Source organism: Rhineura floridana, chromosome 4 (genome assembly GCF_030035675.1).
Source record: "Rhineura floridana isolate rRhiFlo1 chromosome 4, rRhiFlo1.hap2, whole genome shotgun sequence".
NCBI lineage: Eukaryota > Metazoa > Chordata > Lepidosauria > Squamata > Rhineuridae > Rhineura > Rhineura floridana.
The window spans coordinates 70,196,119-70,484,476 of record NC_084483.1 but is presented as its reverse complement, the minus strand read 5'-3'; the positions used below and the strand labels follow the sequence as shown (position 1 = coordinate 70,484,476).

General features: G+C 41.7%; 6 protein-coding genes and 1 long non-coding RNA gene across 11 annotated transcripts in view; 4 read left to right on the top strand and 3 right to left on the bottom strand.

Moving 5' to 3' along the window:
- The window catches only part of ANKRD6 (ankyrin repeat domain 6), a 128,939-nt gene extending 45,270 nt beyond the window's left edge, over window positions 1–83,669 (bottom strand). Inside the window, exons 1-3 of one of the 4 annotated variants that reach the window (XM_061623322.1) lie at window positions 83,505–83,669; window positions 79,333–79,612; window positions 8,088–8,352 (exon numbers count right to left, since the gene is read on the bottom strand). In XM_061623322.1, the coding sequence (XP_061479306.1) occupies window positions 8,088–8,207 (120 nt within the window). In that variant the 5' untranslated portion in view covers window positions 8,208–8,352; window positions 79,333–79,612; window positions 83,505–83,669. Of the gene's footprint in view, window positions 1–8,087; window positions 8,353–79,332; window positions 79,669–83,504 lie in introns of those variants that run through there. The other 3 variants (XM_061623321.1, XM_061623324.1, XM_061623323.1) reach the window with 3 other exon arrangements.
- A 553-nt stretch (window positions 83,670–84,222) lies between these two features.
- Window positions 84,223–105,812, top strand: RRAGD (Ras related GTP binding D). Of its 2 annotated transcripts, none has more exons than XM_061623325.1 (7): window positions 84,223–84,763; window positions 92,816–93,111; window positions 94,078–94,277; window positions 96,439–96,553; window positions 98,191–98,333; window positions 101,170–101,318; window positions 105,044–105,812. In XM_061623325.1, exons 1-7 carry the CDS (start codon window positions 84,574–84,576, stop codon window positions 105,184–105,186), a joined length of 1,236 nt encoding a protein of 411 aa, XP_061479309.1. In that variant the 5' UTR covers window positions 84,223–84,573; the 3' UTR covers window positions 105,187–105,812. The 2 variants fall into 2 exon arrangements, with proteins under 2 accessions (XP_061479309.1, XP_061479310.1); XM_061623326.1 differs by lacking the exon at window positions 84,223–84,763 and adding an exon at window positions 84,968–85,096.
- Window positions 105,813–111,984: 6,172 nt separating this feature from the next.
- On the top strand, window positions 111,985–149,987 carry UBE2J1 (ubiquitin conjugating enzyme E2 J1). The gene is made up of 8 exons (XM_061623320.1): window positions 111,985–112,367; window positions 131,969–132,042; window positions 134,672–134,803; window positions 135,890–135,974; window positions 140,782–140,887; window positions 144,980–145,109; window positions 145,792–145,926; window positions 148,940–149,987. Exons 1-8 carry the CDS (start codon window positions 112,337–112,339, stop codon window positions 149,201–149,203), a joined length of 957 nt encoding a protein of 318 aa, XP_061479304.1. The 5' UTR covers window positions 111,985–112,336; the 3' UTR covers window positions 149,204–149,987.
- A 4,004-nt stretch (window positions 149,988–153,991) lies between these two features.
- LOC133383168 (gamma-aminobutyric acid receptor subunit rho-2-like) lies at window positions 153,992–185,733 on the top strand. Its single transcript, XM_061623319.1, is given in 10 exon segments — window positions 153,992–154,221; window positions 160,172–160,278; window positions 171,432–171,499; window positions 173,561–173,784; window positions 175,785–175,867; window positions 177,718–177,858; window positions 179,479–179,631; window positions 180,439–180,635; window positions 185,143–185,336; window positions 185,338–185,733. Coding segments are annotated over 10 exon segments (1,392 nt in total). The 5' UTR covers window positions 153,992–154,108; the 3' UTR covers window positions 185,450–185,733.
- Window positions 185,734–193,024: 7,291 nt separating this feature from the next.
- On the bottom strand, window positions 193,025–235,577 carry LOC133383167 (uncharacterized). Its single transcript, XR_009762196.1, has 3 exons — window positions 235,311–235,577; window positions 199,382–199,505; window positions 193,025–194,730 (listed from the first exon to the last, which is right to left on the bottom strand). It is a non-coding gene; the product is annotated as an uncharacterized LOC133383167 (long non-coding RNA).
- Window positions 205,524–264,921, top strand: GABRR1 (gamma-aminobutyric acid type A receptor subunit rho1). Its single transcript, XM_061623316.1, is given in 12 exon segments — window positions 205,524–206,043; window positions 237,292–237,345; window positions 239,059–239,165; window positions 244,767–244,834; window positions 245,717–245,940; window positions 250,616–250,698; window positions 257,882–258,022; window positions 259,068–259,220; window positions 261,838–261,933; window positions 261,936–262,030; window positions 264,137–264,234; window positions 264,236–264,921. Coding segments are annotated over 12 exon segments (1,434 nt in total). The 5' UTR covers window positions 205,524–205,921; the 3' UTR covers window positions 264,429–264,921.
- On the bottom strand, window positions 264,653–275,576 carry LOC133383166 (xaa-Arg dipeptidase-like). The gene is made up of 7 exons (XM_061623318.1): window positions 273,756–275,576; window positions 272,929–273,077; window positions 271,526–271,668; window positions 270,996–271,150; window positions 268,636–268,768; window positions 267,541–267,648; window positions 264,653–267,439 (listed from the first exon to the last, which is right to left on the bottom strand). The coding sequence occupies exons 1-7, from the start codon at window positions 274,224–274,226 to the stop codon at window positions 267,297–267,299; spliced, it is 1,302 nt and encodes a 433-aa protein (XP_061479302.1). The 5' UTR covers window positions 274,227–275,576; the 3' UTR covers window positions 264,653–267,296.
- Window positions 275,577–288,358: the final 12,782 nt, after the last annotated feature.

The window sequence follows — 288,358 nt, the reverse complement described above, 5'->3', positions numbered from 1 at the left end:
CACATTTGTAGAAAGCATTTCCTTCTAGAGCTAATAGTCTTAAAGGTCATGGCGGGAAGGGGGGTGTATCTGGTGGCCCATTAATAATGCATGGTTGCAGAGAACTTCTGAGATACCGGTGCTGAGGCTGGTTCACATGAACACTATTGAGCTTCCTTTTGCCTCTGCATCTGTAAATATGTCCCCGTTTCTTCATGACATTGAGCATCTCCACACTAGCAATAGCCCCTGAGCACTGGCATGGAAACTACCAATGTGATTAAGCTTCTGTTAACCAGTGCTGAGGAAATGAGTGTTTCCCAATACTACATGTTGAGCCTTTCTGCATGTCACTGTCATGCATGGAGACTAGTACAAGCAGACTCTGCATAGTGATCATAATGTGTAGACTGGCCCTAATTCAGGGACAGATCCAACAACAATAGGCTTCAAGACAAGTTTAGGTTTATGTCTAAACTTGCAGGCAAATTTTTATAAAATATTTACGGGACTGTGTATACTTGAATTGCCTTTTTATTTATTTTTTAAGAAAACTTGTCTAGATTTATTGGCCTTTTGTCAAGACAAAGGAAAACAGAAACCTTTTTACAATTCTGGCAAGCTGAGGCAACTATATTATTAGCCTGTGAAAGACCACATGATTTCATTTTGTTGCTGCTTCAGTAAACAAGAATTCCAAAATGTTGTTTTCTTCCTTTCTATATAAAGGGTACGATGTGTACCAGCTTGAATTCAGCATGATTTGAATAAAAAGGAATTTACATTTAAAAATATTATACCCGCATGACTGATTCAGTGTTTCCTCAGAGGTTTATTTCTCTTTAGCCAGTGTATTTTTTTTTAAAGTAGCTAAAGAGTTCTATAGGACTCTGTTGGATCTGTAATCCAGATCTGAACAGAAAGTCATATATCCTCTCAGATATTAGCCCTCTTCAGGCATTCAAAAAGCGTATGTGAGGGCTCAACTGGGGGCGGGCACACATGCTGACTCTACCCCAGAGGTCCCTGAGCGTGGGCATTCTACCCTGACCTTACGGGGCTTTTGTTCACCTGAACATGATTAGAAGCCTCCTGCCAATCACAAACCAGGTGAATTTTCAGGCTTCTGCTCACCAGGAGACTTCTAAACATTTTCAGCCAAAAGCACTTAGAAGCCCCCTCAGATCTTCCTGGAGAAGGTGCACACACACACACCCCTTCCCAAGTCTGTGCAACAGGGCTAATGTTTTAAACCCATCATCCTGCTGAGCTGCCTCCAACCCTAGAATGAGCGTGGGTGGAAAAAGAACATTAGCAGCCTGTCAGTGAAATAATCTTAAACACTTTCTTCATCTATAAGCTTCAGAGAGGATGTGTCAGATGATGCTTCCAAGGTTCTGGAAGAGCAGGGTGAAAGGGGACAGCTGGGTACTGCCAAACTGAGGAAGGAAGGACTAGTGGGTAAGAAGACTTACTATAAAAGGGTTAAACTCTTACTAAACTGAGAAACACAAAAGTTATTTGATTAGGTAATGGCATTAGAACTTGTGCTTAGTTCAGATTGCCAGGGCCTGCATCAAGTATTCCTCCTAATCCACGGAAAGGGATTCTTCCATGCTGTACTCATATCCTTCCTGCTTAGAAGTACTGAATATAACAGAAGTTCTCCTTCAAATGCTATTAGTAAAGGAAGGGAAAACCTGGTCCCATAATAAGTGTGGTAATTAGAAAATCACTGCAGAACATCTGTGTAGCTATCAAATATATAGGCTTTCCAAAATTATGCCACATTTGAATAAAGACAGTCTTACAATCCAAGACTAAAATTCACTAATAGGCAAAAAAACCTTGCGGTTTAAGAACGTACCTATAGCCCACAGATATTTCTATCAAACTTTAAAAAGCAGGGAAATTGGGCAGCTATAGTGAATGCACCAGGGGGAGCAGGAGACCTGACCTACTCTCCGAGATATTGTATTGCCCTACAAATTTGTCAAAATGCAAACACAATTTGGGTTGGTCTTTCACAGTCCAATCCACTTGCTGTGTAGCTTGGAAGAATTTGGTAACATGTGCCTCTGAGCATATGGTGAGTGGTGGCAACACCTGCCATCTCCAAAGATGGAGAATTATATTTTTGTATGTTTGTTGGTGTTCTTCTTACTTTGCTTTCCTGTGTTACTAATGTTTCTACAGAGAATCTAAACCAGAAAATTCCCCCCCTCCTTATTCATCCCAGAAATCTGTGTCAAATGTATTTTTATTAATTTCAAAGCCTTTTTATTGGTCATTGTCATGTGCTGGTGAAGACAGCCATTTGTGTTTTATATTGGAGGTTATGTTCTATTTCTATTTTGTGTGCATTAACAGTTGAATCTGAAACTGCAGTTTGATGTAAAATCAGACTGATTACAATGTGTTGCTACTTAAGCAATGACTCTAGCTGTTGGAAAAAACCAAACTTGGCCTTCCCAAGATGCATGTTTTCAGCCTGCTATGTTTAAGCCACTTCATTTAAGGAAAGGTGGGCATTGTCAATTAAAACCATACAGCACACCTAGAAATTTGCTAGAATATATTTCACCTCCCACTGTTTTATCTTGTGCAAATTGAGACACTCCTGAGGTCCACTGGAGACTATTCTGCAGAAGTCAGTGCCATTATTCCACAATTATGTTTGGAGTTTTTTTAGTATAAATTTTGCAAAGAGTTGCTGCACTTCACATATTCACAGAAATAGAAACAAAAGAAAATTATTTCCTGTAGGAAACGTCACTAAAATTGCAAAGGAAATCAGACATATTCAAAGTGACCATCTGAACTATATCAACTGTCTTAATAATGTTGCTTCCTCCCTGCTAAAACAAGATCAGCACAGCACATGTCTTCTTTCTATTATCTGGGCTGATTGCAGGTGTTGCCACCACTCACCATATGCTCAGAGGCACATGTTACCAAGTTCTTCCAAGCTACACAGGAAGTGGATTGGACTGTGAAAGACCAACCCAAATTGTGTTTGCAGTTTGTAGGGTAGTACAATATCTCAGAGAGGAGGTCAGGTCTCCTGCTCCCCTGGTGCATTCACTATAGCTGCCCAATTTCCCTGCTTTTTAAAGTTTGATAGAAATATCTGTGGGCTATAGGTAGTTCTTAAACTGCATGGGTTTTGCCTATTAGTTAATTTCTCTGCTTTTTAATCAAGGAGGTAAGAAATGGAATCCTGTGCAAGTTTGCTGAGAATAGATTCATCATTTGCAAGCTTATTGAGTTCAGTGGGATTTACTCCCCTGCAATCATGCTTAGGATAGGTGAAAATGACCACAGGGGATGGGGAGGGAAGGAGGAGGAGGGAGGAAAGGAAACGCAGAGGGGAGGAGGGGGATTGGAGAAGGCAAGAGAGGGACGGGAGGGCAGGTTTGATCATTTGCATGTTTATTGAGTTCACTGGGATTTACTCCCATGCAATCATGCTTAGGATAGGTAAAACTGACGGGGGATGGAGGGAGGGAGGGCTGGAGTGGGTAGGGAAGAGAAAGAAGAAGGGAGGGGAGGAGGAAGGGAGAGGAGAGGGGAAGGAGGGGAAAGGCAGATCTGATAATTTGCATGCTTATTGAGTTCAATGGGATTTACTTCCATGCAATCATGGTTAGGATTGGTAAAACTGACCATGGGGGAAGAGGAGGGGGAGGGGAGATGAGAGGGAAGGAGAAAGGGTAGGGAGAGGGGAGTGGAAGGAGGGGGGTGGAAGGGAGAGGGGTGAAGGAAGGGGCAAAAGGGAGGTGATGGGAGAAAGGAGGAGGAGGAGGGCAGGTTTGATCATTTCAATGCTTATTGAGGTCAATGGGATTTACTCCTGTGCAATCATGTATACGATAGGTGAAACTGACCTGTGAGGGGGAGAGGGGGAGGGGAGGAGATTGGGTGGGTGGGCACTGGGTAGTGGGGAACCCCCTTTCCTTTCCAAAAGGAAAACTTTGTGAACAGTATCATTCTTTTTCAGCATTTCCCTCACCTTTTTATTCTACAGCAGGCACATGTAGCCTCCCACCCAAATTTAAACCAAAGCTGTCCCTGACCACATCCTCGCCAGACCTTTATTTCACTTTAGGCAGTCATGGCTTCTCCCAAAGGATCCTGGGAGGTGTAGCTAGTGAAGGGTGCTGAGAATTGCTAGGAGATGCCCTGTTCCGACACACAGAGCTTCAATCAGAACAGCTGACTGTTAAACCACTCTGGCCACTGGAACTCACTCAGGGGAACAGGAGTCTCCTCCCAGCACCCTTCACAAACTACACTTCCCAGGATTTTGGGGGGGAAACCATAACTGTCTAAAGTGAAATAAAGGTCTGATGTGGGTGTGGCCCCCTGATTAGCCAAGTCAAGCAGCTGTGAGTTTGGCTTTTAGAACACCGTCAGTTGATTCTTACTGAGCATGCCCGGGCTTATTATTGAGTTCAATGTAAAATTTCTTAAATTAATTAAAATTTAGCCAGACATTTTTTTAACTTTTAAACTGCAGAAGATGAAGGTCAGAGTATGGGGCAAGGTCAGTAACAGGATTACAGGTACTCAGTGAACATGGCTGATTTTTAATGAATCTGAAGAAATGATAACTCTGACAGAAAAAAGTCCAAAAGGGCTCTCTTTTTTCTCTCTTTTTACACTTTGAACTCTCGATTCTCTTTGACTGTTTTGTGTATCAACATGAAAATTTAGAGGCTTGTTAAGCAAGCATTTCCGAGTTCAGCACTGTAAGTTTTGTAAGATTTTGTTTTGAAATGAGCTTATGTGAAGCATCAGAATGGCATGGGGGGTATTTTCAATTTAACAATGCGGAATGTGAAAAATCCATGCTGGCTCTTGTGGCTGTATAAATTAAGGCATGAACCACTCCAATTTAAGCATTTCAATATCCCACCTATTTAAATGGGAAAATTAAGTGCATGATTCAGTCTCACCCACTGCAATCAATGTGAGCTTTGGCTGGATTATTTTTTCTGAGCTACAAATAACCAACAGTATAACAAGATGCAGCAATTTCTGCATGTACATGACATTTTTCTGTTTAATGTAGGTTACATCTATATCATAATCATCTCTCACACAGTTACTTGACGCTCAAACATGAAACTCTGACCGTTCTAAGGGTGTAGGCACCTCCTCAAAGAACTGGAAAGATGGTTTGTCTTCCTTGCTATTCATGTGAAATTGGCAGGGGCGCTGTACATTCTTCTAAGGACACGCTGACCTGCTATTGATATTTGGCTGGCTAGTAGCTCCAGATGAAGAGCACTCAGTTCCACCAGATCAATGCTTAGCCGTTTTGAGCACCTTAGTGTCAGGTGTGTAGTGTGCAGGTTCTCAACATCATTGGGAATCCATCCCCATTGGCTTTTCCTGGATTCAGGCATATGCAACCCCTACAGGGTGACAGGGTAGATTGAAATCTAGCAATCCCTGGAGAGGTACAATCCTTCCTGCTGGCAGACACTGCACCCTTGACAGGGGCAGGACCAGCACCAAGAGTCCCTTCTCCCTCAAGAATGATCTGAGTTTTGATTTGGCTCTGCCTCAGAGTGAATGAGAACTATCAACGAGGAGTCATTCTCAACTGATAGGGAAAGAGAGAGAGGGAGACTCATGTGAGCAATTTTATGCATACTGGCTACTCACATACACATTCTTAGCATGGCTGGTGCAATACACCAGGATGGCCACCTCCTAGGCATGGCTGCTACCTTCCAGGATCTCTGGGGACATTCTTGTCCCAAATAGCCACTATGTGAGGAAGGGGTCCTTTTGGCACCCATACTACAGTTTGGCCACCCATGCTATAGTGCTAAAAAGGCTTGAGTAACACTCAGCCTTGAACTTAAATTTCCCAACTGATAGCCCCCATTGTAAACAGGAACACAGGGCAGGAAAAGGGAGCTATTCCATCCCTTGATTTCTATATACCTGATGGTATTAGTTATTGTATACACAGTGATGTTCAACTTGTGACCAGACTACATGCCCATTTATGTGTGAGCGCCTCACCAAAGCACCAGGAGAACAGGTTCATCTTCCACGATGTACTTCCAGGTTTGCAAGGATTGTCCCTAGGCAAGCTGACTTCTGGAAGCTCCCTAACCCTTGCTACAATAGCAAAGTCTTACTCTGCCTCTATCCCTTTTGACCTTCAGACTGGTATGCCAACAAAAAGCTTGTTACAAGTATCAAAATCAGAAAGCTCAACGAGCAAGTGTAGCCAATCACTACTCCTTGATGAGTGTGCCTATATGATGCACATGTATACAAACACGTTTTTGCATGCATATTTTAGCTGTATATCTAATCAGCTTTAAGCATGCAGCTAAAAATGTAATATGTGAAGTGGCCCACAATCTCAAGGAACTGTTACGTAGAGTGCTAGGGTAGGGGAAGGATGAAGGAGAGAAACAGAAGTGAGGAAGCCAAGAATAGAGAGGAGGCCACTAATCAACCACTACTGAGGGCAAACAACATACAGTCAGAATTAAAGAGCAGGATGCCTCCAAATGTATTCTGAGCATAAAAATTTGTTTTTAGTATGAGAATTGAACTGAGTTCACAGTCCTTTCACAAAAAAAGTCCACTCCCGGACAAGCCAACCTTTTTTTTCATTTCAATAGCCTTTTTGTTATTGCCAGGGTTTAACAATTTAGAGTCATAAACCCTTGCCAGTCTACTGCAAATCACTCTTGAGATCTGCCAACAGATCCCCATCTCCCCTCTGCCCACCCATTTTAGATAGCAGCTGCTTTAGGTCCCAGATCATAAGTAGGGACATCAGAACAACTTTCCTCTTTCAACAAGCCTTCCAGGTGAAGATTTTTGTCCCAGTCAGTATCTGTATGGTAGAAATTGTTTTTTATGTATGCAATTGTTCTGTTTTTATATATGTAATTGTTTTCCATATGTTTTTATTGTATTGTAAAATGCCTTAAGGTGCTTCATAGCAAGCGGTTCATTAATAATAATAACAACAACAACTAAAGATCATTATCATCATCATTGGAAGCTACTTTATACAGTCAGGCAATTGGTCCATCTAGCTCAGTACTGTCTATTCTGACTGGTAGCAGCTTTCCAGGGTTCGGGAGAGAAGTCTTTCCCAATCCCTACCTAGTGATGTCAGGGACTGAACCTGGGCCCTTATGCACAAAAGTGCTATGACCCACCCCCAAGGGTTGTTTTGCTCAGGACAAAAGGAATTATCAGTGTGCAACTTTGCCTCCTTTTTCTAGCATTCTTTGCATGTCTTGACTCTAGTGGCGTCAAGAATGCAGCGCAAAAGCCTGCCATTAAAGACCAGCAACTTTCATTCTGCTCATTTTGGAACAGCAGCACGTGTTTAAACTGCTGGCTTCTGGCAGAATGGAGGAGAAGCAACTTGATTCCTAACTCCTTGGCTCCAAGGCAACATAAAATACAAAGATCCCCTTTCCTCATAGAGATATATATTCTGGTAGTTTCCATTTTTAAACATATATGGTTGGGAAACAATTTCATTTCAAACAATAGTTTGGTGAAACTTAGAAGCCTTTCAAAATGCTGGGTCAAAGTTTTCTAACCCTAATTCACACATACACACACACACACACCCCTTAAGCTGGAAAAACAATTAGGTTTACATGGTATATTAGAAGTATCCAGTGTGTTACTGGGCATTATAGGATGAACATTTTATCCACAGCCCTCTTCCCTAAAATATGTTATTTACAGCTGAAGTAACATTCCCCATTACAAACAAGACACTCTCCTCCCTTTTAAAGCATATGAAGTGTTGTTGTTTTTTCAGGCAGCTCCAGGGAAACACTGTTCAGCTCTGCACATTTATGAAGCTCTGTGCGTCTTCCTCTTGGAGAAGGAAAAATAGCAGAAATGGAAGGAAAATTATTTCGTATCTAAATGGTGTCTTATATAAATGCAACTGCCCAAGGGGAAAAAAACCAAACACTTTCGGCCACACCATTTCCAAGAACAATCACATTTTCAAAGCCAGAAGGACATTTATCAGAGAGAATGAAAGGTTTGGGAGTGGGGTTAGTTCTCAGCGAATTTGTAAGGAGTTTTTCTCTTGTTACCTTGGTAACGGCTACCTTGGCACCCTTGTTGATAAGCTGCACAACATTATCCACTTGCCCTTTGTATGCAGCTATGAGAAGGCGTTCTGAAAGCACGGCGACCACATCCTGCTGGCTCATGAATTAGGAGAGAATGGATTTCAGGAAAAGCTGTGGACAGGCACCTTCAGTCCAAAACAAAAGCTTCACATCAGTCCAACTGCAGTGCACAGAGGGACCCCAGTTTGGTGGAAGGCTGGATCCGTTGCTATGCCATCTTCTGCATCTATGGATGGGGGTGGGGAGAGACAAAACACACTATCAGTCACATCATGGAAAACAAAACAAAAAAGCAGCAATTGCTCCTCAAAAATTATTTGAAAAGCAGGAAGGAGCGGCAAAGAATACCTGAAGATTACAAAGGTTGAATTCTTGGGTTCCTACATGCATCACAGAGCATCTGGAAAAAACATACTTTTGGTACATCCTTCTACTATCCATTTGTTTAACAAGGCTAAAGACAGAATTACAATACGTATATGGTACTATAGATCTAACTCTACACCCCAGCAAATGAGTGAAACCTGAAGGAAGATGCTGCGCTGTTCGACAACCATCCGTCTTTCTCATCGTTCCAGGATGTGCACTTGTAAGCCTGCTCTCTCTCCACAGCCTTTTCATTAATGGATAGAAACACTACACCTCCTCCCGTATTGATATGCTCACTTTCACAAACCTCCACCACATGTAGGTATCAATCAATGATCCATCTCTAAACTTCTTCCAGTAGGAATCTTGTGGTTGTTAAGCATATTGTAAAAACTGACTTGTTCATGATCTCAGTCAGTGCAGCATTGTCAGGATGTGTTATCAGAGCATATTCTTTGGGAACAGCAATTAAAAAGCAAAAACTAAAGCCACTGGGGGATCACTAACAATGTGTATGGTCCAAAGCTATTCTGCTACGAGAGAGAGAGAGAGAGAGAGAGAGAATGAAAAAGAGATTTTAAAAATGTAATGATCAGGACAGATAAAATAATGAAGAGATTAGTGCACTTTTCTTATTCATCCACACAACACGTGACAAAATGAGTCTCTTATTTTGCCATGGGAAACACAAAGAGCCTTGTGAAAGGAGGGCCGTACCTGAGTGGAAGAGCATCTGCTTTGCATGCAGAAGGTCTGAGGTTCAATCCCTGGCATCGCCAGGTATGGCTGGGAGAGTCCCTTGCCTGAAAATCTGGAGAGCTACTGTTAGTAAGTATAGACAATACTGAGCTAAGTGGACTAATGATCAGACTCAGTTTAAGGCAGCTTCCTATGTTCAATTTGCATGAGAGACTACCTAACAAGCCGCCCTGGGCTCCTGCTGGGAGGAAGGGCGGGATATAAATCAAACAATAAATAAATAAATAAACAAGTTCACAGCTAATCAAATAGTGGAACCCAGATCCCCAAGGAATGTACCACACTGCCTCCCCAAAAGCCACAGTATATTAACTCAATTATTTATCTATTATATAAGCAGTTAAAGGGAGCAACTATTTATTTTTACATAAAATGTTAGTGACATTTTCGCACCTACCAAAAACATATTTATGCTCCCTGGTTATGCAGGTGCTTAATTTCAGTGGACTTGTTATGATTTTAATTCTTGATGGTTATATTTAAACATTTGTGTTCACCACCTTGAAATATGATGCGAAAAATGCTTCAGTGAATATTTTTTTCATAAATACTAGTGGAATTCCTGGAAATTCTCAAATTAATAGCAAAGCAGAAATAAGGACATCACATAACACCATAACCTACCTGCGGACAACTTGCAGCATGCATGCCATAAGTATTATGGACTGTATTTTGTGGAAGGTGTCATGCCTAGCCCTAATCTAGTACTTGATGCAGAGGCCTCAAAGGACAAACCAGACACCCCACAAGTCAAGGACCTTAAGGAACAGCAGGGTCCCTTGGAATCAGCACTGAGGATCCTCTTGGAGGGGGAGACCTACTGAAGAACCCCTGGAGCTATCAGAGGAAGTGGTGAAGGCACCACCAGTCCTTAAGAATACCAGCACCAAAAGGTCCAGACCAGCAGCTGTGATTAGGATGTAACCTAGGAGGCCAGAGTAAATAAGGTCTCCTTCTTGAGCCTTCCATCACATAACACCATAACCCTCAGATGGCCAGCTTGCAGCGTGCATGCCACAAGCGGCATGAACTGTAATTAGTGGAAACCATCCTTGGACAACAGCAAACAGGCCCACAGACTTAACTCTGCCTATCACATACAGTTAAGCCTGCATTCCTGCTTGCTCCTTAGCAAAATTTCGCCAAGGAGAGCTGCATATACACCGTATAGTAGTGCAATTGAGTGATACTTGCACATTTCACCTTCATTTGTGGTACACTTGCCAACCAGGCAGGAGCCTGTAGATCCACCTGCAGCTAAGGAAAGATTGCTATTACCATCCTATAGCAGCGCACAAGTATAGTATTAAAACGCCACCAGGCTGCTATTCTACATATTAGTGGCACTCATATCATAAACAGCCCACTGTAGAAAGTGAGAAGGGATGCTTTATTATGCAGATTTACAAGGAGTGTTCTAGCACATAAACTGTCATCACACATTTAACACCACACAAAACTCTCCATCAACACTTAACACAATATCTCAAATGTCCAGTCCTACCTGGCTAATATTTCAAATGCTGGTTTTATATTATCATCATCATCATCCCACCCCAGATTATTGACCAATAGTTTTCATGGAGGCATCGCTAATATCTTTAGTTTTTCATTCCTTGTGGTTATGAAGTAATTTACAGTTACTGCCTTCTGGCCTCTTTTGCTGATTTGCCTTTCATTCTTACATATCGTGTGTTGCGCTAACTCAGCAAAATGGGTTTTATTTTAAAACTATCTGAGGTCTTTCCAATATTTGGATGGGTGTCCACCCAGGCTGCAACAAAGAGGGATGGAAAGAGATCCTCCCTACTTGCATTTGGCCTTTTTGTTATGGGAGTAGACCTGAAGAACCAGACTTGCCTCTGCCACTCTCAAGCAACACCAATTCTCTAAAAGTCTCCCCCCCCAAAAAACAGTAAGATCAAAAAGGGAAGGGAGAGACTCTGCTACAGTAGCATGGAAAGATATAGGTCTGTACCAGCCTTTCCCAACTAGTGGGCCACCAGCTGCTGTTGGACCACAATTCCCATCTTTCCTGACCATTGGCAATGCTGGCTGAGGCTGATGGGAGTTGTGGTCCAACAACATCTGGTGGCCCACTAGTTGGGAAAGGCTGGTCTGTACGGTCTGAGCCTCTTGTCTAGCCTACAACTTGGTAAGAAACAAACTTTACTCTTTCAAGGAAATACAAGAAGTGGAAGGAGCAGGAAGAGGAAAAAACACTCATCCTTGATCAGGAAGTCTTTCTCCTTGTCTCATGTCTGATGTCAAGATGCTTCTATCTACACATTTTGCAAATCAACTAGATAGAAGTCACTGCATTTGTTTATTACATTTGTATCCTGCCCCTCCTCCCAAAGGAGAGCAGGGGAAGCATCACAATGTCTCTCAGAGTCATGCTTAAACTTCTTATTAGCAAAACTTGTCCTGGCTTTCAAAATGCCAATTTAGACTATAAAAATAGAAAGGCATGGAAAGCAGTAACAAAAGGTCTCCCGTTCCTCCTTTTCCCATTAGGCAAGAGAGTGCCACCACATTGAATTTAAGCCTCTAGCTGCAAAAGATTCAGACTCAAAGTCTATCTAGGGAAGGAACAATAATAATAATAAACTTTATTTCTACCCCGCCCTTTTTCCAATAGGACTCAGAGCAGCTTACAACTAAAAATAACACCATTAAAACATACAGAAATATACAATTAAAATATAATTAAACGATGAGAAAAATTAAAAACCATAAAACATACGTTAAAAACAGCGGACAATTTAAAATAATAAAATCATATACTGTAGTCACCAATCCTATGACATTTAATCTTGGTCATTCTCCATCCCAAATGCCCGTTGAAATAAAACAGTCTTTACTTGTCGCCGGAAAGACAGCAAGGAGGGAGCTAATCGCACCTCACTCGGAAGGGAATTCCATAGCCTAGGGGCGGCCACTGAAAAGGCCCTATCTCGTGTCCTCGTCATATGTACTTGCAAAGGTGTGGGGAGCACAAGAAGGGCCTCACCTGAAGATCTCAAATCCCGGACAGGTTCATGTAGGGAGATACGATCTGTCAAATAGCCTGGACCTGAGCCGTATAGGGCTTTGTAGGTCAAAATCAGCACTTTGAATTGTGACCGGAAACAAATTGGCAGCCAGTGGAGCTGTTGTAACAGGGGAGTTGTATGGTCCCTGTAACCAGCCCCAGTTAGCACTCTGGCTGCAGCTCTTTGTACCAATTTACGTTTCCGAACAGTCTTCAAAGGCAGCCCCACATAGAGCGCGTTACAGTAGTCTAAGCGGGATGTAACCAAGGCATGCATCACCCTAGTCAGATCAGGCAGCTCCAGGAACGGGCACAGCTGGTGCACCAGTTTTAATTGGGCAAAGGCGCTCCTGGATACAGCAGTAATCTGGGCCTCCAAATTCAAAGCTGAGTCCAAGAGTACACCCAAACTGCGAACCTGAGACTTCAGGGGGAATACAGCCCCATCCAGCACCAGTTGAATCCCTATTCCCTGATCTGCTCTCCGACTGACCAGGAGTACCTCTGTTTTATCAGGATTTAATCTCAACTTGTTTGCCCTCATCCAGTCCATCACTGATGCCAGACACTGATTTAGGACCTGTACGGCTTCCTTGGCTTCAGGTGGAAAAGAGAAATAGAGTTGAGTGTCATCGGCATATTGATGGCACCGAACCCCAACATTTACCCTGATAAATGTGGTTTCCTCACTCAGCCTATTTCGATCTCAGAGCCCAGCTTGGGGAAAACAGGTTAAAAAGCAGCCAGGGGGAGGCAACATTCACAGGTGAGAGTCAGTGATCGGGCAGAATGACTAAATACCCCCCTTTTGCTACTGATTCTTCCCTACTTATATCCATCTGCACCATTTGTGTTGCAAAGCAACATGGGATTGATCCATGAGCTGTGTACTCTCACCATTACCCAGGACAGCTATAATGACAGATCAACATGAAATTACATGGGAACACATGAAATCTGTGTATGTGTGTTTAAATTCTATGTTTCTTAATGCACAAGTGCTCTTCAAAGCATAAAGCTAAAAGCAGTGGCAAAAAGAAAACAATCTCCACCCTCTAAAAAAGAGACTCTGCCAACTAGGATGACAAAGATTCAGCAATGAAAATCACTCTTCCTAACAGTTACTTATGAGAAAGCAGTATGAGCACAAGCAAAAACGATAGTTGAATTGACAAAATGAATTAGTATGTCAGACCCATGGCAATGATGTAATCAGCTTCCAGATAATGATATCTGAGAGTATCCCTCAGTTACTCATTCAGTCACATCTATGGTTGAACAATTTAAAAAAATGCATCTGAAAATAACAAGGATGGACGACTTCGAGATGAGGTTTAGTACTTTTCAGCACTGAATGGATAGCATGGGCCAAGTTGAGCTTTATTTAATGAGATAGTATGTACCAGCTAGACTGAACACACTTGGGAATCAGTGAAAATATGGTTGAAGTTGTACTGCACTGAAGAATTGCAAATAGTCTTTCTAAAGCAAAATAAGCTGCAAAAATGTGTGAAGCTGGATAGTGTTAAACCTTGTGCTCTGCCATGTTGTTACTGCATGGTGGCCAAACTAGATGTGATACAAAAGATCTGATAAAAGTCTCCCAGTGTCTTTTTCTTTGCCTAAAAAACAGCCATGAAGGACTTGCAAAATATGCTGGGACATGGCCCTGGGGTTAAACCCTTTCCCCATAAGAATCTTCCCCCTCTCATAGTTTCTATTAGCTACAGAAGGGGAGTGGGGGGAGAGAGTAGTCTTATTGTATTTGCCCATTTTCTTCTCAGCTAATAGCAAATTCTACAGTCGCATCTCCCCTGAAATTGCTGTGATGGAGAAAGTTAATTAAACCCTCCCTCCCTGCAAAGCCATGGTCCCCATCCAATTTGGAGGCCCATACAGCTACTTTTAAATATTAAAAAAGGCCACTGGGAGATCTAGTGACAGATCTCCTGTAACACTGCTTGCTCAACACCTAGTTTGCCCTTGTACTGTGTCTTTCTCCCTGCTGACATTGCCCATACCAAATTAGGCCAAAAACATATCACTAACTAGACAAATTTATTTCACGGGTCCTTTAGAATAGTAGAGTTGGTAGGGACCTATAAGACCATCGTGTCCAACCCCCTCCTCAATGCAGGAATCCAAATTAAAGTCTACCCGACAGGTGGCTGTCTAGCTGCCTTTTGGATGCCTCCAGCGCTGGAGAGTCCACCATCTCCCTAGGTAATTTTTAATCTCTGGGCGGTTTACAATAACTAAAAACAAATACAATTTAAAATACATCTAGAACACATGCTAAAATGCCTGGGAGAAGAGGTAATTGGTTCCATTATCGTACCGCTGTAACAGTTAGGAAGTTTTTTCCTAATGTTCATTCGAAATCTGGCTTCCTGTAATTTGAGCCCATCATTCTATGTCCTTCACTTGGGGATAATCTCTGTGTGCCAACCTTTCGAGTACTTGAAGAATCTATCATATCTCCCCTCAGTCTTCTCTTTTCAAGGCTAAACATGCCCAGTTCTTTCAGTCTCTCCTCATAGGGCTTTGTTTCCAGTCCCCTGATCATCCTCTAAAGCTGTTCCAATTTATATGCATCCTTCTTAAAGTGCAATGTCCAGAACCAGACGCAATACTCAAGATGAGGCTAACCAGTGCTGAATAGAGGGGAACTAATACTTCATGCGATTTGGAAACTATACTTGTGTTGTGTGTGTGTTATGGCCTTCAAGTCGATTACGACTTATGGCGACCCTATGAATCAGCAACCTCCAGTAGCATCTGTTGTAAACCACCCTGTTCAGATCTTGTAAGTTCAGGTCTGTGGGTTCCTTTAAGGAATCAATCCATCTCTTTTTTGGTCTTCCTCTTTTTCTACTCCCTTCTGTTTTCCCCAGCATTATTATGTTTACTAGTGAATCATGTCTTCTCATTATGCGTCCAAAGTATGATAACCTCAGTTTCATCATTTTAACGTCTAATGATAGTCCTAGTTTAATTTGTTCTAACACCCAATTATTTGTCTTTTTCACAGTCCATGGTATCTGCAAAGCTCTCCTCCAACACCACATTTCAAATGAGTTGATTTTTCTCTTATCCCCTTTTGTCACTGTCCATCTTTCACTTTCATACATAGAGATCAGGAATGGTCTGAATGATCCTGACTTTGGTGTTCAGTGATATATCTTTGCATTTGAGGACTTTTTCTAGTTTTCTCATAGCTACCCTCCACAGTCCTAACCTTCTTCTGATTTCTCGACTATTGTCTCCATTTTAGTTAATGACTGTGGTAAGGTATTGATAATCCTTGACAAGTTCAATGTCCTCATTATCAACTTTGAAGTTACATAAATCTTCTGTTGTTATTACTTTAGTCTTCTTGATGTTCAGCTGTAGCCCTGCTTTTGTGCTTTCCTCTTTAACTTTCATCAGCATTCATTTCAGATCATTACTGGTTTCTGCTAGTAGTATGGTATCATCTGCATATCTTAAACATTTGAACTTTGCACTTATCCCTGTTAAATTTAATTCTGTTGTTTTTAGCCCAATGCTCCAGCCTATCAAGATCACTTTGAATTTTGCTTCTGTCTTCCAGCGTATTAGCTATCCCTCCCAATTTTGTATCATCTGCAAATCTGATAAACATTCCCTGCACCTCCTCATCCAATTCATTAATAAAAATGTTGAAGAGCACCGGACCCAGGATCTTTCAGTAAGATTCCTTCTGGGTTTCCATGATTGCTCAATCCTATACTTGCTTGTTTACATTTGAAATGTAAGCAGAAAGGGTACTTATAAGCTTAATATAAAATGCTAAACAAGGGAGAACAGAGATCTGGGACCAGACCAATGAAAAGCCAGCCTACTCTTATAAGAGCAAGGTTAGCATATTTGGCCTCTCTTGCTGTTTCCAACCTATTTGTATGTCTTGTAGAAAATAGGAATATAGGCACCACTTGAGAAGGGAGTCCTTTGCTGGGCTTGTGGTCCACGCTAATGTCCAATCTTGCCATTTGCTGGAGCCAACCATGTTCTTTACTTAGTATAAATTCAGGTGGTAGCAAGGACACCAATAAAAGCAATGGAGGGTCAGGTAAGAGACAGCAGCAAAGGGATGGGTGGAAGGCATTAAGTCCAAATGGGAAAATGCATGGGGTTGGTAACATACAGATGGCTGGTGTTGGGTGAAATCTGAACGAGGGAGGAAAGCACGTGGGACCATGAGCTTGGCTAAAGTACAAGAATCATAATGGAACTCAAGGAAGGAACTGGGAATGCAAAATGTTAGTTGACAACATTCACGCTTCAAGAATATAACTATGGAAAGGTGTTAGTGTGGTGCAAATCAGGGCAATATGAAAGCAGTTTTGCTCAGATATTATTATTATTATTACTATTGTTGTTGTTGTTGTTGTTGTTGTTGTCTTTATTTATACCCCACCCTTTTTCCAAACTGGAACTCAAGGCGGCTTCCAGATAAAAATAAGTACATATCATTAAGAACCTATAAAAATATAAAACATATAAACATATAAAATCAGCATTAAAACAGGATTAAACTATTAAGATGTTAAAACCAATTAGATATACACTTAAAATACTGCAACCCAGTTTAGGAGCATACAAGTAAAACAATAACATACAGCATCCCCTTCAGTCACTACCCTTAAAACCTTCAGTTCCAAAGGCCTGCCGGAAGAAAAAAGTCTTTAGCTGTTGGCGGAAGGACTGCACAAAGGAGCCCACTCTTGCCTCCCTAGGGAGGGAGTTCCAGAGGCTAGGGGCAGCCACCGAAAAGCCCCTATCTCATGTCCCCACCAGTCGCATTTGTGAAGGTGTTGGGATCGTGAGAAGGGTCTCTCCTGATGATCTCAGGGCCCAGGAAGGTTCATATAGGGAGATATGGTCTGACAAATAGCCTGGACCTAAGCTGTATAGGGCTTTATAGGTCATAACCAGCACTTTGAATTGTGTCCGGAAACAGACTGGCAGCCAGTGGAGCTGTTGCAGCAGGGGAGTTGTATGGTCCCTGTAACCAGCCCCAGTTAACATTCTGGCTGCAGCTCGTTGCACCAACTGAAGTTTCCAAACAGTCTTCAAAGGCAGCCCCACATAGAGCGCGTTACAGTAGTCTAAGCAGGATGTAACTAAGGCATGTGTGGCATGTGTCACCATAGCCAGATCAGACGACTCCAGGAATGGGCGCAGTTGGCGCACTAGTCTTAACTGTGCCAAAGCATTCCTGGCCACCGCAGAAACCTGGGCCTCCAGGTTTAAGGCTGAGTCCAGGAGCACACCCAAACTGCGAACCTGTGTCTTCAGGGGGAGTGTAACCCCATCCAGCACAGGCTGAACCCCTATTCCCTGATCCGCCTTTCGACTGACCAGGAGCACCTCTGTCTTGTCTGGATTAAGCTTCAGCTTGTTCACCCTCATCCAGTCCACCACTGCTGTCAGACACTGGTTTAGAACCGAGACAGTTTCCTTGGAATTAGGTGGAAAGGAGAAGTAGAGTTGCGTGTCATCTGCATACTGATGGCACCGAACCCCAAACCTCTGGACAATCTCTCCCAGTGGTTTCATGTAGATATTAAATAGCATGGGGGACAAAACTGAACCCTGACGGACCCCACAGGCCAACAGCCAAGGAGTCGAACAGGAATCCCCCAGCACCACCTTCTGGGTTCAACCCTCCAGGAAGGAATGGAGCCATCGTAAAACGGTGCCCCCAAATCCCATCCCGGTAAGGCGACCCAGAAGGATACCATGGTCGATGGTATCGTAAGCCGCTGAGAGGTCCAACAGAACCAACAGGGACACACTGCCCCTGTCCAGTTCTCTGCGTAGGTCATCTACCAAGGCGACCAAAGCCATCTCCGTCCCATAACCAGGTCTGAAACCAGACTGAAATAGATCTAGATAATCTGTTTCATCCAGGAATCCCTGTAGTTGGGAGGCCACCACACGCTCTATTACCTTGCCCAGAAATGGGATATTAGACACTGGCCAATAATTATCCATAATAGAGGGGTCCAGGGAGGGCTTTTTCAGCAAAGGCCTTACAATTGCCTCCTTTAGGCACATTGGAACTCTGCCTTGTTGTAGGGAGGCACTGACCACTTCCTTCACCCACTCAGCCAGGCCCCCTCTGGCACTTTTAATAAGCCAGGAAGGGCAAGGGTCTAACAGACATGTGGTGGGCCTCACCTCTCCAAGGATCCTGTCCACATCCTCGGGTTGTACAAGTTGAAAAGAATCCATTATTATTGGACAAGCAGGTGCAATATGGATTATAGGAAAGGAAGTAATGCTAAATAAGTACTTCAATATGTTGGACCAATTACATCCTGTTAAGCATGGAGTAGATTACTCATAGAATTCTGGTCCTTCATAGCTTCTGGTCTGATGCAGGGAGAACCTAGCAGACAAACCCTATTAAAGAAGGAACTAGGTTAGAAGTCACTCTAGAATCCTTCAGGAGTAAGATGGTGTCCCTTGTTTTCTGTCAGGGACAGGGAACCTTACTGAGGGTCACATGCAGCCCTCCAGCCAATTGAATCCAGCCCATGGGACTCCCCCAGGCCACATCCTTCTTGAGTGCTTTTGCCTGGTTGGAATCTGTCCTTCAATTCTGATAATGTCTCTTGCTTGCCTGGAAGGAGAACAGAGAGATATGGATGTGTGAAGAAACCTCCAACTTTTGCATGGTAGGAATGTAACCTACTGTACAAAGGTAAGAGTGACATCTATTGCTCTGTACACTTTTGCTTCTGGGTACACCAACATTTTGCCTCTGGTCCTACCTACTACTGACATGTGGCCTCCCAGAAGGTTGCCTGCGAGGAAATGACGTCGTTTAGCTTAAAAACCTGTTTTACAGTAAGCAATACTTGTTCAGATCTGACAAATATTATTCAATTCTGTGTGTGTGTGTGTGTGTGTGTGTGTACACACACACACAAATGACTGAGAACATTAACAACACAGACTGGGTTGTTTTTATTTAATGAAACTGCTCTTAACATTATGCAAAAATCAATCATTATAGACTAAAATAAGCAGTGCTGCCAAGCAAATCATAAATATGTTTTATAGCTTTCTATTTGTGCCCTAATTTTTTAGTTTCACTGCCAGCTTGAAAAGGATTTCATTTGAAAAAGGACATTCTGTTTCAACAGAAAGACATGCTATGCAATATCAGCTGTCCAATGTAGTAATTGAATTTTGCTCCTTTAAAAATAGATACACAAGGACACTCAAATTGTTTATTTAATCTCCAGAAGTTTTTTAATTATTCATTATTTCCAAAGCAATTAGTGAAACAGATTTTTGAAGCACATTTTTATTATACACAAAGGAAAACTACATTTTATAGGCTAGGATTCCAGGAATCACCAAACTAGTCCTGCATGTCCAAGAGGGTGGTGTGCTGGAGAAGGAACAGGCAGTGGGGGTGTGCAGCTTCTGGACTTTTTTCAGGGAAAATGACACCATCTGCCATGAAAAATGAAATGGACTGCCTTCAAGTCAATTCCAACCCTATGAATAGGGTTTCCATGGTAAGCAGCATTCAGAGGGGGTTTACCATTGTCTTCCTCTGAGGCTGAGATGCAATGACTGGCCCAAGGTCACCCAGTGAGGTTCATGGCTGTGTGGGGATTCAAAATGTGGTCTCCCAAGTCGTAGTCCAACACCTTAACCACTATACCACACTGGCTGTCTCCCATCTGCCATAACACCAGGGTAATTGACTTTCCTTACTGTGGCAAGTGAATGAGGTGATAGTGAGGCTTTCAGGTTTTACTGTTATTTGTGACAAAGTGGCATAGAGGAAGCCAAAGAATTAGAAACTCAATCAACCAGAGGCTGGATACTTTTCCTGTGATGGGATTTCTAAAGGTTGTTTGCATTTCTAATTAAAACCATTTCGACTGACTGAAGATCTTTTGTTAAAGCTTAATGTGTTTTACAAACTTAATTTATTCTACAATATCTATTTTATGATTGTCAGCTGAACCTAATAAACTGGGTAGTATGCTATGTACTGCTGTCTTTTGGAGAGAGAGTGTGTATATAAATGTGTGTGTATCACATCAGCTGCTTGTATTTTTTAACTCTCCTTAGGGGCATGACTATGGGGACCATCAAGACTAGCTCCTGCACTTCAAAACTTACCACTACTGGTCCAAGGGAGCTGGGGAGCTGTGGACTTGTATGTAGAGCAACTCTTCATGCCACATGGAAAACTCATTTAGAAACTGAAAGTAACAAAGGATAATTCTGAATGTCTGGGGTGGTCACTTATCTCTGCAATGTTACTGGTTCAAGTTTTCCACAGAACCAAGATGTCAAATGCTTCACCACTTGCTATAGTGGTCCAAAGTGAAGAAGGACAGGGCTGTATTCCTTCTAGCAGCATGTACAATAATGAATTCCAGATGGTGCTGCTTGTCAGGCAGGGTTGGAAAAACTCCCTCTTCTAAAGGAAGAGGAGACTCCAGTGTCTCTAGTCACCAATTGGTATTCCAGGAAAGTGCTCTCAAAAGCACTCTTAAAAGGGGGGGAATTTTAATACATGGGGCTTGCATCTGCTTGCTTTTCTAATGCAGGCAAATAGTGTGTTATTCTTCAAAATACTGGCCTAATGGCACTTCTCCTTGTGCAAAAGAACTATCCCCTTTTTGTTTCTATAATTTGCTTCCACAAAACATACAGCCAGGTTCGTACAACACAGTAAGCCAAACTACAACTTATCGGGACTAAGTGGATGTACAGGCTCCTTTTCACAATCACTTTGTTCCTTCCTGGTCTTTATTGCTCCCACGCCATGCTGAGCTAAGTCAATTTTTGGCTTCACATGTTGTCCAAACTGGGCTCGTGGTTATGCTCTCTCCTCTCTGTCAGCTATGGCCAAGGTTTATGCTTGGTTATACCCTGTAATTAGTAAGGAGAGATCTTAACCCAATTTCGGGTTTGGACAACACACTAAATCAAACCTTGGCTTAGCTTAAATGTGGTGCAGTGGCCAAAGGGACCAGGGACAAGCATAGCTCCTCTCTGGGAGCCTCCACTTTAGCATGCTTCCAATAAGCTACAGTTTGGCTTACCATGTTGTGCAAACCAGGTTACACTTTTTGTGTGTGTTGATTTGTTTTTCCTGCAGAGGTTTAACGTTGATCTAGAACATGAAGATCTCTCATCAAGGAAGAAGATCAGATACTCTGAGTTCATGTCTTCTTCCCAGCAAGGGGTAGCTCCTTCACTAATTGCGAGGGCTGCTCCCCAACAAGTAGCTTTTTAGCTCAGGTGGCTCATAAAATATACTCTCTTAAAATAACAATTTATTCAGTCAGTAGTCTACTCTGTTCTTTAGCAGCTCAATCTCTAGCAGGTCTCGTAGACACCAGTTTTCTACATCAACCAGATTAAGGAATCCCTCTGCCTTTTTCCACCCCCTTCCAGCACATTACCTTTCATCTCCATAAATAACAGTAGCATTTAAGGCTAGGATGAAAAATCCCAGCACTCTTTTCATCACAGCTGAAGCCGTATTCCTGAATTACTTTTCATTTCTGGTGGACATAGTTCTGCATTTCAAGTTTCGTATCCACATTTTGAATGGATGACTGGTCACAAAAAGGATTTCAGCAGAGACAAAGACAAGATAGGATCTTACAAACCCCATGAAGGTCCAGGGTGCCTGGCAGTTTACTTTTGTTCTGCTCCTTCCTGGTCTTTCCATTTTCTCATTTCTTAATATATGCATCTCTGCTCATTAGGGTGATTTTTTTTCTTTTACACAAATGAGGAAAGTTTCTGGAGTAGGTGCAGGCCACCAGTCAGACACTGGCATTGGATCCCTGCCAATCCTATCCGCAGACTACTTAGCATAAGTGGGGGATAAACAGATTGGTTTTTTTCCCCTCTGGGAAAAGAAAGGGTCAATACAAGCAGAAGAAACTTGTCTTTGTCAACCCAAGCAAGTTCACGTTTCCGCCTTTGCTGTGGAGATGTTATTCATGCCTTTGCCAATAACAATGTGCAGCATTGACACAGCATGCAGGCCAACTATGTTTTTCAAAAACAATGATATCTGATATGTACCCATCTCCACTCCAACAAAATTTCAATGACCTTTGCACCACATTCCATAAATCTCCATTGCAAAGTTTAAAGTTGTATTAATGTGTATACCTAGTTCAGTAATTGGGCAAATAAAATTAACCAATGATAACTGCAGAAAATAAATTGACATTCATAATATTGTGATCTTTCTGACAAAAATTCAACATAAATGTTTTTTTAAAAGATACAGATAACATTTTAGTTGCAATCACATGATTGAATTATGAATAGACTCTGTTAGCTGATAAAATATATCCAATAAGAACTGTTTCTCACCCTCCTCAAAACCATAGCACAGCAACATACTGGTATGCTCCTTGTTCCACAGTAGAGATTATATACTTTTGAAATAATTATTCAAACTAACAGCTCAATCCTACATGTTTCCTCAAAGGTAGGTCCCACTGTATTCAGTTAGGCTTACACCAAGGTAGGCATGCATAGGATAACAGCCTAAACTGGGTTATTTAAACCGATTGTATATCTGTGTGTTTAAAATGTTTTTAATGTGCACATTACTAACAAAGATACAAATGAAGTAAGGCAAATCACCAGCTTCTGTTTGATCAGTAAACTTTACGGAAACAAGGCTAGGCTTCAACCTAATACATGAAACATTTATGCAAATCTATAATGAAGCAAAACTATTTTTTGTACAATACACAAAACCACTGGTTAAGACTGTAAATCTATTGCTGTACCTTTGCGTTTTAAGAAGCCTCAGTACAAATCTCCCTCAACATCACCAGAAAATCCAATCCCGCTCCCTCAAGCTTTTGGGTATTGCCAAATTTTGAGATGATTCCTTCTACAGTTTATGAATTCAAGGCACAGGAGGTCTTGCTTAAGCCCAAATATAAGTAACTGCTACAGCTTTTTAAATCATGGTCACAATGCAGAGAAGAGCATGTGCATCTAAGGATAGAACTATACATTATAAAGCCAACTTGCATTTCCAAACCATGGATGCTGCATTTCTTTTCCAAAGCTACATCACTCAGATCGGGTTCAGTCAGGGGGAAAGGGCTGCAGTGAGTAAAACAATATTTGAGGAAAGTTTAGACATCCCTGCCCTCCTCATCACCAACACTTGAGTTCCACTGAAGCTGACCGACTGCAAACATTTAAACATGCCAACCTCCTATCGATTTCAATGGAGCTTGTTTTCTCAGAAATGTGATTCACTGCTATACAACTCTTGAAACTTACATTAATTCAAATTGCCTTCACTTTTTCTTTTTTAAAGGAAGTCATGCACTGCAATCCTATGTATATTTATTGAATTCAAAGGGACTTTCTCCCTACTAAGTTGAGAATTGTAACCTTAATGCCAATCACAAAAAAACACTCAACTCACTCAAATGAGCATAAACTCAGAAACTACCTATCTGAGGAAGCATATAAAGTAAAGGGAGCAATGTTGGCCCATGAGAAAAATTCCAAAGCCCAGATTAGAGCAATACTTTTATTACAACAACCAAATGTGCAAGCTTTCAAGTTCCTCTGAACATTTCAACATAGATGGTAAAAAACACCTGGGAGGGAGAAGGGAGGGGGAGGTAGTTGGAACTACCCATGGAAAGACCGTTTTGTTCATTCCCAGTTATTAAAAACATATCTATAATGTCACAGCAAGTTCTTAGGGTGTTGTTAAAAACAAGGTATTTTCCGACACTTGTAGCAAATTCTTGATCTTGTCCTGAAGGTCATGGTTGACTCCCTTTAACAACACACTGTTACATTCAAACAAAGTTTAGATGGAAGGGAAGCTGAAAAGAATAAATCCTAAAATGTTTTATCCAACCTAAAAATAATGGAGTTTGAGAAAGTCCTCCCTTCCCCCATACATTTGATGGGATGGAAGCTCAGTAAATTGTGGGGGGGGGAAGACTTCAGGTGGTATTCAATGCTACTCCTACACAGAGTAGATGCATTGAAGTTAACAGACATGACTAACTTAATTTCATTAATTTCGATGGATCTATTCTGAGTAGGGCTTGGTTGAATACAACTCATGGTGTGTATCTTTAATGGGAGACTAATAAGCAGATGGAAGAGGAAAACACAGAAACTTCCATTATTTAACCACAATTAAATTGCATGAGATGAGCCTAAGCTTGTTAAACTGACTACATAAGGGTATGTACTTAAGTAGAATTTGAATTTGGGATGAATAAATTCAAGACTACCTAAATTAAATGTACCAAATATTACACCATACAATTACTGATTTTTTGCCATGTTCTAAGCATGAATGGGAAATACAGACACATCAAAAAGAAGAGGGAAAGAGAGAAGAATAAAGGCACAAAACCTATGACATCTGGCTAGTAAAACCTCAGGTATTCAAATAAGTCCCCTTTGATTATAAGCTCCTACTGAAAATTTCAGAAAAATGTTTAAATAAGCTTTGGTAGTTCAAAGATAAGGCAATACTGTGTGGTTCCTGTATTCTGCTTTATTAAGATCAGGATTTTCTTCTCTCATGCAAAATTAAGATTTAGGAGCTTATTGCAGTTAGGTCTTTACAGTTGTTAAATAAATGCATAGTTTCCAGTAAAGAAAAAAGTTAATTCCACAAGAATAACTGAGCTTCAAATCTGCCTGATATAAAAACAGAGCATTCTTCTTCAGCTATCCATAACATAGGAGGAATATATATATAATTCCAATGCAGCTTGCAAGAAAAGGAACTCTCCCCATCCTCTAATCTGTATTCAAAACTTCTTACAGGGGTTGTTGGATGTGCTGGATGTTTTGAATAAGAGATCAGAAAACGGGAAGTGTCTCTTTTCTGACACCTGGACAAAAAGGGGAGGGGAGAATAAGCCCCTTTTTCTTTCTTTTTCAGCGAGAGAACAAGAACCTGTTCTCTCCCCACTTTTTGTTTGCTCCCCTTCCCACAGCCTGATTAGAAGTGCGAGGGAGAGAACAAGTTTGTTTTTTTGGAGAGGGGAAGAAAAAAAGACCTATTCTCTGCCCCACCTTACCAGGGTTCATTCCCTTCCCTGCAGATTAATATAGGGGAGTGGGGAATAGGTAAGTGCAGCACAGGGGAGAAATCAATGTAAGCACCTTGTCCAGGGCCCCCTCAACGCTGGCAGTGCCACTAATGGGTTGGTTCTTAACCTGCTTCCTTCCCCTGGTAAATGCTGAAGGAGCCAGATTATCTCCTCCGATGCCTCCTTATAATGGCCTTCCCCCACAGAGAGCTCCCAGGAGCCATTTGCTGTAGTCACACCAGTATGGTTGTGGTTCTGTGTATATCTGTCGTCTGTCTCTTTCTCCCTCTCACAAAACCCAAGGCTAGCCCAGCCAAGATGCTCCTGCTACAGCCAGGGCGGGGGGGGGGAGCCTGTTCTTACGCTGCAGCACAGATGACTCATGCAGCCCATTTGGGGGGGATTAAAACAAAGAAAAAAAGATATCCTCCCATCCCTTTTCAAGGCAAATCCTAGCAGGCTGGAGTACCAGCTAGGCGGCATGAAGATGGCTAGGTCAGAGGTCGATTTACAGAGATGTGTACACATGAGAGTGGGACTCTCATAACAACATAAGATTAGCCCTACAGCAGAGCTTGGAAAAGTTACTTTTTTGAACTACAACTCCCATCAGCCCCAGCCAGCATGGCCACTGGATTGGGCTGATGGGAGTTGTAGTTCAAAAAAGTAACTTTTCCAAGCTCTGCCCTACAGGATCAGACCAATGGGTCCTCTAGTCTAGCTTCCCAGGCCACATTCGCACCATACTGTACATTTATAATAATAATAATAATAATTTAATTTATGTGTCGCCTATCTGGCCAGTGGCCATTCTAGGCGACGTACAACTCAGTTACAATAAAATACATCATAATAATACAATACAAACGATAAAAATTATAAACAATGACAGTTCAGAGTAATAGGCAATTAGTCATAGAGATTAACCCTCCCCAGAAGTCCCGAAGGCCTGTCTGAAAAGCCAGGTCTTCAAGGCCTGGCGGAATTTATCCCACTATTATTCCACTGTCATAGCTTTCTGCAAAGAATTCTGGGAAAGACAGCTTGTGAAGGGTGCTGGGAGTTGTAAGGAGAGCCCTGTTCCCATCATAGAGCTTCAAATGCCAGAGTGGTTTAAAAGTCAGTCTCTCTGTAGCTCTCTGAGGAGCATAGGTGCCTCCTAACAATTAATGTATGTATGTATGTATGTATGTATGTATGTATGTATGTATGTATGTCCCACCCTTCCTCCCAGCAGAAGCCCAGGGCGGCAAACTAAAGCACTAAAAACACTTTAACCATCACAAGAACAGACATTAAAATACATTAAAACAAAACATCTTTAAAAACATTTTTTTAAAGCTTTCAAGACTTTTTTTTAAAAAAGGTTAAAAACATTGGGGTTTTTTAAAAAAAAGTTTTAAAAACATATTAAAAAACAATTCCAACACAGAAGCAGACTGGGATAAGGTCTCAACTTAAAAGGCTTGTTGAAAGAGGGAGGTCTTCAACAGGCGCCGAAAAGATAACAGAGATGGCACCCGTCTAATATTTAAATGAATTCCACAGGGTAGGTGCCACCACACTAAAGGTACGTTTCCTATGTTGTGCAGAGTAGACCTCCTGATGAGATGGTATCTGCAGGAGACTCTCATCTGCAGAGCGCAGTGATCAACTTGGTATATAAAGGATAAGACAGTCTTTTAGGTATCCTGGTCCCAAGCTGTATAGGGCTTTGTACACCAAAACTAGAACTTTGAATTTGGCCCGGTAGCATATGGGCAGCCAGTGCAATTCTTTCAGCAGCGGGGTGACATGTTGGCGATACCCTGCCCCAGTGAGCAGTCTCGCCACTGCATTTTGCACTAGCTGCAACTTCCGGATCAACCTCAAGGGCAGCCCCACATACAGTGCATTACTGTAATCCAGCCTGGAGGTTACCAGGGCATGGACAACAGTGGTCAGACTATCCCAGTCCAGAAACAGCCACAGCTGTCTTACCAGCCAAAGCTGGTAAAAGGCACTCCTAGCCACTGAGGTCACCTGGGGCTCTAGCGACAAAGATGGATCCAGGAGCACCCCCAGACAACAAACCTGCTCTTTCAGAGGGAGTATAACCCCATCCAAAGCAGGCAACTGACCAATTATCCGAACTCAGGAACCACCAAACCACAGTACCTCCATCTTGTTAGGGTTCAGACTCAATTTATTGGCCCTCATCCAGTTCACCACCAAGTCCAGGCAGCAGTCAAGGGCTTGCATGGCCTCTCCTGATTCAGATGTTACAGAGAAATAGAGCTGGGTATCGTTGGCATACTGCTGACACCTCACCTTAAATCTCCTGATGACCGCTCCCAAGGGCTTCACATAGATGTTAAACAGCACGAGGGACAAGATGGTACCCTGCGGCACCCCACAGCACAACCGCTAGGGGGCCGAAAGACAATCACCCAGTGCTATTCTCTGAAAACAACCTTTGAGATAGGATTGGAACCACTGTAAAACAGTGCCTCCAATACCCATCTCACCAAGTTGGCCCAGAAGGATACTATGATAAATGGTATCAAAAGCCGCTAAGAGATCAAGTAAGAATAACACGGTTGCACTCCCCCTGTCCTTCTCCCGATAAAGGTCATCCATCAGGGCGACCAAGGCTGATTCAGTCCCATTACCAGGCCTGAACCCAGACTGGGATGGGTCAAGATAATCTGTTTCATCCAAGAGTACTTGCAATTGCTGCGCCACAACCCACTCAATCACCTTCCCTAAAAAGGGGGGTATTTGTGACCGGTCAGTAGTTGTCACAAACCAATGGGTCCAGGGTGGGCTTTTTCAGGAGTGGTCGGATCACTGCCTCTTTCAAGGTTGCTGGAACCACTCCCTCCCACAATGATGCGTTGACCACACCCTGGATCCATGTAGTCAAACCCCCTCAGCTGCTACGGAGCCGAGCAACTTTACCCTCAAAGTGCCTTGCAAACAATTCACAGTGGGCCTCTGAAGGGTCTAAAACTCCATTTCCTGGAGCTGATGACAACAGACCCCTGACAATACGGAAAAGCTCCACTGGACAGCTACTTGAGGATGCAATGGTGCCGGAGAAGCGGGCCTTCTTTGCCACCCTCATTGCCGCACAGTAGGCACGGTTATGATGTTTTACTTGTGCCTGATCAGCCTCACAGCACGTCTTTTGTCACTTGCACTCTAGCCATCGTCCAGCCTGTTTCATTGCCCTTAGCTCACTGGTGTACCAAGGTGCAAACCGGGCTCCACAATGCCTGAGAGGGTGTTTGGGGTTAACCATGTCAAGAGTCTGACACGCCTTGCTGTTCCACATTGTGACAAGGGCTTCAACAAGGTCACCTGCTCTATCTACTGGAAACTCCCCCAGGGCATTCAGGAATCTCCGGGGGCAGACCATCTTAATCTGTCCACACCCCTGCAGGGAAGGATCGGAGCCGTAAGTCTAAACTTCACCAGGAAGTGGTCTAATCATGACAATGGGGAGACATCCACACCCCCATCTCCAGACCACCCCTTCCTCCATCTGGAGCAAAAACCAAGTCCAGGATGTGCCCTGCCCTATGTCAGGCCAGTGACAACTTGAGACAGCCCCATGATCGTCATGGAAGTCATGAAGTCCCGAGCTGGAACACTAGAGGCAGCCTCAGCAAGGACATTGAAATCACCCAGCACTATTGTTCTGGGTTCCTCCAATACCACTGCAAAGATGGGCTCCGACAGCTCGATCAGACAAGCTGCTGGGCAGCAGGGTGGACAGTACACCAGCAGCAACCCTAGTTTACTGTCTCCTTGGCTCAACACCAGGTGCAGGCCCTCACAGCCAGCTTCAAGACAGATTGGTATCCTGGTGACAGACATGGAAGTTCTGTACACCACAGCAAATCCTCCCCCCCCTCCTCCATCCCTGCAGCCTGTGCTGGTGTTGCACCGAGTATCCAGGTGGGCAAAGCTGGGTCAGATCAACTCCTCCCACCTCACCAACCCAGGTCTCAGTAATGCACACCAAATCGGTACCTTAATCCACAATCAAATCATGGATGAGTGTGGTCTTATTGTGTACTGATCTAGTGTTAAACAACAGCACAGGCCAGTGGGCACAGCAGATGAGCAATGAGGAACCCCTCCACGAGATGAGTGGCAGCAAGGAACAAGGCGTAGATAGCCTTGCCTTCGTCTTCTATGGTAGCTCACCACCTCCCCATAGCTTTACCTCCCTCTAACCATGATCACTGAGACTGAGGTGGCATCACCCATGTCCCTCCTTACTAAGACTCCCCCTAAACACCTGATATGGACACAACAAGAGCCCACCAACAAAACCTACCTGAACCAGTTACCCCAGTAAGCCTCTGCAAACAGTCTAACGTTAAACAACAACACAGCAGATGAGCAATGAGGAACCGCTCCATGAGTGGAGTGACAGCAAGGAACAAGGCACAGATAGCCTTGCCCTCGTCTTCTATGGTAATTCACCACATCCCCATGGCTATATTTCCCTCGACCCATCATCACTGAAATTGGGGTGGCATCACACATGTTCTCAGATTCAGACAATTCTCAGAAAGCTTCACAAGCTATACTTCCCAGGATTCTTTGGGGGAAGCCATGACTGTTGAAAGTGGAATAATAGTGGAATAAATGTATAGTGTGAATGTGGCTCTATTTTCCACAGTGGCTAAGCCTAAGCCTGATAATGCCTGTAACATGGCTGCCTACTGCAGCATTCCCATAGTCTTTAGACACTGGACTACAAACCTGGAGAGACCAGGCAGGCATATTGGCAATGCTCCCCTCCCTTTACCCATTGACATGAGTTCCAGAGCAAGGCAAGCTGGCTCTCTATTTTGGTATGTCACAACAGTACAGGAACTGAAAAAAATTGGTTAAACAAAACATTGACTCAGAAGATAAATCTAATCTAATCTAATCTCAAGTGGATTTCCTCTTGCCAAAGACACAGGATACACCTATCATGCAATCAATATGGACACCAGTCCTTGAGTTATGACATAACTGGGCAAATAGGATAATACCAACCCCCAAAGACCAAACTTCCTGGGAAACTATGGACCAGCATATAAACACCCTGTCTGAGACACAATAGTAATCACAAACCTGGATCATCAAAGGAATTTTAAACGATTAGGGCTGCGAAAGCCCACCTTATCCCTTTCTGCTAAGCATTCCTACAAGACTAAAATGCTAGAAAAGGGCCAGTCTCAGGCAGAGGACTGGATTCTTCCCAAAAACACAGAAAATCCTCTTCCCCAACAATGCAGAACTTCTTCCCACACCATTCTTCTCTGTAAGGAATATCTGGACATAGGACACCAGAATGGGCAGCTCCAAGACAGGAGGTATTATATTGCCTTGTTTTCCCTCTCACTGCGACCTTACAGCAACTAAACATCAGGGCTTGTTAGTCCCAAGAGCTGAAATTACACAGGAACACGAGGCATAGAATCCCTGGCCAGTGAGACTGGTGCTGGCATTAATCCACACCTAATATTGCTACCCATGTACAGCTGGAACAGCACCTCTGAGCAATGGACAGGAAATGCATTTACCCCTTCTGCGTCTTCTGGAGTCCCATGCAAAACTGGCATGATCCTGTCTCTTTTCCTCCACACTTTTCTGTATAGCTCTCTCTTTCTCTCCTGAAAATTGATTCTCCGCTTTAGGGTTGCAAATGAAGTAGGGTCTTAGGTAAGAGACACAAGCAGATGTATGTTTCATATACTGTGCCAAACTGTTTAATATATAATTTAATTTCCCTTCCCCACCTCACTCTAATAAATCTGGTGCTTCAGCATTCAACTTGCAACCTTGGTTGTTGTTGTTATGTGCCTCCAGTCAACTACGACTTATGGTGACCCTATGAATCAGCAACCTCCAAAAGCATGTCATGAACCACCCCATTCAGATCTTGCAAGTTAAGGTATGTGACTTCCTTTATGGAATCAATCCATCTTTTGTTTGGCCTTCCTCTTTTTCTACTCCCTTCTGTTTTTCCCAGCATTATGGTCTTTTCTAATGAATCATGTCTTCTCATTATGTGTCCAAAGTATGATAACCTCAGTTTTATCATTTTAGCTTCTAGTGACAGTTCTGGATTAATTTGTTCTAACACCCAATTAGTATGGGTGTGAATTCCTGGATCCTGAACTCCTGCAGCAGACATGTCCAAGGTGATGCATGGTCAACCCACATAAAAGATTCCCCCCTCACACAAGTATGTGATTCAAAAGTGATTCACGATCGTGATCCCAAGGCCCGTTTGCAAAAGAGATGTACCAAAATTAAGAACTCAAGACATGCTATTTTCAGCATTGTTGTTGAGATCAACACTTGAAAACTACAAATAACCTGTTCAAATAGTAAGCTAACCCTATATATATGCACGATTTCCTCCCTTATTACTGGTACTTATATTTATTCATTAATTTTGAATAAATTAATGCCCTGAGCTTCTGCTGTGAGGAAGGGCGGGATATAAATAAAATAATAAATAAAATAAAATTTTATTAATGAATACCCTGTCCTTCAATGTAAAATATTTCCAGGGCACCTTATAAAAGTGGCCCTAAAAACATGTAGCTCTAGCTATCACAGAGAAAATGTATCACATTAAGATGATCATATTGATCTTATTTTGGGATTGGTGTTTTAATTGATGACTGGGATTTAGAACGTCTAAATTTTTTATTCTCAATATCATTTTACTTAATCATGATGTCTGTATACAATCTCCAGGATCAGAGAAAGCACACCTCTCAATACCAGTCAATGAGGAACAACAGCAGGAAGATCTATGGCTTCATCTCTTGCTTGTAGAGTTACCAGATCTCCGGTTTTCGGCCGGAGTCTCCGGCTTCGGGGGTGTTTTCTGGCTCTCCGGCCAGACCACACCCCCTGTCCCTGGATCTCCGGTTTTTGGCATGGTGTGGCATAGCCACCCAGCAGGGCTGGCCACAGGGCAGGAGATCCCAAACCCCCCGCCATTCCCCCGCTCTACTTATAATAATAACAATAAATTTTATTTTTGAGTCGCCTATCTGTCCGGGTTAACGGACACTCTAGGCGACATACAACAATATAAAACATAATATACATATCAAAACAACAATCATAATCAATTTAAAAACCAGCCTTCAATTAAAACATTATAAAACTAATCCACCCCAATCTTGTAGGCCCGCCTGAATAGCCAGGTCTTTAAGGCTCGGCGAAAACTTAACAGGGAGGGAGCATGTTGGAGATCAAGAGGAAGGGAATTCCAGAGTGTGGGGGCCACGATCGAGAATGCCCTCTCTCTGGTCTGCACCAGCCTGGCTGTTTTAACCGGTGGGACCGAGAGAAGGTCTTGAGAGGCTGATCTTGTCAGGCGGCATAATTGGTGATTCTGGAGGCGCTCCTTCAGATAAACTGGGCCGAAACCGTATAGGGTTTTAAAGGTCAACACCAACACCTTGAATTGGGCCCGGTAGGCAACTGGTAACCAGTGAAGGTCTATTAACACTGGAGTGATATGATCACAGCGACGGCTGTGCTTGATCAAGCGTGCCGCTGCATTCTGTACCAGCTGTAGCTTCCAGATCGTTTTCAAGGGTAACCCCACGTAGAGCACATTACAGTAGTCTAAGCAGGAGGAGACCAGGGCATGTATCACTCGCGGGAGTAGATGAGCAGGAAGGTAGGGTCGCAGTCTCTGTATCAGGTGTAATTGATACCAAGCTGCCCGGCTCACTGCTAAAACCTGAGCCTCCATGGACAGCTGGGAGTCAAGGATGACTCTGAGGCTGCGGACCTGGTCCTTCAGGGGTAAACTAACCCCATTAAGCACCAGGTCTGTAATTCCCAACCTTCTTTTGTCTCCCACGAGCAACACCTCGGTCTTGTCAGGGTTTAGTTTCAGACTATTCTCTCCCATCCATCCACTTACGGATTCCAGGCACTTGGACATGGTATCCACAGCCAACTCTGGTGAGGACTTAAATGAGAGATAGAGCTGAGTGTCATCCGCATATTGGTGACACTGCAGCCCAAAACTCCTGATGATGGCCCCCAGCGGCTTTACATAGATGTTGAACATTATGGGAGAGAGGATAGAACCCTACTTACCTTTCTCTTTGCTGTTTTTTGCAGCATGCACAGGTTTGCCATCAATCAAGATGGCGGCCGAGGTTTCCCTAAGGGGCTGAAGCCTCTGCCACCATCTTGGTTGATGGCATGCATGTGTGCTACAAGCTTGTATTTGCTGCCATCAACCAAGATGGCAGCAGAGGCTTCAGCCCCTTCGGGAAACCTAGGCCGCCATCTTAATTGATGGCAAACCTGCGCACACTGCAAGAAACAGCAGAGAGAAAGGTAGGTGAAGCGGGAGAATGGTGGGCGGCTCTGAAGCTTCTGCCCTGCTATCCTGCCGCCACCGTGGATTGTGGAAGGGGAGCGCAGGGGCCCCGCAGTTGGTCAGCCACTGTGAGAAAAGGATGTGCTGGACTGGATGAGCCCACGTTGGCCTGGTCCAGCTCTGCAGGGCTCTTCTTAGGTTCTTAACCTACCATCCTCCGTGAAGACTAGAGAGCCACCCTTAATCCCTGGTGCTGCTCCCTCCCCAGGACTGATAAGGCACTGCCTGGATTAACCACCCTCTAATAGTCTCCCACCCCCCCGTCCCAAAAAACAAAACTGAACCAAACCCTCTTCGCACACTTGGGTCAATGCAGGTGGGCACCCCCTCATGCCACACCTTCTTGCAGGTTGACTTCAGTTTGGGCTCCTGCCAAAAGAGCCCCCCTTCCCCCAGTTTCCCTTCTCCCTCCAACATGCCTTGAGCCACCCCTGGCATCCTCTCCCCCCTCCGGAACTCCCCACACTCCCTGGGGAAGGACTGTGGCTGAGTGGGCAGAGCACCTGCTTTGCATGTAGAAGGTCCCAGGTTCATCTCCAGGTGGGGCTTGGGAAGACTCCCTGTCTGAAATGCAGGAGAGCTGCTGCCAGTCAGTGTAGGCAGTACACAGATAGATGTACCCAATGGTTTGACTTGGTGGCATACAGCTCCCTATGCCCCCCCCTTCATTGACTGCACCTCATACACTGAGGCTCAGGTACATGGCCCCTCCTTTTGCCTTAAGATGCCGCTGGTGTTGTGCACACACCATGCACTAATTAATGCATGGCATATCTATAATTATTATAGGTTTGTAGATTCTGTGAAACAACTGCCCTGGTGTGTTTTCCAGTGCTAGACTAGAAGAGATGTGTTCCATACTTGGGTTTAGGCCTCTAGTGCTTGAAGCACTCCAGGACAACACATTTTAAAATAAGAAGCATGTATGGGAGAGTGAATAAACCTAGAAAATGTAAAAAGTGGAGGGTTTTTTAAATGAGACTAACTAGTGCTTCCAGCATAAGGAAAATATATTTCAGAAGTTCTGTAATTAATCTATAATATATCATTTATAAAATGTAAAATTTTATAGGAGAGCTTTAGATTTTAACATCACAGGAATTAGAAAAATGTTTTTGGCTTAAGCAGAGGGTAATGGGGATGTACAACGTGGTGTGTATAGTGGAAGAACTATTTCTCCTGAGGATTATCACAGTTACCTAAAATAATTCCTGCAGTACTTTGATCTTCATCAAATCTGAACTTCTAGGTATTTGTGCAAGAGATTGGATTTATTATCTGGATAGACCATATTTCATGCTCCTGTATTCCTCTAAGATGCAATGAGTGATTTAAATAATTCATTAATTTATATTATTTGGTGGAGCTAGTGTTAATGTTCATTTATATTGATTGATTGGTTGGTTGGTTGGTTGGTTGATTGATTGGTTGATTGCACTTGTATACCGCCCCATAGCCGAAGCTCTCTGGGCAGTTTACAGCAATCAAAAACATTAAAACAAATACACAATTTAAAACACATATTTTAAAAACAATTTAAAACACAATTTTAAAATTTAAAACAATATAAAAACAATATAAAAACTCCCAGCAGGAGCCCAGAGCAGCAAGTAAACAGGACAGATCTGTCCTTGAGAGAACCTCTCTCTCTCTCCACACACCCCTCCCAATATCCCTAGGTGTCCATCTCTTGAAGTTTGCAAAGAATTTACTGGGTTCTCGCACAGAAGTCAAGAGAAGGTGTTTTGGACAGGAAAGGCTTTTTTTTTTTTTTGAATGGTATGCTCCAAGCAACTGTGGTTGATACTTAATATATCATGCTTTATGACTTCCGGGAAGGGAGACTTCGCTTGTGCCTGCTTTTGAGACGGGCTCCCGCCTCAGAAGAAGCTTATTCAGATATAAATCAGTCAGAACATTTTTTTTTTGACTGATGAAATTTCTCCCGGGCAGGGAGAAACGTAGAGATCAACCTCAAAAGCCTGTTTTTGTTGGGAGGACTGGATTTCATTAATTTATGAGAAAAGGTCCAGCCAGCAATGCCGGACGGACTTCCGAACAAGCTCTATCTGATTAATGCGATACGTTTATCTTTTCTTCAAAGAGAAAACGGACTAACAGGCAAGCACCCTTCTTTCTATTATTTTTTTTACTTGGTTTAAATTGTTGCAGCAAAAAGAGATTTGTCAAATGAATCAGCTTTAAAGAACTTCTGGGTGAGCTATAACTCTTCTCTGTTATTCACGAAATTAACAGCTTATCTCTGTTTCTATTGCAAAAAGCTGTCCTGGAAGTGCATTCTAAAGATATAAACAGAAGAGGGATTTCTATTCTGAGGAACATTATATTGTCTGGGACTATTCTCTTTTTGGTCTATTTTATTTTGACGAATCTGCTTCTTCATGACGCCACTAACTGTTTTGATGCTGGGAACTAAATTTGTTTTGTGTTCTTGAACATAGAGAGATAAGGCAGGCTGCTCTGTTTATACTGTGATGTCATCAAGCCTGGAATATTAACCCAATTGTTGCTGAAATAAGAAGTGGTTCTTCTTTATTTTTGTTTTGTTTTGTTTTCGTGGTTTTAAAAATGGCAATCAAGAAAGTGGCTTAGAATCTGGAAGTAATTATGTTTCAGAAAATAATGGATGAGATTGAGATAACGAAACAAACCCTGCGACAGGGCAGTAAGGAGCTGAAAATTGAACTGAGCAAAATGACGCAGGAGCTTAAAGAAATAGGGGATCCTGTGAGAGAGGAGAATGAGATCAGAGATGAGAAAAGAAAAAATAAAGGGAAGATACAAGCCCTGGAGATTGGAACAAATGTGGAATTGGAAAAAGATCTGGAGTTTATGGATATTAGAAATAAAATCTACTGTTTGGAATTTAACGTTATCTCTGAAGAAATTAATGAAGATATTAGAGATAAAGTTATCAATGGCTTGGATAATCTTCTGGACTGGAATGACGTGATGGAGCTTGATATAGAGAAAATCTATGGAATTAACTGCAGCCATGTGACAATGGAAAAACTCTCAAGAGATGAGCCAGTGCATTTTGTAAAAAAGAAGAACACAGATATGACTTTACAACAATATTTCAGCAACTTATTCAGAATTGATGGCAAGAAAATATTTGGGATAGAGGAAATTCCCATCAGACTCTTATTATATGACTATGGCTATGACAGCAAGATTATTATGGAATACTGATAATGGAAGATTGGACACTGAAATTACTGGACTTAACAGGACTATTGAAGATGGAAGATGGAATTAATATGGATAATGGAATAATGGCTATTGAAATTATTGGACCTAACAGATTTTGATGAGATGGATTAATCGATATGTTTATTTGGACTATGGTTATGACAATAAGATTATTATTATTATTAACGAGATGGATTAATCGACATGTTTATTTGGAGAAAAATTGATAGATATATTTCTTAAAGAATTGAAACCTCTCTTTGACTTTTTGTGGAAAGAATAAAGTAATGTTTATGAGATTTGATGATTAATTAAGATAACTACTGGAGGAAAGTGATTTTATAATATAATTTAAGAGACAGGATTGTTATATATTGTAGACCTACAACTGATTTGATCTGCGACAAATGGGAAGTCAACATTTTATTTTTTTGTTTAATCATTTTTGTTTTGTTTTGTTTTTTGTCTTTGAATGTTTTATGATTTTGTTTTGTATGTTTTATGAAAATTTGAATAAAAATTATTGTAAAAAAATATATATATATCATGCTTTATGATGTCACTAGGGCCTGCCCCATGACATCACTAGGGCCCGCCCCGTGACGTCACTAGGGCCCACCCCGTGACGTCACTAGGGCCCGCCCCATGACATCTCAGGTTTTGGGATGCTTCCAACCTGGCAACCCTACTTGCTTGTGGGCTTCCAATGTTGAATTTTAGTGTTTAACTTCTGTTTGAAATTAGTACTGTACATTGCTTAAGAGGACTATGTTGTGAGGTGACTAACAAATATATTAAATAAATAGATCTGGTTGGCCACTGTAAGAAACAAGACTCTGGACTAGACAGGCCTTTGGTCAGATCCAATAGGGTTCTTCTTATGTTCTAATTATGATGGGCAAAAACAACAACCATCATAAAATCAGCAAAAACTTCACCAACTCCAAACTGAAATCAGCATGTATTCTATAAAGATGTCTATAATCCAGTCTTTTACAAATATTAATAATATCATCTCAGTCTTGGTTTCAATAAAATCATCAACTACAATAACATGTCACTATTGCAGCATTGCTTTCATAAATTATGAGAACTTGATCTATAAATCAGCACTGGTTGAATCTTTACACCAGGAGTGGGGAACCTTCAGCCCTCCAGATGTTGCTGGATTCCAGCTCCTATCAGCACCATCCAACATGGTCAGTGGTCAGGGCTGTTTGGAATTGTTGTCTAAAAACATATGGAGGGATGGAGGTTCTTCATTCCTGCCTTTAGACTCTTTCAAAGTATGGAAATCTTGAAAGGCAATCTAAAATCCTAACCATACAGATATCCAGAGAAGTGTTACAAATACTTAAACAAGGAAATAAATAAATAAAATGATAGAGAATTATATAATACTCCCTTATACACACTAACCAGTTCTGGGGGGGAAATGAAATGGACTGCCTATGAATAGGGTTTTCCTGGTAAGCAGTATTCAGAGGTGGTTTACCATTGCCTTCCTCTGAGGCTAAGAGGCAGTGACTGGCCTAAGGTCACCCAGTGAGCTTCATGGCTGGGTGGGGATTCGAATCCTGGTCTCCCAGGTCGTAGTCCAACACCTTAACCACTACACCACACTGGCTCTCTAGCATCAGGAAAAAAATCAAGAACATCAACAGACCTAACAGGCATTAAATAATAATAGTCCCACATTAATATCTGGCACAAAAAATAAAGTGGAAAAGTTCATTTCATGTCAAACACAAATTTATATACATTCTTACAGCCAAACATACAAGATTTGTTAACTGACAGCCATCCACAACACATCAGACATTAAAGCAAGTCCTTAGGACAAAACCAAACAGGTCAGGCTCTGGCAGGAAATACACTACTTATTAGCAAAGAAGTAAAACAGAAAGCACATTCAGTACAAGGACAGACAGATGGTGGCAGTCTCCTGAACTCAACAGGATCAACATCCTCAGCACGTTCAGGACTGTTGCCAAACTCTAATGATGTCTCTCCACATAGCTGCAATTGTTGGTTTTGTTAAAAGCTTCCTTTCATTTTATGAGAATATCAAAAAATGAAATATATCCACAGTTTATACTGGAAATCTTGTCTGTTTATATTTAATCTTGCAAATATTTTTTATTATTATTAAAGTTAACCAAATTCAGAAACCATGTGTTATATAATTAATGAAACAGCAATGAGTTATAGTGAGCCACTGCAGAGGCAAAGGTCTTTCTAGGCTAAAATACATACATTTCCCCTCAATAGCCAACAGCAGCTTCCGAGGGGAGGGGGCAGGATATGATATGGACTGGGGCTGTATGGAATCCTTCCCCTCCTCACCACATGCCAATCCAAATTAGGGTCTCTATGGCTGCTTTTTCAGAAAGAAATCCCACATTTAGTTTGACCCCCAGAAAACAAACAAATCCTGGTGGCAATTAGGATAAAGTGTGCCTGAACTGAATCTCAATCTCTCTCATTATCTAACAGCAGGAAGGAGATGCCATACCACTTTATTCCTCACCTCCAGGGATCTCCATCACTGGCAAGGAAATTGTCCATGTGATCAGAAGCACTCAACATTAAGCTATCACAGTGAGGAATCTCCTACTCTGAAGTGGGTTGTTACAGGGGCACTATAGATAGGAACCGTTTTTTTAAAGCCCTGTTGGATCAGAACAAAGGTCACTTTAGTATAACGGCGGGGAACCTGTGAATTAGATTATCATAATCCCTGGCTATTGGCCATGCTGGGAGTTGAGGAGTCCAACAGCATCTGAAGGGCCACAGATTCCCTATTCCTGATTTAATCCAATCTTCTTCTGGCAGCAACTAGGCAGGTGCTCTGGGAAGCATCAGCTAGGACATGAAGACTGTGTTTGCAAGATCAATAAGTATTTTGAGGTATAGTGCCTCTTAACATGGAGGTTGAATTTGCTTACAGATAATTTCATATACTGATATTTTTCTATTCCCTAAGGAACTGGGCTTTTTTTGGTCCCCAAGCAAACACCCAAGCAAAACAAAGACCATACTTAGTATCCACTGACAAACCTAAATTATTCTATGTAACAGGCAATCTGGACAGCTTTATCACAGCAGACCAGTGAAGAAATCAACATCTTGTATCAGCTTATACATTAAATCAACAATCAAAAACAACATTGTATTTTCTGAGTCCTGAATCTATGACGCTAAAAAGGGACATGAAGGACAAAATTTAAAAATTTCTTACCTGATATAATTTTTGAGCAATCCCACATATTTAAACAAAGCTGCAGTTTGCCTGAGAGAAAACAGTTGGTGGACTGCTGTCTGTGTTTCACTCTTCAAATGGTTAATAATCAGACCATAATTGAAATATCTTTTAATCCCTAGGAGAAAAAATTACCCCCCTTCCTTCCTTAAAAAAGTCAAAAGTATTTAATCGCTAGCATCTGGCTTCCTTGTACAATTAGATATAAAGAAAGTGGTTTGCCTTAACCTTTTTCCTATAACCAAATTCCAGATAAACACTGAAAATGGCAGATTGTAATCATTTCACTATCCACATAATAAGGGTATAAGGTGCATATTGGTGTTACCTCAAATCTTTGAAGTAGTTTCCCCTTTATCTTTATTCTTAATGACAGCACATTTGGCTATTTTGGTTCTATCCAAAGTAGTTCATTAGTTAAGCATGTTGGAGGGAACATATTTCAGATGTCAAAGTAGAGAGTTTCAAAATGGCTGAAAGATGTTGATTTGGTGAGACTTCTTTTGGGATGAGGATGCCTTGGCTGAGTAAATCAGTCTTCCCCAACCTGGCACCCACCAAATGTTTTGGATTATGATTCTCATCATCTCTGACCACAGGCCATGCTGGCTGGGGCTGATGTAAGTTGAAGTCCAAATAAGGGGGGGCACCATTTGAGGAAGGCCAGTGCAGATGTAACAACCCTAAGGGAGACAGATATTGTCACCCCAAAGTGTGTTGAAGAAATAGGAGAAATCCTCCTTTATTGTTATATTTTAATTATCCTGACTGTATCACAGATTAATTTTTAAAAAGAGAGGTAAGAACATAAGAAGAGCCTGCTGGATCAGGCCAGTGGCCCATCTAGTTCAGCATCCTGTTCTCACAGTGGCCAACCAGGTGCCTGGGGGAAGCCCGCAAGCAGGACCCGAGTGCAAGAACACAGGTAGTGGGGTCAAGTACTTCCTAAAGCCCCACCTTCTGCCTGGAAGCCTTCCTTCAACTCCTTTTGGTTAACAGGGCTGGTTCTAGTTAGTCAATAATGAAAGAAATCTACTTGGCACAGGCACAGCATTCTCTATTAGTACTTCACATGCTCTAAGGCCAAGTCTGTTGCTGAAAGCTCAGCCTAGGGATGAGCCCTGGCACAAATTAAGCTCTGACTGTATAAAACAAAACCATGGAGAAAGTTAGTTCAGGGTGCAATAGGACTGTTGGAAATAATTATTTTGCATTCACATTCTTTAATTCCTGGTAGATTAATCAGAAATGAATACCACATCCTAGTTGTGTCCAACATCTTTAGCAAAACACGCAAGCACCAATGGCAACATTACATGACGTTATGGACACATTCTGGAGTATGCCATGGATATTGTGAATTTCACAATTAGGAATGAAAGTGAGAGGTACATGAATATCCCTGTCTCTAAGGAATAATTGCTGAATAATTAAATAATTCTAGCAGGCTAATTACCTGAACTAAATTTAAACACCCTTCATTCAGTTGTAATAGTTAAAAGCAAGCATGGTTAAAAGCAAGAGTTCCACTCTTTCCAAAGCTTTTTAGAAGATTCTGAGGATCCTATGTCAGTCAGTGTATCTTGATTCCAAATAAAATCATACTAAATGTTTTACAAGCATTAATGTAAATTGAGATCACCATCCCTACACATGTAATCTTTGGACGCATGAAAAAACTCCGTATCAACAGAAATTTTTAAAAATCATGATTGTATGTATGTGTCAGTTAAATTAAAGGAATATCTAAGCTATATTAAAAGGTGAAGGATTCTTACCTAACAGTCACAACAGGTGACACATCACAGGCTAGGCATACCTACATATATTACGGAGAGGAAGAGACTTGAAAGGTGAATGACGTGAAAGGCATCAGAATGTAATACATACTGAGGAACAAGCTACAAATGATGGTGCAGCCATGTTTGTTTTCCCTAGGTTTGAGAAAAGTCCCTGGGTGATGGACTGTGGAAAGGAAGCTTCAGTTCCCCTCACTCACACACCACTTTTGGTGTAAATATTACCCCCCCCAACTCTATGTGAACAACAGCAGACACATGAACAAACATGGCTGCTCCTTCCATTCCAGTGTGACCCTGAATATAAGAATGGCAAAACCCAATTTAAACAATTTAATAACAAAAATAAAATATTAAACAAACATTAGTTCTTAGTACAAGTTTAGATGAAAATTACAAAAATGGTAAAAATAATTCAAAACTCTGCACTTCTAGCAGCAGAATACCAACCAAAGAGACAAAGCTGTCAAATCTGTACACCTCTTTATCATTAACTTACATCAAAAGAGCCAGGCCACAGTTCTATAGTGCTGCATGTTATTAGGGTTACCAGTTCTTCACCTACAGACAGTAGTCTCAGCCCAGTTCTACTCAGGCACATAATTTTTTATATGTTTGGGAAAACAGATATGTATCTTTGAATGCCTATCAGAACATGCATCCTGTTCAAAACAATATAGTAGAGGTTGACTCAGATGCACTTTTGAATGCACATCTATGTATTTAATATGTATTATCTCAATCTTCTTCTAAGGAACTCAAGCCTCATAACAACCCTATTAGGTGGTTTAAACTGAGAGACAGTGATTGACCAAAAGTCTTCCTGTGAGTTTCAGGGTTTTGAATCCAGGTTTCCCTGGTCAAAGTCTGACATATTAAGTCAAAATCCAGAAAGTAATACATGCAAAGACTGCCTTAGCTGAATGAGGGTGAATGCCTGACTGTAGAAAAGCTCAGAAGCACTAAAAGGAGGATACAACTGCTGCAACTCCTGTCCTATTTTACTGTTCCCCTGACCCTCTGCCCTTTGTTGCCTGCTGTAACAAACAGGATGCTAGCTTTGTCTAACAACAATCAGAGAAGAAGGATGGATGAAGAGACCGATGCAACAGTGGCTTCACCCTCTCTTCAAGACTTTTCACTTTTAAAAGTACAGGCACCATTTCCAGGCTAAGGTAGCCTACCCACACTTCTGACATGATGTCACTCATCCTTTTTTTTTTTTTTTACAATAATTTTTATTCAAATTTTCATAAAACATACAAAACAAAGTCATAAAACATTCAAAGACAAAAAAACAAAACAAAACAAAAATGATTAAACAAAAAAAATAAAATGTTGACTTCCCATTTGTCACCAATCAAATCAGTTATAAGTCTACAATACATAACAATCCTGTCTCTTAAATTATATTATAAAATCACTTTCCTCCAGTAGTTATCTTAATTAATCATCGAATCTCATAAACATTACTTTATTCTTTCCACAAAAAGTCAAAGAGAGGTTTCAATTCTTTAAGAAATATATCTATCAATTTTTCTCCAAATAAACATATCGATTAATCCATCTCGTTAATAATAATAATAATCTTATTGTCATAACCATAGTCCAAATAAACATATCGATTAATCCATCTCATCAAAATCTGTTAGGTCCAATAATTTCAATAGCCATTATTCCATTATCCCTATTAATTTCATCTTCCATCTTCAATAGTCCTGTTAAGTCCAGTAATTTCAGTGTCCAATCTTCCATTATCAGTATTCCATAATAATCTTGCTGTCATAGCCATAGTCATATAATAAGAGTCTGATGGGAATTTCCTCTATCCCAAATATTTTCTTGCCAGCCATTCTGAATAAGTTGCTGAAATGCTGTTGTAAAGTCATATCTCTGTTCTTCTTTTTTACAAAATGCACTGGCTCATCTCTTGAAAGTTTTTCCATTGTCACATGGCTGCAGTTAATTCCATAGATTTTCACTATATCAAACTCCATCACGTCATTCCAGTCCAGAAGATTATCCAAGCCATTGATAACTTTATCTCTAATATCTTCATTAATTTCTTCAGAGATAACGTTAAATTCCAAACAGTAGATTTTATTTCTAATATCCATAAACTCCAGATCTTTTTCCAATTCCACATTTGTTCCAATCTCCAGGGCTTGTATCTTCCCTTTATTTATTCTTTTCTCATCTCTGATCTCATTCTCCTCTCTCACAGGATCCCCTATTCCTTTAAGCTCCTGCGTCATTTTGCTCAGTTCAATTTTCAGCTCCTTACTACCCTGTCGCAGGGTTTGTTTCGTTATCTCAATCTCATCCATTATTTTCTGAAACATAATTACTTCCAGATTCTCAGCCACTTTCTTAGTTGCCATTTTTAAAACCACGAAAACAAAGCAAAACAAAAATAAAGAAGAACCACTTCTTATTTCAGCAACAATTGGGTTAATATTCCAGGCTTGATGACATCACAGTATAAACAGAGCAACCTGCCTTATCTCTCTATGTTCAAGAATACAAAACAAATTTAGTTCCCAGCATCAAAACAGTTAGTGGCGTCGTGAAGAAGCAGATTCGTCAAAATAAAATAGACCAAAAAGAGAATAGTCCCAGACAATATAACATTCCTCGGAATAGAAATCCCTCTTCTGTTTATTATCTTTAGAATGCACTTCCAGGACAGCTTTTTGCAACAGAAACAGAGATAAGCAGTTAATTTCGTGAATAACAGAGAAGAGTTATAGCTCACCAGAAGTTCTTCAAAGCCGATCAATCTGACAAATCTCCTTTTGCTGCAACAATTTAAACCAAGTAAGAAAAATAATAGAAAGAAGGGTGCTTGCCTGTTAGTCTGTTTTCTCTTTGAAGAAAAGATAAACGTATCGCTTAAAACAAATAGAGCATGTTTGGAAGTCCGTCCGGCATTATTGGCTGGACCTTTTCTCATAAATTAATGAAATCCAGTCCTCCCAGCAAAAACAGGCTTTTGAGGTTGATCTCTACGTTTCTCCCTGCCCGGGAGAAATTTTATCAGTCAAAAAAAAATGTTCTGACTGATTTATATCTGAATAAGCTTCTTTTGAGGCGGGGCCCGTCTCAAAAGCAGGCACAAGCGAAGTCACCCTTCCCGGAAGTCATGATGTCACTCATCCTAACGGTAAACTTGTGTGTGCCGACACGGATCAACTACAAATCTAATATCTTTTATCACAAGAATGCAATTAGAGTGAAAATACAGGCATACCCCTCTTAAAGTAGCTTCACTTAAAGTAGCCTCGCTATAAAGTACATGCTCCATACTCTACCATACTCCGCTTAAAGTACGCGCGCTTCGCAATAACGGACACTTTATTGGCATGATGCCGCTGCCTCTAGTGGTGATTGCATGCAGTACAAGTGAAGATAATTGCTTCACTTTAAGTACATTTTCAAAGCGGGGTATGCCTATATAATGCGAGTCCCCTACAAAACAAAAAAGAATGAAACTAATAATGTTGTCAATCATTCACAAGAAACACTTAGAAGAACTTTACACAGAAAACCACTGGAATTAAATCTACTGAGATGAAGAAAAATAACCCTGGTATCAATGACATTGTTTTTTAAAAAAATTGAAAACATTTTCTTGTTGAAAGTGCAGGAAATGCATGCATATTCCACATAATTCATTTCACATACACTCAGTGCTTGTTGTGCATATGCAGTTCCACACAGGCAGAGAAAAAACACTGGGAACAGAATTCAACTTCCTGAGAAACTTGGCTTTCATGGAAAAAATAAAACATGTTTTTGGCTCTTTTGGTTGCATGGCTATATTTGAATATGCATGGACGATTTAACTGATAAAATCTCAGAAATTCAGAGGGATAAGCAAGGCTGGCTTCAGCATCCATCATTCTCAGGCAGCTGCTGAGGCTTCAGCAGGGCCTGCTGTGGGCACTTGAGGAGTATCAGAGCTAAACAGCTGCTCCTCAATCTTCCCAGTCTTTGTTCCATGTTTATTACAGGGAAACCCCATTATTTAAAGGCATGTGCACTACTACTGACAACTGATACTACTGTACATGTATTGGGTACTTTTTTCTACCTGTTTAAAAAGCAGAATGTGCATCACCTCTAAGATATTTCTTGGAGCAAAGCAAAGTGGTGATGAGGGGAGAGAGAGCAGAGATTGGAAGTAATTCGTTACAAGTAACGAATTACTTGTAATTCATTACTTTTTTGAGGAACGAGTGGGTAATTCCTTTACATTTTGATTGTAATAGAACTAGGAGTAATTTTATTACTTTTGTGGAGTAATTGTAATGTTTCCAGCATTACTTTGGGGCATTACTGGGGGGGTTCTGCTCCTCTGATTTGTGGATGAAAATCATGTGCCTCACACTGGGCTTCTGTGCAGCGTTGCTCTTCCCTCATGCTCTGTGGGTGGGTAGGGGGCGATGAGGGAGGAGATGGAGAGTGAGACGGGGTGGAAAACAATTGATTAAAAAAATGGATGGTGGTAGTGAAGAACGGAGTGGAGGGGAAAAGGAGCCAGAGGGCAAGAACATGGATAAAGGAGGAGAAGGAGGCAGCAGCAGAATGGAGATAAAGAACTGTGGAGGTGAAAGATGACAACATGTGTGTGTCTGAGTGAACACTGTGTTTGTACTTGGGACACAAAGTGGCCTCCACCACCCTCTCTGGCTACTGTGCTGCATTTGCAGTATTTTAACTTTTTTGCATCTCAGGGGAAAATGTTTGCTTGGGTGAGTGTCCCTTAGTTGGTGGCAGGGCAGGGTCTGGGAGATGGTTAAGTTAGAGAGAGTATGCTTGCTGGGTGAGTGAGGGGGATTGCACTTGGTTTGACGTGCAAAGATCTGAGTAGTGGCCTCAGCCTCCCTCCCCACCTTCCTTACCAGCGGAGAGACCACCATTGCTATCTTATGGTTAAAAAGAATTATTCGACTACCTCTGTATGTGTGTGTTTATTTTTAATGTTGTTTTAGGCTACTTAGATGTGGAGCAGCCAAGGCCAGCACCTTGTAGGCGTGTTTTTTAAAGTAACTGAAATGTAATTGTACTGATTACTTTTGAGAAAAAGTAAAGTAATCATTTACTTTCAGAGCAATTGTAATTGTAACAGTTATTACTACTTTTTTGGGTCATGTAATTGTAACTGTAATTTATTACTTTTTAAAAGTAATCTTCCAAGCTCTGAAACAGACGCTGTTTGTCATCAGGGGGTGGCTATTTCCACCTGCCTTGCCTCGCCCTTCAGCTCTGGGAGCCTTCAAAACTGAGTTTCTTCTAGAAGACTTTCTGGCTGTTTGGGTTGAGGCATAAGGGTCAGGAGGATAGAAGATATTTTTTTATCAACTTGGAGGTTAGTTTTCAATATTTTTGCTTTAGGTTTATTGTTGAGCTTTATGCTCATGTACACTTTGATGTATATTAGCTTTTTATTTTTTGTAGTGATTATACTTTTTATTATGTGTTGTGCTACAGTATTTGGACTGTTGTTTGTGTTAACTGCTTTGAGCACATATGTATTTCTGAAAAATGCAGTATATAAATTGAATAAATAATAAATAACTAAATAAAGTGGTATCTGCCTGTTAACACAAGCATGATATGTGAATAAGCCATGGGTCACAGCAGATCAGTAACAAAACTCCTGCAAGGGATCTTGCATTGTTTTTGCCTGGAACATCATTCCAGGAATCCATGATGCCATCCATCATTAGGAATTTTAACCAGCGCACCAACATTCAACTCTTCAGTTAGCAACTCCACTTGGCTCCATTTCCAAACTGAGCTCAGTATTTATCTTCCTGATTTTTAATACTCAGTGGATTTGCTCCAGGCAGCCTCATAAAAATGTCTCTTTGCTCAGATAGTATTTCCTTAATATACATTCTACCATAGACCAGCTTTCTCTTATACTGCTTCGGCCATCTGGAGCACCCTGTAGGAAATCTTCTGTCTCATTAACTTTCTAACTTGTCTCAAAGCTGAAAGGAAAGTGTATATTTTCACATTTTCATTATTATCTCTGTTACTGCATTTCATTAAATCAAAATGATTAGCTTAAAAGTTGTATTTTTGTAAATGCCCCATAAAGATGGCAAAACCACAAATAAGCATTTTATGTTTCCTTACTGTTTCTGATAATATTGGTATGAAACAAATGTGAAAAAGTTTGTTCATTTGGGATTCTTGTTTTTCAGGGGAGGGGTTAAAGTTGGGGGGAATCTATGTTTAGAAATTGAGCTCTAGTTCTAAGAAACTGAAGAGAGATCATTTTTATATATTCAACATACTAGTTCATGTATCATCAAAAAAGAAAACATTACAACAGTCTGACAGCATCCACCCATATTTTAACTAATTTATTTTTCAAAATATCAGTTTAAATCCATGTGTTGCATACAAAATTCATGTTTAAAGGTCTACGATTCATGAAAAAACATAAGATTAGTACCATACATATGCTTTGCACATAATAAATATGTTACATTCCAATTAGTCTCTCACTTGTTTGCTTTCTCACCACCCTAAAGACATCGAAGGACAACACTAGTCTACATCCTGCCAATAAGGAAGCCAGAAACATACATGCTTTCACTCATGCCTCTCAAGATTAAGATATAGTTTTCTAAAACATTTTAACTGCTCTCAATATATTTGACCACCATACCAAAACGTTTCAGAAACATTTTTACTTGCTTGGCCCCTACAGAAATGTATTTATTTTTCCATCCTCTAGTCATTGTTGCACACCTTGTAAAAACAAGTATGAGAAGTAATTATATGCTAGGATAATAATGATAGCAAACTTTTTCAAAATATGATCTGGTATTAAAAAACAAATTTGCAGTCACCTAGCGTAATTGCTTAACAAATAATAACACCTTCTGCTAAACCACAATCTTAATGGGTTTTATTTAAAGTAAAGCACCAACACAGACAGTTACCACACTTTAAGTCTGCATAGAATCTCCCACTGAAGAAGATAATATAGCCCATTGTTCAAAAAGGAAAGAACCTTCAATTACCCCTAAAGACTTTTAACAGCTCTTCCTGGAGCTTAAATTGTAAAACTATTCCAAATATTTAAATACAAACAATGTCTTTCTTTCAAGCTGCCTCTGCCCAGAGCTGTACCAACTATTTATTACAAATACATGAACAAAACAACCTCCTAACAATTTACAGTATACTCACACAAGACATGTTGCCACACTCTGGAAAGCAGTGAAACCTCTCAGTCATGTGTTTGCAAAACATCTTACAATGTTATAGACTAAGGAATAGACAGACACCCACACTGCAGGGACAGCTGGGATAAATAATAATAGGGTTGGCCAATTTGCATGTCAATAGAGGAATCCCCAAGGCCCATCAGCTTCTAAAGAATTAGGGTCCAGCAGGAAAGCCTTTGGTCCTAGAATTAGTGTGCTACTAACGATGGTAGTTCACAGCCCTTTGCCTCTATTGTGTTGCAGAGCACATGTAATTATCCCTCAGAATTACCTATATCTTGGGTATGATGAGGTATATTTAAGAAAAAAGGCAACAAATTATTCTATGTTTCAATGCAGTTTAAATTCACTAACAGGCAAAAAACCTTGCGGTTTAAGAACATACCTACAGCCCACAGATATTTCTATCCAACTTTAAAAAGCAGGGTAATTGGGCAGCTATAGTGAATACACGAGGGGAGCAGGAGACCTGACCTCCTCTCTGAGATATTGGACTGCCCTACAAATTTGTCAAAATGCAAACACAATTTGGGTTGGTTTTTCACAATTCAAGGGGGAGGGAAGGGGGAAGGGGGAAGGGGGAAGAGGGAGGGGATAGGAGGGAGGAGAAGGGAAGGTGGGTTTGATCGTTTGCATACTTTTTGAGTTCAATGGGATTTATTTCTGTGCAATCATGTTTGCAAATGGAAATGGACTGCCTTCAAACCAATCCCCACTTACGGCGATCCTATGAATAGGGTTTTCATGGTAAACAGTATTCAGAGGTGGTTTTACCTTTGCCTTCCTCTGAGGCTGAGAAGCAGTGACTGGCCTAAGGTCACCCAGTGAGCTTCATGACTGTGTGGGGATTCAAACCCTGGTCTCCCAGGTCGTAGTCCAACACTGACCTGAGGGAGGGGCAGGGAGGGGTGGGGGAGGAGATTGGGTGGGTGGGCACTGGGCAGAAAGGAAGGCCCTTTCCTTTCCAAAAGGAAAACATTATGAACAGTATCACTGCTTTTCAGGGTTTCCCCCACCTTTTTATTCTACAGCAGGCACATGTAGCCTCCCACCCAAATTTAAACCAAAGCCGTCCCAGGCCACATCCACACCAGGCCTTCATTTCACTTTGGACAGTCATGGCTTCTCTCAAAGAATCCTGGGAAGTGTAGTTAGTGAAGGGTGCTGAGAATTGCTGGAGACACCCTGTTCCCCTCACAGACCTTCAATCAGAGTGGCTGACTGTTAAACCAGTCTGGCTGCTGGAGCTCTCTCAGTGGAACAGGAGACTCCTCTCAGCACCCTTCACAAACTACACTTCCAGGATTCTCTGAGTCTGGCTTTTAGAATCCTGACAGTTGGTTCTTACTGAGCATGCCCCGCGTTATCATAGCGTGTCTGCCAAAATTTCTTAAATTAATTAAAAATCAGCCAGGCATTTTTTTAAACTTTTAAACTGCAGAACATGAAGGTCAGAGTATGGGGCAAGGTCAGTATTAGGATTACAGGTACTCTGTGAACATGGGTGATTTTTAATGAATTTCAACAGAATATGAGAACTCTGACAGAAAAAAGTCCAAAAGGGCTCTGGGGTTTTCCCCCCTCTCTTTTTAGACTTTGAACTCTCGATTCTCTCTGACTGTTTTGTGCATCGCCATGAAAATTGAGAGTGTTGTTCAGCAAGTGTTTCTGAGTTCAGGACTATACATTCTGTAAGGTTTTGTTTTGAAATGCGCTTATGGGAAGCATCAGAATGGCATGGGGGTATTTTCAATTTAACACTGCGGAATATGAAAAATCCACCCTGGCTATAGTATACAGCCATTCTCGTGGCTGTATAATCTTTAATATTTCCAAAAGCGGTCCTTTGGATTTTTCAGTGCATCTCTCCTGTTCCCCAACATGCACTAAAATCTTTTGATCTCTCTCACACACACACCCTTCCAAAAAGCACTTGGGTTACCGAGTCTTGAAATAAAAAAGAAATGGTAGCAGGGCAGGGTCTCAGCGGGAAAGAAGGTGGGGGTGTTGAGCAAGAGGGAAGAAACGAAGAGCTTTTGGTGGGTCCAGGAGCAAAATGTCTATTCTCTTAAAAGAGGGGTGGGGAATTTGCAGCCCTTCAGATGTTCTTGGACTAAACTTCCATTATCCCTGATCCTCATCCATGCTGGCAGACCGACGGATGTCAGAATCCAGCAACATCTGGAGAACCACAGGTTCCCCACCTTTGATTTAAAAGATAGAGCTCTTTACAACAACACTGGTGGGGAAAAATTGGCCTTAGTGTGTTCTTAAAACTGACTTATAAAAGAGTTAGAAATATGACATATGACATTATAGGAGTTGCACACAGAGAATTATGGCATCATTTCAAAAAGGCTAAGATGTCATATAGTTATTTTAATAGTGTTTTTAATTGTTATAATTAGCTTTATATATGAGATTATGCAATTGTGTTTATTGGTGACTTTTTATTGTAAAATTGTTTTGAAATATTTTATGGGAAGCAATTCATAGATGGAATTACATTTTAAAAATATATTTTCTTTCTTTAAGTGCAATTCTATATTTGGTACATTTGTTAACAAGCCTAACTTCCAGATGAAATAAATCTTGCTATCGTGACTTGGAGGAAGCCTGGCTAGTTTTACATCACCCACTTTTCATCCTAGTTACTGCAATATACACCGTTAAAGAAAATTGTAAGACTAGAGGCAAGAAACTGACAAAAGTCCTGTTTAGACAACAGGACTCATAAAATTAACACAAAGGAGGCAGCGGATTCCACATGTTCAGTATGTGTGTTTAGATGTACATCTACAATGTGCCTATACACATGCAAACATATATGCATAAACAGCACTCCATGCAATTTAAAATTATCTTAGGGTTAATGATCACATGAAGTACTGCATATTATTTGTTTGTGTACAGGTGTAACAACTGCCTGTCCTATGGGGCTTAGGCGGAGTAAAGCTTTCAAATAGTTAAAGTGAACCAATTTACTTTAGCTGTCACCATAATTATACAAAACAATACAATTATTCATAAAAGGCTAAATGTGTAACCTAGTAGGTTGTAGCATCTATTGATTTGTGGAGATTTAGAATCAATTTAGATTCAACAGTAAAGCTATAATAACTAAACACCTATCAAAGTTTATGAAGAGATCCCCTGGAGTACCTTGGGGACTCTCCAAAGACCACAGGAACAACATGATACAAAGGGGAGGGGGCATGGCAGCCCCCTGAGTTCTTTTCCTAGTTAGTTTGCAACTGTACATTTTATGTATTTTATTTATTAAGAACATCTATAACCTGCTCTTCCTCTGTGGTTCCCAGGGTGGGTACAAGATACGGATTCCATAAAATTACATAAAACCTATAATGAATAATAAAAACTAACTTAAAAATAACAGCAGATAAAATCACAAAGCAGACTACCAACCACTGTTAACTACTGCGCTGAAACACTGAAAATGTCCAGGCGAACAGGCAAATATATACTTTATGACTAAGTGTCCACGCCAAGCGTACTTCCAACCATAGAGCATTCCACAGACTGGCCACTAGTAAAGAGAAGGCCCTTTCTCACATCATCACATAAAACATATCCAACAATGATATGCAAAGAATAGCCTCCTTCAAAGATCTTCAACACAGGCAAAATGTTATAGGGAAATGCACTCTTTCAGGTATTTGGGTCCCAAGGTTAGGGCTTTATAGGTCCAGCACCAACCCAATTTCCTCCCCTTCCTTCCTACTTCCACCCTTCCTTCCCTCCCCTTCCCTCTCCCTTCCCCCACCCTGCCCCACTCCCAATTCAGTTTCACCTATTCTAAGCATGACTGCACAGGAGTAAATCCCACTGAACTCAATAATTATGCAAATGATCAAACCTAACCTACCCTCCTCCTCCCTCCCGGTGTTACTTCCACTTACCATATGCTCAGAGGCACATGTTTCCAAATTCTTCCAAGCTACACAGGAAGTGGATTGGACTGTGAAAGACCAACCCAAATTGTGTTTGCATTTTGACAAATTTGTAGGGCAGTACAATATCTCAGAGAGGAGGTCAGGTCTCCTGCTTCCCTGGTACATTCACTATAGCTGCCCAATTTCATTGCTTTTTAAAGTTTGATAGAAACATCTGTTGGCTATAGGTATGTTCTTAAACTGCAAGGCTTTTTTTAATGTATTAATGAATTTAAACTCAGTGTAACACAATTCCATCTGGTACTACCAGTTGAGTCTGGCAGCCACATTATGAACCAATTGAAGCTTCCAGATAGTCTTTGAGGGCAGCTCCAAGTAGAATAACTGGATTACTGTAAACAGGAGATTGCAGAACATGAGAATGTGGAAAGACTATCCTTGTCTAGGAACAACTCTAGCTGAGATCATTCCTTTATCTGCTCATCCGTTCCCAATGTACTCTCTGGCTGCATGACTGCCCATCCACAAATTCAAGAAAGTGCAAGAGTCTTAATTCCCAACTACAGACAGCCTACTTGCTGTATACCCCAAAACTACTACCTTCCAGTTTGAACCATGGACAGGTTGAGCTTGACAAGTTAACCTCGTAATCCCCAAACAAACTTGACATGCAAGATTTATAATTTTTCATATAAAAACAGAACAGCACATTTGCTTCATACTCTACAAATATGTGTGGCTCTACTGGGCTAGAAGGTTACTCACAAATAATTGTATTCCACTTGATAAGGGCTACTTCATTATGTTTCAGTTATCCCAATGGTATTCAGCTTTCTTTCATAAACATTTGTTGAATGGAATTGTTATACATTATTCCAAAACCTAATTTTCAACATATAGACAATACAATAAAAATGCAAAAAAATCCAGAAATAGCTTTTTCTGAGATTCATGTCTATCATGCTTCTACTATAAATGTGACAGACCCGCTAAGTACGAGCTAAGCGGTTAGGCTTTATACAATTATCTCTGTGTGTGTGTGTGTTTCAGGAAGAATTGACACAGAACATTAAGCTGTAACTCAGCCACATAAATTGTTACAATAATAGGCCTTGGAATTCTAATGTATTCTGGGCAACAATACAGTTATGCATGCACATTTTTATCTGAATTGGTTTACTGGTGCATGGTAATAAAAAAAATAATGTAATGGGCCAAAAACAGACCTTTGTTATGGTTTCAACAAGTCATTTTCATTACTGCCAATTTTATTGTAATGTTGTCTGAGGGATTTTCTGCCCAGTCAAACAAAGCACACCTACAGTGCCTTGCAAAAGTGTTCAGTCTCCTGACCAATGCATTCACATTACTGAATTACTCTGTGTGATGGAGTGTTGCCTACTGCCCTCAAAGAGGTGGTAGCTTTAAAAGCTCCCTCCTGAGTGTAATAACTTTAGACCAGTCGCCTACACCCCATTCCTGGTAAACATGGTGGAGAAGGTGGTTGTGGAGCAACTGCAGGCATTTCTGGATGACACTGATTACCTAGATCCACTACAATCTGGGTTCAGACTCAGTTTCAGAACTGAATCAGCCTTGATTACCCTGATGGATGGTCTTTATCATGAGAGAGACGGGGAGTGCAACCCTATCATTTCTGCTTGATCTCTCAGCGGCTTTTACTACCATTGACCATGGTATCCTCCTGGACTGACTCATTAGCGTGAGTATCAGAACACCTTATTATGGTGGTTCCATTCTTACCTATAGGCCCGTGTTCAGATATTAGCTCTGAGTACTCCTCAGCCCCCTGGCACTTGTGCAATGGGGTTCCGCAGGGTACTATCCTTTCCTCAGTGCTACTTAATATCTTTATGAAGCCACTGGTAGCAGTCATTAAGAGTTTGGGATCAATCTGCTGATGACACACAGCTCTATTTCTCCATAACATATGAATCAGGAGAGTCTGTGAAATCTCTGGATCAGTGTCTGAATGCAGAGGTAGACTGGATTATGGTGAATAAATCAGGCTTGAATCCTGGGAAGACTGAGGCTTTGGGAGTGGGTGGTTCCCATGTCCGGAGATAGGTAATTTACCTGTTCTGAATAGGGTCACACTCCTTTGAAGGAGCAGGTGGGTAGCTTGGGGGTTCTCCTGGATTTCTCTCTGTCACTAGAGGCTCAGGTATCCTCTGCGACTAGGAGTGCCTTTTACAAGCTTTGTCTGGTTCATCAGCTACAGCTGGTCCTGGACAGGGGTAGTGTGATCACTGTATGTAGTCCATATGCTGGTAACCTCGAGGCTATGTTCCTGTAATGCACTCTGTGTGGGCCTGCCCTTAGGCCTGGGTTTGAGAGCTCTAGCTGGTGCAAAATGCAATGGCCAGACTTCTAATGGGAACACATGGCTCACAACATGTGACACCACTCTTAAAACATCTGCCCTGGCTGCCTATCTACTACTGAGCCTGGTTCAAAGTCCTTATACTAATTTACAAAGCCCTGAACAACTTAAATCTGGAGTACCTTAGGGACCGCCTGAATCGTTATATCCCAACTCAATCACTGAGATCATCTGCAGGAGCATTGTTAGTCATTCCCCGGGTCAGTGAGGCTCATTTGACAACGGCAAGAAAACAAGCCTTTAGTGTCATCAGCCCAGTCCTTTGAAATCCTCTGCCAATAGAGATTGAGCAGGCACCTTCTATTCTGACATTTAAATGCCTGCTGAAAACTTTTCTGTGTTACCAGGATTATGCAATTGAGAAGATATCTTTCCACAGTAGTTAGTTAATGATTCCTGATTTTAATGTTTTTAGGGTTTTGTCTTGTATATATGTGTTGTAAACTGCTTTGATTTTTTTTTATAAATAGCAGTACGTAAATATTTTAATTAAACAAATAAATAAAACTCCAGTGTTGTGGTGGATGGGAAAAGTGTGGAAGTAGATGGGGAAAGTATTGCACTAATGTGCAGCTGACCATCCCCTACACTGTGGTAAGCTATTCCTGGAGCAGCTAAGAAAGATGCCAGAGATATGAATAGTTTCATGCTCACAACTTCAGTTGCATAACGAGAAGGGTGATGAGGTCATTATGCCAAATACTCGCTGTATATTTTACTTGGAATATTTAGCAGTCTCCTCTAGAAATGCATTTCTTTAAACATAGCCAAAAAAAAATACTAGTGTTTCCAGGAAGGGTCTGTTGATGGCAGGCCTTTGCAGCCATGCCAGGGGAAGTCCTGACGTGGCTTCAAAGCCCCATGATTGAGGCGTGGCCACACATGCCTCATTGTGCAGGGGGCGGGGCAGGGTGGTTATTTAAGCCCTGCTCCACCCGCCCTCAGCCTCTTTCTGGCCTTGCACGACAACAGAGCAGATCACCAGGGACCTTGGGTACCTGCTTTGGCCTTGCCTGGTGGCTTGTTTCGGCGGTGGGCGGGGCGTGAGAAAAGAGAGCATGGACAGAGAAGCAGCAGCAGCAGGAGTGGTGGCACAGTTGCAGCGACATCTTTGGCAGGCTCTTAGGGGCCCACAAGATTTGGAGGGGGCCTGGGGAGTCTCGGCTAGGCCTGGCAAGCCTGCTCCATTTTGCAGTCTCTTCCGTGGCCTAGCTGGTCCGGCTGGCCTGCTAGGGGCCTGGAAAGCAGGACTGACAGCTTTGGGGCCTGGGTGGTGATTGTGTGGCTGCACAACCAGCCCCTTTTTTATTTTGCGGCCTTTCTTTGGCACAGCGGCCATTTGTGGCCTAGCGTGCGGCAGCCATTTTGCACCAATGGGGACAGGCAGCCATTTTGAGGCCTAGTAGGCAGCCATTGTTAAGGCAGCCATTTTCAGAAGGCCATTGGCAGCCATGTTTGTAAGGTCATTCAGCAGCAGCCATTTTGGTAGGGTCATTCAGCAGCTGCCATTTCGTTAAGGTCTTCCAAGGGCAGCCATTTTGGGAAGGTCAATTTGGACAGCCATTTTGGAAAGCTCAGAAGGTAGCTATTTTGAGAAGGTCTTTTAAAAGGCAGCTATTTGGAGCAGGTCTTTTGAAAGAAGGTAAGCCAGGTTTGTGGTACCATGCCTCCCAAGAAGGCCAGGGGTGGCTATAAGGGGAACGGGAAGGTCCCCAAGTGGTCAATTCAGTTTCCACCTCCTCCATCCCAGGAGTCCTCATCTTCCGAGGGTGAAGGGCCTCATATGGCATCAGTGTTAGCCCATATTGAGTCCTTGGAGAGGTTGAACAAGCACCCTCAGAAGAACACCGCGAAGAGGGCTAAGGGTAAGGGATGAAGGGACAGTATGATGATGATTGGAATTCTGTTTTGGACCACTTAGCTGCATTGGGGGGTTATCGGGCCAGTTTGCCCGTGTATTCGGCGCATGAAGCAGAGTCGGTGGCAGCAGGAAGTCCTGAAGTGGAGGTTGCTGCAGGAAATATGTGGGGAATGCCTGGGTAGCCTGGGGTGGGTCCTTGGGCTGTACCATCGGGAGCTGGAGCTGCTCAAGGGTGGCCTTACATGGCTTACTCAGGGGCAGTACTTCCCATATATGGATGGGGTGTTTACCCTTCTGTTCAACAGCAGCCTATGAATGATGCTTGTAAACAGGTTTGGACCCCCGGGAGCACTCCTGCTGCAGGAGCAGCCCAGCTTAATGCTGATCCATTGTCTTCTGTTCAGGCTGATGCGCTTCCATTTGGGGAGACAACAGCTCCTCTGGGGTCCCATTTGTTGTTGGCGACAAGGGAGCAGACTTGGAAGTGAGACTACAGAGATGTGTTTTCTCTGTTGTACCGGGAGCCCGAACAGAAGGAGAAGGACAAACAGAATGAGAGAGACAATGAAAAATTTAAAAAGAAAAAGGTGGATAGGACCTGGGGTAATTGGATGGAAGGATTCTTAATTTTTATGTGGGGGTGATTCAGTGCCAGCCAATGTGGGTGGCAGCTTTGGTGAAATACCTGGACATAATATTTAGGGTGCACACTGAATTAATGGGGTCTGCATAGCTGGCTTAAGATGAATCTGCTAGGATGAGAGCGGCAGTGGCTGTGAATTTACAATGGGACAGGAAGGACCCGTAATTGTGGTTGCAGTTCGTGACTGCAGGATACAAGGTGATAGGGTAGATAGCGGACATTTACTGGGTAAGTCTGACACTGTGGCATCTTCCCGTGGGTCCACAGGGCATGGGGTTCAACCCTGCCTGCTCTGTTAGGAGTTCAGTGCTAAGGGCTTCTGAAACAGGAATCCATGTAAAATTAGACAGGAGTGTTCCATCTGTGCTGGCTCCCACCCCTTCACCAGTTGCTTTAGAGCTTGGGGATTTAGGGGTTTACAGAAGAGAAAAAAAAAGAAGCCTGGATCTAGTGGCTGCCTAAGGGGTCCCACCCTGATTAATATTCGGCAACTTTTGCCTTTGCTCAATCAGTATCCTAAGCGGGATGATGCAGTTTACTTGGAGGAAGGTAGTTGTGTTGGTTTTACGATTCCAGTTGCTGGGAAGCGTAGGCCCTACATGTCAGGGAACTGAAGTCGGTAGTTGGAATGGAGACAGTGGTGCAGGAGAAAATAGATAAGTGCTGAAGGAAGGGTTCTGGGTCCATTTCGTTACCCTCCTTTGCCCACTTTAGGGGTATCCCCTCTGGGCATTGTTCCTAAAAAAGATCCTGGACAATATTGGCTCATTCATCACCTGTCTTACCCTAGGGGGCAGTTGGTGAATGATGCTATTCCTGAGCATTTGTGTTCGGTACGTTATGCTTCTTTGACAGTACAGTTGTTATGGTTCGGCATTTCAGCCCAGATGTTCTCATTTGTGTGATATCAAGTTGGCTTTCTGCTTCCTGCCGGTCCACCCTTTGGACTTTGATCTTTTGAGGTTTTCATTCCAGGGTTTGTTGTACGTGGATCGAACTCTGCCCATGGAATGTTCTATTTCATGTTCAGTTTTTGAGTGCTTTAGTACATTCCTTGAGTGGGCTCTTAGGAGGTGAGCCAGATCTACTGCTGTAGTGCATTATCTCAATTGTTTCCTTTTTGCCAGCCCTGCTAGCTCGCAGCAATGTAGTCAGCTGATGTTGGCATTTGGACAGGTGGCAGAAGAGTTAGGGGTGTCTTTTGCCAGGGAGAAAACAGAGGGCCCTTTGCCTGTGCTTACCTTTGTGGATATTGAGCTTGACTAAGTAGCACAGGCTTGCCGTTTACCGGCGGTAAAGTTAAGACACTTGAAACACAGGGTGGATAGCATGAGGGGTGCCAAGGAGGTGACCCTCAGGGAGCTTCAGGAATTGGCAGGGTGTTTTTGCACAGGATTTGGGACCTGATGAAGGGCCTCATCAGGCCCCATCGTAGGGTTAGAATTACCAGGGATATGAGGGGAAATTTGCTAGTTTGGTCCCAATTTTTGGATCAGTTTAATGGGGTTTCTTTTTGGTGTAGGGATTTATTATTGGAGGCTGAGTTGCAAATTCACTCTGATGCGTCTGGGGTCTTAGGTTTTGGGGTTATGTTTTGGGATAGCTGGTGTGCAGAGGCATGGCTGGTGCCCTGGGCTGAGGCCACCAGAGACCTAACCTTTTTGGAGTGTTTTCCCCATAGTATAATCTGTGGACAGCTAATTTGGCTAACTCCACGGTGCATTTTCGGTGTGACAACCAGACCACATTGCACATTATCAACTCTCTTACTTCTAGGAATGCTAGAGTGATGGTTTTGGTATGCGCTTTTGTAACTCAGTGCCTTAAATTTAATATTCTTTTTCTTGCTTGCCATGTTCCTGTTCTGGACAACAGCATGGCTGATGTGCTCTCTTGCAATTAGATGTCAAGTTTTCGGGAGTTGGCCTCTTTGGCCAGGCCTCAACCAGAGCTGATGCCAGTGGAACTGTGGGAACTTGGCTGTTTGAAGCTGAGAAGGCCATAATGTTGTCCCTTGCCACCGGCACAAGAAACTCCCATTTAAGAGCAGGTAGGGAGTTTGACAGTGTGGATTCAGCTGTGCAAGTCAAAGACCAACCAGAGAGGGTGAGGAGCCATTATCACCTTTGCCCCTTACCTTGTTGATGGGCTGTGTCCAGTCCGGGCCTTGGATTTGTTTCTGGGAGTTAGGAGTACATATGGGGGGGGGATCCTATTTTGTCACCAGGATGGTCAGCCTTTGGCTAAGTTCCAGTTTTGGTTCATTACCAGACGGGCCTTGTCATTTTGGGTCTGCATCCCGGGCTGTTTGGTACATTGCGCTTCGGTCCAGTGGCTGGGTAAGCATGGCATGCTGTGGGAATGCCAATCCTACCAATGCTTTTTGGTGATTCGTTGGTGCAGTACCCTCCACAGGGTTTGGTTATCCATTTGGGAGGCAATCTGGGAATGCTGAAGGGAAAAGCCCTTATCATTCAGGCTTGCCTGGACTTTGATGCCATACATAGAAGGTGGCCTGGGATTGTTTGGTCCGATATCCTCCCCAGGAGGATTGGGGGGGGGGAATTGACTCCAAGACCCTGAACAAGGCTCATAACAAAGTAAATAGGGAAGTCTGGTTCGCCCTTGCTGATACGCAGGGTGAGGTTATACATCATCCAGAGGTGAAGTGTGGCAGGGCTGATCTTTACCGGCCAGATGGTGGTCATATGTCTGACTTGGGTAATGATCTGTTTCTGACTGATCTGCAGTGTGCCCTCAGTGTAATTATCAGCCACAGGTGGGGAAAGAGGGACTAAGCTGAGGCTTGTCCTCTTTTATGGTGGATATGTGTGGGAATTTCACAGGGTAGGGTTTGGTGAGCACCCTTAAGCACCCTTTAAGATGATAGGTGGAATCTGAGGCTTGCCTTCCGGGTTGTGAGGCCTGTTAGCAGGATAAGGCTCACCTTTGGGGCTAACCTGTAACACCCAGTCAGAGTTGTGCGACCCTAAGGGGGGTGGAGCAGGAAGGCCTCCCTAACCACCCTGCAGGGATGGGGCCCAGAGAAGGGGATTGGGCTTGGACCACCCCCTTTTCCATGGCAGGGTGTCCTCGCACAATTGGGTAAGGTTTAGGTTCTGCACTTTCCTCTGCAGATCATTTTTGCATGCAATCAAGCATTTGATTGGCTTTATTTAAATAAATGTGGCCCTTGATTTACCCACACTTCATCTTGTCTCACCTCTTCATTTCCCAACTATAGCTGCAAAAGGTTTCGTGGTCAGATGAGACCAAGATAGAGCTTTTTGGCCAAAGCTCCATGTGTGGCGCAAACCTAACACTGCCCGTGCCTCAAGATACACCATGCCTACAGCGAAGTATGGTGGTGGCAGCTTCATGCTGTGGGGATGCTTCTCATCAGCAGGGGTTTGGGTATCTTGTTAAAATGGAAGGAAGAATGGGTGGAACAAAATACAGGGAAATACTGCAAGAGAAACAGCTTCAGTCCACTAAAAAACTGAAGCTTGGGAGGAGATTCACTTTTCAGCAGGACAATGATCTCAAGCACAAGGCCAAAGCAACATTGGAGTGGCTCAAGAACAAAAAGGTGAATGTCCTACAGTAGCCCAGTCAAAGTCCTGATCTGAATCCCATCGAGAATCTGTGGCGCTTTTTGAAAATTGCGGTCCGCAAGTGACGTCCAACCAACCTGAATGCCCTGGAGCGAATCTGCCAAGAAAAATACACTGAAATCCCTCTGACATTGTGTGCAAAGCTGATACACACCTACCCTAAAGCTGTTATTGCAGCAAAAGGTGGTTCTACCAAATATTAATGTATGGGGGTTGAATACTTACACAGTAGGGCTCCGCTTCTCGGCATTCCGCTAATACGGCGGTTTTCCCCAGATAGCATGCGTGTTTGTGTGAGAGAGTGTACTGGGACTGGGGCTGTCACTGCAGCAACTCGGGGCTGTCACTGCAGCAACTCAGCCAAGACCAAGACGGTGACCCGGAGCAAACGTGGGGGGGGGGGGCAACTCTGCTTTTGCCCCATGCCCTGCACATGCTAAGGGAGGGCCTGCTGGCGGCAGTGTCTGTGGGGGTGGCTGTCTGTTGCCGCTCCCCCTCCCCCAGCTGGACTTGGCTTGGTGGCTGCTTTTTCCAGCTGCTTGGCTCCGAGAGAAAAATGCTGCACTGCCTTCTCCCCTCGCTGCTGCTGTGCACAGTGTGCGCCTTCTCTCGGAGCAGTAGTGATGCTCTGTTGGTAGTTTTAATGGAGCTCGGCAGATCACAGGTTCCCTGGCCAGAAGAGGTGGAGACTTGGAAGGTGGGGGGGGGGGTTGAGGGTGTCAAGGCTCCACACACATTTCGTACACACCCAGCTCCTCACTCGGGCGGCCTTCGCTGAGCTGCTGGAGCTGGACGCGGCCGTGCAAGAAGAAATGGGAGGAAGACAAGTTCAATAAGGAGTACAGTAGGGCCCTGCTTTTCAGTGATTTTCGCTTTTCGGCGGGGGTCTGGAACCTAACCTGCTGTATGAGTGGGGCTCTACTGTACAAGCAACATGTTTCAGTTTATGTTTCTTACAAACATTTCTCAACATAAAACCAATGTCACTTTACAATCATTGATTTTGAGTTTCAGTGTTTCAAAATAAAATATATAGAAAGAAATTACATTTGTAATTCTGTAATTCAGCACCGGTCAGGGGTCTGATTACTTTTGCAAGGCACTGTATACTTTTCATATATTCCTATATCATTCATATACTTTCTTCAAATATTTGTTTTGCCATTTAATTACAATTCTGTTGCATATTTCCTAAATGAAATACTACACTCAATTACCTAGAAAAATAATATCCTCATAATAATAGTATGTAGTCATATGAGATTTACTGCTACCATAAAACAAATTAGGCTTGTCTTGTCAGTGTAATAAAACTATTTTTCTGCTGGCTTTCTTTCTGCTAAAACAGTTAGTGGCAAAAATGCATCATACATAAGGGCAACAATAGTATTTACAATTTTAAGTCAGAGCCTGGAACTTCCTGTAACACCAGGCATCCTGAAGATTTTAAGAACAACGCATAGAGTTTGAGCAGAGCAAAACTACTGTAGATAGTTTAAGCTTCACTGAATTTGTTTGAAGGGCACAACAGGAACTAACAGTGTTAGAAGTGCTACACAAGGCTGTGGCAGACATAATTCTTCAAAACCTTTTCTGTCAGCAAGACCAGTCGCTCATGCATTCTAACTGTTTGGGGAAATAACTGCAGAACCTCCATCCTGTTCTCTTTAAACTGACCTTCCTGAGTGTACTAAATATTTTCCTGCAAATGTATTCCAATAGTTTGTTCACAAAAAGGGTCTAGGATAAAAAAAAAATCATTTGGTTTAAGAGAAGAATAAAATCTTACAAACAAAATCTTACAGACAAAAAAGCATGGAACGTGTAAGTGAAGGTATAGACCTACTTTTGCACCAGATGAACAGTAAAGACATTTCCACTTTCATGTTAAATAATTGTGCTTTTACATACCAAATCTTTAATTCTGGTAATTATCCTCTTCCAAAGCTTATTTTAAGTTTTAGAGCACTATCTTACGAATTTTTAAGCAAAAGTAAAACAAGCTAAGTAACTACAGGGCCCTGCTTTATGGCGTTCCGCTTTACGGCGTTCTGCTGATGCGACGGCTTTCAATCGGGAAATTCCCTGTTTTAAAGCCGATTTTGCCATTTTGCGACGTTCTCGCATCATTTTCGTGCGACGCGGCCCATTGTAGTCTATGGGGCCCCGCTTTACGGTGATTTCCACTTTACGGCGGGGGCCTGGTCCCTAACCCGCCGTATTAGTGGGGCCCTCCTGTATAAAGTATTTTTGGAACTTCCAATTTGCAGACCTGTTGTCTTCTGCTTATAAATTTTAAGGATCAAGGCTGTTGCAGAGCCCAATCCTATGCATGTTTACTGATAAGTGTGAGACTTACCTTCTCCTTTGTCTTCCTAATTTTTCTGTCATCTCATAAGGAAACACAGAGTTGCCCTAATGCCTGCCTGCCTCCAGTTTTGTACACACTCTAAATCTTCTGTGTATCAACCCTGTATCTCCCTTCTCCAATCACAGCTTATTGCTACTAGTATATGCCATTCTTTCTCCAACTTAAACAAAAGATTACACAGAAAGTGTGTATGTCAGAGGTAGCCATTGCCTCTACAATTTCCCAAACTCGTGTGATGCCCTCAATTTACAAAGGAAGAATTTTGGAGCTGAGATACCAAGGGTAAGAGTGTGTGCACAGAAACGAAATTGTAAATGAGCAGAGTATGGGAAACCATAGATGAGAAAAAGGGGGGGGGGGCTCTGGCAATCCACATGGACTACAACTCCCAGCAGCCCCAATCTACTAGCATGGCTCATGGTGGGATGATGGATGCTGTAGTTCAGCAAAATCTGGAGGACAACAGTATCCCATCCCTGCTGTAATATGTTTATGCTTATATGAGACAGAAGCTTAGGCCAATGCCTTAACATATAATTTCCATTTAAAAATATATATCAACTGATTTGTGAGCCTTAAATCCCCTTAACACAGAAGTAGCCAATGTGGTGCTCTCCAGATGTTCTGGACTCCTGCTGGGAGGAAGGGCGGGATATAAATCAAATAATAAATAAATAAACCAGCTCCCATAATCTCTCATCATTGGCCATGCTGGCTGGGGTTGATGGGAGTTGGAGTCCAATGATATCTGGAGAGCACCATGTTGGCAACCTCTGCCTTAACTCTTAAACATCTACTTCTGTGTGTGCATCTCTATGTGTATAGGGGGGAAACCTGAGATTCTACTGAATACATAATACATTTAAAGGACCTTTTAAAACATACTTCCCCCAAGAATCCTAGGAGCTGTAGCTTACTCCTCACAGAGCTGTAATTCCTAGCACCATTAAAAAACTACAGTTCCCAAGATTATTTAAGGAAAGTCATGTGTTTTAACTGTACGGTGTGAATGTGACGTCCCTTTGCTGACTTTTAACTAAGCACCGTGCAGCTATCCAAGATGCACAGAAACATATCTGGCCGTTTCCTAACAGAGAGAAGCCTTTCCTAACACCTTTATACACCTAATGCATTGGTTGTGTACTATACAGCCACAAGAGTGGCTGTAAACTATAGCCAGCATATATTTTTTGCATTCTGCAATATTAAATTGAAAATACCCCCCTGCCATTCTACTGCTTCCCATAAGCTCATTTCAAAACAAAACCATACAAAAACCATACAGGTATGGTCCTGAACTCAGAAACGCTAGCTTTCATGTTTTCATGGCACTGAGAGAGAATCACGAGTTCAAAGTGTAAAACAAGAGAAAAAAATCCAGACCCCTTTTCTCATAATTTGTTGAAATAAATTAAAAGTCAGCCATGTTCACAGAGTACCTGTAATCCTATTACTGACCTTGACGCATACTCTGACCTTCATCTTCTGCAGTTTAAAAGTTAAAAAAAATGGCTGGCTGATTTTTTAATTAATTTAAGAAATTTAACACTGAAGTCTATTATAGCATTGGGCATGCTCAATAAGAACCAAGTGTCAGTGTTCTAAAAGCCAGACTCATAGCTGTTTGGCTTGGCTAATCAGGTGGTCACACCCATGCCAGACCTTTATTTCACTTTAGACAGTCATGCTTCTCCCAAAGAATACTGGGAAATGTAGGTTGTGAAGGGTGCTGAGAGCTGTTAGGAGACTCCTATTCCCCTAACAGAGCTCTAGTGGTCAGAGTGGTTTAACAGTCAGCCCCTCTTCTGGGAACTAGCTCTGTGAGGGGAATAGGGCATCTCCTAGCAATTCTCAGCACCCTTCACAAACTACACTTCCCAGGATTCTTTGGGGGAAGCCATGACTGTCTAAAGTGAAATAAAAGCCTGGTGTGGATGTGACCAGAGACAGCTTTGGTTTAAATTTGGGTGGGAGACTACATGTGCCTGTTGTAGAATAAAAAGGTGGGGGAAACCCTGAAAAACAATGATACTGTTCACATTGTTTCCCTTTTGGAAAGGAAAGGGGCTTCCCCTCTGCCCAGTGCCCACCCACCCAATCTCCTCCCCTCGCCCTATCCTCCACCTACCCCTCCTACCCTTCTCTCCCCCTTCCTTCTCCCCCCCTCCCAGCCTGTCCCACAGGTCAGTTTCACCTTTCCTAAGAATGATTGTACAGGAGTAAATCCCATGGAACTCAAAAAGCATGTTAATGATCAAACCTGCCCTTCTCCTCCCCTCCCCCCTGAGTGCTCCCCTCCCCCTCCTCTCCTCTGCCCTTCCTCCTCCCCTTCCCCTGCTCTTCCTCCTGCTCCCCTCCCCATTGAACTCAATAAGCATGCAAATGGTCAGATGTGCCTTTCCCTTTCTCTTCTTCCCCTCCCCTTCTTCCCCTCTCATCTCCCTTCCTCCTCCCTTCTTCCTCCCCTCCCCTTTTCCTTCTTCCTCCTCTCCTGCCCACTTAAGCCCTCCCTCCCCTGCTTTTCTTGACTGAATGGGAGTAAATCCCATTGAACTCAATAAGCATGCAAATTATCAAACCTACCCTCCTCCTCCCCTCTCCCTCCCACATGCTCCCATCCCCCTCCTCCCCTCTGCTCTTCCTCCCTCTCCCTCCTCCTCCCCCTGCAGTCAATTTCACCTATGCAAAGCATGATTTCAGGGGAGTAAATCCCACTGAATTCAATAAGCATGCAAATTATCAATCTATTCTCAGCGAACTTGCACAGGATCCCATTTCTTACCTCCCAGATTAAAAAGCAGATAAATTCACCATTAGGCAAACAAACCTTTGCGGTTTAAGAACATACTTATAGCTAACAGATATTTCTGGCAAACTTTAAAAAGCAGGGAAATTGGGCAGCTATAATGAATGCACCATGGAGCAGGAGACCTGACCTCCTCTCTGAGATATTGTACTGCCCTACAAATTTGAAAAGGTGCAAACACAATTTAGCTTGGTCTTTCACAGTTAAATCCACTTTCTGTGTAGCTTGGAAGAATTTGGTAACATGTGCCTCTGAGCATACGGTGAGTGGTGGCAACACCTGCAATCAGCCCAAATAACAGAAACAAGACATGTGCTGTGCTCATCAGGAGGAAGCAACAACGTTAAGACAGTTGACATAGTTCAGATAGTCACTGTAAGTATGTTTGATTTACTTTGCAATTTTAGTGACGTTTCCTATAGTAAATCATTTTCCTTTGCTTCTGTTTCTGAGAATATGTGAAGAGCAGCAACACTTTACAAAATTTACACTTAAAAATCTCCAAAAACAATTGTGGAATAATGGCACTGACTATTCTGCACAATAGTCTCCAATGGACATGAGTATATCAGTTCACACAAGATAAAACAGTGGGAGGTGAAACATATTCTAGCAAATTTCTAAGTGTGCTCTATGTTTTTAATTGACCATGCCCACCTTTCCTTATGGACTGTTTTAAGCATAGCAAGCTGAAAACATGCATCTTGGGCAGGTCAATTTGTTTTTCCAACAGCTAGAGTCACTCCAACACATTGTAATCAGTCTGATTTTACATCAGACTGCAGTTTCAGATTCAACTGTTAATGCACCCAAAAGAGAAATAGAATATAACCTCCAGTTTGAAACACAAAAGGCTGTCTGTCTTCACCATCATATGACATTGACCAATACAAAGGCTTTGAAATTAATGAAAATAAATTTGACACACATTTCTAGGGTAAATAATGAGAGAAATCTAATTTTCTAGGTTAGATTTTCTGTAAAAAAAAGTAGTAACACAGGAAAGAAGCAAAGTAAGAACACCACCAGCAAACATAAAAAATTGTCATTCTCATCTTTGGATATGGCAGGTGTTGCCACCACTCACCATATGCTCAGAAGCACATGTTACCCAATTCTTCCAAGCTGTACAGGACATGGAATGGACTGTGAAGACCAACCCAAATTGTGCTTGCATTTTTACAAATTTGTAGGGCAATACATTATCTCTGAGAGGAAGTCAGGTCTCCTGCTCCCGTCGTGCATTCACTATAGCTGCCCAATTTCCCTGCTTTTTAAAGTTTGATAGAAATATCTGTTGGGTATAGGTATGTTCTTAAACTGCAAGGTGGTGTTTTTTTTGCGTATTAGTGAATATTCTTTGAATGCATGCTATAATCAAATCATTACATTTTATTGAAATTGTATTGCAGTGTTGTGTGCCTGATAATCTGATGGTGCCTTAACTTTGTCCAGCGCCCATTTGTCTCATTGTAGTGGCTTGTGGGTTCACTCCATGAGCAGAAAAAATGAAAGAACTCTTAATTTGTTATGAAGGAAGGAAAATGGAAATGGGCTACCTTCAAGTCGATCCCAACTTATGGCAATGCTATGAATAGGGATTTCATGGTAAGCAGTATTCAGAGGGTGTTTACCATTGCCTCCCTCTGAGACTAGTCCTCCCCAGCTGGCTAGGGCCTGCTCAGCTTGCCACAGCTGCACAAGCCAGCCCTTTCCTTGCCCGCAACTGCCAGCTGGGGGCAACTGGGCTCCTTGGGACTAAGCAGCTTGCCCACGTCTGCACAGGTGGCAGGGCATGTAACCTCTGAGCCACTCACTGTGGGGGTGATCTTTAGCTGACCCTTTATACCCAGGAGACATGAGCAGGGATTTGTAGACCAGCACTATATTTTGCTCCTGTGCCACACAAAAAAACTAATTCCAGAAGTCTGAAACAAATAGTGAGTTTGTATGGAGAGAGGGGTGACAGAAGAACAAAGAACAAAATGCCAACAGTGCTTTGGAATGAAGAATATTATCTGTGAAGGATCTTGTAAAACCAGATGTTTTCACTGAGATAGTAGATCTTCATTCCCGAGCCTTCTGCTGCCTTCTTCTGACACAGGGTGTAAGTGGATGCTAATAGTATTCTTGTGACCCCTTATGACCTTTCTGAATCTGCCCCAAAGCACCAGCTATTTTTCTGGAGAGCAAAATGGGAGCGGTTTGAAGCTACAGCTACACACAATGTTGCTGAATTAGCTGTCAATGTTGGTACAGTGCAACTCAAATGCGCAAGAAGCAATGTTGTTTTTACAAAGCACCTTGTACACTTCTGGAACTACTATAGTAGTGCCAGTAATGTACTGTACAAGATGTATTTTAGAGTAATATAAACAAGACACTATAGGATTCTTCCCTGCAATTGTAAATTTCAGCCATGGGGAAAAGTCAAACAAAAGGAAAACTCTTTGGGCAGCAAAGAGAAAGAATACTAGACTCTGTTTTGTGTATCTTTCTCGCAAAAGCCACACAGATTTTCCAAACTAGTATAAAGGGATTTTTCTGTAAAAAATATTGTTACATAATGTAATGTGCCACTGATGGCACTATATAAATAAGGAAAAGAATGCCCCAGAATTGTACTTCCGTATCTGTAAGCAGATATGGGAAAGGTATTGCTTCATGTGTATGTAAGATTTCTGGATAGAAAGTTTCTGAGGGCAAAGAAAGCATCTAGATGGCTTCAGTCTTAACATGGGCACTGATATGTATACCTGCAGTGTAACATAACATCCTTGGTATTGCTTACAGAACATTATGCTTTGTGATGTTAGGCATATATAGTGGCATGTATACACACAGCAGTACTTTAAAGAGTAATGTAAGGGCAGGAAGAGAAGAAAAATCCCTGCACTGGAAAGCTTACAGTCTAAATGCCAACAGTAGAGGATGCACAGGGGTGGGGTGGGGTAGGGAGGTGAGAAAGGGAGAGGCTAAAATGAGAAAGGGTGGACATGTTTCTGATGGAGATTAAGATTTAAAGGAAAAGATATGTTTTCAAGTGCAATAGAGTGGCTAACTGTAAGTACTGGGGAACTGAGAGGTGTTCCCCATAAATTCATCATTTCCTAAGGTGCCTCTGCCAGGAGCCTTGCAATACAAAGTTATACATGCCTACTCAGAAGTAAGTCCCATTGAGGTCAATGGGACTTACTTCCAGGTAAGTGTATATAGGGTTGCAATCTTAATGTCTCACCACCTGCAGAGGTGAGGCAGTTGGCCACCAAGAAAAGAATAATCTTGATGGTGGCACCCAACCTACGGAATACACTCCTGAAAAAGGTCCACATGGTGCCTTCCTTGTTAAGTTTTAAGGATCAGGTTAGGAACTTTTAGGAACTAATAATTACTGAATAATCAAATCTGATTTTATCTGCTGAGAACTTACATAAAGGCAAGTTCTTTATGTTTGTTTGTTTTATCTGATTTATTTTTATTGAGGGATGCTGCTTTTATTTTAGGTTGCTATTTGATTTTTGATTCTTTTATTCATTTGTTTTTAAAATCTATTCTTGTTTTATCAATATTTATAATATTTACTGTGTCCCACTTTGAAACTGTTTGGAACTCCCACTGTTGTCACCATCTGCCAACAACGTTCTTCTGCTGTTTACATACGACAAATTGGTCAGTCTCAATGCAAAATAATACATGGACAAATCTGACATACCATGACAACACCACTAGAGGTGTATGCAAACCAGCCTACAGTTGCTTTATAAAATTAAACTGATTATACACTGAAGGGCATATTTTTCAAATCTATTAATTTTAAGTGTAGCAAAATTTAAGGAAGGTGTTGAGAAATAGGAATTGTTAAAAAAGTGTAGCAAAAAAAGTAGTTCAAGTGTCAGTTACCTAGTTTGACTATCACACATTAAAAAAACTAAAAACAAGAGACCCATGGAACAAATATTTTGATAGATTATTATTAACTTAAGTAGTTAAAAGAGAAGAAACATTTTAAAGAATTAAACAGATAACTGCTATCAGTGCCTATAGCAGATTCTGGCACCAAGACTTGTGTTCCTTTTCAAGTCATAACTTATCCTAACTTTTAAATTTCACCTTGAGAAGAGGCCAAAAATATAAGAGACACAAAACTAATTTTAACGTAATATGAATTTCTTTGGTACAAAAAATAGAGACCTGAAATACAAATTAGCTCCATGCATAATGTTTTATTGCAACTCGTCCCCATGATATGTTTCACCTTATATGAAGGTAACCAGAGCATTCAGCCCCTCCCCAGTTCTGAATTATAACATGCCTTTTGTGTATTTAACGACTAAAACTACACATCATATATCTTATACAAGCACATTCACATTAGCTAGGAGGCAGTTTTTCTATCATCCTTTATGTTGTTTTTAGAGCTAAAATCTGCATGAATACACTACCATTTTGATATATTTAATTTTCCCCATCTGCATGATTTTTCTTTGATATTTGTACTGTGACTGCATTACGTTAATACTCAGTACAATACAGGACTAAATCCACCCCTGTTTCCAAGTGCCTGAAGCAAACTTCAACTCATCCGACAAGAAAATCATACTCCCTTGACAGGCACTGTTTTGGAAAGTATTTGAGGGACAGAGAGATTCTCATGACTAGGCTGCTATATGCTTAGGGCAGGCAATGAAGAAGACTAAGACTTTTGGAATTTGCAGGTAATGATAATCATCCATATATAAATAAAATATTGAGAAAACTATGTGCTATGTGCTATTGTACACTATTGATCTGAAAATGAGAAATTAAAAATAAAAGCTATGTTGCATGAAAGTGGCCTTGCACAAAGACAGCCATCACTGCCAAAGCAGTGGCTGCTGCAACATTCATTTGTCAAAGTTTTGTGGAAACATGTTTAATGTGGCTGTTAAAATCCCCACTGTCAGGATCCCATCTGCTGCCACCACTTGTCAGGTCCCTACCCGTGGTCATCGCATTGTCACGGTCCCACCTCAGGGTCCTGGTCTCTTAACGGTTCTCTCACTGGCTCTAGCAAATATCTCTCAAGATCCCACTGCTAGGCAGCACCACCAGACACTCCCTGTAAACAATATTGCCTTGAGACTGTGCCTTAGTCTCCTCCTGGCCTATTGCTACTTTGTGTCTGGGTGCACTTGCAGGCCACAACTCCCTTGTATCTTTGTGCCTATAAAGAATACAGCCCTGGGTTGCTCTAGATACCTGATGATGTTACACTATCTCTTCACTGCTGCCACCATTGATGCTGTTTCCCAACCTTGGTATATGCCCTGCCCACCCTTCTGGTCTGTGTAAACCCAGCCAAGGATCAGGCATTCTGGTAAACCAAGAAATATTTATTTATATACACAGGGAATAACAAGATTACTTAAAGGTATCGTCAACAAGCATGTGGTTTCATAAGATGCGTTACTCTTTATGTTTCTAGTCGTCAATAACCTGCCTCACTACCCGCCTAATCCAATCCACCCAACAAAAGCCTCCCAAAACCAACCAACCTCTCAACTGTCATCCTCTCATTAATACCATGTCCAAGTGCCTGGAGTCCGTTAGTGGATGGATGGGCAAGAACAGGCTGAAGCTAAATCCCGATAAGACCGAGGTGTTGCTCGTGAGTGATAAGAGAAGGTTGGGAGACATCGACTTGGTGTTTAACGGGGTGAGATTACCCCTGAAGGATCAGGTCCGCAGCCTCGGGGTCATTCTTGACTCCCAGCTGTCCATGGAAGCTCAAGTTTCGGCAGTGAGCCGGGCAGCTTGGTATCAATTACATCTGATACAGAGGCTGCGACCCTACCTTCCTGTACAGCTACTCCCACGAGTGATACATGCCCTGGTCTCCTCTCGCTTAGACTATTGTAATGTGCTCTACGTGGGGTTACCCTTGAAGACGGTCCGGAAACTCCAGCTGGTGCAGAATGCGGCGGCACGCTTGATTACGCATAGCCGTCGCCGGGAACATATCACCCCGGTGTTGATAGATCTTCACTGGCTACCAGTGGTTTACTGGGCCCAATTCAAGGTGTTGGTATTGACCTTTAAAACCCTATACGGTTTCGGCCCGGTTTATCTAAAGGACCACCTCCAGTATCACCAATTAAGCCGCCTCACAAGATCAGCCACGCAGGATCTCCTCTCGGTCCCACCGGCCAAAACAGCTCGGCTGGTGTGGACCAGAGAGAGGGGGTTCTCGGTAGTGGCTCCCACCCTCTGGAATTCTCTCCCCTACGATCTTCGACATGCCTCCTCCCTGATGAGTTTTCACCGAGCTTTAAAGACCTGGCTATTCAGGCAGGCCTACAGGAACTTTGAGCTAGATTAGTTTGTAATGTATTAATTGATGTTTTTGATGTTAGTTTTAATTGATGAATGTGGTTGTATTTTATTGTATTGTGTATTGTATTTTATTGTATTGTGTATTGTATTTTGTTGCTGCTGTAAGTCGCCTAGAGTGTCCGTTAATCCGGACAGATAGGCGACTAACAAATAAAATTTTATTATTATTATTATTACCTTCAGACACTCAAGTGCTCAGCCAATCATAATACAACACTCATCAACATTCCAACCCATGTACTCCCCCCCTCACTCAGTCTACTTACCACACATACTCTAATAAACCCACACTTACCGTATTTACAGTATTATATATATACAGGGACATCACACCCACCAGTATTGAACAGGGATAGGAGGATTGATCCTCAAATCATCTAGGGTATGAAATGGTCATATAAAGAGGAGTTGTGGCACAGCAGCAAGACAGTGACAACTCAAATATCTGCCACAAGCATGATAAACATCAACATTCCATTGAACATTTCCATCTTATGCATACATACTAATATTTTACAACAGAGAAGATTTTCCATTGTTAATAATCTGGTAAATTTTATACTGATTTCCATTCTTAAAATCTTCATTTTTACTATTATGAACACAACAATTTAACCAATTCACAAGTTTGAGATGCTGCATAAAATGACTCTCTCTACTAAGTAAATAATGCCTTAAGGAAATTACATTTCACCATTCTTTTCAACAGCAGCGGTCACCCAGATGCTATCTTTAATTGCACAGTAAAGCTGCCTAAAGTCCATTAGTTTCAATAGGATTTAAGTAGCCTGCCTTTGCCCAATGTTGTAGTGTCTGGCCTCATGGAGGCCATTCATCATGTGAGCAATATCCCTATCTATTGACTTATTCCTATGGAGAAGGAGATGCAACAGCAGCTTCCCAGTAACTGCATCCAAAGTTATTTTAATCTTTCATAGCCTAAACAAAGGGGAAAAACATGGCAGTAAGCTAACCTCAAACAGAACTATATGTGTATTTAATGTTTTCTCATGCATGCTACCTCAGGCAATGCTAATTATTATGCTTTGTTGTCATTTTTAATTTTCAAAAAGAAAGGAAGCTTAATTGTTTATACAGCTATGGAAACAGATCATATCTGTTCATATTTTAATATGCTGTACTTACAAAGTGTTGTATCTTGGAAATGGGGTATCAAAAGGAAGTCACCCAAAACAGGATTAGCTGTTAAAACAGTAAATTTCTGCCAAAGCTTTCACTTCCTGGTAGAAACTCTCCCATCCAATGGTTAATTTTTCTCATAATTGTCTGTGACCAATGCAGTCAATCACTGATATTACACAATTACTCAAGCATCCTGTATTTATACATTATATGAGGAAAATAAACTAGAAAATATAGGTTAGAGCTTATTATATCGAACAACCACTGTTGCTTATTTTCAAATAGTTTAATTATGTTTTTCCTCCTTGCAGTAAAAGCAAAACAAGTGGTGTTTAACCCACTTTTCTGCTTGCAATAATTATACAGTGTGTTGCAATAGTAATAAAAAAATACAAATAGTAACAAAAACAGTCCTGAGTTCAAGGTAGCCTTAACATCAGATTCTTACCTGTCTCTCAAGAGAACTGTGTTTATGACAAGTGTATCTATAATTAGAATGTATGCAGTTTTTCAAAAGTATTTAAAAACAAAAACAAAAGTAGAGACTGTTAGTAAGCAGGCTTTGGTTAGTTTCACAAGTTCATAAGAACATAAGAACATAAGAAGAGCCTGCTGGATCAGGCCAGTGGCCCATCTAGTCCAGCATCCTGTTCTCACAGTGGCCAACCAGGTGCCTCGGGGAAGCCCGCAAGCAGGACCCGAGTGCAAGAACACTCTCCCCTCCTGAGGCTTCCGGCAACTGGTTTTCAGAAGCATGCTGTCTCTGACAAGGGTGGCAGAGCACGGCCATCATGGCTAGTAGCCATTGATAGCCCTGTCCTCCATGAATTTGTCTAATCTTCTTTTAAAGCCATCCAAGCTGGTGGCCATTACTGCATCTTGTGGGAGCAAATTCCATAGTTTAACTATGCGCTGAGTAAAGAAGTACTTCCTTTTGTCTGTCCTGAATCTTCCAACATTCAGCTTCTTTGAATGTCCACGAGTTCTAGTATTATGAGAGAGGGAGAAGAACTTTTCTCTATCCACTTTCTCAATGCCATGCATAATTTTATACACTTCTATCATGTCTCCTCTGACCCGCCTTTTCTCTAAACTAAAAAGCCCCAAATGCTGCAACCTTTCCTCATAAGGGAGTCGCTCCATCCCCTTGATCATTCTGGTTGCCCTCTTCTGAACCTTTTCCAACTCTAGAATATCCTTTTTGAGATGAGGCGACCAGAACTGTACACAGTATTCCAAATGCGGCCGCACCATAGATTTATACAATGGCATTATGATATCGGCTGTTTTATTTTCAATACCTTTCCTAATTATCGCTAGCATGGAATTTGCCTTTTTCACAGCTGCCGCACACTGGGTCGACATTTTCATCGTGCTGTCCACTACAACCCCGAGGTCTCTCTCCTGGTCGGTCACCGCCAGTTCAGACCCCATGAGCGTATATGTGAAATTCAGATTGTTTGCTCCAATATGCATAATTTTACACTTGTTTATATTGAATTGCATTTGCCATTTTTCCGCCCATTCACTCAGTTTGGAGAGGTCTTTTTGGAGCTCTTCGCAATCCCTTTTTGTTTTAACAACCCTGAACAATTTAGTGTCGTCAGCAAACTTGGCCACTTCACTGCTCACTCCTAATTCTAGGTCATTAATGAACAAGTTGAAAAGTACAGGTCCCAATACCGATCCTTGAGGGACTCCACTTTCTACAGCCCTCCATTGGGAGAACTGTCCGTTGATTCCTACTCTCTGCTTTCTGCTTCTTAACCAATTCCTTATCCACAAGAGGACCTCTCCTCTTATTCCATGACTGCTAAGCTTCCTCAGAAGCCTTTGGTGAGGTACCTTGTCAAACGCTTTTTGAAAGTCTAAGTACACTATGTCCACTGGATCACCTCTATCTATATGCTTGTTGACACTCTCAAAGAATTCTAATAGGTTACTGAGACAGGACTTTCCCTTGCAGAAGCCATGCTGGCTCTGCTTCAGCAAGGCTTGTTCTTCTATGTGCTTAGTTAATCTAGCTTTAATCATACTTTCTACCAGTTTTCCAGGGACAGAAGTTAAGCTAACTGGCCTGTAATTTCCGGGATCCCCTCTGGATCCCTTTTTGAAGATTGGCGTTACATTTGCCACTTTCCAGTCCTCAGGCACGGAGGAGGACCCAAGGGACAAGTTACATATTTTAGTTAGCAGATCAGCAATTTCACATTTGAGTTCTTTGAGAACTCTCGGGTGGATGCCATCCGGGCCCGGTGATTTGTCAGTTTTTATATTGTCCATTAAGCTTAGAACTTCCTCTCTCGTTACCACTATTTGTCTTAGTTCCTCAGAATCCCTTCCAGCAAATGTTAGTTCAGGTTCAGGGATCTGCCCTATATCTTCCACTGTGAAGACAGATGCAAAGAATTTATTTAGCTTCTCTGCAATCTCCTTATCGTTCTTTAGTACACCTTTGACTCCCTTATCATCCAAGGATCCAATTGTCTCCCTAGATGGTCTCCTGCTTTGAATGTATTTATAGAATTTTTTGTTGTTGGTTTTTATGTTCTTAGCAATGTGCTCCTCAAATTCTTTTTTAGCATCCCTTATTGTCTTCTTGCATTTCTTTTGCCAGAGTTTGTGTTCTTTTTTATTTTCTTCATTCGGACAAGACTTCCATTTTCTGAAGGAAGACTTTTTGCCTCTAAGAGCTTCCTTGACTTTGCTCGTTAACCATGCTGGCATCTTCTTGGCCCTGGCGGTACCTTTTCTGATCTGCGGTATGCACTCCAGTTGAGCTTCTAATATAGTGTTTTTAAACAACTTCCAAGCATTTTCGAGTGATGTGACCCTCTGGACTTTGTTTTTCAGCTTTCTTTTTACCAATCCCCTCATTTTTGTGAAGTTTCCTCTTTTGAAGTCAAATGTGACCGTGTTGGATTTTCTTGGCAATTGGCCAGTTACATGTATGTTTAATTTAATAGCACTGTGGTCACTGCTCCCAATCGGTTCAACAACACTTACATCTCGCACCAGGTCCCGGTCCCCACTGAGGATTAAGTCCAGGGTTGCCGTCCCTCTGGTCGGTTCCATGACCAACTGGTCTAGGGAATAGTCATTTACAATATCTAGAAACTTTGCTTCTTTGTCATGACTGGAACACATATGCAGCCTAAGATGCAGTAGATTGGGTTTTTTTTATTGCACATATACATGTTATATGTATGCTTGCAATATGTAGTCAAAAGCAACTTTCCAGTGTGTTTGTATATGGCAGGGGGCCACCACACGCGTGGTAATCACATTTGACAATCTACATGTAGGGTACGTATTATATCCTCCACTGAAGCAGCTATTGTTTAGGAAGTTTGTAACATGAAGAGTGTCCTCTTCTGAAAGTAAATCAATGGCAGGTGACAGGAAGAAATGAGATATAGCTCCAGTGCTGAATTCTGGAAAGTAGAGGTGTTGACAGCAAGCAAGATGAGGTGGCAGATTTTGGGTGGACTTAATTAGTGAGAGATTAATAGATCTGATCCATTGGGTAGAATCCACTAGAACAGCTTCCTGCAGAAGTCGCACTGAAATGAACGGGAGTGGCATAACATGCACATGTACCGCTCCTATTGATTTTAATGAGATTTGCAGAATTACTCAAACTGTGGCCCAGTGGAGCATGTGTGTGTATGTTGTTTCAATTTTCCACAACAAGTTTGGATCAGCCATGGACAGGGCTCTTAGCTCAGCCTGGAAGACGCGGATATGCTGCAGGTCAGGATAGAGAAGCGAAGACTGGAGGCCAAATGCAGCCATCCAGCCCTCTCTATGTGACCATTGGGACTCTCCCTAGGCGATGTCCCCTCCTTTGGTTACATTACCCAGTGGTGGCTGGTGCCTATTGGGACTGGTGAGGCAGAAGGCAGGGAGCCCAATGGCAGGTGGAGTCAGAGGCAATGACAAGCACAGCCAACTAATTCTAGGCTCATCTCCCATCCTCCTCCCTTCTGAATTGTTCAAGGGCAACACTGTGACCACAAGGAGGAAACAGACAGGCAGCAGCACCCCTTGGAATGGCTGTAAATAAGAAGGCAGGTAGGTGGGAGCTGGCTGAGAGCAGACTGAGACTGGAGGGACAAAACCCCATTTGCCTTTATGGACCAGCCTCCACTGGCATTACCTCTGCTCAGGCCACACCCCCAACTGGCGCTGCTCCACACACTCCTCAAGTGCTTTTATCTGGCTGGAATGAATCCTTGGACTATGATCAATTCATCTTGATTGGAGGTGGGATGGAGCAATGTGTGTGTTATATAGAAACCTCTGGTTTTTGCATAGGTTGATGTAAACTACTGTATGTTAAGAATCACATCCATTGCTCTGCTCACTTTCACTCCTGGGCCCACCCACCACTGGCATGCAGCTCCCAGAAGGATGCGAATGAAGGCGTGCGGCCCTCGGGGTGAAAGAGAGTTCCCCACCTCTGCTCTAAGTCCCCTAACTTCAAATGTAAAGTGGGCCGGGGGGGGGAGGCACTGTGGTCATACTCTTGACTTCCTTTTATTGCCAGGACTGAGCCTTGGGACATCAAAACAGGCTCATGGCTGAGCTCTGGCTCAGATTTAAACCCTGGAAGGTTCTGATGTCAGGAGGAGGGGCGAGAGGAAGAGGCAATACTTAACAACGCCGCCAAACAAACACAGCAAGGGGAGGGGAAGCTGTTTATAGGAAGCCGCTGCATTCAAAGAGCCTCTCTCCTGTCCGCTTGTTTACAGTGCATAGACGCAGGGTAGGAGACGGCTGTAAACCTCTCTGGTGCACAAGGATAACTCGCCTCTCAATGCAATATATATATTTATATATTTAAAAGACCTACCTTTTCTCTTCGCTCGCAGGACGCCCTGCTACGCACATCCCAACTCAACATACGAACAACCCGTGCAAACGATGGGTTTGAGGACAATGGGTGGGGAAGCCTCTGCTGCTTGAGCTGCCCCGCGTAGGAGCGCTCGGTTTGGTCCTTCCTTGCTCCACCCTCAAGAAAAGGGTTTGTAAAGTTACTACGAAATCTTGCTCCTTTTCACTCCACAGGTAACTGCTTTCCGGCGAGGGGCTTGTTTGTAATCCACTCCGGCAATACCATCTAGTGGCCACATCTGGAATCAGCAGAAGGAAAACGACATGTTGCTCAGAGAGTGGGGTCAACAAGGCGAGATTGGCATTGGTGAGCGACATCTAGCGGTCCGATTCCGGAACCACAAAGGGGGATAGAGGGAATTGATGGGAGAGCCAGGCAGGCGAGTTATGAACCCATCCCCCCTTTGGTTGCGTGCCTCTGTAGTTCTAAACTTTTACTAAAGAGTAAACCCTGTTGAACACCGTGGGACTTACTTCTCAAGAAGCATGTTTAGGATTGTGCTGCACGACATGTGCAGAGAAACTCAAATGGCCAAAGAAGTGACTTTTTAAGTGAGTACACAAATTCATGTTTTTTTAAAAAAAACACAATACTTAAGACAATAACTTCAAAATCAAGGGTAACTTGTGTATGTGAAATGGCTATCACAAATCAAACACCACATATTCATATTTCATACTTACTAGTTTTAACTAAGACTATTCACTCATGTTGGTCTAGGCAGGTCATGAAAAGCAAGCCTTGCCGAGGTCTTTTTTCAAGTGCCTGGGCTCAGTAACAGGGCCACCATGGATTTTTTTCATCACTGACAAATCGTGAATCAACAAGCAGATTCACAGGCAACAGAATGGCAAAAACCTCAATTTAATAGGATCATGTGTGCTGAGACTGTAGGCCAGATCTCTAGCAATAAATTTAAGAAACTATTGAGCCACCCACACTGACAGTAAGGGTGCTTTGAGATGGGGGCTTAATTTGCAAGTGGATTGTTGGCAACAGGTCTTTTTTTAACTTCTCCCCAGAAAGGCTAAATCTGAATTAAATGGGGATATACAGAGTGGCATTTTGATGCCAATGAAGTCATGTCGACACAGCAAAAAGCCTTGCACACATGAAGAACACCAATCCCACAATAAACACCTATTTGGAAGCACCCTGCTACACCAGTCCTATATGCACACATACTTGGAAGCAAGCCCCACTGAATACAGTGAGACATCACACTGCACAAATGAAAGACATAATTAAAAATGGCTTCACATAGAAGCTTATTATGCTCCAGAAACTAGCAGAAAATTTATTAGGCAAAACTAGTGAATCTGGAAATGAGGTAGGGTTGCCACCTTTACCCATTTGGCAAATTAAGGTAATACACCACATCAGTGAGACAAACCAAGCAGGGCCACAAGTTTGCAAACAGACTGCTTACATCCATTTGAATTAAGTGATCTGTTAACAACCTAATTGTGAGCAGGATTGCAGCCCAGGACATCAAAATAGGGAAGGGGAAATGTCAAAGATTTGTGAGAAAGGAACAGCTTACGAACAGAGGATAAAGGCAATGGGGGCAAGAGATGAAGGAAATGGGGCCTACGAGATAGTTGGTTTGATCCAGAGAAAGTTTCTCCAACAGAGGATTTCCCTCCTTAAATCTTGTATGTATGTAGCTCAAGGCCCACTGATTTATTTCGTCCCCTTTTGTTTAAAGTTGACAATTAGCCATTTTTGCACCTAAGTCAAAACATGGGCCCCTTTACCTCACAACAGCAGCCAGCTTTCCATCACAGAGCAAGACAAACTGCACCTGTGCTGGAATGTAGGGCTGTGATAATTCCATTGCCTCTTCACATATTTCAGTCAGCCTTCTAGTAACAGGCAGGAGCGTGTATTCATGCATGCAAAATGCAAACATATATACACAGATAAATTCTACTTTAGGTGATGGAGATACTGTTTATAGAGAAATTGGATTAGATACAGATTTGAATGTATGTGTTGAACTTTGTGTAAATTATGGTGGGATACAGTTGTGTCATCGTAGACAAAGCTACACATGTCTGTTCAAGAGACAGCAATAGCTCAGGGGTAGAGCATCCGCCTTCTATGTAGAAGGTCCCAGGTTCAATCCCAGGCATCTCCAGGTCAGAGAGACTCCTGCTTAAAACCCTGGAGAACTGCTGCCAGTCAGTGTAGACAATACTGAGCTAGATGGACCAATGATATAACTCAGCGTAAGGCAGCTTCCCATGTTTCCTCCAGAGGGTGAGATCCAGATCAACAGGTTTAAAGTACAAGTAAAAGAATTTGGACTAACGAGGAAGAACTGTGTTATAGTACAAGCTGTTTGACAGGGGAACATACTGCAATGGAAGATGCCACTGTCCTTCATTAAAGGTTTTTAATCAGAGGCTGGATAGCCACCTATCAGGGAGTCTGTAGTAGTAGGTGTCCTACATTGGCAACAGACTGGACTAGATTAGATGTGGAGAACAAATTGTCCTCCAGGTGTTGCTGAACTACAGCTCCCTGGCCATTGGTCATGCTTTCAGGGGCTGATGGGAGTTGTAGTGCAACAACATCTGGAGGGCCAGAGGTTCCCCACACTTGGACTAGATGGATCTTTGACATACCTTCCAACTTTGATTCTATATCCAGACAAGTTTATAACAAATTATATAATTTAAAGATTTCAGCTCTGAGTGAATAAAATTTATCCATTATTTGAGATAAAATAATAGGGATGGGTTGAGAAAAGGAAGAAAATAATAGATACTCATATTAATATCCCAACCCAAGTGTCTACAGAGAAATGTACACAGTGTACAGTATATTGTTGTTGTTGTTGTTATTTATTGCCCACCCTTCAACCAAAGGTCCCAGGGTGAGTCACAACAGTTTTAAAATAATCCTTAAAAACATTAAAATCACAGCACAAAAAATATGATACCATTCCACTGGAATAACATTGAAACAAAGTGAAATAAGTTATAGTTTCAGTTAATAATCTGAAGCAGTATCGGATTATTTAACTACGGATGACAATCCTGAGGAATTCTATATGTATTTTGGGCAGTTTTTACAGTTTACACAACACTTTATTTGAATAAGGGGTCAGCATAACTTACTTGCCCCCAAATGTATTTATAATGCCTAGACTCAGTATTGAAACACAAAGCAATAGCAAAGACCAGTATATCTAGTGTGTTTAGTCTCCACATATATGGGATTGGGGGGATGTCACCAGATATGCATTCCACATATTCAGCCCTGAAAACTCATGTCTTATCAGTTTAGCCCCAGTTGCATGGCCCTGTCCTGAGTGTTTACTCAGAAGTAAGTTTACTCATCCCATGCCCCTTACTCATAGGTTCAGTATGCACAGAATTGAAAGTAGGGGTGCCAGGTTCAGGGCCTGAGACTGATCCTGTCTCTTTAGAAGAAGAGAAAGTCAGCCAAGTGCATGTGTTCTTGCTACACTGTCATGAGAAAAGCCACAAGCTGGAATTCTCCCTTCCCCCTGCACAACTTTTAAAGATACAGAAGACCTCTTGGTTGCCAGGCCCAACCTCCAAGAGGTCTTCTGTATCTTTAAAAGTTGTGCAGGGGGAAGGGAGAATTCCACCTTGTGGTTTTTCTCATTATAGTGTAGCAAGAACACCTGCAGTTGGCTGACTTTCTCTTCTCTTAAAGAGACAGGATCAGTCTTAGGCCCTGAACCTGGCAACTCTAATTGAAAGGTATTAAAAAAGTTATCCAAATAAAACAAAGCAATACCAGATGTAAAGAAAAGCATAAATGAATAAATACTAAAATTACAAACATATTAAACAGTGTAAACTACATACAATATTATAAGCATGTTGAAACTCAAGGAATATTGCAGATAGATTTCATCAGTTATTTCATCAGTTATTGCTTTATTTATTTTAGTGAACTCTTTGATATCTTGATACTTTCTGCTTATTTGGCACAAGAATGTGCAGCCATAACTATAATTTATTTGTATGCTAATGTCCAAGTGATGTATAAATGACCTAAATAAATAAATAAAGGATACAGTAAATCAGTGCCTCTGAAGTGTCATATCTGATTAAACTTGTTTGCCAATATGGTTTCAAGGATTTACTTACCATCTTTACTGGCCCCCTCTCTCCCAATGCCACTGTTGCAACTTGTTGAAGTAATATTAAAAAGACAGTGCTTTTTGTATGATGACCATATTGAGGCACTTGGGAGTGTGACTCTATGCACATCTCACAAGTAAAATCTTGCAGACTTCTTGTTCTGAGAGGCTTACAATGCAACCCTATGCTTGTCTACTTAGAAAAAGTCTTACTGAGTTCAATGGGGCTTGCTCCCAGGTAGAGGTGTATATATAGGATGGCAGCCTCTCTCCCTGGTAAGGATGCATAGGACTGCAGTTGTGTAACAGGTGCTGGGTTTCAAATCTAACCAGAATACTCCACCCTCAGATGTACTCCTGAGATAATGGGGTTATAGGCACTCTGTACCTATAACCTATACCAAATGCAACAAGAGAGAAGGATGCCAATTCATTTCAATCGCTGTTTAGAAAGAATAGCTGTTTTGGAGAGCTTGTGATACCATTGCACTACAGTGGGTGTGAAAAGGTATACAAGCCAACATAACTCTGCACGACGATTATCAGTTACCAGGACCGTTTCCTTTACTGAATCTACCACCTCAGCCTTTTGGGCACTATACAGAGCGCTTTCCACTTCCACCACTTGTTAACCGTTATCAGACCAGACACACAAGGCGGGAGGAGGCGGGGATATCCTTAATTATTTGAACCCCGGTAGCTTTTCTTTTGGAAATAAACCGCCGACCACTCCCCGTAAGAGGCATGTGAATCCTGCAAAAAAAAAAAAGGCGTGTGTGTTCATGGGTAGGGCTCCTCCCTCCCTTCAGTGGCGGGGTTCTCGTTTCTCAGCGCCTACTATTATGTTACTCCGTGTGTGTGTGTGTGTGTGTGTCAGGTGACTTGGGTCACGCAGTTTCTCCTCTGGGAGGGACTGTACGGCCTCTACTGACTTTCCTTTGACAACTGCGGCGAGGAGGAGGACGGAATATAGGCAAGGGAGCAGTTTCGGTCAAAGTCCCAGAGAGGAAGCCCCAGGGGTGGTAGTGGCGGTGGGGCTGCGTGTCAGGGGAGAGTGAAGCCAGGGCGGGATCAGGATGAGCCAGGTGCCGGGGAAGCTGAAGGAGCAGGAAGAGGACGAAGGAGAGGAGGAGGAGGAAGATGATGAAGAGGACGACGACGACAACGACGAGGAAGAAGAAGATGAGATTGTTGGGCTTGCAGATTACGGGGACGGGACTGGATCCTTCTCGGATGGCGACCCGGAGAACGGCGGGGACGGGGCTTGTAAGTAGCTGCTGCCGCTGCACCGGAGGGAGGGGAAGGGACAACCTCGTGACTACGCTGCCAGGCCTATTGTTTTGGGGCGGAGTGAGCGGGAGAGGAATCTGGATTGAACGCAGACTACAGTTAGGGCAGTCGAAGGGCGACAAACGGGCGGGATGGGGGGGTGCAGACCTGGAGAGGGGTGGTGGGGAGCGATGTCGCGACGCTCTCGTTTTGGAATCGTCGGAAGAATGCTTGGTTTCTTGTTCGGACTCTTGGGGAAAGCGGTAGAGGAACTGCCAACTTTGATCTTTCCCTGCACCCCATCTCTTTTTCTCCGCAGGTAGCAGCAAGGTGAGGCGTATTATCCTACACACACACTCGGGCTGGCCCGAGACATTTTGCTGCCTGAGGCCGAGGCCAAGGTGGTTCCCCAATTCTCAGTAGACTGATAGATGAATCTTGCTTTACGGCAGGCTACTGAACTCTGTTTCCCATCACATTTGAGGACAACAAACTTGGCTAGGGGACACTTTGGCCTGTTTGTAGGCACACAGCGCCTCGTTTCTCCCAATGCCTGGACTCCGCCCTCATTCCCCCCAACATTTGCTGCTCACTCCTGTCTAAAGGTGGGGCTGACCCACACCTACACTTGGGTAGGGTGTGTATTTTCTTTGTTCTCTGACAAGCCAGAATCAAAGCGTCCACTTCGTTCATTCTGCTGCTCCCTCAGAAATGCTATCTGAAGTCCACGCGGCCCCCCTCCTTTTCTCCCTGCAGCTATGCGGAGGATATACAGTCATATCTTTCTTTTGCCCCTAATTGGGGCAACAGTGAAACAAGAGAAAAATCCTCCTCCTGTGCATTCTTTCACTCAGTGGTCTTCCTTAAGGCATGCTGGCCATACTAGGGGCTCATCCAGATGACTGTAAAATGTGTGACATGATCGCTTTGTGTTTTCATTATTTTTTGGTCATCCATATGATGCCGCGCGCTTTTGCGCATTTTCACATGGTTAAATCCACTCCTGCAATACCGCAAATCATGCGATTTGCTTTTTTAAACCTGGAATCATCCGCTCTACCTTCAGGTGCTCGGATGCAATACCGTGGACTTTACAGCTGTGGCCGTTTGATGGGCGGTTCTTGGGCGGTTCCCCATATCCCTTCCCTCATTCTCAGCCAATCACGTATTTCCACAGTTGCACATGCGAATGTCTGGGGAAAGCCCCGGGAAAAAGGAACCTATCAGAGCAATGGTGTGGCATTGGGGGCCCCCCCTGCAACTTCTACTGCGCAGATGCAAAAAAAGCGCATTTGTGCAGAAGCAGCAACAGCAGTTAATTTTTAGCCAGCCTGCAAACTGGGCAGCCACTCAGGGTGAGATCTGCAATTGTGGTTGTGTGTAAACTTTTTCAAGGGAGAAAATATTTATCTTTGCCTAACCTTCACGTCCCACCCCTCACCCCCCCCACACATCAAATGCCCTTCTTGAATGTATTGGTCTTTGCTTCCAGGCATCCAGAGTTGAGGGAGAAGAGAAATAGAGGTTTTCCTCTTGGATTACAGACACTCACACACCCTTAGTCAATTTCGCTTTCCTGCCTGCAAGACTACTCTCTTTGAGTCTTGTCAATTTCAACCACAGCCTGCAGGTTCTCAGCAGCCCAGCTGAGCTGAAAAGCATACAGTGGCTTTTGCGAAATATCGCAAATACAAGCAAAAAACCCATAGGAATTATTGGCATATAAGTGGTTTGCTAGAGAGTCTCAGCCACCCGCAACTATAGAGACTGGTGGTCTACCTTCCTACACATGACACATCGTTACTTGCTGTTCTGGAGAAATAAGTGGAATTGCAATCATGTGTATCTCCAGAAACGTTAAAGGTAGAAAAGCATACAGTCGGTTTTGCGAAATATCGCAAATACAAACAAACAAAAATACAGGAATTATAGGCATATAAGTGGTTTACATGTTTCTTTTATCAGAGGGATCACTGCAAAGCCTGTGCTGGTCGCTTCAGCACAGATTAACACAGCAGCTCGCGGGGCTGTTTGCCCTCATTCCCTGCCTGAGCCAAGAGCGGCCACCCATGGGGGGGGGCTGTTTGCTTCCCTCAGGGGCAGCATTCCTGCTGCCAAACCACATAACAGTCCGGGGCTGAACCCTGCAGTGAATGAGCCCAAGGGTTGTGGGGGGGATTCGCCCGGCTATTACAAGCGCTGATCCCTTGCCCTGCCCACAATCCCCCTGGATGGTCAGGGGCACCTGGAGACATCCCCCCTCCGGCCGGCGCTGCTCCAGAGTGATGAGAGACAAGGAACTCCATTACAGCCACTACTACCAAACCATCAGGGAATTCAAACTTTCGCGCTCGTACGTTCAAGCGCATGCGCCTTGTTGTGTTTTGTTGCAAAGGGGGAGAGGAGCATATGTCATATTTTTGCGGACCAAATGGCTGATAGGGGGGAGAGTTATGGGAGGAGTTGGGAAAAAGCGAGAAGAAATACGGGTCCTCCCGCTGCGTGTGTGGGCGCAAAAAAAGTGGGTTTTTTTATTGGGAAAGAGTGAACAAACAGGCAAAGTGAGGACTGTCAGATGATGAACCGGATATGGAAAACGTGGATTATCCCGCTCCGTTTGGATGAGCCCTAGGAACTGCTGCCCAAGTTAGTGCTGAGCAATGCTGGGTTGAGGTAGATTTGTATACAAGATTGCAAAGGGTCTGGTAGAACATCATGGCAGGGCCAGCTTCGTCCATGTGGTAGAATGAGGTGACTGGTATAAGCAGTGCGGAGTGGCAAGGTGCTGGAGGACAGAGCTCTGTGCACTATGAAGCCTGGGCTGTACCCCATAAGGTAGCCTGCTGGCCTTGGATGTGATGCAGGATGCTGTCCCATACCAGTATTGGAGTGAAGCAAGATTCAGTTGCCACAGTCCAGTCAGCATCTGTACTTGTCCTTCACCTCAAGTAGCAAAATGTCTTGGGCTGGCTCTGCTTATTGAAGCCTTTCATTCTCTTAGGTATACAAGCATTTTCTAAACGCTGCGAACACTGATGGGGAGAAGGTTATTGGGGTTCAAAGGACTTTGGGGATTGGAAAGGCTGGGCTTTGAGGTGGGTACAGAGTTGAATGAAGGAGGTATATTAGGAGGTGGGACTGTGAGTAAGCACAACCTAGGTGGCATCTGTGGGGTGGCAAGGGCTGACACTTGGCATAGAGGCAGAGGAGAGACTTTAGAGGTGGGATGAGGTTTGGGAGTGGATGGAGAGTTTAGGAATGCGATTCAAGGTGGGAGACTGAGGTCATGGGGTAGCTTTTATTGTGGGAGCAGAGTGGTGCTAAAAACAAAATGGGTTCAAGAGAAGCAAGTGTTCCTAGAGTTTGGCTATGCAATCTTAGCACACACTAGACTGAAAGAGATGTGTAACGACATTAGTCACTGAGGTGGAGACGTGCTGGAGATTACAGTGATCTAAGTGGAGATTTTATTGTATTTTTTGATGGGGACCTGACAGGAAACCTGTTGGGAGACAATAACATTTCTTGGGTTTTTTATAGTTACGATTTTACATAGTACTTCAGAGGGTTCAAAGCACTTTACATTCAATTTCTTGGTGAACCTTGTAACAGCCTTGTAAGGTAGGCCAGTATTGCTGATGCAGCACTGGTTAAGTGGCTAAGACTTGCCTAAAGCCACCCACTGATTTTTTGTGTGGCCAAGAAGAGATTTGGAGTTTCTTGGCTCACAGCACAGACCCTAACATTAGACACTAATGCTATGCTGGCTTTATGTGTGGCTAGTTCTTGCTGCAAACATAAAGGGGTGGCTGAAACTGTGTGCACAGTGTTTAATGTGTTTAATGTGAGGCTTTTCGATACCTGGGCATGGGTCCCACCTGGAAAATCATAAGTAGTCTTAGAAAACTTCAACATATGCAGCCTTCCCCTTGCTCCTGAATACCCACATCCAGCTTACATTTCAGTTCAGGGTGAAAGGGGTTTCGGGTCCAAAGGTATAACCTGCAGTGTGACATGACCCTTAGCATCATTTTAAAAAGGAAATTAAGTCCTTGCTGTCCTGAGTATGAAATGTGAATAATAAGGAAGGAGAATAAATAACTTTTTAGGTAGATTACATTTCTAGGTAGCCCATTGACCAAGTCCAAGGAGCTGTTTGCAAAAATCAGTGAAGTAGGAAAATATGATTGAATTATTGAAATCAAATTACTTGAGCAATCTAGTACATGTAATGTAAAAACACAGAACCCAGCACCGAAAAATACATAAAAATAGACCAGTATGAATATATGTACATATAAAACCCAGCCTGTTTATAAGCTCTTTATACAGAGTTTTGTGGACCTAGACTTTGTATCCAACTTCTTTAGCAAATAACAACTGAGGATTTGGAGAGGGGAACAAGTAGACTTTTAATACTGTAAGTTAAACCTCTCTTTTTGTGGAGAAAAACAGGAAAAGAAGAACAGGGAGAAAATTGTAGGGGAAAGGGAGGAAGTGTTCATGTGACAGACACTGGAGTATGGTTAGTAGAATAGAGATCTGCTAATGTTGGGAGAGTATAGAAATAAGTGGCCATTTATTTAATTATATGATTACTTCAGAAGTAATTTTTGTTACCAATCGGGGAAGAAATGGATCTAGATGAGCAGTGGGATAAAACATTAATGAGAAACTAAAGGGAAAAAAAAAGTTTGTTCATTGAGAGGGGAGATAGGTTAGAGATGGGAGATTGGGTTCAGCCTGTGTTTTAAGAGAAAAGGGAGATGGAAGAGCCTAATCTGTTGAAGTCTCAAACAATATCTGGAGAGAAATCTTCAATAAAATAACTCCTATTTGTGTTTGTGGTGCAGATATTTCGTGTCTCTCACAAACTGCATATGTTTTATTGATTGGGCCTTGGAGCTCTAAGGAAATAAAGAAGGCTGATTTCAGGTCCATAAAAGGAAACAGCTGCAGAGAGCTCAGTGTTCAGAGCTCCTTTGCAGCTGTGAATGTCAGTCCCCATATTACCAGGCTCTGCTATAGCTTCTGTCTGTCTATATTTTTAATGAAATTGTGTGCATTGATATGATAGTATAGAAACTGTATTTTTATGTGTGTTTTAAAGGAAAAAACCCTTCCCCCTCCACCCCCATGGGCCAGCCATGGTTACCTACATTTTTGCCTTAAAAAGGAGAAATGCTCTTCTAGCACCTACCGTTTTCTGCAGAACACAAACTGTTTTCCTTTTGGGTTATATTCTCTTCTATCTTAAAGAGTGGGAGGAGGTAGAAAATAACTGGGAGTTTTAGGATTTCTTGAGTGAAACATTAAATAAACATTTCAAAATATATTTTCTGACATTAATTCATAGAAAGCATTGTTAGTATTTGGTACAAGAGTCTATACTTTATGAAGTCTGCATCATTGAGATAAACACACACTACACATGCAATGGATTTATAAGCAAAACAGCTTTTCAGATTACACTTTGAGGAGTGCTTCCTCTTGATTTAGAGTGTCCTCCTTTCTTTGAAGAAAAGGGAATGTGACAAATATTATAGAATGCAGAAGCTTCCAGAATGAATAAACTTCTCCATCAGATGCCTTCTCCCATGATTCACTTAGCGTATGTGCCATCTCATGTTCCACAGCTCCTTTTCAGAACTGATTTGAGTATACAGGAATAGCACATGGTACTGTTCTTTCTGGGTTATACTCCTACAAACTGCAAGTGGTTGAAAGGGTTGAATATTTGAATGCTGCACCATGTAAAGCAGGGATAGAGAACCTGCGGCTCTCCTGGTGTTGTTGAATTCCAACTCCCATCAGCCCCATCCAGCATGACTAGCAGTCAGGGATGATGGGAGTTGTAGTCCAGCAGGATTTAAAGGGCCACTGGTTCCCCATTGCTGCTATAAAGGAATCTGTACGTGAACCAAGCTTCTCCTTAACATGCTGACTTACTGGGCATGTGGGAGATGGGAGAGAGCATGAAAACACATTGCTTGTTCCCATTCTTCAGTTTAAACTTTAGCTTGGGGATTAGAGACATTTAAATGTGAACTGACCCATTGGGAAATGCTTCCAAGGCCACATGTCTAAGATCAGGGCACGATTCCCGTCTCTCTAAGCCAGGGATGGGGAACCTATATCAAGCCCATGCAACTGTCTCCAGCCCATATCCCCTTCCCAGCCATGCCACCTTTCCCCAGCGCATACCCCAAGTTACCAGTCCTGCTTTTCAGCCTCCTTTAGTGTTTTTACCTATGTCCTTGGATTCTGATGATGCTTTTTGCTTGCCAGGATGGAGGAAAGAGGGTATGTGTGCATGTGTGTAGTGCGTGTGTGTAGAAACTAGTTGCCCTGCCCACCACTGGCATGTAGCCCCCAGAAGATTGCCCAAAAGGGAATGTGGCCCTCAGGCTGAAAAAGGTCCCCACTTCTGCTTTAAGCATCCTTAAGTGGCAGACAAGCAGGCGTGGAACTGTCTCTAGTTATACAAAAACTTACATCGTCTATGCCCTTGTGGCTTGTAATGCCTATGTACATGCTAATTAGCAAGGTCTGTATACTTAAAAACAAGAAGGGTTTTCCAATGCAGTAAAAAATAAAAAGTTGAGACAGGGTGAAACAGTGTGCATTAAAATTGCAACTATGTTTCATCTACAAGACTATATTCTTATCAGAGTACTCCTTTATAGTTCTGACAACAACAAAAATATTTTTGCCTTGTAGCATTTTTCTGCCTGTAACATATGACCTAATATTGTATACAGGATAATTTGCCATCTAATTATTTTATTTTAACTGATTCAGTTGCAGTTAATATAGATGAACTATAATCTTTAGCATCTTTATTTTATCTTTAATAAAATAAATTTGACAATATGCAGTTTTATTTAGGTGTAACTGCATATTGTCAAATGTATTTTATTAAAGATACAAAATATTACAGTTATTACCAGGCCTTTATATATTTAACATCATTTTTAAACTAGTGAAAAAGCACAGCTACAACAATTGAAAGGGATACACCCCTATTTTTTTTTTTTAAAAAAAAGACTTGCATTATTTAAAAATTTTCAACCATAACACCCATCTTAAAGTGCAGTCCAACTTACCTTTCTGCCAGACTGGGGTGAGTTGGATGCTGTGGAGCACTGGCCATGCTGGGTGGCTCCTAGCTGTGCTGGCCTCTGCCAACAGCAGCCCTCCACTGTGGTGGAGATGTGGCTCTGCCAGGAGTCTGCTGGCTCTGGTTAAAATAGGGCCAGTGAAAACAGGACGTTCTTGAGGCAAAGCAGAGCAATGGGGGGGTATTTAGGCAAGATCCTTCTCACTTTCAGACCCCTCCTCCGGGTCCCAATTCCCCTGCAAATTTTAACATTTCCATTCAGGCCTACAGAGAGTGCCTACAGGAGGCCTGTTTGCCAGAGCCAGTACTTCCGGTTCATGCGTGCGGCTCCCAGCGGAGCTTTCTGCCAGCTTTCTGGCAGTTGGATCGCTCTGCCAATTTATTTGGGATAACTGTGTTGCTCTATTTTGCTTACTAGTTTAGGTATTTGGTATTATGTATTTCCTCCAGTATTTAACATTTACTATAGATGCCACATCGAACAATGGCCTTTTTTCTTTGAGCACTGTCCCGTTCAATATCTAAAATAATATATTATTTATTTAGAAGATTTTTGTGGGGGATTTATGATTAAGCATACAAAATTGACCCTTCATCAAAATCCTCAATACAGCTGTCTTCTTGAGATAGTGAAGGAAATGTGAAAACCTCCAATTTTGCAAACAAAAAGCTGTCACTTGCTGGGATGGAATTGTCTTTGAACCAGCAAGTGGTGCTAGCAAAATATTTGGTAGGGGAGGGGGGGAGAATACAGAGATCAAATAACCACGAAATCAATCAACTAAAGCTTGATCAGTTTGGCAATGGAAAGGGAGAGATCCTAAGACAATAGGTATGTGGAACTAAAATAAATTGAAATTGTGTTAGAATTCGGATGCAAGATAAACACTAATGGTTTTTCAGCAAATCATGTTTTTCTTTTTATTTAGTTCTAGATTTCAGTGATCCCTTTAGTAGTGAAGTCAAACCAAGAATCTTGCTAATGGGACTGAGAAGAAGTGGAAAATCTTCCATTCAAAAAGTTGTGTTTCATAAAATGTCACCGAATGAAACTCTTTTCTTGGAGAGCACCAACAAGATTTGCAGAGAGGATGTTTCCAACAGTTCCTTTGTAAACTTTCAAATATGGGACTTTCCTGGGCAAATTGACTTCTTTGATCCTACCTTTGACTATGAGATGATTTTCCGAGGCACTGGAGCACTGATATTTGTTATTGATTCTCAGGTAAGGAAAGGATTGAGATTATGATACTAGGCTAATTTTACTTTCCTATTCAGCCCCAAACATATACTTGCACATACAAACATCACCTGACATTAGATAAGTAGAGCTGATGATAAAAAGAAAAGCTACATACAATATGATTTACATTCTCCTTAGTACAGGCAGGACCCAGAGAATGACAAGCAGAATTTTCATTCTGCAACAGTTTACCCATGTCCTTCTTCTCACTATAGCCCCTTGCGTGCACACCCACTCTCCCATCCACAGCTGTTCCTGTAGGTTATGGGACTCTGTGGATTAGTATGAGATGTGGTATGGGAGACTACACCTGGGGGATTTGGCAAAAATCAGATCCTCCCCTCCCCAAAACATGAGTTGAAAAGCCTTCTGCTCACACAAGGGGCCCTGGATCTTCTGTTCTCATCTGTTTGCTTGTTTCAATGTCAATATTGTGTGCTAGCTTCTCTTGTTCTGTCCATCATCACAACATTATGGTTTGTGTGCTATCTGGACGTATATGGTAATTACAGAATTAAAATATTTATAAGAGTAAAAGCTTTCTGAAATGAAGTGTGAGATTTATGATTAAGCATACAAAATCAACACAGAATGCAAATAGGTTGATCTTTCCATCCTTAGTTAAAGCTACCATGAGCATAACAAAAAATGCCATGTTTCTTAATAAACACTACATAGAACAAAATAGTAAGCAAGTGACTTGTATTTGTTACAACAGCTGCTTTATTAAGGGGAAATGGAAGAGACAAGCAGGAAAGACAAGGTTCAGTATGTAGGAGTGTTGGAGAGACTTAGTGTTTGAAAACATGCTGTTTTGGCATTGTAATCTTGGTTTATGAAGAAGTTAAAAAGCTTCTTGTGATAACTTAAGAAGTAAAAATTAAACACTTCAATTCCTAATTAAATTTACAAAGGCAAAACGTTTATCCAATTTGTTTTTGTTTGTAGGATGACTATATGGAAGCATTGGCTAGATTGCATCTCACTGTGACGAGAGCATATAAAGTGAATCCAGACATAAACTTTGAAATATTTATTCATAAAGTAGATGGCTTGTCTGATGATCACAAGATTGAAACACAGAGAGATATTCACCAGAGGGCAAATGATGACCTTGCAGATGCCGGGCTGGAAAAAATCCACTTGAGGTGAGGAGAGCAAAGCAATTCATGAAGCCTGCTGGAGGGGAAATTAATGGAAAATACTATACACCTTGCAGCATTAGAGTGAATAAGCATGTGCCCCACTTTTATGTAAAGTCTTAGGAAAAGGGCTGATATAGAAGTGTGCTGAGAGATGCAGTGGTCAAGTCGTTAGAAATTTTGACCTTCTGTATTTGGACTTCAGCGTTATGTCCCAAATGGTTGCTGGCTGGTGCCTCCAGCTTTAAAGGGGATCCATAATTGACATGGGGAACCGAGAGATATTTGGTTATATGTACTAGTCATATCATCTTGTGAACCAGAGGCCCTGAAAGCTGTTGTAACGTATTCACACCAGATCTCTTGGTATGTATGGCTTAGAGCGAGGATAGGGAAACTCAGCCCTGGGGGCCAAAGGCAACCCTCCAGGTCTCTCTTTCTGGCCACTGGGACTCTTCCCCAGACCACATCCCTCACTGGCCCTGCTTTACACTCCTGACTGGACTGTGTCCATAAATTCTGATAATGCCTCTTGCTTGTCTAGATGGAGAATAGAGTGGGGTATGTGAGTGTGTGTAGAAACTACTGTACAAATGTAACACTTGTACATCAATGTGGATCAATGAATCTACCCACTTTTACCACTGGTCCATCCACCCCCGGAAGGTTGCCCAAAAGGGAGTGCTGAAAAGGGGGCTGAAAAAGGTTCTCCACCCCTGAGTTAAGAGAGAACCTTTTTGAGAATATAATTTTGCTGTTTACTTCAGTAATATGCCAGATGGCAAAATAGCTAAACAGCAGACAGTGTGGCACTTCAGTTGACCTTCCATGATAATCAATTGTATTTCTTGCAAGAACATATCTTCAGAAGAGTCTGCAAACTGGGATGGGCTCCTGCCGGAAGGAAGGGTGGGATATAAATTAAGTAATAAATAAATAAATAAAAATGAATAAGAGTCCTGTTACTGCTTACCCCTAATGCTAAAAGTAACGTCTCTGGAAATAATGAAATCAGGTTACAAATTGCAAAGAGAAATTTAAAAAATACTTGTTGCAATTAATTCTGTGTCTATTGCTCTTACTGACAATGTCCTCAAAACAGCATATAAAACAAAGCACAGTCAAAATACTATTTTATACTGTTTTGTTGTAGAATGTTTCCAGATGGGGGCCTTGCGCCTCAAATGGGTCATTTATAGTGTGGATATTTGGCACATTAGCTTCTACACGCTACCTTTGTTTTTCAGTCATGGAAATTCACGGCTATTACGCAGCTTGCCTTCCACACCGGTGCGCGAAGCGTCCTGCCCCTCAATCATCCTCCCCTGCCTGCCACTGCCTTTACTGTTCTGGGCACAGGCGCAGGTATTTTTGTACCTGTGCACAAGCATCTTAAAAAAAATTCCAGGAATTGCACAGGAACAAATGTTACCATAGTTTACAATGGGCAAAATGGAGGTCTGTGCTTTTGGGGGAGGGGGAATATCCATTTCTATTTGTTTTTTTAATTTGTAATATAGAGGAATTGTGCAAGAGTCATACTTACCTGACTAAGCCTTTCAAAAATGATAGGTCTTACACAAGACCTCTGTATCTTTTTTTGAAAAGCACAATATATGTACTTCAATTATTCTCTGAGGTAATCTTCCACGTGTGTTGTGTGGCGGTCTGGAGAGAACAGCTCCTCCTAACTAGATTATTGAAATTCAAATGTGCCTTCAGCATACAGCAAATGGTGGAAATATTGTAGGCACACTCATATTGTTTGGGCCACAAGAAACAAAAATGCTAGGTTGAGGAGCACATGGAAGTACAGCTGTGATGATAAAGACCACATACTGAAACATCACCATGTATGTGACAAATCACCCACCAAAAAATGCTTATGAGTTTTCACACTAGCGGTAAAAGCACATGTGTACCAGATTATTTTTACTTACAGAATTTTCCTCAGTAAAGGGAGATCCAGCTTAAACATAAAAAATAAATATAGATATGAGCTGGCATTTTGATGACAGCATTGTGTGGATGCTGCAAAAGAACTTGTATGCATGAGCAGCACTAATTTCACCGCCTCCTGTCTTGAAGCATCTATCATGTCTCATTTCTTTTAACAAATTTCCCATAGTTGTACAATTTATACATTGATGATTGCTTCCTTTTTCAGCTTTTATTTAACAAGCATATACGATCACTCTATATTTGAAGCATTTAGCAAAGTGGTACAGAAATTGATCCCCCAGCTTCCAACACTGGAGAACTTGCTTAACATCTTTATCTCGGTAAATAGTTTTTGCATATGTATGTACTATTTATTCTGTGTATATCTGATTGCTTTTAATTTTACTTTTCTGTTGTGGGATACTTTATATACTAGAATAAAAGCCAGTAAAAAGAACTGTTCAGTCTTGTGAATGTCTTAGCAAACACTGGCATGTTTGTAAGTATCCAGTGGTGGATTTGTGCTAGTGAAAAGTGTTTCAGCTTGCTCAAGGCAAGGCACCCATTTTTGCCATTCTTCCCTCACCTGTTGCCATATCCCATACTGTTCCAGAACATCCCCCAAACCTTGGGAGCAGCATTTAAGGAAAATGGGGAAGCTGCATTGAGTAGGGTGAATGAGTGAAAAATGGATGCCCTGACTGCAGAAGTGGTTTCTAATTGTGCAAAGCTACCAATCCATGGCTTAAATACTTGGACTTCAGTGCAACAAAAGTCAGCAGAATTTAAAGTGGATTAAGCACACCTCTGTGCTGGATTGTGACTTTGTGTTTAGGATTGCAGCCAAATACTGCAAAAAAAATTTATTTTCTAAGTTGTAAGCCCTGTGATGCTCAGTGGTTTGTTACTGCTTTGTAAATATGGCTGGAGCGCACTGTGTAGTAAGCTAAGCAAGTGTATTGACTACATGAAATGCCATCCTGAGTGTCTTGTTTTTAATTTTTCATATTTTTTTAGTAATCTTTACTATGTACTGTAGTAGATCAATCACTAAAATGTAACTTTGAGGAGCAGGAGCACTAGCTGATAACTAAAATATGGCAGTACTCAATGGGCACAATTCAGCAAATTTCATTTTTCTCCATCCGGTTTCAGTCATCAAATACAAATGATGACTCAAAGAGAAAGGGCAGCAACATCATAAGTAGAGAACTTCCACAGCAAAAACTGATTGAAAGAATTAAGCAAGCATTGGTTTTAGCTTTGGGAAAGGGCATGTTTTGACAACTGTCATAAATGCAGCTCTTACATTGGCAACAAATGTTGCAACAAAAGCGGTTGGTTTGCTTGATGCAGATATGTATGGGCCTTTCATTCAAAAAGTGATAAATTTGAAAGGAAGCCAAGAAGTGACACCAAAAATGTAATGCATCCTCTTGTGAACTATGGAATTGCCATGTATGTCCATGTGTTTCTTGGTAGAAGAGACTGCATCAATTGTCTGGAAGAGGATTTATGGTAATATCAGACAATGCCAATTTGTTGAAACAGCATGACTGACACCAACTGGACTATTTGGTCATTAGCAGGAGATGTACAGTGTCAGCCTTGCAGAATATCGTAACTGTAGGGATTGTGATTGTGTCCCCTCCTCAGGATATAGCTTTTTTTATATACATACAAATGAAATGAGATGTTCAGAAATAAAAAATAAACGTTAGTTGCAACTAAATCTCATTGAAACTAATGGGATTGTTAGGCATGACAAAATCTCATTCCATTGCTTTCCATGGAAAATAGATATGACTGAGTTCTGCTGGGTTGTGCCCAAGAATTATACTCGTGAAACTATTTTTAGTACATCATATTGCAGCAGCTTGTACTTACTTACTTTCCTCATGCATGCTGACAGTATCATGTTTACTGTAAAGACTACATTTGCTTTAATGACATCTGTACTTTCCCTGTTTCCTTGCAGAATTCTGGAATTGAGAAAGCCTTTCTCTTCGATGTAGTCAGTAAAATTTACATTGCAACAGACAGTACTCCAGTGGACATGCAGACTTATGAGCTCAGCTGTGATATGATTGATGTTGTAATTGACATTTCCTGCATCTATGGGTAAGTAAAGTGTTCTTACGCCATCCTTCGTGCTTGTCTGTTTTAGGTATAAAGCTTAAAGTCCCATGATAATTAAAATGCAAATGGAATGATACTGCTTTGCAAAGATTGGAGGTGTTTTTTTTCATATACTTCACGTGTTTCTGGCTTGCTGACTTCATTCCAGGAAAGAAATACACATGAATCATACAATCACACTGTGTGTGCAAGATCATCAGAGTTATGAATGTGTAGATCAGAGTGATCTTGAAGCTTGGAAGTGAACTAATCAAGTAGAATAGGTTGGGGGGAAGGAAAAGACAGAATACAGTAGGGCCCTGCTTTGCAGCGCTCCACTTTTCAGCGTTCCACCGATACGGCGGTTGTCAATTGCAGAAAGGCCCCGCTCCTATGGTGCTTGTTCCACTTTTACGGTGGTTTTTGGGCGCCGGGCACCATTTTAGACAATGTTAGTCAATGCATTTTGCTTTACAGCGGCGGTCCAGAACGGAACCTGGCGTATGAGCAGGGCCCTACTGTATTTAATAAAGGGGTGGCTCACTTAAGTCTTGTTTTATCTACTTTTTTTTCAGCTAGAATCCTCAGATCCTCCAACAGGAGCTAGTCACAATTAGCTGCTATACCCTTTAGTCATTAAACCAGGGGTGACTTGCGTATACAAGATACTACAGATTGGAAATCCTAATACCAGTTATCGTAGCTATTCTCCTCCCCACCTTAACACAACTTTTTTATTATACGTCTAACTCCAAATGTGAGTTTTCCTGAAAACTGAATTCTCTCATGCTTTTTATTATACATAATAACCTACCTCATTTTCTGCTCTCTTTTTAAGCAAGCATACTGTGTGATTGCATATTGACATTGAATAGAAAGGTTAAAACTTGTTTTGTTTGAAGACAGAAGAGCTAAAAGATAGAGCTTTAGCTCTCTCTGTTCATCTTCTGCCTTGCTATTATGTTCTATTTCAGAATGATGTTTTGAAGCAAATTGTCAGAAGATTGAAATCAACTGGCAGTGCATTCTTTTAAGTTAAGACCCAAACAGGGATACGTGAAATTTGTTAAAAGTGTGGCAAAGGCTAAACGCTGCAGGTTATTTTTATCCTTATTTTTATTTTATGTTCTGTATGCATTGCCGATTAGCTCATTGCCCCTGAATCACAAGTGGGGAAGAAGTAAGTGGAGCAAAGCTTATTGTTGTTGGTGCTGTTCACATCTTCTTAAAAGCAAGAAGTTGTATGCCAAATGTACCTTATAGTCCCACTAAATATAACCCTTACTGCAGTTGTGGCCAGCCATTTTGGCCAATAATAATAATAATAATAATAATAATATTTAATTTGTTTGTCGCCTATCTGGCAATTAGCCACTCTAGGCGACGTACATTAAAATGAGATAAAATACAATAATACAACAGTATCAGATACAACAATACAACGATATCAAATGCAGTCATATTAATAATAGTAGATAAAGATACTGGACAGTCATCAATACATATAAAAGCACTTATATTAGCAGCATATGATAGATGGTAAAATCATAAAGATTTACCCTTCCCAAGGACCTCAAAGGCCTGGTGGAAAAGCCACGTCTTCAGGGCCTTGCGGAATACCTCTAGGGAAGGAGCATGTCGAAGGTCACATGGGAGGGAGTTCCAGAGAGTGGGGGCCACCACAGAAAAGGCTCTCTCCCTAGTACCCACCAACCTAGCTGTTTTGGTTGGCGGGATTGCGAGAAGGCCTTGAGTGGCTGATCTAGTTGGGCGGCATAATTGGTGGTGGTGGAGGCGCTCTTTCAGGTAAGCTGGGCCGAAACCGTATATTACATGAATCCATAGTTACAGAGTGCCACCCTATATAGTACATGTGCCTCTAGTACAGTGATTCTCAAATGGTGTGCCCAGGCACACTGGTGCGCCCCAAGAGGTGGCTTGGTGTGCCTCAAATATTATGAAAGTATATTTTAAAAATGAGAAGAAACACATTTGTATAGGGTAAGTAATAGTTTTCTAGTTTAAGTTATTTTTATTCATAGTTTAAAGTATATTAATATATTTTTAATTTTGTACACAAAGTGTGCCAGAAAATTTTTATATGTTTTGCAGTGCGCCGCAAACCAAACAAGTTTGAGAACCACTGCTCTAGTCTGCTGACCAGACAGAAGGCAGTTGTGTACCATGGGATAGGCAGTCAGGAACCCTTGTAGTCCAATCCAGAGATGGCAGAAGCTCATGCTGCCTGCACTACATTGGCCAAGTGGGAACCCCTAAATGGGGCTGCAGACAGTCTCCAAATTTGTTTCTGGTCCATGGAATCTAGAGGGTATGATTCTGCCCTCTTGCTGCAAAATCTTTGACATGTGCCACAAAGCAAGTGTTGATTGCAGCTGAAATGGGTAGGGTATGAAAAGAGAAATTGCAAAACAACTTAATCTGCCTATACGTTTTGGAGTACATAGGACAGTGGACCGAATGAGTGGACTTTTCTGTTATTGCAAGCCACATTTCCATCTGAAAAGTGTTGAAGGCATTTCAGATGGAAATTTATTTTGCATTTCTTTCTGGCTGACACTGAGTTAATGTAGCCAGAAGTAGTAATAAGAGTGGTACACTTCAGGACTTGTCTAAATGTTTTATCCTTTGTTCAAAGATATAAAGTCCTAATTAGCTTGGCTGTAGAGCTGTAGATTATTTGTAGTTATACTACACATTTGCTGCCTCTAACATATTTTGCTTTAAACAGTGTTGAAAACAGCAATAAAACTTTCTTTATTGGAGGAGGTTGCTGTGATTTTGTTTATCCATCTCCTCTTTCCCATATCTTGCTATTCAGGCTCAAAGAAGATGGTGCAGGAACACCTTATGACAAAGAATCAACAGCAATAATAAAACTGAACAACACAACTGTCCTTTATTTAAAGGAAGTGACAAAGTTCCTTGCGCTAGTTTGCTTTGTCAGAGAAGAAAGCTTTGAGAGAAAAGGTATCAAACTTTATTTTGATACAGTGTTTTGAATTATACAGCATTTTAGTGATATATAGCATATTAAAATCCTTCACAATTTTGTTCCCAATTCATAATTAAGTATTTGTCTTGGTTATTCAGTATGTACAAGCTAAAACAAACTATTGTAAAGAATGTAGAGTGTATGGAGGTGTCATAGCTAATCAGTGGGCTTGGTGCAGCCTGGTAAAAATTGCTGAAGCCATTTATATCTGGCCATTTCAGAGTTCAGAGTGGCATAGCATTCTTCTTTCTGTCAAGTTGCTTGTGTACGACTGGTTTGGGAGACAAGAAAACTGCAATTTGTTAATACCCTCAGAAATTGAATTATCTTTGGCACAGAAATATCCACTTACCTAGCTTTCTGTCTGGGACAAAGAAGGGTGAAGAGAGACATACAAGAAGAAAGGAGTGGGTATAGAAGCGGGTACAGAGATTCTTTGCTGATAGACAAGATCTGATTCTCAGTACCCTTTCTTCATATACCCGACTTCAAGGCAAAAATTGAGCGTTACCCCTCTCTTGATGCTTCAAGCCGACTGCCTGTTTCGTTCTTGGTCAGGGCGCCTACTATGATCATCTGATTAGAGCAAGTTCATAGTTTTCTCTTTAAAGCCCCCCCCTTTGTTTTGCTGTTTTAAATTGGCTCAGTCAGGTATGTGGAGTTGGCTTCCTGACTGACCCAAGGATCAATACCAAAGGCTTCTGAGGAAGCTTAGCAGTCATGGAATAAGAGGAGAGGTCCTCTTGTGGATAAGGAATTGGTTAAGAAGCAGAAAGCAGAGAGTAGGAATAAATGGACAGTTCTCCCAATGGAGGGCTGTAGAAAGTGGAGTCCCTCAAGGATCGGTAATGGGACCTGTACTTTTCAACTTGTTCATTAATGACCTAGAATTAGGAGTGAGCAGTGAAGTGGCCAAGTTTGCTGACGACACTAAATTGTTCAGGGTTGTTAAAACAAAAAGGGATTGCGAAGAGCTCCAAAAAGACCTCTCCAAACTGAGTGAATGGGCGGAAAAATGGCAAATGCAATTCAATATAAACAAGTGTAAAATTATGCATATTGGAGCAAAAAATCTGAATTTCACATATACGCTCATGGGGTCTGAACTGGCGGTGACCGACCAGGAGAGAGACCTCGGGGTTGTAGTGGACAGCACGATGAAAATGTCGACCCAGTGTGCGGCAGCTGTGAAAAAGGCAAATTCCATGCTAGCGATGATTAGGAAAGGTATTGAAAATAAAACAGCCGATATCATCATGCCGTTGTATAAATCTATGGTGCGGCCGCATTTGGAATACTGTGTACAGTTCTGGTCACCTCATCTCAAAAAGGATATTATAGAGTTGGAAAAGGTTCAGAAGAGGGCAACCAGAATGATCAAGGGGATGGAGCGACTCGCTTACGAGGAAAGGTTACAGCATTTGGGGCTTTTTAGTTTAGAGAAAAGGCGGGTCAGAGGAGACATGATAGAAGTGTATAAAATTATGCATGGCATTGAGAAAGTGGATAGAGAAAAGTTCTTCTCCCTCTCTCATAATACTAGAACACGTGGACATTCAAAGAAGCTGAATGTTGGAAGATTCAGGACAGACAAAAGGAAGTACTTCTTTACTCAGCGCATAGTTAAACTATGGAATTTGCTCTCACAAGATGCAGTAATGGCCACCAGCTTGGATGGCTTTAAAAGAAGATTAGACAAATTCATGGAGGACAGGGCTATCAGTGGCTACTAGCCATGATGGCTGTGCTCTGCCACCCTTGTCAGAGACAGCATGCTTCTGAAAACCAGTTGCCGGAAGCCTCAGGAGGGGAGAGTGTTCTTGCACTTGGGTCCTGCTTGCGGGCTTTCCCCAGGCACCTGGTTGGCCACTGTGAGAACAGGATGCTGGACTAGATGGGCCACTGGCCTGATCCAGCAGACTCTTCTTATGTTCTTAATACTGTGCACAGCCAGAGTCTGAGGATGGTGAAGAAGTTATTTCATGATTAACACAGGAACAACCAGATAGCACTATGCAGATTAATTTTCTGTTCTAAACTAGAATAGCCCACCCCAGCTCAAGTCAGATCAACTACAGAAGGTTGTCATGTATGTTAGAGATGTACTGAGTGCACAGTGGACTCACCACTGAAATGTCTTTACCCTAAGAATCTCCACCAGGTACAAAAACATCTGTAAGTTAGAGATGGTCTTCTTATTTTGCTTTTTTACCTTCATACCGCTGATGTGATATAAACAACACAGGCATGTGTCAGCAGAGCGGCTATTTCAAGAGCTAGTTAACACTTGTGTGCATATTGGAGAGGTTATTTTGGAGCATATTTATGTAGTGTTGTATGGATTTGTCCTTTGTATTCTATAATAATAACCATGAGCTCCTAGTCAGGTGAATATAATGTAAAGCTGGCATCCAAAGAACAACGAAGCTGCTTCAGTGTGCTGCTTCATGTCACGTGGCAAACTACTTCTGAAATGGCAGGGAGTTTCAAAAGCAGAGTATGCATATTTTTTCACAAGACTCTGCTTTTGTTTTTATGTCAAACTTCACTTGGTAACATGCCTCTCACCTATGGATTGTTTGTCCCCACCTGCCCTTGGAGATTATTTTTGTGGGTGAAGCAACCCTCACTCCATTAAGGACAGCGTGCATGCTTGGGAGCCTAGGTCCAAGGAGTTTTACCTGCATAAGCAATTAATATACTGGCCTGGCTGTGTAAATATGTGGCATGTAAGACTGCAAAAGAAAAATTAACACACACCTTCAAAATCAACAATTGTTTAGCTACTGGACATTGAACTTTGTAGAATCTGTGATGTTATGTTATCCCTTTACAGTGCATAATTAAATGCTTTATGTCCAATTTTCTAAGTATTGAATGCTGCTGGCTCTTTGGCTCACTATTCATCAATCCAATTCTCCTGAAAACAGTTCACAAGTCAAGAGAGAAAACTTAACCAACTGCCTATTGTAAGGCAAAATGGGGAAAACACCAGATTTAAATGTTTTCTTCTAAATTGAACTAGGGGTTTGGGTGACCCTCTAATAATGAGCCTTTATTATTTTATTACATTTGTATTCCATTCTTCAACCCAAAGCTTCCTAGTTCAGATTTATCCCATGGCTGAAGTGTCACATGTAGATTTGGCAAAAGTAGTAATTTTCAAGAAAAAGAAGAGGATCACTGAATTCCACAAAGGGCAAACACAGAAGTATACATACAAGCCAGATATATACAGGCTGACTACTATTTGTCAACTTGCAAACCCTCTCTAACCAGTCTCTGGCCAGCTGTCATATCACAGTTTTATTTTTAAATAAGTACAGAAGTGGCTTCTTTAACTTTTCAGGTTGTGAACTAAACATTGCATTGTATTTGCATAACACACAAACGTTTAAGGCTTCCTATTTAGAACGGATCCTTTGAACACTGCTACACAATAACTAGATTAAATTAGTCTATTAAATTGGGTTGCATTCCTTCAGAATTCACTGATTATAGCAACAGGTCAGCTAAGAGGTGATTTAAGCCAACATAATGTAGAAATTATTATCTTTGTCATCATCATCATAATTTATTACCCACCTTTCACCCAAGTGTTCCAGGGTGGGTTACAACAGTTAAGCTAAAAATAGTTTAGTTAAGTGTGTTGTTGCCATGGTGGTTTGAGTGGGACAATACTTTTTGTTCTTTTCTTTAGGACTAATAGACTACAACTTCCACTGTTTCCGTAAGGCCATACATGAAGTATTTGAAGTGCGAATGAAAGCAAGGAAGAATCAAAACCAAATGCAAAAGACCAAGAAGGCCACCCCTAATGGCACACCTAGAATGCCACTGTAGTTGAACTGCATGCACCACTGTTAACTTGTAAAACTTATTTTTTTTTTGTAATGGTGTCATCAAGTTCCATCACCAGAAGATGAAAGGGACTGCTGTACTGTCGTTACGGATTTTACCACACTAGCCTCCCTACAAAACACTGTATATCCAGTTGTTCATATTAAGAAATATCTATTACAAAACTGTTTTGCACTTTTGTCATGTTTCATGATGGAAATGAACTTTTGATAAACCAATTTGTGTTTTATTTAAAATGCCACTTTTTGTGTGTGATCTTGGGTAGGATATGTACCATAGTTTCTCCACACGCTGCAAACTAATGAGTAAACAATCAAGAAAACATGGTGAGATAACTTTTTACAAATTTGTGGGGATTTAATATTCATGCTAGATATAAATATATAAAACATATTCCAGCTTGTAAGTGAAGTTTTATTTTGAAATACAATAGCAATAAAATATTTCCTAGGAGTCCTTTATTGGTACATAAAGTTTTGTAAAAACAGGCTTTGAGCTAAATACTTCCCAAATGTCTCCATAAATCCCAGAAGCTCATTTTGTTCTTTATACAATGATTACCTCTACATAAAAGTAACTTTCTATAAAGAGACCTATTTTGTAACAATTGCGTGTTGTATTTGGTTTGGTTTTTTTAATACGACACAGCAGCATTGTGCAAAAGAAGAAATGCTATGTAGATTTGGTGAAAACAAGTAAGGAGACTGTTCATCTTCCTCCTATCCCAGTTTTCCTGTTGGAGGACTCCACTGTGAGAGTGCCCAATCTTCCTGGAACTATCAACAGCAGAAGGACTGTGTATTTATTGCTGCCAGTTGTGTAAAATTATATGGGTCTGGGAGATTGTGGGAGGACATTGTGGTTTGAGTTGGCAACAGGGCTTTGCCCTCTAGCTCCATCTAAAGGAAGGACCCAGCAATTGCTGCTGATGAGAGAGTAAAACAAGCCTGTTCTGGTGAGGGAAGGAGGCAGATGGGCACGGACCAGTGAAGCATGTTAAAGTAAAGAAGTGGTCAGCATAGCTTTCAAGAAATGCCAAAACAGCATATGGTTTCTCAAAACATTCATGCAAACCATTTGGCTGGCACAAACATGTTAGTAACAGAAACAAATCATTCCTGGGGGGAGGGAAGTTCTTGTGGTTCTGCTTCCATAACATGTCATTTCAAAGATTGCTAAAGTGGCTGCCAGGTTTCATTTGAATAAAAGGATTTTTAAGGATGTTTATAACAATTACAGTATGAGACAGTATAACACATTCACTCAACTCCCTCTTTCCTGCCGTAACATAACTTGTTACGGCATAACTTGTTATTGGTTATTAAAACCAAATTTAATAAAAGTTTGCAGTTTGAGAGGCATTACATAAAACTCCATAAAATTGGGCGATTAGGTTCATATTGTTTAAGCACAGCTTGTTGCTTCCATTTGGGCAGAGCTGCTAAAAACAATTTGGCAATGTCTTCATGGGAGGTGAGGTTCAAGATTTGGTTTCTTGGAAACCACACAATCCCTCCTTTTAGAATGACGGTTCTGTACATCTGGAAGTCCTTTTGAGCATGAATGCCACTATATTGTACATGTGGAAAAGACAGCTGGTGCTAGGCATCTATAGAACAACTTCACAAATGATAGAATAGTATTTGTAAATTAGGAAGATCTACACTGATCCATATGAGCATACAATTTTAAAATAGCTCTCATTTACAATTGATATAGGAAGATACTGTTTTAACATTTGGAATTCAGCATTTATGTAGAATCATAAATGAGCAACCCGATCCACTGTCTAGCACTAAAGCACCCCTAATGGATACCTATCATAATACTAAAATGTACTTTGACTTTAGAGACCATTTCAAAGGGAAACATTAAATAATGTTAAATAATCCCATTAGACCTTTTAAATAAGGTTGGGTTTTTTTGACAAAATTATCTCAGTCTTAATTTATTTAGTGCTTAAATAATTTCAGGCCAAAGGTATAGAATAGTATGTTTTTATCCTTTATATATTTGTATATCCGAGCTAGGATGGGGGAGAAACTCAATTTGGTTCTCATTTAAAACCAAACGTATCAAATTTGCACTCTCTCAAGGAAACACAGCCATCTTTCAAAATTTACACTTACCCGAATTTTGTAATGCAGTTCTCCAACCAATGTTTACAAAAAATATGTATGTTAGGGGAAAGTGTGCATAAAAATGAATATATTGGTGAAAATCACATATAGCAATGCATTATATCTGGATATATTGTTTACAACAATGTGTGCATTAGTCAAAACTGCATACAACAATGTGTTTATTAGGAGAAATTTGCACTAAAATACTGAAGAAGTTTCAAGAGTATTTTTTTTAAAAAATCCACAAATTTCTTCAGAATTGCGGAGAACTGAATTTAAGCTTGGAAAAATTAGAAACCAGGAGAATCAAAACTAACAGAAACTTTCATCCCTAATCCAAGCACAAACTGTGGCCATGCAACTCTTTTCAGAGTTTGAAATCACTTCAGTATCATAACCACCTCATCATGCTGTACGAGCAGGTCTCCGCAGGCTACTTACCAGAGGCAACTTCCTTGAGCTTTTTAGGGGGAAAGACACCGGCCACCACACAGATCTCTATATGTCTCATTTCCATTTTTTTTTAAAGTGCAAGTTGACCAGAATGTGGCAAATGCAATAAAAAGGAAGGATGAGGTGATGCATGGTGTGGACAAAGTGGAGGGAAAGTTTTTCTCTACCATACTGGGGTTATCCAGCGAAGCTGATTGGTGGGAGATTGAGGATAGTTTTTTAAAAAATACCTCACACAGCACAAAGTTAAAAATACAGAATTTACTGCCACAAGGTGTGATGACAGCTGCCAACTTCAGTAGCTTTAAATAGGGATTAGACTAATTCATGGAGGAAAAGGCTATACATGGCTACTAGTTATGACTGATACATGCTATCTCCAGCACCAGAGACAGTTATTGGGGGAAAACTGAGGGAGAAGGCTATTGCCCTCATGTCCTACTTGTGGGTTGCTCATAGGCATCTGCTTGGCTACTGTAGATAACACGGCTAGGTGTTTTTTTTATTTATTTATTTATTTTATTAAATTTATTTATTTATTTATTACATTTATATACCGCCCCATAGCCAATGCTCCCTGGGCGGTTCACAACAGTCAATATCAAAATACAATAAAACATATTTTAAAACAAATTCAACAACAGTAAAAATGGACTTCCTTAAAAAAAATTTAAATTTAAAACGTTTATAACACATATTAAACACATATTAAAAGACATATTAAAATGCCTGGGAGAAGAGGAAGGTTTTAACCTGGCGCTGAAAAGATAGTAATGTTGGCGCCAGGCGTACCTCATCAGGAAGACTATTCCACAATTCGGGGGCCACCACTGAGAAGGCCCTTTTTCTTGTTGCCACCCTCTGAGCTTCCCTTTGAGTATTCACCTGGGGGAGGGTCTTCAATGTTGAGTGTAGTGTACGGGTAGGTTCATATCGGGAGATGCGTTCCACCAGATATTGTGGTCCCGCGCCGTGTAAGGCTTTATAGGTTAGAACCAGCACCTTGAACCGGGCCCGGAAACATATAGGCAGCCAATGCAAGCGGGCCAGAATCGGTGTTATATGTTCGGACCGCCTGGTCTGGTCTGATCCAGCAAAGCTACCCTTGTAATATAAATAAAAAAAATTTGCCCAGAGCATTTTGCTATGTGTAGATGGGAGTTTTATCCATGTCACTAGTAAACCTCTCCTGCCTTTGGCTAAAAGTGGTTTGCAGTAATATGAGCTACATCCATCGTATCTGACTGGCTTGTCATTTGCCCACAGCATTTCTGGGGCCTGCTACATTGCCTAATACATAAGACAAGCATTACCTGTCTCCCAGCCTATTGGCTTCCCGCTGGTCTGTCTGTATACCAGTAAATAAACAGATGTAGACATCCTCACAATGCAACAATACAGCGACTAGTACACAGGGACAAAGAACTATTACAATAGTTATTGTATAGAAATAGAAGAGGATAACAAAAGGGGAAGAACAAGAGCCCTATTCCAAAAGATTAGAGAAATGAAAGGGAGATTTAAACCATGAGTAAGGATGTTGAATAATCAGCAGGGTGACAGAGATAAAATAAAAGGAAGACAGAAGCAATACACTGAAGAACTCTATAAAAGAGATGCCAGGATGACAGATTCATTCATGGAGGAACTGTACGATGAAGAACCAGAAATTTTAGAATGTAAGGTGAAAGCTGCTCTTAAAATACTTGGAAGAAACAAATCACCAGGAACAGATGGCATACCAATAGAGTTGCTACAAGCCACTGAGACTGAATCTGACCAAATTTTGACAAAAATTTGTCAAGAAATACGGAAAACTAAACTATGGCCCAGTATAAACTATACTGGAAGCATTCAATATATATCCCAATTCCAAAAAAAGGGGATCCCAGGAAATGTAGCAATTATCGAACTATTGCCTTAATATCCCATGCAAGTAAAGTAATGCTCAAGATTCTGCAGCAAAGGCTTTTACCATAAATGGAGCGAGAAATGCCAGACGTCCAAGCTGGATTTAGAAAGGGAAGAGGCACCAGAGATCATATTGCATACATACATTGGATAATGGAACGGAGCAAGGAATTTCTGAAGGAAATCAGCCTGTGCTTTATAGATTACAGCAAAGCCTTTGATTGTGTAGATCATGAAAAACTATGGAATGCTTTAAAAGAAATGGGGTTGCCACAGTATCTGATTGTTCTGATGCACAACCTATACTCTGGACAAGAGCCTACTGTAAGGACAGAATATGGAGAAACCAATTGGTTCCCAATAGGAAAGGGTGTGAGACAGGGGTGTATTTTATCACCCTATTTGTTTAATCTATACACAGAACGTATCATACAGAAAGCGGAATTGGACCAAGATAAAGGAGGTGTGAAAATTGGAGGGAGAAATATCAATAATTTAAGATATGCAGATGATACCATACTACTAGCAGAAACCAGTAATGATTTGAAATGAATGCTGATGAAACTTAAAGAGGAAAGCACAAAAGCAGGACTACAGCTGAACGGCAAAAAGACTACAGTAATGACAACAGAAGATTTATGTAACTTTAAAGTTAACAATGAGGACATTGAACTTGTCAAGGATTATCAATACCTCAGTACAGTCATTAACCAACATGGAGACAATACTCCAAGAAATCAGAAGAAGGCTAGGACTGGGGAGGGCAGCTATGAGAGAACTAGAAAAGATCCTCAAATGCAGAGGTATCACTGAACACCAAAGTCAGGATAATTCATACCATGGTATTCCCAATCTCTATGTATGGATGTGAAAGTTGGACAGTGAAAAAAGCAGAGAAGAGAAAAATCAACTCATTTGAAATGTGGTGTTGGAGGAGAGTTTTGCGTATACCATGGACTGCGAAAAAGACAAATAATTGGGTGTTGGAACAAATTAAACCAGAACTGTCACTAGATGCTAAAATGATGAAACTGAGGTTATCATACTTTGGACACATCATGAGAAGACATGATTCACTAGAAAAGACTATAATGCTGGGAAAACAGAATGAAGTAGAAAAAGAGGAAGGCCAAACAAGAGAAGCCACAGACCTGAATTTACAAGATCTGAACCGGGTAGTTCATGACAGATGCTCTTGGAGGTCACTGATTCATAGAGTCGCCATAAGTCGTAATCGACTTGAAGGCACATAACAACAACAAGACATCCTCACAAGGAAGTATTAATGACTGTGATAAAGTGGTGGGAGTAGCAGTGATTACGACTGGCCTTCCAGATTAAATAAGAGGTACAATAATATGACCCTGTTTTTTCTCCCCTCCTCTGATGCAAAGGCCCCCCAATCAGAAAAATTAGGGTGGGGGATGGGACCTGTGGGGACCAGCAAAGGCTTTTGTGGGTGTATGTGCACCTACAAGTGCAATTTTGGTGGCCAGTGTTCCAGAGAATTACATAATGTATACATTGTGAACACTACAGCTCCCCATGTTGGACAACCTCACTAGCAACCTTACTGTACAGCTTTACGCGAATGCTGAAGATGCACCTCTTTACCCTGGTGACGCTTGAGATGTATATTTTTAGGACCCACCCTATTTTGTGATTCTGGCTGTTTTAAATTGTTTTTAACACTGTATTGTAACACTGGACCTCCGGGTGAAGGGTGGGCAATAATAATAATAATAAAAGTGGGGTATATTCTTCAAGATGGAGTGAATTAAATTAAGGCAATTGAAACCATTAATTTAAATAATGATTTAAATCGCCAAGAGAAACCCTTGATTTAAATCAACTTTGTCAGTTATGGTTCTTCACATATTTCTTAAACAATGTGCAAATCTGGTTACTAAAGCATGTTAATTTACAACTCAATATAGCATTTTACAAGGAGGCTACACTTTGTGTAATTGTTTAGATAACTTAATTTTTATTAATTTGGGAAATAGTACATAATATTGCCTGTGTCAAGCTGCTGATACAGCAGCCTGTACATTAGGAATGGTAAGAGCTAAATCACAAATGCAATAGCACTTATATTTTATTAAACTAAATCTTAAATGTTACCTAAGTTACATAAATGTTTAAACATTGCAGTTGCAACAGTCTTCTGAGTTTCTGGCTGATGACTGTGCAACTGGTGGTTGGTGTGGCAGTTACTCCGGATTAGTTAATGCGGAGCAATTGGCTGAGCTCTTTGCTGTGCGGCCAAGGAGGTGTCGGAAATCAGAACGAAGCGGAGGTGTTTGTTCCGGCCGGAATCCTCAGAAGAGTGAAGCCGGGTGGCAGCTTGAGGACGCTACTGTTCCCTTTCGGAAAGGAGAGCAAAGTGCCGCCGCCTCCTTCTCCGGAACCCACAGGCAGAGCCACCGCCACGTCAAGGGAGTTTCCCGGCAGCTGCGAAGAAACGGGGTGGGGGTTGGTTGCCGCCTCCTCCCGCCCCTTCCACCGTCTCGCCTCGCCACCGCGGCTGTTGTTCGCTGCCCGGTCGAGGAATCAGCTATACGTGGCCCGGGTTGAGCGTCCCTGTCCGGGGGAGGGGCGGCCGAAGGAGGGTGTAAGAGGGAAGAAGCATTCCAGGCACCGTCATGGAGACTCGCTACAATCTCAAAAGCCCGGGTGAGTGCTGGAAGGAGGGAAGAGGATGAGACGAGATACGGGAGCCCTTGGTCCGAGCGGGCGGGTTGTGGCCTGTGTCTGTCTTCTCAGGCACACTGCAGGGCGGGTTTCACCCTCACGCGAGCCCGTGGTTTTGATGCGCGTCTAGGCCGGAACCGCCGGCACTCTGCCCCTGCCGCCCTGGCTTCCTTCTTCTCCCTCTTCCAGACGGTGCCCTGCTGGCTGCTGGTATAGTTATTCCTCAGTAGGTGCTGCTCTTTCGCTTCCCCTTCAGTATAGTCTCAGCCCAAGGGATGATGGTGGCGGCAGCATTTATCTTTATCTTCCCACGCCACTTTCAGCTCCAACTACCGAAAAGGATGACGAGAGGAGTTGGAAAGCCGAGGGTACTGGAGTCACGGGGATCGGGGAAAGAGGGCATTCAGTTGCTCAGTGTCAACTGAGAAAGCGGGGACGATCCAGCCTGCCCAGAGCCATCTGCAGCTCATCTCTTGTGGCTTTGTAATGTGCAGCTATTTTTGAGCCAGTATATTTCCGTTTCGGTTGTCATACGTGTACATACATTCTCTCTGCAACATGCTTGCAGAATATATGTATTCTTGCCCCGTTATTTGTTTGTCGCAGGGTATTTGTTCTTTTGTGTGTGTTTTTTTTAAAAAACTCCATAGTGTCTCTCTGTCAGTTCACGTAACCAAATTGGTATGTGGGTTGAGTGGCTTTATTTATCTTATGGTAGGAACAGAGGCCGTACCCCAATTCAGACCTTGGTCCATTTAGCTCAGTATTGTCTGCACTTGCTAGCAGCAGCTGTCTAGGCTTTCAGGCAGGGAGTCTCTCCTAGCCGTACTTGGAGGTGGGCCTTCTGCATTCAAAGCAGATGCTCTGCCACTGAGTTACAGTCCTTCCCCATCTTAAAAGCGATGAAAGGTGTATTTAACTCAGTTCACATGTAAATTGCTGATGGAGTGCTGTTAAAAGCCGATTGAATAGAGGCATGGTAAATATGAACCATCATGAGCTGGCCCCTGATTAAGCAATCACAAGATCAGTTCAGTATGTGCCACCCACTGTTCTCACAACTCATTTTGATCATGTGGAATTTGGTCAGACTCTAGCAGTGATCACCAGCCTTTTTGGGCCTGTGGGCACATTTATTAACTGGAAAAACTGTTGTGGACACCACATGAACACCACAACCAGTAGCATAGTGGAAGATTCAGGAGTGGAGGGTCTCTTCATGATAGTTACACCATGTCCCCTCACAGCCACACCTCCTTTCCCACTTTCCTTTGTCTCTCTTGCTCTTTGTGTCATTTCCAGTCCACACTCCACTACCACAGACATCCCTAGGAGCCAATTAGCATGAAAGAGGATGCTGTGTGTTTGCTGCTGACAAGAGTCTTCTCAGTGGCTGACTCACCTCCTTTCACTCTGGCTCCAATCAGCATGAAAGGCTAATACACTCCCATTTCATGCTGATTGTCTCATATATAAGGACCTGGCTGTGATCCTGCTCCCAAAAAAGTAACGGGTCTATGACCCAGGGTGACTACATCCCTGATTGCGACCATGCACACTCACATATACTTACTCCCCTCAGCAGTTAGGCTTGAATATTGTTTAGCTTCCCACCCCAAAGCATAATGGAAGCAGGTGATCTTCTTGGAGAGTGCAGCTGGTGAGGCTTCAGGAAGATTAGGCTTCAAGCCTAATTACAGCACAGTGTGTGTGTGGATATGATTGGCATGGAGATCTCATAGCTGGGTAGGATTTATTCTCCCCTCCTCTGATGCAAAGGCCCCCCAATCAGAAAAATTAGGGTGGGGGATGGGACCCTGTGGGGACCAGCAAAGGCTTTTGTGGGTGTATGTGCACCTACAAGTGCAATTTTGGTGGCCAGTGCTCCAGAGAATTACATAATGTATACATTGTGAACACTACAGCTCCCCATGTTGGACAACCTCACTAGCAACCTTACTGTACAGCTTTACGCGAATGCTGAAGATGCACCTCTTTACCCTGGTGACGCTTGAGATGTATATTTTTAGGACCCACCCTATTTTGTGATTCTGGCTGTTTTAAATTGTTTTTAACACTGTATTGTAAAGTTGTTGTAACACTGGACCTCCGGGTGAAGGGTGGGCAATAATAATAATAATAATAATAAAAGTGGGGTATATTCTTCAAGATGGAGTGAATTAAATTAAGGCAATTGAAACCATTAATTTAAATAATGATTTAAATCGCCAAGACAAACCCTTGATTTAAATCAACTTTGTCAGTTATGGTTCTTCAACATATTTCTTAAACAATGTGCAAATCTGGTTACTAAAGCATGTTAATTTACAACTCAATATAGCATTTTACAAGGAGGCTACACTTTGTGTAATTGTTTAGATAACTTAATTTTTATTAATTTAGGAAATAGTACATAATATTGCCTGTGTCAAGCTGCTGATACAGCAGCCTGTACATTAGGAATGGTAAGAGCTAAATCACAAATGCAATAGCACTTATATTTTATTACACTAAATCTTAAATGTTACCTAAAAGTTACATAAATGTTTAAACATTGCAGTTGCAACAGTCTTCTGAGTTTCTGGCTGATGACTGTCCTTAAACTCTTGTTTTTAACTTCCATGTTTTATTAACTCTTCACAGACAAGTCATCACACAGTAAACATACATTGCCCTTAAAATGTCTACAACTAGATTTCATCAAGTCCATTCCCACTGACATTTTTATTTATAGATTGAAACAGAAATACGAGTTTTCCTGTTTTTTTGCCCAGGGAATTTATTTATTTATTTTTATTTTTATTTATTTGACTTATTAGTCGCTTATCTGGCTGAATTGTCAGCCACTCTAAGCGACGTACAAAGCAGAACATGCAAACATCAAAACATTAAGAGACTAACAATAAAAACCAACAATAATGGAAAAGCTAAAAAAACAGGAACAGCAAACCAAAAACATTCATCTTCCTGGTAAAGGACAGTCCCCAAACAAATGTCACTAAGAGCAGGGGTGGGGGGCAAGGCAGGTGGAAATGCCTGCCCCTCGATGGTCCCAGCACAGTCTCATCCCTGCAGCAGCACGACCCAGCCTGCAGCTCCTCCCGACAAGGCCCAGGCAGAGGGGCGGGGCAAGGCAGGTGGAAATGCCCGCCCCTTGATGGTCCCAGCACAGTCCCATCCCTGAATTTCTTCAAAGTATTCCCAGATAGAGACTGTCTTAAGCCCAGAAGCCATGACAGTTCTTCTGTGTCAAAAGTGTGGGGGAATATAGGAGCTGGAAGTTGTTTCTGTGCTATAATGTCTTCCCTTTTTTCTTTCCAGTCCTCTCCACTGTACCTTTCTACTTTGCCTTCAGCTGTCTTTTTCTCTATAACAATTCCTTTGCCTTGTGTGGCACAGTTCCACTATCACATAGCAATCCCATTCTCATCCAGTCTGTGTCTTTGTACGTGTAACTTTAGTCAGAAAAACAGAAACTGAAAGTTCAGAACCTCCAAGAAGCAAGAGTTTGCGGTTAGGCTGAGCAGAGCCATTTTCATGAGATGAAAAACTGTTTAGATTGGTAGGTAACTCAATGTGTGTGAATGTAATAAAGCTCTTAATTCATTTTTATGAGACTCTTAAGTGTAGGTTTAGCATGTTTGTGATAATACTGAATTGAATGAGATATTTACTATTTTATTATTTTTTAAAATAAAAAAAATCTGATTTAAAATTTAAAAATCCAATTTTTTAAAAAAAGTTTTTAAAAAGCACTGATTTTTATCCATCCTGCCATGCTATCCATGGGGAAGGGTTATGAACCTTCTATTTACATTCCCTTGCTTTTTTTTGCCTTACAGTGCAGCCTTCATGACTGCATTTTGTTAAAGAAAAAAACCATCAAGGACAAATCACATGTGATCAAACATCACATGTAGTTTGACTAGTGGGCTTTTTGAGTGTGGGGTAGCTGAGGCTTTTGTTAGTATGAGCTGTTTTTGCCAACCCTGCCACAGGCTCAAAAAATCATATGAAAACTGCTGAGCATGTGCTGAGCTCAGCCCTAATTAGGTTTTGTACTCAATCCACACTGCAGTTTTTAGGACTGTTTGCACTGCATGCACATACTGATATAAATCGAGCTTATTAGGTGTTGATTCTATATGACCTTTTGAGCCAAGATGGTGGTAGAGCAATCTAGTCTAAATGAAAGAAAAAAATTATATGCTGCTATTATGGGCTCAGAAAGTTGTTTGAATGAGTCCTCTGGATAGGCTTTACTCATTTCATTCATTCATTCACTGCCTGCAGTGTATCTGCTGCTTTATGAAGTAGGTTCTTAAGGAATCTTCTAAGTACCATGTCTCAGTTCTCAGGGCACCCTCAATTCGTAGCATGGATGCCCACAAGGCTTACTTAGAGCTAAGAAAATAAAAGTTGTTTTCTGGGTGGTAAATGAAAGCATTTGGTAACTATTTTGTATTTGAAATGTTTTGTTTTCTGCTGTATAGGATATCAAGGGTTGGTAGCCTTTTTTCACCTTGAGGGCTGCATTCCCTTGTAGGTAACCTTCCAGCTACTATAAGCCGATGGCCAGAGAATGGTTTTGGTGGTTAACTTTGTACAGTAGGCTACATCCCAGCCGTAGAAAAGTCTGAGTTTCTATGCATACTCTTCTCTCCATCCTCTATCTAGGCAAGCATGAGGCATTATCGCAATTGAAAGACACATTCCACCCTGGCAAAAGCATTCAAGTGAGGAGTGCAGCCAGGGGAGAATCCTGAAAACTGTACAGAGAGCCCTGGAGGGTTGGATTCAGCCCCCAGGCCAGAGGTTTCCCATGCCTTTTATATATTGTGAGAAAAGTTGGAAGTACATAAATACAATAAAAAGCTCCTCTTGCAATACAGCCTGCACAGTCAATGCTTATTCATCTACATGGCTCTCTGCATTAAAACAACAACACTGTGTGCCTTATTCCTAAGCACAGTTACCAAGGGATAAGCCCCATCGAACATTGTTAATTCTGAGCACATTTGTAGAGGATTCCTCTGTGACTACGTCCACAGGAGATGCTTTACAGTTCAGTTGGGATGAGGCACATGGCTTTTCATACATAGAGATGACCTTAAAGAACCCAGGTCAGAACAAAAATCTTATTTAGGGCAAGTCAGGTCCAGATACTATTTTTTCTGGAGTTAATTTGAGTTATTCTATTCTTATGTATGCTCCCTTCAATCAAGGTAGGACAGAAGGTTTCAGGGGAGGGTCAAGAAAGGAAGCATATATATTTTCTAAAGCCAACTATAATTTTCATCTATGCAAGTAATAAGAGTATTAATAAAAGACATTATTGAATAACTATGTTTCAGAATTATGTTGTGGATTTATAAAAATGCATTCATTTCATAAATGAAATATTTCAATTGCACTAGTCCTTGTTTCAGTCTTAAATGGTAATGAATGAAACTATTGCAGACTTAATTAGATTAGAACTATATTCTAATCCCAGCACTGAGGAACACTGGGACAAAGAAGCATTGGAGGTAGCCAGTTTGGAAGTGTAAAACTGCACTTAAATCAGAACTTGCTATTTCCTTCAGAGACAAAGAACGGGAGTAAAGAAAATCATATTCTTTATATTAGCAAAAGTGGAGGCTAATTTTAGAAAGAATACCAAACCAAAAGATGCCAAATTGGCACCATTGCCTAGAAGCTGGAGAGCTAGATTTTGTTCCCTCTTCAACAAACTCCCATTTTGAAAAGTGGTGGTGGTTAACAATGTGTCACTCAGACCTTCCATCTTCCTTCAATCTTAGAATTTCCTTATGAAAATCCTCACTGAAAATGCAGTTAGGGGAATTTATACATTCAGCAGAATCAGCATTTCTTAGGCTACATTGCTTCAGACTGCAGGTAGATACATTTGTGTAAGATGGGATGATGCATATTGATTGCTTCTTGCATGGTAACAAACAGCCCTGCACATAGAAAATAAGGGTAGAAACCAACTCACTGTTTTGCTGGTTCTAGTGTGTCTTTACTTCTCTCTTCTGAAACGGGCGCACTACGCTAGTCAAACCACTCCCCTTTTTACTGTAAAACCTGATGGGAACAGCTTGAGTGTGGTGTTGTTTTTTTTAACAGCTTCAAAGAGATAACTCAACTGATCAACAGATCAGCCTGTTCCCCCTCCAGGTATGGCTAATGGAAATGCTTTGTTCTGGTAACTACTGTATTTACAGCCTAAGTGTGTTAGATAGAATAGTTGAGTTTACAGCATTCCCTGACATGCTATTTTGCAGTGTGCAGGGTGGTTTTCCCCCTCATGTGGAGCGTGCAAATATATTATCCTTTACTTACAGCCTGATAGGTACAGTTCATCCATGAAAACCTTTAGGACCATCATGTGGAATGTTTAGATTAGTATCTTAAAATAGAAAGCCAGTACTAGGAGAAAAACATGTTCTGATTAATTGTGTACTATAAACCTGTACATTCTATAGGTCTATAGTACACAGTCTTCTCCAGAAAAGATCCCAAGAGCAGTATCACTAAATTCTCAAAATTAACATTTTGTGAATATACGTGGAAGATAAGTATTCATAGGCACATGTTCACTGGTGCATAAGTAGGATAATTCTTTCTCCATTGGGATCTTTTGCTGGGGGTCCTTAAAGAAAATATTTGAGGACACAGGCTTGAAGCAAAAAGGTAGGCCTTTATTCTTTACAAGCATATGCAGGGCCATATGCAGGGTCAGCCCCTCAGAAACATCCAGGAGAGACTGCACTGAGGCACTGTGTGCAACCTCTTTTACAGAGTACAGTTACAGTATGTGACAATGATTTCACCAATCTCATGAGTCCTTGCCCACATAACATCGTTCCAAACCAATCAGAAATAATTAGCTAACTCTGGTGGTGATTCCAAGATTCTGTCCATCTTGTTAATATTTCCATTGTCCTACTGTCTTTTCAAGACTAATGAATTTTGGTTCTAGTTGGAACAGTTACTATTGTGAATATGCTTTCAAGCATACTTGGTACATTCTGTATGCCATTGTTTCCTGATGGGTCTGGCTGACTCAGGTACACCGGAGAAATTCGGACAAGTTCCCTTGAGTTAAGTTTTGCCTCAACTCAGGGTGTTTGGGAATGTATGAGCACCCCCAGTTCTATTCCTTTGCCTTAGGGCTTCATATGTCCTTATACTTTCTCAGAAATCCCATTTCCTTACATATAAAATACACAACTCATGAAAGAGGGTTTTGTTTACACCCCTGAGCTACATTGTGAAACCACACAGACAAAGGAAAACTGGGTGACTCTGGCTTACTAGTATCTTTTCAGCCTCAGAAATATAGAGGAGGCAGGTCACCCCTTTTTTCTTAATGAAACCACCACCTTTTTCTTAATGAAAACACACTTATAAAGTTGTAAAATCATTATAAAATTTCACTATTTCTCTTCATTAAAACTTCCAATACGTTTCATAATTTTTCCCCTAGGTGGAGTTCTTGCTTTACCCAAGAAGCTATTTCTTTGGCTCAGAATCATATAATGATTAATCATACATTCACAGGTAAAATGCTTGCTTGAGTGAGAACAATAGAGTAATAAATGCATCAGCCGAGTCTTGGCACCTGGCTGAATTTGGTAAGGAAACAGGAGATCGCTGTGACCTGTTGCCAATGGCAACAGGTTTTTTGCTTACAAGTCTGAATTAAATGTTAAGATTCAGGATTCCCTGTTAGCCTGAATCTCAGGTCCCTATGATTATAAAACATATACCTTTTTTAATATCTATGATTATATATGTGTGGATATATATAATTCCCCATTACATAAGCAAATTTGGTAACACGCTGTACTGAACTACAGTAGGGCCCCGCTTTACAGCGCTTCGCTTTATGGTGCTTCGCTAATGCAGCCGTCTCAGTTAGACACAATTAGACTAAAGCCCCACTCATACAGCGCTTATTCCGCTTTTACGGCAGTTTTCGGGCGTTGCACACCATTCTGTTCAATGAGTTCCGCTTTTCAGCGGGGGTCCGGAACATAACCCGCCGTGGGAGTGGGACCCTACTGTATAAAAATCCTGCTTATACAGCACAAGGTCATGAGCTATGTTAACCTGAGTAAAAAGAAAAACATGCCTCTATTTAACATGAGCAGGTGAATCTTAAAGACCTGTATTCCACAGAAGGAAAGAGTGTAATAAAAAAATCACTCAGAATCCAAAACCATTATGTTCTTCCACCTAATCAGTCCTGAAGAAGCAGAAGGAAGAGGTCATTTGAAGAGTAAAGCAAAGAGAACATAGGAGGAGAAAACAGTAAAGTTGCACTCAAGAGATATAATTATACTGCGTATATGAGCTGCCTATGACTTGTGCTGTTTCTTTTTGATCTTTCATTTCTCAGTTTGCTGAGAAGTCTCTCTTTTCTACCTTGTGCGTTCCTATTTTGGAATACACTGGATAGTTAATGTTCTCTTTTTAGCAAAATGCTATTTTAAAAACGTTTTTATCACCTATGGAATGTCACATAGTATTTTAAGTTTTTAAAAGGTGTAAAGACTAGCTGGGATACAATAAGCTGTTTCAGGCACACCCAATAAATAACAATTTGACTTTTTTCTCTTTGAACAGCAGATGTCCATACTGTATCACAGGGTAGAAACACACTCACTGTTTTGCCAGTTCCAGTGCATCTCCACCACTCTCTTATGAAAACAAGGGCACACAATGCTAGTCAAACTGCACCCCTTTTTACTATAAAATCTGGTGGGAATAGCTTGAGTGCTTTTTTTAAAATTCTGTTTCAAAGATATTTCGCAACTGATCAGCAGATCAACCCATTCCCCGTTCAGGTGTGGCTATAGAAATGCTTTGTTCTGGCGACTAGTGTATTCATAACCACAATCTGCTTGTGAAAGTCATCTTAGTTTCAGAAGTGGTTTGCTGTGTAGAAAGGGAATCACTGAGAAACATAGTCCCCAAATCCCCATAACGTACATGGAATTGGTTGTTCAGTACTTTGGATCCGAGCAATGCTGTTTCCAAACTTTATTTCTTTCAAGTAAGTTGATGAATAGTTTAGCAACATGCTCTGTACAACTTTAAAAGTATACGCTCTCAAGCATAATACATTGTTCTAAATATTGAGGTGTGCTAGAATAAGCTCTACTACAATGTGAAGAAAAAGTATCTTACATTACATGTATATTTTACTAGATTTTCGCTATAGTGAAAATATTCACAGGTAACTGAAATAGTACCATTATTTTAATTGCCAATATACACAATGCAGTAAATAAACTTTTGAGTTACATAGAACTCTTCCTCAGGCTGGATGTTCAAAAACAGTTTTAAAAATAAAAAGTTGAGTAGGAACATAGTCACTAACATGGTGCCTGTGGACATAATGGTGCCCTTGCGGTCTTCCCCTGGCACCCATGAAGTCTCTGGGCCTACCCCTCACTTCCCCCTTTGTCATGAGATGGTGAAGCGCCTGTCCCCTCTGGAAAGTACATACAGCTGGAGGAAGTTGGAAGAGTGTCACTCTTTCTGCTTCCTCTTTGAGCTCTATGTACTTTTCAAGGCTCAGATCGGCATCTGAGCTGCCAGTGCGAGCCTTGAAAAGCACATAAAGGGGAAAGAGGAAGGGGTTGGCTGTTCTGTTTTATGTGTTTCTCAAAGCTCATATCGGCACCTGAGCAACTGAATAGAAAGCGGAGTGACTGAGGGCTCATCCAGACTTCAATTTAATCTGTAACGTAAGCCTCTTATGTCTCCATTAACTAGGGATAGGCAAGAATTTTGATTCAGTTCACCTATGAAGCCAAATCTATCAAATTTGCAATTCCTGAAACAATATGAGAACCGAAACACAGCCATCCTTCAAAATTTGCTCTTATTTGAATTTTGCAATGCAGTTTGTCAAAGAATGTTTTCAAAAATGCATATATTAGGGGAAAGTGCGTAAAAATGAATATATGAGTGAAAATAACATACAAAAATCCATTCTATGATGAGAAATGGCTTTCAAAAATGTGTACATTGGTCAAAACTGCTTACAAAATGTGTTTATTAGGAGAAATTCATACGAAAGTGCTGAAGAATTTTCATGAGGATTTTTTATTTTAAAAATTGCAAATTTTTAAATGCAGAGAAATACAGAGAACTGAATTTAAGATTGGAAAAATGAGAAACTGAGAGAACCAAAATTGACATATCTTTCCATCCCTAGCATTAACTCACCCTCATCCATATGACATTCTCAAATCACTACCTTCCCACACTTTCCTCTCCCATAATCCCAGCTGTGTAGTCGTCTGGGATCTCAGGGGGTCTTAGACCCCTTACTTTTTTGGGAGCAGGGTCCCTATGCCTCCAACATCCTACGAGCCAATCAGCATGAAAGGTAAGTGTGTGAGCCACTGAGAAGAATCTTCTAATATGCTTCCTTGTCCTTTCCTGCTGATTGGAGCCAATCAGAGTGAAAGGAAATGAGTCAGACACTGAGAATACTCTTCTCAGTAGCTAACACACTCACCTTTCATGCTGATTGGCTTCTGGGGACATTGGTTGTTGTGGGAGAAGGCACGGGCAGGAAGGACGGGTGTAGGGATGATGACAGAGCAAGCAAGCAAGTGAAGGGGTGTGGCTGTAAGGGGGTATGGCATGACTATCATGGAGGGACCCTGTACTTCTGAACTTGCCGCTACACTACTGCTTAATCAAGATTTTTTCATACCAGGTATACTCCGGAAAGGAGAGAGAGAGTGATTACAACCCATTGCTAAGGAGGGTTTGACCCACTGTTTCCTATGTGGGTGGTTCTGACTTCACCTCCTTCCATGCCTCCTGCTTTTGTTGGTATCCCATTGGCTTCCCTTGTCTCACCTTTCCCCCTTCCCCCTCTGTTACCTGAGCCAAAACAAAATGAGATGGAAAAAGAGCAGTATCTCAGAGGCTGGCTTTTCTTCTCCCTTTCCCCGGCCACCCCATCCCATTTTTGCCAATATGTGTGATGGTCAGCTCTGTGCTAAGGAGCAGGCAAGGGGAGTTTGTAAACAAGCCAAACACACTTTGTGGACTCACACTGTGGTGGGGGCAGAGGCAGGCAAACAGCGAAAGAGCAAAGTAAACAAAAAAGGACACAACAAAAAGTGTGGATGGGGAAAAAGTTTAATCCAAGTATGAAGGCTCAAGTTTGGACTACCAGGGGACAATACAGAATAAGGAAAATATGGATCTTTAGCAATTTCACACGACTGTCTGGATGACCCCAGAGATGTTAGGAAAGAAAGGGGAAAATCTAGGATACTATCAGAGGAAGGCAAAACTCCTCTGAATACCGCTTACCATGAAAACCCTATTCATAGGGTCGCCATAAGTCGGAATCGACTTGAAAGCCATCCATTTCCATTTCATAGGAGGAAAATGGTGGCCTGAGCAGAGAAAGTGGGTGACACAGGAGCACACGCCCCTCAGCTAGCAAAACAGGTCCTCTTGAAATTGCATATTTTTTTGCATGAGTCCCCTTCCCCACACAAAACCACTATTAAAATACAGATCTCCTCTATCTCCTTTGATGAAACAGTAAAAATAATAGATTTGATGCTTTCCAGCATTGCCATACCTCAAAAATATGGATCTTAGGCACCAATCCTTATGGATCCTACAAACTTTTACAAGGAATTCCTGCAAAAACTGACATACAATCATGGGTTATCTGCAGAGGTGTTACGTGATTTGTTGGTGGTTTTGCCATCCTCTTTAAAAATAATGACATCCTTGAGGATTTACACATTGAATCAATATTTTTGCAGTGCTAGCAGACACTAGATCTGTGAAATTTATAATGAAGTCTACACTCAGCTTTAATTTTGAGGGGGGAGGATTACATGCAAAACCAAGAAGATTTATTTTTACTGAGACCCCTGTTCTCACAGAGCTACAATTCCCAGAGTGGAATTGTACCCGCTCAATCAATCTCTCTTCCCAGGGAACTCTGGGAATTGTAGCTCTGCAAGGGGAACAGGGATCTCCTAAAAACGATCAGCACCGTTAACAAACTACAGTTCCCAGGATTCTTTCGGGGAAAGCCATGACTCTTTAAAGTAGTAAAATACTTCTAAAAAGGTTCCCTGACTAGTCCCAAATAGAAAAATAACAAACACGGTTAACAGGCAAAGGAATTACGATGGGAGGCAAGGAAAGGATACTAGCTAGAACCAGAGAAAAAGATAAGTTGTCTCCCGCAGCAATCTGTGATGTTGGAGCACCTGAAAAACAGCAATGTACAGCATCCTTCTGGGGGTATCCCAAAAAACTGAACATTTTTTTTGTGTGTGTGGGGGGGTGTTGACAGGCATCTAGTTATAGGGAAAGATTATCAGCAAACATTCACCTGAATTTGAAAAGGGGCTTTCGCTAGAGGAAGATAGGTGCAAAAATCATAAACAAAGAGTACATGCTATGAGTTTTCCTGGATTGGCGTTTTCCTGCCATGGCTCATTGTTCCTTACTCAAAATGAAGCCCAATCACACATCTAGTTTCAGGCCAGGTACAGGGTTCCAGTTGACCCAAGCTTCTCAGTGAGATATTCTGGCCTTTAGATTTTGAATCCTTCTGTATTCTAGCAATGCCTTCTATGTGTCCTGTTAATTTTTTTTAATCCTTTTTCATCTCTAAGAACATCAAATTTAAGGACTCATAATGCACTGCTGAATATTATGGTTCATTTCACAGAATAACAAAAGTAATGTCTCTGTTGTCAGCCTTTCTTCATTTGTGGTTCAGTGTTGAACATTTTATTCTGTATGTTGTGCCAGTTAGCAACAAATGGTCTGAGACAGTACTTTTAAGTATCCCATAGCAGAAAAGATTTGCCTTGGTTCAGCATTAAATTATTTTTGTGCATCCTGCTGTGTTGCAATGAACCATAATATACATTAGTGACTGAATCTACTGATTCTTCATAGAAAATATGAAACAAGTTCCAGAGAAGGAGGGAACCATACATTTAGCTTGAGATGTCTTTGAAGATGCTGCAGCCAGCCACTCACAGCTGATTTTAAACTGAAAAGTCTACTTATTCATTCATATGAGTGGTTCTTCCATGTGAGTGGCTGCAGTAAAAAAAAACTTTCTAAAACAATTCTCCCTGGTACATACATGCATTTTGGGGGATTGCAGCCCATGTAACATCTATATTTAAGCTGTTCTTAGCATGAACAATAGTGCTCAAAATTCTTTTGGCTACATCAGCTTAGACTGATTCAAAACTATTCTTATTTCTTCAGTTTGTGCTTGTAAATGGATGGCCTTGATGCTGGTACTAAAGGAGACCTATCTAATGAAATAAAATCTTAACAAAAAAAAATCATGTCACAATATATTTTCAGATGCTACAAGCCTTTTTAGCACATTAGGTTAGCACAGTTACTTTTCTTGAATATGATAACCTGATGTGTTTATACATACACACTGAAGTGTTGTTTAATAGTGTGATAGGTAAGTGGCCCAATGTTTAAAATGTTTTTCTCTCAAAGAATGATAAATGTGGTTTTTTTACTGCATTTTTAGAAAACATTGTTTTGGCATTGCAGGCATGTGTTCTGTTACAGATGTCTAGGGTGGGGATGAAACTTTATCCTGAAAAGTCCTATTTTTGAGAAGCTTAAAATGTTTGTCAGTAGTTGAAGAAATAAGTACTCCAATGAAGTATAATAATTCAATCAAATTTATTGCCAGACCATAGGCCAACACAACATTAAAAACATTTTAAAATTCTCCGTTTAAGCAAGTATTTAAACAAAACCTCTATCATTAGTAAAAAAAAAAATTAAAACTCACAGGGTATTACAATAAAACTGTAAAACAGTAAAATCTCTAGAGTCCAAGATCATTTAAATGTTTGGCCCTTAGCTTTGGGGCAGCAAAGGCAAAATGGGCCACCTTGTAGGTGACTCGAAAGTCATTGTCGGCAAGAAGAAAGGAAACAGTTTGGGCAATATCACGAGTTCCTAGACAGTTTGATTGCTGGAAGGGTGAAAGCTCGATAACCATTTATATACACTGGGGCATCTATCAGCGCCCAAGTTTCCTGAAGGCATATGATCTTAAAATTATGAAAAAAGGGTGCCAAGTCTGCCTCTTTAAATTTGTTAGACCAACCCCTTATGTTCCAGGAAAGAATCGTACACTGTCAGACTGAGTTGAGTGCATCCCCCGAAACAGAGGGGCAATCTTGGCCATTATTTGTTCGTGTGGTGAGTGGCATCCTGGGAATTAGGCTCTCTCGTTGGGGAACGGGTTGCGGAGATGTCACCGGTGGTGCCCGGAATAGAACTTGGTCCATTGGAAGTTGATCTTTCAGCTTAGACTTCCCCACAATACTACTTTCCAGAGGTGGGATCTCATCAACCTCCATATGTTCATGAATTGCTGATAGGCGAAGAATTAATTGAACAAGCCTGTCCAAGATTCCATCCCTTTCGATCTTTGGCAGATTACCGAAGGAATGAAGCAACGCTTGTTCTTCAATCTCCGTGGTGTCAGCTGATCGCGCCTCCTGGTGGTTTGCCTCATTTGACCTTTTTAACTCTGGAAGCAGGGACAGGGCAGTAGTACAATCTGCTCGTTCGTCTGTTACCACCGGGAAACTCACTTTGGACGTCCCATTCAGCAGAATCGACGTGGAAGTTGGCCAGGAGTCGATTGTGTGAGGACTAATGCATGGCCTTAAATCCTTATCCATGGCCTGGGATTCTAGAACTTCTGGGGATTCATCGTATCTTCCCAAATCGTCATGAGAGTCCAGGTCGATTAGAGGGCCAGAGATAAGATGAGCCGGTGAAAATGTGTTATTTTGAGAGTTAAAGAAATGGGTGATTAGGCCCCTAGGTGGAGCCAGATTTTCAAAAAATCTTAAAGTAATTATGCCCGACTTAGCCAATGCGTCCTTATTAATCCATAAATGGTTGACTGCCTCCTGGGAGGTAAAAGTGACCACCGCTCGTGCATTGCTAACGTTACAGTAGAGGTATTCTACTTGTTTAATGTCGCCAATATTTAAAGATGTTATTAGCTTTATTTTATGATATCAATAAAATGGCTTTTTCTAATATCAGGCGTTATACGGCCCCAAGGTTTGGGGTAATTTTCAAAAGCCAATTTGCGTCTGTTTAGAACCAGGTTCCATCGTGGTGTTAAGTCTGATGGTGCGGTAGTCTGTTTTGTATGTACGCCCTCTAGGGCGTCTTGCCAAGGGTCCAGATGGGGAATAGAACGAACTGGGCTCCTGATGGAAATAGAGCCAGGGTCCGTCATGGCAGGTAGGGATGAAGAAGGTTCCGGTTCCGGTTGTTGGCGCCGGGTGAGTCCTTTTTTTAGACGTCCTTGGTCTTTTGTTACTAATTTAAGTCCTAATTACTTATACTCACTGGACGTAACTCAAGAGACTTTCTGAGGAGTTAATTATCCAGTGCTTTGAAAAACTCCTTAATTTCAGTGCTCTGTCAACTCCAATAACCATTCAAACAGCTAAACAGATAAGAGCCAGGTGCTATCCACTCTCTGCTTTACTGCTATTCTCCATCTAAGCAACCTAAGAATTACAGCCGGATAATGGTCCTAACAAGAAAAGAAAGACAAGCTTTAAGATCCCCGCCCTCTCTGGTCAGCCTAGGTGATAAAGAAAAGAAAAAGAAAAAGAAGAGACGAGATAAGATACAACAGGAAATTACTCCGATACCAACACAGGCTGAAACCTCCACTGAAGAATTAAAGGGACAGCAAAAAATTACGAACTTTTTCTCGATAAGATCACATCATCATACTGATTTGGATTACCAGCATGTTATAGCCCATCCACCAGATTGGTCCCTCTCCCTAAGGGGTTTTGATCATAGCTTTCTGAGGGAGCCATCCGCTATGAGCCTGGCTGACGAAATAGCCTTGGCTGAATATCAAAACACAACCGACATAATAACATCGCAAGGCTTCAGCTTTAAAGCAGTACCCCAAGAAGCTAACGAACAAATCATCGGCAAATCTTCTCATGAGATGTTTGACATACCTCATGAAGACATGCCTATGCAGAACGCTCTTACTTCACAACATATGGAGTCGGAATCCTCTTCTGGTGGATCTCAAAATCATGCTGAAGACTTCGGCTTCGATACCAAATCTTCTCATCCCTTTCTCATGGATGATTTCTCTGGACAAAGTCTGTCTCTAAAAGGCTGGATGTTTATGCTGGCGACAGAGTTGGTATAATAATTACTACAGTACTACCAAAATTTGTTTGCAAAGGATTGGGCATGGGTCCTTACATTTACTTCATTCAGTTTTTTACTTTTAGGCTAACATTTTGTAATCTAGATTGGTGAAGGCAGGAATGTTTTTGATCCAGTAGATGGCAGTCTCCCCTCTGAGATACAACATGCAACTTGGAATGGCATTCTGATGTTAGAAGTCCAGTTTGCATAAGTTGTGGAAAGCAGGCCCATTTGTCAGTGTCACTCAAAAACCCATTTTGTCTTTGTAAACATGTTTTTTTTGCCTTTGCCATTTCAAATATTATTATATAAATTAATTTTATTAGAAACCAAGTCTAGCAAATTGCATTCTAAATTAGTAGCACTTGGAACAGGGACTTAATTGGAATCAAGCAAAAAATCTGTTGGATAATTATGGTTAGGATCCATATAACTTGATTTGATGTTCCATACTTACACCAGAACTGTTCAGGCCTCTCATCAGGCCCCTCATCCCCACCTCCTCTCCTTGAAAAGCTACTGCTGAAGGTCAAAGGGACATAAACCAGAAGGGGATATCAACCATCTCTTTATGTGCAGATTTTTTTACAAGCACATGGCTCCTTAGATCCCAGACAATTGCTACAAGAGAGGTTGGTTGTTTTATGTCAGTCCTGGACATGTCACTTACTTTGACTTTATAATTTTACTTAATAATCGTGACCCATTCCAATCTGGATTCAGGCCTGGTTATGGGACTAAATCGGCCTTGGTTGCCCTGATGGATTACTTTATCGGGAGAAAGACATGGGGGGTGCTGCAACCCTGTTATTCTTACTTGATCTTTCAGCGGCTTTTGCTATCATTCACCATGGCATCCTTCTGAGCCAACTTGGTGAGATCGGTATCGGAGGCACTGTTTTACAGTGGTTCCGATCCTATCTTCAGGGAATAGCATTGAGTGATTGTCTTTTGGCTCCCTGGCAGTTGTGCCGTGGGATGCCACAGGGTACCATCTTGTCCCCAGTGCTGTTTAATATCTATATGAAGCCCTTGGAAGCAGTCATCAGGAGACGGGGGGTGAGGTGTCAGCAGGGCAGTAATGATACCCAGCTCTGTTTCTCTGTAACTTCTGAATCTGGAGAAGCCATGCAAGCCCTGAACCAGTGCCTGGGCTTGGTGGTGGGCTGGATGAGGGCCAATAAACTGTGGGCTCACCTACACAGGGCTCTATTGTGTGTGTAGTGCTACTCACATCTCCTTTTAATTTGCATGGTTCACATGACGTTACTGTCAAACAGAAGGTATCACACAGTTTCCCCCCTGTAAATCTATACCATCCCTATCCTCTGGTAATCCAAAAAGTGAAGAAAAAAAATATTCACTCCGTATCTCTAGGGCTTGCAGACACTTTGCTCTGATACTTTTAGGTGGGTGTGTCAATCGTTCCTCTCTCCACGCCTACTCCCTCCTCGTCCCTTTCTTCATTACATCTCCTGTGGGCTGAAGAGAAACTTTTGCTGCTCTCTCTCCCATTCTGCAAGCCTTTTTTATGTTGCCGCAAACAGTGCCTTTTTCTTTTCCCACAAACTTGTACACAAAAGCAGAACACTGCTCAAACAATTATTTGTATTTCATCTGTATTGTATCAGTGAAAATACAAATAATCGCACTTCAGGGTTGTTGTTGTTTTAAAATGAAACTTACTAGTAGAACAAACTGAGCATGCTCAGTTGCCAGGTGGAACTGAGGGAGTGGAAATGTTAAATTAGAGGACATGGTCTTTAGGAACTGTGTGATTCATCTTCCCCTCAACTGTGACTAGAAAACACTGTGTTTGCAGTTGGCATTGAGCCTTTACAGAAAATGGAGGTAAAAACAGTGTCTTTAGCCCCCATGTGGATAAGCCCCAAGTCTGAATCCTAACAAGATGAAGGCTCTGTGGGTTGGTGGTTCCAGAGTTCGGATAATTCGTCAATTGCCTGCTTTGGATGGGGTCTTACTCGCTCTGAAAGAGCAGGTTTGTAGTCTGGAGGTGCTGCTGTATCCATCTTTGTTGGTAGAGGCCCAGGTGACCTCATTGGCTAGGAGTGCATTTTACCAGTTTCGGCAGGTAAGACAGCTGTGGCCATTTCTGGACTGGGATAGTCTGACCATTGTTGTCCATGCACTAATAACTGCTGGGTTGGATTACCATAATGCTCTCTATGTGGGACTGCCCTTGAGGTTGTTCCAGAAGCTGCAGCTGGTGCAAAATGCTGCAGTGTGACTGCTCATCAGGGAAGGGTATTGCCAACATGTTACCCCACTGCTGAAAGAATTGCACTGGCTGCTCATTAGCTACCGGGCCCAATTCAAGGTTCTGGTTTTGGTGGTTAAAGCCCTATGCAGCTTTGGACCAGGATATCTGAAAGATCATCTTACCCCTTATATACCCAGTCAATCACTGTGCTCTGCAAGTGACTGCTTTCTGAAGATGCCATCTTATCAGGAGGTCGGTTCTGCACAGCATAGGAAGCAGACCTTTTGTGTATTGGCACCTACCCTTTGGAATTCCCTCCCCTTAAATATTAGACAGGTGCCAACTCTGTTATTTTTTCGGCACCTACTGAAGACCTTCCTCTTTCAACAAGCCTTTTAAGTAGAGGCCTTATTCCAATCTGCGTCTGTGCTGGAATTGCTTTCAAGATGTTTTTAAAGTTGTCTTTTAAAAATGTTTCTGTTTTGTTTTAATATGTTTTAAAGTCTTTTGTTTTTAAGATGCTTTAAAGTGCTTTTAGTGTTTTTGTTTGCCACCCTAGGTTCCTTCTGGGAGGAAGGGTGGGATATAAATTTAATAAATAAATAAATAAATAATGTATTTGGAAGCTTTCCCCCCTTTTTTGAAATTTTACTTTGAGATATCTGCAAATATATTTACTGAAATAACAAACCTTTACGCTTCTCTGATTTTTTTTCTTCAAATCTTCCATTTGCTTTCAGGACTAGTGATGTGAAGACCCAGAAAAACCCTGGAAATTTTTTTTGGGGGGGAAACGGGGAATAATATTTTTTCTTATTTTTTTGAGTTCTTGCCATCTCCATTCAGGATGCCTATTCTGTTTTGTCACCCTTTAATTAGTATATTCTATAATTTCCTACCATATTAAAAATGTGTCTAGTTAGCTGTTCCTTTTTAATATAATATTTGAAAAAGCAAATGATTGCTCTGAAAATCTTTTTTTAATAATTCAGTATTAGAGAAGTAAGTAATGATGTGATCAGCCATCAGTATCTAACACTACTTTTACTTATATACTCTGTTTTTCTTGTTTTTTCTTTCCTTTCAGCTGTAAAGCGTTTAATGAAAGAAGCTGCTGAACTGAAGGATCCAACAGACCATTATCATGCACAGCCTTTAGAGGTTAGCATGTGTCCATTTCTGGAAAATAAGTCCACAACAGCTAAACTAATCTGCCCACATTTAATCTGTTACTCACTTAGTAAATTGACTGACGTATAACCAGTGACTAGTAATTTGTAGCATATTGATGGCAGGATGAATTTAGGTCAGTCTTAAGTTCACAAAAGTTTGTTGTGCATAAATTTAAAACTCACCTTTTTGATGCAGGGAGAGAATTATCTATTATTAGACCTTTAAAAGACAGGTTAAAAACACAGCTGTTCTGGAACTAGAATTTTTTAAAAAGGAAGAGGGGAAATGTTTGTGCATTTGTTTAAAGTACTTCTAGCATGCCCTTCATCGCCTGATCCCATGACAGAGTCCAATACAGGTTAAAATACCACCAACACAATGCTATATGAATAAAAGAACAGATAAAACATTATACATCCCGCAGTTACAATGCATAAAAACCTAAACAAACCAATAACAAATTGTCATTACAGCAGCCCACTAATGGTCATTATGAGCCCAGGTAAACAAGTAGGTCTGTATTTGGCACCAGAATTACAGATGTTTTGGCACAGGACACACCACCAGAGGGATGACATTTCACAACCTGTGTGCCATCAGAGAAGGACCTATCCTGTATCCTATGTAATTTATCTTTTCTGGTGTTGGGACTACAAGAAGGGTCTCTACCTACCCACCTGATCTAAGTGTAGACAAGCTGGTACAGGAAGAGGTGTCCTTCAGAAATTTGGGTTCTAATCTTTTATGGCTTTGTAGATTAATATCAGCACTTTGAATTCAGCCCAGAATATAGGCAGCCAATGTAACTCGTTCAGAATCAGTGTTAAGGGAATTGCACAACTGTACCAGTCAACATTGTGGGTGCTTCATCCAGCACTAATTTTAGCTTCTAGGTAATCTTCAAGGGCAGCCCTACATGAAGTTCATTACAGTAATCCAAATGGGAAATTAGTCTGGCCACAGTGACCCATGTCCTGGTATCTCTGTAGAGGAGCTTTTCATTGCTCATCCCCCTTGTACAGATTCTGTCTGACTAAACCCCAAACAAAATTTCTTTTTGCCCAAACTGTTAAGTATTTATAAAGGATTTCCTTTTCCACCCATCCTTTTATTTGAGCTAGAATTCATTACAACATAGCCCTCTTAGGACTTGACACAAAACATGAGAAATAATAGTTGGTCTTTGAACACTAGTAAAGAACATTTTATACCAAAAGCAGTCTTGCCTAGTGCCCAAATAAACAAATTAAGTTTCCTCCTAGGCAGCTATAGGATTATGCTACAGCTCCTGAAATGAAAGCACCTAAATCAAAGTTCACTAGTGGTAAATCCTGGTTAGCACTAGCTTTGGTTAAGGTCAGTGTAGGCATAAGACTTATTCATGGTTTATGTTGGTGGAGAAAACTCATACTGGAGAGAGGAGTTCTGGGGCAAGGAGTACATGATGCATGGCTAAGTGATTGGGTGACTTATGTGTGCACCAGCCCCCAAGGAAGAGTTTTGAAAAAGGGCCTTCTCAGTGGTGGCCCCCGAATTATGGAACAATCTCCCTGATGAGGTACGCCTGGCACCAACATTGTTCTCTTTTCGGCGCCAGGTAGACCTACCTCTTCTCCCAGGCATTCTAGCATTTTAGCATTTCAGTATTGTAGCATTTAGTATTTTTAGTATTTTAGTTTAGTATAGGTTTATTTGGAAATTTAATGAGTTATGTTTTAAATTGATTAATGTGTGGTTTTAAATTGTATGTTGATATTTTGATGTTGTGAACCGCCCAAAGAGCTTCGGCTATGGGGCGGTATAAAAATTTAATAAATAATAAATAATAATAATAAATAATAATAAAACAAATTAAAAATTGCCGCATTTATATAGACAGTAGTGTGGATTGCTACCTCAGCTAGGATTTTTTATGCTGTATTATCCTGAAGTCTAGTACTGCTTCCATTTTAAGTGTTTACCATTAAACTTCTGTGGTGAAGTCATATTACCAGTTCATGCATTTGTTTAATGCATGTATCAGGTGTCTACTCTTGTTGACAAAAAAATGCCTTATTACTTTGTCAGTAATTGTATTTCCAGTTATTCTGAAAAGCACATGGAGTTGGTGTGCATGTAGTCCTAAGCCAAATCATGGCTTAGCATGAACATCTGAGTATTCCAAGAGAGGAGATTGTGACCTCTGTGCTCCTTCCCTTGTCCTCCTGCTACTGCATTTCCATGAGCTATGTTGTGATTTGACTTAGTGTATCATCTTAGCATGTAGCCCTCCTCTAGAAAATTCACAAGTTGTAAGCACAAGAACAAACTTTTGTTATAGATGTCATGGTTTGTCTGGAGTGAGGCAAATAGCAAGCCTGGTTTTGGATGACATGGTAAGCCAAATGGTAGCTTTGCTCACAGCAGCGTAGGAACAGAACTGCAGGAGGAAAGTGGCTACGATCTCTTGTCTGGAAGCCCATACACTCATATGTTTGCACTAAGCCATGGTTTGGCTTGGCATTATGTGAAATCACCTAGATATCTGATTCCATCCTTATTTTGATGTTTTTTGGGTAGGAATGATTAGCTGTTGCTGTCATATTTAATGCATTTATATATATTTGGTTGTTTGTAGGACAACCTTTTTGAGTGGCATTTCACTGTCAGAGGTCCTCCAGATTCAGATTTTGATGGTGGAGTTTATCATGGAAGAATAGTACTACCACCTGAGTATCCTATGAAACCACCAAGTATTATACTGTTAACGGTAAGAATGTTTAGCAACGATCCACAAAAGCATTATTTATATGATAAGTTTGGTCACCTCAAACAACATCTAAAAGAAGTCTAAGAAAATACAGATTTTGGGCTGTTGTTGTTTTTAAAAAATATTTCTTTCTGTATGCATGCTAGTTAGGCTAACTGGAATCTCACCTTTAGATGTATGCAGGGTGTATTGTAGGGTTCCAAGGATAAGAATATGTGTTTCCTTCTGTTTTGAACTCAGGATTTTTCTCCTTTTTGTGTTGAGAAATTCAATAGTTAATTTAAAAAAAACACAGATGCTGTCCACCAGACTTCAAAACATCAGTGTTGCTTTTTGTTCAGTTTACTGTATGACATAACAAAATTATTACTTAACTCCGAGTCAGCTTTCCACTGTTCCTAGTATTTGAAGCCTCTTTTCATTGTGTTGGACCAAGGATGCCATGTGTGTCAAAAATAGATTTCCCTTCTTGAGTGTGTGCCGGGTGTGGGGGGAGCGATTTATGCCGGATTGTGTTCAATTGATATGAATATTAACTTTAGGCTAGGTCTGGATTACCTTGTTATTTTGGTCAATAAATTATTCTAGAGGAGTATCTTGATGCAGCATGGAACAACCTATGTGACTTAAGTCCTGCTGAAGTTATGCCGATTGTTTAGACCAACAGACACAGCATGGCCTGAGGATGGGGCCGTAAGAGAATCGGCTCTGTCGGAAGAGTAGCTCCAAATAGTCCATACAAAGATATCCCCACCCACCCCAGAAAATTGTATCAGGATCTATTTGTGCCAGTTCCTTTTTTAAGAGATGGTTTGAGGAAACCTCTGACTGTAGTTTTACCATTCTTTTGAGAATGCTCTGTCATCTGAGCACAGCTAAAACAATTCTACTTCTATAGACAAGGATTCAAATTTCCTTTTCAGTAACATTCAGCTAGCTCTTAGACATTAACATTTACTAACTGTTGACAAGGCATTATACAGTTGTAAGATGTTGCAAAATACTCTTTTCCAGCTAATTAAATCTTGCCATATGAAAATGGTTTGATTTAAATCTTTCTCTTTCTTCCCCGTGTGCCCATTTAAGGCCAATGGCAGGTTTGAAGTGGGAAAGAAAATTTGCTTAAGCATCTCAGGGCATCATCCTGAAACATGGCAACCATCATGGAGCAGTAAGTATCCAATATTGATGGCAGCAAAGGGCCTTAATACAGTAGTAAAGGCATAGATTCCCCCTCTAGGATGCACACCTTAACATGGTGAGGGTGTTTGAGAGTGTTGAAGAAGCTGAGAGCAATGCCTTCAGGAGTCTAGACCAAGAGGCTATGCTTCTAGCAGGGGCACCCAAGGCAGAATGGTCAAAGCTGAGACACCAGACTAAGATGCATCCAAACTCAGAGGAAGGCAGTGGTAAACCACCTCTGAATATCTCTTACCACGCAAACCCTATGAACAGAGTATCCAAAATGCAACATGAGATAGTGCTGGAAGATGAGACCCCCAGGTCAGAAGGCACCCACCTAGCTACTGGGGAAGAACAAAGGACAAGGACAAGTAGCGCTGTGACTAATGACGCAGCTGGGTCAAAGCAGAAAGGAAGTCCAGAGGCTGATGCACACAATAGGAATATGGAATGTGAGAAGCATGAACCAGGGAAAGTTAGAAATTGTCAAGCAAGAAATGAAACTTATCAACATTACAATACTTGGCATGAATGAATTAAAATGGACAGGAATGGGACATTTTCAATCAGGCAATTACAAATTATTTTATGCAGGAAATGAGAAATTAAGAAATGGGGTTGCTTTAATAGTGAGAAGTGATGTAGCAAAAACAATTAGGAGCTACAACGCAAGGTCTGAGCAAGTGATATCAATGAGATTAAATGGGAAACCTATTAACATAACCATCATCCAAGTCTATGCTCCAACGGTAAACGCAGAAGAAGAGGAATTGGAGACATTGTATTCAGAAGTACAGGAAGAAATTGATCACACACCAAAACAAGATGTGCTAATAATCATGGGGGACTGGAATGCAAAAGTAGGGAACAGAGAAGAACTAGGAATTGTGGGGATATGGGGCTTAGGAGACAGAAATGAAGCAGGAGAAAGACTTATTGAATTCTGTGAAGCCTATAATTTGTTTCTTGCGAACACATTTTTTCAGCAACCGAAAAGACGACTGTACACATGGACATCACTAAATGGTCAATATAGGAATCAAATTGATTATATAGTTGGTGGCAGAAGATGGAGAAGTCCCATACTTTCTGTAAAAACAAGACCAGGAGCAGACTGCAGTACAGATCATGAACTGGTTGTATCGAAAATCAGAGTAAATAAATAAGACCAACAAAGCAATCATAACGCCAAAATACAATTTAAATAACATCCCAGAAGCATATAAAGATCAAATAAGGAACAGGTTTGAGGCTTTAAACTTAGTTGACAGAGAACCAGAAGAACTCTGGACTGAAGTCAGAGACATGATCAGGGGAGAATGCAAAAAGACAATACCTCTACTTAAAAAGAGAGAAAGACCTCAATGGACGACTGAAGAAACTCTTAAAATGGTTAAATAATAATAATAAAATTTAATTTATGTGTCACCTATCTGGCCATTGGCCACTCTAGGCGACGTACACGTAACAATTAAAACAGAATACAATAAATACAATAATGCAATGCAAAAACAATACAGCAGCAAGAACAATATCAATACAGGGTTAGAGGCATTTCAGTCACAACGGTTAACCCTCCCCGGACATCCCAAAGGCCTGTTGAAAGAGCCAGGTCTTTATGGCTTTACGGAATACATTTAGGGAAGAGGCGTGCCGTAGATCTTGTGGGAGGGAGTTCCATAAGGTGGGGGCCGCCACTGAGAATGCCTTCTCTCTAGTTCCCGCCAATCTAGCTGTTTTGGTCGGTGGGATTGAGAGAAGGCCCTGTGTGGCTGATCGTGTCGGGCGGCATAATTGGTGGCGTTGAAGGCGCTCCTTTAGATAAACTGGGCCGAGACCGTATAGGGATTTAAAGGTTAATACCAACACCTTGAATTGGGCCCGGAAAGCAACTGGAAGCCAGTGTAGATCGAACAACACTGGCGTGATGTGATCCCGGCGGCGACTATTCGTAAGTAGTCGAGCCGCCGCGTTTTGTATAAGTTGTAATTTCCGGACCGTTTTCAAGGGTAACCCCACGTAGAGCGCATTACAGTAATCCAGTCGAGAGGTGACCAGGGCGTGTACCACTAGTGGGAGCTGATGAACAGGAAGGTAGGGTTGCAGTCTTCGTATGAGGTGTAGTTGATACCAGGCTGCCCGGCTCACTGCCGAAATTTGAGCCTCCATGGACTGCCTGGAATCAAGTACAACCCCAAGGCTGCGGACCTGATGCTTCAGGGGTAAACTCACCCCATTGAATTTCAGGTCAACATCTCCCAACCTTCTCTTGTCCCCCACGAGTAGCACCTCGGTCTTATCGGGGTTCAACTTCAGCTTGTTCCTTCCCATCCATCCACTCATGGATTCCAGGCACTTGGACAAGGTCTCCACAGCCAACTCTGGTGAAGATTTAAACGAGAGATAGAGCTGAGTGTCATCCGCATATTGGTGACACTGCAGCCCAAATCTCCTAATGATTGTCCCCAGCGGCTTCATGTAAATATTAAATAGCATGGGAGAGAGGATAGAACCCTGTGGCACACCACAATTGAGAGGCCAAGGGTCTGAAACCTCCTCCCCCAGTGCTACCTGTTGGTACCTATTGGAGAGAAAGGAACGGAACCACCGTAATACAGTGCCTCCAATTCCCAATCCCTCCAGGCAATCATAAGAGAGAAGAAAAGCAAAGCAAAAGGAGACAGAAACACAGTCAGAACCCTAAATGCAACAATACAGCGACTAGTACATAAGGACAAAGAGAACTATTACAATAGTTACTGTATAGAAATAGAAGAGGACAACAAAAAGGAAAGAACAAGAGCCCTATTCCAAAAGATTAGAGGAATGAAAGGGAAATTTAATCCAAGAGTAGGGATATTGAATAATCAACAGGGGAACGCACTGACTGACCGAAGTGAAATAAAAGGAAGATGGAAGCAATACACTGAAGAACTCTATAAAAGAGATGGAAGGATGACAGATTCTTTTACGGAGGAACCGTATGATGAAGAACCAGAAATTTTAGAATGTAAGGTGAAAGCTGCTGTTAAAATACTTGGAAGAAAGAAATCACCAGGAACAGATGGCATACCAATAGAGTTGCTACAAGGCACTGTGACTGAATCTGTCCAAAGAAAGGGAATCCCAGGGAATGCAGCAATTATCAAACTATTGCCTTAATATCCCATGCTAGTAAAGTAATGCTCAAGATTCTACAACAAAGGCTTTTGCCGTATATGGAGCGAGAAATGCCAGATGTCCAAGCTGGATTTAGAAAGGGAAGAGGCACCAGAGATCATATCGCAAACATACGTTGGATAATGGAACGGACCAAGGAATTTCAGAAGGAAATCAGCCTGTGCTTTGTAGATTACAGCAAAGCCTTTGACTGTGTAGATCATGAAAAACTATGGAATGCTTTGAAAGAAATGGGGGTGCCACAGCATCTGATCGTCCTGATGTGCAACCTACACTCTGGACAAGAGGCTACTGTAAAGACAATATGGAGAAACCGATTGGTTCCCAATTGGAAAGGATGTGAGACAGGGGTGTATTTTATCACCCTGTTTGTTTAATCTATACGCAGAACATATCATACGGAAAGTGGGATTGGACCAAGATAAAGGAGGTGTGAAAATTGGAGGGAGAAATATCAATAATTTAAGATATGCAGACAATACCATACTACTAGCATAAACGAGGAATGATTTGAAACAAATGCTGATGAAAGTTAAAGAGGAAAGCACAAAAGCAGGACTACAGCTGAATGTCAAAAAGACTAAAGTAATGACAACAGAAGATTTATGTAACTTTAAAGCTGACAATGAAATTGTCAAGGATTATCAATACCTCGGCACAGTCATTAACCAAAATGGAGACAATAGTCAAGAAATCAGAAGAAGGCTAGGACTGGGGAGGGCAGCTATGAGAGAACTAGAAAAGGTCCTCAAATGCAAAGATGCATCACTGAACACTAAAGTCAGGATCATTCAGACCATGGTATTCCAGATCTCTATGTATGGATGTGAAAGTTGGACAGTGAAAAAAGCGGATAAGAGTAAAATCCACTCATTTGAAATGTGGCGTTGGAGGAGAGCTTTGCAGATATTATGGACCGCAAAAAGACAAATAATTGGGAACAAATTAAACCAGAACTATCACTAGAAGCTAAAATGATGAAACTGAGGTTATCATACTTTGGACACATCATGAGAAGACATGATTCACTAGAAAAGACAAAATTGTTTAAACATTTAAATTGTTTTAAATGCTTAAATTGTGTTTTAAATTGTTTTTAAAAGATGTGTTTTAAATTTGTATATGTGTTTTTAGGTACTGTAAACCGCCCAGAGAGCTTCGGCTGTGGGGCGGTATATAAATACAATAAAATAAATAAATAAATAAATAATGCTGGGAAAAACAGAAGGGAGTAGAAAAAGAAGAAGACCAAACAAGAGATGGATTGATTCCATAAAGGAAGCCACAGAGCTGAACTTACAAGATCTGAACAGGGTGGTTCATGACAGATGCTACTGGAGGTTGCTGATTCATAGGGTCGCCATAAGACATAATCGACTTGAAGGCACATAACAACAACAACAAAGCCATAGATTGCCATGCAACAGTTGGTAGCAGATCATTCCTTGTAATTTTTGTATTACTTCTTTTTGTATTACTTCTTCTTAGGCACATGTTGGTCACTTGGGGCATGATTTAAAGTATTTTGCACTTCCTTGGGTTTTGAAACATTGAATTGCCCTTTATATTAACTTTAAGAATTTTACTTAACCTGCATCCTTCTTTTTTGACCACAGTAAGAACTGCCTTGCTTGCCATTATTGGATTTATGCCAACAAAAGGGGAGGGAGCCATAGGGTCTCTAGACTACACACCTGAGGAAAGAAGAGCACTTGCTAAGAAGTAAGGGTTTCTTTTTGTTTTTATGTTTAACAAGTTCTTATGTTGAATCTTGTTTCTGAAGACAGAATAAAATCCATCAGTGTTCTTTGTATAATCTTGATTAAATTAACTTCAAGCCTATCTTTTGTTTAGAAATAAGAACATTAGAAAATGATTTTTTTTTAATACTGGGTCAGCTGTTTTTATTTCTGGAAGCAATCAATTGGAGGTTCTTTATTAATCTTTAACGTAAAACATTTAGTCACTATTTATTTATTTATTTAGATACATAGATTATACAGCCACGAGAGTGGCTGTATACTATAGCCAGTGTGGATTTTTCACATTTCGCAATGTTAAATTGAAAATAGCCCCCCATGCCATTCTGATGCTTCCCATAAGTTCATTTCAAAATAAAGCTTTACAAACCTTACAAAACTTATAGTCCTGAACTCAGAAATACTTGCTTAACAACCCTCTCAATTTTCATTGCGACAGTCACAAAGAATCGCGACTTCAGAGTCTAAAAAGAGAGAAAAAAAACCTCAGAGCCCTTTTGGACTTTTTTCTCTGAGAGTTCTCATCACCTGTTGAAATTCATTAAAAATCAGCCATGTTCACAGAGTACCTGTAACCCTAATACTGACCTTGCCCTAACTTGTCAGTGTTCTAAAAGCCAGACTCCCAGCTGCTTGGCTTCCCTAATCAGGGGGCCACACCAGACTTTGATTTCATGTGAGACAGTCATGGCTTCCCTCAGAGAATCCTGGGAAGTGTAGTTTGTAAAGGGTGCTGAGAGGAGACTCCTGTTCCCCTGCCAGAGCTCCAGTGGCCAGAGTGGTTTAACAGTCAGCCACTCTGATTGAAGGTCTGTGAGGGGAACAGGGCGTCTCCTAGCTACTCTCAGCACCCTTCACTAACTACACTTCCCAGGATTCTTTGAGAGAAGCCATGACTGTCCAAAGTGAAATAAAGGCCTGGTGTGGATGTGGTCAGGGACAGCTTTGGTTTAAATTTGGGTGGGAGGCTACATGTGCCTGCTGTAGAATAAAAAGGTGGGGGAGACGCTGAAAAGCAATGATACTGTTCACAGTGTTTTCTTTTTGGAAACAAAAGGGGCCCAGTGCCCACCCACCCAATTTCCTCCCCTCCTCTTCCTCTCCCTGCCCCTCCCCCGGGTCAGTGTTGGGCTACGACCTGGGAGACCAGGATTTGAATCCCCACACAGCCATGAAGCTCACTGGGTGACCTTGGGCCAGTCACTGCCTCTCAGCCTCAGAGGAAGGCAATGGTAAACCACCTCTGAATACCGCTTACCATGAAAACCCTATTCATAGCGTCGCCATTAGATACGTTCTTAAACTGCATCTATAGCCCACAGATATTTCTGTCAAACTTTAAAAAGCAGGGAAATTGGGCAGCTATAGTGAATGCACCAGGGGCAGGGCCGGCTCCAGGCATGCCGGGGCCCTTGGGCATCAGCTTGCCCTGGGCCCTGTCATGTGCGCGCATTCGCACCTACCTGTCTCCTGTCTTTTACTATTGCCATTATTTATTTATTTATTTATTTATTTATTTATTTATTTATTTATTAAATTTATATACCGCCCGACTAGCAATAGCTCTCTGGGCGGTGAACATAGAAATACAAAGCATAAAAAATACAATAAATAACACAATATGATACAAAGATGGCGGCCGCGGTTTCCCTAAGGGGATGAAGCCTCCGCTGCCATCTTTCTTGATGGCACGTATGCGTGCTACGCGCGCGCATCTCTGCCATCAACAAGATGGTGGCAGGGGCTTCAGTACTTTAGGAAAACCGCGGCCACCATCTTCATTAAGGGGAATACTAAAAGGCAGGAGACAGGTAAGTAGGGGGGATGTGGATCGCTGCGGATCGTGGAAGGGGAGCGGAGGGGCCGCTGAGGACCCCCCTGTTACCCTGTAACTCCAGGGGCCCTCGGGCCAGTGCCTCACCTGGCCGCCCTTTAGAACCGGCCCTGACCAGGGGAGCAGGAGACATAATCTCCTCTCTGAGATATTGTACTGCCCTACAAAGTTGTCAAAATGCAAACACAATTTGGGTTGGTCTTTCACAGTCCAATCCACTTGCTGTGTAGCTTGGAAGAATTTGGTAACGTGCCTCTGAGCATATGGTGAGCGGTGGCAACACCTGCAATCAGCCCAAATAATGGAAAGAAGACGTGCTGTGCTGATCTTGTTTTAGCAGGGAGGAAGCAACATTATTAACACAGTTGATATAGTTCAGATGGTCACTTTAAATATGTCTGATTTACTTTGCAATTTTAGTGAAGTTTCCTATAGGAAATCATTTTCTTTTGTTTCTATTTCTGTGAATATGTGAAGTACAGCAACACTTTGCAAAATTTACACTAAAAAAACTTCAAAAATAATTGTGGAGTAATGGCACTGACTATTCTGCAGAATAGTCTCCAGTGGACATCAGGAGTGTCTCAGTTTGTACAAGATAAAACAGTGGGAAGTGAAATATATTCTAGCAAAATCTAGGTGTGCTCTATGTTTTTAATTGACCATGCCCACCTTGCCTTAAATGAAGTGGTTTAAACATAGCAGGCTGAAAACATGCATCCTCTTTTTTCCAACAGCTAGAGTCATTGCTTAAGTAGCAACACATTGTAATCAGTCTGATTTTACATCAAACTGCAATTTCAGATTCAACTGTTAATGCATCCAAAAGAGAAATAGAACATAACCTCCATTTTGAGACACAAAAGCCTGTCTTCACCATCATATGACATTGACCAATAAAAAGGCTTTGAAATTAATAAAAATAAATTTGACACAGATTTCTAGAACGATTGAGGGAAATAAAATTGTCTAGTTTAGATTCTCTATGGAAACATTAGTAACAAAGGAAAGAAGCAAAGTAAGAAGAACACCAACAAACATACAAAAATATAATTCTCCATCACTGGAGATGGTAAGTATTGCCACCATTCACCATATGCTCAGAGGCACATTACCAAATTCTTTCAAGCTACACAGGAAGTGGATTGGACTATGAAAGACCAACCCAAATTATGTTTGCATTTTGACAAATTTGTAGGGCAGTACAATATCTCAGTGAGGAGGGCAGGTCTCCTGCTCCCCTGGTGCATTCACTATAGCTGCCCAATTTCCCTGCTTTTTAAAGTTTGATAGAAATATCTGTGGGCTATAGATACGTTCTTAAACCACAAGGTTTTTTGCCTATTAGTGAATATAGATATAGATATTTGTTGGTTGCTTTTTTCACCAAGGTGACCTATAGTGACTTAAATTAACAAGTTAAAGACAATAAAGAATAAAACTTAAAAACACTTCTGATAATTAAAAACCAGTTAAAACAAACACAAGCCATACAAAACCAAATAAAGGGTGGTTATACAGGTCCCATACCACTAGAAGAGGTCATCAGTAGCCAAGACCCCACATATTAAGGGCCAGAGGCCTGGGAAAGAGAAAGGTCTTTGCCTGGCATCTAAACATGAATAAAATTGGTGCCAGGCATATGTCTCTCCCACAGCTGGGGGGCCACCACTGAAAAGGCTTTTTCTCATGTTGCCACCCTCTGAACTTCCCTTGGAGGGGGCACACAACGAAGGGCTTCTGATTATGATTTCAAGGTCTGTGTTGATTCACATGGGGAAGGCGGTCCTTGAGGTATTGGAGTCCTGTGCCGTACAAGGCCTTATAGGTCAAAACCAGCACTTCTGGTCAAAACAGGAAACTAATAGGTACCCAGTGCAGTTATGCCAGAATTTGTGTTTTATGTTCAGACAGGCTTACATTGGTCAACAATCTGGCAGCTGAATTCTGCACCAGCTGCAGTTTCCAAACCGTCTTCAAAGGCAGTGCTACATAAAATGCACTGTGGTAGTTTTGTGTTTTGTTTTCTTACCACCAATATTTTATTGTCACTAACTTACTGTGGAAGTCAATACCAGGCAATTTTAACAGCAGTTATGCTGGTAGAGCTGTGGCAGATGTTAACATTTCATACATGTGTAGATTAGTGAGAATGCTGGATATTTTGATGGCTCTTGCTAGCCCAGTTAAATTGGTGTACAAACTTCTATTACCCTCCAGGTCTCAGGATTTCTATTGTGAAGGATGTGGATCACTTATGAAGGAAGCCCTCTTACCATTAACGTCTGGAAGTGCCTCAAGCCAGGCTGACAAAGAGGCCAAGGAACTTGCTAGGCAAATTAGTTTCAAGGTTGAGTAACTCTTTACGGTTTTCTTCCTCCTGAGTGATTTGAATAGGACCATACCTAGGGTAGGTTGGTTGGTGCAGCTAGCCAGTTTGCAATTCCCTTGGTGGAAGGAATGGAGGCAGGAGGAGCTGACAAAAAAAGGTGTTTATGCTCCTGATAGAGTATGTGGCAAGTTGGTACTATTGCTTCGCAGTTTCTTGGGTGGGTTTGGGAAGTAATTTTTGCATTGTGCTTTCGGCAACCAAAATGATGTAAGCATAATAGCTGTGGTCCAGAGTTTCAGGCATACATGAGATTCCCATTCTCTCATATGAAAGAGAAGTAATGTATGCGTAGAGCAAGATGGGAAACTGCTGTTTACTTGAGTTCCATTGCTCATTGCCAATACACAGTTCTGCCATCATTTTAATTTTGTGGGATGGTCTTTTTGTGCATCTTTTTTGGAGTTTGAGAAACTAAAAATCAAAATATGATTTATTTATTTTTTGTATGTTGGGATTTCTAAATTTATCAACCATTTCAGAAACACTTCTGGAAATAACATTGCACCTTAGACATAATGTGTGTGCTTGTTTAATAAGATTTGAATAAATAATGGTAGATAAGAGAGAAGATGCATTATATAACATACCTGTTTAGAGTTTTTAATGTATCCATTTATGTTATTTTGTCCTTTTGTTTAAGGCTGAAGTTAATTCATCTAGGAAATCTGTTGCTGAACCTGCAGACTTATCAGGATTTCACCACTTGGCCAGTTCACCTGAACACCAACAAGAAAATGCAACTTCAACATTCCAGGCCACAATCCCCAGTGAAGTAGTAAGTGTTTCATGAATGAAGGCAAAGACTTGGAAAAACCAGGATGTCACTGGAGATTTATTTTGTAGAGCTTATTAGAATTCCAGTTAAACCTCTATTGTCAAAGTCTCAAGCACTGTACTCATGGCAAGTCTTGTCACCTTCCTTGACTTGTCTGTTGTCTTCTGCTGCTGCAGTCTTATGCAGATTTATCTGAGAGTAAGTTCCTTTGAACTCGGTGAGGCTTATGACTTAGTAGACATATATGTATTTCACTCTGAATGTCTTTTCAGTACCCCCCCAATATCCTTCCACCCATAGACTATCCTTTTAATCAGTTATTCAAGTGTTGATTTCACTTTTTATTTTCTTTTAACTTTCCTATCAGAATCACATTTAAACACATTTCTAACTTAAGAATAGATCTCTCTGCCTTGAACGTCCTGGCTTTTGGAAGCTAAATAGGTCTTGTACAGAGGGTAAAGCAATGGTACAGAATTACCCCCAGAGTTGCACTTGTTTTATCACTAAGCCTGAGAGACTTATATAAACCAAAGTAAATAACGCTTTGCTCTTTAGTGATTTGCAGCTTTTATTCTATTAAATGTGCTTACCATGTTCCTTTTTGCTCATAACCTCTCAGGTAAATTTGACTACATAAAGGCAATATTAATTCTATCGATTTTAAATAATGGTTTGCTTAATTATGACATATTAGTATGGCCAAGGAGAGTGCTTATATAACCCATCCACTTTGAAAGTAACTGAGTCCTGGTATTGTGACAGGACAGCTATTGCTATGACTGCTGTAGATGCAGTCTAAATTCACTGATAAATTGTAGAAAAATCCCAGTTAAGCTCTGTGTGTGTGTGTTCAAATTGTGTGTGTGTGTTCAAAATGTCAAATTGCATCAGATCATCTGCTGCTTGTGATGAGTATTTTCCAGCTATTTAGAAATACAGACATGCTAATATTATGAAGATTTCATAAGAACATAAGAAGAGCCTGCTGGATCAGGCCAGTGGCCCATCTAGGCCAGCATCCTGTTCTCACAGTGGCCAACCAGGTGCCTGGGGGAAGCCTGCAAGCAGGACCTGAGTGCAAGAACACTCTCCCCTCCTGAGGCTTCCAGCAACTGGTTTTCAGAAGCATGCTGCCTCTGACTAGGGTGGCAGAGCACAGCCATCATGGCTAGTAGCCATTGATAGCCCTGTCCTCCATGAATTTGTCTAATCTTCTTTTAAAGCCATCCAAGCTGGTGGCGATTACTGCGTCTTGTGGGAGCAAATTCCATAGTTTCCCCAATATTTCCCCAATAGTTTTCCTTCTATGTGTGAGATTCTTACAAAGTTATGTGATTTGATTTCCCCCCTGCAAGTACTTGAGTATGTGATGTGGTTTTTTTAAAACCTATTCATTGTAGCCACCAGTAATAATAACTGTATTCTGCACTGAGAAGGAAAAATGTCAACAATAGAGGTAATCCTCTTGACATAGTGTACTTGGACTTTTAAATATGTTTTCAACAAAGTAGCTTAGTAGTCATGGAATAAGAGGGGAAGTCCTCTTGTGGATCAGGAACTGATTATGTAACAGGAAGCAGAGAGTAAGAATAAATGGATAGTTCTCCCAATGGAGGGATGCCGAAAGTGGAGTCCTCCAAAGACTGGGACTTGTGCTTTTTAACTTGTTCATAAACCATCTAGAGTTAGTGGTGAGCAGTGAGATGGCCAAGTTGGCTGATTATTCTAATTATTCAGGGTGGTTAGAATAAAAAGGGATTGTGAACAGCTCCAAAAGGACTTTTCGAAACTGAGTGAATGGGCAGTAAAATGGCAAATGTAATTCAATGTGAACAGGTGTAAAGTTATGCCCATTGGGACAAAAAAATCTTCATTTCATATATATGTTCATGGGGTCTAAAGTGGCTGACTGACCAGGAATGAGACCTTGATGTGGTAGTGGAAAGCTCAATGAAGATGTTGATCCAGCAGCTGTGAAAAAGGCTATTCCACGCTAAGGATCATTAGGAAAGCAACTGAAAATAAAGCTGCTGATATCATAATGTTGTTATACAAATCTATTGTGCAACCATTTTTGGAATACTTCATATACAGTTCTGGTCACCTTATCTCAAAAAGAATATTGTAGAGCTGGAAAAAGTTCAGGAAAGAGCAACCAGAATGATCAAGGTGATGAAACAACCCATATGAGGAAACTTTACAATGCTAGCAGTGTATAAAATTATACATTGTATGTAGAAAGTGGACAGAGAAAAGGTTTTCTCTATCTCGCATAACATTAGAACTCATAGACATCCAGTGAAGCTGAATATTGAAAGATTCAGGACAGATGAAAGAAAGTGCTTCTTCACACAGAGGATAGTTAAATTATGGAATTCGCTCCCACAGGAGGCAGTGATGGCCACCAATTTAGATGGCTTTAAAAGAGGATTAGACATATTAATAGAGGATAGGGCTATCAGTGGCTACTAATCCTCATAGATACTGTATGTTCTACCTCCACTGTCAGAAGCAGTATGCTGCTGAGAGGTAGTTGCTGAAAACCACAGGAGGGAAGGATACTTTTGCGCTCAGGTCCTGCTCTCAAGCTTCCCCCAGGCACCTGGTTGGCCACTGTGAGAACAGGATGCTGGACTAGATGGCCTACTGGCCTGATCCAGCAGGCTCTTCATATTTTCTTATTTCATTCCAGTCTATTCCATTCTATTTTGTATTCCATTCCACCATTCCATTGTGGCATAGTGGTCAGACTGGGATGTGGGAGACCAGGGTTCAAATCCCCGGTCAGCCATGAAGCTCACTGGGTGACCTTGGGCCAGTCACTGTCTCTCAACCAAACCTACCTCACAGGATTGTTAGAATAAAATCGGGGGGGGGGAGAGAACCATGTTTGTACTTCACCTTGAGCTGCTTGGAGGAAAGGTGGAATAGAAATGTAATAAATAAAGCAACATAAAAATTCTATTCCATTCCAGTCTATTAAATCCAGTATCCTCCTTTTCTCTTTTAGTCTGAAAATCAGACCAACTCAGCCACCTCAAGTCAAGAACAACATACCCAGCCTGCATCAAATAATACTTCTATGAGCCCACGCCAGCGGCCTGCACAACAAAGAAGGGTGCCAACTTCAACCAACTTCAATCAGGTTCAACAGCCAAGAGTCAACTCAGACCACATGGGATCAAATGTGCTGATTCTCCTTCTTGTTTTAGCACTGGCAGCTCTTATATTTAGGCGTATATATCTAGCCAATGAGTATATATTTGAGTTATGAGTTTCTGTCATTCTTAGGAGCTGTGACTTGAATGTTTTATTAAAATGTTATATGTTGGATATGTCATGAAGATTGTTTACATGAAATTACTTTTTGTATTTTCTCATTTTAAGTCTGAATTTAAGGTACCATGAGGTACATTATTATCTGCAAGAAAAGCTTACCTTGATATTGGTGTAAAAGTGGACTATTAATGATCTTTACAAACTGAGCGGATAACCTGATGTGTGGAATATATATCTGTATTAGCAGGATATTTAAGGAGTGAGAGAGCTGAATGCATCACTCATGAGCTTTGGTGGGTTATTTTAACTGACAGAAACACAAAATTGTGATTTTATGGTGTGGAGGAGCATGAATAATTATTCATTTTTAGAGTGACTATAAATGAATTACTTGAGTGAGGGCTTTTTAAACTGAAATGCAGGCATGTTTGCATATGTTAGTAAACGTTAATAAATTGAGCTGAGAGGGGAAGTTGTTAATCTTTTAGATTTGTTTCCTACACAACAATTCAGGAAAAAAATCCCTTAAATGTTAGGGGTTTTATCTTCTGTGAGACAGAGGGGCTAGAACATTGTTAGCTTTTCTTTTTAGTTTTAATTGTCCAGAAGTGAGAATAATCTTCTGTGAGATTTGAATGTCATTTTCTGATATTCAATTGGGTATATATTAATTTTTTTTTATTTGAAGATTCTGGAAATAGTTTATAAATATGTAATATTTACCCAGAGCTTATTGACTATGACTTATTCCAGAAATATACATAAAGCATTGAATTGATTGTTTCATGTGCTCATCATTTAATAAAAAATACATTAAAAGCTTTTAAAAAATACATAAGCAAAAATATAATATGTTTTTGTAAGGTTATACATGAAATCTACTCAGTGCCAAAAAGCAACTCTGAAATTTATTTGAATTTGTTTTGATGGTTTAATAGCCAGTGAATTCATAATGAAATAACATATTTTACCATCACTCTCTCAAACAGTTTTCCTGCCGCATTAGTTCAATCTTTCAAGTAGGCTTTCCTCCCCACAGAACATTCCTGGTGATGATACCTTGAATTCTGTGATGACACTTTTAGGAATGTGATTGTAACACAGGGCTTATTACACTGTTGTAGTGTTCCTAACATTTATAGAAATGAAGAGTCAGTGGCTTGGATCCAGACTTGGTGTAAATGGAAGCCCCATTGCCCAGTGGGCTTTCCTAGCCCCTGTACCTCCCCAAAAGCCACTCTCTTTGGATGAAATAATTTCAGCTGATTTCCCCATCTCACTTCATGCCCTCCACACCTCATACCATGCTGTTCCAGACAATCTTTGATGTTCAGTTGTGGCTTTCAGGATGCAGAGGAGCTGTAGTAGGTAGGAGAGGGCAATATTTCTCAATCTAGTGTAACATGCATTCAATAGTATCCAGTCATATAATCTGTCATTTAAAAAAATATACATCTGTGCATATATAGAAGCAAAATATGTCCAGGTTAAAATTGTCCAGATAGAATGTTACTATCAGTGCAGAAACAGGAGAAGTGCCAACATTCATTCGCTCTCTTGCCAGCTGTCGCCCACCTGTTCACTCACTCTGCCTGAGAAGGGAAAGCTTTGAATGTTTCACTCCTGACACATACATATACAACATCTTGTTGCAGGTCCTCACTTGTAAATACTAATGGTAAGGCCTCTGTTTAAAAGGCTTGTTGAAGAGGAACGTATCCAGTAGGCAGCAAAAAGATAACAGAGATGGTGCCTGTCTAATATTTAAAGGGAGGTAATTCCATAGTGTTGGTGTCACAACACTAAAGGTCTGCTTCCTATTTTGTGCAGAATGGATCTCCTGATAAGATGTTATCTGCAAGAGGCCCTCACCTGCAGAGTGCAATGATCAACTGAGTATATAAGGGATAAGACGATTTTTCAGGTATCTTGGTGCCAAGCTGTGTAGCACTTCATACTCCAAAACCAGAACCTTGAACTTGGCCCAGTAGCTAATGGGCAGCTGGTGCTGTTCTTCCAGCAGTGGGTTAACATGTTGGCAGTACCCTGCCCCAGTGAGCAGTCACACCGCCACATTTTGCACCAACCTCAAGGGCAGCCCCACATAGAGCTCATTACAGTAATCCAGCCTGGAGGTTACCAGTGCATGAACAACAGTGATCAGGCTATCCCAGTCCAGAAACGGCCACAGCTGTCTTACCAGCCGAAGCTGGTGAAAGGCACTCCTAGCCACTGAGGTCACCTGGGCCTCTAGCAACAAAGATGGATCCAGGAGCACCCCCAGACTATGAACATGCTCTTTCAGAGGGAATATGACCCCATCCAAAGCAGGCAACTGACCAATTATCTGAACTCGGGAACCACCAACCCACAGCATCTCTGTCTTGCTAGGATTCAGACTCAGTTTATTGGCCCTCATCCAACCCACCAAGTCCAGGGCTTGGACAGCCTCTGCTGATTCAGATGTTATGGAGAAATAGAACTGGGTAGCATCAGGGTACTGCTGACACTTCACCCCCAGTCTTCTGATGACCGCTCTCAAGGACTTCATATAGATGTTAAACAGCATTGGGGACAGGATGGTACCCTATGGTACTCTGCGGCATCCCACAGCTCAACTGCCAGGGGGCCAGAAGACAATCACCCAATGCTATTATTTGAAAATGACCCTGGAGATAGGATCAGAACAACTGTAAAACAGTGCTTCCAATACCCATCTCACCAAGTTGACTTAGAAGGATACCATGGTCAGTAGTATCAAAAGCTGCTGAGAGATCAAGTAAGAATAACAAGGTCGCACTCCCCCTGTCCTTCACACGATAAAGGTCATCCATGTTTTAACTCATGCTTGATCAGCCTCACAACACGTCTTTTGCCACTTGCGCTGTAGCCGCCATCCAGCCTGTTTCATTGGACTTAGTTCACTGGTGAACCAAGATGCAAACCAGGGTCCACAATGCCAGAGAGGGTGCTCAGGGGGAACCATGTCAAGAGCCCAACACATCGTTCCACAGCGTGACAAGGGCTTCAACAGGGTCACCTGCTCTATCTACTGGAAACTCCCCCAGGGCATTCATGAATCCAGTGGATTCCATTAGTCTTTGGGGGTGGAACATCTAAATCTGTCCACCATTCCTGCAGATGGAGATTGGAGCAGTAAGTCTAAACTTCACCAGGAAATGAGTGCGGTGACATCCACCACCCCCTCTCCAGACCACCCTTTCCTCTATCTGGAGCAAAAACAAAATTGAGGGTGTACCCTGCCCTATGTCTCGGACTGGTGACAATTTGAGACAGTCCCAATGCTGCAACCTTTCTTCATAGGAGAGTTGGTCCATCCCCTTGATCATTTTGATTGAACATGCTCAGTGGGCATGTGATGCTGGCTGACTGTTGCAGTAAGGACGAAATGGAAAACCGGGGGGGTGGGGCAACAGAATGGAGTGGCTGGAAACCTGAATAGATGCATTCCATGCTGCAACATTTTGTTTTGAGTTCCACTTTTTGCTCCTGTTCTAATATAGATAAATGCTGTGGCTTATATGAGTTACAAAAATTGTTCTTAGAACAGTGAAGTTCAGGAATGGTGTCTGAAGTTTAGCATATGTCTTGGCCCGGGGGTGGGGGGATATATTGTATCAAATTAGAAATTACACAGCTATGAGTTTTCAAATCTCACAAAGTCAAATTATTTTGTTCCTTGAATTTGCTCATCACATAGAACTGTAAGCAGCACTACCTGGCTATGCAGTAGTTCAGAACACCTCTAAGTAATTGGCATTAAACTATCACTTTAACTCTTGAGGTCCTGAGAGCTGTTGTAGTAGCTCAGAGTGTGAACCTTCATTTCAAATTTTATTTCTGAAAGTATCTTACTGTGATGGCCTAGGCAAGCCACTACACTCTCTTCGACTCAGCTGCATATCAATAATATAATAAAAACTGGTCCACCTTGCAGAGTTGCTTTAAAGATGATTAAGGTAGTGTATGCAAAGTGTTTGAAAACTAATACTAAAAAATGATTACATAAGCATTATTTATTACCTTCACTTACTATGGTGTTTCATGTACAGTATAATAATTTGCTGGATCAGAAACCAACTATTAGTATTAAGCTATTTCAATTATTTTGTTAATAAGCCAGCATTTTTCTCCTGCTGAGGAAAATGACATTCGACATGTTTGTTTTCTTTTGTTTAAAGTATCTATATACTGATTTTCAAGCAGACCTTACAAAGCAGTTTACAAAAGATTGTTACAAGCATTTTTTTAAAAAACATATTACAATAAAACTGAAAGACTATGTTTCTAAAATGTGTAGCGAGTAAATTCCATTTGCATGCTAGCTCTTTTAAATAGCTAACTGAACTATGAAAAGATTGCAAACCCCACTGTAACTCTGCTGCATCCATGCTAAGTTTGCTGCATCATTAACATATAGACACCAGTTCCTCATTGACAAATGAACAGTCCGCAATCTATCCAGGCTCCCTAATTAAAAAGAGAGATGGTTTACACAGTCTGGCAGAAGGATTGTGCAGTTCTGAGATTAGTGGTTTGAACAAAAAACTGGCAGATGGAATTGCATTTTTCTTATCCATTGCCTTTCTGCAAAAGCATGCATTTAAGACCCAAGTGGAAATGTTCCCATATAGGACTAACTTCTTCATGAGTAATAGCCAATCGCTGAGCAGCGAGGAGAGGAAGAGCTTTGAGGAGGAAGCCCTGGAAAGCTGATTTAAAATATTAAAGCAGAAGAACACTTTTCTTTCCTAACAATGATCACTCTGGCAAATGTGAGGCCCTGGAGACGCAACTGATTCAATGTTTAAACCAGGGGTGTACTTACGCAGCAGGAGGTTACTGGCCTGAAGGAGAGTGGAACAGTGACTCCCACAAAATGCCTTATTTTGCAAAACTAATTTTGCTGATCTTTTGCCTGTTTCTCCTTGTGGAGAGCAGAAAGCACAGGAGAAGGAGATGGACAGGACAAGTAGAGGTGCCGAAAGCAAGGTAAGGAACAGAGAAGTTAAATGATCTTTCTTTCTCTGCTTTCACTATTTTCACCAGGAAAATACTCAGTATGTGTAGTTTTGCTATATATTGCAAGGTGTGTCTGAAAAGTATGTGCACTATAATGCATATGAATCTTAAATTGGTTCTGTTACTTCTTTGAGACCTATTGTAACATCCTATTTACAAGAGTTTTGAAATATAATATCCCGGAATAGATACTTAGACATGAACTTGGAAATTGTATCCATTGCTCCATTTCTCTGAAATGACCCATGGGATGGGTTTTCATTTTCACTTTTGGAGGTATAAAACATAGGTTGATAAAATATACTTTTTAAAATATCTTGACTGTAGAAATTTCAGGATGTGCAGCCTGCCTTCATTCATGTCTTCTTGGACAGAAGTACTACTTTACTTAGTTCAGTGAGGCTTATTCCCAAATAGATGTGCAAAGGATTACAGCCTTTTGCTTGATTTGTTTATTGAACTGGTTTTCTATATATATTTAAATGTCGAACATGGCAGCTGATTCACATACTGATGTAACAGTGTTTCTGTGGACAACAGAAGGGTATGCTTTTGACATTTCATATGTGTACCTGGCTTTGGACTATGGGACTTGAAGAAATGTAATACTGGATCATTCTGATTAATTGTAGCTGGCCCATTTCACTGCCTCTTATGGACAGACCTATGGAGGGAATTGGATGGTCCACATTAAGGAGTTTTGTGAACCAAATAGTTGGGGAGTAGGGATTTTAAATGAAGATGCTGATACTTCCTCCAAGTTCTTCAGCATGTTGTCCCTTTGCTTCTCATCCAGATGACTGCAGTCATTTCTTTCCTGTGTTTTTCTTCATTTGACCCAGAAAGCCTCTGTAAAAACCATCTTTCTCTCCTGTCTCTGTGGCCATAATCTCCCATCTTCTATGTTGTTTACACTGGCTTACAATTAAACTTTAGCAACAGCTTCCAAAGTTTTTTTTTTCAGGCCTTCCCACTCTTTACCCCTTTAAATGCCCAGAACACACATTATATTTAGCCCTCTTCAGATGTTCTACTCTCATGAAAAAGCAATGTGAGTGAAATAGCAGGAATGGGCCCTCTGATCTGGACTGGAATCCTGATGAGAAGGGGTAGGATGCCTTAACCCTTTTCCACCTTCTGCAGTTCAGATCTGCACTGAGGTTCCTGCACCTGCTATTTGCCATAGCAGATTGCAAGCATGTGGGCCTTGATCTGGACTGGGACTGCAGTTGCGGGAGTGGGGTGGTATGACAAAGGATGAAAGCCCCTCTATATCCTCTGCCAGTGTCCCAATCTGCTTTGGGCCTCTCATGCCTGCTATTTACTTTTTTAAAGTCATTCATACGATTGCCAATTCTGTGTGAACAGCATCTTGTTTAGTATGACCTTTCATTTCCAATTTATCTCTTTTTGTCATCTTTTCTAGCTGTTCCTTCTGCCATGTGTTTTTGTTTCTGAAACAGCTTCCATCCCTGCTACCTGTGCCTAGCCATCGTCCTCTCCTCTTCCTTCTCCCCCATGCTTTCCTCAGAACTCCCTCCCTCTCCTTAGCAGCCCTGCTGCTCACCTCATTTGACAATCCCTCATTTTTTTCATCAGGCTCACCTTTTCCACATTGTACACTGTTTAGGCAAGCCCAAGGTGGATGATGGCCTGATGACAGAGGTTTGGGGGGGGGCTTTCCCTTCTATTCAATGTACCAACTGAAAACAATCCATAAGCTGTGCATTTAATTATTATTTCTATATTATGCAGCCTCGAAAGTGATCTTTTTTCTGTCAGTATTCTCATAATTTCTTGAAATTAATTAAAAATCAGCCATGTTCACAGAGTACTGGTAATCCTATTACTGACCTTGCCCCATACTCTGACCTTCATCTTCTCCAGTTTAAAAGTTTAAAAAGTGCCTAGCTGATTTTTAATTAATTTAAGAAATTTAGCACTGAAGTTAATAAGCCCGGGCATGCTCAGTAAGAACCAACTGTCAGTGTTTTAAAACCCAGATTCACAGCTGCTTGGCTTGGCTAATCAGGGCCACACCCACACCAGACATTTATTTCACCTGAGACAGTCATGGCTTCCCCCAAAGAATCCTGGGAAGTGTAGTTTGTGAAGGGTAGTGAGAGGAAACTCCTATTCCCCTGATAGAGCTTCAGTGGCCAGAGTGGTTTAACAATCAGCCACTCTGATTGAAGCTCTATGATGGGAACAGGGCCTCTCCTAGCAACTGTTAGGACTATAAGTATTGCAAAGTTTTGTTTTGAAATGAGCTTATGGGAAGCATCAGAATGGCATGGGGGGTATTTTCAATTTAACATTGTGGAATGCGAAAAATCCATGCTGACTGTAGTATACAACCACTCTTGTGGCTGTATAATTAAGATCAAAGAGGCCTTTGCCCTAGCAGTGAGATCTGCAAAGTTGTACATACTACTGCAAACGTCAGGAACAAGGAAATAGGTTAGAAGAGCCTTTGCCAGCCAGGTGCCTTCAAGATGTTTTGGACTACAATTCTCTCCAGCCCCAGCAATCAGACAAACAACTTTCTAAAATGTTCACTAATATGCAAAAAAACCCCTTGCAGTTTAAGAACGTACCTGTAGCCAACAGATATTTCTATCAAACTTTCTTAAACTGCAAGGTTTTTTGCCTTTTACTGAATTTATTCTAATCCTCCCTCTTAAATCAGTGTGAGGCAGTAGTGATTAAAAGCTAGTTGCTTTCCTCTTAGGTAACTGACCCATGTGCACCTCTAACTGGACTTTAATTAATTTTAGCTGTTTTATAGTATGCTTGTAAATCACCATGAGACATATGTAAAAGGCGATGATGATGATGATAACTACTTTCCATTTGGATGTGGATCAGACTTAAGTTAGTCATTACTAAGTTAAATCCCATTGATTTCAATGGATTTGCTCTAAGTATGATGAAGTGTGGATTCAATTCTTTGTGTTTAGAAGTGACCTTCAAAGAGGTATCCAAGTAAACAGAGATATGGTGTACAAATAGGTTAAGAAGATGAGTTAAAAAAAGTTTAAGAAATAAATTCTGCACACTCTTCTCAAATCAGTGTGTTTGTGTACAGAACATATTTCTGAAACAATAATAAACTATCTCCTGTTCAAAATTGGCAAAAGTACACATACACATGCACAAAATAAAAATGCCAATTTTAGATTTCTTAGTAAAACACAGTTTTATGTCAATAGTGATTCTGTTTTGTCAAATTTGGATTCGGTAGCCATCATTCATGCTGTCATACACTGGGGCTTGTTGTAGTTTCTCTGTAGTATAGTTAAGGACTCACTTTAACCTGTGATGAGACAGACAGCAGTATATTGCCAATGACAATTTGGATGGACTGGCCTGAGAATAGTCATTGGAACACTGGCTAAGGTCCCAGAATTTAATCCATCATAAGGACTATAATAGGAGATACCAGTGTATTGCATTCACATTATTAGGAACAGTTCCTGTGTTTCAGTAATGGGGAATTTTATATATCCATACATGTATGATCATAACTATTAAAAAGGGGTATATGTTTTATAATCATAAAGAATTAAGTATTGAATTGCAGGTCTAGTGGGGCCCTGAGATTCATGCTTATAGAGAAAACAGAATCTTTACATTATATTCAGGCTAACAGCAAAAACCTCTTGCGATGGAAACAGGTTACAGTGATCCCCTGGTTCGGTGCCAAGACCCGGCTGATGCATGATTAATTACCCTATTGTTTGGAATCAAGAAGCGTTAGGAGCAAGAGAAGCTGTGATTGATGAAATGGGTAGGGATTGCCAATGTTTGATTCTTGAATGCCATCTAAAGAAGAAAGGTTTTATAGCATAACCTAATGTTTTAATGAAAAGAAAATAGTTAGATTTTATAATGTTTTAAAATAATATTTATAACTTTATAAGTGTGTTTTCATTAGGAAAAAAGGTACATCTGGGGTGGCCTGCCTGCCTCTATATTTTGAGGCTGAAAAATATTGATTAACCAGAGTCACCCAGTTTTTCCTTAGTTTGTGTGTTCTTTAAGGATTGAAGCATAGTGTATTTAAATGATTCCCTCTCTTGAGCTATGTATTTTGCAAGGAAGGAAATGGGATTTCTGAGAAGGCATAAGGACATAAGAACCCTTATGGCAAAGAAATAGAATTGGGGGTGCTCATACATTTACAAACACCCTGAGTTAATTTCCCAAACTTAACTCAAAGGAACTTGTCCAAATATTTCCAGGTGAACCTAAGTCAGCCTGACCCATCAGAAATAATGCAACAATGGATGTACTGAGTATGCTTGGAAGCGTGTTCACAATAGTAACTGTTCTAACTAGAACCAAAATTCATTAGTCTTGAAGAGACAGTAGGACAATGGTAGCATTTATGATATGGACAGAATGCTTTCTGATTGGTTTGGAAGGATGTTATGTGGGCAAGGACTCATGAGATTGGTGGAATCATTGTCACATGCTGTAACTGCACTCTATAAAAGATCAGTACACACCAGGTGTCATGGCCCCGTCAGAGGACTCCTCAGATGAGGACGACTCGGGAGTAACAGCAGCAGACTCAGGAGCAGCAGACTCAGAAGGAGACATGGAGGAGCCTCCTGAGAATCCAGCTCCTTCACCCCCTCAGCTGCAGAGCACCCCAGATACAGCAGAGTCCCTGCAGCCAGACACAGACAGTGAACAGGATACTCCCCCCTCACCTGCAGAACGTAGACAGCAGAAGGTCAGGCAGAAGAGAGGCAGGCCTGTCTCCTTAAGGCCCAAACGCTGAGGACTCACACCTGCTGTCAACCTTGCTCTTTATAAGGCACACCTTGGCTGCAGCTTGTTGCTGACTGCAACGTCAGGCGTGGCTTGTGTGTTCCTAGTTTCCTGGCACCCTCTTTCGGACTGACCCCTTGGCACTTGATCCCGGACCTCTACTGACCTCACTTCTGGACTCCTGACTCGGCAAGTACGCTTTGGACAAGCCTGGCCCTTATCAGCTCCCCTCCTCCTAGACCTGGCAGATTTATGACCAGACTGCCGGCTAAGGACTTTGCTTCCCTGCCAACCACCCAGGAATTTCCAGCCCCCCACCGGCACTGCTGACGCAGTGTAGAGCTGACACCATACTTCTTTGCAGTCTCTCCTGGATGCTTCTGAGGGGCTGACCCTGCATATGGCCCTGCATATGCTTGTAAAGAATAAAAGTCTACCTTTTTGCTTCAAGCCTGTGTCTTCAATTTTATTTAAGGACCCCCAGCAAAAGATCCCAATGGAGAAAAATTTCTCCTACATCAGCTTGTCCTTGTACCTACAAAGGACAACTTGGGGACTATCACAGGTACTGCTGCCCACATTACCACTCTACTGTGGGGTTTTATTCTGCCATATAATTCCAGCTTTTTCCAGAGACTTCATTGTGTTCCCAATTCGGCAGAAAGGTACCGCATTGGTATCAAGCTCATTTGCAGGCATTCTCCCTATTTCATGAAAACTGCACAGCTAACCCACTGTATGGGAGCTGTTTATGCAGAGGTGTCCGTAGGGGTGCTTGTGGTGGGGTGGAGCCACCCCTCTGACACTGGCGTCACTGCTGCTTACCTGGACATGGGTGGAGTGGCAGTGAGGTTGCGACCATGTGTTTGCACTGGTGGGACAGCCAGATTGGTGACAGCGCTTCCCCAATGCAACCACATCATGGCTCCAACCACACGCTGTCCCATCTAGATAAGCAGCAGTGACTCAGATGTCAGGAGGCTGGCTCTGCCCCACCACGGGCACCACTACTGAAAGGTGCAATTCCAATATTTTATTGTTTTACTGGCTTCCCACAGAAAATGTTTATTTTTAGGATGTGTTTCTGGTATGATGTTTAGGAACTGGAAGTGACGGTTGGCACACTTGTTTTCCATTTTAGTCACATATATAAAAAGAACCACGACATGACCAAAGCTCAGACAGGAAGAAGTGAACAGCTCCTAAGGGTTGATGACCATGACTTCACCATGAGGCCAGCCTTTGGAGGTAAGAAATTTGTTCTTATCCATCTTCTTGGGGGTTGAACTGTTTGGAATAGCATTTCCAAACCAAGTATGCTTTCCTTCTTCAGTGAACTCTGGTAAGAACCAGAGCTGATTCCATCACAGGCAAGCCAATAAGACTATATAGATCCCTTCCTGATTTTCCAGGAGCACGTGAAAGTGCTACTCCCACCTTACTGCCAAACTCTCCTCTCTCCTTCAGTTGACTGGGTACATTTTCTAAAACATATTTTCTGTTCTTGAGAGTTGTAGGCAAGTTTATGCTCCTAGTGTTTATTTGCATCTACAGAGAATGCCCATGAGAAAATCTTTGCATGGCATTGACTGAATCAGTTTATGAGCACACAGCATGTACCTCACATGAAGTACTTACCATGGTCAAAGTCTGATGCAATGCATTTTTGCTCAGCGATAGGTTCCAGTGAGTTCAGCAGGAGTTACTGCAAAGTAAAAGTGTGCCTAGGACTGAAGACTTCCAGCAAGGGACGGGGGAAAATGCAATTAGCTTTGCATTTGAATGCAAACCTACCTAATTTCCCAAAACAATATACAAACCAAACCACAGCTATCCTTCAAAATCAGCACTTCTCTAAATATTGAAATGCAGGTCTCCAACCAAAATATTTTTACAAAAAATAGGGGAGAGTGTGCATGAAAATGACATACAAAAATGCATTATATTAGGCAAAAGTGCATACCCAAATATGTATGTTAGGAGAAATACACTCTAGAATGTTGATGGTGTTTCATGAGGACTTTAAAAAATATATTTGCAAACCAATGTGGAAATGTTGCAAACTGAACAAATGGGAAACAGAGAGAATCCAATGTTGGCAGATTCATCAATTCTTACTTCCAACCCAATCCTATGCAAGTTTACTGAAAAGTAAGTTCCACTGAATTCAGTAAGACTTAGGAAAGAGTGCATAGGATTGAGACTCTTTACTTTAAAATCTCCTCTTGTCTTCTTTCAGTAGTTGTGTTAAGTTATATGTCTCTTTGTCCGTGCACACTCTCAGTCCTTGGTGAACAAGGTGAGTGTGTGTGTGTCAAACACAAACGTAGTCTCTCATAGGCAAAAAAACCCCTTGCGGTTTAAGAACGTACCTATAGCCAACAGATATGTCTATCAAACTTTAAAGAGCAGAGAAATTGAGCAGCTATACTGAATGTACCAGGGGAGCAGGAAACCTGACCTCCTCTCTGAGATATTGTACTGCCATACAAATTTGTAAAAATGCAAACACAATTTTGGTTGGTCTTTCATTGGGGGGGAGGAGGGGAGGAAATTGGGTGGGTGACACTGGGCAGAGGAGAAGCCCCTTTCCTTTCCAAAAGGAAAACATAGTGAATAGTATCATTGTTTTTCAGCATTTCCCCGTATGTTTTTATTCTACAGCAGGCACATGTAGTCTCCCACCCAAATTTAAACCAAAGCTGTCACTGGCCATATCCACACCAGACCTTTATTTCACTTTAGAAAGTCATGGCTTCTCCCAAAGAATCCTAGGAAGTGTAGTTAGTGAAGGGTGCTGAGAGTTGCTTGGAGAGACCCTGTTCCCCTCACAGAGCTTCAGTCAGAGCAGGTGAATGTTAAACCACTCTGGCCACTGGAGCTCTATCAGGGGAATAGGAGTCTCCTCCCAGCACCCTTCACAAACTATACTTCCCAGGATTCACTGGGGGAAGCCATGACTGACTCAAGTGAAATAAAGGTCTGGTGTGGGTGTGGCCCCCCTGATTAGCGAAGCCAAACAGCTGTGAGTCTAGCTTTTAGAACACTGACAGTTGGTTCTTACTGAGCATGCCCGGGCTTATCATTGACTTCAATGTTAAATTTCTTAAATTAATTAAAAATCATCTAGGCACTTTTTTAACTGTTAAACTGCAGAAGATGAAGATCAGAGTATGGGGCTCTGATACTCAGGTCAGTAATAGGATTACAGGTACTCTATGAACGTGGCTGATTTTTAATGAATTTCAACAAATTATGAGAACACTGACAGAAAAAAGTCCAAAAGGGGTCTGGTTTTTCTCTCTCTCTCTTTTTACACTTTGAACTCTCGATTTTCTTTGTGGATTGCCATGAAAATTTAGAGGGTAGTTAAGTAAGCGTTTCTGAGTTCAGGACTATAAGATTTGTAAGGTTTTGTCTTGAAACGAGCTTATGGGAAGCATCAGAATGGCATGGGGGGTATTTTCAACTTATTTATATTTAATTTAATCCTGCCCTTCCTCCCAGCAGGAGCCCAAGGCGGCAAACAAAGCATTAAAACACTTTAAAACATCATAAAAACAGATCTTAAAATACATTAAAACAAAACAGCATTAAAAACATTTTTTTAAAAAAAAAACTTTAAAAATGGTTAAAACATTATTAAAACACATATTAAACAATTCTGACACAGATGCAGACTGGGATAGGTCTCAACTTAAAAGGCTTGTTGAAAGAGGAAAGTCTTCAAAAGGCACTGAAAAGATAGCAGAGATGGCGCCTGCCTAATATTCAAAGGGAGGGAATTCCACAGGGTAGGTGCCGCCACACTAAAGGTCCGTTTCCTATATTGTGCAGAACAAACCTCCTGATAAGATGGTATCTTCAGGAGGCCCTCACCTGCACAAGCCAGTGATCGACTGGGTATATAAGGGGTAAGACGGTCTTTCAGGTATCCTGGTCCCGAGCTGGATAGGGCTTTGTACGCCAAAACTAGAACCTTGAACTTGGCCTGGTAGCAAATGGGCAGCCAAATTTAACATCCATGCTAGCTATAGTATACAGCCACTCTCGTGGCTGTATAATCACTCACTATGTAAAGCTCTTTAGAAGTATTTTAGATTTTTATTTTATTTATTATTTGATTTATATCCCACCCTTCCTCCCAGCAGATTGGGAGATTGTCCCTACATTGTCTCAGGAAAATGACTCTGACGTTGAAGGTAATGTATACCGTCAACGTCAGGTAGTCTTATGTTGATGAGAGTTGGTTTTATTATGGTTTTATTATCTTCCAAGTCTTGTTACTTGCCAATCTCATGCAGATGTTTTTTCCAAATTAATGGATCTTTAAATCAGTTTAGAGTACAGAGATGGAGATCTGTAGCCTTTCTATATGTTGTTGGACTACAGCTCCCATGATCCTTGACCATTGGTCATGTAGGCTGGGGCTGATGGAAGTTGGAGTCCAGTAACATCTGGAGGGCCACAGGTTCTTCATCCCTATTGTAGTCCTAACCCTTAAGACACATGGTTACAGGGGTGTGTGGTTTATTTTAAGATGTTGAGTTCAGAAAATTTTCCCACAAAATATTGTCAAAACCCTCCAGAATTTAAAATATTTAAAGGAGCATCTTCAAAACCAGATGCTTTTTCATAAAGTAGGTAGATTAAGCATGGAGATTCACTGAATTCAAAGCTACAGAGGAGTATAAGTTTCCAGTATGATGCCTGATCCTCTTTGTGTGGGTATCTATTTATATGTTCATAAGTAGAGCACATGCCCCAGCTCCATAGTTTCTGCTGAAAATACTCATTGACCTTTTCAAAGTGGCAGAAATTATATCTGAAAGCATGTTTGTTGCAGGTGCAGTACACGAATGCAGAACTTAATTTCACTGCAGGCATACTCACAAAGAAAATATGGGTACATCTTTGACGGGAATTATGAAGTGAGTGGGCTAATTTGTGTCAGCAGCTCAGAGTGTTTGCCTAGTTCAATTGATTTAATTGATTTGACCACAGCTATTAGGACATGCCTCTTTGTCTCAATCTGGTTTGTCCACCCATCCCATCTGAATATGTATCCAACATCTTCTCTGTTCACCTAATGCATCTGACTTCTCCCTTTGTATGTGGCAGAGCCTTATCCTGTCATAATATGAGAGCACATTTGCTTTGACCCTTTCAGAGTTATTTCAGTGCCGGATGTTCAGTGCAGATGTTCAGGTATTATTTACTACAAATATTAATATTTGAAGATTATGTCTATGTTTCAGTTAGGCTCCCTTCCTCAAACTCTATATCTAGGACATTTTTTTAAAAAACAGGGCGTCCATGAATAAGCAGCTTTAGCTGATACTTAAAATAGCTGTATCTTTTATGTCAAAGAGCAGCCTAATGCAGTTCCTGTGATACGGTTTATTCCTCACCCCAGTGTAGTACCAGCCAATTCCTACTGGGTGGCATTTAATCAGCACATATAAGCTAAAGCAGAGGTTGCCTTCCTTTTCATGCCTGTGGGCACGTTTGCAAAACAGAGAAAATGTCATGAGCACACATGACACACAGACCACAACCAAGCACACTTCACAACCTATTCTATTGGCTACAATAGAACACTTATTTCAAGCCTAATTTCAGCAGCTGGAAGAGTCAGGGAGGAGGCCCCCATGGGCACCAGGGAAGGTCTCCGCACAGACACATTTGTACTTGTGGGCACCACATTGGCAATTCATAACTTGAGGCTTAAATGGGCGCATTTCAGTTAGAAGACTGCTAGTTTTTAACAAGGTAATACATTATCATGTAATAAGGAAGGAGCATCACAATATTTGCTCTATATATGTAGTCTGTGAACATCACTGGCTCTTTTTAAAGTAGGGAAGGGGAAATTGTGGCTCTCCAGATGTTTCTAGACTCCAACTTCCATCAGCCCCAGCCGGCATGGCCAGTGATTACGGATGATGGGAGTTGTAGTCCAACAACATCTGGAGGGCTATAGGTTTCGCATCCATGTTCTAAAGCTTTCTATATAGAAGCTCTCTTTTGCTTTGGGCCATACTTGTTCAGTGAACTGAAGACCCACACAAGCCACTTCCTGCTGGTGTGCAACCTGCCCAAGTGTTCTACCTATTCACACAAAGGAAAGCTCACAGCCAACCTAAAAGTTTTTTTTGGGGGGAGGAAACACAAAATTAAGGAGGGGGCACAAAAAATCTGTCAAATTCAATTATTTGCTTTTTGAAAAAAACATTAGGGGGGCAGAACAATTTGGGGAGTCGCCTCCCAGCCCACCGTTGGCTAAGGGTCTGAGGAGAGCTGCAACTCACAAAGGAAAAGATGCAATGTTAGTGCAAGAGACCCCTTGTTACATCAGGCTTTGTTTTCTTAAGAGTGCTTCCTCACCTTTCTGCTTGTACACTGAAGCATATTCCAGCAGGTCAAAATAGCCGTGGAAACATCATAAGGACCAAATACAGGAGTTGTGTGGCTGGTCTCTTCCCCCCCCCCTTGAAATATAGGCTTACAGGGATACATATTTGCTCTCAGCAGCAGCAGTGGGGGAGAGATATTCAGCACTTCCTCTACAAGCCATTTTGTGTTAAAAATGCCCCCCCCAACTGCTTTCCTATTTGCAGGAGAAAGAATATGGGGAGGCTTGCATCTTACCCCTTACAGTTGGGGAAGCACCTTGGAGTGGATTTTGATCTGAAAAAAATAAACAGCCCACAGGAAAAGGATTAAAGAGTGCTGCTGTCCCATTAGCCAGTCCCTCATGGCTACATTGCAGTCAAAAACCAAAACAAATATGTTGGGAGAACAATCTCATCACATGCAGTTTGTAGATGCATTATTTGGATGCAAGAGATCCAAGTCTCTCAACCCGGGTCATCTGTAGTTGAAAGGATCTTGGATGATGGATCGCAAGGCTGAGAAGGAGCTTTGCCTGAATCCCTGGAGAGTTGCTCTCAATCATAGCTGGCAGGTCAGAGCTTGACAGAACTACCCTCTGTCTGTAGGGCAGAGGTAACTAGATGTTGTGAGGCAAATACAGGGTTCTTAACCCTGTGATTTCCTCATAAGGCAAATGAAGAGGCACGGATGTTTGCAGGGGAGAGCTGGAGAACTGGTGAAATGCTTAATTCTTTCCCTTCCCACAAAACATTCCCCTGCAAATGCTCCCTATGCTATATAGTCCAATTGGGGTAATAGTCAGATTTTGGGAGGAGTATTTGCAGGGGAGAATCAGCAGGCCCAGGAGGGATAAAGTGTCCTGATTTTCCCTGGCAAGTGCCTTTTCTCCCTGTTTCTGCTTTTGCATTATCTTTGCAGATTTGCTGACACATTGCTTGCTGAAATAAGCATGTACTTCTGCATTTTTGGGACACTGTAATGATGCTCCCTTTTGTGAAGTACCGAACATAACAAAATTTAATGTGGCCTTTATTGAAATGAATACTGTACAATATGCAAAACTGAAATGAAGGGAGATACCTTGTGCTTTATCAGTGGTATAATTAAATTATAATGAAAACCATGCTTACTTTTCATGCAAAGTCAAATCTGGACTTCGGTCTCTCAGGTTATTAATCTCTTGCCTCTTTAAGGAGATCTACAATTCAATCACGATTTGAAAGTAAAAATGCAGCAAATGCAGCTCATGAAATTACAAGGATTAGCCACAGTGGCCTGGAGCCCAGCAGGCAGGTGCACGGTAGCTTCTCTGCATAGCGCTGCCAGTGGAACCTGATCCTAACCTACAGATCCTCTTGCTATTCCTAGCCTCTCTCTAGTTGGTGCAACCAACTATGCTGAAGCACTGAGGTAATGTTGTTTTGTGGAGTTTAGCTCTAGGCCATAATGCAAAGTTCTAATATTTATTTATTTATTTATTTTGTTTCATTTTTAAACCGCCCACAGCGAATAGCTCTCTGGGAGGTGTACAAAAAGATTAAAATACAAAATATCATAATAAAATCAACGAACAATAGTAAACACAAACAAGGAACAACAGAATATAAAAGTTAAACACATTAAAATGCCTGGGAGCATAGCCAGGTCTTAACCTGGCGCCGAAAAGATAGAAGCGTAGGCGCCAGGCGTACTTCTTCGGGGAGGCTATTCCACAATTCGGGGGCCACTACAGAAAAGGCCCTAGATCGAGTAACTGTCCTCTGGGCTTCCTGATGGGTTGGTACCCGGAGGAGGGCCTTAGATGCTGAGCGAAGTGACCGGGTCGGTTCATAGCGGGAGAGGCGTTCCACAAGATATTGCGGTCCCACGCCGTGTAAGGCTTTATAGGTCATAACCAGCACCTTGAATCTGGCTCGGAAACAGATAGGTAGCCAGTGCAAATGGGCCAGAACAGGTGTTATATGTGCTGACCGGCTGGTCCTCGTCAGCAATCTGGCTGCTGCATTTTGCACTAGCTGAAGTTTCCGAACTGTCTTCAAGGGCAGCCCTACGTAGAGCGCATTACAGTAATCCAGCCTAGAAGTTACCAGAGCATGAACAACTGAGGCGAGGTCATCCCTGTCAAGATAGGGTCTTCAAGAGTCATGTTACTATACAGGCAGGGTTTTTTTTCAGGATCACTTCAGTAATTATAGGGTGATTGTGATCATGAAAAATCCACCTTCAGTCAGGGAAACTCTTGAGTGAGCAAACTTTGGGTGGGGAGCTCTTCTGCTGTGCACTTGCCCTGCCGTATTCACTGAATTTTTCAGAGGATCGTACTCTTACATTGTTCCTGTTCTTAGAACAGGTTCTCATTCTTTAAATGGAAGTTGTCATTGTCTGTCATGTCACAAATTAAAAAGACAATTTATCCCAAAAATCCTAGAGGGGGCAAAGCACAGCTCGGGGGGGACGGATGGACGGTGTACCTATTTGCCTCACCCTGGCTTCAGCGCTGCTGGGAATATAGTTTTTTAAGGATCCTGAGAGTTGTTAGGAGACTCCTCTTCCCCTCATAGAGCCACAAGTTTCCTACAGTGGGAATTGTAGCTCTATGAGGGGAATAGGGATTCCCTATCAGCATACTTAACAAACTATAGTTCCCAGGATTCTTTGAGGGAAGCCACAATTGTTTAAAGTGGTATAATACTGTTTTAAATGTATAGTGCAGATAGGGCCAGTGTCTAAGAGTGGGGAACCTGTGGCCCTCCAGATAGACTACAGTTCACATCATCCCTGGCCATTAGCCATACTGGCTGGGTCTGATGGGAGTTGGAGTCCCGCAGGTTCCCTAATCCTGGTCTAAAATGACCTAGCTGCATTTCTGCTTATCTGGCATACTCACATGATTTTACTAGCCAATGTATTTCGGTAATAGTATAAATTTTATTTATTTATTTATTATTCAATTTCTTAGTCGCCCATCTGGCTGGTTGACCAGCCACTCTGGGCGACGTACAAGATAAAAACAGTACATTAAGCATTAAAATTTAAAACATAACAATAAAAGCCTAATCCATCCTAAAAGCTTTCCTGAAGAGCCAGGTCTTCAAAGTCCGGCGGAAGGTCATCTCAGAAGGGGCATGACGGAGATCATTTGGGAGAGAGTTCCAAAGGGTGGGGGCCACTATTGAGAAAGCCCTCTCTCTAGTCCTCACCAATCTCGCTGTTTTTACCGGTGGAATCGAGAGAAGGTCTTCTGAGGCTGATCTTGTTGAGCGGCATCCCTGACGATGCTGGAGGCGCTCCTTCAGATAGACTGGGCCAAAACCGTATAGGGTTTTAAAGGTCAAAACCAACACCTTGAATTGGGTTTGGTAAACAACCGGTAACCAGTGCAACTCCTTCAACACAGGAGTGATGTGATCTTGCCGGCGGCTGCCCTTAATCAGACGAGCTGCCGCATTCTGTACCAGTTGCAGCTTCTGGACCGTTTTCAAGGGTAACCCCACATAGAGTGCATTACAGTAGTGTAGGCGAAAGGTGACCAAGGCATGTACCCCCGGTGGGAGCAGATGCTTGGGAAGGTAGGGGTGCAGCCTCCGTATCAGATGGAGTTGATACAGCACCCTCCGGCTCACAGCCGAGACTTGAGCCTCCATGGACAGCTGGGAGTCCAAAATGACCCCCAGGCTACGGACCTGGTCTTTCAGGGGCAAACGTACCCCATTGAGCACCAGGTCCACATCCCCCAACCTTCCCTTGTCTCCCACAAACAGTACCTCGGTCTTATCCGGGTTCAGCTTCAGCTTATTCCTTCCCATCCAGCCACTCACCGACTCCAGACACTTGGACAGGGTTGCTACAGCCAACCTTGGTGAAGATTTAAATGAGAGATAGAGCTGCGTGTCATCCGCGTACTGATGACACTGCAGCCCAAATCTCCTGATGATTGCCCCCAGCGGCTTTATATAGATGTTAAACAACATCGGGGAGAGGATAGAACCCTGTGGTACCCCACAAGTGAGAGGCCAAGGATCCGAAACCTCTTCCTCCAATGCTACTCTTTGGTACCTACCGAAGAGGAAGGAATGGAACCACTGCCATACAGTGCCCCCTATACCCAACCCCTTTAGGCGGTCCAAGAGGATAGCGTGGTCAACGGTATCAAAAGCCGCTGAGCGATCAAGGAGGACAAGGAAGGTGCATTCGCCCCTATCCCATGCCCTCCTCATATCATCCACCAAGGCGACCAAGGCTGTTTCAGTTCCATGTCCAGGCCTGAAGCCCGATTGAAATGGATCTAAAACATGTCAGTTGTTTAATAGAGAGTGGGGGACATTCAGTGCACTGAACAGGAAGAGAAAATTTGTTTGAAAATAAATGAAACAAAATGGCTATTTTAAAATAGAACTGAAGTATGCATGTGCCTCAGACTTGTGTGCTTCCCCTCCCCTCTTTTCTTCTGGCATAATCACAAGGAGTTAGTTCAGTTGCATTTTCTTCTAACTGGGTGGTTGTTATATCCAAACTAGTGTTAACTCTGGTTTACTGAAACAAGTTAGGATCATGAGCTTCAGTGTGAAGTTAGCTTAGTGTAGAAACACACCCACTAATACTAAACAGGAGCAAGCAAATAAACTCTCCCTATTAAAAGTAGACAGAAAACGGAAATGGAGCAAAGTTAGCAATGAGAAGATCTCCCGCACAAACCCCATTGAAATAGAAGATATGTTAAGCGTCTAGTTGTTCTTTGTGTCACAGGCTCTCACCCAAGGCTAATGCCTCTGCCCTGGCACTAGCCTTATCGTATTGGGCCCAACCACTCTGGCCATGCAGCTGCCAGGGGAGAGAAACTGGGTGCTGAGACTGGGGTCCACAGGTGAAGCAAACTACTCAGTCATCAGGCAGCCTCCCCAACCACACCAACCACCGCCATAGCTGTTCATTTCATAGGGACATGTGTAAGAGTCAAGTCCCCCTCATGCACTGTGTCCTAGAATCTGTCTCTGACAGATACTGTCAGGGTTGCATTAATTTATCTTCCCTTGCTCACCCTTTGTTTCCCATACTTATGAGTTGTATTATGTTTTCTCCTACATAGTGTTAGTTGGCGAGAAATTTAACTTACCGTCTGGAGCAATTCCCTGCCCCCTTCCCATTCTATCACTGTAGAATTTAGTTGCAAGCAGAGACAGGATTAAAAATCTAGCAGCTTCCTAATGACCACAAGGATTAGCGACATCAGAAATCTCTTGAGATCTTCCTATGACTCATCACCAGATACTTAATTCAACAGTATGGTCTGCAGCCAGGACATCCTCTAAAACACCCACACAGGGCTTGCTTGAGGCTGTTTGGTTTATATTGTGTTTGGGGTTCTATAAACGCCACGTGTTCACTCACCCTAGTGTGTTTTTAATGACGACAATGTTGCTATTTTATAATAGTATTCAGCAGAGTAGTCTTTTAAAAAAATCTTTCTACTATGCTTCAACATAATCATTACATGATCCATGCATGGTGTCAGGATGCAAGCTTTACAAAAGTCAAGGGGGTATGGCAATTTAAAGAACCAGTGTAAAGTACCATCAAAGCCAAGGCAAGATATGGAAGCAGAGTTGGATACAAAAAAATAATTAGGAAAATCTTGGAACAGTTAGAAGTAATAAAGCTAACAAGTGTGTTGTGCCCATCCAAAGTAAGAGAAGTGAAGAAATGGAATCCAACAATTCAATTGTTGTATATCCAATTTGGAGGTAGACTCTATGCTATTATAGAAAGCTTAATGTATTCAAATAAATAATTACATGTAGTATATTTTGAAGTTTTTTATGAGATATAGTAATATGTGTATTTATCTTAGTAATATGTGTATTTATCAACTCTAATTAGTGTTTTTAGGAGATTTATGAAATGCTGAAAATATTAATATTTAAGGTATTAATAAGATGTAAGATATATATATAGTCAGGGGCTTCATGATGGGTAGCTTTTAATAGTTCACTTTTATTCTTTCACAGGCCCTGCTATTCCTGTTGGGGTGGATGTGCAAGTCGAAAGCTTGGACAGTATTTCTGAGGTTGATATGGTATGTCACGTTTGATTAAGGGTTGATTCATTATACCTAGTAAAAAAAACACCCATATTTTGGATCCAGGTAAAGATAAGGAATTCCACTATTAACATTCAGTTGTTTCAAATATACAAATAATATAGTTATGGCTTGAGATTACTGTGGGCAGGGATGCCTTAAAACAAAGACGTGTGGCTTTGTGTACTACTTAGGAACATAGGAAGCTGACTTATACCAAATCAGACTCTTGGTCCATCTAGCTCAGTATTGTCCACATTGACTGGCAGTTTCAGGTAGGGGTCTCTCCCAGCCCTGCCTAGAGATGCTGGGGATTAAATCTGGGGCCTTCTGCATACAAAGCATGTGCAGTACCAGTCCACCGAGATATGGCCCTTCCTTTTAAAGTAGGTGAACAAATGTGATGGGGAAGAAAGGCAATTCCACATTCAACTCTCTGGTAAACTGTTAGAGACAGACATTAAGTAAGGATGGATGTTGTTGTTGTTGTTGTTATGTGCCTTCAAGTCAACTACGACTTATGGCGACCCAATGAATCAGCGATCTCCAAGAGCATCTGTCGTGAACCACCCTGTTCAGATCTTGTAAGTTCAGGTCTGTGGCTTCCTTTATGGAATCAATCCATCTCTTGTTTGGCCTTCCTCTTTTTCTACTCTCTTCTGTTTTTCCTAATATTATTGTCTTTTCCAGAGAATCACGTCTTCTCATGATGTGTCCAAAGTATGATAACCTCAGTTTCATCATTTTAGCTTCTAGTGACAGTTCTGGTTTAATTTGTTCTAACACCCAATTATTTGTCTTTTTCACAGTCCATGGTATATGCAAAGCTCTCCTCCAACACATTTCAAATGAGTTGATTTTTCATTAAGTAAGGATGGAATCCTCTCCTTTTTCACATTTTGTTTTTAAGTGTGGCCCCCTGGTGGTCATTAATGATCTGATTCCTTTTTCCTTCTATATCTTTTCATTTTTCCGATCTCCTCCGATATTTTTGTCTTTGCAGAGAATTATCGAAATTATAATCACTATTTATTCGCGAGTCTCCACTGGCATCGATCTTTATTCAGAACTCTGTAATGATTGCCTGTTAAATTCCTTTTCAAATGCACTGCGAACAGGTTAAGGCAGATAATCAAGTCAGTGTCTTCCCCCCTGCTGCTTACAATCAACACCCCATTCCCTCCTGCTGCTTTCTGTCTGTCAGTTACAATCAACACTTCATGGACATCAGTGAAAAAGAATACACATTTGAAGAGCTCACAGAGAAAGTAGATTTATAAAAGTATCACTCACACTATTGATGATTACAAAGTGAATTAAAAAAATAGAAAAGAAGAAGAATGAATCGGAAACCAGGTGCAGAGAGTTGCTAGTTCCCTCTGCAAAGACAGAGAATATCAGAAATAATAATTAATAGCAAATCTGATAGCAAATCTAATTATTGCAGAAACGGAGCCGATCACTAACATTAATATAAAAACAAAGCCTGCAGCACAGTGGTCTCTTTTGTATGTATCAACAGTGCAATCCTATACATCTACTTAGAAGTAAATCCCATTAAGTTCAGTGTGGCTTACTCTCAGGTAAGTGAGCATAGATTTACATCCAGGTAAGTGTCTCTAGTATCATATAGGACTCCAGGGCAGGCTCCCATTCAGGCATAGGTTTAGCTGGCTTTAATAAAGTAACAACAGCAGGAGGAGCAACAACCTGTGGCACCTCTATACTTTCCCACAGTAGGGCAAATAGCAGTGTGGTGGGGTGGGTGAGGGTTTTAATCAGGAAAACATCATAGAGGGTGAAAGAGTTAAAGCCTCCTTCCCTAATACCACAGCTTCAGTCCACCCACCCACCGTGACTGGTTTTACCTTAAGTCTACACAGGAGATTGAATTACAGATCTCTCCCAATGTCACATCTGAAGTTTGGTTCTCAGCAGAGGATGGACCACTTGGACTTTCTGCTGAGCTGCGGTACCACTTACTGAACTAATTTCTCACAGGTGTGGAGGGTATAATAATAAGACATATTTCCCCCCCTTTTCTTTCTCTCAATGCAGGACTTCACGATGACACTATATCTGAGGCATTACTGGAAGGATGAACACCTCTCCTTTCCCAGTCATACCAACAAAAGCATGACTTTTGATGGGAGGCTAGTGAAAAAGATCTGGGTGCCTGATGTCTTCTTTGTTCACTCGAAAAGATCCTTTATTCATGACAAAACCACTGACAACATCATGTTGCGGGTGTTCCCGGATGGCCATGTGCTCTATAGTATGAGGTGAAAGCACAGTTAGCTCAATGTGAACAGCACTGTATTCTTTGTTCAGCAGCGTTCCAACTCCTGTTAAGGCTCTTTCTGCATAATTAGGGGGGTTTTTTGGGGGGGTGTAGGGGGCAGTGGTAGACTTTGCCCAGAGTGAGATAAGTCCACTGGCCAGACTTAAATTGTGTGGACCAAAGTAGCCAGACCTAGTTTCTACATGTTTGGGGGGCAGGTGTCACAGCAGCAGGCCAGGCCTTGCCTCCTTCACTCTTTTGGGCACCATGGGAGGGAGATGGGGAGGAGCCCTGATAGCAGCAGTGGCAAGAGAGAGAGAAAGGTGGGGTGGGTAGCAAAGAGAAAAAGGAGGTGAGGTGAGAAACTAAAGGTGCAGAGTGGGACAACTGATATGATCTATACTTTTGAAGACATCCCTCAGGCCATTTGGCCCATAGAACAAATCTTGTGAAGACCCATTTACTTTTTTTCTGTGTGTCAATTAACCTTGATGGTAAAAAGCTCCCCCTCCCCAGATGAAATACTGAATATCCTCTATCATTAGTGATGAGACACATTTTTCTCATCTTATTCTGATACCTATGTTCTTCTTAACTAATTCAGAACACCTGAATACGGGATATTTTTCATTACAGTAACACGCTATGACCAAAATGGCTTTTAAAAAATAAAGAAGTGTAGATCCTATAAGAATTGTAGAAGACCCAGATTTTGAAGGGACATTAGCCCTATTTAGGCATTTGATATTCATCACAAGGCACTTGCCCTACCCCTCTTTGCCACATTCTCAGTTGCCCTCTGTGAGTGGATAGCTAACTGTCTGTAGTGGGCAGCCTGGTTTACCCAAATAGGCTCCCTGCATATTTGTGCATAGCAGGGGTGGGGAACCTTTCTCAGCCTCAGGGCCACATTCCCTTATGGAAAATCTCCTGGGGGCCACATGGTGGGCAGGGCCAGAAGCAAAATGTGGGCAGTGCAATGAATATGATTCTTCTCTGTTTATAATAGGTTACAGTTGAGCCAGTACTTGAGATTGCGGAGAAGGGCCCCATCTCTTGTGTTAAGAATGCAGTGGAGGGGTGGGGCAAGTGTGCTTGTTCCTTTCTCCTCTTTCACATGATTAACATTGCATGGAGGAACAAACGCCTGGAAAGGGTTACTGATTTCAATTAAGCGAAACGATAGATGCTACATATGCAGAGTGATTGGGCCAATATGGAAGCATCCTCACTATGTCATTCCAAATGGGAATCTCAAGGGATGAGCTCTGGGCAAAAAAACCACAGTTCTTTAAGTATGCAACAGAAGCGGACTATGAAGAGTGGTGCTGATTGGCTCGGTTCTCCTACACTTACTGAGAGAAACTTCTCCCTGCCTACAATCCCAGGAGATGTTTTTCACTTTTTTAAAAAAGGTTTCTCTTTTGTGTTCATAAAATGAAAGATCAGTGGATAAACACATGAATAGTCATGTGGCCTTTTATTTTAAAAAAGAAAGAAAAATGTGTTCTTGAAACATTGCCAGGTGAGCAGGGAGCACTGATGGCTGAGCCATCATTCCATTGGTTGATAAACCCATTTATCATTCAACGTGTGAAACTGGAAGCCAGATTTACCCAGTGGTTAAGGCATATGCTGTGACTGTGAGCTCTCTCTTTTGTTTCTGTTGTCTCCTGTTCTCTTTGCTTGAATCATACTTGTTCCATAACTATTTACAAACCTTTCTATAAATTATAAGAAAAATAATATCTGAAACAAGGAGAGGAAGCTGGTACACTGCTGTGGCCTTCACTGTGATATCCCTTTAATCTCAGCCCCACTAATTAATCTGCAATTAAATTAGTTTATTAAACTATCAGTTAAATAATTTAAATCTTGCAGCCTGCCCAAACATGGATCTGGGGGTTTGTGTCTTCCTTTACTTCCTATACTTGCCCTGTATCTGTGACTCAGTCCTATCCCCTACTTAGTGAACCTGGCTTTTCTTTTTGGAATTTCTAGGATCATGGTGACAGCCATGTGCAATATGGACTTCAGCTGATTTCCACTCGATTCACAGACTTGTACTCTGGAGCTTGAAAGTTGTATGTGGCAGCCACGTTTCTATCTGATGTCTACTCAATTGCCAATTAATTTGTGTGGAATTTATGTGTTAAAGAGGGCATAAGATCTGTGGTATCTGCTGATGATCATGTACCATAAGCCAATTACTGGATTTCATATAAGAGTTGATTGAGCACAGAGTTCAATGTATGAGAGATTAGATACACAAGTCTAGGTAAATGTCTGTCCCTATATCCAAGGGGTAGCTGATGTGATATCCTCCAGATTTTGTTGGGCTACAACGCCCATAATTCCTGACCATTGACTATGGGAGTTGAAATCCAACAATATATAGTGGGCACCATGTTGGCTTCCCCCGTTGTAACCATAGGGGCACAAAACCTATAATACTTAAACAGAGGTTCAAACAATACATATAAGTCAGCTACTGTAGTTGTTTGAGCTTTAACTATGGAATACATGCATGGTGCTTTCTTCTGCCTAACATGTCAATTTTGTACTTTTGACCTTATTCATCCCCCCATGTATCTAGATGTGCCTATATCCCCCCTTCTTTTTTGGCCTGCAGGAGCATCTAGTACTGCAAGGGAACAATGGTGCATTCACAGGATAGACTGATTATAGCCAAAGGCACCCTCAAACATAAAACTCTCCTTGACTGCCATCTGCACAGATCCACAGCCTTATAGCGTGGGAAGTAATGGGCAGTGGTTGAAGGGATCAAGTACACTAGTGGTTCCACTTCCCTTCTGCTGTCTGATCAAGGCTTCCCAGCACTAGCAATCAGGAAAAAAAGAATTGTAAAAAAGGTCTGGGTACCATGGCGAGTAAGGTGGGAAAGACATATGTCTCAATTATGCAGGTGTTAATGCTGAACACCACTGACTCTGGAGAGTCTCATGTTTGCTCTGTGATTCATAGATACTCTGAGAAGATCTGAGGCAACTGATATTTACAGAATCCTCCCAGTGACAAAATCTGCTACATCTGCTCACTGACTCTGTTTCCATGGAATCAGAACTCACCAGTTGAGCCATCACAGCTTGCTTCTTTCTTAGCCACAAGATCATTCCCTACTGAAGTGCTTTATCACGCACTGAATGGGCCAAACCAACATGTTTTACAACTTACTTAACAAATGTTTTATATCAGGCTTGGGATACATTTGGCCCTCTAGACATTGTTAGATTCCAACTCCTATCAGCCCCAGCCAGCATGGCTTATGTTCAAGGATAATGGGAAATGCAGTCCAACAACATTTGGAAGGCCACCAGTTCTTCACCCCAGCTTATATGGATCTGAACCTGAATGGAATACATCCACAATACAGCTCTGTTTATTCATTCTCCCTCTGCCCCACAATTTATACACTTGTTGGCCCCAACCACCTCCATCACACCCCCTTTGCTGCCCTCAGTGCCTTCCACGTATTGTGGGCTAAATGTCTGCAGCAGGAAGGCTACTCTTCTCAGCCGGGCTCTCCATGCGATTTTAAAACCCTGATCATCCAGGGTCCTTTATCATGCAGAGGGCCTACTCAAGTAAAGCCAGCTCCCCACTGGGTTCAGCCCCCAATATGTGGGAAGCTGCAGGAACTGTGACACAGATGTATTGAAGGGGATTGAGCCAATGGGCTCATCCACACTCTTCCTCCTTGTGTGTTAGTAATCATAAGGGTGGGGTAAGAAGAACAAGTGAGTAGGGCTTATGCATATATTGTATGTTGCTGAAGTATACGGCAAAACCATATTTCATACTGCTGTTTGGCCTTGTTCCAACTATTTTGTATATATGTATGCTACAAATGATACTGTTTTGCTGTTGACCTATAAATTTAATATATGTTTTTTCCCTATCATTACCCACACAGATGCTTACACAGATGAGGATCTGATGTTGTACTGGAAAAATGGAAATGAATCTCTGAAAACAGACAAGAAAATCTCTTTGTCTCAGTTCTTGATACAAAAATTTCATACAACCTCCAGACTTGCTTTCTATAGTAGCACTGGTATCATGTTTTCTTTCTAATTTTCTGTTAAATCCTTGACACTTTTATAACCCAGCCTCACAGGTTTGCCTGGTGAAATGACATTCCGCCAATAACATTTCACTAATCCCTTTTCTGTCCTTTGTTATTATTTGTATCATCATTCCATCCAGCCTTTTCTTGAAGGGCAAAGTTCAACGTTCTCCCCCCCACCCCCATTTTATTCACACAACAATCCTGTCAGGTAGATTAGGCTGAGAGTTTGTAACTGGCCAAAGGTCACCCAGTGAGCTCCATGGCTGGGTAGAGATTTGAACTTGGGCCTACCAGTCCAATACTCTAACCACTACACCACACATGCTTTCTGTTCCTTGTTCATGCTGTTTTGTCTCTGTGTATAAAGACAATCTCACACATAATACTAAGGGCCAAGCATGCATGTTGATGGATGTGCATCCAGGTGTCTTCACTGACGTCTAGGCTGCATTCACACTGCACTTTATTCCATTTCCTTACCTCATAATTTCTGCATTTTATTTGATCTTTCACACAGTGTAAAAGCCAGTTCCAGAAATCTAGTGGAATGTAATGGAAGTTTAGTGTTCATTTCTATGATAAATGATTCCAGAAATAATCTGTTTGCAAGCTTTGAAACCCAGAAAACCACTGGAGTTTGGTGTTGCTACAGCCGCTCACTTGACAGGCTGCAATGCAGTATCCCAGCATGCAATGCATTTCCACCCTTTAGGCTCACAACAATTCACTTGATAAAAACTGTGCTGATATTTTGGCATACAGGGAACCGTCCTGTGTATGTGCATAATGAGTGGACAATAGCACCACGTCCATTGTTCGTTGTTGAGGTGTGAATGAAATTTAACACGACATGGTGCTATGTCGGTCCAAAAGCCATGGTTCCTTAACACAACAAATACTGCAGTGTGAAAGGAATGTCAGAAATTGGGACAGAAGCACTACCATTACAATTAGTTAAACTAACACAATAAACCCCCTGTCTGAATGCAACCCTACTTTGCCCTTAATAAACACAATTGAAATGCTCTCGTGCTATTTGCGTGCATGTGAGAATGCTATTAAAACATCAGAGAGCCATTTTTAAATCAAACATACATTCTAACTAATGTAGGTTTCAAAATAGAAATGCAAAAAAAAAAATTAAGTGTGAAAACACTGTAGATCAGCAGATGGTACAAAGATGATTGAAAGCTGTGTAATCTTCTAAAATAATACAATTTCTGTAAGCACACAGGAACTCTGTATATTTTAATGACCCATCAAACCTGCTGTTAATGAACAAAAGTTTCATTTTATGTGAGAATGTTGACAGTGTTTACATTTGTAAATTGAAAACTTGTTGTGACGTCAAATACATTATTTACCTTTATTTACACACTGAAAGTGCTGTCTACTTAAGTGTACTTAATAGTAGTATATCTCCTTTGTCTCTCTTTTCTTCTTCCTTTTCATATTTCTTTCTTCCAGGACCATCTCTTTTCTTTCCCTCCCCCTTTCCTGACCTCTTACCTTATTACATATTACATCTCATCTCATTATTGCACATACCACCATTGGGGGGCCTACCTCACATTTTTAATAGCTGCCAATTTCACTCCCCAACAGGTTGGTACAATCGCTTGTACATTAACTTTACTTTATGTCGCCATATCTTCTTCTTTTTGCTCCAAACGTATTTTCCTGCCATGCTAATGGTCATGTTGTCCTGGGTGTCATTCTGGATAGATCACAGGGCTGTGCCTGCAGGAGTTTCACTAGGTGAGTGGTTATTCTCTATAATGACTACATTCTCTATAGCAGCCTTTCCCAACCAGTGTGCCTCCAGATGTTGTTGGACCACAACTCGCATCAGCCTCAGCCAGCATTGCCAATGGCTGAGGCTGATGGGAGTTGTGGTCCAACAACATCTGGAGGCACACCGGTTGGAAAGGCTGTTCTATAGAGTTTACTTTTATAAAGGACAGAGGACTTTATGTAAGGGAAGGGAAAAATTTTCCACACCCTAACAAAAACCAACTACTCAGAGTAAACCCACTAGAATTAATGGATCTAAGTTATGTTAGCTGCAACCCTTTGATCTCCAGGTCTAATTGCTGCAAGGGTGGGGAACCTGTGCCCCTCCAGATGTTGCTGGACTTCATTTCCCACCAGGTTAGCTAGCATGGCCCATGGTCATGAAATCTGTGGCTCTCCAGACATTGTAGACCAGCAACATCTGGAGGACCACAGGTTCCCCATCCCTGAATTACTATGTTCTACAAAATAAAATGGGACTGTGGAGAGACAAAAACCAGTGATTAACTTTGAAACTAAACTCTGGTTTATAATAGATGATTGTTGGCCAATGTTTAATTTCTAAAATAGTTCTGGAGCTCCAGTGTACTGTGAAATTGGACCCACTGAACTGGAAATCTTCAAATTCAGTATGTCTGGTGTCTGATTGTGGTTACTTAGTGTACCACACTGAACCAAATTTTTAAAAATAGGTTCTGGGGCTATTAGGCCTGGCTGAAATTATGCCTGTTCCTTGACTATGAAGTAAATCTTTGATTGGGGCCTTTTCAGGGATCACAACAGTGTTGACCATGTCTACCATCATTACGGGCGTCAATGCCTCCATGCCTCGGGTTTCCTACATCAAAGCTGTGGACATTTATCTCTGGGTCAGTTTTGTGTTCGTCTTCCTCTCAGTCATAGAGTATGCAGCAGTGAACTACCTGACTACAGTGCAAGAGCAAAAGCAGAGGAAGCTGCGGGAAAAGGTGAGAGGCACTTCCTGTGCACCTGACTTGAATATATTCAAGGTTAGCACGTATGAATGTGGAAAACTGACTCTTATGTGTCTGTGTGTGCGAACAATTTTTGTCTAGAACATTTGAGCTAACTCCAAGCCCTGACACCACAAAAGCAGGAGTTGGTGATAGCAGGAACAACAGGGAAAAGGAAACGTAGAACAGAACTGGGGAAGTCTATAAACCAGGATTTTGGCAGAGACAATATAGGGAGGGTAAGAAGAGGGAAATTCAGTATGGTATTTCCCTGTTTGCTGCATTGTTTTTAAATACTCCTGAGAAATTATTATGAAGCCCCGACCAGTCAATGCACATTTCAAAAGTGACTTCAGCCAATATCATTGTAGGAGGCAGACACTCATGATATAAAATGCGAATTGGCCTCTCACGTTACACAGAGGTTGTGGCTTCTGTGACTCTGTAGCTTTGCTTTTATGATTTTATTGTATCTGTTTCAAACTGTACACCACCCCTAGAGTCCTGCTACCAAAGGGCAGCTTATAAATGGCCTTAATTAATTATAATTATAATTAATTAATTACAGGGTCAGAACAGAGGCATGAATTATGTCTGCATTGTGTTTGCCTTTCCTACATCATGTGCGGTGCAAAGGGCTCATGCATCTCTCACACAATTAAACAAGTGTAGCCAACATGAATCTTCTCATCTGCAACTGAACTACAATGTTCACTTAGGGCCCAATGAGGTGGCTTGGCACACCGTTTGATGCATCTGGGGCTGATTAGTTACTGTGCTTGCTACTTGTGTGATAGAACTAGATCCAGGCCTCATTTATTATTGTTGTTAGGAGGAGGAGGAGGAAACAGACACACAGGAAATAAATTTCTGTGGGCAGGCTGCACAAATTCACAATGTTTTATAGATCTACTTTGGTGTTATTTTCAGTACTGTTATTTCTGTCAGGAGAGTACAGTTTGTGATGTCACTATTCTGAGTTGTACAGTCATTTATATAAGCCAGGGTTACCATATAAAAGAAAATATTTTCTTTATCCTCAGCTATGACAATATTTTTCACTAAAATTGTAGTTTGAATGGGTTAGTGGAGTTACAGACTTCCAGCATATGAGGAAACTCCAGTATGTGTAATAACAATCTAGCTTCAAAGCTTGTAACTGTTGCCTAATATGGGTTTGGTGATGTACTAAAGTACCACAAGTAACTTCCAAACCTTCAAAGACTTGCACTATCCCAGTGAATTTCAAAACACTTTTTTCAAAAACTTTTACATTTCCTTAAATCTAAATACTGTCCCACTATCTAGCAGCTAGATTAGCACAGTATAAACCAGACCCAGAAAATTAGATTCTAAAGAGACAGTTAAAAGCTAATATGAGAAAATAACTTTTAAATGCCTTCTCTCTGTACCAGTTTAACCACTTAGTATAATTTTTTTTTAAAAAGGCTGTGTCCAGGTTACCCACCTCATATATCTCCATTTTATAACAAAATTTTGATGCACACACAACATGCTTGGAGATTTGTCACCAAGGCTCGAAAAGGAATTAGATTCTGCAAAAGAACTGGACAAGATGTGAAATGCTCTGCTGAAATATCTAATCTTCTGGGAAATAGATAATTGCAATTATTTCAGTATTTTCAGATAAGGGTAAGTAAGAAAGTATATAGCAGGATAAGGAAAGAAACTAATTTAGAAATGTTTACGTCAGAAAACAGTAATGGTTAATAAAGAAATATTTACGTAGTAATTTGGGGATTAGATTATAAACCTAGAACATTTTTGAAGCCATAGAAGAGGGACTTAAAACAGGAGGTTAGCACAGAGGAATGGAATTGGATCTGGGTTAAAATCTTACCACATATTACATCTGTAGAGCTAAAGGAATTTTTTTACAAGATTCTCTTTCAGTGATATGTGACCCCACACAGACTGAGTGAGATATGCCCAACAGCACTGGACAATTGCTGGAGATGTAATACGTCTCACTTTTTTTTTTCAATTAATTTTTATTCAAATTTTCAAAACCAAAACAATACAAAAAGAAAAAACACAAATCAATAACGAATACAATAAAAAAAGAAAAAAATATTAAAATATTGACTTCCGATTTGTCGTAGTTCAGCTATAAGTCTGTAATATATAACAAGCCTGTCTCTTAATAGATTATAAAATCACCTTCCTCCAGCGGTTATCTTAATTGGTATCAAATCTCATTAACATCATATCATTTTATTCTTCCACAAAAAGTCAAAGAGAAGTTTCCAATCCTTGAGATATATGTCCATCAATTTTTTTTCTAGATAAACATGTCAATTAATCCAACTCATCAAGTCTACTAAGTCCAGTAATTTCAAATCGCTCTTCTTCCATTATCTGTATTGGTTCCATCTTCCATCTTCCATCTTTACGCACCCAATAATCTTGCTGTCATAGTCATATAATAAGAGTCTAATAGGAATTTCCTTTATCACAGATATTTCCTTGCCATCAATTCCGAACGTATCACTGAAGTATTGTTGCAAAGCTGCATCTCTGTTCCTCTTTTTTACAGAATACACTAGCGCATCTCTTGAAGATTTTTCCATTGACACAAAACAGGGATTAATTCTGTTAACTTTCTCCATTTCAAGTTCCATCAAATCCTTCCAGTCCAGGAATTTTTTCGAACCGATAATATCTTTATCTCCAATCTCTTCATCAATTCCTTCAGGGACAGCGCTGAGTTCCAGACTGTAATATTTGTCTCCAGGATCCATCACAGCCAGGAAATCCAAATCTTTTTCCATATCCATATTTAATCCAATCTCCATAGTTTGAACCTTGCCTTTAATTTTTCTTTCATCCTTTTTTGGTTTTCCAGATCTATCTTTATTCTCCTTTCTCATAGAATCCTGAATTTCTTTCAGCTCCTGTCTCATTTCGTCAAATTCAATTCTCAACACTTGACTATTATTTCTCAGTTCTTGTTTTATTGACTTAATCCCATTCATTATTTTCTGAAACATATCTAAAGATAAAGTTTCTTCTTGTACATCCATGATCTTCTTAATTGTCATTCTTAAAACCAAAGGAACAAAACTCCTTCAATTTTCAATGTCCCAGGCAAAGAGCAATTTATTTTTTTATCCAGTTACAAAGGAGTTAATCTTTCAAACCAACTGACGTCACACTCTAGACAGCCCTTATCTCTTATATGCCCAGAAGTGCAAAAACAGCTTTAGTTCACAGCGTCCAAATAACTAGTAGCAGAAAGAATGAGCAGATTCGTCAAAAAAAAAAGTAGACCAGAAAAAATAGTCCCAGACATATATTACACAAAAGTCTTATAAATCAAAAAGATTTTTCTTTTCTCTTCCAATCAGAAACCCCTCATCCATTGTAATCTTTATAATGCTAATTTCCATGTCAGCTTTTTGCAATAAAAAAAAGATAGGCTATTTTTATTTTCTTCCCCCTTAGTTCCGTGAGTAAAAGAGAAAGTTTTGACTCACCCAGGTTTTCTTAATTGCTGGTTCTTTGACAAATCTCTTTAGCTGTATAGATAACAAAATAATGAGCGTAGACAGGAGAATGCTTGCCTGTTAGACCATTTTTCTTTGAAGAAAAGAAAAACGGCTCACTTATTCAGCTGAGCTAGCTAGAAATCCTAGCTCCGTCCGAGCTGCTGGAAGACCTTCTTTCACAGACAATTCTGACGAATTCCAGTCTCCAACAAACACAACAAAGCTGTGTGGGAAATCTCACGTTTCTTCCTTATCCGGAAGAAATTATCCCCAGTCAAAAAAACCCTTCTGACTGGATTTAAAACTGAAAAAGTTTCATCCAAGACGGGAGCCCGTCTCAGAGGCTGCACAGGCGGAGGGATCCTCCTGGGAAGTCCTAATACGTCTCACTTTGTTTTAAGCAGGCCTTAAAGGCCTTTTTATTCCAATTTGTTTTCAACTGCAGATACTTCTTTATAATGTTAAAACTGTTACAGCTCTGTGTTTTCTCTTTGCTAGTCAGGATTGGGATGGTATTAATGATACTTTCTTGCCTTTAATCTATTCCATATGTGTTTTATATTTCCTCAGTTATTTAAAATACACATGCAACCAATATTTTCACCTTGTTTCTGGTTATATTTATTATATTCTTATTGCACCTTTCCTCCAAGAAAACTTCACACAGTAAAATCCAAATGCCTGCGTAACTCAGAATTAACATTTATTGTTATTTTACTTCAGACAAATAATATTTTTCACTCTGAATTCACCTTTACTTAACCTAGACAGGATTTCATGAACAAACAAATGATATGTCTAGATGGATTTAATGTGTCTTAATAATTTTAATGTGTCTTAAAAAGTATAGAGAAAGAGCCCTCTAATGATATGATTTTCAACTACAGCGTTAACAAATTTTCTGCATAAAATCTAGGTGTAGTCTTTGTCCACTATTCTGTTCTTTCAATACCTGACTTTTTCCTTCCCTTTTTATTGTTCTGTTTTCTCAGTTTCCATGCACATGTGGAATACCTAGTACAAAAATTATGATGCTGAATGGTATTTACAGTGGATCGGATACCAGCAGCCTAGAAGAGTACCCAAGAGGCCAGATGGTGGCTGAGGAAGATAAGCAAGACAAGATGGTGGTCCATTTGGCCCTGAATAATGAGTCTAATTCATCAAGGAAGAAAGGGCTGAAGGGACGTTAGCCTACGCATCATCCAAAATACTCATGCTATTGACAAGTACTCAAGATTAATATTCCCAGGCTGCTATATATTTTTTAACTTAATATACTGGTCTGTCTTTTGCTGAACATGTTGAAGCAGTGATTGACCTGAGGGATATTTAAAAACTACAGTGTATTTTGATACTGTTTGTATCTGGGAAAGTAATTCCCTCCTGTGTCACCTTTTGAGTATGAAAGCACTGAATTTATTTTCTAGGAGAAGACACTACGCACAATGCTATTGGAGACCATTCACTTGTGTCAGTTAATTTCTGCTTCCCACTCCTTTCTTAATTTCAATAGTCTTATCTTTCATACTTTCATACAGCAGCAAACAAAAACACTTAAAACACTCTAAAACATCATAAAAACAGACTTTAAAATATATTAAAACAAAACATCTTTAAAAACATGTTAAAACAGAACATCTTTTTTTAAAAAAAGGTTTAAAATGCATTAAAAAGCAATTCCAACACACATGCAGACTGGGATAAGGTCTCTACTTAAAAGGTTTGTTGAAATAGGAAGGTCTTCAGTAGGCGCTGAAAAGATAACGGGTTCAGAGGAGGGCAACAAAGATGATCAGGGGACTGGAAACAAAGCCCTATGAGGAGAGACTGAAAGAACTGGGCATGTTTAGCCTGGAAAAGAGAAGACTGAGGGGAGATATGATAGCACTCTTCAAATATATGAAAGGTTGTGACACAGAGGAGGGCCGGGATCTCTTCTCGATCGTCCCGAGCGCAGGACACAAAATAATGGGCTCAAGTTGCAGGAAGCCAGATTTCGACTGAACATCAGGAAAAACTTCCTAACTGTTAGAGCCATACGACAATGGAACCAATTACCTAGAGAAGTAGTGGGCTCTCCAACACTGGAGGCATTCAAGAGGCAGCTGGACAGCCATCGGTCGGGAATGCTTTGATTTGGATTCCTGCATTGAGCAGGGGGTTGGACTCGATGGCCTTGTAGGCCCCTTCCAACTCTCCTATTCTATGATTCTATAACAGAGATAACAGACGGTGCCTGTCTAGCATTTAAGGGAAGGGAATTCCAAAGAGTAGGTGCCACTACATTAAAGGTCTGCTTCCTATGTTGGGTGGAACAGACCTCCTGATAAGATGGTATCTGCAGAAGGCCCTCAGCTGCAGAGAGTAGTGGTCAACTGGGTATATAAGGAGTAATACAATATTTCAGGTATCATGGTCCTAACCTGTATAAGGGCTTTGTACACCAAAACCAGAACCTTGAACTTAGCTGAGTAGCTAATGGGCAACCAGTGCAATTCTTTCAGCAGTGGGATGACATACCACAGTGAGCAGTCGTGCTGCTGCATTTTGCACCAGTTGCAGCTTCCAGCTTCCCATAATTGGGTGTTAGAACAAATTAAACCAGAACTGTCAGCAGAAGCTAAAATGATGAAACTGAGATTATCATACTTTGGACACATAATGAGAAGACATGATTCACTAGAAAAGACAATAATGCTGGGAAAAACAGAAGGGAGTAGAAAAAGAGGAAGACCTAACAAGAGATGGGTTGATTCCATAAAGGAAGCCACAGACCTGAACTTACAAGATCTGAACAGGGTGGTTCATGACAGATGCTCTTGAAGGTCACTGATTCATAGGGTTGCTACAAATCGTAATCAATTTGAAGGTACATAACAACAACAACAAGCAGCTTCCAGACCAACCTCAAGGGCAGCCCCACATAGAATGGATTACAGTAATCCAGCCTGGAGGTTTCCAGTGCATGGATAATAGTGGTCAGGCTATCCCTGTCCAGAAATGGCTGCAACTGTCTTACCAGCTGAAGCTGGTACAAAGCACTCCTAGCCACTGAGATCACCTGGGCCTCTAGCAACAAAGATGGATTCAGGAGCAATCCCAGACTACAGACCTGCTCTTTCAGATGGAGTATGACCCCATCCAAAGCAGGCAACTGACCAGTTATCCGAACTTGGGAACCACCAATCCACAGCACCTCCATCTTGGTAGGATTCAGACTCAATTTATTGGCCCTCATCCAGCCCACTACTGAGTCTAGGCACCGATCCAGACAGCCTGTCCCAATTCAGATGTTACAGAGAAATAGAGCTGGGTATCATCAGCATAATGCTGACACCTCACCCCAAAGATGTTAAACAGCATCAGGGACAAGATGATACCTGCAGCACCCCACAGCACAGCTGCCAGGGGGAGCAAAAGACAATTGCCCAATGCTATTCTCTGAAAAGAACCCTGGAGATAGGATCGGAACTATTGTGAAACAGGGCTTATCCACAAGGGAGCCTAACTTCATACTAAAGAAGCTGGGTTTACCATCACAATTGCTTTTAAAGGTCCACACTTCTTGCCCAATGGTAGTTCCCAATCTGCTGTTTTCCTTTCACACAAGTAGGTATTACTCTGGAAAGGTTTAGTATTGCTGTTTCCTTGTGACCCTGCTTCCAGTTTTACAGGTTTACTCTCTCTGGAGAATTGATATTGCTAATGGAGAAGGGGAGGGGTTTGTTTTCAGTTTCATTGTTTCTTGTCAATTGCATGCCTCTCCCAGCTGAAGCCCAGAAAGTGCAATTGACACAAAACTATATGAAACATTAGAGGAAGGAGTGAGTGAAAGGCAAAGTAGGCAGTGGCTGCCGCAGCTTTTGCAGGTGGCAGAGAGAGAGGGAGCTGGCGATGGGGCATAAGAAAGCGTGCCCACTAAAAAAACATTGAAGCAAAGAGCCTACACGGAGGAGCGCAGCAAAGCTGAGATGGTGTTTCCTTTCCTTTTCGCGTTATTATTGGATTGGTTTGATACAGATTTAAAGGGGAAAACTGCTTTCTAGCTTCTGCCTGCCTGCAACATCATGTGAACCATGCAAATTACAAAGGGATGCAAGTAGCACCAGACACACACTATATCACTGTGTGGATGAGCCCACAGTGCCTCCAATACCCATCTCACCAAGTTGGCCCAGAAGGATACCATGGTTACTGGTATCAAAAGCCACTGAGAGATCAAATAAAAATAACAGGGTCACACTCCTCCTATCCTCCCGATAAAGGTCATCCATCAGGGGGACCAAGGCCAATTCCGTCCCATAACCAGGACTGAACCCAGATTGGAAAGGGGCAAGATAATCTGTTTCATCCAAGAGTGCTTGCAATTGCTGTGACACAACCCTTTCACTAACCTTCCCTAAGAAGGAGGTATTTGCGACAGGGCGGTAGTTGTCCCAAACCAATGGGTCCAGGGTGGGCTTTTTCAGGAGCAGTCGGATCATTGCCTCTTCAAGGGTGGCTGAAACACTCCCTTCCACAATGACGTGTTGACCACACTCTGGATCCACTTAGTCAAACCCCCTCGACAAGCTTTAATAAGCCAAGAAGGGCAAGGGTAGAGAGGACACCAAAACCAGAACCTTAAAATTAATTGGGTAGTTAATGAGCAGCCAGTGCAATTCTTTCAGTAGTGGGGTGACATGCCCCAGTGAGCAGTTGCTGACCACATCATCACAAGCACCTTGTCCATGTCATCAAGTGGCATCAACTGAAACCAATCCCAAGAAGTTGCAGCACACGTTGCACTGGACACCTCACTGGGAAATACAGTAGATGTGGATGGGCATCAAGATTGCTATGGAGGCAAGGAACTTTACCCTTAAAGTGCCTTACAACCAGTTCACAGTAGGCCTCCAAAGGGTCTAAAACTCTGTTTCCTGGAATTGATGTTAACAGACCCCTGACAATATAGAAAAGCTCCACTGGACAGCTACCTGAGGATATGAAGGTGGCCCAGAAGTGGGCCTTCTTCGCTGCCCTCACCACCACACAGTAGGCATAGTTATGATGTTTTACTTGTGCCCAATCAGCCTCTCAGCACGTCTTTCACCAGTTGCACTCCAGTCATCATCCAGCCTGTTTCATTGCCCTTAGCTCACTGATATACCAAGGTGCAAACCGGGCTCCACAATGCCAAGAGGGCACTCAGAAGTATCTGTGTTAAGAGCTCAACGAGCCTCGTTGTTCCATAACGTGACAAGGGCTTCAACAGGGTCACCTGCCCTATCTACTGGGGACTCCCCCAGAGCATTCAGGAATCAAGTGGATTCCATTAGATTCCAAGGATGAACCATCTTAATCTGTCCGCTGTCATTGCAGGGAAGGATTGAAGCCATGTCTAAACTTCACCAGAAAGTGATCTGACCATGACAGTGCAGTGATGTCCACCCCTCCATCTCCAGAAAACCCCTTCCTCCATCTGGAGCAAAAACCAAGTCGAGGGTGTACCCTGCACTGTGCGACAGGCCAGTGAAAACTTGAGACAGCCCCATGGTTGTCATGGAGGCCACGAAGTCCATGGCCATGGAACAACGCTAGAGGAAGCCTCAGCATGGGCACTGAAATCAGCCTAGTTTGTTGTCTCCTTGGCAGGTGCAGGTACTCACAGGTGCAGGTACTCACAGCCAGCTCCAAGACAGAGCGGTTTCCTGTTGGCAGAGATGGATGTTCTGTAGACCACAGCAACTCCTCCCCCCCCCCCGTCCCTGCATCCTGTGCTGGTGTTGCACCGAGTATCCAGGTGGGCAAAGCTGGGTCAGATCAATGCCTCCCAGCTCTTAATTCCCACTGAGCATCCTGTTTTAATCTGAGGGGAGATTCACTTCACAAAAGAACAGAACAGATGTGTCACAGTGATGCAAATGCTTTAGTTTAAGGCTGGATCCCTTTGGATAAGCTAGGAAATGTACTTCCATCAGGGCATTCAAGTGAAATACGTAGGCAGAATAAGTAGCTTTAAGCATTGTAATTGAATGTGGCTGTTTCTGTAGATGAACCGAATTCCCAAGTCCAAAAACAGCCTCATTAGCAGCAACTTTGATCTTTGTATCACTGGTGAAAATGCCCTAAGCAAACACGTAGACAGTGGGATAGGAAAAGACCAACAGGTCTAGATAGCGATTGTCTGCCTATTTTCTTGTAGTTAGCAAAATACACACTCATGAACTGGGTGCATTTGTGGACATCTGTGACGGAAAGCTGATTTTAAATATGTAAGTATGTGTTTCTACATTCCCTATGGAGCTCTATATATAAATTAAATATGCAATGCTGCCATGCTAAGGGATGGCAGCATGTTAATAAACTGTCATTGCCAACTGACAGTTGGTTAGTGCAGATTAATTCCTAATGAAGACAAAAACTCTTTATATAATGTAATGCTTTTGGCTGTGGATCAAGGATTGCAATCATCCACCCACAGCAAACCTTTAAATCTGGCTTTGGTCCACGGGTGAGGGGGGAAATCCCCCTAAAATATCTTCCCTTATCTAAAGTTACTCTTCAGCCAAATGAAACCCAGCAAATCATATTTGTGGGAGACTCAAATTTGGCCTGTAAATAAATAGGCTGTACTTTGCCAAAGTAGTGCTGCTCTTTTACTCAAGGATATTTGGAATCATCAAATGGGTGGTGCAATTAGGTAATTTCAGACTCTGGCCTTAATGGTCTTCTGGAGACTTTACATGATGTGTATTATCTCACTTCAAAATGTGGTAAGCCAATCTGGCTGCATTTGGGTACCCTCCTACTTCTACTGGTGAGATTGGTCCCTGGACATCTGCCTCAAAGTCCTACCCTGCTGGCACTTCTGGAGGTTGCCAATATATGGGTTGCTACATACTGTCTTCCCCCAGTGGGATAGCACTGTGTTTTTGTATTCAGAAAAATATATTGAAATACTAACTGCATTAATAAAGAAAAGGATAACAATAGAGAGTATTTTAAGTTTAAAGCTTTTGATTGTTAACAATTTATTTGATTTGTAATCATTATGCAAGACAGAATCACGTGTACATTTTTTGGTTGCTTTTGGACATGTGGCATTGAGTTTGAAAGGATGTTGATTTCTGCTGCACAGACACAACAGCATGGCCAGCAGCATGAAATTGCTTGGCACACTTTAAAATAGACAGTGTGAAAGTAACCTATCACTTGTGAGATATCTGGTCTTAGGAAGCGGGGCGGAGGACATGATGCCCTGGAACAGTGTGTCCATTTAAAGGCAGAACAGACAGGCACTCACTGATACCAGCAGTTTCAAGAATGTGGAAACAATGCAGCATTCCAAGGCATACCTATAAACCCCAACACTGCTCTCCACTGTTCCAATGACTATCATGCAAGTTGCAAAGATACACATGAGAGCACAAGGCACAACTGCCATTTTTTTGTTAAAACGTGGGACATCTCTAAGACTATCTCACTATTTTTGGGGAAATGGGAAAGGAGGACTGTATCAAATCCAAAACCCCATTGGCTTTGCTATTATAAGAAGCAGAATGGCCTACTTATCTGTGTTGCAGCAGATGAATCTGTAACAAAGGAGAGTGAGCGAGGCTGTGAAAGTGTGTCTTTAGGACGCTTTCGTGAAGCAGCCTAAAACCTCCACTTAACTGTCCCTATTTACCAAGGACTATCCCTAATTTCTAGTACTTGTCTCTGGTAAATCACCATTCCTATTTTTGCCTGTTGACATTTTTGTTAGCACAAGTTGCTAGATTTGTCACTCTTCAGGGTTCAGCTCCCACCCCAGAATCTCTAGAAATCTCAGAATGAGACAGGAGTCTGACCTTTGACACTTGAGATATATATCTTTAGGACCCATCCTATTCTTGGAACTGTAGCTTGTTTTAAAGTGTTTTAATATTGTATTTTTTAAATGGTTGCAACCCACCCTGGGACCTTATGGTAAAGGGTGGGTAGGATATTAAATAATTTATAAATAGTCCACAAACATGTCAGAATCAGCCTCAAGTGTACACACTCATATAAATAGAGGTGCACAAATGATAAAGGTTGCCATTTACATGCACATACACTGCAGCTGCTGTGGTGTGTTTTGAACTGATAACCAAATGTGGGTTAAATATATTTAACTTGGAGAACAAACTCCCTCCTGGCTTTTAATTCGGTGGTAGCCAAGTTGTTGCAGAGAAAATTAATACAGCATAGAGAGGGAGAGCCTGCCGACACCCTCCATCCCATCTGTCTCCTCCTACTTTCCTGCATTGAGCAGGGGGTAGGACTTGATGGCCTTATAGGCCTCTTCCAACTCTACTGTTCTATGATTCTACTAGTCAATTCTTCTCTTCCTGATTCTGCTTAACTGTCCCCAATCCCTTCATTTTCCAGCTCCCCAACTGTCCCTCTTTTTTCTCCCAAAGCCACAATTGCTTCCCTGACTCCCATAACCCGACTTTTTCTCCCCAGCAGACATCTTCCAACTTTCTTATGGCCATGATCCCCTGTCCCCTTGACAGGAAACATGGGACAGACAGGAAGGAAATGTGTATGTGTGTGCGCACGCACACAAATACAGTGGGTTAGATCTTCTAGACTAAGACTGCAGTCTTATATGCACATATTTCTTAGTTCTGAGTAGACATGTAAAGGGCTGTGCTGTTAGTTGAACGTAGGTCCCATTGAAATCAAAGGGGCATGTTAGCCATGACCTAAGTCTCAAGTGAGTTCAGTGATAACTAGGAGCAGCTAACCAAGTCTAGATCTACCTCAATGTATTTTAAAATAGTTAATATTCTGCTGTATTATTCCCTCTCCCTTCCTTTTAAGTTTAAAGAGTTTTGCATGTTGCTGTCACAGGATTATTTTAAAAGAATTTGCAGTTTTAAGTTTGCTCCACCAGGGGGAAATAAATCCACACACATTTTTTCTTTCAGTTTGAAAACAGCCTTTTACTTCTTACTTGAAATAAATTTAGTATCTTCTAGCAAGACTCAAGATAACTCTCAAGAGGGTTCCCCCCACAGAATCCTGCAATGTCAAAGGAAAAAGGCAACTCAAAGAATTTTGTTTTCATCTGCATCTTCAAAGCAAAAATCATATGGCCTCTGGGAGGGCAACACAGGGGCTGTAGGATAGAGTGAATCTCCTTCTCCAAGGTTTTGGGGAAAGCTTCAGCTATGGGTCTTAAGATGTTTTGTTTTATTTATTATTGCAGTTATATCCCCACTTTACTCCAAGGAGCTTAAGGTGCATACATGTTTTCCCCCTTCTTCATTTTATCCTCACAACAACCCTGTGAGGTAGGTTAGGCAGAGAGGCAGCGCCTGGCCCAAGATCACCCAGTGAGCTTCATGGCTGAGTGGGGATTTGAATCCTGGTCTCCCAGGTCATAGTTCAACACTTCGCCATACTGGCTCTCAAGCAGTCTCAAGCAAGTTTAGGTCTATATCACTGGAAGAGACCCTTGGCTGATTATTTCCAGTAGTCATGCCACAGTACAGCATCATCTTATATGTTACATCTGTTTGGAAAACAAGTGTCTGCCAACATTTTCAGCTATCGGTGAAAGAAAACACAATCCAAGAGGGTTTTTTTCTTCAAAATAGCTATCCTTTATATTTCAGCCTTTTAAGAACATAAGAAGAGTCTGCTGGATCAGGCCAGTAGCCCATCTAGTCCAGCATCCTGTTCTCACAGTGGCCAGACACTTTATTGGGGGCACTTTCTGCCTTGTATGCAGACCTCCCCCCTAGTTAGAAGTTCTGCCCTGCTCATTGTTGCTGAAATGATTGCCTTGGGCTGCCAATGGGTTCTCCAAGCTTATCTCCAGGACAGAACAAACAACAGCATGTATGGGGAGTTCTATGGAGTGTGCAGAATTCCCCCCAGCAAAGGCTGCAATGCAAGATATACCATTGGTCTGAAATACAGCCCCCCACTCAGGTCTGCTGCCTGTTTAGGCAGCTTCACCTTAAAGCTGTGTTTCCCCACCACCACCTCTTCCTCAGGTTTCTTGCCAGCTTATTACAATTTCCTCAGTCAGGTTGGGTTAGGTTGAAACTACTGCTTTCATGTGCTGTTGGCTATGCCATCAACCTACTTTTTCTCCTGTACTTATTTACTGATTATTCTGACGCAGACACACAGGAAATATTCTTCCACGGGAAAACAGAGCTATCATTCCAATTTAGCTCTGCTAGCAAAATCTGGCCATTACACAGTGAACCCATGCAGGTTCAGAGAGTTCAGCTTGACCTTCTTTGGCAGGGGAAAATGGAGGAAATCATGTGAGTTACGAAGGCTGTCCTTCCTACAGCACAGCTTGTTGGCCATCTTACAGTCCTACAGCAGCAACCTCTTTCTTGAGATCTGGCAATTGCACCCCCCTTTCTCATCTTTCCATTTTTAATATTCTCTCTCTCTCTTTCTGAAGTAGATTAAAAAAATCTCTCAGACATTGCTGACTTGTCGACCTTCTGCTGAATCATCGGTTCTGGAAGGCACTGATCTCCCTCACACATCATAGGAGGCCATGTCTGGTTTCCCAGCAATACAAAGAATATTGGGGGGATCTGTATGGACAAAGCACAGAAGTTAAGGATCAAGCAGAAAAAGTCTTTAGCCCTCTTGAAAACAAGCAGTCACCCAGAATCTTGAGCAGCAGACATGCAAATTGTATGTGTGTGTGTGGATTCATTGCGGTGGTCCAGATGCTGTTCCCCCCTCATGCAGCTGTTATACATTTTTAAAGACATGCATGCTAATTCAGTTTATTTCACACACAATTAAAAACAGTAACTCCATGCAACAAACAGTGAAGGCTTTAAATTTGACCATTTGGAGACTACTCAGCATGCAAAACCTCCAATCCGCACCATGCCGCTACAAATCATGGCCACCACATAGCTACTTGTCATTGATAATCATCTTCCCTCTGTATTCATCAGCCTTCAGTGTGGCTCACAATTCTGCTTCTGGGCTAGAGACAGGCAGTGCTTTTTCTGGGAACTGTAGGCGCAACAGAAAACATAGGATACTGCTTTATACTGAGTGAGACCATTGGGCCCATTTATACTGATGGCTCTCCAGGGCTGCTGACAGATGGGTAGAAAGAGTCAATTTCTATAGGGTCCAGGGCTAGCAGGACCCCCAGACTCAGCTTTCATTTTTTAAAAAAAGTTTCTAAGTGGTCTAGAAAAAATTATGCACCAAACTGTGAGTTGTCCCACCTCCTGCAATTTCTGTGAAATAAGCTGACCAGCTGCTCCAGTCCCTGTCCTTTCAGGGTTTTAGCAAATGAATGAAATCATAGCTATGACTGACAAGGGATTTGTTGAACACCAGGCAATAGCTAGAAACCGTTGCAAGGGCTGCCTTTTCCTGCTTGTCTCTGTGTATTGGTTAATGGTGTGTGTGTGTGCATATCACGTAAGCTGAGTAAACTTGTAGCTTCCAGCAGCAGCAAGTATGCCTGCCCGCCCACTTTTCTCTCTCTATGTGCATCCAGCACGAGGTCCAGAAGATCAAAGAAGCACACACAGCACAGCAGGACCTTCGTAGGCATGCACAGTAAACAATTTCAGTGATGATGATAATACAAGTGTATACAGTTTTTTATTATTTGCAAAAAATAGTGCATTATACATTTTATCTATCAAATAATTTTTGAAGGGAAATAAAAAGTGTACATGTAGTTTATGATGCCATGACAATGCTTTATAGTTTTCTAAATATAAGGAGTCATGCAAGTTTAAATGTTCCTGAACTGCTGAATAAGACAGTGGTTTTAATGACTAAATGCTATTTAATAATTATATAATTAATTAATAATTGTTATTTTATAACTGTTGTAAAATGCCTTGTGAGGTCAGGATTCTGAAAGGCTGGTAAATAATCTGTTAAATTAATACACCTTAAAGCAGTGGTTGCCAAATGTTTTTCTCTACAGATCACTTGAAAATTGCTGAGGCTCTTGGCTGCTCACTTAATGATTTTTCAGCCTGTTACAGCAATTTGCAATGTGCTGTGCTGGATACTGTATGGTTTTTAATTGCATGTTTGTTGCTTCTTTTATTTCCTGTATTTTATTGCATTACAATTTGAATTCCATCTCTGCATTCTACATCCATATGAGCAAGATGCATTATTGCAGTGCAGGAACATTTTCCAGCCAGACACCACTTTCCAGGGTGCGCAGCAGGGTTGGCGAGAGATGTGGTCCGTGGAGAAGGAGTCTCTATGGGGCCTATTCAGCCCCCGGTCCTGAGGTTCTTCATCCCACATTATAACCTCTACTGGTCATACACCTAAACAATTGCTTCACCCTTTATATACCAGAGGGTCACATCACTCGAAAATGCTTGGAAGTTGTTTAAAAACACTATATTAGAAGCTCAACTGGAGTGCATACCGCAGATCAGAAAAGGTACCGCCAGGGCCAAGAAGATGCCAGCATGGTTAACGAGCAAAGTCAAGGAAGCTCTTAGAGGCAAAAAGTCTTCCTTCAAAAAATGGAAGTCTTGTCCGAATGAAGAAAATAAAAAAGAGCACAAACTCTGGCAAAAGAAATGCAAGAAGACAATAAGGGATGCTAAAAAAGAATTTGAGGAGCACATTGCTAAGAACATAAAAACCAACAACAAAAAATTCTATAAATACATTCAAAGCAGGAGACCATCTAGGGAGGCGATTGGACCCTTGGATGATAAGGGAGTCAAAGGTGTACTAAAGAACGATAAGGAGATTGCAGAGAAACTAAATGAATTCTTTGCATCTGTCTTCACAGTGGAAGATATAGGGCAGATCCCTGAACCTGAACTAACACTTGCAGGAAGGGATTCTGAGGAACTGAGACAAATAGTGGTAATGAGAGAGGAAGTTCTAGGCTTAATGGACAATATAAAAACTGACAAATCACCGGGCCCGGATGGCATCCACCCGAGAGTTCTCAAAGAACTCAAAGGTGAAATTGCTGATCTGCTAACTAAAATATGTAACTTGTCCCTTGGGTCCTCCTCCGTGCCTGAGGACTGGAAAGTGGCAAATGTAACGCCAATCTTCAAAAAGGGATCCAGAGGGGATCCCGGAAATTACAGGCCAGTTAGCTTAACTTCTGTCCCTGGAAAACTGGTAGAAAGTATTATTAAAGCTTGATTAACTAAGCACATAGAAGAACAAGCCTTGCTGAAGCAGAGCCAGCATGGCTTCTGCAAGGGAAAGTCCTGTCTCAGTAACCTATTAGAATTCTTTGAGAGTGTCAACAAGCATATAGATAGAGGTGATCCAGTGGACATAGTGTACTTAGACTTTCAAAAAGCGTTTGACAAGGTACCTCACCAAAGACTTCTGAGGAAGCTTAGCAGTCATGGAATAAGAGGAGAGGTCCTCTTGTGGATAAGGAATTGGTTAAGAAGCAGAAAGCAGAGAGTAGGAATAAACGGACAGTTCTCCCAATGGAGGGCTGTAGAAAGTGGAGTCCCTCAAGGATCGGTATTGGGACCTGTACTTTTCAACTTGTTCATTAATGACCTAGAATTAGGAGTGAGCAGTGAAGTGGCCAAGTTTGCTGACGACACTAAATTGTTCAGGGTTGTTAAAACACAAAGGGATTGCAAAGAGCTCCAAAAAGACCTCTCCAAACTGAGTGAATGGGCGGAAAAATGGCAAATGCAATTCAATACAAACAAGTGTAAAATAATGCATATTGGAGCAAAAAATCTTAATTTCACATATACGCTCATGGGGTCTGAACATGACAGAATGATCAAGGGGATGGAGCGACTCCCTTACGAGGAAAGGTTGCATCATTTGGGGCTTTTTAGTTTAGAGAAAAGGCGGGTCAGAGGAGACATGATAGAAGTGTATAAAATTATGCATGGCATTGAGAAAGTGGTAGTGAAAAGTTCTTCTCCCTCTCTCATAATACTAGAACTCGTGGACATTCAAAGAAGCTGAATGTTGGAAGATTCAGGACAGACAAAAGGAAGTACTTCTTTACTCAGCGCATAGTTAAACTATGGAATTTGCTCCCACAAGATGCAGTAATGGCTACTAGCCGTGATGGCTGTGCTGTGCCACCCTAGTCAGAGGCAGCATGCTTCTGAAAACCAGTTGCCGGAAGCCTCAGGAGGGGAGAGTGTTCTTGCACTCGGGTCCTGCTTGTGGGCTTCCCCCAGGCACCTGGCTGGCCACTGTGAGAACAGGATGCTGGACTAGATGGGCCACTGGCCTGATCCAGCAGGCTCTTCTTATGTTCTTATGTTCTTACCTCACTGATCATGGGCCTCCTCCAGATACCCTCTCATCAGAAGGTCCATTCCACCCCCAGGATCTCTGTTTCCATACAGTATAGGAATTAGGCCTTTAGCATGGTGGCACTTACCCTTTCGAATTCCCTCCCATTACATATCAGACAGGCACTGTCTCTATTTGTCTTTTCGGCACCTATTGAAGACTTTCCTTTTTCAACAAGACTTTTAAGAGGATATCTTTAACCTAGTCTGTATATGTATTGGATTTGTAATTGTTATTACATATAACTTTGTTTTTAAATTATTTTTACATATAAAAGTGTTTTTAATGGTTGCAATTGCTTTTACATACAAAATTATGTAATTGTTTTTATTGCTTTTGTTTTTATTGTGAAATCACTTTGAGATATTTTATGGGAAGTGATTCATAAATGAAATTAATTAAATAAATACATGTGACCAGAGTTTGAGGTGACTGAAGGCTTATATTAGAAGAAAGAAGAGCTTAATTGCAGCTCATTGAGATGCCCAACGTTGTTGTTAGGATTTCTCATGTGACATCCTAATCCACTTTAAGCTCTCTTCCTTTCACTAATAAATTAGACTAACAGTAAAAATACAGGCAGAGTGTGTTTCCTATTTCAAGAGGCAACAAACATCCAGGTATGTGATTCATTTTCCCTGAGCTGAATTGCCCTTTTAGTTTTCTACCGAAGTAGTACTGTCAATATTCAATGCCTACCTCTTCCATTCTGCAATAATGACATTTAAAATGTCATGGCTCAGTTAGTGGCCTATTGTCATATCCCTGAATCTCAGACTTACCATTCTGCATGTGAATGAGTAGAAGAACTACTTCGTGAGACTAAAATTTAGGACCTGGAACAATCCGCAAGGTTTAGAGCCTTGAAGGAAAATATATTCAGAGAAGACTATGTCCCTCAAGGAGAAAAATATCACATATAATGCTCACCTTGAACACATATAACATCATGGCAAGGACACATATTAGCAGTGCAGTTATATCCACTTATCAGGCTCCTTCAGAGGGGTAATTCCTGGACTCCATGGCCCAAGCAGAGAGTTCATAGCACATTCTGATTAGAGGGAGAAACAGATGGTGTGAAAAGGAAAGCTGCTGGTGTCTGATAAGAAAGGGTACGCTGGAGTTGAGAGATCCAGAAAGACAGAAGAAGGAGAGAGATGGAAAGGGACAGAAGGAATGTAGCACGATGCTTCACAGGATATAAATAGCAGGTTAAGAGGAAGATGGGACAATATAGAAGGGGGGATTCTGTTGGAGGGTGAATTGAGATGAGGAGGGCAGAGAAGACATCAAATGGGGTGGGAACATGGGACAGAAGAGAAAAGGTAGTGGGTATATGACGTGAAGAATGAGTGGGGGGCTGAAAGACAAAAAGGAAACTGAAGGGAAGAGAGAGAAGGAAGGAGGGTCTGGTCTGGTCTAGGAGTGTGAGGGATGAACATATGGGAGAAAAAAGATTGCCTTTTATTGCTTGTGAGGGTGCAAATGTGCCTCAGAACTTTGGATGGAAAGATCTGTCAATTTCAGATCTCTCCATTTCTCTTTTTTTCCAATCTTAAATTCAGTTCTCCACATTTCTGCGGCAATTTGCATTAAAAAAAAAGTCAGTGTTTCATGTGGAGCTATAAAGGGATTTGTGTCTTGATTTGAAGGTGGTTGTTCTAAACAGAGCCGGTCTGAGTCTAAGCAATGACTGGCAGCATTAGCTGGTACTGGCGTGTGGCCAATTTGCAGAGGCAGCAAATTGGTTTCTGCTTCCTGGCTGTACTCTTGTCTGGCACAGTCCACTTTCTTGATACAGTATACAATCCATTTAGGGATTTACATAGGCTTATATCCACATGAATTACATTCTGCCTGTTTTTATTTTTGCTCTGGTTTAAGATGACTTGGGTCATCATGAGTGTTCTGGTGTTTTCTTTTCCCAAATATGGGTACTCCACCAACCAGATCTGATTACGTTCTCTTTTAATATTTGAAAATATACATATTGAGTGTGGCCCAAAGTGTGTCAGGCATTTCACAAGAGTCAAGGGAGACTGAAGATCCTCAGGCTGGTGGGGAGCGCCTCTCCTTAAGAAATCCTCTCCTGCAGACAACAGGAGAGATGAACCCCCCAGAATCTCTGTTTTCTCATAATCTGCCTGACCTCCTCATGACATCCACTGATAACAATTCCTCCTTCAGCTCTTAGCAGCCTGCCTTCACCATCACAAAAGTCTTAGATGTGAGAGCAAGTACATCAGGTGACCTACCAAACATCACCAGAGCACATAACTTGACAGACAGAGACATTATCTGAATTGTGAGCTGATGTCTTACAGGGAGGGGGGGGGCAGGAGCCTACACCTCTCTGCAGTAATAATACTAATTCTCAGGAGGCTTCTTACCAGCAGTGGACCAACATTTAGGTTTTACCTGCTTGCTTGACTAGGCCTAATCTTGCCTCTACTCTTGTCCAGGGTCCTGAGGTTCATCTGCCAGTAGGAATGGGCAAATACTCCCATGTTGGTTTCTCTCAGTTTCTAATTTTCCCAGTCATTCATTCTTTCCAGTAGTTTGTACATTTAAAAAAAGTCTTCATGAAAATCAGCATTTTAGTATAAACCTCTCCTAATATACATAGTATGCATGTTTGCCTAATATACACATTTTTGCAAAGCAACTTTCCCTTATAATGCATTTTTCTATGTTTTTTTCACTAATATATGCACTTATATGCACCACCCTAGTATAAGCATTTTTGTACACATTACTTGCCTGGAGAACTGCATTCCAAAATTCAGAGAAGTGTGAATTTTGAAGGATGGCTGGGTTTCAGTTTGTATCTTGTTCAGGAAACTACAAATTAGGTAAGTTCACTTTTAAATGCAAACTGAATCAAATTTCTTGCCCATCCCTATTTGCCAGTCTCGTAACCACCATTGCCAACATTTCCAGGTACTTTCTTCAGACTTATTTCTGCTACTAGGCAATTGTGCTTCTGTGGGCTTGGACTTTAAGAAGAAAATAAGTAGATAGAATAATCATATAAGGGACTACACACTTAATTTGCTTTGGATGCAGTGGTGTAGTCATCCAGGGTCTCAGGGGGTCTTAGACCCCTTACTTTTTTGGGAGCAGGGTTTCAGCAAGGTCCCTATGTCTCCAGCATCCTACGAGCCAACCACCATGAAAAAGAAGTGTGTTAGCCACTGAGAAGAGTCTTTTAACATGCTTCCTTGTCCTTCCCTGCTGATTGGAGCCAATCAGAGTGAAAGGAGGTGAGATCAGCCACTGAGATCAGATACTCTCCGCTTTCATGCTGATTGGCTCCTAGGGATATCTGTTGTTGTGGGAGAAGGCATTAACAAGGATCTCATTCTTAACCAGCAGCAAAAAAAGATGGAGTGGCGTGGCTGTGACTATCATGAAGGGGCCCTGCTGAATTTGCCACTACACTACTGTTTGGATGGCAATTCTGGAAGGGACTACTGAGACAAGAGAAAGAAGCAGCAACACAACAATACTAAGGATGGTCAGATCCCGAATGGTTCCCTGACTTGAAGCTATACCACAAATATCCATGGCAGATCATAACTGCTGCAAAAATGATAAAAGAAGACACATTGCTCCTATCACTCAGATTGTCAGAGTTATCCCTGGTTTCAGCCTATTTTCAATGTTATGTCTTACTATCCTCATTTATCTTTGGAAAGCCCCTGAAACAGCAGACAGCAGTTTTGAATTTGTTTGCTGCTGTGTCTAATAGCTACTAGAGATCATGATGGTGTCTACCACCAACTATCAGTGAAGGAGGCTTTAAATGTACAGCAGAATAAGGAGGACAGTGTCAGCAGCAGTCAAAAATGATGGCCACATCAGTCTGGTACAGACTGTATGAGAGAAGCTGCACACTTGGAACTTATTTCCATGCAGAAAAACAAGAACAAAAAATGATTCAGCTCTGTTATTGTATCCCTCATTTCAAGGACTTTTACCCCTAATTGTTACCAGACTTGAATCTTTTAGTCCCTCATATTATTTTGTCTGGGCCTGGGAGCTAAGGTCACGTACAGCACAAGATAATAACACAGCTTCTGGTGTGTATTTTTTAAAAGATAGCTTACTTCAGATTCCTATGCTAGGAAAAGATTAGCTTACAGAAAGGGTCATCATAATATTTTTTATGACTTTCGACCATTTTCTTTCTACAAAAATGCCATCTGCTGGTTGTTTTAGTGAATTGATTTCTAGAGCTACACTATTGGTATCATTTTCGCTTAAGCATTCCATGACACTTCACTCGAGATGTGGAGCCAATAATGCTGTTTTTCTCCCTCTGCAATTTCTCATCATATAATGCATTTTTCTATATTTTCACTCATATATTCATTTTTATGCATGCTTTCCCCTAGCATACACATTTCTGTAAACATGGTTTGGTTGGCAAACTGCAATGAAAAATTTGGAGAAGTGTGAATTTTGAAAGATGGCTGTGTTTCGGTTCTCATATTGTTTTGGAAAGTACAAATCCGATAGATTTGGCTTGAATTTCTCTACCATCCCTAATTCTGACAGCAGTTTATTCCATTTTCTTAATGTTTCCTTACCTGATAAGTTCCACATTTTATTTGATTGTTCATATAACATAAAAGCCACTTCTGCAAATCTAGTGAACATATGATGATGAATTTATTGTTACAGTCAAAAGACCATTTCACACAAAAAATCATTTCACAGAGTATACAAAATCATTAAATGAATGCTAAAAATTTTTTTTAAATTAAAATTAAAATTTTACCCTAAAGGGATTAATTAAAATCATTTAAAACAGTAATACAAATTATTTAGCAGAAGGATAGTTCATCATTGTTTTCCTATAGTGGATGGCTGCCGCACTAAATTTAGCAACTGCGAATGTCACCTCCGGTGAATGGTCACCTAATAGGTAATCCAGATAAAAGGATTGGGACCGACCAGGGAAGGGCAATAAAATAGGTAAGATTAATTGAGTTCTTAGATCACGATAGTATATACATCGGAGGAGAACATGGTCATTTGATTCAATATCTCCCTCAGCACATGGGCAGAATCTCTCTGAATAGGGAATTTTATTGTATCTACCATAGAGAACCGCAGACGGCAGGATATTTAATCTCATTAACATGAAAGCTCTACGATAGTTAGGGAGCTCCAAAGTCGAAAGATAAGACATTAGGGTACCAAATTTAGGGTTGTATCTTTGGTTCCTAATCAGAAGTAAATGGTGCTGAAAATCAATATCTTTTAGCCGTTGTTTGACTAAATCACAAGCCGATTCAAAACCCAGGTGTAAGATATATGGTAAAGAGAGACCTAAACTTGATATCTTATCAAAGATTGATTTCTCCCAAGAGGAGTAATGATTATCTGAGAGAACATGGGGGACCAAACGTAGAGGATTAAATACCAATTTCAACCAGAAAAACAATCTCAGCTGCCATACATGGGACTCTATGGATTGGAGACCACACTCTAGTCTCAAGATATGATTTGGAACGCAGGTGGGAGTACCTAATATAGATCTTAGGAAAGAGTTTTGAATGGATTCTAGCTTTGTAAAATTCGTGTATGTAGTAATTTGAGCACCATATAAAAGTTGCGGAATGATTTTGGCAACAAAAACTTTCCTAGCCGCGGAAATAAGTTGGGCTCCTTTAGTATAATAGAAGGATAGCAAAGTCTTTATTGTACGCCTGGCGTTTAAAAGGCAGGCGTTAATGTGCTGCTGTTGGGAGCCAGATGATTGGAAGGTAATACCGAGATATCTGAAGGTTTTAACCTGTTCTGTTGGAAGTTTGTCAATTCTCCAGACATGTTTTATCTTCTTTTTTGTGAAGACTACTACCTTGGTTTTCTGGAGGTTAATTATTAGCTCTTCCTCTAGGCAGAAAGAGGATAGGGACGCCATCAATCTTTTAAGCCCAATAGGAGTCTGAGAAAGCAAAACTATATCGTCAGCATATAGTAGGCAAAATCTTGGAGTATGAGACAGCATCGGAGGATGGGATGAAATAGGAGCAAGAGTAGTCACTAGGGCGTTTATATATATATTGAATAGTAAGGGTGCAAGAATGGAGTGAACATAGTGAAAATTTAGCGCTCATTGCTGTGGTAATTGCTTCCAGAAAAAATCAATTGGCAACCCCAGTAACCCAGAAAATCGTGGGATCAAAGTGATGAAATTTGGGGACGTATTCCAGCATGCAGTTCTTTTCCAATGTCTTCAAGAGAAAGTGCATTTGGAGACACAAGGAATCTGCCCTACATCTTCAGCAGTGAAGTCAGGTGCAAAGGGAGGGGCTCATGGAAGCAGCACCTGGTGTAGCCACCCAGGCATCCTGTAATGTAATATCAGGTGACATTTAGTCAAAGTAGTAACTAATAACAAAAACATGGTGGGAAAGAATATTTTTCAGGTTTTAATATGGTACTTTGTGTTGGGAGAATGTCTTTATATGATTAACACTTCCTCTTCCTCAGAAGGAACAATCACCAGATCCAGTAGTAGTACTTGAAAAGGTCATCTATTGGGACTATACCAGAGCCAGCTGGCAAGACCGGCAGTGATGTTGGTAATCAGATTGTCCCCTCTTCTGGTTGAGTAATTTTGAAACCATCATGATTTAAAGATGAAGATGATTTAAAGATCCACTGTTGTACAGGTGCCTAGATTATTTTTAAAAGGATTTAATAAATATCAGAAATAAATAGATGAAATTAAAAGACAATTAAAGTGCTTTAATTCTTTAATTCTTGTTTACTTTAACTAAGGGTGCCTCCTGATGGATTTTTAGTGCTAACCAGTGCTGCTTTCCCAAGTTCTTCTGCATCCAGAATTGCAATGGGTCATCTATACCTGGCATAGAGATGTCAAGGCCCAAGAAAAAAAGAAGGAATCAGGGGGAAAATGTTTTCATGCAGAGATCAAAGCAAAGCAATGAGGATGAGGTGCTGTTATATGATGCATATCAGATTGGCTGCTGGTTAAAATTAGTGCTGGTATATAAGGCGTCTCAAGCGGTGCTCCTGTTACCATTGCTTCTGCTTAAACAGCTATTCTAGGCAGCCTTTGATCAACCAGACAATCCTGGCTTTCCTAGAGGGAATGACAAATGTCATTTTCTAAAATACCTGAAATGCTTCACTTTAAACCAATTTATACAATTGCCTGTTTCAAGCAAAAAAGAATAATTGTTCTCTGCAGATCTATGAATTCTACAGTGTTCGAAAATCCTTGCCATCTGACATAGAGGGATTTATAGGTTTAGTGGAAATTGCTTTCCCCACCCTCCAGATTAAATACTGTGGGATGATTTTTCATATGAGTAAACATCTTTCTAATAACGGACAGACTGATAAAGTCTTAACAAGAGAAAAAAGGTTTTCATTTTGTTTTTCTTCTTCTTTTGTGGACTATTTCTGGACATAAGGCCAGAGGATATCATGTTGATTGTTCATAAAATGCAATTTTGCATCTTTATGCTGTTTTGTGGATTGGTTTTGTCCACAGAATGCAGAGCTCACTAGCAAGGAAAAGAAATACATGAAGTCTACAAGAAGGGCAGGTGAGTTGACTCAGTTGTGAATCTGCAGGGTGACAGTTGTAATGTAATATTTCAGACGAATAAAGCAATCTTAATGGGTCAAACCAGCCATCCCTCACTTGTACAGAAGTTATTTGATTCTTTGTTTTTAATGTTTTATGTAGCCCCTTTCCATTTAATGTTGCACATTTAGATCTCTTCTCCAATAACCTGAAGAGATCTGTTGTGTCAAACTGCCATGATAATCTTCTATGTCAACCATACATTCACCTTTCTGGATATATGTCCATTATAATTATTAGTATTTGCTTGCACTGCATTAGTGTTTTGAGGTGAAAATATGTCAGATCAGATGAAAAACTATGATGGACCCTGAAAATAGGAAAATGCACACCTGATCTGGTTATTTTTACAATGCAGATCAGTTAATTTTCTTGGACTGATAAAATGAGAAAAACATCCCATTGTTGGAGATCTGAAGGAATACTGAGGGTTCATGTCTTTTTTGTGTATTTCATATTTCTAATATTCCCTGTCAGTTGCCCAGTCCAACATTGGAAGGTACATGCTAAATAAGATAGCCATAACACTCTTAATTATTTTAATTAATTTTAAAAAATTGTTTTAGCATAAGCTAAGAAAACAATTGCAATTAACAGTGTCAAGAGTAGGGGGTTCTCATATTTTAGCAATATAGCTCCATTTCTTCCACTAATTTAGGAACAGCAAGAGGTTCAGTTTTGCAAAAATATTACTGCAGCGTCCATGCTAATGGCTTGGGTCCTAAGATAAGTTAACTTAAGTAGGTTCATGGAAAGAAGGTTTCCTACCCCCTCCTCCCCTCTGTTGCCCCATGTCCCCTGAAAAGCCTCTTGAGAAGGTCAGAGGAGCAGAGTGGGATGAGGCATGGGGTTTGTGGAGGAGGGGAAATTGCCCCCACATGAGGAGCTCTGCCAGATTTGAGGGGCAATTGCCTTCTCTCCCAGCAGCCACCCCAACCCATCTCACATTGTAAAGGAAGGATCCCTGACCCCTCGAAGAAGCTTTTCAGGGGGCTGCAGTGGGGAGGAAGGGAAACTTCTGTTCCATTGACTTCCACAAATTATCTTAGGATCCAAGCTTATGAATCCAAAGACCTCATAATAGATAATGAAATATCTTCAGGGGTGGTATCAGAATAGGTAAAAGGGATACCGGTCCTATCCACATCATCAAATGGATCATTTCTAACACATGCTAAAGAAAAATGACTGTTACTCATTCACTACTGCCAAACCAATAAATATAGTGAAATCAAGTGGAGAAAAACCATCAGCAACATGTATTTTTGTGTGACAGAGGCACTAAGGGTGCAATCCTAACCCTGCTTACCTGGGAGTAAGCCCCATTGAATTCAATAGTACTTATTTCTGAGTGGACATGTTTAGTATTGTACTCAGTCAGTGATCTATGATGTGAAAAGGGTACATGTGTTATCATTTATTTGTTATTTACTTTTCAAATTTACTTTTCACCTAGCCTAAAATAGGCTTTCATGTGCATAAGTCACTGTCCTTATTTTCTCTTGTGAAGTGTTGGAGGATGTATCAATCCTGAAAATGCAATGCCTGATCAGCCATTCAAATAATAACAGTGTTGTGTGTGCCGATGACTATCTTAAGCATGTTGATTTCAATTTAAAATTATTTCCTTGGGATCTAGCAGTACAAAATAAAATTAAAAGGCAAAATAAATCACACATGATATATATAGACAGAACTCTGTGAACGAAACCAGTAACTGTTGGTCCAACTTTTGCAAAGGCATAAAGGGCATGTGGCATGAAGGTGCCATGTTGTCGTCCCAGCAGGAATTCTGGAAGATTGTATTCTCTGATTGCATACTGGAAAGCAATAGCATGGTGAATGACATAACACCTGATGTGGCCTGGACAAAGAAAATAGACACTGGAGGGGACATCTTGTACTTTCCCTGTTGCTCAGCAGGAAACTGGGCCTAAGGACATGTCCAAAATTACAGACAGGTCATCTGGTACCATCTGCAGAATGCATGCAAGGCACACCATTTGGATGTGTATGCATGCTTACTGCCACAAATAAAATAGTCAGAGCAAGGCAACAAGAAAACAAATAAGGACAGCAGAGAAGTGAAAACAGCAGAGAACACAGTATGGGTTAAAACAATTCAAGCAGACTTGTGTCTTTAAAAACAAAAACAAAAAACTTCCACACACCATGTACTTGAGTTTTAAATATGACTGGTCTATCAAAACAAAATGAAACAAAACAAAATGAAGTTTAGGTTGGTCAAGCATCAACCATATATGTGCATCTTTATATGATGTATGCAGGCTAAAGGAAGAACAGGATTTGGCTCAGTGGGAGGGCTGTATTATGTATTTATTTATTATATTTAACACAATGGATATACTACTTGATTGTGAAAAACCTCTAAACAGTTTACAAAAAACAGTAAACATTAATAAAACAGTTAAAAACAAGTAATTAAACCCAAAAAAACCCAAACAGTAGACAAAAAAGAGATTAAAGCACATCAGCATCTATGTGTCTGGATAGGCTTGCCTAAATAAAAACTTTTTAAGCAGGTGCCAAAAATAGTATAGCAAAGGCACCTGCCTGATATCAATAGGCAAGGAGTTCCAAAGTGTAGGGTGCAGCCACATTAAAAGAATTATTTCTTACAAGTAAGGAATGAGCATTGCGTGGCATCTATAATAGTGCCAGTTCCGCAGATTGAAGCAGCCGAGTCAGCACATATGAGATAAGGCGATTCCACAATTAACTTATCCATTACTGATTTTAAGAAGCATTCCTTCATGAAATGGGGTTGTTCTGGCAGAAAAAAATACTATGTTAAATCTATGCTAAAATCATTTTTGGAAAATTCAGACACTGAGAAAGGGATTGTTCAAATTGCTGGGAGATAGTAAATGGGAGTGATGGGATATGGTGCCTGCTGTCCAACTCTTAATATAATAAAACTACTTTAATTTTCTTAGGGCAGAGATGGGGAGCCTGTGGCTCTCCAGAGGCTATTGGGCTCCATGTGCCATCAGCCTCAGCCAGCAAGGCCAATGGTCAAGGTTAATGGAGGGCTGCAGTCCAAAAACCTCTGGAGGGCCACAGATTCCCTGTCCCAGTTTTAGGGAGTATTGCCTGCACTTTGTTATAGATATGCAGGGTAACTCAGTGGTCTGAGCTGCGTGTGCCAGTGTGTGTGTATTCACCTAAGAATCAGGCTTTTACCCTGCATTTAAATCATTGAGACTTAAGACTTAGTAAAATAAGGAAAAGCTGCTTTATTTATAGAAATACATAGTAGATAGGAAAGGCATCCTAGTTCTAACCAACTAAGTTGGAGGCACAATGCCCAGATTTGGGAGTTGCCTTCATGGCTCAGGAGAGAGAGAGAGAGAGAGAGGAGAGACAAAGATGTCTCCTCTCTCTCGTACAGTCGAAGAAAAAAACAAAGGAAGGAGGGGCAGGTCAGCTTCCCTGAGCATATCAGTTTACAACGGAAGGAAGTTAGGCAGAGAAAAGCACAAGTAAAGGTAGGCAAGCCTAGCCAGCTGGAGGACCCTAACTCTGTCTTCTTTCTGGAATACAAACAAAAGAAGCCAAACAGAAGTTGCTCTTGCCCCACTTCCAACACACTAGAATAGCAAAATAGAGCCCCGAAGAGCAAAGCAACAGAGGATCACTAATAGTTTCACTCATGGATTATGGGGTCCTACTGCCTCCACTGTAGTATGCCTCTAAACACCAGTTGCTGGGAATCGTGGATAAGGAGAATTCTGTTGTGATCAGGTCTGACTTTTGGGCTTCCCTTGGGCATACGGTTGATCACTGTCAGAACAGAGTGCAGGGCTCTTATGTTCTCATGCAAAATCCACACTCATGAAAAATGCACGCTATAAAAGCTTTTGAGGTCACTTGTTTTAGTTTCTCCTCGAAACGGCTTTATTAACTGAACAGAGAAGCACAAGGATATTTCTCATGATGGACTGTATCACTATACATTAAACATGGTTTATGCTGTGCACGCTTAATATGGCCCTCTGCTCACAGTAGATCAAATTTGCACCATTTTATGTAAGATAGCAATGACAATAGCACACAACAATCAAGGTTTCCTTCACTGGGTGCAATAGCACAAAAAGTGAAGTTCTCCCACTGGTCAGATGCAACCCTCAATCCAAGAAATATTGCAGCTGCAGCCATTAATGGGGACAGATGAAATGAAAACACCTACGGTGCTGTTTTTTAAAAAACAAACACCTCTGATTTTAACTCAAAACCTCTGCTGCTTTTCAAGAGTTATTAAGTTCCCAATGCTACTTTAAATTGGACAATCCCAAATGTCTTGTTATGGTCATGTTTCAGTCAAAATTCATTTTATTCATCTAATAGATTCTTAACCTGTTTTTCTAGGTATTTTCCCTCTAAAGGAGGGGTGAGGAACCTTTGGTGCTCCAGATGTTCCTGAATTACAACTCACATCAGCCCCAGCAAGTATGGCCAATAGCCAGGGATGCTGGGAGTTGCAGATCAGCAACATCTGGAAGGCCAAAGGTTCCCCACCTCTGTTCTAAAGCTATATCAGAAGTCCCCTCCAGAGAGGTTAAAGAATGGAGATTGATTTACTTATGACAACTTCACTTTTACCTATAAAATAAGCATCCAGGCATAAATGGCTCATATAATGGGTTGTGAAAATTATGTTAGATGTGCATAGTATCTCTTATTTCCAAGATTTCCCCAGTCTCCTGTCTGGATGGATTATATCCATGATATAATCATGATTATGTCCATCTGCTAGGAAAATTCTGGTATATCCAGTACTGTTGTTGACTGCTGTATTGACCTCTAATAAGGTCAATGAATACACATAGGGACACACACCAGCCACCTTCTCTCCAAACTGTGTTGATGTAGAGGAGGGTGGAAGTTATGTGCATAATACATCATAATTTTGCTTCTGGTTTCCTTTCAATATTATATCTGGAACACAATAATGACAGTGTATTGTGGTCTTGCCTTTTTCTTTTCTAACACTAACATTTAAAACAAACAAAAACACCAAACATAAGTTTGCACCAAGTAGTTTTCTTTTGAAGCTCTTTCCAACTTTGTCTCTGATTTCTAGAAAAGCCATGAGGTTTATGGACAGCCCCCCCCCAAATGCTATAACGATTTTCTTTTCTTCAGTTCATTTGGTATACTTAAATTATCTCGTTCTAATTAGTGTCCCAATGAGAAGATGCCAAAGCCATTCAACTATTATTAACAGCTTTTACCAACCTGATACCCTCTAGAAGTTTTGAGTTATAACAGTAAAAAAAATGAAAAACCAGCACAGACATAGCAGCTAACACCAGTCAAAACCAGCATGAAACCAGCAGGGGGATAATGAAGGCTTGTAAATTGGGGTGGGGGGCATCTCTGCACCAGTCTCTGTTGCTGACTTATGACTGTTTGTTTTAACATCTAAAACAAGCTTATCCTTACAAGTGTAGATGAGAAGGGCCTCACCATGCAGTTGGGAAACCTGCAAATGCAAGGTTCCTGACCGTGCAGAGACTAGAAGCCTATCATCATGACCTAGGCTACCAGTAGCAACTTGGGCACTGATTTAGATGAGCAGGTGTGTCAGGTGAGTCAGAAAAGGCAGTAGCACAACTATAGTGTTTGATCTGGACCCTGACATTGTGCCCTTCAGCATCAGAGACCTTGAACCTGAGAGTCCGGAGCCAGGACCACCAGAGACTGCAGCTTCCAAGCTTGATCACAAGAAGAAGCCAGGATTCCTGCCCCTCACTGACACTAAGCCTGTTCACCACCAAAAAGCTCAGTGAAAAATAATGGAGTGACAGAGTACCAGACTCCAGGAAAGAGGGCTGAACCTGTAAGGGGCCTGAGTCTAGTCAGAGGCTCAGTTACCACCCAGCACTTGTCAGAGGGAGTTTCTTCCCTGGGATCTGTCCAGGGTTCTGAAGGACCTGTCTTTGTTCATCCTTACTTCCTCATTCCTGTTACTGACTTTTTGAGTTACCCTGTCTCTGCCTGTCAGTCTTCTGCTCTTGCTACTTGCTCAAGATCACTGCCAGATCTGCTTCCTCCAGACTCCACTATGAGGACTGCCAGGATCTTACCAGGATTGTGCACCTATGCATACATCACTAGTGTGTAAACCCAGACTTGTTTGGGACATTGAAACAAATGTGTGTAGCCCAGGAACTGAGCTCGTCGCCATAATTCCTCCCTCCACCTAGTCACATTCATTTCTACACAGAATAATGTCTCAAAAAGGCCCATTGTTTGTATGCCTCTACATTAACTGTGCTGGCTAATAGGGCAAAGGGACAATGGAGCAATTTGCCCTTTTTTTACTCTCTTGAAGTTGATCCTTCTGCCCATGCTCCCATGGAAATCTAAGGGACCCTGTCTCAATTTTGTTGGAGTTTGCTCCCACTTTCCTGGTTCAGACAAAATGGTAAGCTATAGTTAATGAGAGATCTGGATTGATTGCTCATGCTATGAAGAGAGAGCTGTGTGCATGGGCAAAAGACATTCTCATATCTTGTCTTATTAAGATATGATTGTCCAAACAAAGACTCAGCTTTTTTTTAAAAAAAAAAATTGGTGTTGTGTTTTTTTTACATAGCAAAATATCACTGAGAAGATAAAGTTTTTACAACTAAAGCAAGAAATCCAGAAAAGGTCATACAACATTCTAAATAATAAAAACTGTCCTAATGCAACTTTTCAAGCTTCCTAAATATACCATGATTCTTCATGACAATTAACAGGATAAACAATTAAAAACTGATGCAGAAAAAAAGAATCAAGCAAATTCAATAACTTTTAAAATAGTGCAGAACCATATTTTGCCTTAGACAGGCAAAACTCCTTATGACAATATTCAAAAAATGGGGTCCAGTTTGCAATAGTTATTTTTGTCTTTGTCCCATTGCCAAGCCATAGTTTATTATACAGCCACGAGAGTGGTTGTATACTATAGTCAGCGGGGATTTTTCTTTCTTTTTTTTTTACAATAATTTTTATTCAAATTTTCATATAACAAACAAAACAAAATCATAAAACATTCAAAGACAAAAAACAAAACAAAACAAAAATGATTAAACAAAAAAATAAAATGTTGACTTCCCATTTGTCGCAGATCAAATCAGTTATAGGTCTACAATATATAACAATCCTGTCTCTTAAATTATATTATAAAATCACTTTCCTCCAGTAGTTATCTTAATTAATCATCAAATCTCATAAACATTACTTTATTCTTTCCACAAAAAGTCAAAGAGAGGTTTCAATTCTTTAAGAAATATATCTATCAATTTTTCTCCAAATAAACATGTCGATTAATCCATCTCGTTAATAATAATAATAATCTTATTGTCATAACCATAGTCCAAATAAACATATCGATTAATCCATCTCATCAAAATCTGTTAGGTCCAATAATTTCAATAGCCATTATTCCATTATCCATATTAATTCCATCTTCCATCTTCAATAGTCCTGTTAAGTCCAGTAATTTCAGTGTCCAATCTTCCATTATCAGTATTCCATAATAATCTTGCTGTCATAGCCATAGTCATATAATAAGAGTCTGATGGGAATTTCCTCTATCCCAAATATTTTCTTGCCATCGATTCTGAATAAGTTGCTGAAATATTGTTGTAAAGTCATATCTCTGTTCTTTTTTACAAAATGCACTGGCTCATCTCTTGAGAGTTTTTCCATTGTCACATGGCTGCAGTTAATTCCATAGATTTTCTCTATATCAAGCTCCATCACGTCATTCCAGTCCAGAAGATTATCCAAGCCATTGATAACTTTATCTCTAATATCTTCATTAATTTCTTCAGAGATAACGTTAAATTCCAAACAGTAGGTTTTATTTCTAATATCCATAAACTCCAGATCTTTTTCCAATTCCACATTTGTTCCAATCTCCAGGGCTTGTATCTTCCCTTTATTTTTTCTTTTCTCATCTCTGATCTCATTCTCCTCTCTCACAGGATCCCCTATTTCTTTAAGCTCCTGCGTCATTTTGCTCAGTTCAATTTTCAGCTCCTTACTGCCCTGTCGCAGGGTTTGTTTCGTTATCTCAATCTCATCCATTATTTTCTGAAACATAATTACTTCCAGATTCTCAGCCACTTTCTTGATTGCCATTTTTAAAACCACGAAAACAAAACAAAACAAAAATAAAGAAGAACCACTTCTTATTTCAGCAACAATTGGGTTAATATTCCAGGCTTGATGACATCACAGTATAAACAGAGCAGCCTGCCTTATCTCTCTATGTTCAAGAATACAAAACAAATTTAGTTCCCAGCATCAAAACAGTTAGTGGCGTCATGAAGAAGCAGATTCGTCAAAATAAAATAGACCAAAAAAGAATAGTCCCAGACAATATAATGTTCCAAAGTTCATATTTTTTATTTTTTTCTCCTCAGAATAGAAATCCCTCTTCTGTTTATATCTTTAGAATGCACTTCCAGGACAGCTTTTTGCAATAAAAACAGAGATAAGCTGTTAATTTCGTGAATAACAGAGAAGAGTTATAGCTCACCCAGAAGTTCTTTAAAGTTGATTCATTTGACAAATCTCTTTTTGCTGCAACAATTTAAACCAAGTAAAAAAAAGAATAGAAAGAAGGGTGCTTGCCTGTTAGTCCGTTTTCTCTTTGAAGAAAAGATAAACGTGTCGCATTAATCAGATAGAGCTTGTTCGGAAGTCCGTCCAGCATTGCTGACTGGACCTTTTCTCATAAATTAATGAAATCCAGTCCTCCCAACAAAAACAGGCTTTTGAGGTTGATCTCTACGTTTCTCCCTGCCCGGGAGAAATTTCATCAGTCAAAAAAAAAATGTTCTGACTGATTTATATCTGAATAAGCTTCTTCTGAGGCGGGAGCCCGTCTCAAAAGCAGGCACAAGCGAAGTCACCCTTCCCGGAAATCCAGTCAGCGGGGATTTTTCACATTCCGCAATGTTAAATGGAAAATATCCCCCATGCCATTCTGAGGCTTCCCATAAGCTCATTTCAAAACAAAACCTTACAAAACTTATAGTTCTGAACTCAGAAACGCTTGCTTAACAACTCTCTCAATTTTCATGGCAATATACAAAACAGTCAGAGAGAATCGAGAGTTCAAAGTCTAAAGAGAGAGAGAAAAACCTCAGAGCCCTTTTGGACTTTTTTCTGGCAGAGTTCTCCTAATCTGTTGAAATTCATTAAAAATTAGCCATGTTCACAGAGTACCTGCAATCCTAATACTGACCTTGCCCCATACTCTGACCTTCATCTACTGCAGTTTAAAAGTTAAAAAAATGCCTGGTTGATTTTTAATTAATTTAAGAAATTGTGGCTGGAAGCTTATTATAACGCGGGGCATGCTCAGTAAGGACCAACTGTCAGTGTTCTAAAAGCCTCACAGCTGCTGGGCTTGGCTAATCAGGGGGCCACACCCACACCAGACTTGATTTCACTTGAGACAGTCATGGCTTCCCTCAAAGAATCCTGGGAAGTGTAGTTTGCAAAGGGTGCTGAGAGGAGACTCCTATTCCCCTGAGAGAATGGTTTAACAGTCAGCCACTCTGACTGAAGGTCTGTGAGAGAAACAGGGTGTCTCCTAGCAACTCTCAGCACCCTTCACTAACTACACTTCCCAGGATTCTTTGAGAGAAGCCATGATAAATTCTTTTAAATTGTTTTTAAAATATGTGTTTTTAAATTTGTATATTTCTTTTTATTGTTTTTAGTTATTGTAAACCGCCCAGTGTCGTGCCCGGGTTGGGACTCAAGAACAGAATCACTTGATGAAAGCAAATCAGTTTTTATTAGAGTAATTTCCAGACATAGGCTTCTTCGCCTCATGAACTCTTAACATGAACCAAAACCCATGGCATGGAAGAGAGTTGATAGAACAAAGTTTCAAGCATTCCCCCTCCCTTATCAAGGGGGCTTTCGGGCCCGGATCCTCTCACTCCGCCTCAAACTGCCCACATCTACGCCCCTTCCCGCCTCTTTTCTTTGGCGCATTTTTAACTGCCTTCGGGTGCGGGGCGATGGGGGGGCGGCTGCCTCCTCCCCTTCTGGTTCGGAAAGGATGGTAGGAAGTGGGGGGGTTGGCCCAACACCTCAGGCGATTTCTCTCTACCCTTCTCTGCAGCTGAACGACCTTGGTCCTCCTCCTCCCTCTCTGTCTGTAACTACATCACATTCCTAGGGGGGGGAGTGCGTGAGAACCGAGTCTGTTGTCTGTTCAAGATTTTCCCCCTCTATCTGGGAAGCTTCCCCTCCCCCTTCAGAACCCTCAGCCCAGCTGCCCCCCTCTTCTAGCTCATTCTCAGAAACATCAGAACTCCAATCAAACGTCATGACATCATTCTCTTCTCCAAGCTGTGCTCCCTCCCACCCTGTTGGTTTGGGGCAATGAGGGAATTTCTCATGAAAGTCTCTCACTAAAATGGAGGCGTGAACGTCCTCTGCTTTTTCCCAGGATCTGTCAGCTGGCCCATAATTCTTCCAATGAATTAGATACTGCAGCTGGTTTCTCCTTCTCCTGGAGTCTAGGATCTGCTCCACTTCAAACTCTGTCTGCCCCCCCACCAACATCGGTGGCCCTGGAGATTCTATCGGCCTCAGCTCACTGGGGGGGGCGGCCTTCGTTAGCAAGGAACGGTGGAATACTGGGTGCATTTTAAAAGTCTCTGGCAACTTTAAACGAAAAGCCACTGGGTTGATCTGAGCCTGGATTTCGAAGGGTCCCACTCTCCTATCCTGCAACTTTCTGCACTTACCCGGCATGTTAAGAAAGCGGGTCGACAGCCACACTTGATTGCCCACCTTGAGGGGGGGCCCCTCACACCAACGTTGGTCAGCAACTCTTTTGTATTCCCTTTTGGCATCGTCTAATTGTTGTTTCAACACTTGCTGGGCTGCCTGTAACTCCTGTAAAAACTCCTCGGCCGCGGGTACCGGCCCACTGCCTGAGTGGCTGGGAAAAGCTTTGGGGTGAAATCCATAATTAGCAAAGAAGGGTGTTTGCCCCGTGCTGGTGTGCACGGAATTATTGTAGGCAAATTCTGCAACATGTAAATAGGAAATCCAGTCAGTTTGCTGGTAAGATACGTAACAACGCAGGTATCTCTCCAAAACTGCATTAAGTTTCTCAGTTTGTCCATCAGTCTGGGGGTGGTGAGAGGAGGAGAGCCTTAGCTCCATTTTCAACTGCTTCCAGACAGCCTTCCAAAACTTAGCTGTGAACTGGGTGCCTCGATCCGAGACGAGGCTGTCTGGCAACCCATGCAATCTGTAAATCTCTTTTATGAACACCTTTGCCGTCTCCTTGGCGTCCAAGGCCCCAGAGCAAGGGAGGAAGTGAGCCATTTTAGTCAATGAATCCACGATCACCAAAATAGCCGTCATTCCTTGTGACCTTGGTAGATCGGTTATAAAATCCATGGAGAGGTCCTGCCAGGGCCCCTGTGGAGTGGCTAGAGGTTCCAACAGCCCTGCAGGCCTGCCCGTGCTTGTCTTCGCCCTCAAACACACGGCGCAGGATTTTACATAGTTCTCAACATCTCTGCACATTTGAGGCCACCAAAAATCCTTAGCTACATTTTGAATGGTTTTAAAAATGCCGAAGTGTCCAGCTGTGACTTTGTCATGGCATTGACGCAATACTCTGAGTCTGAAGTCCCCTTTTGGCACATATCTGGCTGTTTTAAACCACAACAACCCATCCCTCCAGTGGAAACTTACTTCTGAGTCTGTGCTCCGCTCCATTTCCTGGATGTAATGTTGTATGTCTGGATCCCCCTGCTGGGCCCTCTTGAGCTCTTCTTCCCAGGACGGCTGACAGGCTCCTAACGTGAGTTTTTCCGGTGGGATGATGTGTTGGGGGGGGTGTCAGCCTTTTCGTCTTTGTATTGGGGTTGTCTGGATAGGGCATCCGCCCTCTGATTTTTTGTATGGGAGTGGTACTTTATTTTGAAGTTAAACCTGGCGAAAAACTGCGACCAGCGTATCTGTCTCTGGTTCAATTTCCGAGCTGTCTGTAGGCTCTCAAGGTTCTTGTGATCAGATCGTACTTCTATCTGATGTTGAGCCCCCTCTAAATATTGCCTCTAATTTTTGAATGCGTCTTTGATAGCTAAAAGTTCCTTTTCCCACACAGTGTAGTTTTTCTCAGCATCCTTGAGCTTTCGAGAGTAGTATGCACACGGGTGCAGTTTCTTCCCACCCCTGTCATGCTGTAAGAGAACCCCCCCGATTGCCCGGTCCGAGGCGTCAGCTTCCACGACGAAAGGCCGGGTCGGGTCAGCAAAGCGTAGGATAGGTTCGGAGGCGAATTTCTCTTTCAGGTCTTCAAACGCTCTTGTTGACTGATCTGTCCATTGAAACTTCCCTTTTCCCCTTAAACAGTCTGTGAGGGGGGCAGTTAGTTTGGAGAAGCCCGGGATGAATTTCCTGTAGAAGTTGGCAAAGCCCAAGAAACGTTGCACGTCTTTCTTGGTGGTCGGTTGTCCCCAATCCAACACATAGCTCACCTTTCCGGGATCCATCTCCACTCCCCCTGCTGAAATTCGGTATCCAAGGAAGTCCAGGGAAGACAGGTCGAAGCCACACTTTTCCAGCTTGGCATATAGGTGATTCTCTCTCAGCCTTCCCAGCATTGTTCTCACGTGTTGGTCATGCTCTGACTGGCTTCTTGAAAATATCAGGATGTCATCCAGATAACAAACCACATACAGGTCCAAGAGGTCCCTCAACACTTTGTTCATGAACTTCTGGAACACTCCTGGACTGTTACTTAACCCGAACGGCATGACCAGGTACTCAAATTGACCATAAGAGGTGTTGAAACTCGTCTTCCATTCGTGTCCCTCCTTCATTCGGACCAAATTATATGCCCCCCTCAGATCCAGCTTCGTGAAAATTGTGGCCGAACGCAGTCGATCTAATAACTCTGGAATCAGGGGCAGGGGGTAGCTGTTTGGGATGGTAATTTGGTTGAGGGCGCGATAATCATTGCAAGGTCATAATTCACCCCGCTTCTTTTTCACGAAGAGTAGGGGGGCTCCTGCAGGCGACTGCGAGGGGCGAATAAATCCCCGCTTCAAGTTCTTTTACAAAAATTCTTTTAGAGCTACTCTCTCTTGTTCTGTGAGGGAGTAGATTTTGCCTGCAGGAATGCTTGCTCCTGGCACCAAATCAATAGCGCAGTCATACGGCCGATGGGGGGGTAAAGTCTCAGCTTCAGTTTCACTAAACACATCCTTAAAGTCCAGGTATTTCGAGGGGAGGGTCACCTCCTTGACCTCCTGCACAGCTCTTGCTAGGGCTTTTATTGCTTTCTCTGGCTGACAATTTTTGTGGCAATACTGGGACGTAAACCACACGACTGCTTCTCTCCAGGCTATTTTTGGGTCATGCTTTATCAACCATGGCATTCCCAGAATCACCTCAAACTTAGACAGGTCTGACACACACAAGGAAATGAACTCTTCGTGCCCCGGGATTTCTAGCTTCAAATCCTCAGTGGCTCTAGTGACCCCCCCGGACTTTAGTGGTCTGCCATCTATCGTCTCCACTGATAAGGGGGCTTCCAGTTTCCGATACGGGATATGATGGCGTTTGACTAGGGCGGTATCGATGAAGTTTGTAGAGGCTCCACTGTCGATCAACGCTGTTGAGTGGAACTGCACTCCTGTGGAAGTTGTAATCCTAATGGGTAATACCAGAACTCCTTTTAGGGGGGGATGGGTTAACGGAGGCCCTTTGCACAATGCTGCCCCCAGTCCTCCGGCCTGCACTAGGACTGGGTGCTTCCATTTCCCGACGGCCCTGTTCGGTCTCCTTTCAGTTCGCAGTCCCTGGCTAGATGGCCTGGCTTGGAACAAATAAAGCAGAGACGTTCTCTGTGACGTCTGTCTCTTTCCTCCTCCGACAGCTTCGTCCGCACCCCTCCCGAGCCATCCCCCATGTTGCCTGACGTCCCGGGGGTCGAAGGGATTTTACTGCGGGATACTGAGACTGAATATTTTTGCACCTCTTGTTTTCTCTCTAACCGTCTTCCTTCCAGTCTGTGATCAATTTGTAGGCACAGCTGGATTAGTCCAGACAAATCAGTTGGAGGTGCGACTCTGGCCAGCTCATCCAATATCTCAGCATTCAGTCCACTTCGGTACATAAACATCAGTGCTGAGTCATTGTATCCAGTCTCTTGGGATAAGATCTTAAAGGCATTGGTGTATTCCAGCACAGTTCCTTTTCCCTGCTTCAGGGCACTCAATTGCCTAGCCACCATCTCGGCTCTTTGGGGATCCTGAAACATTTCGGTCAGGGCTTGTATAAATGCTCCATACCTGCCTAGGATGGCATCCTTTCTGATCAAATAGGGGGTGACCCACTTGGCAGCTTCCCCTTCCAACAGACTGATCACAAATGCCACTTTGGCAGCATCATTGGGGAATTCTGCATCTTTAATGTCCAGATACATCTCACATTGGGCCACGAAAGTGGAGATCTGGTCGCTCTGGCCCGCATATTTGGGTGGTAATCCAATTGGGATCTTGGCCACGGCGGCTGCAGGGGCTGCCCGCATTCGATCTATTGTGGATTTCAGGCTCTGGTTGTCCACTTTCAAGGTTCTCACCATTGCTAACAGGCTTTGAACGTCCAACTGTAGGTCTGCCACGCTCGACCTCAGTAGTTTCACTTCTTCCATCTCAGAAGTGGGGTTTACCCCCCCCCAGCAGCTCCCTTTTCCATCTTGTCACGTTCAAGTAGCGGGAGTAAGGACGGTTGAGTAGTTGGTTCTATCAAACTGTCGTGCCCGGGTTGGGACTCAAGAACAGAATCACTTGATGAAAGCAAATCAGTTTTTATTAGAGTAATTTCCAGACATAGGCTTCTTCGCCTCATGAACTCTTAACATGAACCAAAACCCATGGCATGGAAGAGAGTTGATAGAACAAAGTTTCAAGCATTCCCCCTCCCTTATCAAGGGGGCTTTCGGGCCCGGATCCTCTCACTCCGCCTCAAACTGCCCACATCTACACCCCTTCCCGCCTCTTTTCTTTGGCGCATTTTTAACTGCCTTCGGGTGTGGGGCGATGGGGGGGCGGCTGCCTCCTCCCCTTCTGATTCGGAAAGGATGGTAGGAAGTGGGGGGGTTGGCCCAACACCTCAGGCGATTTCTCTCTACCCTTCTCTGCAGCTGAACGACCTTGGTCCTCCTCCTCCCTCTCTGTCTGTAACTACATCACATTCCTAGGGGGGGAGTGCGTGAGAACCGAGTCTGTTGTCTGTTCAAGATTTTCCCCCTCTATCTGGGAAGCTTCCCCTCCCCCTTCAGAAACCTCAGCCCAGCTGCCCCCCTCTTCTAGCTCATTCTCAGAAACATCAGAACTCCAATCAAACGTCATGACACCCAGAGAGCTTCGGCTATGGGGCGGTATTTATTTATTTATTTATTTATTTAATTAAGCTTATATACCGCCCGACTAGCAACAGCTCTCTGGGCGGTGAACATTAAAAATACAATAAAAATAACACAAAACTGTACACAAAACTGTACAGTCTAAAATCAAAATATAATAATTTAGAATTAACAGGAATTAAAATGCCTCAGAGAAGAGAAAGGTTTTAACCTGGCGCCGAAAAGATGATAGTGTCGGCGCCAGGCGCACCTCCTCGGAAAGACTATTCCAGAGTTCGGGGGCCACCACTGAGAAGGCCCTAGATCTTGTCACCACTCTCCGGGCTTCCCTATGAGTCGGAACCCGGAGGAGGGCCTTCGTAGTAGACCGTAGTGTACGGGCCGGTTCATATCGGGAGAGGCGTTCTGACAGATATCGTGGTCCCGCGCCGTATAAGGCTTTATAGGTAAGTACCAACACTTTGAATCTGGCCTGGAAACATATTGGAAGCCAGTGCAAACGGGCTAGCACAGGTGTTATATGCTCAGACCGCTTAGTTCTTGTTAGCAGTCTGGCCGCCGCATTTTGCACTAGCTGTAGCTTCCGAATCGTCTTCAAAGGTAGCCCTACGTAAAGCGCATTGAAGTTGTCCAGACGCGAGGTTACCATAGCATGTACCACTAATGAGAGGTCCTCCTTACTCAGATAGGGACATAGCTGGGCTACCAACCGAAGTTGGTAGAACGCATTCCGGGCCACCGAGGCTACATGAGCCTCAAGTGTGAGGGAAGAGTCTAAGATGACTCCCAGACTACGCACCTGTTCCTTTAGGGGGAGTGTAACCCCATCCAGGACAGGGTATATATCCACCATCCGATCAGAGAAATCATCCACCAACAGCATCTCAGTCTTGTCAGGATTGAGTCTCAGTTTGTTAGTTCTCATCCAGTCCATTGTCGCAGCCAGGCAACGGTTCAGCACGTCGACTGCCTCACCTGAAGAAGATGTAAAGGAGAAGTAGAGCTGCGTGTCATCAGCATACTGATGACAACGCACTCCAAAACTCCTGATGACCGCCCCCAGCGGCTTCATATAAATGTTAAAAAGCATGGGAGACAGAACCGAACCCTGCGGGACCCCACATTGGAGAACCCACGGTGTCGAGCAATGTTCCCCAAGCACTATCTTCTGGAGACGACCCGCTAAGTAGGAGCGGAACCACTGCCAAGCAGTGCCTCCAACTCCCAATTCCGCAAGCCTCTCCAGAAGGATACCATGGTCGATGGTATCAAAAGCCGCTGAGAGGTCAAGGAGAATCAACAGAGTTACACTCCCTCTGTCTCTCTCCTGACATAGGTCATCAAACAGGGCGACCAAGGCAGTCTCAGTGCCAAAACCAGGCCTGAACCCCGATTGAAATGGATCTAGATAATCGGTTTCATCCAATAGCGCCTGGAGCTGGTCAGCAACCACACGTTCCAGGATCTTGCCCAGGAACGGAACATTGGCTACTGGTCTGTAGCTGCTGACATCCTCTGGGTCCAAGGAAGGTTTTTTCAGGAGTGGTCTCACTGCCGCCTCTTTCAGACACTAAATACACTAAATAAATAGATAAATAAATAATGATTGTCCAAAGTGTAATAGAGGCCTGGTGTGGATGTGGCCAGGGACAGCTTTGTTTTAAATTTGGGTTGGAGGTAGGGTTGCCAGGTTCAGGGCCTGAGACTGATACTATATCTTTAGGAGAAGAGAAAGTCAGCCAAGTCCCCGTGTTCTTGCAACATTGTAATGGGAAAAACCACAAGGTAGAATTGTCCCTTCCCCCTGCCCAACTTTGAAAGATACAGAAGACATCTTGGTTGGCAGGCCCAGCCTGGTCAGTTTTACCTATCCTAATCATGATTGCATAGGAGTATATCCGATTCAACTCAATAATCATACAAATGATCAGACCTGCGTTTTCCCTCCTTCCCCTTTCCTCTCCCTTTCTCCTCCCCTCTTCCTTCTTCCGCCTTCCTTGCCCACTCCAGCCCTCTGTTCCTCCCCCCCCCCCGGTCAGTTTTACCTATCCTAAGCATGATTGCACGGTAATAAATCCCACTGAACTCAATAAACATGCAAACGACCACATCTGTCCTTTTTCTCCCCTCCTCCTCCTGCCTGCTCCCACCCCAGTCCTCCCCTCTGCCTTTCCACCCCTCCCTCCTCCCCCTCCTCCCTTCCCCAACCCCTGTGGTCAGTTTCACCTATCCTAAGCATGATTGCCTGGTGTGTGTGTGTAAATCCCACTTAACTCAATAAGCATGCAAATGATCAATCCATTCTCAGCAAACTTGCACAGGATCCCATTTCTTACCTCCCGGATTAAAAAGCAGGGAAATTCACTAATAGGCAAAAAACCTTGCGGTTTAAGAATGTACCTATAGCAGACAGATATTTCTACCAAACTTTAAAAAGCAGGGAAATTGGGCAGCTATAGTGAATGCACCAGGGGAGCAGGAGACCTGAACTCCTCTCTGAGATATTGTACTGCCCTACAAAGTTGTCAAAATGCAAACACAATTTGGGTTGGTCTTTCACAGTCCAATCCACTTGCTGTGTAGCTTGGAAGAATTTGGTAACATGTGCCTCTGAGCACATGGTGAGTGGTGGCAACACCTGTAATCAGCCCAAATAATAGAAAGAATATATGTCCTGTGCTGATCTTGTTTTAGCAGGGAGGAAGCAACATTATTAAGACAGTTGATATAGTTCAGATGGTCACTTCAAATATGTCTGATTTACTTTGCAATTTTAGTGAAGTTTTCTATAGGAAATCATTTTCTTTTGGTTTTGTTTCTATGAATATGTAAAGTACAGCAACACTTTGCAAAATTTATACTACAAAAACTCCAAACATAATTGTGGAATAATGGCACTGACTTCTGCAAAATAGTCTCCAGTGGACCTCAGAAGTGTCTCAATTTGCACAAGATAAAACAGTGGAAAGTGAAATATATTCTAGCAAAATTCTAGGTATGCTCTATGTTTTTAATTGATTGTGAACACCTTGCCTTAAATAAAGTGGTTTAAATATAGCAGGCTGAAAACATGCATCCTCTTTTTTCCAACAGCTAGAGTCATTGCTTAAGTAGCAACACATTGTAATCAGTCTGATTTTACATCAAACTGCAGTTTCAGATTCAACTGTTAATGCTCCCAAAATAGAAATAGAACATAACCTCCAATTTGAAACACAAATGGCTGTCTTCACCAGCACATGACAATGACCAATAAAAAGGCTTTGAAATTAATAAAAATACATTTGACACAGATTTCTGGGATGAATAAGGAGGGGGGGAATTTTCTGGTTTCGATTCTCTGTAGAAACATTAGTAACACAGGAAAGCAAAGTAAGAAGAACACCAACAAACATACAAAAATATAATTCTCCATCTTTGGAGATGGCAGGTGTTGCCACCACTCACCAAATGCTCAGAGGCACATGTTACCAAATTCTTCCAAGCTACACAGCAAGTGGATTGGACTGTGAAAGACCAACCCAAATTATGTTTGCATTTTGACAACTTTGTAGGGCAGTACAATATCTCAGAGAGGAGTTCAGGTCTCCTGCTCCCCTGGTGCATTCACTATAGCTGCCCAATTTCCCTGCTTTTTAAAGTTTAATAGAAATATCTGGGCTATAGGTACATTCTTAAACCACAAGGTTTTTTGCCTATTAGTGAATTTCCCTGCTTTTTAAAGTTTGGTAGAAATATCTGTCTGCTATAGGTACATTCTTAAACCGCAAGGTTTTTTGCCTATTAGTGAATATCTTCTAGTCTGTGCCTGTATATACACCATATACTGTATATACCACACATAAGCAGGTACAGTTAACCCAATGGCTGGCATAGTTATACGCACAACTAAGTCTCTGTGACAGTAACCATTTTCCTGGTCAGCAGTTCCTCCAGAGGACCAGTTTATGGAGCATTCATCCTTATTTGTTTACACAAAGCTAAAATGGTTTGATATTGGATGTTGGGTCCTTATTGAGCATTTGTTCTGATTTGCTTGCAGGGAGGTTATATGACAATGTGCATTCATTCCATTTACTTGTGTAGCAGTCCTATTCAGTATTTTATCCCATACTTTTTATTGCACTTCCCTATCACTTTCCTTACACCAAAAGGACTATTTTTTAAAAAGTTGATTTGTTGTGCCAGAGTGGCCTAATTCACTTTAATTGCATGAACCTGAATTTCCAGTATGTGATTGAATCCCTCTCACAAAATATTGACAGTCTGGAAGAGACTCCGTTATTTTTCCAAGCAGAGCATCCAAAATCCCCAAACAGGATCAGAACCTTCCTTTGATTGGAGTTTCTTCTTATACTGCACCCAATGGTGGGCTTGTTATATAAATGACAGGATGAAGCAGACTGGTTGTATGGCTGAAGCTTAACTGGATTTGAGGCTGCTTTGCAGTGTTCATGAAAATAGGCCCTACTGCAACTAGGACCACATTCACACCATACACTGTATTTATTCCACTCTTGTTCCACTTTAAAGAGTCATAACTTACCCCAAAGAATCCTGGGTAGTGTAGTTTGTGAAGGGTGCTGAGGGTTGTTAGGAGATCGTTATTCCCCTCACAGAGCTCCAGTTCCCAGAATTCTCTGGGAAGAGGGACTGACTGTTAAACCACTCAGGGAATTGTAGCTCTGTGAAGGAAATTGGGATCTCCTAATGACTCTCAGCACCCTTCACAAACTACACTTCCCATGATTCTTTGGGGGAAGCCATGACTGTTTAAAGTGGAATAAGAGTGGAATAAATGTATGGTGTGAATGTGGCTTAGGGATGGACGAATCTGTCATTTTCAGTTTCTTATTTGTCCAGTCTTAAGTTCAGTTCTGCCGATCTTCACAGGTTAGTAATTTTTAAAAGTACTCATGAAAACTCATCAGCGTTTTAGTGTAAATTTCTCCTAATATACACATTTGCATGCAATTTGTCTAATATACACATTTTTGCAATGCAATTCCCCTTAATATAGTGCATTTTTATGTTATTTTCACTAATATATGCAATGTCCATGCCCTAGTATCTGACATTACTTGGCTGGAGAACGGCACTGGAGAAGTGCATGTTTGCAGGATGGCTGTGTTTCAGTTTGCATGTTGTTCAGGAAAGTGCAAATGAGGTCAGTTTGCCTTTAAATGCAAAATGAATTGTATTTCTCCTTCCTCTCTAACTGTAACCACTTGTGCATAGTCTTGGTTCAAGTTAGGATTGGGAAAAGAGCCAGTAAAAGGAGGGCTCCAGGGGTTCTGAAAATGATTGTTTTATATGCACAATCCAGCAAGGTTGCCAAAGGGGGGGAGAGGGAGGGGGAGGGGGGTCTCCTTCTGCCACTAGAATCTCACTATGGCCCAGATTTCATCTATTTTTACCTGTCTTGATTTATAATCTTTTGTTCCACTCTGCATTTTCCTACTGCAACAAAATTTCTAGCAGCAACAGAATGTCTACCTCTTCTTAGCTCCCACAGTGTTTTCCCTACCGTTCATAGTTACTTATTATTTCATTCATTATTTGCTTCTCATAAAATATCCCAAAGCAATTTAACAGCAAAAACATCATCAATAAAAGCATTTTTAGAAACAATTTGAAATCTAATACAGAAACAGGCTACAATTTTGTTTTTAAAAAAATCTCCACTTAAAAGGCTTGTTGGGAAAGGAAAGTTTTGAACAGACTCTGAAAAGATCATAGAAAAATGCACCATGGAAGGTTGGAGAAGTAATAGCCATTTCCTTTTCCTTCTTGTAGGTTGATCTTAGGTTTAACTCTTCCTCCTCCCCCTTGCAAAAATTCTGAAATATCTTCTGATTCTTCCTCTCTTGAGACGGTACTTGGTAAGCCTAAGAGGATGAGAACCTGTGGCCCTCCAGGTATTGCTGGATTCCATTGTTGGACTCCAACTGCCATCAGCCCCAGCTGGAACAGCAAATGGTCAGGCATGATGGAAGTTGTAGCCCAATAACATCTGGAGGGCCACAGGTTACCCAACCCTTCTCTAGCCTATACAGAGCATTATCTTCTTGGTGATATTCCTCTTTCTTTACCATTTGTGCTACCTTAGCATCTTTCCACTGTCATCTTGTTTCTGCTCACCCTAAAGCATCCTTCCACCTCTTATGCTATTGAAAGCACCTCTCAGTATGTCCTCCACTTTTCCCCACCAACACACAAAAATTATTGGCTCTCACCTGCCCCCATCTACTTTTTTCAGTACTGGGAATGGGAGGAGGAAACCTTGATGCTATTTCAAAATATAGTTGCTGTGTTGCTTCCAGAGATTATGAAAAAATAAAATTGATAAGATATTTTGGAGGCTACTTTTTGCCTTCCTGTGGTGCACCGTTATTTGACTGAGTTATTTGAAGTTATTTACTCATCAAGCACCTTTTGCACAACACTTTTGTTGTCTGGACTATGTGTTCATTGCTGACCACTGGTCAACCTGCAGCACAAGTGCCGAAAGAGGCACATGCAATGCAGCATTGATTTGGGACAAAAGCAAAAGGGCCTGCAGGAATGGCCAGCTGGTGGCTTATCCGGAGGAAAAATGACACCAAGGCATAAGAGGTCTGCATATGAACTACATTGTCCCCAGTGCTAATCAGCATCTGTATGAAGCTGCTGGATGAGGTCATCAGGGGATATGGAGTTGGGTGCAGCTCTGTTTCTCCTTATCATCTGACTCAGGTGAGGCTGTGCAGTTCCTTGGTTATCGTGTGGCTGTTATAATGGGCTGGATGAGGGCTAGTAAATTGAAGCTGAATCCAGATAAGATGGAGATGCTGTGGCTTAGGGAATCTCCAGGCCTGTCCTTGATGGGGTTGCATTCCCATGAAGAAGCAGCTGCATGATGGTGCTCCTTGACCCTGCCTTGATGCTGGAGACCAAAGTGTCTGCAGTGGCACAGAGTGCCTTGTCTCAGCTACCACTGGCTCATCAGCTACAGCTGTTCTTGGGCTGGGATAGCTTGGCCAGTGTGGTGTAGCAGTTAGAGTGTTGGACTAGGACTTGGGAGACCAGGGTTCCAATCCCCATTCAGCCCATGAAGCACACAGGGTGACTTTGAGCCAGTCACTGCCTCTCAGCCTAACCTACTTCACAGGGTTGTTGTGGGTATTAAATTGAGAGAGGGAGAACCATGTACTATATGCCACTTTGAGCTCCTTGGAGAAAAAGTGGGATATAAATGCAATCGTAAATAAATAAATAATACATGCCGTGATAATCTCCTGCTTCGATTACCGTACATAGTACTGTGCATAGCAGCAATTCACTGTACATAGGGCTGCCCTTGAAGACAACTCAGAAATTACAACTAGTGCAAAATGCAGCAGCTCAGTTTTTGAGTGGAACTGCTAGTCAGAATCATACTACACCTGTTCTTAAAGATATGCATATGCTCTCAATACATTTCCAGTCGGAATTCACAGCTTTGCAGATGGCCTATAGGATCCTAAATACCTGAAGGAGCACCTCTTCCAATACCATCCTGTCTGAGAATTAAGACTGGCCAGGGAGGCCCCACTTATTGCCCCATCATTTGGAGCTATACATCAGGAGGTGACACACACTGTGTGGCAGCACTTCAGCTTTGGTACTCCTGCCATTTGAAATTTAGCTAGGACCCACCCTGTTAGTATTTAGATGCCAGCTCAAGACATGACTTTTTATGCAACCATTTGGAGGTTGTTGCTGATGTTTAGTTGAATGTTGTCTGATATATTGTGCTTTTTATTGAGTTGTAATTATTTTATTATATTTGCATTGTTGTTTTATTTAACATGTTACCTGTCATGACGATCCTTGGATTTAAGAGCAAGATACAAATGTGGGTTCATATTTTGGACTTATAGTGCACTTCTTCAAAAAGGCCAGCACTTCTGGTGTGGACTATAGCATGGGAAGCTGGTGAAGAAAGAGTCCTTCTTTGTAATATGTAGGATGAATTAACACAGGATGTGCCAACAGAGACCAAAGCTTACAGGATAGGATGTAGAGATGTACCAGTGGAACAAATTCTGGCAGTAGCACTGATCTGTATGCAACAGCTACCAGAAGACACTGTGAGATATTGTGGAAGACCTTGTGTTAATGGCATCTTGAAACATTGTAAAAGTTGTTGTGCAAGAGATTGTGCAATATCTTGTATAAAATGGAAGCATATCTCTAAACTGCATTTCTTTTTTCTTGCGCAACTACTGTATTTTGTCCTAAGCCAGACAAGGGCTCAAGAGCAACCTTGCCATTATTTTTTATAAAGAGGGGAGAAATTATTCTATTTATTCTTTTTTTAAAGATCTTTCTTTAATTTCTTTAATTAAATTTCTTTAATTAATTAAAGTAAAACAATACCTTCATGTTCCATTTGGATGGCAAATATTTCCATTTCTGCACAACCTGTCTTGGCTGGTTTCAGAGTTAATGGATGGGACCCCAGAGCTGATACTCATATTAATGATTTCCTTCAACCAAATGTAGCCCAGATGAGTTTATTACATTGGGAATGTTCGTGTCTTTGTGATGCCCTCATCGTGACAGGTGACACAGGTCAGATTCGCATGCCAATCTTCTGGTCCCCTATTCCCCATCTTGAAACAATATGTGTTTGTCTCCTACCATAAAACTTTAAGTTTATTGTAGACATAAAACTTTGAATTGACCATCAATTATAAGCCATAAACCACACTTACAACAAAGCCATAAACTACACATGTCATAAATTGTTAAGTGATCCCAATTAGCCAGGAAAGTTTGTTTTCACAGAGATTATTAAGCTGCACCAAAATTTCTGATGACTTTTCGTATGCTCAGATGCACACCAGACATTTTCCCATGTCCAAAAGATTGAATGTATGTTATTCTGAAGCTGGACTTTATTACATTTCTTTCGTGTATCCAGATATCCTGAGGAATATACCATCCTGCTATAATTTAGGATAGTTGTTTTCCTCTGGTAATTGTGGTAGTTAGCAACTGACTATCATACATTTATATTCTTCAAAGGAAAATTTAGCATAAATATTTATTCCTTTGGGCATCTAGTCACTTCTCTTGGACAGGCTCACAGCTTGCACTCAGGTAATATTAAGAATTCTTCCTCAACTTTGCATCATGCTTTAATTCTGTAATGCCTTGATTTTGTACTCTGCTATTATATGTTCTTATGTTATTGATTAACCTCATTTATTTCCTCTTCCATAATGTTTAACTAGTTTTATTAAGTATAGGAAACATGATAACAAAACTTATATGCCTGAGATCCCTGGATCCCTGTGTATGAAAATGGAAGGGAGACAAGTTCCCCTTCCCCTTGATGTGGTATCTGTTAGAGACAGAAGCAGGGTGCTGACTCTAGAATTTGCTATACAGAAGGCATGTTTTAAATTCCCACTTTGAAAAGAACAAAATTTGCCATAGATGGCACCCAAAGAGGGATCCTGAGTCTTCAGACTATAAATTTATTTGTAAGGAATTTTTGAAACCCTCTCAATAGGAAGTAAGTGTTGTGTTTGCATTAAAAGGAAAATTTACAGAGCCCAGGAATGGCTCAGAATAGTATTAAATGACTTGTTTATTATCAGTGAGGGTGGCACTGCCCATAGTGCTAGCAGAAGGCACATTTTAGACTTCTACTCTGAACAGAACAACATTTGCCATACTATTCCTTTATTTAAGTACTTGCAACTTCCACTTTCTGAAGTAACTATCATTTGTAACACGGAATTCTGGAATTATGAAGGGGAAGAGAATTGGCCTCTTTAAGTTCCTAGCAGTTCATAGTATCCTGGAGGAGGAATTAGGATCAAGGAGATATATGCAATGAAGTTTAAAACCTCTCCTTCTGACATGGGGGGATGTTTTTAGGCAGGTAGGAAACAAAAATGGTGTACTTTTTCCTTAACTCCTTCCCCTTTCCTAGAATCTTCTCTTCCCTAGCAAGGCCTGAACAGCACTGCAAGAGTCCTGTTCCATGCTGGCTGGAACCCTGAACTGGAGCACTCATGTTAGGAACTGGAATACAATGCAACATTGCAGGTCTCCACAAAGACCATGTGGGTTTCATGTGGACTTTGATTACCAGATTCAGACTGCAAATGACAGACATCATGCCTCCTTTCAGGGTTGCCAGGCCTCTTACAATACAATCTGGGGGGAGGTAGAGCTTAGAGCTCCTGTTTAGCAGCTGTAGAAGGGGGTGGAGCCTGTTAGAGATGGGGGAGACATTCAACTCACCAGCCCTCCAGCCTCCTCCATGGGACTCTCTCCCCCTCCCTCCACCCACAGGCCTCCCCCCATCCCACCCACTGACTGACAGCCAGGCCCAGCCAGGACAGCCACCTCCACCCCTCTCGCTTACTCACTCATGTCCCACGGCCACCACCAGGTGCCTTGGCCGCCTCACGCACCACTGCCTCCGGGCATCTTGCACGCTGCCACTGCCCCCAGGCACCAAGTGTACCACTGGGTGCCTCATGCACCACCACCACTGGGTAACTCACAGGCTGCCACCACTGGATGCCTCGCACACTGCCGCCATTGCCGCCTCATCTTGCCTTGCAGCATTATGCTACTCACGAACACTTCTGTGCCAGCGCACGCCTGCACCAAAGCATTCATGGGTAGCATGACACTTAGAAAAATATTATACAGTAGGAAATGCTGGAAACCTAATAGACACTCATTATCTCCATCATCATGGTGCCCCACTACTTCCAATTCAATTGTATTATTAGTCCTTCCCTCTCTACCAACCTCATAACACACTGTCATCAGCCTTCCCGTCCCTGTGATTTCACTCTTCTGCAAATAATTTAACAAGTGGGTTCTGAAAGGTGATTAAAAAAAATTACAGCTCAGCTACATTAACCAAATACATGGGCAAAGTATACTTCCTCCTCACTCCTCCACATTCCATGAATCCACAGTGAGTTCACCTGGCCCTGGCCACTCATAAACCAAATAAGCAACACTCTATCCCTTGCTTCTCAGCTGAGCAAAAAACCAAAACACCAACTCCATAATAACTAAAAAGCTATAGGGAGGCCCATAACAGGTAGATTTTTTTAAAGCACCTGCTGGCAGTCAAAAATCAGACTGATTGCATTCAGCTTGGTCACAGTTTCTACAGGCAGCTTTGGCAAGGTTAAGCTGCTGCTAAGCTTCTTTTTGGCATAGTTTTTTCCCCTAAGGCTAATTGCCCCCACAAGCTGGGGGGGGGATTTTCAACAGGATCACAGCTTGGGGGGGAGAGACTGAAATCAGGGGTCTCTACACATGCTCCTGTTTACTCTGCATCCAGTGCACTCCCACTGATGGTTTGGGAAGCAGTGTACACATATTAGTCACAATCCAGATGTATCCGGTGCCTGTCCTGTCATTTATGAAATACTGCATTTTGATGTGTTTTCCCCCCAAACCAGCTCTGAACTGAATTGAGAAAAAGAACAGCCTAGCTGCATTTAAGCCAGTAATGTGGACATAGCCTTAGTTACAAATTTTTAAATCCCTGGCTAACCACTTTGTATCTGTCAATCTGGTGAAGTTGAGGACATTATACATTACCTACTAAGATGTCTCCTATATGAGTCCCCAAGATTAAAATTTCTTTCCTGCATCCTTCGCTCCTTGTCAAATAGACCTCTCCTGGAGTAGATATGCATCCTGTTAGCAGGCAATGATATACTTATAACACTCAGGTGGCAAAATATGCTCTAGCTGCAGGAAAACTAAGAGTCAGTTATCTAAAACACCTTGTGGGATGAATGGGATGTGCCCCTGTGCTAGTCTGACCGTAGTATCTACACACTAAGACATGGGGTGGGTCAGGGTATCTCTCACGAGAGGAAACTTTCATTTGAACTGTACCACTGCTTTCCCACCCTATGTTGTTGAACTGTGTTTTATTGTAATATGATCTGTTTTTTTAATATGTATTTTCTATCTTCCTTTTATATCTGTTTAATTGTGGTAGCCTATGGCTTTGAACAATAAAGACTTCATTCATTCATTCATTCATTCATTCACAGGGTTAAAGTAAACAATTTCCCCTGAGTTAGTAAACTTTTGCTTGCCCTGGACTAAACCATTTCACACTACAGATGGGGCTTCACATGTCTGAATGTTCCTCAGGGCCGGTTCTAGAGGGTGGCCAGGAGGCGCACTGGCCCGAGGGCCCCTGGAGCTACAGGGGGCCTCTGCTCCCTTTCCGCAATCTGCGGGACAGGAGGAGCTTCCAAGCCACCCACCATCCCCCCACTTCACCTACCTTTCTCTCTGCTGTTTTTTGCAGTGCGCTCAGCATTGCCATAAATCAAGATGGCGGCCAAGGTTTCCGTAAGGGGCTGAAGCCTCTGCCACCATCTTGGTTGATGGCAGCAATGTACATGCCACATGCCATAAACCAAGATGGCGGCAGAGGCTTCAGCCCCTTACGGAAACCTCGGCCACCATCTTGATTGATGGCAACCCTGCACGCAGAATGTGTGCAGCTGCAAAAATACAGCAGAGAAAGGTAGGTGAAGCGGGGGAATGGCAGGCAGCTCGGAAGCTCCTGGCCTGCGATCCGCTGCTCCTGCTGTGGATCATGGAAGGGGAGCGGAGGGTCCCGGGGCAGGCTGGTACCCAAGGGCCCCGGCATGCCTGCAGCTGGCCCTAATGTTCCTTCATATATCCCAGTAATAGAAAACTGAGTAGAGACATATTTACTGTTCTGCTGGTTCCAGTGTGTTTCCAGCTCTCTTGTCTGAAAATGCAGGCACGCGACTCTAGTCAAACCCTGCCCCTTTTTACTGTAAAACCTGGTAGGATCAACATGAATGCATTTTTTAAAAATTCAGCTTCAAAGAGATTTTACAACTGATGGGCAGATTAGTTCCCCCTCCAGGTGTGGCCAATGAAAATGCTTTGCTGTAGGCGACTGATATGCTCACTGCCTAAAAGTCTGGGGAAAGCATTCTAGCCTAGTTTTCTCCTGGAGGTGTAAATTTTCTGTTTGCAGCAACTATTTTACTATTTGGAAAAGCATTCAAGTGTGCGAACCCCCACCAGCAATTTGTAGTGGCATAGCCTGAACACAGGCTTATAACTGCTAGCCCCTTACCTACCAGGTTTTTCTTTTTTCTTTTGTTTTTTTGGGAAATTGGCAGTTTACCTATTATTGTCAAACAAGTGCATTCCTGGCCTGCTAAGCAATGCAGAATGATCAGATAATTCAGTTTTTTCCTAGCACAGAAAGGACGGGGGAATTGCAGGGAGAGATAAATGTACAAGAAGCTTCTTTTGGGAAAGCAGTTTAGAGTTCCATTCTAAAATGGCTGCACTTGTTCCTTTCCCTCACATTATAAGCAGTCAGGTGGTAAAATTATTAACTCTTCTGCAAATACAAGTCTTTAGATATTATGATGGATAGTTTTGCTTGCTTATTCTGGGTTGCTGTATTTGAAATCAAGAGTTGTATCTAGACGATCTATTTATAGAGGATTTAACCTGATTTGTTTCTACAAAGTTTGCAGGAAGGTTTGATTATGTTGGCTTATTGAGCATTCATTCTGATTTGTTTATGCAGAGGTTAGATAATGTTGCATCAAGCAAACGTTATTCCATGCTTTCCAGGCCCTTTCATTATCACAAAAAGTGCCACCCTGGGCGGGAGACAGACAGACAGACAGACAGATAGATAGATATTGGGGTTTGTTGCACAAGAGTGCCTGAATTTGCCAGGATATGACTGAAAATAATCCCACCTGAAAATGGCAGCGGTCTAGAATTGCCAGGATTAGGTCCAGCTTTGAGGGTCCTTTAGGAAACTGCTCTGGATGAGACCCTTTCTGTTTTAGTTCCCCACCCAGTCCCAACCACAAGCAGTCGTTTATGAGCCATCATCTTACATTTCTCACAGTGTCCCAGAGCAATGTAGACTCACTCCCTGGCACTGTGGAAAATGAAAAAGGCAGCTTCTTGTTGCCTGCTGTCAAGAGCAGTTGTTGGTGCCAGTGGGTTCTGCCAATGTGCTGGGATGTCAGCAGCTGCCCAATGGTGTTAGGAGAAGTCAGGAAAGAATGTTCCTCCCTTGTTTATTTAACTGGTGCATTTGAAGGGCTTTCAGTTCCCCTGCAGCTTCGTTCACGTGCTTGAGTCATCTTTATTTGTTCTACTGGCCTTTTCTGCCCTGAATCATCAACTGGCATGGTATACTTTGAACCTTCTTGTTCTGTTTTTGGAACACTATTAAGCTGGATTAGAGGGGCTGATCAGTTAGGAATGTTTGACAATCAAGAGTCTGCTTGTGTCAAGCAGTTTGGCCTCAAATGGTGTTTGGCTTCCACAGCCTTATAGTCCTGTAGAGGTGTGTGTGCATGTGTGTGTGTAGATATATATATATATACACACACACAATTCACAAATACACATGTGGTTTGCCTATATATGGGGGGGGGGGTGTATCTGTGAAATGTACTTATCAGGAGATTTCTATACTGCCCTTCACCTAAAAATCATCACAGGGCAATTTACAAAACTAAGACAATATAAAAACATGATACCTAATAAAGAAAAACATTAATATAATTATTATACAAGTTACATAAATAACACAAGTAACAACATCATAAAAACATCGAAAAGCCCAACAAAAAAGGTGGGGTTTTACCTGGCATCTAAAAGAAATGTAATGTTGGGCAAGAGGTGCTTGAGTGGGGAGGTCATTCCACAGTGCAGTCTTCATGGTGTAATTGAGGGATGGCAAACTTTGAATAGAAACACACTCGCTCTTCTGCCAGTTCTGCTGCATCTCCACCACTGTCTTCAGAATACCTGGGCACACGTAGTCAACCCCCCACCCCCTTTTACTGTGAAACTTTATGGGAGCCGCTTGAGTGTGCTTTTTTAAAAAAAAAAAATCGGGTTCAAAGAGAGTTCACAGCTGATCGGCAGATTAACCTCTTTTTGTTAAAAACAAGCTTTAAGAACATAGTTAAAGAAAAAAGGTTTAAAAGCATATTGAAAGCAATTCTAATACAAATGCAGACTGTTTTGCAAATGTGATTGCAACATTTTGAACAGTTAATTCTAAAGTGGGGGAATGTTTAATTTTGAGACTTCAATGTGTCTTCTTTCTGGATCCATTTTGCTAGCCAAATTTCACTCATTAGCTCATGATATTCCATAAGACAAGCACATAGACTAGCCTTCTGCTTTTTCCAGTGCTTTCAGCCATATTACGTAATTCCCAAAAAACTACAGTAGTTTTACAGCGCTTTGCTTTACAGCGTTCCGCTAATACAGCGGTTGTGAATTGTAGAAAGGCCTCGCTTTACAGTGCTTGTTCCGCTTTTACGGCATTTTTTTGCCGCTGGGCGCCATTTTGGTCAATGTAAGTCAATGGGATCTGCTTTACAGCGGTTTTTGCTTTACAGAGGGGGTCCGGAACGTAACCCGCTGTATGAGCAAGGCCCTACTGTATTTTGATAATGGATTTCCTTTGTTACTATGTATATATGCTTACATAAGACCACACTGAGTGTACCTGAATTGGCAGAGACAAGAGGAGAGATTAGCAAATGGGTCTGCTAACATGATGCTTCATTGTTCGTTCATTAAGCCTGGATTTTACATGTTTAAAAAGGTTACTTTGCTTGCTAATTTAGAAGATCCTCTTTTCGAATGGGGTAGGACCCAACCTGCAAAGAACATCCGCAGCCTTATTTTGTCTTCTTTTTTTAACAGTCGGTCTCAAAGACAGAGAAGAGAAACGCATGGAGAATCACACAAGCAAAGCAGGTATGCTACTAAAAATGGACCATTGTGACACCCATTCATATGCCTTCTCTCCTTTGTTATCCCCACACCCTGCAGAATACCCACTAGACAAGGAGTGGGCAAAAAGTAGACCGGTATCTAGCCCACTAGTAGCCTATGGGAAGCCCGTAAGCAGGACATGAGCACGACAGCACTCAGGGCAGCATCTCTAAATATGATCTCAAAGGGAAGTTTGGAGCAGACAGACTTTAGATTCTGTGGTCCCAAAGCCATTAAGAGACACCCCTGCCTGAAATCCTGAAGTGCTGCCAATCAGACAATGCTCAGCTAGATGACCAATAGTCTGACTCAGTATAAGGCAGCTTCCTTCACAAAATTAATTCCAGGGGCCAGGATTGTCTGCAGAAATATTTCTGGCATGGGGGCAAGATCTATGAATTGTAATTACAGGTCATTGGCAGCCCACTCCACCCAGCATTACATTTAGAATTCCGCCCTTGCCCGCCCCGCTGCAGACACCCTTGCCAGGGGCTTAAACCCAATGCAAGATGATCCCTCTTCCTCCTGTTCTTGTTTGGTTGGTGCTACTGGCAATGGTCAATGCAAGCAGCTTTCTAGCGGCACTGTTAGGCTCAAGCATATTTGGCAATGGTTTCTTTTCAAGCAAGGATATTTAGGCTTCAGTACCATTACCAAGTAACTATTGACAACTAAACAGAGTGTTGCAAACCTGAAATCAAAGATGTAGGCCTGAGCAGCAATAAGACCCCATCCCTGCTTCAGAGATAAATCAGGCACACATCCAGCTCAGACAACCTGATGGTAGCACTGCCAGACTGTACAACTGAATTCGCTTCCCAAGCCAAACTAGCACAACTTTCCACCCACCAAGTGAAATGCAGCCTGCACACCAGTCATCATGTGTTAGGACTGTCGTGCACTTGGCAGCTCCCTGTTTTCACAGACCCACCCGCTTTATCACATCTCCAGTGGGCTGCCATATGTTGCTGATGGGTACGTTGGGCTTGGGGGAAAGTCGCAAGCTGGGAAGACTGTTTTGCAGCAACACCTTCTGTGAGTCGCCTTTTGAAAAATATCTGGAGCAGGAATCTAAGCCTAAGCAAGAAGCAAGCCTTCTTCCATCTTGGCTGGGTTCCGAATCTACCAGATTCATCCTTGGACTGCAGCCAGTTGGTGTTTCTTTGAGATATTGTTTCCTTAATGACTTTCCCTCAAAAACTACCTTAGGTGCTTACAATTAGCCCCACTTCTTCATGTTTCCTTAGCAATTACTGTAAAGATACATTAGAGCATGTGTGTGCTATACCTTACACAATGTTGGATCTGTGCAATAGGGGCTGCAGAATTTGAAATGTGCTTTACCACTCATGTTGTAGGGTGATGATGACTATGTAAAAACACATCAAATCATATGGGCTTATTTTTCAAGGGTTTTGTACAGCTCTTACATCCCCCTGTCTTAAATGTCACTTTATCTCCTCCAGCTCCACTCAAGTAACTGCGCCCAGTTGATGCTCCCTGTGCCTTTCAGTCTGCAATCTTACACACTCTTTCCTGGGAGAAAGTTCTGCTGAATACAGTGGAACACTTATTTACTAAATTATGCAATGTGTGCCTCTCTGCACACCAGAGTGGGTCTCTGTGACCCCTTGGGGAGCCCCCCCAAGGAACAGTGGGGTACAGATGTGCAATTGTTTCTTTTCCCTCACATAGTCCAATACTTAAACAAAGTCCTGATATCACCAAATCACCACTGACAAAGTCAGAGCAACTTCTGAGAATAGCTGACCATGACTTCAGCATGCGACCAGGTTTTGGAGGTACGACAAGTAAAATTCCGTTGATATGCTCTTTTCCTTTCTGTGCCTTCTTGAAAAGACATTATAGTGATTATTTTTTAAAAAAGAAGTCTATAAGAATGAGAGAGAGAGGAAGTTCTAAGCTTAATGGACAATATAAAAACTGACAAATCACCGGGCCCGGATGGCATCCACCCGAGAGTTCTCAAAGAACTCAAAGGTGAAATTGCTGATCTGCTAACTAAAATATGTAACTTGTCCCTCGGGTCCTCCTCCGTGCCTGAGGACTGGAAAGTGGCAAATGTAACGCCAATCTTCAAAAAGGGATCCAGAGGGGATCCCGGAAATTACAGGCCAGTTAGCTTAACTTCTGTCCCTGGAAAACTGTTGAAAGTATTATTAAAGCTAGATTAACTAAGCACATAGAAGAACAAGCCTTGCTGAAGCAGAGCCAGCATGGCTTCTGCAAGGGAAAGTCCTGTCTCAGTAACCTATTAGAATTCTTTGAGAGTGTCAACAAGCATATAGATAGAGGTGATCCAGTGGACATAGTGTACTTAGACTTTCAAAAAGCGTTTGACAAGGTACCTCACCAAAGACTTCTGAGGAAGATTAGCAGTCATGGAATAAGAGGAGAGGTCCTCTTGTGGATAAGAAATTGGTTAAGAAGCAGAAAGCAGAGAGTAGGAATAAACGGACAGTTCTCCCAATGGAGGGCTGTAGAAAGTGGAGTCCCTCAAGGATCGGTATTGGGACCTGTACTTTTCAACTTGTTCATTAATGACCTAGAATTAGGAGTGAGCAGTGAAGTGGCCAAGTTTGCTGACGACACTAAATTGTTCAGGGTTGTTAAAACAAAAAGGGATTGCGAAGAGCTCCAAAAAGACCTCTCCAAACTGAGTGAATGGGCAGAAAAATGGCAAATGCAATTCAATATAAACAAGTGTAAAATTATGCATATTGGAGCAAAAAATCTGAATTTCACATATACGCTCATGGGGTCTGAACTGGCGGTGACCGACCAGGAGAGAGACCTCGGGGTTGTAGTGGACAGCACGATGAAAATGTCGACCCAGTGTGCGGCAGCTGTGAAAAAGGCAAATTCCATGCTAGCAATAATTAGGAAAGGTATTGAAAATAAAACAGCCGATATCATAATGCCATTGTATAAATCTATGGTGCGGCCGCATTTGGAATACTGTGTACAGTTCTGGTCGCCTCATCTCAAAAAGGATATTATAGAGTTGGAAAAGGTTCAGAAGAGGGCAACCAGAATGATCAAGGGGATGGAGCGACTCCCTTACGAGGAAAGGTTGCAGCATTTGGGGCTTTTTAGTTTAGAGAAAAGGCGGGTCAGAGGAGACATGATAGAAGTGTATAAAATTATGCATGGCATTGAGAAAGTGGTAGTGAAAAGTTCTTCTCCCTCTCTCATAATACTAGAACTCGTGGACATTCAAAGAAGCTGAATGTTGGAAGATTCAGGACAGACAAAAGGAAGTACTTCTTTACTCAGCGCATAGTTAAACTATGGAATTTGCTCCCACAAGATGCAGTAATGGCCACCAGCTTGGATGGCTTTAAAAGAAGATTAGACAAATTCATGGAAGACAGGGCTATCAATGGCTACTAGCCGTGATGGCTGTGCTGTGCCACCCTAGTCAGAGGCAGCATGCTTCTGAAAACCAGTTGCCGGAAGCCTCAGGAGGGGAGAGTGTTCTTGCACTCGGGTCCTGCTTGCGGGCTTCCCCCAGGCACCTGGTTGGCCACTGTGAGAACAGGATGCTGGACTAGATGGGCCACTGGCCTGATCCAGCAGGCTCTTCTTACGTTCTTATGTTCTAATGGCTTTGACGTCCCTTGCTTTTCCCTGAAGTTATGTTTTAAAGCACTATCTTGGCAGAGGCACTGTATGTTTAGTAGACAGAGAGAAATATAATAAAAGTAGCTTCCTCTTTCACTGTATCCTGATGCTGAGAAGGCTGGGCCTGCTGAATTTCTGTCTGCCATTAAGCTATTAAAAGCAAGAGTGGAGAACCTGTGTCCTCCCGATGTTGCTGTGCTACAATTCTCATCATTCCTGATTCATTGGCCATGATAGCTGGAGATGATGGGAGTTGGAGTCCAACAACATTGTAAGACCTCTTAGCTGGCTAGACTGCCACTGACCTGTAATCATCTTTTTCTATCTGTCTTCCTTCAGTGTAAACTGATATATCTCAGGGAGCTGTTCTCACCTCTGAGTCACCTCTGAGTTATTCTCAGAGTTATTCTCTGCTGACCACGGGAGGCATGATAGGCAATGTCCAAATATGGTCATTACATCCTCCAATTTAGTAAGCTAGATAGAAGTAGCACCTTTCCTATCCAGTATGTGTTCCTATTAATAAAACAGTCTTTTCTTATTTTGAAACCAAGTGTGAGTGATTTTAAACCAGGTAAAAGCTCACTTTCTCTCCGGTAAAATCACACCCATGCAGCACAGAGCGCTCAGCAAGGCAAACAAAGCTAAACTCTGCCATTAGAGCCAACACTGTTAAGGGTTGGTGGTAGCAGAGGCCAGCAAAAAACGTGGCAATCGACTGATGTAGCTGGTTTGCTTGAGTGAAGCAGTTTTATTTTTCTAGAACTCAAGTGCTTGATTTTTGTTTTTAACATAGAGAATTGATGCCCTCCCCCGCTAATTCCAGATGTGGGAAGAGAAAGGCGCTTAGAGGGACAGAGGGATTATGTTTAGTGGCACTTTTTCTTATTTCCATGCTGAAGAGCTGAGCACTGATGTTTAAAGCAGGTTTGAAGCCCGGCTCAAATGAAGCCACAGATATGGTTGTGACCTTATTTATTTTAATAAATGTCCCTTGTTTATCCTGACGTGCTTTTAAGTTTGGTCTTTCATGTTAATCCTTCTCTCTGCTTGAGGTATATTGTGATAAGCGGAAAACCAATGCTAGTTTAGCAAATGGGTCTTCTGTTCTGCTTTGCTGACTAGTTCTTTTCTGATGAGCAGCTGCCTTTTTGAAAAGTACGCATTTATAGTGTGAGTCGTTTCCGACTCTTAGGGTGATGTCTTGCGACATTTACTAGGCAGACCGTATATATGGGGTGGGATTGCCAGTTCCTTCCCTGGCCTTTCTTTACCCCCCAGCATATGCCGGGTACTCATTTTACCGACCACGGATGGATGGAAGGCTGAGTGGACCTCGACCCCTTTTACTGGAAATTCGACTTCCTCTTTTCGTTGGAATCGAACTCCGGCCGTGAGCAGAGCTTTCGGCTGCGTTACCGCCGCTTACCACTCTGCGCCTCAACAAAAGCAGAGCAAAAACAAACAAGAACATTTGTGGCATAAAAAGTTACGGGATTTCAGTAGTGGGATAGGCACTGATTGGAAAAGAGACAGCGTGACTGCCCCACAACCTTTGCATGCACAAATAATATTGAAAGTAGGATCGTGTATGACTGCCCCAATAGCAACAGGAGCACAAATCATCATGAATATGCAATAAAAAGGACATCTGGAGGGCCCCCTAATTCACTAAGGAAAAAGAGCAGAGGGTCTTTTCTTAGCTTCCTTTTCTCATTTCCAAGGACTGAGTAGACTTGTAACAACCATGGCCAACTGGTGATTTTCAGGTCAAATCTAGGCCCTGAAGAAATTTTATCTGTCCTTTGCTGGTGTCACCAAACTTTCAATAAGTTGTGGCTGAACGTTAGCCTAGAAAAAGAAACATTTCCAAGTTGTAAGATATAGACATCTTCTTCCACACTGAATGTGTAAATCTTTGTCTTGCGTTTTGCATGTAATGCCGGGCCCTGTGTCTTCCACAGCTGTGAACGGCTGACCACTTGTGGAGACCACTTGACTGGCAAAATACACTTCCTTTTCCTGGAGGAGCGTCTGAGGAATAGAACGGCTCCTGCCTGAGAATACAAAAATTAGCCATCCCTGTTCTAAAAATGCCCTTCTATGGATATTAAATTTAATGGATTAAGCTGAACCTTCCTGAGGTCATATTTATCTGGCCAGTTCATATTTCTCTGTAGATAGCAGTGAAATGCCAAGACTTTATCTCACAGCAACTGTGTGTCTGTGCATGCAAATGCAGCTCTCTAGGCTTCTCTCTCCGGCCCTTGGTACTGTCTTGAAGCCTCATCCCTTCCTCAGCCACAAGCCCTCTCCCTAGGCCACACCTCTCACCAGCCCTACTTCATACCCTTCTTAAGTGTTTATGTCTGGCTGAAAGGTGTCCTTGAAGTCTGATAATGCCTCCTGGTTGCCTGGATGGAGGACCGAGAGGAGTGTTTGAATGTTTGCAGTGCTGGGAGTAAAGTGCCAACATATGTTACAACTTACAAGTTACTTGAACCAGTGGGAGGTGATAGCAAGGGAATCTATTCTTTCCTCTGCTGATTCTTCCTCTAAAGTATTTGTTGCTTTTGCAGACTTTGCTCCTCTCCTTCCTCCCTTTGCTTCCTGTCTTTGTTCTCAGTAATGGCTTCCTGAATACAGGCCACATTTCTGCTTCAGCATGTATGACTTTGCCTCTTTGTAGTAATAGACCTTATGTTTCTTTAGTCTTTCAGCTATAAATCATAACAGACCAGTTATTTCTGCCCTCCGCTGCAATATATCTTAAAAACGCTTAACATGTAGAAACTAGCCTGTTGTACAAATATTAAATTGACATTTGTTGCTTCACCCACTTTTGCCTCTAGCTCAGCTCGCCACTGCCATGCGGCCTCAGCAAGGTTGCAGAGGCAGGAATGCAACCCTCAGGCTGAGAAAGGTCCCCCACCCCTAGTATACAGAGTATGTAATCAACTAATACACCTTTTTGCTAATCCAGCATTTTCACTGCAGAAATAATAGTTTTCATTACTCTAGGTTAATGTTTTACCCCACGATAAGGGAAGTTTACTATTACTAAATGCTCAGCATGGACAAGCAAGTTCAATTAACTGTAAAAGGGTGGAGTTATTTGTTTACGACCGTTCATTTGCAATATTTATGCGTTTAGTAAATCTCATGTTCTGCAATGGTATTATTAACTCATCTAGGAGGATTTGTGCATGTATTGTACTAACATCATCTTTGCTGAACTGCCTGAACAGCCAGGTTTTCAAGGCCCGGCGGAAACCTATCAGGGAAGGGGCATGGTGAAGATCAAAAGGAAGGGAATTCCAGAGGGTGGGGGCTACAGTCGAAAATGCCCTCTCTCTGGTCCGCACCAGCCTCACTGTCCTAACTGGTGGGACCGAGAGAAGGTCTTGCGCGGCTGATCTTGTCAGGCGGCATAATTAAGCCTTCTTAGCAAGTGTACTTCTCTTCTCTTTAATGGTGAATAATGGTTAGCTAGCAGAATGTTCAGCGCAGTGCCAAGCTGCATCTTGGCAGCTAATGACAAGTAGTCCATGTACGATTTGGAGTCATCTGTTATGCAATAACTGCACGTGGGTTCCTGATGGACATTTATGATCAAAATGAAGTCCTAGTTAGTAGGTATGGGGACTAACAAACCATTTTGAACATTTGCCTTCTCAGTGAGAGTCCCACTACAAACTACTTCTTCCTAAGCACTCTTAAAAAACAATTCTGATACGGTGTTTTTTATGTTCTTGTAGGCCCTGCCATTCCTGTTGGAGTAGATGTACAAGTTGAAAGCTTGGATAGTATTTCAGAGGTTGACATGGCAAGTGCCCAATTGATGACTCAGATTTTTTGAAGTGTAGATTAATATTTTGGGATGGCATTACACGTTAGTTCATAAATAGGCCATACTGTTTTGTAGCTCCCTCCTTTCCTGAATGGTAGGAAGTTTCCAGAGAGCAGCCTGTGTGGAGAAAGTACTAAAGATTTCTTGCATTTTTAAAAATCTGTTTTCAAATATACAGGTTGTGCAGGGGGGAGCAGCCAGGCACCCAGACAGTCAATGCCGGTTTGCAAATCAGCATGTGTTTTACCAGACAGATGCAAAACTCAATAGCCCTATTCACATTTAATGCAGCCTTCACCAACTGCTGCCCTCCAGATGTTTTGGATATTACATAGCCGTAACTATGAGATATGTAGCCCAAAATATCTGGAGAGTACCAGCTTGGCAAAGGCTGGTTTAATATGTAGCAGGCAGTTATGTTTGGGTGATTGCTTTCTGATTCACAGCCAAGCTGTGTGTGCTCCCACAGAGGCATGATTTGTGAGCACACTGTGTGTGGGATGAATTTATTATTCATTAATTTCCATCTACCTTTTAAATGTTATACTTACACATTAACACAAGGTGGTTCATACAGTATAATACAATGTATAAGCAGTGTTGTGATTGTACAATTGCAGCAGTACTTTCAGCTTTATTTATTAAACCTTTTTATTTAAAAAACTTAACATGTAACCTTTTGATCAGATGACTACGCTCAATAGCTTTAGAAAGTGGATGTGGATGAAGAACTCTGATTTATAGTGGTTTGAAGAGTTCTCCCCCCTTTATTTATTACATGTCACTAAGAAATATTTCTGAATTAAAAATATTAATGTGAATTAAATTTTCCCTATATTAATCTCTGCTTTACATTAGGACTTCACCATGACACTTTACCTTAGACACTACTGGAAAGATGAAAGACTCTCGTTTCCAAGCACCAACAACCAAAGCATGACCTTTGATGGCAGACTAGTGAAAAAGATCTGGGTGCCCGACATGTTGTTTGTACATTCCAAGCGCTCCTTTATCCACAACACTACCACAGATAATGTCATGCTTCGGGTCCAGCCAGATGGGAAGGTACTTTATAGCTTGAGGTAAAGTGGAATTCACAATAATGTTTGATGTAGCTTCTGGTAGTAGGCTGATTTCAAGTTGTACTCAACATAGAGCTAAGTTGCTGGTTCCATCAGTGTAAGGATTTCTCCTTGCGCAATGGAATGTTTTCCCTCTCTTCCCTCAACCATCTGCAGCAGATTTGGAGAAGGTGTGGGGGAGGAGGGGGGGAGGAGAAGGGGGAAAGCCCCATTGCACTTAGCAATAATCCTTGCACTAGGGCAAAAATTTAGTTGACTTCAGTCCTTGATCATTGTCTTCTTTACTACTGGGTGCACAAATTGTCATTGGACATAACCTTAATAAATATCATATCAAATTTATATGCCTTTGTCACTGCTTGTACACTTAGAGGGGGCAGGTGAACAGATAACAATAGGAAGGAGGAAAAACAAGGCCAGGGAACTCTAGGGCTCAGGAGTGGACTTCCTGCTGTGGTGTGGGCTCAGTAGATGCCCAATGATCCTGATCCCTGTCGCCAACTCTGAATTGCACACTAAATCTAGCTACATTTAAACATTTTATTCCCAGCTCGGTCATTTAATTAATTTGATAACAGCGACCAAATGAGCAAGTGTGCTCACCTATTTGGGAAAAAGTGCCACTGAACTCAGCGGGAATCATTTCTGATGCAATAAGATTGGGCTGTAAGCAACATTTGAGAGGCGAATTTGCTGTGGAGTGAAGGGGAGAGGAATTGCAATTTTAAGTTGGATGACTCCTCTTCGGGGCTGATGGAACCAACGAAAACAAGAGAAAGCTAAAACATTTCTGTATGCTGTCTCTTCATGAAATCTCGTTCAGTTGCCCCTGAAGAAGTACTTCTACACACAGTTCATAGTTAATCTATGGAATTCACTCCCACAGGATGGAAGTAGTGATGGCTAGCAACTTGGATGGCTTTAAAGAGGATTAGACTAATTCATGGAGGATAAGGCTATCAGCGGCTACCAGGCATTATGTCTGTGTCCTACCTCCATTTTTGTTTTGTTTCTGAATACCAGTTGCTGGGAATCACAAGTGGGGAAAATGTTGTTGCAGTCAGGCCCTGCTTGTTGGCTTCCTGTGGGTATCTAGTTGCTCACTGTGAGAACAGAGCACTGAACTAGATGGACCTTTGACCTGAGCCAATGTTCTTAAGAAGAGAAATTGGACTTGAAATGTTTTGGGCAATTATAAGCTGATTCATGTATACTTATAGAAGTTTCTTCTTCTTTTCACTCCTGTGCTGGTGGTGCCTTTTCTTTTGTTCTGTCTTCAAGTGCCTCGACCTTCCTTTTCACCGCAACACTCACTTATTTGAAATACAACTTTGACTTCTCCCACGGATGACTTGCATTTTTACAATTTCCTTCACAGCTACATTGCATCATAAATGATTAATATAGTTGACCTGAAACAAAAATAGAAAAAGAAAAAAGAGGTTAAACTATAATGAACACTTGTTTAACGCTTGTTTAACTGTTATCAAGGTAGACAGAGCTTGTCTGTCTATATAAGTCACTGTATATTAACTATTTTAGTAAATAAACTACATATCTGATAAGCATAGTATAAACGGCTGTGATTTCTATTAACTTGGGTTCATAATCCCAAATAACCTTCTGACCTAAAGCCTAGTCTACTGACTGAAAACCCCCACTTGTTTCCAATGGTTTCTTCTGCCCTACCCTTTTGCAACTTTTAAAGAGTAATTCCCCTCTAGGATGCACACCTTAACATGGTGAAGGGGTTTGAGAGTATTGAAGAAGCTAAGAGCAATGCCGTCAGGAGTCTAGACCAAGAGGCTAGACTCCTAGCAGGGGCACCCAAGGCGGAATGGTAAAAGCTGAGACACCAGACTAAGATGCATCCAAACTCAGAGGAAGGCAATGGTAAACCACCTCTGACAATTGTCAGACACAAAATGGAGACAATAGTCGAGTAATCAGAAGAAGGCTAGGACTGGGGAGGGCAGCTGTGAGAGAACCAGAAAAGGTCCTCAAATGCGAAGATGTATCACTGAACACTACAGCCAGGATCATTCAGACCATGGTATTTCTGATCTCTGTGTATGGATGTGAAAGTTGGACAGTGAAAAAAGGGGATAAGAGAAAAATCCACTCATTTGAAATGTGGTGTTGCAAGAGAGCTTTGGGGATACCATGGACTGCGAAAAATACAAATAATTGGGTGTTAACAAATTAAACCAGAACTGTCACTAGAAGCTAAAATGATGAAACTGAGGTTATCATACTTTGGACACATCATGAGAAGACATGATTCATTAGAAAAGACCATAATGCTGAGAAAAACAGAAAGAAGTAGAAAAAGAGGAAGGCCAAAGAAGAGATGCATTGATTCCATAAAGGAAGCCACAGACCTGAACTTACAAGATCTGAACATAGTGGTTCATGACAGATGCTCTTGGAGGTCACTGATTCATAGGGTCACCATAAGTCGTAGTTGACTTGGAGGCACATAACAACAACAAAGAGTAACTCACTGACTCCTACTAAACGCATTCAAAACTGGAAAGAATACAAGGCCTGATCCAGCCAAAGAGAAGCATTTCTATCTCACTGATTTCAACTGGAGATAAGAACATGCTTAAGGCTGCAATCTACCCCCCTTCTGCCAGGCTCTGTGTGTGTGTAGAGTTGGACTGAGTGGAGGAATCCCTCTGCTCCTTTCTGCTGCCTCAGCTGGCCTCCCGCCCCCAATGGAGTGATGCACATGTTACTCCGTGGACACAGACCTCCCCTTCCACCCACCAAATGTGCAGGAGGGCAGAAGGCCTGCTGGTCGTACTTCTGCCAGTGGAGCCCAGAGAAGGCCCCACAGGCCTTTTGGGCCCAGTCAGTGCACCAATCTGCCTCTCCTCCTTCTGCCACTGTCACCGTGAATGAATGGGCTGCCAATGCTGTGGTAGCTCCACTGCTCCACAGAGCCTCAACAGCACCACTGGCAGAAGGTCTGGATTGCTCTATCCCTCTCTTGTAGGAATCAATTTGTCTTTAAAATTATTAATCCCCCCCTGCATTATGCCCATAGTATTTACCTAAAAATTACTTCCAGCAGAAAGCAGTTAGGTTTGTGCTTCTTAAACAGCAGCCCACCTATCCACATGGCAAAGCCACACAGCAACTCACTGTTGAAAGTGGAGAGACTTTCAGATGTGACATGGAGAGGTCTGCTGTTCAAACAACAACAAACCCCTTTAAAAAAGTCACACTGGGCATGCCTCAGCATTTAGGCCAGGAGTTGGCAACCTTTTGGGACCTGTGGGCACACTTGTAAACTAGAGAAGCTGGAAACACTGCAAACTATTCTATTGGGTACAACAGAATACTTCTTTCAAGCGCAGTTTCAGCAGGGGAAAGAGACCCTCTGGGCACCAAGGAAGGCCTCTGTGGTTGCCTGCGGGCACTGTTAGAATGGAAAAATTTTGAATTAATTTCCATGTGAAACAGATCTTTAGTAAAAACCAATGTTAAGTTGTCTGACATGCAAGGGTTAAGGGATGAAGGCTGACACTGGAACAACAAGTAAGACTCACATATTTTGTATCGTCTTGTGGTGCTGTGCGTGACTATGCCAGGCCAAGACAAGACTCCCAAGACTCCCACCTGCGTGCTTTGTGCAATCTGCCTAGTGATAGAAGAATATATCTATGCTTGTGAGAACTGTAACTTTAGACCTCACTGGACTGGCAAGAGCTGCCCGTGAGTCTCCGTTTGCAAACGTAATAAAGCTTTGGTTTGAAACCTTGAGTCTCACGTTGTTTGAGTATTGGGATCTCATGGGACCTGTGGGCACACTTGTAAACTAGAGAAGCTGGAAACACTGCAAACTATTCTATTGGTACAACAGAATACTTCTTTCAAGCCCAGTTTCAGCAGGGGAAAGAGACCCTCTGGGCACCAAGGAAGGCCTCTGTGGGTGCCTGCGGGCACCCCTGCCTTAGGCACACCCAGAGTAGCTCTTTAGATATCTGTCACAGTCTAGACTTCAGCACAGTCTTTTATATGTTGAGAATGCAGTTAGATTTGGTATAATCCTGGAAGAAGACATGTGGAGATCAAATCTTCATTTTTAAAGTAACAAATGCAAATTATGGGAGATAAATATAAGATATAACTATCAATTTTACAGCTTGTAACAAAAGAAAGGATTATAAAGATTTCCACATGATACTCTGGGTGTTGCCTTGTTTTGGGATTTCCTATGTGCCATGTTTGGTTTGTGTAAGATAACCCTTTTTGCTCCTGAATCAGCACAATATCTCACACCAACAATTTCAGTTCACTTCTTTTCAGTGCAAACAAAACATGTTTAGTCAGAAGTAAGACCCAGTGAGTACTGGGTGATTATTCCCCAGTCAGTGCAATCACATAGCTTAATTCTATGCAAGTTTAATGAGATGTCTGCCGAATCAGTGCAACTTACTCCTAGGAAAGTATGCACAGGATTGCAGACTTTGATTGTAAGCCCAAGTAGCATCTAAAGGAATTACTTCTCAGTAAAAATGCAAAGGATCGTACTACCTTTATAACTATTTAAAAGTTTTAGAAACTATGCATGCATCTAACATGTATTATTCGTGTTTTTTTTTAATATGCCTCTTTTCAATCTTGTAAAAGGAAAACATTTTAAATATGTTTATTCTGTTTCTAGGGTTACTGTAACAGCTATGTGTAACATGGATTTCAGCCATTTTCCCCTTGACACACAGACGTATTCACTGGAAATTGAAAGCTGTAAGTAAACAGGATCTATACAGAAATAGGGTTGCCATATTCCAGTTCCACAAATCCGGGCAGGTTAATTTGCATATTATGCAAATTATTTGCATATTAATATTTGGATTGTCCAGTTGTTTTGTTTTTGTGCCTAGGAATTACCACCAAAAACTGGGGAAAGATGTGAGAAATCTTTTTTTTAAAAGCAACATTTTTAGCCTTAAATGCCTAGACTCCTTGTTTCCAACACTATGGAGTATTTATTGATTGGTTAAGATAATTTATATCCTGCCCTTTTGTTGTTAAAAACAGAGCTCAGCACAGCTTACAAATATAATAAAAACAATAAAAATACACAATCAATATAAAAACATAATAAAAACACAAAATAGCAACAAACATAAAGTAAGTCAGGGCAGCAGATGTGGTGGGTGGAGAAAAACAAGAAGCCAAAATGTTAGGAAAAGGAGTCTTTCACACAACATGCTCAGTTGTAAATACTGTTGCAGCAAGCTTTACAAGTTCCTCCAGTATTCCACTGGTGCAGGCACTCAGACATTCAAAGTATCTGTATGTTTCTTAGGTTTTATAAAAGCAGAGCTTTGCTTAACTCAAAATTTCTTCTCCCTTTGATCAACCACATCTACACAGGTTCCACCTCCATACTCAAAATGAAACTGGGCCTGGAAGTGTGCAACAACCCCACACATACCTTGCTAATTAGATTACTAATGCCAGGATGTCTGTCTTATCGACTACTCTCCTGCTCCCCCCCCCCCCCGGGCATCATAAAAGACCCAGTCCTGGGCTCAGAAAGAAAATAAATATCTGGTCCTCTTCAAAGTATTGATAAGCCTCTTGTTTTAATTGAAATAATAATTATAAATTTTTGTTCTTATCACTAATGGGAGTTAATTATCTTGCATATGCTGCTGTTGCTTCTATGGCTGTAACGGAGTGAGGTTAAAGATAAGTGAAATGCAAATAGGAAAAAAACAACACAAAAGGCAGTAACACTTTCCTAAATGTAATACCATACCAACCACAACAAGATTCCTATGAGTAAGGCAGAAAACTAAGCATCTCACAACCAGTCAGGATTCCTAATCAAAAACCAAAAATATGATAAATGAAGAAATATTTATATAAAAGCATGACTATCAAATATATTTATTATTTACACAAACTGTAAAGATATTTATAGTGCAATCCTAGGTTTATTTATTCAGAAGCAAGTCCCAGCGTATTCAGTGGGGCTTACTCAAACAGGGACAGAAATGCAACTTCAAGTGATAAGCAACTTCATTCACACAACCCAAAATTCCAAATCATGCCACTTTACGCTGTTTTGCAACTGTTTATACTTGTTTTTATGGTTATTGGATTTTAAATGGCTTTATTTCTTGTTGTGAGCTGCCTTGGTTTCCAACCCTACCTCACAGGGGTGTTGGAAAGACTCCATACATGCACACGCACACACTGCAGATGTATAAATACATACAGCCCATATAATAGTTTATTGTCAAACCAGTTGGTCATTGCAGAAAAATCAGTATTAGTTTTAAAAAAATCAGTATTACTTTCCTACAGAATAAAAACTGTAATACCTAAGTAAGCCCTGCCTACTTGCTTTAAAATAGGACTGGAGGGCACAAACACAATTCTTTTTTACATTCACTCCAAAGTCCCATTGATTTTCAGCACATTCATAACCATGTCTACTCAAAAGTAAGTCCTGTTGAATTCAATCGGATTTACTCTGGGCATATGGGATTAGCATTGCTTTTACAAAAAGCAAGTATTGGGAAGGTTTTCAAAACACTGCCCAAGATCTGACTCCTGCACACAAGAGGAAAAAAAACTGAAATGTATATACTTACCCAATTTATGAGATTTTCAGATAAACAGGAGGTGAAACCACCATTTTGTTTTCTAGACACTGCCTAAGGTCAATGAAACTGAAACACAATCCCTGATTGGCTGCAATCCTGAACGGGCAGGGTTAAAGCTAGGAAGTGCTATACAGTACTGTTTAAAGAAAGATTTAACAGTCGGGGGGGCGGCTGACGTTTTTATGTATATCTCGAGAACCGGACCACCTAGAAACTTTTTTTTTTTTTAAATTAAAGCTGAGAATCCGGGCCACCTAAAGGGCTAGCCGGGCGCCGGGTGGCATGCATAGAATCCGGGTAAAACCCGGCTAACCGGGCAATATGGCAACCCTATACAGAAAGCCAAATGCTGAGGCCTCAAATTTTGATTCAACATAGGGGTTATACGCTTTTATTCTGCAATGGGCTCCTGAGCTTTCCATAGCTGTGAGTTGGACAAATGATGTAAGTATGACATCAGTGTTGTGTGCGCCAAGGAGCCTTGGATTAATACTGTTGGCCATTGCCACAACTCACAGTGAACTGTCTCACAATTCAGTTTTGCTCACACATACCCTGCTTTTCTCTGTGGCTGTATGGGCAGAGAAGTCCTAAACTGCTACTGTTGCTCTAGCAGTTAGCAGAGTTCACACTGACTTGTCTAACAATTCAGCTTTGAGCTCACAAAGATATAACAACACACATCCCACCTCTTCTCTGTGGCTGCTTTAATTTCAGTAAAGCCTTAGCACAGGGGTGGGGAACCTTTGGCCCTCCAGATATTGCTGAACTACAGCTCCCATCATTCTTGGCAATTGACCATTCTTGCTGGAGCTCATGGGAGTTGTAGTTCAGCAACATTTGGCAGGCTGAAGGTTCCCCACCCTCATCCTACTGCAACAGCAGACTTGTACAAACTCCCTCCTCTGCTGGTTTCCCCATTCATGTCTCTTGGGGGTCTGTTAGTAACCTAAAATAAGCAGACAAGTTTTTTTTAAAAAAAATGCTGAATAACCTGGAGGTCAGATAATATCCAATAATCTAAAGGAGATAAACCAGTCTTTACTTTCTGATCTCTTGTGGCTAATTAGTGTGATCATAAAATAAATAAGTTAAATAATTCATGTAAAAATGTGTTTTGCAAAACAATAGTTTCCCACCTTTTGCTTCCTCTTATTTAAAAACAAACGCAGGACACTTACAGGTGAAATGAGGAATACTGGTAAGGCAGGGGCAAAACATGTTCCCACTCCACCTCTGACATTGACATTAAGGACACTGATTGCAGGCCCTTGTCTTCTTCCTATATAAGTGAACAGAAACTATTTGTTTGTTTGTTTGTTTGTTTAAAATATTTCTATCCCGCCCTTCTACCCTACAATAGGGCACTCAGGGCGGCTACAATAAAATCGCACCCATATATAATAAAATACACAATAAAAACACAAAACATTACAGTAAATTAAAATGCATACAATACTATTAAAATACATAAAATGCATTATGCACACACATACAAACATACATACATGTATATATGTGCATACACATATAAGAAAGTGAGAATAAAAGAACTTAAAAGATAAAAATAAAAGATAAAAAACTTAAAACAGTGTCAGGCTGACCCGTCAGTCCCAACCAAAGGCTCTCCAGAACAAAATAGTTTTTACAAGTTTCTGGAAGACCATCAGGGAGGGAGCAAAGCGGGCTTCTTGGGGGCAGGGAATTCCAAAGTCTGGGAGCCACAGTTGAAAAGGCTCTCTCCAGCATGCCTGTCAATCTACTTTCATTCCAGGCACGCAGAGGAGACTAGAGATAGATGATCTTAAATCCAGGGCAGGAACATATGGACATAAGCAGTCCCTTAGGTACACTGGTCCAAGGCCATTTAGGGCTTTAAAGGTCAAAACAACACTTTGAATTGGGCTCGGAAACAAATTGGGAGCCAGTGGAGTCGATAAAGCACAGGGGTTATATGCTCCCTGCTCTGTGCTCCAGTTAACATTCTGGCTGCTGCATTTTGGACCAACTGTAGTTTCCGAATCGTTTTTATAGGCAGCCCCACGTAGAGTGCATTACAGTAATCAACCCTCGATGTCACCAATGCATGTGTCACCGTGGCCGAGTCAGCTGCTTCCAGGAACGGATGCAGCTGGTAGACCATTTTGAGATGGCCAAAAGCACCCCTGGCTACCGCAGCTACCTGATATTCCAGCAGCAGGGCAGGATCCAGAACTCTCAGACTGTGGACCTGTTCTTTCAAGGGGAGTGCAACCCCATCCAGAACAGATTGCAACCCTTTCCCTGGGGCAGTTTTTCCCTTGGCCAGCAACACTTCCGTCTTGTCTGGATTACGTTTCAGTTTGTTCCCCCACATCCAGCCCTTTACAGCCTCCAGGCATGGGTTTAGGATTAACAGTCCCACCTTGCCATCAGATGGAAGGGAGATATAGAGTTGAGTGTCATCAGCATGGGTGTGAGACAGGAGGGGGAGTAGATGGGCCCTGTTTGAAAAAGTTTGAATGGGTTTGACTGTTCCAAATCCTCGCAGAGGCCTACTGGGATAATTCGCTCTGGCATAGAGTTACCAGATCTCCGGTTTTCGGCTGGAGTCTCTGGTTTTTTGGGGGGCCCTCTGGCTCTCCGGCTACCACCCCTTAATCTTCGGACTCTGAGCTTCAATTTAAAAAAAATTAAGTTTCTAGGTGGTCTGGTCGAGATATACACCAAAACATCAGTCGCTGCCCCCATGACTGTTTAATCTATTTAACTGATATGACACTGAAGTTGGTTCCTAGTTCCCAGTTCCTTATTTGCTTGAAAGTTCAAAACACTAAAAAAGAAGAGTTGACAACTACAGCAACTTCAAACCAAACTTAACATGTTCTGAACCTCAGAAGTCAGTTCTGTTGAGTTCTATGGGGGCTTAGTCCCTTAGTACGTGTGTTTAGAATTGCAGCCTTCAGGGGCATCCATCTTTACTCCCAAATGCTCCCATCTAACATCTCCACAACACTAGGCTCCTTTCTTCCTACAGTGACCTTCTGGTGACTGGTCTGGCCTGAAGTCACTTAAACCCTTCTTGCTGAAAGCAGGTATGCTAGATTAAATGTTCCCTACCCAGGCTCCATCTTTTAGCTAAGATGCCTAGCTTAATTTCCAGTCAGATTGTTTTTTAATTGTACACTGCAAGCAACTGTGATTGATGCTTAATGTATCATGGTTAATGACATCACTCGGGCCCGCCCCGTGACATCACTTGGGCCCACCCCCAAAACCTCAGGTTTTGGGATGCTTCTGACCTGGCAACCCTACTCTGGCAGGCTTTGTTGGTGGGCTTGTGTTGGGCCCATATTAGGTGTTTAGGAGGAATCTTAGTACGGAGGAACATGGGTGATGCCACCCCAATTTCAGTGATTATGGGCAGAGGGAAATATAGCCATGGGGAGGTGGTGAATTACCCGAGAAGGTGAAGGCCTTGTTCCTTGCTGCCACTCTACTCATGGCTTGGTTCCTCATTGCTCATCTGCTGTGCCCACTGGCCTGTGTGTGTTGTTGTTTAATGCCAGATCAGTACATAATAAGACCACTCTCATCCATGACTTGATTGTGGATGAAGGTGCCGATTTGATGTGTATTACTGAGACCTGGGTGGGTGAGCTTGGAAGGGTTGATCTGACTCAGCTTTGCCCACCTGGATACTCGCTACAGCACCACCACAGGCTGCAGGGACAGGGGGGAGGAGTTGCTGTGGTCTACAGAACTTCCATCTCTGTCATCAGGAAACCACTCTGTCTTGGAGCTGACTGTGAGGGCCTGCACCTGGTGTTGGGCTGAGGAGACAGGAAACTAAGGTTGCTGCTGGTGTACTGTCCACCCTGCTGACCGAGCTGGTGGAGGTCATCTCAGCTGTGGCGTTGGAGGAGCCCAGAACGATAGTGCTGGGTGATTTCAATGTTCATGCTGAGGCTGCCTCTAGTGTTCTGGTTCACTGCACTCTTGAGGTGAGGGTCTCCTGCAGATACCATCTTATCAGGAGGTTTGTTCTGCACAATATAGGAAACAGACCTTTAGTGTGGCGGCACCTACCCTGTGGAATTCCCTCCCTTTGAATATTAGGCTGGCGCCATCTCTGCTATCTTTTTGGCACCTTTTGAAGACTTTCCTCTTTCAACAAGACTTTTAAGTTGAGACCTATCCCAGTCTGCATCTGTGTCAGAATTGTTTAATATGTTTTTAATAATGTTTTTAACCATTTTTAAGGTTGTTTTTTTAAATGTTTTTAATACTGTTTTGTTTTAATGTATTTTAAGATCTGTTTTTATGATGTTTTAAAGTGTTTTAGTGCTTTGTTTGCCACCTTGGGCTCCTGCTGGGAGGAAGGGAGGGATACAAATAAAATAAATAAACAAACAAACCAACAAACCAACAAATAAATAAATATTGATGACATTGCACTCCAAATCTCCGGATGACTTCTCCCAGTGGTTTCATATAAATGTTTAAGAGCATGGGAGACAGAATGGAACCCTGAGGTACCCCGTAGGTCAACGGCGAGGGGGTCGAGCAGTAGTCTCCCAGCACCCCTTGCTGGGTCCTGTCCATTACGTAGGAACGGAGCCACTGTAGAAAAGTGGGATGCGCTCCCCCTGTCCGATGCCCGGTGTAGGTCATCAAGCAGGGCGACCAAGGCAGTCTCTGTCCCATGACCAGGCCTGAAGCCTGATTGAAAAGGGTCTAGATAATCCTATTAATCCAAGAAAACTTGGAGTTGAGACTCCACTACCCTTTCAATCACCTTGCCAAGAAAGGGGAGATTAGAAACTGGCCGCAGGATCTTAACTATTCACTTAACTATGAGAGAAAGTAAATAAGAACTGGTCATACTGATGGACAATAGCTCATAATAAATAACACACAGCCCTGGTCACTGGAATATATGATGTGATAGGGTCTGTGCCTCTCCTTGATTCACTCACCAACTCCCCTACTCCTGCCAATCCCCCTCGCCACCCATCTCTCCTTTTGCAGGTCACCAAAGTCATTCACCCATTCCTTTTACAGGTTGTCAAGGCCACCCTTTATACCTATCTGCCTCCTGTCTCTGTCTCCCTCCTCCCTGGCCCAGAAGCTCTCTAAAGTCTGCTGTCTATTGTAGTTCACAGCGCCACCTGTCAGCACCCAAGCAAACTTCTGATTGATGACATTCTTACACAAATATAGAATAGGATTAAAACATCTGATGATAGTAAGATAGCACCATCCTAAGCTGCGTACAGAATGTTACCTGGCTTCATTGCAATAAATAAGGTAATATTTTCCCTCTCTAGATGCTTATACTGAAGATGATCTCATGCTATACTGGAAGAATGGGAATGACTCCCTGAAAACAGATGAGAGGATATCACTATCCCAGTTCCTCATACAAGAGTTTCACACTACCACGAAACTTGCCTTCTATAGCAGCACAGGTGAGTGAATGGTAATAAATCCAGGACAAGGCTCTGTTCTTGTCTCATTTCTAAGAGAATTGGGTGGATCTCTGCTTGGAGAAACTGGCTTTGGACTTGCCCATGTAGAAGTGCTTAAATCTTCTGGTGTCTAATACTGTGTACACATAAAGAGTTCCTTCAATTTAAGAAATGTGTTTGAAGTTCTTGACACTCTACTACTGTTCACAGTGAAAGAGAATTTACAGTGAGGAAAGGATAAGTGACTTCTCCTTAAAGAATTTAATTATATGAACATTGCAAGAGCAGGCCATACTTGTCCCCTTCACAGGGTGTGTCTTAAAGAGTCTAGACAGTTGCTGTGTAGGGACCCAAGATAAACTCTGGGATATCCCCATATGGGTTCAGTAAACACAGTTTTCTTGAGGGTGGGGAATCAGCATTGTTGTACTCTTGCTATAGAAGTCCCTGTACTTACATGTCCATATTATTGTAGGCTTTCAAAAAATGGGGGGAAATCCCCTTTTTTGATAGCATTTCATAGGTCCGATCTGATCTGCATAGGTCCCATCTGATCCCCTTTTTTTGATAGCACTTCATTGGTCCTATCTGATTTGAGATCTTTTAGATAGTAAGCAGTCTATAAATCATCATCATCATCATCACCATCATCTTCATTATACATTTAAAGCAGTATTATACCACTTTAAAGTCATGGCTTCCTCCAAAGAATCCTGGGAGGTATAGTTTGTTAAAGGAGCTGAGAGGTGTTAGGAGACCCCCTCCAAAGAGCTACACTTCTCAGAGTGGTTTATCAATCAATCCGTCTTGCCAGAAAACTCTGTTAGTTGTAGTTCTGTCGGGGGAATGGGGTCTTAACAACTCTCAGCACCCTTAACAAACTACAGTTCCTAAGATGCATTGGTGGAAGCCATGATTGTTTAAAATGGTATGATACTACTTTAAAGGAATAGTGCCAATAGGGCCATAGTAAAACTGCCTAGCTATCACTAGTAGCTTTCTTTTAAAGTTTGCATTTGACTTCTACCTCTTCTGTCTTCTGTAGGCTGGTATAACCGTCTCTACATCAATTTCACTTTACGCCGGCATATCTTCTTCTTCCTACTCCAGACCTATTTCCCTGCCACTCTGATGGTCATGCTGTCTTGGGTGTCTTTTTGGATAGACCGCAGAGCTGTGCCTGCAAGAGTTCCCTTAGGTAAATGAACCTAAACCTTGCTATATCTGACTTGTTCTATTTATAGCAAATTCATTCCAGGAGGGTCTGTCTGAACCGCACTTGTCATTGTGATGTCTCTGGCTGGTTTTCATTTCCTTCTTCTTCCCCATAGGTTGGTGGAATTTTAGTTGGCCATGAGGGTTAGTGGCAGGTGGAGATGTGCAGATATCCATACATATGGATGGTGCTATACAAATGGATTAATATTTGTTACAGTATCTGTTAATCACTTTCTGGGCCAAACGCTTACAAAGCGACATAGAGATAAAAATAAAAACAATAAAACATCTGGCAGATTATGAAACATTGAATGGAAATGATAATATTTTAACATTTCAGTGCCTTCATCAATAGGCATAGCTGGGATAACTTTTCTGGCTCTCCTAGTTCTCCTCCCCCGATACATATACTTTATTTTATTTATTTATTTATTAAATTTATATCCCGCTCTTCCTCCCAGAAGAACCCCCCAAAAACTTGTGTATATATGAAAACATATATGAAATCCAAGCTGGATTTGGAAAGGGAAGAAGCACCAGAGATCATATCGCAAAAATACGTTGTATAATGGAACGGAGCAAGGAATTTCAGAAGAAAATCACCCTGTGCTTTATAGATTACAGCAAAGCCTTTGACTGTGTAGATCATGAAAAACTATGGAATGCTTTAAAAGAAATGAAGGTTTCACAGCATCTGATTGTCCTGATGCGCAACCTATACTCTGGACAAAAGGCTACTGTAAGGACAGAATATGGAGAAACCGATGGTTCCCCATCGGAAAGGGTGTGACACAGGGGTGTATTTTATCACCCTATTTATTTAATCTATATGCAGATATCATACAGAAAGCGGGATTGGACCAAGATGAAGGAGGTGTGAAAACTGGAGGGAAAAATATCAATAATTTAAGATATGCAGACGATACCATACTACTAGCAGAAACCAGTAATGATTTGAAACAAATGCTGATGAAAGTTAAAGAGGAAAGCACAAAAGCAGGACTACAGCTGAACGTCAAGAAGACTAAAGAAATGACAACAGAAGATTTATGTAACTTTAAAGTTGACAATGAGGACATTGAACTTGTCAAGGATTATCAATACCTCGGCACAGTCATTAACCAAAATGGAGATAACAGTCAAGAAATCAGAAGGCTAGGACTGCGGAGGGCAGCTATGAAAGAACTAGAAAAGGTCCTCAAATGCAAAGATGTGTCACTGAACACTAAAGTCAGAATAATTCAGACCATGGTATTCCCGATCTCTATGTATGGATGTAAAAGTTGGACAGTGAAAAAAGTGGATAAGAGAAAAATCAACTCATTTGAAATGTGGTGTTGGAGGAGAGCCTTGCACATACCATGGACTGCGCAAAAGACAAATAATTGGGTGTTAGAACAAATTAAACCAGAACTGTCACTAGAAGCTAAAATAAAGAAACTGAGGTTATCATATTTTGGACACATCATGAGAAGACATTATTCACTAGAAAAGACAGTACTGCTGAGAAAAACAGAAGAGAGTAGAAAAAGAGGAAGGCCAAGCATGGATTGATTCCATAAAAGGAGCCACAGACCTGAACTTACAAGATCTGAACAGGGTGGTTCATGACAGATGCTATTGGAGGTCACTGATTCATAGAGTCGCCATAAGTCGTAATCGCCTTGAAGGCACATAACAACAATATATGAAAACAATACATTGCTTTGGCTGTTACACATACATGATTGTACTCTTCTCTAGCCTGTGCAGAGCCCAATGGATACATGCCCATTACGAACTCAATATGCTCACACTTTTAACAGTGATTAATTGGCATATGTAAAACTAGTTATTCAGATGACTATTTATTGATTAGTTCTTGTAAATAATATAGAGTTATGGCACATGACTAAGGAGTAATTGACTACTAATATGAATTAAAGACTGCCCCATATTGTGGTCATCTGTATATTTACCACCTAGTCATGCATCACAGCTATTAGTATCTATATCTTAAATATGTAGACATATTCTGTTCTTTAGATATAGAGTTATTTATGCATTCCAAAGTATACCCAAGGAGCAGAATGGAATTATGGCTTACATTTAAAACACGTGAAAATGATATGGATTGGAAATAAGCAGATTTATCCATCCTTAGTTAAAAGGGACACAATAATTCACAGCACAATCTTATACATGCCATATTAGAAGTCAGTCCCGCTAAGTCCAATGAGATCTCTGGGTAAATGTACTTTGAATTGCAGCTGTGCAGTGCAATCCTAAAAGTTTACCCAGAAGTGTTACTGTGTCCAGTTCAGCTTACTCCCTAGTATATATGTTTAAGATTGCAGACTCTGTCTGTTTCTGTGCCCAAAGGCAGAATCATCAGCCCATAAGCCATCCATGCATCAGCCTGTGCAGATTGCGGGCCGTAGGTTCACCACAGAAAGGTGACAGCACAGATGATGATAGAATATCACTCAAAGAAAGGGGATAACCCACTTCAAGCCAGCATGCTATTTTTTAATGAAAAACGTGTCCAGTGTTCAGGATAAACAAAACTAACTTGTCCCTACAGTGATATCTCCAAATGGATTATTATATATCCTCAGGGATTACAACAGTGTTGACCATGTCTACCATCATCACGGGTGTCAATGCCTCCATGCCTCGGGTTTTCTACATCAAAGCTGTGGACATTTATCTCTGGGCAGTTTTGTGTTCGTCTTCCTTTCAGTGTTAGAATATGCAGCAGTGAACTACTTGACTACAGTGCAAGAGTAAGGAACGGAAGCTGCAAGACAAGGTAAACCTAATGTAATTTGGTATTGTGCACATAAAATGTCTACAGATATTCTAAAGGTGCATAAAGAGGTAAAGAATAAACGTGTGCATATATGGGAACGATATGGGGTGCGACAATAAAACTGTGTTCTACTTATGATATGTTCAAACCAATGTTGTGTTTTTTACACTTATTGGATCAGCACATGCAGCAGAATGAAGTAGCAGACTTTTTTCAAAATGGCACAGTTCATTCTGCCATCCCAGAACTTTTCAACATTTTTCTGCTACATGTGCTGATCATCAGTTTCTTCACATGAAATTCAATGTTGTTACTATGATCTGCACCAGTGTTCTTCAACTTTGGGTCCCTGGATGTTGTTGGACTACAACTCCCATGGTCCCTTGACCAGTGGCTAAGCTGGCTGGGAATGATGGAAATTGTAGCCCAAGAACAGTGGTCTACACAAGCAGATTCTGTGACTACCATTTCATATTGGACAGAATGAGCTTGAACAATGTGACTTGATTCAATAGTGTCCTGCGTTACAAAACAAACACTTGCGCAAACAAGGAGGTGTCCCCAATTTCCACCAACCTTTCCTCAACTCCATTTAGAGGCTCCCATTCTGCAACCATACATTTAAATCACATGACTTCTCCCGAGTAGTTTACTCCTCACAAAACTGCAGTTCCCAGCATCCTTAAACTAGTTCCCAGGATTCTTTGGGAGAAGTCGTGTGCTTTAAATGCTCCTCTCGCGGCTGTATGATTAATTAGGGTTTTAAAACCTTAATTAAATATTAGCCCCAACCCCAAACTTATTCAAAGCTGATTTCAAGCATCCCTCAGGAGTTGGGTGGGTGTACTTAGAAATGCCCAGAGAATTCCCTTTGAAGGGTGACATCTACCTTAGCAAGCAGCCTGGAGGGACATTGGAAACCCAGCTTAGTTATTATGTTATCATCAAGCTGGTAGGAGGGATAAGCCCTACATACCAATGGAACTGCTGCCAAATGGCATCTTTTGCTCTGATGGTGAACATACATTTATATTGTATGCCCCCTCCCAAAGGGAAATCAGTGCTTCTAGTCAACCGCACATCATGGCATGGTAGTGTCTGTTATGTCATCAGGCATAACAACACAACAAAAGGTGGGGTGGATACTCTGAACCACCTATCTGGATACTTTATGTGCAAGTGTAAAATTAACAGGTGGCCAATGGTGCTTTTCTTCAATATGATTAGTGTTGCTGCTATTGTTACATATCCGGACTAAAAGAGTACATCTACATGGCTTCAAAGGTGCCTACTGTTGATAACTCTGTGGAAAGACCTAACTGGCTGAAAGATAGAGCAAAGGATGCAAGGTGTGCTTGCCCCATATCGAATCATCTATACAGCCAAACCTCTACCACCAGCATTTTCTGGAACAATTGGGCACTGCCACCTTTGCAGTAGGGTACAAGACAAGAAAATCAGCAGACGGTGCAACAGTTGTGAGAAATCCTGTTGTGGGGTCCATAGCATGATGAAAACTGAGTGTGTGGGGTATCAATAGGTTGGCAGAAACCATATAATGTTGTTTGGGGATATTTCTCTCACCAAAGCCAGTTTTCCTGCAGGTTTCTTGATATAAAACACCCCACAAAACTGTTAGCATTAGTTCTCAGTTGTAATAAAAAAAATTTCTAGATGGTTTACAATATTTTCATAACATTTTTACTTTATAGTTTTTATTGTTTGTAATTGAAAATAAAAATTATAGCCTATTAAAGGAACAAATTGTGTTTACTCAATATGCAGGGGAAGGAGCAAAGTTTTACTTCACAGAAAAATTCTACCTCCTCTGAATGTGTTTTCTGGCATTGGGTATTGTCAAGCACACTTCTTCTGATACCACAGACACAAATGTTATCTGGGGACAAAGTATCAGCCCACCATGCATTGGAAATTGCATTGAGGTAGAAACACACCCCAAAAATCATTAGTGTGATTTTTTCCTCACCATTGAAGAGTGCAGTGTTGATGCATCCTCAGATACCAATTTTTCTGTATACCTTCTGGCCTTTATAGCTAAAGTTTAAGATTATTCCTACATATATACAACTATATTTCTCCCTTTCTCGTTTCCTTGCACCTGTGTACTACCTCAGTCAAGGCAAATAATGGGAACGGATGGCAGCCACAGTGATGGGGAGGTGAACGAACTGGGACAATATATATCAAAATGGAGATAAACAAGACAGAGTGATGGTCCAACTGGCACTTGGATTTGAAAGGAATTCAACCAGGAGGAAAAACCAGAGATACAGCAGCATAAGGATTGATACACATACTATTGACAAGTATTCCAGAATAATATTCCCAGGGGCATACATTTTATTTAACCTGATATATTGGTCCATTTTTTCATAGTTATTTCTTTAGCCAGCTTCCATGTGGTATATGCATTAACTGTATGAAATGAATGTCCATCAAGAAAATATGACAATAGAGACTGGATATTTTTGGTTTTGACAAAAACATTTGATACTCCTATCAAATAAGTGGAAGTGTCTGCTGGACTAGCCCTCAAAATGGTCATAAAAAAACTGGAGGGTGAAAAATAAAAAACTGCAAAAGGACAGACAAAAGGGATTGTTTGAATAGTGTTTTTTATTTTAAAAGACATTATGTGAGAAACATTACTAAAGAACACAGTAGTGATGTGGCTTTGAAGAGAAGAAAAATTCCGAAGCTTCTCAATTTGAAATTGCTAGTCCTTGAACGTTTGTTCCAATTACAGAACTAATGGACCATGTTAATACTTGTCTCCATTTGTAAATATATACAATATTGTAAAACTATCAATTTGTGTGTAAATAGCTAACATTGCAAATCTAAACACTGTACACTTTTACCATCAAGATTTCTATCACAACTATAAATGTCTTTTTTCTTTATACACCTGTATAATTCTCTGCATTGCTGCTAATCAATCACTTGGTGACATCACCCAGAGAATGGTCAGTGACCTAAGAGGTTTTTCAACAACTCTGTGTATGTCAAATATTTAATTTTATAAATAACATTTACTGAACTAACACTGCTTCTACTCAAACTGAATATCCAGCATCAGTCATACTTAGACACATTGAAATCAATGAACTTAAACCCATTGATTTTAAAGTGTCTACTCAGAGTATGAGCCAGGATGGCAAAGTTAGACTATGGCCTGGGAGGCCAGGGTTCAAATCATCATTCAGCCATGAAGCTCACTGAGTGACCTTGGACTAATCACTGCCTCTCAGCCTACTCTACCTCATGGGGTTGTTGTGAGGATAAAATGGAGGAGGGGAAATATGTACACCACTTTGAGCTCCTTGGAGGAAAAGCAGGATGTAAATGCAATAATAAGCAATATATTAAAAAAAATTGTATGATAAAATAAAAATATATCAACTCTTGCAAGAAGTTGCATAGGAAGCTACAAGGCCCTTTATCATAGGGATTTCAATACTTCTGTCCTGTTGAGACATGTTGGCATTGAAAACACTTTATGAAGTAGCCATGTAATTATTGCAGTGTTAAAAAAAATAACAGTAGTGAAGGTATCAACCAAGCAATTCTCACTGCAGTAATACAGAGATAATTAGTTAAGTATTTTGCTTAACATATACCTTTTTTAAAAATACATGTCTTATGAAACTCTTCCAGTTTAGGCTATCAGATTTTAGTTCAGAACTGTGAGAAGATCAATTTTACCAAGTCTCCAGCACACAAAAGCAGCCTTTTTAGTGTAAATAAACTTTAAAATAAATTTTCATGTAATGCAAGTGGGAGAAGGGGTGCAACTTGGCAATTGGTAATTTTTATATGAACAATGTTAACAGGGCACAATGCAAACCAGTGTTTTTCCATATCTCAGGTGGTCAACAAGTTCACTGTTATAAACAAACGATGGTCCTTGTGTTCCAGACTGAAAATGATTTTAAGACATTACAGGTCCTTGGTGGTTTTTGCTGGAATGAACATCTTACTATCTTACTTGTCTTACTCACAAGACAAGATTAAGAATTGTTGGTGACATATCTCAGGTGGTCAACACATTGCTGAATTCAAGACTGGGCAGGTAAGATTTTCAATTTGGGCTTTAACTTCATCTGTCAAAATGGCTAGGAAGACAGCTTGAAGGCATGAAATTCACATATATGCACAGGCAGTTGATTACATTAGGCTTACATGATTCAACTTTCTGCTGAAACTTTAACAAATATTTCTACTTTATATGGAACCTTGTAAGAAGCTTCAGCTAAAAGGCTGTTCTTGAGATAAGAGGAAAAGAACATGAAACAAAAAACTACATGGTAATAGAATTGTTTTCCTATATTTAGCCACACACATTCTGGACACAATTCCAATGCTTTATGAATTCATGTACAGATGACAGAGAGAAGGCTGAACTACTCAACTCCTATTCCACCTCAGTCTTCTATGACAAGGAAAATTGTATTCTATCTGAGAACAGTAGAATAAAAGGAAGGAGCTGCTGCCCAGCACAGGTAAGGAGATGGTTAGAGAATATCTAGCTACCTTCAAGAAGTACAAGCCTCCAGGACCAAAATGAATTAGAGCCTAGGGTGCTGAAGGAGGTTGCAGATGTTACTGCAGAGATGTTCTCTTTAATCTTTGAACATTCATGAAAAATGGGTGAGGTGCTAGAGAAAAGAAAATTAACTGGAGACAGGATAGCAGTCTTCAAATCTCTGAACAACTATCACACAGAAGATGTTCCAGAGAGCAGGACTAAAATAAATGAGTGGAAATGGCAGAGCAGCAGATTTTCTCTAAAGATTAGTAGTAAGAGTGTTGGATACTGAAACAGACCTCCTCAGGAGGTAGTGGGCTCTCCTTTGCTTGAGATATTTAAGCAGAGGCTGGACAGCCATCTCTCAAGGATACTCTAGTGGTATCCTGCATTGAAGAATATGTATTGAACAGGGCTAGACTAGATAGCCTACAAGGTCCCTTCTGACTCTAAAATTGTATGATTTCCAATAGCTGAGTGCTCCATTTGCCCTCACCCATGGCTAAATTATGCAAATAGTAAAATTGCAGAATAAATTATGTAAAATAAGAAATTATTCAGATTCATTCAAGTTACACAATTTATCATTCTTGGCAGAGAATTTGGTGTTATGATAATTTTAATGTGGTGTATGGACAGCCTTGAATATTGATAGCCAGCAAAGAACAGTGCTTAGTTTTATTATATGACTCTTGCTCTTCCAAGACCTCTCCCTTTCACACTTCAGGGCTCATGCTCTTTGCTCGTCTGAAATCTTCTTGGACTTGCTCCAGCAGGCCTGGTCTAAAGATAACATCTAGTGCAGTCATTGCCAAAGCTTTAGCTGTATGCAGGGCATACTTCTGTGCTGCGTCAGACCCTGAAATGAATATACATCAACATTCAGATTAATATAGTTACCAACATATATACCCTATCTGGAGTAAGGAAGCATATGGTCAAGCAAAGGAGAAACCTCACCTGCAGCCCGAGTGAATTCCTCTGTATGATTCAGAGCTTCTGAACCAATATAAAAATAAGGATGAATTCCAGGAACAACATAGGAAACATTCCCAAAGTCAGTGGAGCCTGGATAATTTTGAAAGGAGAAAAGGACGATTGGATTTAAATTTACCTATTATTGGTTGAATCCAAAGAAAAGCGAACAGAAAGAAAGTGGCAGAAACGTCTTGAGATTCAGACCAAGCTGAATGGGGAGGGTTGTGACTTAGGAGGAAGGGAGGGATCCCCCAAAATTGGATGGAAGTGCCTTCTGTGAATGGGAGCCTCCTTCCTCCAAGCCACAGCTCACCTAATTCAGCAGGATTCCCCAAAAGTGCATCGTTAAACTATGGAATTCATTTAACAATGTAGTGATGGCCACTAACTTGGAAGGCTTTAAGAGGGAATGATCCAAATTCATGGCGGGTTAGGCTACCAATGGCTACTAGTCATGATGGCGTCATCTCCAGTATCAGAAGCAGTATGCCTCTAAGTACCAGTTACTGGGGATCAAAAGTTGGAGAGTGTTATTGTGCTCATATCCTGCTTGAGGGCTTCTTGTAGGCATATGGCTGCCCGCTCTGCAAACTGATCCAGATGGGCTGTTCAGATGTCCTTAGGAGAGGCTTTTGGGGGAGTTATCAGGGGAAGGAGTGTGGGCAATTCTCTGGATCTAGCCCCTTCAAGTTTTCAGTAAATTTAGAATATTTAAACTCAAACATGCAAAACACAAAATGTTTTTAAGTACCCTCGGTGCAACTATATACTGAGCAGAACACTCACTAGAATTTGTTTGGTGCCAGTTGCAGCCAACAACACAAACTGTAGAACCCTGGGACAACAAATAATAAACCAATGATAAAAATGTTAGTTTCCTTGTGAGTTGTAGGCAACTTCCCTAACACCCCTCTCCCATGTCCAGATCAGCAAGATAAAAGAATGTTCCTTTAAGCAAATTTTAGTCATCTTAAAGAGCACAGTAGAAGTGTTGTTGAACAAAATATTTTTCCCTTCTATTCCAAGAATGAAAATGAGTGTCACAATTTCCAAACAAAATCAGCAATCCTGTATTACCTGATGAACCAGACAAGATATCTTTGTCCGAAAAGTGCATCCCAAGCTTCTTTCCATTTTCCGTAAAAGTTTGTTCCAGGCATTCATTTCGAAGCACGTTGTAATAATCTGAATACTTCCTTTTAAATTCTACCTAGAGAGTTAAAATTAAGGTGTTATGATATACACAAGGATTAAGACCCCAACCCTAACCCCACTTACCTAGGAGTAAGCCCCATTAAAATCAAAAGAACTCTGTTCTGAGCAGACATGGTTAGAATTGTGCTGTAAATTAGGACAATGACTACAACAAAGGAAAGCATGTTTTTTCCGATTAATTTAGGTCAGTGGTTCCCAACATGGGGGCCGTGATCCCCAAGGGGGCTGTGAAGATATCTGGGGGGGGGGGCGCGAACCATAAATAAATGAATTATCATCATTATTTTAAAAAGTCTGCCTGCCCTGGATGCTGTCTGCTCCCCACTGCCACTGCAGATGACACCTTCCCCTTGCTCCAAACAAGAGGGAAGGACTTTTGCTGTGCCAAGGGCAGGTGTCTGCCTATAAAACACATGGCAGATGCCGAAGGAAGCTGAGGGCATAGCTACCGGAAGAAGAGGGGATTACTATTGCCGACGTTCGTCTCCTCACACTGCCACTGCTGACAACGCCCTTGCTCAGAACGAGAGAAAGCAGCTTTTCGTGAATCAAAAAGAAGGAAGGCTGAAAGAAAGGCTGCTTTCCCCTTTCCTTCCTGACAGCTGGCATGCCTGCCTTTCTTGGCTCCTGCTTCGCTGCCACCTTCTTTTAAAATTTATTCTTATTTGTGAGGCTGCCCAAATCTTGCCTTCAGCCCAGACAGAGCCAAGAAGCAGTGAGGAAGCGCAGGACTTGCTCACCTCCATTTCTGAGGCTCAGTGTGTGCGCCAGCATCCCTCCTTTCTTCCACCTACACTTCACCCCCCCTAATCTCTCTTTCCAAGATACTGCAGCAGTTGTCCCCCCTCCTACGGGCCCAAATGCATGCACGCCTGCATATGCTTGCAGGAGGGGAAGGTGTGTTTGTGTGCGCGCTGGTATGTCTTCTGCTCCGCTTTCATTCCCTAAGTGCACCCTAACCAAGTCATCAGTTCCGATTATCATTCCAAGGACTAAAAGCAACCCCTCCTCAAACTGTGCACCTTGTTGTCTGCGGTGCACAATCTCCATCTAGCATCTCCATCACCAACGCATTGCTGCTGCTGAATTATTATTTTAAAAAAGAAAAAAGCTCAGGAGGTTGGCTGAGGCTGGGATCTTGGTATTGCAGCAGAAGTGTATTTATTTATTGAATGATTATTGCATTTACATCCCACCTTTCCTCCAAGTTCCTCAAGGTCATGCACATGGTTCCCCGCCTTTCCATTTTATCTTTATCCAGACCCTGTGAGATAGGTCAGGCTGAGAGACTACGTCTGGCCCAAGGTCACCCAGTGGGCTTCATGGCTGGGTGGGGATTTGAACCTAGTTTTTAGCCTAACACTGTAACCCACTGAGGTTGGGAGACAGGACTGTACATCTTCAGACTGTTTGTGTGTATGGAGGGGGATCCCAATCTGATTGGGTCTTTGCATTAAGAAAAGAAAGCAACAACTCGCAGTCTGCAGGGAGCTTGTAATGGAAAGGGATATTTGGAGGTATGATTTTGCCGCGCACCATTTTTTCAATTGACAGACTAAAATTACAATTAGCATGGGAGGGTCACAAACTTTTTTGAGCTTACAAAGGGGGTCTCATACTCATAAAGGTTGGGAACCACTGATATATGTAGTTAAGAGCTAGAATTTCACAATCACCTTTGTGACATGTCTAAAAAGAAACAAGTTATTAGTTTAGCAACCCATTGAAGAAAGCTTCAGTGAACTAAATTAGTGGCCAAGCACTATATAAATACTTTTATCATTATTAGCATACATCTCATCACTCTTGGCAAGTGAGTGACCTTTACCAAGGCCATAGCAACTGATGAAGGGATCAGCACATTTCCCTTGAAACTAGAAGAGCCTAGAGAGGCATCCTAACCAACACACATGAACTCGTCAAAATATCCCACTTTTTCACCACCAGGTCCCAGAAATGAAATCTTATCATGCCTACCAAATGTATACGTTTGAAGGTTGGAGTTATTTTCCTGGAATTAACTTTGGCTGAAATATAACAGCACCATATTGATAGTGCCTATAATAGTGTCCAAAGATAACACTGATCTCCAATGACAAACCACTCAGGCATGGCCTCAGGCAAGTTCCCCTCTCAGACACAGGACTTTGTTTTCAACAGCATGATTAAGGGCTACATTTATAAATTCTAACAAAAGTATTTAAGTACCCAAAGCATCTTACTTTGCATCCTGTGGCCAGAGCTGCAGCCCTGAAGCAGCTTTCAGCTTTCTCCTTCAGAATGGGCAGCTCCTTCAACAGAGGAGTACGCAAATAAAATTCTAGCTCTGTGCAAGACGGTATAACATTTGGCTTTTCACCACCCCTTTTTATTATGCCTAAAAAAAAAACTAGTTACACCAATAAAAACATAATTTTGGATAGCTTATAACTGCATCATTGTCAGTGCAATTAATTTTTCCCCCATTTCATATTTCCAAGTTCCTGATTTGCAAAAATTAGACAATTTCAGTTCTCACTTTAATTTAAAGGCATTTGGTTTCCAGGCTTGTGAACAATTTTGTAATTCTGTCTTGTGAATTTATTAGAAGATTGATTTGTTGAACCAATTAACTTGATTAGGAGTGTGATCTCAGGTATATTTTTCTTTGAACATGTCCTTCACTGAATTCAGTGGGTCTTGCTTCTCAGCAAGCATGCACAGAATCAGTTGGAAGGTTCTGACTGAACACAAAGCAGTTTATCTTGCTCACCATGGAGTCTCCAGGTTGGTTTTATTTGCTGCCTTAAAACTGACAGATTGTTATATGCAAGAACAGCAGCATCTAATGCATTTACTCCTTCCCAGAGATATGCAGCAGCATGAGAAGCTTTTCCATAGTATTGTACAGTCAAACTAGAAAACAAAACCACCTCTATCTATCCAGACTATTAGAACACAGAAATACAAACTCTTTCAGAGTGCAGTAAGCCACTGGGAAACAGCAATATTAAACTGTGAAGAATTTTCAGATTTTGGTAGACTGTTTCACTCTTCTTGAAGGAAATGCAGTGTTTCAAGGATTAATCTTGGCAGTATTTTAACAATATCTACTCCAGAAGGTTAAGGAAACTTTCAGAACAGATTGGGCAGGGCATGCAAGGGGAGGACGTTCTGTTATACAAGCAGAAGTCCTTGTACGCATGGGACAACTTTGTTGGATTCAACCCCCTGTGAGTAATTACTTTCTGCAGGATTTACTGACAAAGCATGTATAGCAGGAATCACCAACTAAAGCCCTTGGGTTATGTCCAGCCATTTGACAGGTACCATCTATCTCTTCAAATCACCAAACCAGAGACAAGAGGACAGTGTGTAGGGATGGTGATTTACGGTGTGTGCTGCAGGCCACTTTAAGAAAGAAGCAGCACTGGGTGGTACTCAACTAAATGATTGCGCAAGTGGAACACCCAAGTGTACCCCGCCACCATCTCCAAATCTGCTCCAGAGGAAAGGGGGAACTGCTAGAACAGATTTAGAGGGTGCACAGCTGAAGGGAGGAGAGGGGGAGAACATTCCATTGCTGACAGAATGACAGACTTATATAACCCCCTGCCGTTGATCTCCTGCTCCGAGTACCTTCCTCTAAAACTTGTATTAACTAGGAAAATAAAAGGTTGCAACCTAATAAAGCAGTTGCAATCTTTCAGGTGTCTTTAAAAAAAAGAAAAAAGGATTGCTTCAGTACACATTTAGTAACACTATGGTATCCAACCACTTTTGGGAAAATACATGCATAATGAGAAAATCAGTATTGAGTGCACCAAATTGATGTTTCTATGAACTACTTATGAAACTCAAAGATCATACTACATATTTTGCAATAGATTTAACGAGGTCATGGTGCAAAGAATCATTGTTGCTTTCTTTTAGGCATAGGGCAAAACTGTTTATTAACTCAGTACTGTAAGAAAGTCTTTTTAGTGCACTTTTAAGAACTATTATCTACTCTTATCTCCTGGTCTCATTTCTTATTGGTGGTTTTATGTATGTGTGTGTTTTTTACCCTGTAAACCACCATGGAATTGGTTGATGAATGTTGGTATAAAATGTTTTAGATAAATATTTCCCTTCAAATTACAGCAGCAACAGAACACAAACAGAAGGCTTACTTACTGGTTATTTGCCATAGCAGGCATATAAGATAGATCTTCCTGAAATGGGTGAGCCATGAACACAACATCCAAGTTATTAAAAGCATCAGATTTAATCAGAACTGCTTTGCCTGCTCCCCCTTCTTCTGCCGGAGTACCCAGGACACTGATCTAGGAAAAAAGAAATGTGGCACTAAAATTGTGATTGTGTAAAGTTGTGTACAGAGATTCAGGGCAGTGTTTTGCATGCACCCAGCACTCTTCACCTTGAGAATTGGCATACAGCAGAAAGCAAGCGCACAGATTGTGAAAAGTCACCAGTTCCAGTCTCCCCTCAATCAAAAGCCTGATGAGGACCAAAGAGACCCATGTCTTTAAATGGGGATGTACCCCCATCATGTGCAAAGTGGTGCGAGCTGAAAGCACAAAAAGGGATATGGATGTGTAATATTCTCAGCGGCTGCAGGTGGACTAACTTGCGGGTCGTAGGAATGATACTACACATCCCTACCTTTTTACCCACTGAGGGAAGAATAACCTTGGTGAATAGATGGGGTGGGGTTAGGTGAATCAAAAGGCACCCCCCTGTTCTTTAATTCTCTCCAGTACGCATTATGTATAATGGGCAAATCAACATTTGAGACAATGGTCTGTTGCTGCCACCATCACCTACAGCTTATACAACAAAGGATACCCCCAAACGCATCTGCAATATAGCTGGGGAGGAGTAGCCTTAAAGGGAGGCAATGGTAAACCCCCTCTGAATACCGCTTACCATGAAAACCCTATTCATAGGATAGCCATAAGTCGGGATCGACTTGAAGTCAGCCCATCTGCATTTTTGCTCACCTTGACGGCGGGGACCTGGCGGAGGAGTCCTGCGGCTGGTCCGCTACGGCGAAGGCTCTCCAGGGCGCCCTTCAGGCCCAGCGCGGCGGCGGCGCCCACTTCGGCGATGAGGTTGTGGCCGCAGGCGTGGCCGATGCCGGGCAGCGCGTCGTACTCGCACAGGAAGCCCAGGCGGAGGAGCGGCGGCGGCGGTTTCTTCCTCTGCCCGGCCTCAGCGGCATACCCGTCCCACTGCCAGTCCGCGCGGAAGGCCGTCTCCAGCTTGTAGCTCCGCTGCACTAGCCAAACCTCCTCCTCCGGCGGCGAGGGGCAGCTGGTGAAGAAGCGCGTCATGGCGCCGTGAGCCTGGCGCTCCTCGTAGGCCAACTCCGGGCGGCTCCAGATCTCCCGGCTCAGCTCCCCCAGCCGCTCCGACGACGCCTCGATGCACTCGGCCGCCCGCCGCTTCAGCTCCTCCAGGGACGTCGTCATCCTCTGCTGTCGGCTCACTTCACCGCAGCGTTGGACTCAGGTGGGCGCATGAAGTGGCCTTCCTCAGCCACGGTCTCGTCCCTCCTCTGATAAGGCAAAGCGCGGGTCGTATATGAAAGTCGCATTCCCGCGGTAGGAATTCATACTCGGTGTTCGTGGGCTGCACCCTCAACCCGCCCTGCTGCACGAGATGGATGCTGGGTAATGTCGTTCTCAGGGCACCTCTGTTCCCTCAGGTCGCCTGCAAGTTTTCCCAAAAATGCACTCCGCAATCCATCGCGCCAAGTCTCCTCCTTTTTTACGCTACTACCCACGTGCTTTCGAAGGGGTATAAAGCAGTAGGCCCAAAGTGTCTTTCCAACTGCGGAGTAAATCCGGTGCTTGCGGTTAAGTTGTTACTTCAACTGAAACAATTACTGATATAACCGAGGTCTGGTGTAGGGCGATTCTATGCATGTATATTTGAAAGTAAAGGTGCCGTTCTATAATCCAGTAACCTAGGTGTAAACCCCATTTGACTCCAATAGGACTTTTTCTGAGTACACATGGTTAAGATTGCGCTGTTAGTCTCGCTTTGTTCCACCCTCCCAGTAAGGGAAGACGATACTGGAAGCTCCGTGAATTAATAAACTGTTCTGGTGTTCTTATGTCTGGCCTTAGACCCTTTACTTTTTTGGGAGCAGAGTCCCAATGTTTCCATTGTCCTTTCCTGCTGACTGGAGCCAATCACAGTAAAAAGTGGCAAGTCAGCCACTGAGAAGACTCTTCTCAGTAGCTAACACTCTCTTTTCATGCTGATTGGCTCCTAGGAACATCTGTTGTGGGAAAAGGCACATTCAGGAAGGACTGAGGAGCATGGACAAGACAGGAAGTAAGCAAGCAAGTGAAACTGGAAAAGGAGGAAGGGGAAAACAGCTCCCCTAGCGGGAGTGCGGGGGGGGGGGTGCGGACCTCTGGTGCGTGCCCTCCCAGGGGCATGGGCGAGGTGGCCGGGCTTGCATGTGCGCACTCGAGGCCAGCCACCCTGTCCATGCCCCTGGGAGGGCACGCGCCGGAGGGGCACCCAGCCGGAGAAGGCCTGGGAACGCCGGCGCGCCTCCCTCGCCCAGCCGGTGCGCCTGTCTCACCCCGCCGACGCTGCTCCCGGTCTCGCCCGCCCGCGTCCGAGGAGTTGGAGCAGCCTTGCCTGGCAACGGCAGGGTGGCTCTGGGTGTCACCTCCCTCATGGTGACACCCGGGTGCGGGCCGCACCCTCCGCACCCCGGTAGTGATGCCCCTGGGGGGAGAACTTGGATTGAAGGGTGCTCTCTCTCTCATGCATGGCCTCCAGTTTGTTTGTTAACAAGGATCTTATTCTCAACCCAGCAGCCAAAAAAAAGGGGGGGGAGGAAGTGTGTGGTTTTGTTCTAGTCCGATAATAGCGAAGGAGGAGGGTGAGAAAAAAAACATGGGGGGGGGGTTGGGAGAAAGTGTTGTGTAATGGTGTTTCAGCTTTTAATGATGTTCTATATCAGTGATTCCCAACCTGGGGGCCGCTAAGTAATCCAGAGGGGACCACAAACAGTAAAGAAATTAATTATTTATTAATTTGTTTAAAAAGCCTTCACTCCCTGGACAGTCTGCTCCCCACTGTCGCTGCAGGTGACACCTCCCCCTTGCTCCAAACGAGAGGGGAGGACTTTTGCTGAAGCATCTTTCAGGCGCACCAAGGGCAGGCATCTGCCTATAAAATACATGGCAGATGCCAAAGGAGGCTGAGGGTGGAGCTACCAGGAAGAAGAGGGGATTACTATCACTGACTCCCGTCTCCTCACACTGCCACTGCTGATGACACCCTTACTCAGAACGAGAGGGTTTTTTGTGAGGCAAAAAGAAGCAAGGCTGCAAGGAAAGGCTGTTTCCCCCTTCCTTCCTGGCAGTCAAGCTGCCTTCCTGGAGGGAGGAGGTCACGAGATTTGTTGAGCTTATAAAGGTGGTCCTGTACTCATAAAGGTTGGGAACCACTGTGTTGTGCATGGTAATGTGAAATGCAAATGAACATGCATAAGTGTGTGGTACAGCTAGCACCAGAGGTTAGGATCAAAAATTTTCATGCTTAAGTTTCCTCCTAAAACTCATTAAGCTCTGCCAAAATGCAGTTATTCTGAATCTTACTATGATAACCAAGAAGGGAAACTCAGCAAAGGAAGCACCTTGCCTTATAGTGTCTTAGTACATTTGCCCATGTATGCGCACAAAAAATAGTAGATCTAGCTGAAAGACAACATATGGAGATCTGCATTGATCATTGCATCAACAAGGGAAAATATGCCAAACAAAGTAAGAGATAAAGCTCATTTTATTGTGTAATCTTAGAAGGTTGTATAAACTTAGAAGGGGCCATGGCTGTGTGGGGACCTGGCATGACTATCATGAAGGGACCCTGCACTTCTGAATTTGCCACTACACTACTGTATAGCTGGTAGGAAAAATTAATATGTCGAGAAGGAGGAAACTTGTGTCAAGTGGTAAGTTTTATATATGCCTGAACCTATGAACACACAAAAAGCTTGCATTCCTATTTTTCCTGTTGAAGAATAAGATACATTTTCTGTAATACAAAGCAATATAAATCACAATTTAAGAGCAGTGATCTATTTCTATCAATTAGCATTAAAAAGTTCCTTCTGCTCCAATCAGAAGTAGCCATCAAGTTCAACATGATGCAGATGCACATATCCTCATCAATGGCACACAGGATTCTCTTTGAGGGATCAAATACTTAATTTATTACTATATTCCACCAAACTCAGCATTTTTCTTTCCCAAGTAAGGTGTTTAGAAACAGGATAAACAATTTAAAGAATTGGTGGCAAGGACTATTTGGTGATTTTCTATATGTAGAATGCAGAAATTACGTGAAATGCCTCCAGTAGGGGGAAGAATATACTATCATAAGTATAATCACATATTTTGGACTGTCCGTGCATTATTAAGTTACACTACTTGTTAGAATTTATTATCCGCCCTTCACCCAAAGGTCTCAGGGCGGGTTACAACAATGTTCCAGCTAGTGCAACAGAATTACAAAATAGTATAAAATATCTGTATGAGAAAAGAAAGTATATGAGCATATATACTCATATGAGGAATGCATGTCCAGTTGATAAGTTTGTACTGTAGTCTTATGGGATTTGGCAACAGATGATCAACCAAGTACACTGATAGGTATGTTGCATTCCTAGAGATCCATACTCAGTTCTTTGGCTGTTTTCAGTTTCTTTTGTACTGGAGGGTACCATTTGTGTTTTTAAATTATTTTAAACAGATTGTCACCCAAAGAAGTTAGGTTATAGGGTTATTAAATAAAATCAGTATTAATATGTATTTCCTATGTATTTCCTAACAAAGAACTAGCAAAGCCTTTGTAAGCTGTTGGAGCTTCAATGCCATGCTACACCTAAATGATCTTGTGATGCCACTTATAGATTAACATTTGCTGCTATGTTTGTTTTGTTAATTATTGTTGTTCTGATATTGTTTTATGATAGTTTCATTAAAAATGGCTTCTAGCAATTATGAAGAGTAATGTTTAACATCTAAAATGATACACTGTATTTCACTTCTTGCCTTTTGTGGTTTATTCCGCTGACAGCAGTTAACCTTTGACAATGAGGAATGTTGCTGAGTATTTAAGAAATTATTGCAAATTCTTTTCTTTGGCAATCTGCCCTACCTGATTAAATGCTGCTCTCAAAGCAATACTACTGCCATAATCCCGAAAGAGCATTACTTTATCTTTCTATTTCCTTTGTCCTTTAAAGTTTCTGTAGTTCTGCATGTTCCAGGACTTAATTTCTCAGGAAGTACATTATGTCATACTTCTGTGACAGGAATTGATGTTTGTGCTAGATCATTTTGCCAATTTATTATGAATATTGGTGCTTTTTTGTTGTTGCTATGAATAGATTTGGGAATCTGGACCAACTAATGATCTAAGGCGGCACTGGGTGGCGACCCAGACAACTGGGTGATATGGCAACCCTATGAAATCCCCAGTTAGCCATGAACCTCACTGGGTGACCTTACTCGAGTCACTCCTTTTTGGCCTAACCTACCCCATTGTGGTGTTGTGAGATTAAAATCTTTCTGGAAAAACCACCAACTTATGGGGAAAAAGGCATACAACCTGCCAAATTCACAAAATTATTCATCAGATTGATGAAGCCATTTTTATCCTTTCTTACCCCAAATTGAGTATGTACCATTCTCAAATTTAGCTGTCCTACACTGCCTACTTTCAAATCAGTCCACTGGACAATTTTCTAACTATAAGTCATAGAACCTATTTCTCTCCCTCCCCTCACTCCCATGTCACATTATAACGGCAGAATGCAATTCTGTTGACTCAACCAAGCTAATGTAGCAATGAAAAGCTACCCTTTTATCCCATAAAATCAACTACAGAAAGATTTTCTTGTAGCATTGTGCAATTTTTCATGTGCAGTGTTATTGAAGCATAAGGTTTATGCGGCATATGTACAGAAATTAGTTTGTTTTACTTGGAGTGACCATCTTTTACCATTAGAACCTGTTTTGAGGGTCTTAACTAAACCAGAGTATTTAAAGTCTATTTAAAATGTTTGCACATTATCTAGACAGAGGTTTATTCTGTTCCTATGAACATATGGATATCTGTTTTCCTAATCTTCACCCTAAGTAAACTTTGAATTTACTATAATAAATAGAAGTAGAGGGGCATACAGACAAGAAATATAAACATTGCTAAAGCTCTGCAGTAGGTACAGAGATAGAGAGTTATACAAGAATTCCCGCAGTAGTGGGACTGGTAACAAAGAAAATGTGTGTGTGTGGGGGGGATGTATGTATTTTTCTGCAATATGGAGTTAAGCAAGATTTTGCTGTTCATGCCACTATTAGTCAAGAATAATTTCAGCAATATGCAATCTGTTTATAGCCTGGTCTAGCAATTTTTATAACTACAGTCACATCAGACAGCAGGGAATATGGCTTTCTTCCACAATCTGGTAGCTGCTGCAGAATCCTAAACATCTGAAATTTAGAAATAAAACAACTTTCTAGTCCTTATAATTACACAGAAAACTTGGGAAAGATGTGGGCTGCTTCCAGGTGTTGTATTAATTAGCAACTACTTGTAATTCTGTAGTAGAATGTTAGATTAGCTATAAATGCCAGCACTTGTTGACAAAATGATTTATTTTAATGAACATATCTCAATCTGGTACAACACAAAACTATGTGCAGAATTCAAAATACAGAGCAGTAGTAAATTTTACTGACCGCATGAACCTGTTCATGTTTACTCGGAAGTCAGTCCAATTGTGTCAAGTGGGACTTACTCCCTAATGTAAGATTGCTGCCTAAGGCTACATTCAGAGGTGGGATTTATTGCTTTGTTATGCTGGTTATAATACTAGCACTTCTGTCTTGATTTCTAATGTTCCTTCTAACTGCAGTGCCTGTTGTGTTATGGAACTGTGACTTTTTGATCAATAATTTCATTCACACGAGTGGGTGTGATGTGACAACAAATATCACTGGACATACCACCACTCCCCCACCCTTTCTGCACATGTGTGCTTCTATCCTCCCATGATTCTCTGCATGGTATGCCATAACACCAGACAAAATGCAATTATATAAACAGTGGGGGCATCATCCATGAAAAACAAGGGAAACTTAGGATGCAAAATTCCCAAAATATTCCAGTTTTCCAGTCGCAAATTTTTTTTTTCTAGAAACAATGAACATGGAAACAAGTGCTAAACTTCTGCTAGATTTCCAGAAGCAGCTTTTACATTGTGTGAAAGATCACATAAAATGCAAAAATTAACAGATAAGGAAACAAGACAGAATAAAATGCCATCTGAATGCAGTCCTAGTGTCTGATGCTTACCAAGTGTTACACAGATAACCTGTGGATATCCGTATGGTGTGGGCCTACTGCTCCTATCATCCATTACCACTGCCATGATGGCTGGAGCTGATGGAAGTTTAAGTCCAGCAACATCTGGATGGCCAGGCCCCCCAGACATAGACTAAGGAAACGACAATTTAGCAGTGAAGCAGATGGTATTTGAGCCAATTATCTTTATAAGGGTCAGGCACTGGATTCATAACCCACATGCAGATTTATTCAATGATGCAAGGATCAGGCTGCAGCAGAGGGAGAGATGCTGCCTTTGGCTTGTCCTCTTCCTCAACTGTCACCAAGCAGCAGAGCAAGAGATGAGACTGTAGGGCTTCCCCATCAGCTTTGCTGAGAGACCAGCTGTATCTTTTGCTCTTCCTGTTCTTGAACAATTCCCACTGCACATGGTTTGTGTAAGAACATAACTGTGTTGTGTATTTTCTATTGAAAGCCCAGAGGCAGGGACTGTCTTGGGAACCTTTCTAATCTGAAGAGTAGGATAAAAATGTTTTCAGCAAATAATTTTACTATCAACTGTATTCTTAGCACAGAGCCACTATCCTAAGCATTCAGATTATTTTCTTTCCAGGCCTGGTACTTAGTTTTCTATTTGAAGGCAGCACTACACCTAATGCTGAATTGGCAGATTCCCTATATAAACATTTACTAGGGTCATGGACTTTGTGTTTAAATAGAATGTCACATCCACAGCAGATATGCCAAAAAAAAAAAAAAAGTGGCCCAAACATGCCAGACTCCAATCCTCCAAAGGCTCTCATGTACAGCAGAAATGCCAGAATTCTGTCTTCAGTTCACTACAGTGAGAAGTTCTAAAGATGCCAATGTGAGAGCATCTGGAGTTCCAAGGTATGGATGGATTAAAATGAAAGATGGAGTGCCCGATGTCAAGGAGAAGAAAATATGGGTAAAGCTGACTTATGTAGGATCCAGTAATAAATCTCAACTAAACTCTTCAGAGCTACTCTGTGTCTTCGACGCCAGTGGTTTCCAACCTTTGAGTACAGGACCTTTTGTAAGCTCAAAAAATTTCATGACACCCCCCCCCCCCATGCTAGTTGTAATTTTAGTCTCAGTTAATTGAAAAAATGGTGTGTGGTAAAATCATCTCTCCAAATATCCCTTTCCATTCTTTTCTTAATGCAAAGGTCCAATCTAATTGGTATCTCCCCCACCTCCCAGTCTGAAGATGTAGTCCTGTCTCCCAACACCAGTGGATTATGGCGTTGGACTAAGATCCAAGTTCAAATCCCCACCCACCCATGAAGCCCACCGGGTGACCTTGGCCCAGACACAGTCTCCCAGCCTGACCTATGTCACAGGGTTGGTGTAAGGATAAAATGGAAAAGGGGGAAACCATGTGCAGCTTGGAGGAAAGGTGGTATATAAATGCAGTTAAATAAATAAATACATTTCAGCTGCAGTATGTGGACCCTTGCTTTAGCCAACCTGCTGAGTTTTATAATTCATCATCAAGAACCAGCAGTGTGGTAGTGGTGGGGATGCTATATTGTGAAGACAAAAGGGTGGATAGATTGAGGAGGGGGGTTAGTGCTTTTAGGCCTTAGAATGATAATCACAACTGATGATTAGCGTGCACTTGGGGAATGAGAATGGAGAAGATAGATCAGCACATGCACACATACAAACACACCTGCCCCTCCTGCAAGCATCTGCATGCGTGTATGCATTTGGGCACATGGGAGGGGGGAAACACTTAACTGCTGCAGCATCTTGGAGGGAGAGGTTGGGGGGTTGGAATGTAGGTGGAAGATAGGGGGAATGCTGGCACACACACTTAGCCTCAGAGATGGTGGACCATCAAGTCCCGAGTTTCCTCACTGCTCCTTGGCTTCACCTGGGCGGCCTTGCAAATAAGAATAATTTTTAAAGGAGATGGCAGTGAATCAGGAGCCAAGAAAGGCAGGCAGGCTGGCTGCCAGGAAGGAAGGGGGAAAGCAGCCTTTCCTTGCAGCCTTCCTTCTTTTTGTTTCACAAAAAAAACCCTCCTCTTATCCTGAGTAAGGGCGTCATCATCAGCAGCAGTGCGAGGAGTCGGGAGTAATCCTCTCTTCTTCCTGGTAGCACCTCCCTCAGCCTTCTTTGGCATCTTCTGTATGTGGTATAAGCAGACTCCTGCCCTCAGCGCGCCTGAAAGACACTCTGGTGCTTCAGCAAAGTTCTTCCCTCTCGGTTGGAGCAAGGGGGAGATGTCATCTGCAGCAGCAATGGGGTGCATCCAGCATCCAGGGAGTGAAGACTTTTTAAAAAAACTAATAAGTAATCATTTCTTTACTGTTCGCAGTCCCCTCTGGATTACTTAGCGGCCCCCCGGAGGTCATGGCCCCTAAATTGGGAACCACTGCTCTACACAGTCCTAGACATCCAATCTTGTAAAATAAATAACTGGAAAGAACAGTAATTTGAACTAGCATATAGTATATAAGGGCAAGCTAGGAAGCTCTTTGTTAAAGGCTCAGGCACCAACTCACTGGGTGACCTCAGGCAAGCCACTGTTGTTCTCTCAGCCTCTATTTGTTGTATGGATATAGTAGAATAGGGTTGTTGTAATTACTTTGAATGTAGAGCACTCTGAACACTTAAAATGCACAATAATAATTTGGAGGGAGACAAATGTAGGGGAGCAATGATTGTAGTAAGGGTGGCAAAGGCTCAAATTAAACACCTGAGACTTCAGCACCATTAAAGGAATGACATATCCCACCCCCATCAGCTAATCAAGACAGCCTGATCCCACGAACTCTTCCCACTTCCCCAGGAGAGCTTTGAAGGGATTGCACAGAAAAGGTCCCTTGTCACCTACTGTATTGTGCTAGCCAACTTCATAGATCCATATAGCACTACTCAGCCAAATTGTCACAATGGCTCAGCAGGCTTCAGCAACTTTAACCAGGCTAGCACAGCCCATTCACTGGCAGTTCAAGCCTCCCCCTCCCCCTATTTCAAAGTTGTACATTTGTTTATTATGACATATCTGAGAAACCCTGTATAATATGCAAGTAAATAATTTTATTCTTACAACAATCCAGCAAGTACTTATACACAGCATACCAATGTACAAAACCATCAACAGTGGCTCACTATAAACTGATAAATCAAGTTTAGCAAAAGTACTTTTAAATCACTAGTTTGCAGTGTAGCTCATGTTTATCCAAAGAAAGATATCACAGAAAATTGCTTTAGCCCCAAATGTATTTTTTCCTCAAATATCTGAAATTCACTGCAAAACATACCTACAAAGACAATCCTTTAGACTGGCAAAAAATACAAATTAAAAGAAAAATCACTGAACCCTTGAAAATATGCTTGTGCACGTTTGCTCTCATATTTGTTCAAGTAAATCACCATCAAGCTATTTGTACATTTTTACTAATCTGCTGTTACAAGTTTTTCATTCTTCAAAACTGAAGATAGATTCAAGAGTGTACAAGATTTAGTACAGAAGCAGTAATTATGACACTAAAAAGCAAACATGCCATTACAACAGCTTTGCAGCCTAAGGAATATAAAAAATGTTTGTCTTGTGTCCTTGTCCTATCTAGATCCAAGAAAAACTGTTGTCTATTGTGAATTTGCATTCCATTTAGGCAAGCCGCAAAACTTGTTTTTATCTTGTCAATTGAGGTTACAGCAAAAATGTAAAATCCTAGGATTTAGCAGTGTCGAGTAAAAGAGGCTACAAATGGCACTGGTGATGGAGTGCACACTATCTGGCTTGGCACATTAGGGGAAAGAACACCTCATGGGATGGGGGAGTTGTGTATGTCCTGTAAAATGTACTAAAATGGTTCATACTGCAGATTTTACTTATGGCTTTCTTGGCAGAACGTTTGTCCACCCTGGCTTATAAGATCACTGCATAACCACTAGACAGGAATCAAAACTGTAAAGAAAGGCTCAGTGTTATTAAAATAAATTTAAATGGCACACTAATGGGATTAATTAAATGTTATCAAACAGAACATTCTGACACCATAAACCAATGGGAACGTACCTCATGCCTTAGTAACTCACTAAGGAATCAAACACTAACTCCTTTTTAAGAAAGGACATAAGGTTCAACCACCTCTGACCCTCAATATCAACATGCCAAGGCCATGGGGAAATCACTGTATCCACATAGATGCTCTATGCAGCAACTGACTATACAAGATGCATATCCAAAACACCTCCTCTCTGGCCAATCGTTGCTGGCACAGCAGGCTAATGCAGTGCATGAATAGCCTTGCACTCACAATAAGAGCCTTTTGGGTGAGATGACAGCTGCATGGAACTTCTACATAGGTAAATACTTCGATGTAGCCTTATATGTTTGAACCGGCCCTCTTTCTGACAGATTCAAGCTTTAAAGCAACCTACTGTCCACATTAAACTGCTGTGTGGCTTACAGCTTGATTGTTTTGTCTCAATATATTGTGCTTTATAAACAGAAAAAAGGTATTTTGTACTCTCTCATGACAATAGCAAGGTCTGAGCCTTTTGATCTGTCAAGTAACAAACTTTAATGTATATATTCAAAAATCAAATAAAAATAAAGGTACTAAAAACATGTAAGAAAAACCATTAACAGACTATTTAGGGACAGGACAGTCTATCACAGGAATTCACAGTATATTCAGTTTTCAAGGAGTACAGTAGGGAAAGGCATCTACCAGGACAGGGATGTTATCATTCTTCCTGTTGAGGTAAACTACTGCACAAGAATCAGCCAAATCCTTCTTCCAAAGGAATCAACTTTGGAATAGCAAACAAATATTGAAATAATGCCCATGACACTGCTCAGCAGTTGTCACTTAAGGGAATTTTCCTTACAGAACACTGGGAGTAATAATCCAAGACTAATGGGTCACGGCAACATTGACCTTGCTGCCTCATCCAGACTACTCATGAAACAGAATGAGTATGAGTTTGCAACTTCAGTAACTTGTGAGGCTGGAACAGGAACCCTTGCCAGTTTGTGAGAATACGGTAGGGCCCCACTCATTCAGCGGGTTACGTTCCAGACCCCCACCGAAAAGCAAAACCTGCCAAAAAGCAGAACTCCGTCAATAAAATGGTGCCCAACGCCCAAAAAACACCATAGAAGTGGAACAAGCACCGTATGAGTGGGGCCTTACTCTAATTGAAAACCACCATATTAGCAGGCCGCCGAAAAGTAGGGCCCTACCATATCTGAAATATGCAACATTCACCAGAAATGTAGAAACTAACCAATGTATCTTGCTCACACCCTGCTTAGGCAGCAACTTGTACAACTAGATTGTTTGAGCAGAAAAAACCTGAGCTTAACAAAACAGAGTTCACCTTTGGTACTAATGCTTTCAGAAGTAAAGCTTACATAGTTAAATGGGGAGTTTTGACAAGAGCTTTAAGAGACTCTGATCTTGTCTAAGCACTGATTTATTTATTTATTTATTTATTTAATTACATTTCTAGACCGCCCTATAGCAGAAAGCTCTCAGGGCGGTGTACAACAAATAAAATCACAATTAAAATATGAGCAAGTGTGAAAAATATAATACAATTATAAAAACATTAAACATGATAAAAATCCAAAATAGAATTGCCATTGAGTTTATAAATTAAAATCCATATTAGGTTTAAAATTAAATTTAAAATGTTTAAAAAGCCTGGGCGAAAAGGTAGGTTTTTACCTGGCGCCGAAAAGATAACAAAGAAGGCGCCAGGCGTATCTCGTCTGGGAGGGCATTCCATAGTTCGGGGGCCACCACCGAGAAGGCCCTAGATCTAGTTGTTGATCTCCGGGCCTCTTTATGAGTTGGGACCCGGAGAAGGGCCTTCGACGTCGAGCGTAGTGAACGGGTAGGTACATAGCGAGAGAGGCGTTCCACCAGGTATTGCGGTCCGATGCCGTTTAGGGCTTTATAGGTAAGAACCAACACTTTGAATCTGGCCCGGAAACATATCGGTAGCCAGTGCAGCTGCGCCAGGACAGGTGTTATATGGTCAAATTTCTTTGTCCCAGTGAGAACTCTGGCTGCAGCATTTTGCACTAGCTGAAGTTTCCGAACCGTCTTCACAGGTAGCCCCACGTAGAGTGCATTACAGTAGTCCAATCTAGAGGTTACCATAGCATGGATAACTGAGGCGAGATTCTCCCTGTCCAGATAGGGTCGTAGTTGGGCTACCAGCCGAAGCTGGTAGAATGCATTCCGTGCCACCGAGGCTACCTGAGCCTCAAGTGACAGGAGAGGATCTAATAAGACCCCCAAACTACGTACCTGCTCCTTTAGGGGGAGTGTAACCCCATCTAGGGCAGGTCGAACGTCAACCATCTGGGCAGAGGGCCCTCCCACCAACAGCATCTCAGTCTTGTTAGGATTGAGTTTCAGTTTATTAGCTCTCATCCAGCCCATTATCGCGGCCAGGCAGCGGTCTAGTACATCAACAGCCTCACCTGACGAAGATGAAAAGGAGTAGTAGAGCTGCGTATCATCAGCATATTGCTGGAAACGCACTCCAAAACTCCTGATGACCTCACCCAGCGGCTTCATATAGATATTGAAAAGCATGGGGGACAGAACTGAACCCTGCGGGACCCCATATTGGAGTACCCAGGGACTCGAGTAATGTTCCCCCAGCATCACCTTCTGGAGACGATTCCCGAGATAGGAGCAGAGCCACCGCCAAGCAGTGCCTCCCACTCCTAAATCCATGTCGCTCCAGAAGGATCAGCTCCAGTCCCCCACTGTCACAATTTGCCCCTGCTTTCTTGAGAAAAGCAACCTTCCAAGCCTCTCCTCCTCTTCTGAAAAGATGACTAATTATTGCAAAAATTATGTTGAATTGAATGAAAGTCAAAACAGATCAAATATTAGATACAATGTGGTGAGATTAAGATTCTATTTTGAAGTTGACCAACTCTTAGAAGGACAGAAGTATTTAAGTATAACTTGGATACAGTTATACACATTCAGTTTTCACAGCTATACACACTAGCCTATGATTCACTTGTGTGTGATTTCTGTTCCCTTGCAAATTAGGGCAGCACTGTATTTAGGAAAACAGCTGTAGGACAGCAAAAATAAAACTGCTTATCTCCTTACAGCACATCAGTAGCAGAAAAATACTGCAGTTTAAAATTCCCTAAGATTGTCTTCCAGTACTTGCAAAAGGATGTTAATTAGCCATGAAACATTCTAATACGCAAATAGGCTCAAAATGCCAAGTGTTCAGAATAGTTACTACACATGATTTCCAAAAGTTTTGTTTTTCTTGTTTTCCCATACATGTATTTGTGCATTCGAGCATCAGCTGAGCGAGCCCGAGGACATGGAGAGGAAGACAACATTGAAACAGCTTCACTGTAACAAATGCCCGTCACCCTTCTGCCTCTCGGGAGCTGCCACCCCCGCTAACACTACCTCCTCTTTCTTGGCGGTGCTGAATAATGATAATGTTATTTGTTATTTAAATTTATTTGTTATTATGTTATTTATTATTTAATTTAATCTTTGTAAATTGTATTGCTTTTATTGTATTTTTATACCTGTGTTTATTTTTCTTTGTAAGCTGCCTTGAGGGCCTTTGGCCAAAAGGCGGGGTATAAATAAAATTTAATAATTATAATAGTAATAATGTATGCTTCAATAAAAAATGCATATACCTTAACTTCAGCTAAACTTTCTACAATTCTTTCTATTTATGAATAAAAATACTGTAAAAGAATAAATAAAACCAGTAAAGGTTTTGTAACTGACTTCAATGGAATGTGGACTGAAGATTCCTTTTTACTAGACCAACTGACAGGTGAGAATAATCATGTTTCCATTCTCAATTACTGATTCTATGAACAATATACTGGAACCAACGTTGGCTTCCGTTACAGGAGAGAGCTGAACATAAGCAAAAGGGGAAATAAGTGAATAAGAAATGTTTTGAAGTTTACTTATCACTCCATTACAAGAGCCCTGATCAGGCCAAAAGGCTTAGCTGTTCTAGAATCCTATTTCACATAGTGGCCACCCAAATGCCTCGGGGAAGCCCACAAGCAGAACACAAAGTCAATAGCCCTCTCCTGCTGCTGTTCCCTAGCAACTGGTATTCAGAGACACACTGCCTCTGATCCTGGAGGTAGTATATAGCTGTCTGGCAACTTTCAGAGTGGATTATTGCAATACACTCTAAATGGGGCTACCCT

Excerpts from the sequence above, each read along its gene's own strand:
- RRAGD (XM_061623325.1), top strand. The coding sequence starts at position 84,574 with ATGAGCCAGGTGCCGGGGAAGCTGAAGGAGCAGGAAGAGGACGAAGGA. Across the intron at positions 84,764-92,815 it reads GAACGGCGGGGACGGGGCTT|TTCTAGATTTCAGTGATCCC; the intron begins GTAAGTAGCTGC and ends CTTTTTATTTAG. Across the intron at positions 93,112-94,077 it reads TATTTGTTATTGATTCTCAG|GATGACTATATGGAAGCATT; the intron begins GTAAGGAAAGGA and ends TTTTGTTTGTAG.
- UBE2J1 (XM_061623320.1), top strand. The coding sequence starts at position 112,337 with ATGGAGACTCGCTACAATCTCAAAAGCCCGG. Across the intron at positions 132,043-134,671 it reads ATCATGCACAGCCTTTAGAG|GACAACCTTTTTGAGTGGCA; the intron begins GTTAGCATGTGT and ends GGTTGTTTGTAG. Across the intron at positions 134,804-135,889 it reads CAAGTATTATACTGTTAACG|GCCAATGGCAGGTTTGAAGT; the intron begins GTAAGAATGTTT and ends TGCCCATTTAAG.
- LOC133383166 (XM_061623318.1), bottom strand. The coding sequence starts at position 274,226 with ATGACGACGTCCCTGGAGGAGCTGAAGCGGCGGGCGGCCGAGTGCATC. Across the intron at positions 268,769-270,995 it reads CTCTGGCCACAGGATGCAAA|GTAGAATTTAAAAGGAAGTA; the intron begins GTAAGATGCTTT and ends TTAACTCTCTAG. Across the intron at positions 267,649-268,635 it reads TATCTTGTCTGGTTCATCAG|GCTCCACTGACTTTGGGAAT; the intron begins GTAATACAGGAT and ends AAAATTATCCAG.